Below are 247,909 nucleotides of genomic sequence, written 5' to 3'. Positions count from 1 at the left end.
GCGGCGTCGCCGACAGCCTCGCTCGGGCCTCACCATCAGGCAACGCTCTCACGGGACAACCAGCCGGCCAATGATTGGCGAGTACCTGAGTGTCTGACTCCGCCCAAAGTCTGCGTGAAGCTCGAAGCTCTGACCACAAGCCCGTCACCGCCCTCCCAGCCCTCGCGCCGGCCAATCAGTGGCCAGGATCTCTCTCACTTCCAAGGTTCGACGGATCACAGGAGCAGAGAGCGCGGGCGTTACTCAGAAAGCTCAAGCCAACGGCTGCTGTCTACCGAGATTGATACGCGAGAAATTGCGTGATCCGGAGGGCGCCCTCCAGTCTATATAAACCCTCGCCCGCCCCCGCCCAGCGAAGTTTCCTTCTCTCCATTCCAGCAAGCCTTCAACTTCTCTACCATGGCTTCGCCTCTCTACCATCTCAACTCTTCTACCATCCAATGCCTCCAGCATCGACCTCAGTCATGCTGCCTTCACCTCAGCGGCTCTTCGCCTTGAGCAAGTATGACCCACCTCACCTACCTCTTCGACCCTCTACTGACCTTCGACAGACTATCACTGAGGCTTCGGCTTCCTGATCTCACCTCCGGCGCTTGAGCTCAATACTACCTCACCTCACCTCAACAACATCCCGAGGTCGATACTCCACCATGAGCATGTCAACAAACAATGACGTCACGCCTTCACCTTCGGCAGCGACTTTCGACCTCCATCTTCTACCTTAGGTCGCCTTGACATCTTGTCGCCACGTCACTCAAGGTCTCTCTCATCGGCTCTCGCCCTGACCTTCAACCTCTTCGCTTTCGTGCTTCACCTACAAGTACCATCCCTTCTCTCCCCTTCGTCGTTATGCTGACAAGCTGTTCAGACCAATTGAAGCATCGACACCTCACACCTCCACGTCGCACCCATTATAAGGACTGACTCACCAGAAAGTGGGAACGCGACCAAAAAGGTTGCGGGTGCCCTAGTCCTCAGGTATTAGGGGTTCGGCTGATTCACCAGACAGTGGGAACGCGACCAAAAAGGTCGCGGGTGCCCTAGCCTTCAGGTATATGGTTCACATCCTCTCGACACATCCTTTCGACACATCCTCTCAACTCACGTCGTCTTCGATATTCAAAGGTATGTTCCTCTCCTCTCCCTTCATCCTGCTTCTCACTGACTCCCCACAGGTTTATCAAGGTTGCTGGTGCTTAGGTTCTTCAGGTGTTAGTCATTGGTCTGGTCATTGGTGCTAGGATTGGTTCATAGTCGGATGGTCATCAGGTCTTCAGTGCTTAGAATGGTTCATGGTCACATCAATCAAACAACTTCATCACATCACTGCTTCGTCTTCCCCTTTGTCTCATGTGTCTTGTGCCTTTTGCGTTTTGCCTTTGGTGTCTTATCCACTCCTTCAGTGACAAGTACCCCAGCTTAAGTCCTTGGTACACCGGTCCATCCAACCTCACTTCTATCCCATTATGCTTTCAAGCCTCAAAGCACCCCACCTTAGTCTATTGCGGCTTCACGCGATGGACGCGTCTCTCACGTGATGCGCGTGTCGGTCGCGTCGAGGGAGCTTTGGCCACGGTGATGTCATACCCAAAAACGCGACATCATAAATGTTACCGTTTGAAGTATCGCACCTCTTCATCCCCCTTCGAGTGACCTTCGGCACACTCGCGTTCTCACTTAATCCGGCACCATACAATGCCAGCATCAAAGCGCCAGAAAACCAGCAGCGACTCCAGCGTGAGCGCGCAGCGCAACGACTCCCATTCTCCTACTCCACAGGGGAGCGATGAGAGCCGCTCCGATGTGAGTCCCTCGATGCTCGCCCATTTCCAACCCTGACCGGCCCAGGCGTCGGAGAAGCGCGACAATGCTCCATATGCATACCATTGCATGCCCCGCCCCTTCTTCGATGTGAAAAACGAGAATTGGGCCCGCGGCGAGAACCGTCTCTCCAGCCCCGACTGCTACGAAGAAATTTACGCCAAAGGCTTCGACGAAGCGAAGGCGCGAGGTATCTTTGGCAAGCCCGCTGTGGAGTATAAAGATTGGAAGTGGGTCATCATGAATGATGCGTCGGAGAAATCGGACTATTGGAGGAGGAAGGCGCTGTACTGTGATCCGGACATGTTTGGCATGCATATTTATACGGATTGGAAGGGGTGGGGGTTGCAGGAGCTTGTTGAGAATGTGGTGGGCATCCCCTCAGAATAGGGAGTTCGAAATGCTGATCGTGGGCAGATTGTAGAGTTCGACAAGGGATTTCGCAAGGCCGGTGGCGAGGGCGTAGATGAAATGTGGGCTGTGATGAGCGCCCTTGGGTTTTCGTTGAATGCAAATGATCTGGAAGGTTTCATTAGTAAGATCTCCCCCTTCCTTGGCCTCGCGCGCTTGCTGAAGGAGGATTCAGACTGCGACGATGGCCCGAAAGCATGTGAACTTACTGGTCTTATCGGATACGCTCTTCTCACGACTTTAAACTCTATCGAGCAAGCCGGAGAGCTCAAGCCGGATTCCAAGTACATGGATCTTCCCTTGGTGATCGGCTACTTCCTCGAATGGTCGCACGACCTCCCCGGTTACGGCATCGAAGGCAACGCGGTATCATGGCGCAACGACGCAGTCGCATACTTCAAGGACGCCAACCTTGACCCGAAGAGAGGCACCTTCAACACGGAACGATTGCTCGACAAGTTGGAAGGCGCACTTAACTATGATATGATAGGGGAGGAGTGCAATAGTGTAATGAGAGCCCCGGATCTGGTCGGAGAACACGATCCTCCTAAGGGGACGGAAGAAGATCCGTGGGGTTGGGACGAGAGAATTAAGAAATACAGGCGCAAACATGAGAAGATGGGTGGGACGCACTATGATATCACTAAGTTTACGAGAGCTCAAAGGAAGTACCATGTGCTTGGGAAGAGGAAGAAGGATCCGCTGGCGGATTTCTCGGTGGAGGACCTTAAGGATGACATGGTGGACTTCGACTGAGACAAGAGGAAGTGAGCGAGATGTTCTCGGAGTTGGGTCTTGGGTATGTGTTGTATTAGTTGAATGGCTTTGTCGTACTTCGATGCGTAGCCTAAACTAAACCCGGCACCTCGGCTGACTTCACTGAACCTTGCCTCTTGCGTCGACGGGCCATATCTCTTCGATGATACCGTTCCGGTGCGCGTAGTAGAAGTCGTGCAAATTAATCGTAGGGTCGATGTGGCTCGGAATCATCTCGACACGATCTCCCACCTTCAAGTCCGGACCGTCCGTCCAGGAGAGCGACCCATGCTCATCACCCAGCACGCCATACGTGTACCCTACCGTTTTGCACTCCGCCAGCCCGCTATCAGTGGTAAGCGACTTCAGTCCAGCGTCAATAGTAACGCTCTTCGGCCCCTGCTTGCTGATAACCGTCGCCAGGATCGTCAGGCTATTCGAATAAAACGAGCCCACCGCATTCCGATAATCCGTATCCATAAACAAGAACGACCCAGGCTGCACCTCCGTAACCCCGGGCACCGTAACGCAGAACTCCGCCGTCCCCGTCCCCCCCGTCGTCACGACTTCGATATCATGTCCGTCTCTTCGAAGCGCGTCCGCCGTCTGCGTCAACGTGGCCATCGCCTCAAGACACATCCTCCTCCTCTCCTCCCTCCCATGCAAATGCTGCAAATGCCCCTCATACCCCTGCACGCCCATCAACCTCAAATGGCCCAACCCCCTCACAAACCTCGCAAGCTTCAACGCCGGCTCCCCGGGCTGCACACCCGTCCGATGCAGTCCGACATCCAGATCAATCAACGTCATAATCGGCTCTTCGATCGCGCTCCGCGCCAGCGCCTCGTCAATCGCACCCGCCCCCTCCTCGCTGTCCACCACGATCCGCAGACTGCGGTGCTTCCGGAACAGCTCGACGAGGCGCGCCACTTTTGGCGCGCCGACGATCTCGCATGTGATCAGCAGGTCCGTGAAGCCTTTTGCGCAGAGCACTTCGGCTTCGCTGAGCTTGGCGACGCAGCCGCTGCGCGCGCCGGCGGCGACGAGCTTTGCGGCGAGGACGGCGGATTTTGTCGTCTTGAGGTGTGGCCGGATGCAGATGCCCGTGGGGAGCAGTTGGGCGGTTAGCTTGGCGATGTTGGATTCCATGAGCGGCAGGTCGACGAGCATGCTGGGCGTGTCGAGGGCGGTGATGGGGTCGCCGATTTGGGGGGCGTAGGGCATGGTTGTGGGTGTTGGTTGGGGATGCTGGGATGTGTAGGGGTGGTTGGATGATATGCTGGGGATATGCGGACTTCGCGAGGTTTGGTTGAACGCGGGGAAGGGGATGGGAGTTCTTATGAAGGGTTTAGAGAAGAGTGAGGCGTGGCATTGGTGCTGGCACGAGGTTGATGTGACGTTGCGGGATTGTCCTAGTGTGGTAAGCCGGTTGTTTGTGTGGAGTCTGGATACCGCTTTCCCAAAACGGAGACTAGTGTGACGATGTGGAGTTTTGAGGTTACATCCTCTGAGCTTCATCCTTTCTTGATTCTCCCTTGAGTTTAAGTTCTACGGAATGCTGACCTTTTGCGTTCAGGTTGGGTGCAAGCGGGGCAGCAAGGTTGCCTTATCCACTACCCCTCGTCCACCAGCCTCGCTGCCTGATGCCTGATGTGGCTGAGCCCACCACAACACCCACGCCTTTCGACGTCACAGGCTGGCGGCAGATATGAATCGCATCATGTCCGCAGCCTGCCCAGTAGCCTCCTTTGGACCGGCTCGCTCGCTACTAGTTGCAGTGCCAAACACCCTCCAAATCCTTAATAGCAGTAGCCACGATTTATATTTCGCCATCACGACATGTCGTTCGGGTTCTCAGTCGGCGATTTCCTCGCCGCAGGACGCCTCATCAAGGATGTTATTATCATCCTCCGTACCTCGGCGCGTTCGGAACATCAAGAGTTGATTCTGGAGTTGCATGGGTTGCAGCGCGCTTTGCACCAGATCGAGCATCTGAAAGCTCCTCCAGAACAACATATCTCGGTCAACAGCATCAAGGTGGCTGCGCTGATGTGCACGCACGTTCTTGATGAGTTCGCTGCGAAACTGAGGAGGTTTGAGACGCTGATGGGCCTGCAGCGAAAAGGCCATAAGATTGAACTGTGGAAACAGAAGCTGCGCTGGGGCTTTACGATGGAGGACGAAGTTCGCAACCTTCGCGCGTATCTAGCAGCACATGTAGGCAGCCTTAATATGCGATTGGTTACGGAGGGACTGTAAGTATTCCTTGCGACGCACCGTCTGCAGCACACTGACATCTATGTCCTGGCAGCACGTCGACTCATCTTGCCGCGGAGCGCAGTGACCTCAACATTGCCGAACTCCACCGAGTCGCAGAAGGTAATGAGAGCAGCTTAGTCAAAATCCACCATAATGTCGAGGAATCGGGAGCTATCACTCGATGTGTTCAGTCAACATTGGGTAAAGTCGCTTCTATGGTATCCGGGTGAGTTTTTTCTTGGCGCTTGGGGATCGATGGGGCTGATAGTAGGCCTAGAGAGATCCTTCCGCAGCTCAAACGCCTAACCGAGCAAGTGTCCAAGATATGGCAGACGAACACTCAGCTCATCGGATTTCTTGTCAAGATGCAAGAAGCGCCAGAACCTGCATTGCAGTATACATGGTTCCAAGCGCCCGTCAAGTTCGAAGATGCTCTAGGACGAGTGTTCCCTATCCCATCAGAGTTTGACTGGCCAAAAGTGGAAGCCATTATCACTGTCCACTTTCACGGGAGCCCTGGTCATGCCAAAGTGGTGGCGGGGGAGTATGAACTATTTGACCCCATTGATCGTAGGCAAGTCATCTCTAAGCCCACCTTTCATGGACTCAGACCCGGGATGAGCATCACCATGGCATTCGTTGTTGGCAGATATACCCACGAGCTGGAGGAGGAGAAGCGATGCCCGAGACCGGGTTGTCGAGCTAGCGCGTTTCGCCTTCTCGACGGTGGCAGCGCCCAATGGTAGGCATTCCTATGGATTCAGCATTGAATATACTGAGCCAGCCTTAGCAATTCCTGCAATGTATGCTTCGAGGATACCCATACGACATTACCCCTACCTTGTCGGGATGATCTGCGCGACACCGCAACCGATGACCTGGACACATTCCAGGACGACTATGTCCTAGGCAAACGCAAAATACATATAGATCACTGCGGACCTTCTTCTCATCCACATAAGAAGGCGAGGATGGAGAGCATGGCGTATAAGAATATCCGCATTGTTCGCGTGCCCTTGCCCGCAACTCCGGCAGTATGTAATGTCCGCAGAATCGCAAGGAAGTGTTCCCGCAGCACACGGCCATCCGACGCGGAAACATCGTTACCTAGAAGCATGCATCTGGACCGTGCCGAGGCAGTCGCTACAAGAGACACGGACTTCTCCGCTGCCGAGACCCTTTTGATGGTCTCCCAAGCCCTAGGATGCACATTCAAAAAACCCACTGTCCCTATACAGTCTATTCCCAGCTCTCATGAGGTTGGCCTCCCTCCAAGCTGCTCCGTTCCGAACGCTGAGGTTCCGGTTTGGTCGTTAGCACAAACCCTTCAATGGGCGCCTTCTTCAGCCTCATCCTGTTATTCCGACCCCTCTATCGAATACAGATGCTCTTCGGCATTTTCGGGCGTATCTTGGAACACACCGAGTGTGTTCTCTGAGACATTCTCTGCCGAAGACGGTCTACACTGGGCCAGGCATAAACTGGAGAGCAACGAAGGCCGTGGCTCGGGGCCTAGGCTAGTTGCAAGCGGCCCCCCGAAGAGATCACAAAAGCCAAATAACAAGGGCCTTGGGGTGCGGAGGCAGGGAAGACCTCGACGAGAACCCGTGTTCAAACATCTCTTCACCGGCATCACAAAACTCAATACCGGCTAACCTTCCAACCTGTTTATGAGCGCCATGGATGGTTCCAGCTTCTTCAGTGACGCACGACAAACTCAGAATTACCTCCACCTGGCAATCATGGATCGAGCCATCGCTGCCATCGCTGCCATCGCTACTATCGTTTTCTGGCTCTTACAATCAGCAACCTCGAAGCTGAGCCTCAAGCAACATATAGAGGAATCGCGATTCGTTTCATGCGCTTCAGATCCGCCTTTCAATGCGCATACTACAGAAGTCGAAGCAATAAATTGATACATTCACCCGCATACGCATACGCATGCTACCGTTTCGTGTTGAGAAAAGGCCAACAAAGGCCTAGAAAAGTCGGTTCGCAAACCATGAATGAGTCCATGTACAAAAGACAATAAGCTTCGAAGTCAGATGTCGGGACCATGAAGTAAAACAAACGGAAACAACGCTAAAATCTCTTCCCGCTAGAAAACGCCTTGCGTTCCCACTGCGCCTTCCATAGCCCTCGGCTAGCGGGAATTACACCCACAACGCAAGAGCCTGTCGCTTAAATCTGAGACACACACAGATCTCTCCGTGCCGTGGAAGGCTAAAGGCTAACGCCTTGCAACCTTCCTTGCCGCACGGCTCCTTCGCTCTTCCTGGAGGATTCCCCAATCTGAAAATCAACCTCATTCTTTCACCCCGAACGTCGGCGTCCTTCAGGCCTCCCGTCCTCGGACATTCTGATGCGCGAAGCGAGATTGACGGTCCCCACGTTCGCTGCTACGAGGGAAGAGGCTGCAAAACCCTTGCTTGGATCGCGTGGTATGGTATCGCACCGCTCCTTGGGTTCCCGGGAAACGCCAGGTTATTCCGGAGACGGCGGCACGTGGCAATCTCATGCATGCAACGACAGGCACAAGCACGGCGTGAAACACGCAGGAAGATATGATCGTGAAAACGTCTCTTCTCTTGGTCGCGAACTGAAAATGGCTGGCTATGTAGGACGTCGATGCGATGCGTTGCCAGAAAATCTCCCCAGGTAATATGTACAGAGAAGATATGCAGTATCCCAATACGAAGAACCAGTGCCTTAGGCCTGGTTACCAGAAGTAAAGAATCGAAGCCCCGCCAATGCTGCTAACCAATGTCATCGGGATCAGAATGAATAGTAATACATCATATCATCCAAAAGTATAAACCCCCCCCCGGACCAACCGAATAGCGCCATTTCCCTCCTAGGTTGGACTCAAGCGGCGACTGCCTGTTGTTTTGCTTAAGAGAAGGCATGCAAGGCCGCTAGTGCTTGTGGTGCAAGTCACCGTGCCGCTTGTGGCGAACATAGCTGCTGCCCGCAGACACGGTAACCGTAGCAGTATTCGTGACGGTCTTGTAGATGGTGCCGGGATCGCAGGAGGTGGCGTTCGCGACAGCGCCGGCGGTCACGTAGATGGTGGGCGTGATGGTGACGGTGGTCGGGACGGCGCATTCGCCCTCGCCGGAACCGCTGGTAGGGGCTGGACCGGTGGGCGAAGCGGCGCTGGAGACGAGGGACATGGTGGGGACGCTGGTGGGCTCGCTGGGGGGAGATTTAGCGGAAAGGTTGTATAAAGAGATTGAATGAAGGATCACGTACCTCTGGCCGGCGGCGGTCTTCGACAGCGTGGTTGCGATGTCGTAGCCGCCTTCTGACTGGACACCGTTGCCCAGCTCCTTGTTGGGGATGCTCATTGTGAGGGAGGGGAGAGCACTCGTCTCCTCGGCGTCCGCGACAGAGGCAGCCTTCGAAGCACCCGTGTTCGACGCGGCCGCGGATGAAGCAGCTTCAGAAGAAGCAGCGCCCGAGGATTCGGGAGCAGGCGTAGCGCTAGCACCCCCACTGACAGCAGCAGAGGACTCGTCCCCACCGGTAGCGGGAGCAGCAGCGGCGGTGCAATCTGGGCCAGTGGCCTGGGTGGCCTCAGCAGGACCGGACTGAATGGGATTGCAGCCGGGCAGCTTGTCAAGCGGAGACGAGTCGTCGCCCGGGAACTCGGCTGTAGCAGAGCACGACTTGAAATTGGCGTCGCTGTCATCATTGACGTTCGCATCGCCAAAGCACTGCTTCATCTCGTCGTTGCCGCATCCGCAGCCGCAATTGCAGTAGCCCTCATCAGCCGTCGCCTTAGCGAGGACGCCCTTCTCCCAGCCGTTGCGGAAATCAGCGTGGAATCCGAAACCGGTCGGGTCGCCGTTGGCAAGGACCCACGGGACGTCATCGGCGCTGTACTGGCCATCGAACGCGGAGATATCATACCAGAACTCGATGAAGATGGTCGGGAAGCGGGCAGCCTTGAAGCCGTCGGGACAGGCGTCCAGGCCCTTGCCATTGTTGGTGGGCCAGGTCATGTGGGCCGCTGGGCTCTTGGGGTCGAGATCCTTCCCGTTCCAGCAGGACGGGAAGGTGACCTCGCTGGCGAGGCCGTTCTTGCACTGGGTGAATCCCTTCGGGAAGCCGTTGGTGTAGATATCGTCTCCGCTGTCCGGGCCGTGGCACGCCCACCTGATACCAGCCGGGTTGTCACCGTCTGAGCGCTTGAACGGGTCTCCGGCAATCATGGAGAAGTTCTCGGGAAACTCGCTGACGTTGGCCTTGACGTTGCCGGAGTCCCCGAACTTGTAGTAGATCTTGAGGAACTGGTCGGGCACGCGGTAGTAGCCGGTGTTGTTGCCGTTCCAGAAGAGCGTTGGGCGCCAGTACAGACTCTTATCGGGCTTGATGCGGGCGGTGGTGCAGGTTGAGCTCTGTGTGCTGTCGAAGGACATCTCTGCAGCTAGTCCGCTTCCGCCATCGAAGGAGTGGAGATGTGGGCTCTCCTGACCGGGGAAGAGAGCGGGATCCAGTCTTTGGTAGCTCAACGCGGGTCCATTTCGATTGTAGAAGCTGAAATAGGGACCAGAGCAGTCGAAGGCCGACGCCGTGGCCGCCAGGCCTGCTGTGAGCGCAAAGAGGCTGGTAAGCATGGTGTTCGATATCGATTGGGGATAGCAAAGTGGTATGGGTCAAGGAGTCGAGGAGTCAATGAGTCAAGGCCAGCAAAGGAATGAGTCAGGCACTAAACGAACGTAACTGAGTCTCGGACTCGAAAGCGAATGTATGGATAACAGAAAGAATGGATGGTATTCCCGTACCGGAAGCCAGAAAATGAGTGAGACAGTGGGTGAAGATGAGATTTCCGGGGGCGGACATGGTATTTGTATGCGGCGTCCAAGACTGCGGGCTCGTCCACGTTCCTGACTACGGACGGCAGTGAGCGCCTCATGGCAAGGGCTGGTCTGGATTCGGCTGAGTAGCCGCTTGCTGAGCCAGAAAAGCTTGACGCCTCCCAAATGCAGTGGGATGCGGACTGGAGATTGCACAGGGAGAGAGTCCGTCAACGGCTGTTCCGTTCGGGGCAGACTGCAGAGCTTGGCCCGGTGGCGTGGACAAGCATACTTTTGAGCAATCGGCGTGAAACCAAACAAAAAAGCGAAGAAATCACCCAATGATAAGCCGACTCGGACTGAAGAGCGTGGAGATGGTTTCAAACGCAACTGGACGCTGGGATCGCCTTCGGGTCGACATCATGTGTAAGCGGATCGCTCGTGGCTGATCTTCAAACGGCTTGGCGCGGGCTACTGCATCCCCCCTGCAGCACACCTCTAATTTTGACGCCTGGAGAGAAAGGAACCACTCAACTCTGCAGAGAATTCGTTATTTTAAACGGGCGTTATTGAAGGCGCCTTAGAAGCATGTGCCTTGCAGGCAGCCGCTCGAACGTGGGCGTGTATCGATAAGGAGCGTCGGTCGCAGCAAAGGTGCAGTAGTGCATACCCCTGTGGAAATCACGGACTACCGGCGGCTGTTCCTGCATTCCAACGTTCGTTTGTCCGCCACTGCTCCCAGCTCCGACCGATAAGAAAGTTGCCGTTACCTCCGAGAAGGGATGACTTATCGTACCCACGCACCTCCACGCGAGCGTGTGCTGTCCATCGATAGTTCGTGCGTCGGAATTAGCGAGCCCTCCTGCAAGCCTGTCGTTGCTGTCAACCACGACATGCAGTGCGGAAACTTCAGGTTGCACTACAGGATGTCTCCGACCGATGAATGTGGGCGCTACACCTGCTGTGCGCCGCAGCACTTCGTCATGCTCGCTCAACTCCCATACTGTGGTAGCTTGTCCATGAAACCCACTCCCCGAGCGTCTACCGCTGGTTCATGAAGTAGTAAAACAGACCATCGTCTGGTCTCTCCACTTCCGCGGCGTGACGTCGTCTCAGAGCGTTCTGGTGCCGTAGCCATATCCACGGTTGAGTCGACGATGGCAGTCAGACAACGGGCTGGCATGATACTCGTATCGATAACGATTACGTCTGCCCTATGATCTGCCATAGGCACCTCGATTTTGCATTGTACACGTTGGCTCTTGCACGCAGCCTAGACCTGTCGATCACATTTCCTTTGAGCTGTGCCGCACGTACGTTGAAGTATGACCCGAGTGACCCAACGCGCCGCGAGAGCCGCTCGCGCCTAGAAATAGGCGAATGCGTATCACTTGCCGCTCAATATTCGCTCGCTAGGCAAGCTGTATGCGCCCTTGGAAAATTGACCAGCCACCAGCCGGCTGTTGGCTGTTGTTTTCGTAAGGAAGTCAGGCCATTCAGCGATCGTGACGACATGCGCTGCTGTGTACTCCATACGGGACTGTATCCGGATCCCTTGTCGAGGAGCAAGTAGCGAAAGATCCGCCAATTCTTCGGCCATCAGAGCGAAGTCGCAGATCTGTTACGCTCGGCCCCAGGCTTTCAACAGAATGAGAGATGGTTGGGTTCGAAGATCCGGGTTTCAAGTTGGACTGCGGAGACGCTGGTGGAGAGGAATTACCATGGGACAGATTTTCGAATGCTAAATGCCGCATCAGATTCCAAGCGTTGATGAGCTGAGCGCGATTCAGCATCCCTTCTTTTCACTGGCCCTTTTCAGCCCCATTGCCGGCTCTTCGCAGTGTCGGGAGGTCACTATGCGGCGATCTGGGGTGCGTACCAATTGCCCTCAAACTGAACCAGCCTCTCGAGGACATACCGGACCGAAAAGCGCCATGAGCAGGTAGGAGATCAGGGGTGGATATCCCCTGAACTGCCTCACCAGGTCGGAGGCTCGGGAATGCTACGCCGACCAGAGCTATAATAATGAAGCCAAGGAAATGCCGTCTACCAAGCGTCACTGGGACCTTTGTTTGCCAGAATGCAGGAGAATGTGGGTCAAGTAGCAAAGCCGGCGTGGGCTGTAGTATGGTGCTCTATCCCCAGCGAGGTTTGCAGCCGTTTGCGCGCACCCGCTGAACAAGGTCGTCGAGTAACGGTTCCAGCAGTGATGCTCAATCGCAAGACTCCTTGTGGCCGTACGCTCCTCAGCAATTATCCTTTCTCCCCAGTGTACGTAACACGACTGTGTGTCTTTCGAGGAGGACGATGGGAGCGGACTGCGCGATCTTTGCGAAGCGTTCGTGAAGGGGCGCATAGAGAGCAATCAGGATATGGAAGGTTCGGCATCATGGACTTGCTAGGCACTGTAGATCAGCGATCAGCGCCAGACGAGCTATTCGATGAGGTCCTCGTCAGCCCAAATACAACCTCCACCTTGAGAGTTCATCTTGGGGCTATCGCGTAAGGATAGCATAGCAAAAGCTCTCGCGTTGGGAATGCGATATAGATATGGAAACGGGCGGAGGATTCTCAAGACAGGGTTGGTGGTGATGCTTGGGCGGGGAAGGAGTGATGGTAGAGTAGGTAGAAGGAGTGTTGAGGAACTCAAATCTCTCGCGGAGTAAGCTACCTAAACGCCTTGGCGAGATCTGCGACTGTCATTTGAAAGCATCCAAGCATGGCAAGTAACCTAACAAAGCAATATTCTAAAAAGATTCGCACGCTATCCTATGAGTTGATGGGATTCCCGCGATATTGCAAGTTTGGTTGGGCCGCCGCATGTGGCAGTTATTCCCGCAATTTGAGAGCGATTGAAGCGAAGTATGATAATACCTTAAAGCTTACCATACCAAGGCCGCTCTATAATGAATGAAGTTCTGAAAGGCGAACAGGATAAGACGAAGAAATCCGCCCAGAGATCCACGCTTATGGGGGACAGTCACGTGATACTCCAAAGTGGTTAGCCTTCATGGCCGCCCTGCCCAGGTGCCTTCGATCCAATGTCCTTTGATTTCCCTCCCCAACAATGCATTCTCCCCTCATTTTAGTCCTCAATTGCGCATCATAACTCTATCTGCGGTATCTCTCAGCGCAGCACTGTCTCGTGTGCCACTCACACGAGACTCGGCTGCGAGCGGACAATGTCATGCCGAACGACCAAATGGATGGCTCCTTCGGCGGGACGCAGTTCCAGCGCCACCTACCATCGGCTTCGAATCGAGCGGCCCTAGAGTTGAGAATAGATTAAAGAGTTCGGGAAAATTGCGGGGCAGGTACGACAAACTTGCAGCCGGTGTCAACGATCAGGTTCCTGGAATTTCGGTCGCTGCGCTGCAACTAGCCGGTGTGGTCACACTTTACCACTGATGTCCTCAGGCGATATCGCGCCCTGATCGGGATTCGTGGAGCGCGCTGCTAGCGCTATGCCGTCTATATGAAGATACATGGTGTTCTCAACATCGGCTTTCATGCCTCATAGCAGAAACCGGCAGTCGCACCGAAACCCATCACCATATATCAAACGACGAGCTTAGCCCTTCTGCCCGAATCCACTTTCGCAAGTCGGCATATCCAATTGAAGATTGCGGAGGCCATAGGCCGGCCCTCCTCCACAGCTGTACTGTGTAGCTGGAGGCTGTCTCCTGCGATTGTGCGGGTTGCTCAACATCAGATCGTGAGACGCTCGTTTAGTCGCTGTCCTCCTGTCATTTCTTATCGAATGCGGGACGGAGGCTCTTCTTCCATTTCTCCTAGTGCGTCATTGGACGCAAGCCTTGTGGAGAGAGCAATACCAGGATCGGCAGAAATAACAGACTCGAAGGGGCGATGGGTGCAGCCGAGCCAAGCAAGCCTGTCCATAGGCTGCGAAAATACGGTGACACGAATACATCAACGTGCGCTTGCGAGATGAAGCCGAGCAACCGTTCGCGAGGCTTGCACGACGCTGCACTCGTCGCGTTCTTCCCCATCCGACGAGATTGTCTCGCCTTCAAACCTGGATTCCAGACAAGCTGCTCCCCACACCTCGCCACGTCAAGTCTGGCGCCCGCCTCATCTAGGCGTGGCGGCTGCGGGCGATATTAATCAACGTAGAATGTTCTGAATCGAATTCTTCCAGGTCGCACTATAGGACGGAGCGGGATTCTTTATTCAGATGGCCATATAGCGTCCAGATATTATAGTGTGTCACCAGACCCACGTGAATTCTGGCCTTCGCAGTGGTTAACCGGGATGATCATCTATGCAGCCGCCGTTTAATTCGGCCACCCTTGGATGTTGCGGGGGAAAAACCAGACGCGGGCAGCCGGACAAGTGGTCCGGGATCAGTAGCCACACGAACTCGGTGGTGCAGCAAGCTATATGAATATGCCCGCCCTCGATACCGCGCGATTGTGGATTCCGCGATCTTTCCAGAAGGACACGCAGTCGCCATCATGCCCAGGTATCCGCTCCAAGAAACATGCCTGGCTGTGATTTACGGCACCCCGTTACTGGCCACCATATTCGTCGCTCTGAGGATATACACAAGACGGAAGCTGAACCTGCGGCTCGGCTGGGGTGAGTATACCGCGACCGCCTACTGCGCAGCGCTGACCGTGCCCCGTAGATGACTGGTTGATCGTTATTCCAACGTTACTTTCAATAGCCCTAATAGGGCCTTCCTACAAACGTTAGTAGCTCACTTCAGCTCTTTTTGTATATTTTCTAATCGCTGCGCAGATGTCAAGATGTGGCATGTCGGCATACACATATGGCAGGTCCCGCCAAATGAGATCGAACCAGACTACGACGAGTACTACGCCGTGCGTGCTCCAATATCTGGGCACTGCTCAAGACGCTAATTCACCGCAGGTGCTCCTCGCTTTCAATCTCCTGAACATTCCGATATTACCGCTCGTTAAAGCTTCGATCATACTTCTGCTCCTGCGCGCCGGCTCGGTCATCGAATGGCTGAAGAAGGTCCTCTACGGCATTCTCATTTTCACCATCGGAAGCGCATTCGTACCGTGGTGCCTCTACATTTTCATCTGCCCGCCGCTCACCGGAAACACCTACAAGCCACGGACGTTTGGAGGTCTGAAATGTATGAACCGTCAGCGGTATGGCGAGATGCTCATCTGGGTCACCTGCGCCAATCTCCTCACCGACCTTCTCATCTTCCCAATTCCCTTCATAATTGTCCGGAGGATGATGAGCGCACGGCTACGATCAAGAATGGTGGTGCTTGCGGTCTTCACCTCCAGCTTAGCGTAAGGATCCCTTGCATAGCATTGTTTCAACCCTTCATTAACACTCCCTAGTGTAACGGGCATCGGCGCCGCCAAAATCTACCTTTCCTACCGCGACCGTCTCTACACTCTCTTCAAGCCGGATTGGACATATCCGATCGACTACTGCATCAACCACGTCGAAAATAACGTCGCCATCATCGTGGCCAACATCCCGATACTGCGCGGCCTGGTCACGCGCTGGGTCTTCAATTTCAAGACAAAAGCCACGCCCATCGAGCGTGAGTTTCGGAATGATTGGCAATGGAGCACTTCAAATTCTTCCACTTTCACGCGGGTGGCGCGCAAGAACAAGTTCGCACAGAAGATCATGCCCTGCATCGACGACGACTTCTCCTCCTCGCTCGCCCGCTCGCGCGACATCCGCGATCCAAACCTTCCGCCCCGCGTCATCACCGACTTCCGCAAGAACCGATCCTTCAAGGCCCGCTCGCGGAAACAGTCGCGCCGCAACAGTCTCGACAGGTACGAGACGGCCGATTGCTGCGAGAAGGGCGACGCGCTAGAGACGGTGAGGAGTATCGGGAGCTTGGGCAGCGCGCCGACGCTGGTGGAGAGCAAGGAGCTGGATTGGCGGCTGAGCGAGGCGAGCCTCATGTCGAGCCCTAGACGGGTCTCGAGTCCGACACTGAGCCCGATTTCTCCTTTATCACCCTGTGTTTTGAGGGGCATTGAGGATGAGGATGAGATATTGAGATACCCATGACTTGCATAGCATATTACGATAGCATAGCATTTGAATCCAAATATGATTAATGGAACTCCATTCGATCTGATTTTCATCTTCAAGTCCCGTAAAGCTCGATCTGTGGCGTTCAGGCACCGTTCTTTCCGCCGTCTTCTACAGCCCTACCATAGCCTCTTTGTCGCCACAGTCCAACTTCGGCGACAATTCTACCTACAGAATGTACCTCACCTGCCCCCCAACCAGAAGCAGCTCACCTCGTCGCCAAATCCTCTGCACGTCACCCCAGCCCCTTCCCCCTTCGCCAAACCGAAACTTGCACCACCCACATGGGCACACTCCCCTCATCACGCACACACTGGCTCCCCACACAGGCCACTTCATGCTCCGGCCGGCGCTCAGGCCCGTCGGCCGCACGCCCAGACCAAGGGTCCAGCCTGCCAGGTCCTCCGGCCAAGCAGTCCGGGCCGCTTTGGGCGGAATCTGGGGTAGCTTCGCAGCTACCCCTCCGCACTTCATGCGCTCTGAGGGGGGTTGGGGCAAGCAGAGCCGGATGAGCTGATCACTTGCTGTTCTGGACGAAGGACAAGATGAGCTGGCTGGGCAGGGAGTTCTTGTGGTGCTTGAACGGCAAGCGGAGAGGGGGCAGAGAAGGCTTGTGTGGGTGTGCATCGGAGGGGATTTCCCTCGCGCTGGAAGAAAGAGAAGGCTTTGCTCGTATTCGATCGTTCGGTTGCTCGTTCTCGAACACTCACAGGACCCCTCTTTTCTTTCCTCCTGACTCAGTATACCTGTTTTCTCCATACATAGAGGCTATAGCACGATTGCAACGGGGCGGAACGAACTTCTTCTCCACGGCAACGCGTCTATAGCTCGGGGTCCTCGATAGGACAATTTCGCTCTCGCCTCGCCAGTGCCGTAGCTGCCCGCTCCGCACTCTGCTCCGACGCTACCGCTACCGTAACTGTTACCTGATCGCCCGCAAGCCAGGCCCAAGGTGTCAGGCGAAGTTCGCACAATGGCCCGGCCTTTGGCATGTTCGCTGGAGCGAAAAGGTGCGGGTAGGGTTGGCGAGCTCATCCTCCCGAGGTCCCTCGCGTATGCGCGTGACGTCTGAGAGCTGGGGTAAGGGTAGCAGGCCAATCAACCGCCGCTAGAGCCGGAACAGGAAAAGGCCCCTCTCGTAAATCGCTTAAATCTAATCTGAAGAGAGATCGTCAGGCAATATCCATGGAGGAGCGATGCAAGTAATTCCGGTGCGGGTGCGGGCGCCACCTTCCTTCCTTCACCGTTCGTTCATCACGCCTCTCAAATTTCCCAGATCAAATCTTCTGTTTCGAGAAAATCAGGAACTGGAAAAAGAGCGCGGGGCGATTTCGAGCTTGGGCAAGCCAAGATCTTGGGAAGCAGGGGCAAGCTGTAACTTACCCCGCGGATGATATGGGTAAAGTTCTTAACGCAGGGATAGGCGCAAAAACTTCATTTAGGCAGATGAATTGCCCCTTGTTAATATCTGGGCCTTGGTGCTTAGCTGGTGGTGAAGGGTATGGGAGCGCAGAGCTTGAATTTTTCCTGAGGAGAGGGAAGCCGAAATATTGGATTGTCATGCGCAGGTGGGATGGTGGAGCTAGTTGTGGCGGCAAAGCTGCGAAATGAACGGCGAGAAAGGAACTTCGGTGGCTGGCGGAGGACGACGATGGTGGGGAGAAGTTGCAGTGTAAAGTCCCCTTCCGAATCTCGGTCATGGTTCTGCGAGACGTGAAGCGTTGATGAGGCTTTCATTTGAAACTGCTCAATTGTTTCGCCTAGCCCATCTCCACCTATCTCTCCTTCATCAATCATAAAAGCCTTTGTCCTACCGTCATCAAACCTCAAACCGCAACTTTTCGAAGATGAAGCGAACGTCGCTATGGGTGGATTAAGTGATACCGAGGCTGCCCGACCGGGCCCGAATAATGTGGAGTGGAGCAGAGCGACCCTCCAATGCAAGAAATAAGAGAGCCAATAACGGCAACACGAGAACGCCACTGGACGCCCAATCGTTCAACTCATAGTCCGGAATCTCGCTCGCAAGACTAATGAGAAATGTAACGTAACGTACATGTCCGACCGAATCGCCTTTTGAGGACGGTGGTACAAGAAGCCGCGAAAGAATTTTGTCCGTGGAGGAAACCAGAAAAAAGTGGAATTTCCGCCCATATGCAGATGCGTGTGGCGCTGGAGTAATAAGCTTGTGCGGAGCGTGTGTTACCGCGTGGTTTCGTCGGAAGGGAGGGAGAGCGGGCGTGATTAATGGTCCGCTTTATTGGTAGGGTATCCATGCATGAAGGGAGACGCGATGATAGCCATCACCTGACGCGGTTGCTCTTCCGAACAACAGGTTACAGGTGTGGGTGAAGAGACGGGAAATTGGAAGACGTGTCGATCGTGAGTGGCTAGCTAATGCGAAGTGGCATGCAGCGTTGTCACTGGCGCTATACCGAGAGGAGGCCTACGATGGCGACGGTTAGAGCAGCGACCATAGAGAAGGATGGCGAGAAGAGTGTCGCTGCAGCGCTCTCGCCCGCTAGAACTTTGTCGTCGTCGCGGGTGCACTGGGTCTTGTCGGTGAGCACCTGTGGGCAGGGGACGCGTTTGAAGGTTGCGCTGTGGCACGTTAGACAGGCACTCGGTTGCGAAGCGTGCAGACGTACGTTGGATATGATGCATCCTCAAACCAGTCGAACCGCCATTGGCAGCCAGCCTGCAGCGCCTCTGGCAACTTGTCGCAGTCTTCTTTTGAACTGACGCCAGCATCGGTCGTACCGAAGACATTTTGGTCGACGCCGTACTGGCGGGCACAGGCGTCATGTGAGGTGGTATTTCCCCCCGGTACCTGTGACGCAGTCAGCGGTGCGAAGTCTTGACTCGCAAGATAAGTCACTTACTGCCAAGGAGAACCGGTTGGCAGTGTTTACATCGTAGGCGGTGTTTGATGCTTGGACGATCATCGTCTTTCCTCGAAGAGGATCGCTGGTGAAATTCAACTGGTAGCAGGCGCAACACCACGCGTCCTCAATATGGTTGTCCGTGAGGCTGGGTACCAGAAAGATGCCCGCGAATCCGTAGGAAAATGTGTCGTTGACAGCCCATGGCTGTTGATCAGAGCACAGAAAGGCGGTACCGCCGTCCCCGCAACCAGTGCCGGCTTGAATATCCGTGGGTTTGTCGTCGGCGGTGCAAGATAGGACCGGGCGGTTGAAGGAGGCCTTCCCATTCCACCCACACGACGGTTTGCAGCAGTCCCAGAACCGGGTTGTGACAGCCTCCCCCGAGATGTTGAGATTCGCGCAGCGGGCGATGACCACGAACAGGTCCAGAAGGAAAAGGAGATTGCGAAGATAAGAAGCCGTCATTGCGTGATAGGAAGTCTGATGCAAGTGCAAAGACTGGAGAGCATCATTTATTAGCAAGGGAATGACGGTGCCAGGAAAATCTACTTGAACCGCACTAGGAAAGGAGGGGTTATATAAGACCGGTCGCATGGAGTAATTAATGTTGGTCCAGCTATGATATGCCAGGCCGAGAACACCGACTCACCTGCTCTGAGAAGACCTAGCGTCTCGCCACGCAGGGATCGGCGGGGCTTGCACCGAAACGGTAATCGGATTCGACGTCTCTGACAGGTCGGTAGGGCCACGGGCGTGGTCCGAGGTCGAAATAAGCTACCGTGACCCTAACTCCTTCACGTCAATGCGCAATGCCACCAATGTAAAAACGCCTTCTCCGCAATCCTGCGCAGCGTAGCATTAGCCCCCGCGATTCGGCAATAGCGGAGCGGTGTCACGTCTGCATGAACGCGAACGCTTCTTTGATCCGGGTACAACTTAGCCAGCCTTCGCCCCATAGTTCTGCTTCCGACCTCCTCCTTTTGGACCAAATCCCCTCACTGTGTGTCGACGTTCTCCTCCATGTCTCACTGCTCAAATCTCGGCTATTTCGTATTGGTCAAGCGACCTGCATAGCTCCCTTCAGCTGCAACTCCTCACCCACTATCTCGTGTAACACTGCATGGTGGAGGCCTAAGCACGTGGGCGCTTGCACAGCGCACAGTTCATCTGCCAGGGCCCGGTCTCGCACCTTCGTCCCCTTCCGCCAGGCATCCCAGTATTTCCCCGCAAAACACTAGTAGCCGAGATATCCAATTGGACGGGAGGCCTTCCAAGACGTGTTGAGCCAAGTATTGAGTGGAGTCTAGACGTCGAAGCTCATTAGAGGAAAGCTTTTTTGTGCTACAAAGCTTCGTAATGGATTGTGAACGATCGTAGCAGTGTGGAGCATCCTCGTTCGCATTACGGGAGCTGAGTAGGGAAATATCCGTCCGTATGCAGTGATCTTCACATGCTCGCTGGATCATCTCTCCGGTGGCACTTATCGCGCAGCGGAAGAATGACCTGTCAGTCGCCTGCGCGGCGAATAGCGTCCGTAGAACTAGGGTCCACTAGGTACGCGAGACCGTATCTTGCATACCTCGTGGAAAAACCGTCATCTTACGGCTCAGCGAATAGTTGGACATACCAGGATCGATGAGGGCGCCGGGCGAACTAGGTGCTTCTGCTTTCATGCGAGACCCTCAACAGTTCCAGTCCTAACTCAGAGCTCGCATAGAGGTCCTAGTGTGCCCACTGGCGCTCAGTCTTGAGCAATGTCGTGTTTCTTCTAAGAATATCTGCCGACAGTCTTCATGTGCTGTACTGAGCATTGCAGGCCTTGTCCTGGCCACCGCAGGCGTCTGCCCAGCATCTACTAGACATGGTCAGCGCACGGGTGGCGGATCCGCGCAGGGATCCGGAGGCAGTATCTACTGCCGAATCGGGTTCTGAAAGCAAGGTGCACAGTTGGATCATCAACTGGAAGAACGGGAGATCACAGAACAGGAATCGAGCAGGATTTGCCTTCCATCAAAATGCTATAGAGACGGCGGGAGCATGATCTAGACAGTTATTTTGCATTACCTCACTCGAATGTACGCGTCCTCCTTCGATCGTGTAATGTAATTGGGCGAGACCCCGAGCAGCCGTTGACAGCAAACATACATCCGCGCCGCGCCGCGCCATATGCTTTCAGGGGAATCGGATAATTGTTGGATTGTAAGAGGCCATAAACGCGAGAGAGGGGCACGGATCTACCCGGTGCCAATAGCTCCTGCCTCATGGTCAGTGTTCAATACGAGCATTTGCTACCGACAAGGTCCGGGTTATATCGCGGGAAGTTACCGTTGAGACACGCCATGACAACGTGCAGTTCGCATGGTTCCCCTAAGTCTGCCATCAACGATCAGAGGCACACATTCTGGAATAATACGGGTGGCAGCACTTACTTCACAGCGCTGCCGTGCTGCTCAAAGACTGTGTACCTCCAACCTAGTGGTGACCGGCTATTAACCGCACAGACGCAATAGGCCATTGCTCCCCCTTATATACGCGCAACTGCTTAAGCTCGCGCTCTCCTATAAGACTTAACGTAAGTAAAGAAGGCAGCCGATACCAAGCGAGCTACAATGAGGCGATTTCTGTCCAGTATAAGGAGGTGCAGGAGGTTTACCGGTACCCCCAAGCGAAGATGCTAGAGCCGGCCAATGCAGTGCTATTTCAATTTGCTCTCTGCAAGGCACGAGATTCATCCACGCGCCCATATATTGGACGGTCCGGGAGGCACCGCGACCGCTACTGGAGAAGGAATGCGGGACCGGGCAAAGGATGACATCGTGAGGTCGCTCCTATGCCTCAAGCGGACGAGCATCCTTGAAGCCCTTTCGACAGCTTCTCAGTGGGTCAGCGACCTCAAAGATTGGCATGAGATGAAAATAGGTTGCAGGAAACCCATTAGAGGATAGAGGGCATACGAGAGGGATGGAGCGAGGAAGCGGTCGAGAAGCGATCGCGCTGTGTGAAGCGAAGCTAATCCTAGTTTGGTAAGGCGTACTCCAGCCGCGTTCCGCCCGCTCAACAACTCTGCAAGAGACATTCATCTGTGTAACCAACCCAAGCATGACTAGGCGATACCTTTCGCCCTTGTCATTATGTATGCCACGTACCTCTCCTAGGTTGAAACATCGCTTCCGCTCAAAACGCCCAAAACAGGCTTTTGTCGTCTCAAGAGCTGCCCTCCTCAAAGTTGAACGCCGCTGATCGCTCGAGCCACAGTCACCAGCAGATCATCTCTTTTTACTTATTCGTCCCACTCTCGAGCTTCGAGAGCCCGTTACATTGCAGTCACGCTTTTCCACGTTGCCATACTCACGGCCGTCATAGCTTCCAAGAGATGGTGTCTCGCACTGTCTAGGTTCTGCTAGAACGCAAGACTTGATTTGAGCCCGCACTGTTGTTGGTACCAGGCAAGTCAAGAGTGTGAAGAGTTGAGAATATTGATTTGCACGTCAATGCAGCACTGTCGGTATTTCTCCCCCAAGAATATGGGAGTACCGATTTCGTTCAACTCCAGCGAGAGCAATTCAACTCAGCTCGCGAACGGCGCCACATAATGCCTCACCGCTCCCCAGGCTCCTCCACCCAAGTGACCAACCCAGACTCCATAGTCCCACTACTCTCGCCCCCTCCTCTCGCCTCCCGCGCCTCCCGCAACTCCCGCAACGCCCTCAGCGCCCTCGCCCGACTCTCTTCAGCCATCTTTCTCTCCCTTTCCAGATCCTCAATCAGCCGCTGGCCCTTCTCGATCGCTCTCTCCCTCCCCTCCCCTCTATATGTCTCTCGTTTCCATTCCTCAATTCTCGTCTCTATTCCCTGCAGCCTCAACCGCGCATCCCCTTCCAACCTCAATCTCAGCCTTTCCATCCGATTCCGCCATTCCAGCTTTGCAACAACCCACTGTCCCGCGAGGACGACGGCGGTAAGACTCGCTATGAAACCGAGGGTGAGCAGCGGATAGACGGAGTAGTTCTCGTGCCATGGCTCGTCTGGGGAGAGGCTCCAGGGGGAGTGGGGATGCGTCATGCAGGGGATTGCGGACAGGGTTAGGGCGAACACAAAAGCGGTTCCGTAAGTGGTGGACGCCATGGCTATGTAGCGAGAGAAAGGCGTGTGTATTTGCAGTAGTGATGCTTGATAGCTTTCGGCGAAGAATGCGCGGGGGCTGGGTGGTAGCAGAGCGAGGGATGGGGCTGTACGCTGAAGTGATATGTCGATAGCTTTGACGAAGAGTGCGGAGCTTGGATGGAGTGCAGTGCGGAGCTGTTGGTTGGCGGCTGCGGAGCGTAACGAAGGCCGTTGAAGTGCGCCTCCTTTCTACGTGATCGGAAGGAATCATTTGCACGTTATGGTCGAGAAGGCGGAAGGGCAGGCGCAGGCAAACAGAAAGAGCCGGGTGTTCTTACTCTTTGATACCGCTCACGGCCAAGCGCCACCCTCTCATATCTCCTGCTCATCAGCATCCAATAACCCCTCAATCTCGATCTCTTTTGCATCTTCATCACACACTCCATCCGATCTCCTGTCCTCATCCCAATCACAATCAATACACGGGGTGAGTAGAAACCCCGTGACCCGTAATCGTATATCCCGCAAGAAGCAGCGTAACGTCTTCAGCGGCTCATATCCAGATAGCTCTGCGTTGGTGCTCCGTGTCTGGGGTTCGTATACCATGCGTTGTCGCAGACTGACTTTTGAAATCGCCTGGTCGCCTTCGGCGTGAGAAGGTGAATGAGTGTTGAAGGCGGCACTTTCTTCATCTCGCGCGGCATCGTCTTTCGGTGGCGGGATGTGGAAAATCCTAGGCTTATGATTCCGCTTCCTCGGGTTCCCTCCGTCAGTCGCGCCTAAAGTATTCGTAGCAGTGCTGTTGCAACACGAATCAGAACATCGCGACGGCATAGCGCGTATCTCCATTGAGATCGTGGACTGGAGCGTAGATGTGTGCGAAGAGTAGGGTTGGAAAACTGGACAGGTGGGTAGTCAAAAGTCCTTTTAGAGGGCTTCAGCGTACACAATAAAAAGGGGAGGTGAGTTGACAAGCCCGGTATTAATAGGAGTGCAGAAACGCGAAAAGAATTCGGTTCGCTTGAAGGGCAGGACCAGCCGAGTACCGCTGAAAAAATCGTTCAAGACTTTTTGAGCGCTTTAAGTTACTCTACCACTCTCCTCCATTTTGACGCGGATTACTTACCCACCTATGCGTCAGAATCTTCCTACCTTCCCACGGTCGCATTTCCCAACACCACATGCCCCGGACTCGGTGGCACGTCGCCCTTCTCCCAACCCACTGGCTCACTCCCCAACACAAATTCTATCGTCCCGCCCTCAACCATAATATCCGCATGCTCGAGCCAGTTCTTCTCCCACTGCTCCCCATTAATATTCACGCTCTGCACAAAATAGCTATCCTCGCCGAGGCCTTCTGCGGTGATGCGGAGCGTGCGGTTCCCGTTAATAGTCATGTTGATGTCGGAAAACCAAGGCGACGAGATGAGGTAGGTGGGCTGCGTGACGACTGGGTAGAGACCCAGCATTTGCCAGATCAACCAGGAGTTGAGGGCGCCGGAGTCGGAGTTTCCAGGGACGCCGAAGGGGGCGTTTTTGAAGCTGATTTTGTGTTAGCGATAGCGGTTGCAGAGGGGATCGAGGGCTTACAACTGCCTCGCGAGAGCGCGTGATTGGTTTACGCTCTTCCATTGCTTGTTGATGTAGTTGTAAAGATAGGGCGTCGCAAAGTCGGGCTCATTTCCAATGTTCATAAGAGTGGTAATGCCCAGTCCGTTTGGTCCCAGGCTGGTCTGACTAGTATTCGGCTTGAAGATGTAATCCAGACGAGATTCAAAAGTCTCTGAGCCTCCCATGAACTCAATCAGAGTCTGAACGTCGTGTGGAATCACGAAAGAGTATTCAAATGGTGTTCCTTCGTACGAGATCGAAGGCCATGAGCAAACGCCGCATAGCGCTGGATTGTAGTCTGTCGAGTTGAATATCCCATTGGCTGACTTTGGCGTCAAAAAGCCTGTGAAAGTGGGCGTTGTGTTCACACTCGGGACCGTATGATCCCACAGGAGCTGCCATCCGGCGGAGCGTTCGAGGTACTTTTGGACATCCTCCGGCTTCTCGCCTCTCGCGACCTGGCTGAGCGCGAAGTCGTTCAGAGCATATTCGACAGTTCTTGAAATGGATCGCTCGCTCGCTTCGGTAATGTATCCATAGGCAAGCCAGTCATCCAAGGCACCGCGACCTTCTTTGTTACTGCCCTTGGTGGATACTTCAGCGTCCTTGACCATTGCTGCGTATCCATCCGCCCAGTTGATTGCGCCCCTCAACCCTTTAACGTAGGCATCTGCAAGAACATTGTCTGCGTTGCTCCCGCCTTGCGTCAGGCCGTTGTCATTACCGGAACGGCCATCAGGTAGGTATCCTTGGTGTCGCCAGATATCGATCAAAGCTCGGATCTGGCTCTCGTATGCTTCCGGTTGGATGAGATGCGAGAGACTGACCGTATTGCGGAAAGTATCCCCTAGATGCTCGTTAGCACTGTCTCTAGCTCATTCAGGGGTGAAGATCTTACAGATGCAGTAAAAGTCATCCCAACTCGGCTCATCTGATTCCCATAGAGGATTCTCCCCAGTTCGATTCGAAGGCATGAGATGCATAAAGTAAAGCGACGAGTAAAGTAGAACTAGGTTCGTGTGATTGGCCGATTCGCTTGTATCCACACGTATCTTGCTGAAAACATCCGTGTTCCATTCTTCCACTGCGGCGGTCACAGTGTCGTCCATCTCCCAAGAAGGAACTTCCGAGTCTTTGAAAGCGCACGCCTTCTCGATGGATATGAGGGAGATGCCAACCTTGGATTGAACTGCAGAGTCGCCGGCGTTGGTCCAACTGAACAGCGCACCGACGCGGTCGCCGTTAGGTGCTGCTGTTGCACTCTTCCCGCCCAGCGTAGGTTGAGGTGTGGATCCGTTCATGACACGCGACGAATTCAATCCCCTAAAGGCCTGTGCCTGATCCGGCGCCGTCTCGAATTCTCCGCAGAAGTACACCGTGTACGGTGCGCCAAGATTAAACCCACCGGCGTACGTGCCATATCCCGTGTACGACTTGCCGTCATCCGTGATGTTGATGGACCCGTCCAGGTAGTACTGTGTGCAGAAACCGCCTGAAGGGTCCGGTAGAAAATGCGACACATCAACGAGCACATGCTTCTCTTCACCCGGAAACTCGTACCGCATTATCCCTGCGTGCCTCGCTCCCGCCAATTCAATCTTCACCCCATCCTCCAAATCCGTCTTGAAGTACCCCACCGTCGCTGTGTCATTTCCTACTCTCTTCTGCCAGTATGTCGCGTTATCCAAAATGTTGACAGGCGCTTCGACGGCCGCAAGCGGCATCTGCGAGATAACGCCATACTTCGGGCATCCTCCGGTTCCTGACTCATGCATCATAGAGACGCCAGTCACGTATCCTTGGGGCGTGTATCCGCCATTGATGGTCGCGAGAGTGAGATTCGGTTCATACGTGTCGATGCCGAGCTTGACGACGCCAAAGGGTACCGCGCCCCCGACGAAGATATCGCCGCCGCCGTATGCCCAGCCCGGAAGAGGTCCTTCGGAGCCAATGAAAGGATTGACATACTGCGAGTAGTCGACCTGTGCGGCTGCTAGTCGCGCAATTGTGAGCAGGAGAGGGGATTTCGTCCAGGCCATGATGGGAGTCCTTTGGGGTCAAGGAAAGAGGCTCGCGCATTGCGGAAATAAACCGAATGGTTATAGTTATCCTGGCTGTGCGCTTCCAAGGCTTTGACCGTCATGTAATCTTGCATGTTGTGGGTCACAATCCTGCGAGGTACAAGGGAGATGTCATCAACTTCCCCGCAGTGCAACCTTCTCCGCGATCTGCAGGCACCGTTGGATCCATTAGGCAGGTGCTAGCGCAAATTAAATGACCTGACAGTGAGTTGGGACTCGCTCTCCAATCCTCTGGGATGGTCCCGCTGTAGAAGTGTGATGGGGGATGTAGAGTTGCGATGAAGAGGGGTTGGGGACGCGAATAAACGGGCGGAGTACTTTCCTAATTTGGTATTATATCCTTTGGCACAGCTTAAGAAAAGACTGAGCGAGGTTACCACTGCCAAACAAGTAGAAAGATGGTGCTCGAGGCAAATACAGTGACTTGGAACGCAGGAAGCCGTATCATTCTAGATCGCTAGCTTCGACGTTCTAGCTGAATCGCGTTCGTATCGTGCATTACTCCTAAGATCGTATAACGCCCATCCTGTTCTTCCTACCCTCGAGCTGCAACTGAAAACTATGCGGAATTTCACTGCGTTCACCCACGATCTAGTTCCTTTCGTTCGCATCCTCAAACTTCCACCCTCTTAAACAGCAGCTTCTTCCTCGGGTCCGGCGACGTCGACCTTCCCATCAATATATTCGGATACCTCTCCATGCTCCCATCCTCATTCTTGACATCGTAATCAAGCAGTATCCTCGCCAGCAGCATCTTGATCTCATTCGCGGCAAAGAATCGTCCAGGACAAGCATGTCGTCCATAGCCAAACATCAGATTCTGTTCGTTGGTGGTAACGAACTGGTTGCGCGCATGATCGGTTGCCGTACCGCCTTGCCGGAGTTTGTAGTGGCGGAAGCCGTCAAAGGTGTCACCGTTGGGGTAATTCATGTCATCCTGGTAAATGGCGTGCGAGGGAACCTCGATTACGACGCCCTTAGGGATGTATTGGCCGTTTGAGAGGGTGAAGCCTTTTAGAACTTTGCGTGTGAACGAGGTTAAGCCTGCTGGGTAGAAGCGAACGCATTCCTTCATATAGCTGTCGAGCTTGACCATGTATTGGAGCGCGCGGGTTGTGATAGTGCCGCCGTTTTCGGCCATTACGGTCCGGATTTCTTCCCGGAGCGGTTCGATGGCTTCAGGGTCTACGGCCATGGTGTAAAGGCTGCAGCGGAGTTAGCGAGAGGCTTGTGCTACAATTTTAGTTGCATACATGTTGGTGGCTGTCAGAGTCGTGGTATGAATAGCGGCGAAAATAATGCCCAGCTGTAGCTTCGCCAATTTCTCGGTAGACTCGACACCGAAATCCTCACTTCTGTTCATGAACCATGAAAGCAGGTCATCGGGCTTCTGGTAGCTCGGATCGTTCTTTTCGGCGTCCCGCCTAGCCTGGACAACGGGCCGCAAGAACGCTTCCGCTGATTTCTGCCTCTGGAGTAGCCGCTTGATCTCAGGAAGCCTAGGAGCTAGATACGGACGGTACAAGGGACGAATCTTCTTGATCGCCCGCTGCGCATTGATCAAGTCCATGGTGTAATTAACGGCCGCATCAAGATAGCCATCATCGCGGCATAATTCTGGTCCAACAAACACTCGACCGGAGATTTTAGCCACCATGTTGACCAGCCTGGAATAGATGGGCACGGGCGTCCAGTCTTTGCATTCAGGGATTTCTTCCTTGAGAGCTTGTTCAACCTCTGTGTAGACAACCGAATTCAGGCGTGCTGCATTCCGTTAGTGCAGTTTCTCGTGTGGGTTCTCGTGCGACAGGGAGAAAGAGCACTACCAAGGGCCGGCGTGAGATCTGCTTTGATGGAGTGAGCTACTATAGGCTCGTCCGTCAGAATGTTGGTGTACTTGACTTCCATGGTCTGTCATTCGTCAGTCAGGTCATCCCTGCGGGAAGGGTGCCTTGGCTTACTTTCTCGATAGCTTTCGGGAAGCTGAGAACCGAGTCAGGCAACCTCCTCACTTCCGGCAGAAATCGGGGCGGGATGACAATGTTGTCCTCGCCTGAGACGTGCGGTGTCAGTATTGGGCGCTGTCGTACTCGGTAGGTAGTTGCATACCGTCAACTGATGCCATGCGGTACACTGTGTCTTTGAACTACCGGCTTGTGAGGGCTATAGATACCAAGGGGCCGGCTGAGACTAACCTTCTCATACCCCTCCCTGTACATCTTTGCTGCTGACTTCAGGTACGCTTGCCGCTGCTTCTCGCTTGCGGGACTCCCATAGGCAGGCAGTTTGGCGAGCTGAGTGCGGTAGTTGATCTTCGGGAGGAGCACACATGCCGCGAAGATGATGGTAGCAAAAGCCACCGTCTGCAGGGTATGTGCGAACCCTGATGAGGTCAGGACGTCCATGCCGAAGGGCCGTCAAATGCGGATGTGAGATTTGAGATGCGGAGGTAAATGGACAGGACGTACCCTTATATTAGCCGCCACGAGTCGCCAAGCGATGTGTCCGGCCGTCAAGGATACGGTCTAGTGGTGGGGACACGGAGTCCAGGGCCTTATAAGCGAAGACGCGCCATTTCATGCCACCTTACAGCATGCAGGAAAGCTCCCCGCCGATCATCCAGCCATTGCCGCAGACAAGCATTCCGCATTTCCCCAGGCCAATGGCAGAGCTTCATATTCTAACCGAGTCGACGCCGCGTGCAAGAACGTTTTTGAGCAACGTCGCGTCGAAGCGTGGCGGAGGGTATCGCTGCATCGGACGGCGGCTCGTGGACGTTCCGACCGCTGATCGGCCCGGTAAACAAGGCCGTCGTCAGGCTTGATAGGGCTTGTTTGCGAATCCGAACGCGAGCATGCACGAGTTGTACGATCCTTGACGTTGATCAACGGTCTGTCGCAAGTGGATGGGCTCAGTTCGGTGCGTCGCACGATAGACCCTCCTTTGACGACATCAACGTCTACGCATTTGGACATATGTTCATGGCTGGAGATGAAAGCCCAAGGAAAGAACGAAGAACATTGGTGCTAGAAAGGAACAGCACTAGTCCAAGCCGAACTAATCAGCGGCGAGCGGAGCCGCCATCGAGAAGTGCATCGAGATACAACGGGTGCAAAAGGCGTGCCGGCAATCACAAAGTGCTGCATGGATAGAATCGCAGAGTTAATAGTCGCACCGCACGACCGGGTGTCACCCGCACAGAGCATCCCTTGCCACAGCGAATACAGAACCGCCTCTCGTATGACTGGAAAGTCAAAGGATTCCATATTAGTGTGCACAGAGGATCCCCTCCACGTCAAGGTTGACACCCTCGACGCGATAGTACCATATTATTCCTACATCAGGAAGCTTCATGCCCACGAACGTTACGGTCCTCAGTCGGTACGACATGACCGCGCCCCATCAGCCGTCAAGGTCGGCAACACCACTAGTGCGACTTCGGTGCTAGGTTACCAGTCGTAGTCAGACTCAGTATCATCAACGTCGGGGTCATCGCTCTCTTCCGAATCTACAGAGAAGTCAGAAAAGCCTCCAGCATCTTCACTGCCGTCAAAATCTTCTTTCCCACTCGATTCTAGCCTAGCCTTGACTGCTGTTGGGATATCTCCAGGATAATTTCCGAATCGCTTCTCGAGTTGCGACGCTATCGCTAACCCTTCTTCGCCCATGTCGGCCAAGCGGTGAACGACATCACGGAATTCATCTAGCAAGTATTAGAACGCACGAATACAGTATGATGAGAGGAAACGGAGATAACCTTACATCGATCGTCCACCAAAGCATAAGCAGTATATGCATATGCTACGCCAGCCTGTTTACATCGCTTTGCGAGATCGGATAAGCGAATCGGAAATTTGCCCGCTGGAATGTCGTGATCGTACTTGATGTGCAAAGCATCGATTGAACTTGTAGAAGAGCTAGGATCGGTCGGCAGCAGCGTCCACAGCTGTCGGTCGTAGTCAACATCCCAAGTCAATGATGATCTATCCATAAGCAGAGTGAGCTCTGCTAGGTTAGGCGGCAGAAGATCTCGCAGGGTCGAAATATAGCCTCTCCATTCTAGGTCTTGCGTGCGGTCAGCATCGTGTACTTGATATCGCCCCCTGGGTTTTCCCATGAGCACGACAAAATTGATCTTGAGCCTAGTCAGGGATTGCATCCCCTTGATAATGGCGCAAGGTAGATATGCAGGCAATCCACGGTCCCAGAAAGCGACATCACCTTCGTCACTGTCGATACATAGCTGCTCCAAGGTGTCGCGGTGCATTCCCAGAGCACGAAGCGTATCTGCGTACCATTGCACCGGCGCCACAGGAATCATGGAGGCCATGTATTCGAAACTCTTGACCGCTTTGCAGGATTCCAGCAGGCTGACCAGCACGTCAGATGGGATTGTGGAACTGAGTATGTAAACTTTCTGCAGTCCAGAGGTGCCGGGGGACACTGGCCATTGTAACCGCTTCTCACGCGCAATCAAGGCGTCGTTGTAAGCGAAGTCTTGAAGCGCTAATGAAGTCAGCGATGGTAGTCGTAGTATGTGAGCTACTTGACCTAGGCATAAGCCACTCATCCGAATGTCAAGACGTCGCAGTTTTTTGTAATCGTACGCCTGGGTTGGCTCAACAGGCAACTTTTTGCAGAACTCGACAATAGGATCCAACACTATCGGCAACTCTTGATAAGAGGCGTGACCCAACCACCGTCGGACTATTACAAGGCTCTGCAATTTCCGTGAGCGGAGAACCAGGAGTGCAACATCCACTTCCTCTGGCTCAAATGCGAGTTCCGCAAGCCACTTTTGCTCATACGGTAAGGCGGCCGTACGTATCTCCGCCGCCATGGCTTCCGTGGTCCTGCTGAGGGTGCAACCATCAAAATAATCGTCATCTCGGAGATCGGTCGTTTGAATGTCCTTTATGCGCATTACCAGGTGCGGCTGAGAAGCTATTGTTCTCAGGAAGGAGATGAGTGGTGCTTCCAATGACGCATGGTATGTAGAGTATAAGAACCTCATAGCGAACGGGTAGAGGTATCGGCACGACAAGGCCAGGGCCGCGAAGGTAGTTGCTGGGACGATCCGCATAGTTCCTCTGCTCCCTAACTCCCATAATCGAATAAGTTGTTCGAATATCTCCAAGATGAGCTCGTCCGGTAGCGGTGCCAGAGGGTTCACGATGACATCCGGAATCTGACGAGTCGCACGCTGCTGTCCTTGCGCAATTCGTCCTTCGATGCCTTTCTTCGTCCGTTTTGCGATACGTGCAGGCCATCCAGGTTGAGGTTTCTGGGGTTTCTAGAGCATTCAGCGTTAGTCTGCACATAGCGAGAGCTGCGGGCCCGTGACCTACCGTCATGGCGGTGCGAGAAGCGCACCCCTGAGCAGGATTGCCTGGGACTCTGAGGGCGAAAACGTGATAACTTTCGAGAGATACGATGGGCGCAAATATTTGCAGCTTGCCCAAGGGAGTTGTTGGGTTGCCCAGGTGGGGCTGTGGGACTAGTCTCTTTAGGCATTAGGGCATTAGGGTGACGCGCTATCACGTGCAGCACAGAAGACGGGGAAAAACCGACCTCAATTTGGCAAGATTTAACTTGCGTAAGGAGTAGTAGTACTTATGTACTCCGAAATAAGCCATATGATGTAACGCGAATTGCTTTCATGCTTTCACGCAATCACTGAAAGGGCTAGCCATGGGGTAGCCCAGGGTCCGCCATTTCAAATACTCATTCTTATGAGATCTAACGAGAGGACAAACGGCGATTAAGAGTCTTTGTTGAATCAGAACTCGGATAGCCGTGAAGAATTAGAGGATAGAAAGTTACAAAGTACGAAGCGCGCAAAGCCATCCTAATCCGCATGATGCAAAACCGCTGTCTCCCCGAGCATTCCCATCTGCTCGCCCTCATTGTCGTTCCTTTTACTCCGCTTGAAAGAGCATTCTCTTGCCCGCACTACTATTCAGCCATAAATCATCGAGTCCCAAGATCTCCATGACCCTCTCTTGTAAGGTGGTGCAGTGAACATCCACGATGACGTCAAAATGGCCAGCTACCTCAACTCCCTTGGGTCCTCAAGAGGCAATGTCTTGGGCCAATTTCTCAACTTGTTCCTGATCTACGGATAGGTTAGCATCAAAGATGCGTTGTCCGCGAATGAAAGAAAAGCGCTTACCCTATTCATCCTCCAGATCCAGATCATACATCTCGTCCAAGAAGGCGTAGGAGAAGTCCATGCCATGGTTGCGAAAATGCGTTCTTGAGATCCCACAAGTCCAAAGAGGGCAGCTGGCTATAAGACCCCATAAGATACCTCAGCTCCACCTTGGGGCTAGAGTAAAATTGGTTCGAGGAGGTGGGAAGGAGAGCACGAAACATGTCGTTGTAGTCCGTCTCGGGCAAGGTTCCACGGAAATATCAAGGTGGAGGGATTCCAGATTGGGAGGGAGTACATGCCAGATGGCAGGATATCCTTCCCAACCCGGATCTGACACCCAACGTCCATTTCCATCTCGATGGCCCGCAGGCTTCCCCATTAGCAATGGGAAAGTGACATGCAAATGTCGTAGATAGTGCAACCGCTCGAAGCCGTCTAGGCGTGAGCACTTCACCTCGTCATCATATATTTGCATTCCATGGAGGGCCAGCCTTTCTAGGGCGTCGCAATGCCCTTGCAGCGCAGATAGGACATCGAGGGACCATTGCCTACTCTCGCGCATGTGGAATTCGAATCCGAAAGCAAAGAGGGCCTTACAAGACGTGATCATGCGCACCACAATCTCCGGCTCAAGGCCAGAATATTTTGAAATCTAGCATTTCGACACTCGAAGTCCTAGGGCTTTACGGGCCAGTTAGTGAGTGGTTCATCTCGCCGCATCACACGCTTGGGGGAAAGCCGGCGGAGAGAAGGCAGACGGAACAAATGAGCCAGATCCATGCTGAACGAAAGAGAAAAGAAGTCCAGGTCGAGTGTATGTAGCCGGCCATAGGAGTTGTCGCGGCCGGGCTTGAGAGGGAGCCCTCGAGCGGCTTGCAGGAGAAGGCCGATGTATAATGGTATTTCCCATTGTCCGACAGTGTTCCTGTGTCCGGAGTTCCAATCCCGCATCCCAAAGTATTCTAGGTTAGGTGATTGCGAGACCAGCACTGCAAGTTCCACTTCGCCGGGGTTCACCCTGATCTTCTCAACCCATTCATGAACAGTCGGTAGGGCGAGTTGACTGATGTGTGACTTAATCTCTCTCCTGAGCCGTCCCTCGTATCGAGTAGGGTGATCCCGACATGGGATAGTCGAGATGTGTGTGATGCCCTTTCCCAACTCCGGCTTGAGGCATAGTCGACGCAAAAAGCCAACTATGGGCTTTTCCAAAATCTGCAGCGTATCTGGCATACAAGAAACTTTCCGCAATGGGTCTCAAATAACGACAGGTAAGAGCCAGCGAGGCGAAGGTGCGGTAAAATGACGTGTCGTTCGAATCGTCGTTCGGGAGGAGGTGTTCGAATGTCTCGTAGATGAGTTCCGGTGGCAATGGGAATGCAGCTGTCTTCGAGGCAGAGTCGGCACTTTTCGTTGGACGTCGCTTGCGAGGGACCGGCATATTGATCGTGGCGAGCAAAAATCAATATCAACGTGCAGCAGCATTGCAAGAGGAGACTTGAAGAAGCCCCCAAGACGCTGCTTAGAGTAGAACTTTGGTTTGTTGAGCTCATGAGAGGCGCGGTCACTAGCGCCTACGAGAAGCATTTGGCGCATCCAGCCGCACTGCCTTGGAAGTCGCGCCCGGACCATTACGCTTGTGGATGACGAACTTTGTGTCTTCGATATTACTGGTTCTAGCCGTCTATTCAAAGCATCCTCGGCCCGTGCAGACAGAGTAAGAAATACTCACTATGTCTTCAACATGCTTGCCGCCACTAAAATCGCATCCGCAGTCTTTCCCACCCAGTCCTGCGCCGCCCCAAAATCATCCCTGAAAGTTATGCTTTCCGTGATTCCCGGATAAGTCACCGGTGCATACCCCGTATCCAGACCCGGCGCGAATATCAAGTTCTGGAAAAACTCGCGTCCAGGCAGTCCACCCTGGCTAGTGAAGCCGCGCGAGAAGTCACGCGCTTTGTGGTTGACTACCGTAAGGAGTTCCGTATCGTTAGTCGAGATGGCAAACTCGCGGAGGGCGTTAAATTGCTGGGCCGAATCCGTAAAGGTGGCAATTGCAGAGTTGAGGGTTGAGAGGTCGAGAGTGCCGTTGGAGGAAGTGATGGTCTCGTTGAGGTCCGAGAGGTAGGTCTTCAGCTCCGGGACGTAGTCGGCCGGCTCAAGTGGCAGGACGGAGTCAGAGGCTAGATGATAGGCTAGCAACGTCAGGTATTGTCCCATAGCCTTATGCGTGAGAAATCCTGGGTCGCCGAACGTAGACATCCAATGGTAGCTATCGTAGTTGCTGTGGTAGTGGTAGACCGGATCGTTCGGGCCATTCCCAGCGCCCATATCAATGGACGCAATTCCGCGGTGTAGGAAGGATGTGTAGTCACTTCCGCTGCCGAGGACACCAATCTCGCCATCTACCTCCATCCACACATCATACATGGTACGGCTCGTGTTGCCGTGGAAGGGGTAGATAACCTTCTTCATCACGTCGGTGGAGATCTTGTGGAGGTCCGGGGTCGCTGCAATACCTATAACCTTGTTAGTACTATTCTAAAAGGTATCTCGATTTCTGCTAACCTGGGAGCGGACCCGAAACGGCAACATCGATATTGAGGTAAGAAACAGCGGCGGTCTTGAGCCACGGTATGTACTCTTCCACCCACTCCGTGCTGTTGAGAGTTAGTAAGGAGCGTTTGACTGCTCATGACGCGGATTTATCTCACCTTCCAACTAGGCCATATTCTTCCGCGTCCCAACTACAGAGCACAATTGTCCTAGTCGGTTTCCACCCGGTTTCCATGAGCTTTCCGAAAGCCTTTGCCAGTTCGATCAAAACCGCTGATCCAGAATTCGGGTCAGCAGCGCCTCCGACTATCCAAGCGTCTCGATGATTGCCGATGACGATGACCTCGTCTTGGTTAGTGCCATTAATGATGCCTATTGCGTCCCAGATCGGCGTGTATTTGTCTTCCATGATGTTGCTCATCGAAAGGCTGGCCCCGGCACCTTGCCCGGTGCTATAGTTGACGCCTGGGATCGCCCCGACCCAGCCCGTCCGGTTCACCTCTGCGCCGGCAGTACCATACCCATTAAGCGCTTCCAGAATCGGTTGCGCATCAATCCATGAGATCGGGAGCGAGGGAATATGTGGTACGCTATTGCCCTTGTCCGCTCTCGGGGAGTCTTGCTTAGACGTGTAACCGGGTGTAGTCGGATCGCCGGGATAGATGCTGAGGAATTGAACGCTGCCTCTCTGCACCGTAGTAGGATTCCGGGCGGGTCCGTTGGGGTACGCAGTCACGCCTTTCGCTTCGGTCATGTTGCCGTCGTCGCTGGGATCAGTGAAGATGACGCAGCCTACCATACCATTCTCTTGGGCGTTCTTAACCTTCAAGCCCCGGAATGGACCGCCGTACTTTGCCACGGCAATCTTGCCCTCAAGCTCGACTCCGAGGGCTTTGAGACGGTTGAAGTCGACCTGTTGACCTCTCCCAACGTAGACGTATTCGGCGGATGCGTTACCGGTAAACGAGTAGCCATGGAAGGTGGGAATGCGGTTTGGGTAGCTCGTCGTTTCATCAACTGCTAGCACCTCTTCCTGGAGAGATGGCGTGAACATGCTGCCGTTCGGATAGGTAAGTAGGAGGGAGTGCGAGACCGGGTAATTGAGGTAGACATCTAGATTCTGTCAAAGATTGAGGGGTGGTATTTCCCATCACAACTCACAGTATTCGTCTAATCTCGACGTGAATCCGTACTCGGCCCAGCGATCGGCTGTCCACTGTGCCATAGTTCGGTTCGTGCCAGCCACATGAGCACCATGTGCTGTGAGCGTAAGCAATGTTCGCGATGCAGGGTTCCAAGCTTACTGTAGTAATACGACCATGTTGAGATGGAAGCATTATCAAACGAATTGACCAACACCTGCTCATTCGTATCTAACACTGGAGGGAAGGTAACATTGCTACTCTGCCTCTTGACGCGGCGGTGTTCGTGTTTGACTGTTCGCTCCCGCTGGCAAGCTTGGGTGCCAACGGCGGCAATTAAGACTAGGATTGACCTCATGATGCCAATTGATGATACAAAACGAAGATGCAATGCGACTGGTGTAGGGGTACACGAGCCTTAAGTAGCGCAGGCAAAAGGCGGCGCGGGTACTTTCGCGGCGATAACGTCAACTCGATGGATCTGTCGAACAGCCGTGCGAACAGGCATGGAACGTAATTGCTGTCCATGATCGGTTCCGAAGGATGCAGGTCGAGCAGCTAGGCAGGAAGTGCTCATCCCTGCCAGCCAGCTTCATCCTTCATTTGGAAGGTCGCAAAGATATTCGCGCGGGGCACAGCTCTTAATATCGCTTGGCAATCCGCCATGACGGTGATATGCAGTGGGGTAGGCGTGAGGATGGCAGGAGGAAGTACTCCGGGCCACAGACAGCATCCGTCTATTCCGCGATGTACGATAACGCACGATGGATGAGTCGTTCCGCTCGCATTCTCGTGTCCCACATGGTACCTCGCGGGGCACAGGTGTCGGGATCGGAATCGGGATGAAAGGCCTGCCGTTGTGCCATTGCCGGATGGCGTAGCAAGTTGCGCAGCGATGTCGAAGGGTTGCCTACGAAGTTGCATGCCGGCGCTGAGAGCATGGAGGTGGTAGAGGGCGTCCAGGTAGGGAATGATGCGGCGCGGGAGCTACGTCAGCGGTGGCTTTTCCCGATTCAGGCTAGCACGCTTTGTCACGGTGTTGTGCGTCGCGGATAAACATGTCGTGCACGTCAAACACGACGCATCAAAGGTAGGTCTCAGAAAAGGCGTGCTAACTGCTAACATTCACAGCAACAGCAACAGCAGCCGCAGCTATATCACAGTGCCCGCGCATCGCCGCTTCCCGAAGTACTGTCCCTCGCACCTCCCTCTTCATGTCCGCCCGCAGCCTCCCTGCTCCACACCGTCACCATGTCAATGCTGTCGAGCCCGCCGCGTTTCCTCCCCCCCATATCGCCGCATCGCGCTCCATCGCCCACCATGTCGCCCGGCGGCCGCAGAGGAAGGACGCTGGGCAGCACTGAGGAAGGCCATCTACGTGACCTCTCGCCCAATACCACCCTGCGCGCGTTCACGCAGAAGCCCATGCCATATGACACCAGCCGCGACGAATACAAGATATTTGCCTGCATTGAGGCGCTGACGCCTGCGGAGCGCGACCTGGGTGCGCGAGTGGCCAAGGCAGCGCAGCGGCTGAAGAGCTGGTGCGACGAGGTCGCACAGTGGGGTTGGTCGGGCAGCTTCGAGCAGCCAAGCGAGGAGTACAAGGAGCGGCGGCGGAAGAGTATTGAACTGCGCATCAGAGAGCACGTCAAAGATGCCGAGCTTGCCGAGAGCCTTCCCCCGCTCGAATACTGGGGCTCGCTGCTGTCGGTGGAGGTCGAGGCCCACGAAGCGAGGCTCGATGAGATCAGCGACGAGCTGCTGGCGCTGGATGTTGAAGAGCTGAAGGAGCATGTCATGGACATGCATCCATCCAGCAGATCTCGGCCGTCATCGGCGGGGTACGAAGCGAGCCGCGAGAACTACAAGCCCCTAGACGACTTCAGCTTCCTCATTACCCAGACGCTGCTCTTTGCGCTGCCGCATCACTTCCAGCTCAAGGAGCGACTGAGCACATGGACCGCGCGCGTTACCGTCCTCCGCGAAGCCCCGCAGTACCTCGACGACCTCAAAACCGCCAAAAAGGCGATGCGTCTGGGCTGGGAAGCACTTGATCCGCCAGAAGACGCTTCCGATGCAGCTTTCGACAAGTGGAAGGAGGCTGTTGATACGATATCAGGTGTCTTGCAGGGTAGAGTCAGTGATTTAGGTCGGCGGCTGGACAGAATGTTGGATACGCTGGAAGCACGCGAGGACTGTCTGCCAGACGGCTGGATCGACGTTTTCGAGAGCGTGGAGGCTGACTTTGGGCGTTGGGCGCACGACTCGCGAAAGAGAGTGATCGAGTTCGATGTGCGGAGAAGGGCGGAACACAATGGAGTTGAGAAGGCATCCGGACGACATTCAGCTGAGAGGCTAGACGCATTTTCCGACCCCGTTGTCGCACCAACGCCAGAAGACAACAAACAACTATCAGCGGCAGCTAAAAAACCCGAGGCCGCAACCATTCCAGATAGCGTGGAAGGTGAACCACGGTCGGTAACTGCGCTAGAGGCGGATATTCCCGAAGCTATCAACCAACTTGTAGAGCCACTGGCCGTGGAAAGTGCACCGCAAGAAGGAGACCCCGAACCACAGAGTCCTGAGGGGGAATCTGTCTTCGAGGAAGGCGACACTGTGGTGCACAATGAGATCGAGGAGAGCCCCTCTGATGGTGGTGATGTGCGACCTCATCCCATAAGTTTCGCGCATGCTCCGGTGGTCATTAGCAAGGAAGACGGCAGTGATCCGACGGTAGACCGACCCCAGACTCCCAGGTCACGACGTGGTAGCGTCGATTCCATTTCTTCAGATATCTCACTCTTATCAAGCCCACCCAGCGTTACTGAAGAATCTCCGTCCGTTCGCAACGCCACGAATCGCGCGGCTAGAGCACCGCGACCCGCGCTCAATGCTGCAATGAGCAAGCGCCGCCCTGTGAAAAGTTCGAATCACCTATCCATCGAGAGTGCGCCATGGCCGCCGACCCAGTTCTCTCAGAAGTCCCCTGCAGGCGGCGATACTCTTGACCGGAAAATCTCCGATATTCTCACCACTATTCCTGCCCACATCCGCCTCACCTCGGGCGCGGGAGCCGATGCGCGCGAAGCCAAGTCATCACGCGGTGTAACAAGCAAAAGCAGTAAGGGTTACCTTCGTGCCAAACGCTCCTTCAGCGGCTTGAAGTCCCCTGAGCTTACCTTGTCACCCGTGAAGCAAGACTTTGACTCGGCTAACGCTGCTTCAGGGCGAAAGTCTGCGGCAGCAATGAGAGGCGACAATGATATTAAGGTCTATCATCTGACACAGCCCGGGAAAGAGCATCCGATCAAGCTGTACATACGTCGCGTGGGCGAGAACGGTGAGCGCGTCATGGTTCGAGTCGGTGGCGGCTGGGCCGACCTAGGCGAGTATCTGAGATCCTACGCCGAGCATCACGGTCGACGAACAGCCAGCGATGGCAAGTTCGAAATTCTCGGTTTGGAGGTTAAGAACACGGAGCTCTCACCCAGCAGACCGGAGAGCGCTATGAGCAGGCACGACAGACGCTTCAGCGGCGGACACCAGAGCGGTAGTCCAAACACGACACCCGTGAAATCTGCCGGAGCAGGTATCGCCAAGGACGAGGCACCTCCACCTATGCCAAACTTTACTCCTACTCCAGCTGGCAGCAACGAGACGTCGGCACCTTCCACAGGATCCTCTCGACACTCCTGGCAGGGCAACGAAGTCGGCCTCGCTGGCCCCAACAAAAAGAAACTAGACCTCAGCAATGAGAAACTGGAGTGGATCGAGGGCATGATGAAGCAAGCACGAAGCGTCAGTGGAAACATCTCTCATACACCGCATCAGCGCGACGAGAGAGCCGAGAGTAGGAGTGAGAGCAGAACAGGCACGCGAAAGTCGCAGCCCGATTTTGGAGACTTGGGCAAAGTGGGAGGCACGAAGAGGATTTTCATGCGTGGCGGTACAATGAGTGAGCATTGAGTGAGCATCTGATACCCTGGACGAACGAATGTCTTTACTTTTGTTGAAGGTGGATATACGGATATGTATAGACTGGAAGGGCATACATGGATATTGGCATCTGTTACGGGAGTTTCATATCATACCCGGCATATCATGGGTTTTCGTACGGATGTGGCTCGGGATTACGGTCTTGCATTGCCCTCAGACTGCGGCAGATTATACCTGGTGTTCATTTCTTCTTGTATGTACTTCCTGTTTTTTTAGCTCATATCAGGCATCTGAGCTCGGAGATGTGGCGACGCACAGCGACGTATTTGAACTCTATCTTTCCAAACTCCTGTACACCAGTCGTCGGCTCGCTTTCCTGGCGGACGTGGAAGGCTGCGCTGAAGTAAAAAGTGGTTTCCGTCGGAATCAGGTCGGAAAACTCTCACGCGTCTAGACAGCATCTAGCTTAGTTTAGCCAACCCTGATTGGTCCGATACCGCTTGTTCCGAATACGGAACGGCATTTAACCTTGCAACTCTCGGAGTCAATCCCATCTCTTGCGAAACACAAACTACTAGCATCCATCTCTTCATCCCTCCCAAGTCTCTCGAAACATCCCTCATACCGCTCTCTAGGTCCTGCCCCTAACCATCACCAATCGCTTCTCTGCCCTCCAACGAGCTATGACCGACCACGACCATGACCCCATAGCCTCCGCCAAAGCCCAAGAAGCAACCCACAACTTCGCCATCCGCCACGCCACCCTCGCCGACATCCCCGCGCTGCAGAGCATGATCGAAGCATCGCTGCGCGCCCTGGGGTCGACGCACTACACGCAAGCCGAGCTCGACGGCTCGATAGGGTATCTGTTCGGCCCGGATACATTGCTGCTTCATGTACGTGCGTAGCAATTTCCTTCCCCCTGCCTTCTGATGCATTCAATGAATGAATAGAGAAGATAAGGAGTCAAACTTAAAAGCGTTGTTGATATTAATGGTTAATGATTAATGTTGGTTTATCACGACAGGACCGCACATACTTCATCATCCACCCCACCTCCTCGCCAGACGTAATCTGCGCATGCGGCGGCTGGTCCTTCAGACGGACGCTGTACGGCGCGGACACAGCGCCGGGGCGCATGCCCGAAGCACGGGATCCGCAGTGCGAGCGTGCGAGCATACGCGCTATTTTCACGCATCCGGAGTGGGCGCGCAAGGGGCTGGGGACGATGATGATGCGGCATTGCGAGGAGCGGGCGCGGGAGGGCGGGTTTGGGAGGCTGGAGATGGGGGCGACGTTGAGTGGGGTCGCGCTGTATGAGCGGTGTGGGTATGAGAGGAGTGGGAAGGAGGATTGTGTGAGGTGTCCGAATGGGGAGGGCATTCGGGTTGTGCATATGGTTAAGGATCTAGAAACTAATGGGATGGAAGAGAAGGGGATTAATGGAGCTTGAGCAAACTAATAGCAATTTAGACCTGTGACTTTTCCGAGCGCTTCGATGATATCCTCCCTACATGAATTGAACTTGGACACTTCAAGCCTCAGCCCCTTCTTCACTCATGAACAGGGCCAGTGTCTTCAGAGTACCCTCCTCAACACCATTCTCGTCGTTCCACTCGCTAGGGTCCGTCGTCTTGTTCGGTACCGCATAGTACTTCAATTCCTCCCCGCCGATCGTATCGCCGTTCAACCTAGCAGCAAGTCTCTCGCCGATCTTCTGGCCCTCAAAATACGCGCCCTGGAGGAAGCCAAACCAGTTGATGCTCGTATGCTCGCCAGCAAACCAAAGGCGACCAACATTAGCGCGCAGGTTCTCCCGCATTTCAAGCGTCATGCCGGGTGGGACATTGGAGTATGAGCCATAAGCCCAGTCAGTGGTGCTCCAACGGGGATAGTAAAAGTCCAGCGGCTTCGGTATGTTCTTTTCTGGGAACATTTCCCGTAAAACTTGCATGAGCTGCTCTTTCGTCTCCTCATCGGCCTGCCGTTCGACCCGGAGTGCCTGATCACCAACGACAGTTGCGAAGAGAATGCCACTGCCGGGATAGAAGTCCTTGTGATCAAGGTTTTGAAACACCGGATAGTAGCCTTTCTTCTCCGAAGCATGAACGTGGAACTGGACAGACTTGTCCCAGAAAACATCGTCGGGTGGGAATTGCATGAAGATCTTGGTGTAGGTGCCCATCTGCATCTTGTTGATCGCTCTTTTCTTCCAAGTCGGGAGTTTCGGGTAGAATTGGACAGCGTCGGGCTGTTTAAGGACGCCGAGACTAAAGGTCATTATGGCGTATTCGGCCTCGATACAGCCTCCAGCGCCAGATCTGTCGGTCCACACGATAATTTTTGAATTGTCGGTGTTATCGATATGGGAGACCCTGTGTTTGAGAAGCAGCCGGCTGTCATCTAGGTCCTCACCCAAGATCTCCTTTGCCTCTTCGTGAATAATGGTTTCGTAGCCCCTTGGATCATTCACAAGGAGATTGTCTTCCGAGAAATAGGCATGCGTTGACATCTAGATGCGGTTAGCATTATGGCCCGGTCGACTAATAGAAAGTGCCTCAACATACTGATGCAACAGTACTGAAGAGTTGGGATGAAACATCCTACTAGACGTCAATGGTAGTCCCAGCGCACTCTTAGACATGTTGCCTTACAGCTGTTTGCGCCAATTCAAAGTCGACGGCATACCATTCCATAACAAGCTTGAGAGGGTCACCTTGAGGATCCCAATGTTGTTCAAGAAGGCCGTTGCGCAGACTTCGGTCTGGGAGACCGTTCAATAGCATAACGTCAGCGTCTTTTTTCGTCTCGCTAAAGGCTAACTCAAATTCAGAGGTTAGATTCACCACTGTATCTGGATCCACTGCGCCGGAGCTATCAAAGACCAAGGCGTTGGAGTAGTTCGAAAGATGGGATGCGAGGTCGTGTTTCTCAGCCTGGTCGTATGAGCACAGTCGCTAGGAGAGTAGAGGCACGTACCAGCGAGAAGATTGGGTTTTCGGGCCGATTATCATTCTTCGTCCCGTGGACCTTTGTATAATTAGCACGTTAAACTGCCATTCAGGAATCAACTCACCCAATTGGCGCCTAGCTCGACTACATACGGGACTCCTCCTGCTTGCCCCCCTCTATGGCCGAACGGAACGGACCAGACGCGACCGCCGATACGATCGTTGCGCTCGACGATGATGAAGTCCCTGATGCCCCTATCGCTCAGGGTTTTCTGCAGACACAGTTAGCGGTGATCTAGAATGAAAGTAGATATCGGCACTCACCGCAGCCGTGATTCCGGCCATGCCCGCTCCAAGCACAGCGACCTTGGTCTTTCGGCAGCTTCCTACATCATTGTGCACTGGGTGTCCGAGGGGCGTGCAATGGACTGAATAGAGATACAGAAGAATAGCGCCTGAGAAGAAGAGCCGCGTAGAATGCATGGCGGATCTCTAGCGTGCTGGTCGTGAATGGATACAGAGACGGGATATGGCGAACATTCAGGGCAGGGGCAAACAGGTTCTTCTTAACGCACACCAGAACCAATGCGGCGGCTTGCCAATATCGATTGCGGAAGGGACGATAGCGTCCGACCCGTGACCCCCATACTTCCCGTGGCGAATGTTCTTGTCCAGGTGGACGAGAAAATAAGGCAGATCAATGATGTGATGCCCGTAATTGTGCCTGCGCGGTGCTTGATATCTCGGCATGGTGGACGTAGCACTCGTCCTACCGCTTTAGCTGATTGGTGATATGGACGCGTGTCGTAACCTTCATGCCAGGTGTGATAGAAGCGGCCCAATCCATGTGAGGCCCGCCGTGATTGTGACATAGCGCTCATCCGATCACTCATCCGAGCACTCATCCGATCATGGGCGCGCCTGCGCATGATTTTGACCTCAAAAGTCATGTAATCATGCTATTTTGGACTCTTCTTCGTGATAGTCAACGCTGTTGCGGGTGTCATTGGCGGATCCGGGTTGCTGCTTGATCAATATCACTGCCTTCCGGGTGTCTAGGGTCGAGCGGCGTCTTACTGCGAAACTGCATTTTCGGACGAATTACTCTTCCGGTCAGATAATGCAGGTGATAGAGTATGACAGCCCGGGACATCGAGAATTTGTCGACGAATGCAGTTCTGGCGAATGACGGAGAAAATAGCATGGGGGCACGTGCAATATGAGAGGTAGGACGAGAATAATGGCTCATGGTTGCCTGCGGCGCAATCGGAGGCTCTGATAGGGCGTTTCATTTGTTAAGGGGATCTATTCTTCTAGTGAGTTACTCGAATGTCCCTTAGTAAAGAGATACTTGGCCAATCTCTATTCCCTCTCGACTCGCAAGATTGCTTAGTCCGGTGTCCACACTTCATCCTTCCTCTTGGAGGTATGCAAGCGCCTCCCGTGATCGGTTGTACCTGTTGGCAAGTTTCATCGCCAGTTTCGTGGTCGGTTTCGTGGCCAGTTTCGTTAGCGTGCGTTGTTCGGCGGCGGCTCGGTTGGCGGTCCCTCGGGCGTGATGTAGCACCTTGTCATCCCGCCATCAACAACGAAATCTGTGCCATTGACGAAGCTGCTCTCATCGCTTGCTAAGAATAGAACGGCCTGCGCCTGCTCGATGGCTTCTCCGAAGCGGCCCGTGGGAAAGTGGACTTCACGACGGGCGCGCTTTACTGCATCATCCCCGAGCCAGTCTTGCAGAAGAGGAGTACTTGGAAAAGTCAGCAGACCGAAGAGGATACAGGTAGTCTTGGGCGTACTTGAGTGGAGCCGGGCACAGAGCGTTGAAGCGGAACCCTTCTCGAGCGTGGCAAATGGCCAACTCTCTCGTCAAAGCGAGAACCGCACCCTTGCTAGCGGTATACGCAAGCTGTGGAGTGGCGCTCCCGACCAGAGCTACAACACTGGCTGTGTTGATGACGGAAGCCTTCTTCTTCCCGTGCTTCCTGAAGCTTAGGACCGCATACTTGCTCCCAAACCAGACACCCTTGACGTTGATTGCCTGCGTAAGATCCCAGATCTTTTCTGGAGTGTCGATAGCGTCCGCATCATCAGCATGCATGATGCCGGCGTTGTTGAAGATGACATCAAGGCCGCCCCAAGAGTCCACGTGCTCGACCATGGCTTTGACGTCGGCTTCTTTGGACACGTCGATGATTTTTGTCTCAATCCTCTTGGCTTCCGGGACGATTTCCTTCAGTTTGGCGACGGCCTTATCCAGCGCAGGTCCGGAAATGTCAGAGATGAGGATGTTGGCGCCTTCACGGGCGAAAAGTACGGCAGTCTCCAAGCCGATGCCACTGCAGCATGGTCAGCTAGGTAGAGAAGGTCGGCCTCTCGTCGGCAGTAATAATTACCCAGCGCCTCCGGTGATGATGCAGTTCTTCCCTTCCAGACGGCCCATGTTGAATGTAGCTGCGACGAAAGGTTAGGCAGAAGTTGAATTGAGTCCTATATCAGTATCAGTATTTGTAATAGAAGCACAAGGAAGGCTCTGAAAAGATTCTTATAGAAAAGATGAAGTTATGACTAATATTTACTGGAGAAAGCGTCATGTGTACCGATCCCTTGCTGGGCCGACGGCGAATGATGAAGGAACACATCAAGAAAACAAAAGTCCTACCTCCTTTGTCGGGTGATTTAGAGCCCTCTACGATCGTGTCAGGCCGCTGAGAGGTTGATGTTGAAGTGTCGACGCATTGCACTGATACGGGGTGCACGGGTAGTGTCGGTGACATTGGATCTCCCGAAATCGGCCCAGAGAGATACGGTTAGATAAGAGCCACACCGGCGGCGACCTTTCACCGCTGTCATTCGAGAGGAGCTAGGGTCTCTGAAAGCCTCCAATCTGGTATGCCGGTAAGAGTGTGAGTCTCAGCGTCGTCTTCCCTAGGTGGGAACGTGAATGGTGTCTTTGGGGTACGGAGAGTGAGCAGCACCCCGCCAATCGGAAAAGGCGGGGCAGCCTTGTGCTGAGCGTCTGTGGTTGTTCATGGCGGTGACTCGGGGAGGCGACTTGACATCTGAAGACTATCAAGAAGACTTCGAAAACACCAAAGAAGACACTACGAAGCGTGCATCCCGCCCTTATATGGCCCATGCAGCTTGCTTCGAAGTATGATGTAGGGCGGCATGGGGAACCCACGCCAAGCCACTTCGGAACTGGCTTACCCCTCATTGGCCTGAGCTCCGCCGCCAGCCACACGACCAGCTATCAGCGACCAGCGACCCGCCTTGCTCGTAGCTAGATCCTGCCCACTTCCAGCTCGACCAGACCTCGCTGAGTCTTGTGTCTACCGTACATCGCCGTCATATCTTCCATTGATCCTGCAGAACGTCCTCCACGACCGCCACTATGTCCGACGCCGATGACACCTCCAAGATAACAGCCGAGGCGCTTCCGGAGCTCCTCAAGCTCGACCACGCCGTCAAGGTAGCAGGCATTGACGTGGACGGCATCCTGCGCGGCAAGCTCATGGCCAAGAAGAAGTTCCTGTCTATAGCAAAAGAAGGCTTCGGCTTCTGCTCCGTCGTCTTCGGCTGGGACATGCACGACCAAACCTACTTCCGCGAGCTCGCCATCTCCAACAAGGAAAACGGATACAGAGACCTCATCGCCGTGCCCGACCTCTCGTCCTTCCGCCGCATACCCTGGGAGAACAACGTCCCCTTCTTCCTCGTATCCTTCTTCGATCCCGAGACGCATGCGAGTCTGAGCGCGTGCCCGCGCAGCCTCCTCAGGCGGACGGTAGATAAGCTCGCGGAGCGTGGGTACGGAGCCATGGCCGGCGGTAAGTGCACCCGCTACGAGCAAGGCAGATACTGCGTGCTGTGTCGAAGTCTGACGGTAGCCATGTTGCCTTGCAGCGGAGTACGAGTTCTACCAGTTCAGAGCGCCGCAGTCCCACGATGGGCCCGAACGCAATTCCTCCTCGACGGCTTCGTTCCTGCGCGATAACCCAGTCAACGCTCTCCCGTCGCTCACAGAAGGCATGTTTGGGTACAGCATAACGCGACCGGTGCATAACCAGGACTACTACTACGGTATCTTCGATGCATGCCTGAAGTTCAATTGCGGGATTGAGGGGTGGCATACGGAGTCTGGGCCAGGAGTCTTCGAGGCAGTACGCCGCACAACTATCTCCTAGGATGCTAGAAGAAGATGCTGACCATTGCAGGCCCTCGAATTCGGCGAAATCTCCGCCATGGCCGACAACGCCTCCCTCTTCAAGCTCGTTGTCAAGTCCCTCGGCAGCAAACACGGCATAACACCCTGCTTCATGGCGAAGCCGCGCGAAGGCCTGCCGGGCAATTCGGGCCACATGCACGTCTCCATCGTCGACAATGCCGGCAAAAACCTCTTCTACAGGGGCGAAGAGGACCCCTCCTCGCCCTACCCCGATATTCGATATCTGAGCGATCTCGGCCGACACTTCCTCGCAGGCCTGCTGGACGGCTTGCCAGACATAATGCCGATTTTGGCCCCGAACGTGAATAGCTATAAGCGGCTCGTGGAAAATTTCTGGGCCCCAGTAACGGTGAGCTGGGGCCTCGAGCACCGCGCCGCCTCCATCCGCCTCATCTCCCCACCGACCTCCTCACCAAAGGCTACCCGCTTTGAAGTCCGCGTACCGGGCGCGGATACGAACCCACATTTCGTACTCGCCGCCATCCTGGCGCTCGGCTGGCGGGGCGTGGAGAAGAAAATGGAGATTCCTATACCACCGCTAGGCAAGGGCGAGGACGTAGGTGGAGCGAGCGACAAGGGAGTCAGACTGGCCAAGAGCCTGAAGGAGGCGACGCAGCGGTTTATGAGCGAGGGCAGTGTGGCGCGGGAGGTGTTTGGGGATGAGTTTGTGGAGCATTTTGGCGGGACGAGGGAGCATGAGATTAGGTTGTGGGATGAGGCGGTTACGGATTGGGAGGTTAGACGCTATATTGAGGTGGTTTAGTTGGGGCTATGGTTTTGACATTTTGAGCTTTGGCGTAAGGAGCTATTGGTTTCTGATATCCCTTTTCATCTCTGCAACACTCAGCGACGAGAGTCCGACGACGCAATGGACTTTTGATGTAGCCTCGATTATGTATTATGCACTATATATACACGTCAGTCATCCTCGCACCTCTCCTCAAACCTACAGCCCAACCAGGCCCTTAATACCCTTAATCTTCCCTCTCCAATCTCCATACCCCAACCACACAATCCCTACCGCCATCTTCCACGCGCGCTCCGTCACGTCCGTCCCCCCTTTCAGCGGCAAATCCATGGGCGGCGGGATACTCGTCTTAATAAGCGCAGGACACCGATCCCTCGTAATAGCCTTCTGATTACACAGACTCCTCAAGCCCTCTTTGCCTGCAAACCGCCCATATCCACTCCCCTTGACACCTCCAAACGGCAACTGTACCATATACGTAACCGCGAAATCGTTCACAGCCACCATACCCGCATGCACTTCACGAACCACACGCTCAAGATCGCGCGTCGCGCTGCCGTACACAGAAGCCCCGAGCGCATATGGCGTGCTATTCGCGATACGAATAGCATCGTCCACACTCTCAGCGCGCATTATCAGAAACACCGGTGCGAAAAGCTCCTGCTGCGCGATCTTCATGTCGGGCGTTACGTCGACGATTAGGGTGGGCGTGAAGTAGTGGCCCTGAGGGTAGTTCGGGTGGATGAAGCGTTTGCCGCCACAGAGGAGGCGCGCGCCGTTGGCGACAGCGTCTTGGATCAGGGTTTCGAGGGTGGCGAAGTTGGCGGCGGAGATGCAGGCGCCGATGTCGACGGGGGAGCTGTCATTGAGGATGGAGCCGGGGCGGAGGGAGCTGATAAGCGGGGTGAGGTGGTTGATGAGGGAGGTGTAGACGTTGGGGAGGGCGATGACGCGCTCGATGCCGATGCAGTTTTGGCCTGCGGATTGAAAGACGCCGCGCATGAGTATGCTGTGGACGGATTAGCAAATGTGTAGAGTCAACGGCGAGGAGAGCCCAAAGCCCAACATGGAACGACTTTGTTTCTTGCGTTGAGGGCCCCCAGGGGTAGTTTTCCAAAGGGCTACAATTGAGGCTGCTTGTATGTGTCTGGAATACGTACCTAGCCACGCGCTTGAAATCGTTCCTGGACAGATCATCGAGGACAATGGCAGGATCTTTGCCGCCGAGCTCGACGCAGACCGGTGTGAGAGCCTTCGCGGCAGATGCGCATACATGATGCGCGACGGGTCGAGATCCGATGAATGTGATATGTGAGATGCCCGGATGGGATGTCAGGTAATCTGCGACGTTGGGCCAGCAGACCACGGACTGGACGATGTTCGGATCATGACCGCAAGCGACGAGGGCGGAGGTAGCTATCGATGTGAAGTAGCTGCTGGACCAAGCCGTGTTCTCGGATCCTTTGACTATGATAGCGTTACCGGCGAATATCGACGCGATGATGGGCGAAATCAGGTTATGGAACTATGTCTTGTTAGGGAGGGGAGGTCGCGCGAGGTCTCATACTATCTTCGAGCTCACCGGATAACTAGAAAGTTGTCAGTGCGGTGTCTAAACGGTGTTCGCTGACGAAGAGGTCTTACTTCCAGCTCACACAGGCCGCCACCACACCCAAGGGCTGCCAAACCACCTCATGCCACTTATACGCCATCAACAGGTTCCCCGCTCTCCTCTCACTCTTCAAACTCTCCTCGCCATGCCTAATCGTCCACCGGAGCTTCTCCACCGTGACCAGGATCTCTCCCAAGCTAGCGTCCACCATCGTCTTGCCGCTGTCCAAGCACGCCATGCGCGCAATCGTCTCCTGGTTCTCCAGCACAAACTTCAGCATCGTCTTTAGCACCTTGCGGCGCTGTGCAAAGGTAGTTTGGGCCCATTGCGTCTGCGCTTCGCGCGCTTTGGCGACTGCGCGGTCGATAGACGACGGCGTGGAGGGATTGACGCGCCCGAGGGCTTCGCCAGTTGCGGGGGCGTAGCATTGGATTAGTGAGGAGCCTGAGACCTGGTCGCGGTCAATTGGTGATCATAGAGATGAATAGAGAAGCCTACCTTCATAGAGGGGTCCTCAAGCACCTCGCCTTCCCATCCAGGCTTGATCTGTTCTGGTGGAGTGACATTATAAGGTACTGCTGCCTCTGGGTCACTGCGGAGAAGGAAATAGAAGAGAATGATTGTGGCGGCGCCAATTGTGCCGAGGATGTAGGTATTGTAGTCCTCGAAGCGCTCCATGGCGCAATTGCAGAAGAGGTGCAGAGGTCAGGACCCTTGAATTTCAAAAACGACAATGAACGCGACGCGAGGTCACGGGCCAGCCGTCCAATCAAACTTCAAAACCCGCACGTACAGCTCCAGAGTTGAATCCCAAAAAAAATTTAAACAGAAATAGTATTACCTGTTCGGAAGTGTATTCAAAGAACTGTTAGGCTTCAACTAGCAAAGACGTCACGTCAAGTCAATTGTGGAGTACATCAGCATAAATAAATCATCCGTGTGTGGGCGCTACTGGCGACGGAAGGGCTACGAGCAGAGGAAAAATCGTACAACAAAGTATGCAATAGTATTTGTTGTGCAGGTAGATCTGGCGGTGGAGTGTGCCAGCAGTAAACGCCTGTATCCACAAAGAACGCCGTATATCCATGGTACGCCGACGAAATGCATCGAGACATAAGGGGAGCTTTCCATCTTGATCAGTCTCGCCAATGAGATCACAGCCGGTCCGTCCATCGTCCTCCGCCTCCGGCCCCAGGTCTGATGCCTGCTTTCCTCTCTGAGCCCGCGAACTTTTGCTCCTCCTCTTCCCATTTCTTGCGCTCCCTTCTCCGCCTGGCAGAAAATGCTCTGGCAAATTTCCACGCTTCCGTATCGGCCAGATTCCACTTCTCGACCATGTCGACAATCTCTTGCATGCGCCTGTCTTTGCTCTTAATCGCCTCTCTCGCCTTCTTCAGGCGCTCCTCCTCGTTCTTAATCCACCTCTCCTCGGGCACATCGACCCCCGGAATCGATTCTGGCATGCCCGGGCGCGGAAAGACGATGAGCTCCGATGTATCGCTTGGAGAGCTAGGTTCGGAATTAGGAGACGCAAGTTGAGGGAGGTTAAAGCCAAAAATCCAGTCGAGGTCCGCTTGAGTCACCCGCTCGGCGGTCAACCAAAGAGAGTGCGAAGCCGAGTCGGGAGCGGCAACCTCGTCCTTGAAGGCCACAACTCGCCACGATTCGCTGTGCTGTTCGCCAAGCATGTCTTTTGTCAATGCACCGATCCATAGATCACGCTGCGCACTCTTGCGCAGAAAGTTGGCATCAAGGGTATCGCGGGTATAGTGGAGCGAGTTGAGCGTATACGGGTGCGGGACAGTACTGATAGAGTAGAGACCAGACAAATCCTTATAGGATGGGAGTAGTTGTAGTTTTCTCGGTTTGTTCGGATTGCAAGGGGTGCACTTCGGGCGATTCGGCGGGCATGACTTCGGCATGGGCGTGCCCGGGCATTGAGTGAGATTGCGCGCAATATCGATGGCTTCGTACGTCAGGGCTGTCGTGTGTTCCGGCAGCGGTTTGACAACGGCAACGCCTTCTGAATAAGTTTCCTGGAAGGTCAAATGCAGGTGAGAATTGATAAGCGACGCCAGCAGCTCAAGGCCTTCCACCTGGGTCATGTTGGTGAGCTTCTCTGCAACCGTCTTGTACTTAGTGGTGATGGTGTTGGTCGAGTAGTAGGCAACCGCATTGGCCTTGGTGTCAACCGTGACGTCTGCTGAGGAGAGGAGGTTGACCACAGCCCCTCCGTCCTTCGTGGCTAGCTCCGCAATCTTCTGTTTGTTCGCCGTCACATTTTTCAAAAGCTCGTTATCGATGGCCTTCCTTATCGCCTCGTTTACCGCCATTCCCTCTCCAAAGAAGATGCCGTTGTGCAGTGATTCGACACGCGAGAGCTTCGGGTACTCTTTTCGCCGCAGGAAACCCAACATGGGATTGTCGTACTCGGCCATTGGCAAGGCGAGCCAATTCGCAAGCACACCGCCGTCCATAAAGCCCCACGCTAACCAGCGCATTATCTCTAGCTCCACCTTCGCATCAAGCTTCATACGCTGTACAAGGTCGTATCGGGGATGCTTCATGGCCTCTGCCCGCGAGAGCACTTGGGGCCGGAAGCCTTGCGCCCACCATGCCCGTCGCCATGTTAGTAGCAGCCTGTTTTCTGCCTCTGAAACAGTCTTGTCTTGCTTCCGTTTGGGGTCATAGAAGGTGTAGATGGATGGTCGCTCTTTAAGCGGCGGGAGGACGGCGCGGTTCTCGTCGAGAGTGATGGAGGAGGAGAAGGGGTTGCGCCACTTGAAGTCGCTGAGCCATTCTATGGCACGGTATGCGCTCGAGCTTGTGCTATTCGGTTGTACTGGGGGCTTATGCGCCGAGGGCCCGAAGGGATTGGGGACAGAGGGGAGCTCGGGGAGCTCTGGCAGATCTGGCAGGTGGAGTTGAGGGTTCTTGACAGCTTCGGTTACTTGCTCATATGTTGGTAGATCAGCGGAGGTAGGAGGGCCGAAAACGAGCAAGGTGAGTATGAACAATATTATGAAGACGAAGAGGAGCTGGAACCGCCGCGGTGGTGTCTGTAGGCGGATGGGCCGGCCAAACAACGTCCGTTGAACCGGCATCGCGGCACGCACAGAGGCGAGTAAGAGCAAAGGAACAACCGGTCACCGCGACATTGGCAGGAAAGAGGGACGTAGAAGACGACGTTTCAATCGCTTTTGGGGGTCAGCCACAATAGCCCCTGGTGTACGCGTCGCGGAATTTGCTAGCCCGTAGGCTAGCAAACGAGTGGAACCAGCGGAGTGGATATACAGAACGAGGGACAAGAAATCACTGAAAGGTCAGGTACCGACAAGAGATCCGGATTATGCACCCCGTTCCACCGTAGCAGCGAAAGTGATGCCTTGGCGGCGCATATCAGGTACGGTAAGGCTGAATGGCGGGCGTCGGCGAAACCTCGATTCCGACCCCAGCTTTCGTTGGCGCGGCATGCTTCCGATGTCGCATGAGTCGACAAAATTGTGGAAAAGCATGGTGCGTCATTTTGCCGGCTGTCCTTCTCACGCCGCGCAATTGGGAGTCATAGCAATATGAACTTAGACTTCCTGTGATCAAAACTTTCTTGTCCTCCCGAATCCCTTCAATTGCCATCGATCTACCTTTGTGGAGCCCTCCACAGCCGATTTCAGTTTGGACCCTTCATAACACGACACTCGAACTGTACGCCAATTGACCGTCGCAATGGGCTCAGTGCCTATCCCAAACATTCCAGATCCCACGGCGGACCTGCATTGGTCTGACTTCAAGGGACCGATCCACGAAATCTTCGCCGCAAATGCACGAAAGCACCCCGATCGAGCATGCGTCGTCGAAACCGCGACTAGTAAGACACCGGAGCGACGATTTACATACAAGCAGATATTCGAGGCTACCTCGGTTCTGTCACATCACTTCGTGCAGCATGGCGTACAGAGAGGGGAGGTCGTCATGATCTTCGCCCACCGCGGCGTGGATCTGGTGGTTGCGATAATGGCTGTACTGGCAGCAGGAGCTACATTCTCCGTGCTGGATCCACTGTGCGCTCTCCGGTCAATTGGCGGTATGACGCGCTGATATGTGGATAGATACCCGCCAGACCGCCAATGCATCTATCTCGAAGTGTCCCAGCCCCGCGCGCTCGTCGTAATCGACAAAGCCACCCGCGAAGCCGGCCCCCTCTCCGACCAAGTGCGCGAATACATGGCCCAGAACCTAGACCTGCGGACAGAGGTACCAGCACTACAACTGAAGGATGATGGGACACTGGTTGGAGGCGCCAAGGACGGCAAGGACTGTCTTGATGATCAACAGAAGCTGAAGGCGGACTTGCCAGGAGTCTTGGTGGGACCCGATTCCACGCCCACGCTGTCCTTCACGTCTGGGTCCGAAGGTCGGCCGAAGGGCGTCAAGGGGCGACACTTTTCCTTGACGCACTACTTCCCGTGGATGGCAGAGACATTTGGCCTCTCGGACAAGGACAAGTTCACAATGTTGTCTGGCATTGCGCACGATCCGATTCAGCGGGACATATTTACACCGTTGTTCCTCGGTGCGCAATTGCTGGTCCCCAGTAAGGAAGATATCCAGCACGAGAAGCTCGCTGAGTGGATGCGCAAATACGGTGCGACGGTGACCCATTTGACCCCGGCCATGGGTCAAATTCTCGTGGGAGGCGCCTCAGCGATATTCCCGAGCTTGCATCATTCATTCTTCGTAGGCGATTTACTGATCAAGAGAGACTGCAGAAGGTTGCAGGACCTTGCCCCTAACGTTCGCATTGTTAACATGTACGGAACGACGGAGACGCAGAGAGCTGTCAGCTATTACGAATTGCCGAGTCGAAGCGAAGCCCCAGAATTCCTTGATGCTCTTGGAGAAGTGATTCCAGCAGGCCGCGGCATGAACAATGTCCAATTGCTTGTGGTAGACCGAGAAGACCGGAATAGGATATGTGAACCTGGTCAGAGCGGCGAGATCTACGTGCGCGCCGGTGGGCTAGCGGAAGAGTACCTGGGGCTGCCGGATCAGACCGCTACCAAGTTCGTAGAGAATTGGTTTGTGGACCCTAAGAGGTGGGTGGAAGAAGACAATAAGAAGGTCGAGGCACAAGGCGAGCCGGAACCATGGAGACAGTTCTGGAATGGTCCTCGAGATAGACTATACAGATCAGGGGATTTGGGGCACTATGGGGCTGATGGCAATGTCCACTGCACAGGGCGAGTCGATAACCAGGTGAAGGTTCGAGGGTTCCGCATCGAACTTGGCGAGATCGATTCTCACCTTGCCGCTCATGGCCTGGTTCGAGAGAACGTCACTCTGCTCAGGCGTGACGCTTATGAAGAACCAACCCTCGTCAGTAAGTGCAGCCTTTCGTCTCAGACGTCCGGTCGACTAACATAACAGGCTACATTGTCCCTGAGATGAAACGCTGGTTCCAGTGGCTACAAGAGCGAGGCGCCACCGAAAGCGTGACCGAGGATACCAGCATGGTGGCACTGCTTAAGCGGTTCAAATACCTTCGAGATGATGTACGAGAACATCTTAAGAAGAAGCTGCCTGCATATGCAGTTCCATCCGTCATAGTCCCTTTGATCCGATTCCCGCTGAACCCCAACGGCAAAATTGATCGGCCTGCTTTGCCTTTTCCCGAACCCGCACAGCTCGCGGCAGCAGGCGCAAGGCGACCTTCCCAGCTCGGAAAGACTCTGACTGCCACGGAGAAGACCATGGCAGGTATTTGGGCGGAGCTATTGGGCGACCGCGGAGTCACCGCTGAGGGCATCAGCGGCAGCGACTCCTTCTTCGATCTTGGAGGACACAGTATCATTGCTCAGCAACTGCTCTTCAAGATCCGCCAGCAGTGGAAGGATATTGACGTCCCCATGAACACAATCTTTCAATACCCTACTCTGCGAGGATTCTCATCGAGCATTGATCAGGCATTGGATCCCATTGGTCTACGTCTTGATAACCAAGAAGCCATTGACGACGAACCTGAGGACGAAGACTACTCTGCCGATGCACGCGATCTCGCCAAACAGCTGACAGGATTCAAGACCAAGGAGCCACTAAAGCCAGGCCAGGAAGTACACACATTTCTCACCGGTGCTACTGGGTTCCTTGGAGCCTATGTACTGCGAGATCTCCTTGCGCGGAATGGAACAGTCACCATTCTGGTGCGAGCTAAGGATGCCGATGCGGGGCTCGGTCGTATCCAACAAACATGTCAAGCGTATGGCATCTGGGACGACAGCTGGACAAACCGACTAGAAGCTGTCGTCGGCGATCTCGAGAAGACCAACTTCGGCCTCTCTCCCGATACCTGGAATAAGCTCGCAGACTCCGTCGACGTCGTCATCCACAACGGCGCCCTCGTCCACTGGGTGCTCCCCTATTCGCGTCTCCGCGCTCCTAACGTGGTTAGCACCGTAACAGCACTTTCCCTCTGCGCCATCGGCAAGCCAAAGAACTTTAGCCTCGTTAGCTCAACCTCTGTCCTCGACTCAGAGCACTATGTCGAGCTGTCCGAAAAAAGTGTGGCAAAGGGCGGCACCGGCGTCCCTGAATCAGATGACCTCGAAGGCTCTCGCAAAGGTCTAGGGACCGGATACGGCCAGAGCAAATGGGCTGCCGAATACCTCACGCGCCAAGCAGGCAAGAAAGGCCTCGCAGGATGCGTCATCCGTCCCGGCTACGTAACCGGCGACCCAGAAACCGGCACAACGAACACAGACGACTTCCTCGTCCGCATGCTCAAAGGCTGCATCCAGCTCAAGTCCCGCCCCGACATCACAAACACCATCAACATGGTCCCCGTCACGCACGTCGCGCGCGTCGTCGTCGCATCCTCTTTCAACCCCCCAGCCCCCCCCCTCGCCGTGGCCCAGATAACCTCGCACCCGCGCATCACCGTCAACACGTTCCTCGGCAGCTTGGAGAAATACGGATACACGGTCCCGCAAGTCGACTACGCGCAATGGAAGAAGAACATGGAAGCTTATGTCGCGGACCGCTCGGGCACAAAGGAGGAACATGCCCTCCTGCCCCTATATCATTTCGTCACTGGCGATCTACCCGCGGATACGAAGGCGCCTGAGCTGGATGACAGGAATGCGGCGGAGGCGCTGCGCAAGGATAAGGAGTTGACGGGCCAGGATTGGAGTGCGGGTGGGAAGGTGGATGAGCAGATGGTGGGCGTGTATGTGAGTTACCTGATCGAGCTCGGGTTCATGCCTCGGCCGGAGGGCAAGGTCGACAGGGAGTTGCCCGCTGTGCGGTTAACTGAAGGGATGAGGGAAGGGATGAAGAAGGTGGGTGGGAGGAGGGGTGTGTGATTTCTTTCTCTTTTCTGCCACGAGCAGTCTGGGCTGGATATGTCTCCTTGTTGTTAGGGCTAGATAAAAGGTGAAAAGCGCAAAATCGGCTGTCTATGTGTAAATGATAGATGGGATATATGCGAATTTATTTTTATCATGCTTTGTGCGTTGCTTTTGTACTGAGAAGAATAACCTGCTTTAATGCTACCGCCCTTTCCCATTCCCCTCTTTTCCTACATCCTTCTTCGCTCTCTCCTCAGCCTCCTTAATCAACCTCTCCGTCTCTTTTATCACGTCCGTCCCGACCCGCCAACTCCGCAGCACAACACCCTTCTCGCCCAGGATCTGCTCCGCGCGCGCCCAGCGCTGGCGCCACAGCTGCTCGCGCTTGTTAACCACCTGGCCGCCGTCACCATACCCGTTGTTCCCCCCTCCGTTGCCATTCATGCCGAGGGTGGAAGAACTATTCGTGCGCTGTGGGAGCTGCTGCATAGAGGTGGTGGAATAGGGTTGCAGCGAGGGGCGAGTCGAAGGATGAGGAACAGAGGGCGCGTGCTGCCATGCGGAGGTTGCTTTCGTGCCGACGTAGGCGGCTGCGGCTGCGGGGTAAGCTGCTACACCTCTGCGAGGCGGAGGAGGCGGAGGGGGCGCTTTCTTAGTGCCTTCGGGGGTCTGGGTGAGGTCTCCTGTGTTAGAGGTGGCTGTATCGTTGTTGTTTTGGGAGTATAGGTAGGAGGATGCCGAAGGGAGGTGGTTGTAGACGGAAGCGAGCTTGTCGCGGGCCATGCCGGTGTAGGTCTGTTGTGATTGCGAGAGTTGTAGATTGGGCTTGGACGCTAGGGGCGGTTGTGGGGCTGCTTTGGTGGAGGTAGAGGTGGACGCTGTGGTCTGTTGCGAGAGGGGACTGGATTGGTGGACTGTAGAGGATGGGCGACGTGGTTTGGGCGGTGGTGGCGCTTTCGAGGGTGATGGAGTCAACGCGTTTGAGTCGCCTGAGGTGCTCCTTAACGCAACGGGTTTCCGAGGCGGTGGAGGAGCGGTCCTAGAGCTGGAGACTGAGGAGACAGAAGTACGGTGATGGTTCGTCCGCGCCGTTGTGTCAGAATTTACGCGTCGCAGCGCGAGGTTCGAGGGTTGCTCGTCGTCCGACGAGAGATCGATAAGGTTTTGAACCGGCGCTGGTGGAGGGGGAGTTGGCTGAGATCTTCGAGGAGGAAGTATGGGTCGCAATGCCGGATTGTCCTCGTCGATCTGAGGAAACATGGACTTTGACCGTTTTCGATCATCTTCTTCTATGTCACGTAATGACGCCTCGATGGCAGCTCTCAGCTCCGGGTCATCCTCTTCAGACGACGTCTGTACCTTGCTTGAAGCGCTCCCTCTCCCGCTCCCACTTCCTCGTTGGGATGAAGACGACGATCGATCGCCTGGCATGGATCCAATAGACGGATCGAAAAATCCGCTGCTTTCTGTCGTTACATCTCTGATGAAGACCGCAAGAACCCGTCCCGGATTCTCCAAGACGAAGTCGGTGTATACCTCCAGATCGGCTTCACCGCTATCGCCGACCAAAATAAACCTCCTATCAGGGAAGTCACGAGCAATCTTATCGAGCGTGCTCTTCTTTCTCTCGGCGACAGGCTCGAAGATACCTTGAAGCATGCCATTATACTGTTTCAAATGGAATGACCCAGGAGGTAGCCCTGCCAGCGAAAAGTATTTCGAAATGACAGGATACAGCTGCCAAGGTGAGTTGGAGACGTAGTGGAATTTCGCTCCCAGCTCCGCCATCTTGTTGTACCATTCCCTGACTCCTTCGATGGTGAGGTCGCCGAGGTCGCGAATAAAGACATTACGGAAGATCTCTCGAGCGCCACTGCTGATAGCCGAGTGCTTGATTGTATCATCAATGTCGCTTATGACACTGATTCCGCTCGAGTCTGTGATAACGACTTGTTCTGTGGCAGACAACTTGTCGGATGCCAAGATACGGACGTGGGTAGGTATAAAGTCCAACGCGGCGCTGATACTGAAGTGACCAGAAGGATTCGTATACACTGTCCTCTGCTTTGACACCTCCTCGTTATAGAAGAACACACTGATGGGTGTGTTCGCCATGGGTATAGCTAGGAAATGTCGCAGGCGCGCCATAAGACGCGCGTTTGCTTCTGCCAATTCGGACGGGCTCATGTCTGCGGGCTGGTTCCAAGATTCCCTCTTCCGCAACGGCGTGATGTTCTCCTCGCCCTTCAGCGATCTGTTACTCGGGCTATGCGACAGCTCGCGCACACGCGGGTGGCTTTTCGCATCCTGCGCACGAAGGCTATCCGGACTCTCGGCGCGATACTCTTTCGTATTATCCAACTCATCAGCGGCTGGCTTCTCACTATAGGCTCCCTTTGCCGCCATTTCTGCCTCTCTTTCGCCCCTTCTCAATATCTCCTCTGCCTCCCTCGCGGTCAAAGTGTCATCCCGCTGTGCTTGTCGTATTCGCGCTCGCTCATGATGGTTTAGATGCCCTGGGCTTGGCTCTCTGCTACTACGTGGGCTGCCAGATGAACTTGGAGGTTTCGCGCCAGCGGGCGGTGCCTGTATTCCTACTAGCTGACGTGCGAGGCTGATAAAGATCCTCTGTTTTCTAGACATTTGACCTTTATGTGGAGAGTATATCCAGCCCCGTACATCGACGTCCACAACGGCGTTGTCGTCCTCGTAGTCGTCCCATTGCTGCTTCCAGAACTCGGCGTCGCCCGCTCCGCCGGAATCCCGTACGTCACGGCCGTCTCCTGGAACTTCTTGTATCGTACCCGGCTGTGCTTCCGGCTTGTAAGCGTCAGCGGAAGCCATAGCGGTCATCATCCGACTGTACTTGCCTTTCTCCTCACATGTTTCCGGGCGTAACTCGGAAACAGGATCATCTCTTCCTCACCGCTCCGCACAATCGCCGCGTCCGGAAAGGTTCCAGGTGTGTCATCCTCGTAGTCGTACGTTGTTTCTCTGCTACTCCAATTCGGCGCATATTGCTGCTGGTACGTCTGCCTCAGCTCGTTCGCAGCCTTCAGATAGCCCGCCAGCTTCTTCCTCCTCGCACCAGGCTCTCGTGGCGCATAACTCTCCTGATAACTCATCGCTCTGCCCTTAGACTCTCCTTGTTCTGAAAGCTTGGTCAACTTCTGCCGCCGAAGCCTAGCTTCATTTTCGAGGGAGTTGGTGCCTAATAGCCTCCTCGTATGACCTCGTAATCGCTGGAGGACCCCGGGCTGCCTCTTTAGATTGAGCGCTTGTCGGTAGAGAATGTATCGGTATATGCGAGATTGCGTGCGATGCTTGAGCGAGGGAAGTGTCTCGTGGCGGAACCTCGAGAGGTGCGCGCGTGCCCGTTGGCTCGTATGCGGGAAAAGGTAGCGGAGGAGGGACGAGGTGCCGTGGGCGGAGGGCTTGCGGCGAACAGGAGGCTTGGGCATCCAGTTGGATGCTCAATGAGGCCTGTTTCTCGGGGATTAACAGGAGGTGCTCCGGGGCGAAGGATAATGGTATTGCGGCATAAAATCGAGCAATCCCATTAGCGGTCACCAACGTCATTCCCATGCGCACGGTCCACGCGCTCCATCAGGCACGGGCTAAGATGCCCTCTAGCTATACCAGATGCACCATGTGAGCATAGATTCACTCATTACTATTAGGACTATATGACGTAACGCTCGTAGGCATGTATATGTAGAGAATTACAATCAGCCTCCTGCCTACTGTGCAGCGTCCCTCCGGAAGGCCTTAAGCAGACTAATGACCCAAGACATCCGCAAATGCGTCCCTCTACCTTCGTTGAGTAAGCCTCTGGCTCTCACCGGCTAGTCATGATCGAATTCAACGCTCCTGCAACGTCGGGCACATCCCTCTTCAGAACCTCGATAATCTCATCCCATATCCGCAGCGCCAGCTTCTTATTCTCTTCACCAGCTACACTTGGCGGAATAGGCTGAATCTTGTCATGTCGCCAAAATCGGCCGTGTAGCTTCTCACCCTGCGTCGTCCCGCTCATTATCATATTCGCCCCTTGGTCTGGCGTACACATGATAATCAGTCTGAGAATGAAGATGATGATCCCAATACCAGGGAAGTAATGGTCGCGACCGAGGTCCGTCATAACCGCCCCGGGGCAGATCGAAGTAATGATCACTTCTCCGGAAGAAATCTCTTCGGCGAGTTTATTCGTGGCGTACATCAAGAAGACCTGCGCTCTAGTCAGTCTCAGCTGTCTTTACCCCTTGAAGGCCTCCAGGTGTGGTTGGTAAACTCCAAAAAAATCGAGCTATCTTGTGTGTGTACTACGATCCACATACCTTGCTGAACTTGTATTGGCTGCCTTCGCCAAAGTTCTCGGGTCTGTTGTACCACTCTAGGATATTGGGTTCCTTGCGTGTCTCTGCGTTCACTATGGCGTTCTGATGCAGTCCAGAGTTGACCAATTCGAGCACAGGTATCCTGCCAGTATGTTGTTTTGATTCTTTAAGTTTCGGGAGCAAAAGGGCTCCAAGGAGTGTAGTCGAGAGCGTATTGACTTGCAGATCGTCTTCCCAGCCATGCTGCGATTGCTCATACCGGGCTCTGTGAACCCCTGCATTCAAGACGGCGATGTCGAGGTGGTCGAGGTGGTCAGCTCTCTTGGCGAAAGCAACGACACTTTCATAGGAACTCATGTTGAGCTCCCAGACTTCGACTTGATCTTTCGTGCCTGTCCGAGCCTCGATGCTGGCCTTGACTGAGTCGCCTTTCTTCAGATCTCGCGCCGCAATGATGACTTTCGAAGCACCTAGGGCAGCAAACTTCGCCGCTGCTTCCACTCCGATACCCGCCGTAGCGCCCGTGACGATAACATTTCTGCCTTCATAGGATTCTTTAACTGGCTTTGGCGGCGTGATCCATTTGGTCTTGATGAGTCGAAAGAGGCCCGACATTTTGAAGCTGCTGGAGGATATCCTGGCCAGGAGTTGAAGGGTTGAACTGGGCTCCTCCTTAGGATGGCCAGGATCAGCGATATGGCGTCGGAGAAAGACAATTGCAGTAAACAAAGCCGAGGGATCTTGTACAGGAGGTGGGAGAAAGGCTCTCGAAACTGGAGCAAACAGAAGTTGCTAAGGAGGGTGCAAGATATCGTGTTTCGAACGAGAGATGCGCCACAGCGCAGTAGTGGACTCTGGATTATGTACTCCCATCTTTGTGGCTGTCGTGACTCGTGACGTAGCCCAGTTGCGGACTAATCTTTGTTTGGTCCGGTTTTGCACCCAAGTGTGTGCCGTGCTGTGTGAGAAAGCCCGAGTAATCGCAAAGCGGACGACTGAATTGTCACTGTGATAGCTCCTGCCCTGGAACTCATACGATACGCACCAAACAAACCTTAGCTTGCACGAGTATCATGGATACCTACCCAGGTGGATGGAAGAAGAGCCGGGCGAAGTTAAGCTAATGACTAAGCCCTGACTAATGCCGCAATGAGCTTTCGCGCACCTCGAACAGCTCTCCGAAGCGCGACCTGGAAGTAAAGGCAGACAACACTCGCGCACGCCTCGTCATGCTGGGACCATCCTCGCCCACCTCTCGAATCCGCTAATTGACTCTCTCCAGTTCTACCAGGAAATTGGAGATCCGCCCACACGATGTCCTACAACCCCAATCCGCCTCACGGCGGGGCCCGCCCTGGCGATTCGAGCATGGCCCAGAACTTCAACAGCATGTTACAGCGTTCCCTCCAAGAGCAGGGGCAGCCAGAGCCCGTTGCGGAAGCTCCGGGTGCGCCGCCGCAAGCCATTGGTAAAGTCCTGAAGCTTCTTCGCCCGGCCAAAGAGCATGATTCTAACGCGCTGCGAGCAGGATACGGAGGTGTATACAATGCCACACCGCCACCACAGCAGTTGACACCGAACGCCCTCGGAGGTGCAAGAGGGCCCCCGCCTCAGCAAATTCTCCCAGTCGACCTCCCGCCGCAAGCCTTCCTCACCTCCTCGATGCTTCTAGACATGGTCGACAGTACGGACTTCTCTATACTAGTTGAAGCGAGACGATAGATTAACAAGCTAGCAGAGAAAGTCGACGTCTTGCTTCGCGACGAGAAGGAATACATCGGTATACTACGTTCCTATGATCAGTTTGGTATGCTCAGCTTCTACTTCGGAAGCCTCAGTGGGTGCTGACGGCCATAGCGAACCTCGTCCTCACAGAATGCACGGAACGGATAGCTGCCCGGAACCCGGAGGCGACGTCTGACCCTACAGTTCCCAAGTGGTTGATATGCGACGTTAAGCTCCCCGGCGTCATGACAATACGCGGCGAAAATGTAACTATCTGCGCAACAGTCGACCTCGACCGAGAAGACAGCCCAAAAGGTGTCGTGTTCACTCCTGAAAAAGAGGTCAGGGCTCTAGCGGCAGCTCAAAGAGCCGACAAAAAGGAGCTAGATGCACGAAAAGCGAAGGCGCTGAAGCAGGCTGGCATTGAACCGGGGTTCGGGATGCAAGCGTAATGATTGCCCACGACATTGATGAAGGCATGGAAATGCATTTGCTTCACTCATGAGGCCTTGAGGGTCTGGATAGGTCACCGTCTAGTCATGATATCAATGATACCAGGACGCTAACGTCCGGTTGACATATGAGCGACCACTCCTTTGCTGACCACGCTCGTCTATACCCTTTTGATAGCTCTCGCATTCCCTGCTGTTTCCCTGCTGTTTGTAACGCGTTGGGAGCTCGCGGGTTATTGCTCGGTTGGCTCGACTTTCGATCGACGTGGGAAGAGGCGGTTAACGTCTTGAGATTGTAGCATGCCCGAGGAAGCTATAGCCTGTGTTGCACATCAGCAATCCTAGCAGTCCCGTTTCAGTTCGCCAACCCCATAGCACCGTCAGTAGCGCGGTGGAACTTGATAGTGGGCTCGCCAAACAGTGTCCAAGCATGTCATCAGACGGATATAGCGTCGACCGATTCGTCTGCAGCTTGGCCCCTTAAGAACACGAGGTTTGAGAGTGACTCCTTGGTGAAGACCTGACCTGGTCGGGGTCAGCAGAGGAAAGCATCCCAGAAGCAGGCGAATAGGCACTGAAGGCGAGGCATATGTCGCGAATCGGATGGGGAATCTCGGATGACCGTTCGAGGGTTGACGGACCGGTTGAAGTTCATCGGCTTCCTACCACAAAAGCAATGGTAACCTAGAATAAGCGTGTCACCCTTTTTGTCCGTCCCGTCGCGTGGTCGCCATCACCATTCCAAATCACAGGTCGTGATCTACGTATGTACATAGGCTAGTCGTATGTAGGACGATGCTCTTAGGGCCCGGGCGATGTTCTTGTTCGAGCGCGACGAACGGGGTGGATCGTTCGGTGGCTAGTGTGCCCACTTTCGGTTACCCTGGCGTGGGCCTTGCAGCTCTGAGGGGCGGTCGGTGGGCGGAAGTACACCTATCCATCATCTTGAAAGGTGAGTATCAGTCACAGTATCTCAAGGAGTTGGAATGTGGAACCCCGATCTACTTACCGCAGGATGAGCAGCTTCACGTACGCGGATACCCGGAGAGCCGATCGCAGAGGTCACTTTGTCTCGGACGTGATAGCGAGCGTCGTCGGTGAAGTGACTAGTGGGCCCACCTCGCGCTACCGTGGTGTTGAAGCAGTCGGAAACGGCGTGGTGGTGAGTGCCATCCCTCAATGCCATGATGCCTGCTGCCTTCGCGAGTCAGTGTAGACGTCTCTCGGGGTCTTCGTCACCGTTAGTCTGGTATGGAGCTGGGGTCAAGCGGGTAGCAAAGAGACTTGAAGTTGGACTTTCAGTGTTTCTTGGAGACGAAGTGTCGGCGGAGCTGTGCCTGAAGTTTGGTACCGGCTAGGATAAGGCAGGAGCTAAGGGACTAGCTTCCGCTGTTGAGGATATGCGGTCTCAACGTCATGTCCAGTCCCCTTCACCTCACCTCCATCTATCAATAGACCCCTTCCCACGTCCAGCTCTCCCCAAGAGCACAAGAGAGCGCAACTACGCATTCCGAAGACGGCCACACTCATCACGCCTTAACGGGGTACGGCCGGGCAACTTTAGGCGGTTGCCTCCCTGGCATCATCCGCCAAGGACACCACACAACCTCTTGCGGCAGGGAATTCTCCGGATCTAAGGGCTCGCCGTACAAGTGAGTAAGATTGGATCGTCCATTGTACGCACCCGCGAAGGTCTCCAGGGTAGCTGTTGCGCACGTCGTTCTATCCGGAGAATTCCACACCTTGAGAGACACTCAGGGGACCTCGACACGAAGGCCGACGCCAGCAGTGACACCTCGCCGATACCTCGATATCAATTCGTCGAACGTCTCTAGCACCGAAGCAGATCTGAGTCGACGAAGCAAGCGGCTGCATAGCGCTTCATCCTCGCCCCGCTCACTTGACACGGGCGGCAACCTACACGCGTTGAGAGGCATCAGAAGGTGGGTATCGCTATCATTCCGCCAGTAGCTAAGTAGGGACGAAATGAGGCCTGACACTGTTCACAGAGCGAGCCGCCCAAGACCGTCTGTACATCGAAACAATGGACCCAAGAGAGATGAAGTGTTACTTGGGTAGCATGATTTCATAAGAGGCGGACTTTACGCCGGGGGAAAAGATCTAGCTACGTACCGGAGCCCTTTGTACCACATATGACTTGCTGTTCCACTGTCTGTGTAACGGAGTTAGACTACCGCGGTTCTGCCGGGCGCTGTCCGTTATTCAAACCCCCTCCCAGAGCCAAACAGGCGGCTTTCTGTTTCCGCTGGGTGGGTGCTGGACGGTCGTCTACACGACGTCAGAAAATAACTGACGTCTTCGCCATGTCCCGTACGTACCTCCTACATGCGGGATACGAAGATCCCGCGTCCACCTCTTGGCCCTTGCCCTATGGGTATAATTTCTCGGGTCCAGCGCAAGGCCAGACCTTTCGACTCGTGGAGTAGTGTCGAGCGATCGCAACTGCAAATATCCTCCCATGGCTTCATCTATTCGTTACCGTCTACACATCCCTTATCGGGTCATACGGTCGGGATTCGCTTGGCGATGAGTCCGTTCGTTGAGGGCTTTGCACGCTGGCTTCAGGCTGGGCTTGCGTTTGTGTTTGGGTCCCGGAACTCGATCCTCCCATCCCTGAAATCATACTACCTTCGGCTAAGCATTCGATATTATTAGCTACCCATACATGCATACACACATGCCAATCTGCCACGGAATGACATAAAGCCGGGAACTCGCGACGTACCGTATCTCCGCTGGATGTCTCTTAAGAGCTGCGAAACCCGCCACTTCAAAATGTCCATATCGACGGCGGGTATCCCTTCTGCAGTCAACCGTCCGTTTATCCGCGCCAGCATGCGTTCTTTCTCGTTCGCGGGGATTAGAATCCATCTCGTCCAGTCTTGGTGCGCTTCGGAGAGCTGTCTCGTTTCTTCTTTGGTTATGAACTTTCTCTCGTTAGCTCAGATGCCCAAGATTCCTCCTGGCGACTCACGTAAAAGCGATCCCATTGCTCCTTTGTATGTCCGGAAGCTGCTCGAGCTTCGTTGACGGTGGCGTTTAGTCGAAAGCTCGAGGGCATTTTTGAACCGGGTAACCCAACAACAAGCTTGTCTGAGGAAGAAGGACTGACCAGGCTCTAGAATTAAGAAAGCGTGAGGGTTTTAGGGCACAGCGGCTCTCCCCGCTTCCGCCTAGCCTTGGCAGAGATTGCTTTTGGTGAGGCTGAGGTGAGTGACACTGACGCTGCTAGGGCCTCGAAGGAATCGGAATCGGCGGTGGCTGAAAGTGCTTGTGCGTCATGGCCGGATTGCCGTCATTGGCAGGGGATTACCAAGGTATGAACAACAATTTCCTCTGTTTATTGTTTAGCCCACGTTTCTTATGCAGGACCATGTCTCTCGTGTCATATTGATATGGTGGTGAACCACATAGGATATCATCTCAGCTTCGGAGTTGGATTCATGCTGTGCCACCAATTCAAGCGCCCAGCACGGGCAATGGAGGCGCTCCCCCTCATTCTTCAAGCACTATCGAAGTACTTTTCTCTACTACTCATTCCGATATCCAACCTGGTCGCACAAATACCACGGCTATAACACGGCGTTCGGCTGGTGTGAAGTGCTGGCCATCACGACTCCGCATGCCTTTCTGAACGTTGGGCATCAAGACGTCCTTTAGGCCCTAAGGAGCGGGAACGGATATCTAGCCGCGGCTTACAGCATCTTTCCCCTATCGTTCTTCAGACTATCGCCATGGATCAAGCCTGTTCATCGTATCAAGACTACTTCGTCGATCAGCCGTCTTACGCGGTATTTCAAGGACCCCCTTTCCCTCATATCCGGCACTATCCGGATGCGGACCGCCCCAAACCTTCAGAACGCACCAGAATCGGAGGCCCAGACGACGTGCGGTGACGCTACACAGGCATTACCTCTCAAGGAATGTCTCACTGCGCCACTACACCCCTCCACTTAGACTTGACATACCTTATTTTAGGGCATACTCCTTGAAAGATTACTCCTTGCCTGGATGGAACCGAGCTTACATACAACTATCGCGTTCTCACCCCATATGCGGCGCAGCGGACGCACCATGTCGGCGATTAGCACGATTTCTAGGAATTTCATGCGTTGGATGCCTCTCCACTTTCCTCTCTCGATGTTCGGTCCTGCTTGCAACAAGCGAGTTTCAAGTCTTGTGAAGCTTGGATGGACAACGTCATTCTCGTGGAAATTGGGGTTGGGACGACGTGGTCGCTGGCGGCCACTTGTGCGCCCACCTCCGGCATCCGCCATGCTGTCAATGCGGAACTAAATCGGCTTACCGGCTCTCGGGACCCAAAAGCTTTCCCACCCATCCAAGATCCAGGTTCGTTCCACGACGTTAAGGATGCGCGATTTCCGCACGAACCGATGGACACGGCGTCGGCAGCGTCCGATCGATTCGGAAAAGCGTCGCTGTTGCTTCTGGAAAGTCGGATCTCGAAATATTCTTGTCCTACTATTGGATCGGCGGCGGCGAAATTCTGCGCGTGGCCAACTGGAGGGTTGCGGTCGCACGTCCCGGTGGACATGCAGTCGGAGCTGAGTGTCCTCCCTTGCGTAGCGCTGCATATTCATGCTTGCACTCTGCTCCCATGACCGAAATCACTAGAGCGGGAGCGCGAACGGCGCCCTGTTATTCTATGGTGTATGATCGTCGAACCGCGGGTTCGCGAACTTTGGAAGGGTGGTCAGAGCGTTGTACGCCCCAAGCCACAGGCGTCCAATATAAGAAGAATGCTGTAAGCACGCGTTCTGGGGTTACACGGACCGTGTTGGGAATTCATCGTATGGGTGGGAAAGAGGGGTGGGTCTAGAGAGGTTTGATTTCTATTCAGGGGTCTCGGGGAAAAGGGGAAAAAGCGGCGGTAAGCTCAATTCTGCTCTTGTTGCCCCTTTATGCGCTTCCACTAATTCCCATGGCGTGCCCAATATTGGCCTTTGGACTTGCGCTGCCTCCTCTCACCCCATTCTCGCTTTCCTCGCGCCATGCTGCTCGCTATGTCTCGGGGACCCCTTTCTCAAAGACCTAACTCTTCATGCATCGCAAGTCAGGCCATGATTCCAAGTCAACTTCTATTCGGGTCCATTCTCTTCCCGTGCTCATGAATCCTTCGAATCTCCCGAGAACGGGGGTCCGGATCCTTGCTCCCAGAACATCCTGGAGGAACCTGGACTACAACAGTCTTTTCATTAGCATGCGTGGCTAGCCATATAGAACACGTGGAAAGCTTCCCGCCTTCCCCGGTGTAGGAGATTGAAGAGGGCCTGTACCAAGCAGGAGGCGGCGCCCTGGAGAAGACCAGCGCCTTGATGCAAGTGTGACGGAGATGTAGTCGCGCGCTGGCGCGCTCGTCGGAGCGCTTTTACCCAAATACGCTCTCTCGACCCCAACATCAGCAAGGGCGGTCAGACGTGGCTTTCGCACGATTTGTACATTACAAGTCATGCCCTTATACGAGTAGCCAACGCTCTCCAAAGGAGATTTCGGACGGTCCGGTAGGTATGAGCGAACCGCAATATGGAGACTGGGTCTTCAATCTTCTCCATGAGCTACCGCTTAAATAGCCTTGCCTTCCACTCGCTTGGTCCCGCATGTTGCAGATCGCCAATGCCGGGTAGGTTCCGTATCCATGCCATCGGGATGTGTGCGTTTATAATGCGGGCGGTTAAATGGTAAATCCCTATGGTTTCAATTCGAAGGTTTGGAAGAGCCGTCCCGAGCATACTCTATAATTGTTCCCTCGAAACGCGCTGCTGCCTTCAGGACACTCCAGTTTGCAGTTGTTTGAGGAGGGGTCTTCCTGACTGAGCTGCTTTGTACTACCTGGAAGTTTGCTACACGCTGTTGTGGTAGAGCCTTGCAGCACCATCCCAACATGAAGTACGATGCTTAAGCTCAGCAGAATGGCGTTCAACGCCATGGCTTTCTACATTGGCGAGTATATCAAGAAGGCATACAGAGACCCCTCCGGCGACCGTGGCTTGTCAATCTTTACCCGTCACTCTAGCAGTCTTCCATGTTATACGATCTCCGGATACCTCCCCCACACTCAAACTCGAAGGAAGCCCCTTGCAGCTGCAGCTGAAGCAATCTTCCATCAAAGGCGGACATGAAAAGACCAAAGAGTACATCTACAACGACCGGTAAACGCAAACCACCGCACACAGACCTCCCTGCCCCTTTCCCAGCAAACAATATTGCGCCTATGGGTGCTCGAATATTCCTGCCAGCTCACACTACTCCGCGTCCTATTATTCGACATCCAACATCCACTTCTCTACATCGTCGGCACGCCCACTCCCACCACTACTCTCCCGCTCCTTATCTTCATCCTCGGCCTCTCTCTTATCCTCATCGGTCCTCTGCTCATACCTCTTGTAAACTACATCTCCGCACGGCGGGCAGAAACCCTCAATCTTATATGGAAAGTACTTCTTGTAGTAGGGGCAGTGGCTCACATCGGGATGGGCCTTCGCGAAGGCACATTTTTCACGGTCTTCGGCCGCGGGTGAGTGGCCGCAGCCGCGGTAGTGCGCGTGTGCGTGGTAGCACATGGCGATCTGTGATGGTAGATAGTGTTGGCTTAGAGACGTGGTGTCGTCGTGTGAGAGGTTGTGAGGAGAGGCTTAGATATGGGAGCGAGGTTGGAGATATATGGTGGGAAGATATACGGGTTAGATTGGGAAGTAGAAGGTGATGGAGCGCATTTGAAGGAGCTGATGTGGTAGTAGGGCAGTGAATGGTAGGGGATCGCAGAACTGTTGACTTCGTTAAGGGTGACGAACGGCTACCACGCCCCGCTTCAATGTATGCTTCTCCACAGCTCCCCCTTTCCAGGAGGAAGAAGCCTGTCACTTCTGGCAGCGTGAGCGCTAGTCGCCTGTGCCGGATTGTAGGTTGGTGTTTCCATCTCCTTACGACTTCGTTGTGACGATGCTCAAGTTCTCCACCGTGTTTTTGATCTTCAATGGATATGCTGGAGTCTGGACCCCTTGACCGATTGACGCCTTCCATTCTCGTAGACGTCCTTCCTTCTTCACGCGTATGGCTGACTTACTTCTCGGAATCCGGAAACTTTATAGATCCGCCCAGGCATATATTACCACAGCGGCACCACGAGATCCAAACACACACAAGCCTAACCCGTGACGTACAGTATATTGTAAGCTATGCACTAAAATATAAAAAACCACTCCCCCTACCGCTTCCTACCCCTTCACTTCGTTTCTCTCTCTTGCGGCTTAGCCTCCGCCACCGCAAACCCATGATCCTCACAACTCCCGTAAGCCACCGCGGGCTCTAGCTTATTCCCTGCAAGCTGGGGGCACTCTGGTGCACGAATCCCACTGTCCGTCTCTTGGAATCCTTTGAATTCGGAGCATACGGTGACTGGATATAAGGCCCGACATTGTAGACAGGGGCGGACTGCTGGGGAGCACATCGCGTACGAGGATGATGTTTGGGGGAAGGGTTCAGAGTGGATTCGTCGTGGAATTGGGGTGGAGGCGCGGGGGTGGGCCGATGCCGGTTGGATGATAGGAGTTTGAGGCTTTGGTGTTGATGGAGGGTTGTGTGGTTGTTTGTTTGTGGTGGCTTGTGGTGGATTGCTTCGGGGTTGGTGAAGGGAGAGTGATTGTGGAGGTTGGTGCTGGGCTGGTTATATGCAGCGCCATGACTGTTGTGTCTGGCTGTGACTCGAATGTGCACGGATGTCCAAGTCTCCACACCTCTCTGCGCCGCACACTTAGCAAGATGACAACGCACTGATACTCATGGATGAATTACTTGTATTGCGATTCCAGAAGTCGCGGAGGAGGCAAGGATAAGTGCTGAATAGAGCATTGAAGGCACAAAAAGGACAGAACGCCAGGGTATATAGCTCATTACAGTTTTCCTGCTCTTTCCTTCTTTACTCCAAAGATAAGACGCTGTGACATCAGTGTTGGGCTAGGGTCCTCCTCGCTGATATCGTGTCCAGCCCGGCCTCCGAGAGTGGCCATTGGTCCACCATAGCTTTTCTGTATGCTATGCCAGCACAGCTGCCACCACGTCTTCCGTTATGAACAATTGCCGAATCGAGCGACATCTCTGTCCTCCTCTTTCAATACGCCCTTCCCATTAGCATTACATTATTCTTCCCTTGGCCGTGTCCACTATCCCGCATTGCGCCGTATCCATTATCCCCTCCATTGGCCTCAGCGCGAGCCCCCTCCCTTTGTCATTTGTTCCGCCCACAAAATCCATACACTCTTTTACTTGCTGACCTTCTTCCAAAGACAATGATTGCACATGCCCTGACTCCGATTCACCACTCGATGCTCCCTCTTCGTCTCCGGGCACACGCCGCCTAACCGAAACGTCTCCGCCTCCTCGCATTTCCTCAGTATCGGCCCGTTGTCCGGCTGCGGCTGCGGGACCCAGTGGTTGCAGACGTGAAGCGTATACAGGATGTAGCACATCTCCGGTTCGTGATCGCGGGGGGGTTAGATGGCGGGGCAGGGGAAGAGCGAAGCGGACCGAGGAGGTAGGCTCGGGAAGATGGATGTTCCGTGGTGTCTAGCGTCGGTCCGGGATATGCTGTTTCGTTGAGAGGGCAGGAAGCGGGCGGAGGATGGCGGGTGAGGAGGACAACGGCGCACGGCTCTCTCTTTCTCTTTCTCTTTCTCTCTCTCTCTCCCTCTCTACTTTCCGGTATCTTGCGTCTTCCACGTACGGCTTTTCCTATCGTCCTCCACGCACATAACCACCAACACCTCCGAAATTGAAGCTAGAACAGCTGGTTATGGTAGGTTTCGGCAGCGGGGTCTGCCCAGCGCACGTGGTGGGATCCTCAACCTCGCCGGAAAGACAGCGACAACAACGACAACAACAACCGCTTCGAAAAGGTTCACCAGACGGGGAAGAAAAATGCCAGAAGAGAGAAAGAGAAGAAAAAGGGAAAACTCCCCCTCTCTCGAGGGGGAATCTCAAATTTTAAAATTGCATCTGAAAAAGCAACAACGAAACTCGCAACACTGGAACGCAGATCCAACGTTACACGAGGCGAGCATGTGCCAGCACCCAGCGCGCTCTCTTTCTCCGCGCGCGCTCGCGCCCCTTACCGAAAGGAAGAAGCCGAACGATTTACGTATTGAAGCCCTGTAATCGTCCCTCTCCCTCAAGCCGCAAAGTCAAACCCAAGCCGCAAACTCAATCAGCGAAAAAATCTATGACGACGTGGGGAAAAGCCGCAACGGCACGGGAAACCTCGCTCGGGCTGACTCGCTGCTACTCCTCCTCCTCTAGTCCCGCGCCGTTTCGATGTCGAGGAGCAGAGGCCTGAAAAACACCGCTTACTTCGACAAAGTTTCGAAGAAGCAAAAGCTGGCGCATGTGTAATGGGATTCTTGGGGTTGGGGGAAGATACGAATGCTAGCAGGGCTTGGGCTGCATGCGCCGGCAGGGATTCCGGATCGGCGCTAGGCTGCATGCGGGGCGCGGACCCCGATGCACAGCAGATGGAGGGATCCGGGCTGTCGGCGAGTAGTTCAGGGAGCAGACGGCCGCAAAGTTAGAAGTCTGGAAAGGAGGCAAAGGAGAAGGCCTGCGAGGGGAAAGGGGATATATATATCGGCAGGGACGATGAGGGATTCAGCCAAGTTCTTGTGAGCTGGCAATCGAGACCCGCCCTTGCGGCATTTTGGAGGAAATTATTGAAATACGGGCTTGGGTACAGGATGGGAAGGTTGGCTGGGCCTTTAGACTTTGCTCTTGAATAATGGAGAATCCAGTTTACATGCTCCTATACTATGCTATGCCACTCTAAATGCATGACCTGGTCGTGGGACCTATCCATCTAATTCTCCTCGGAACCCATCAAACCTCCGGTTAGCCCCTTCATCCTCCTTCCTAGCAGGTCATCCTCACTTGCCAAACTGACCAAGCTCTTCCTTCTACCTCTCTCCCTTCTGCCCCTTCCTCTGCCTCTCGCAGGCCTGCTCAAACCCCCATTCCCTCTCGCCTTCGATGCGTCCGGCGGGCTCGGCTTCCCCTTGCCTTTCGACAAGACTGTCATTTCTAACGGACGGTCTTCTTCAGCAGACGATGCTGTACCAGAGCGCTGGTGATGCCGGCGCGAGTTGGACAGGCCATTGACGGCTTCCACGAGACCGAGCATGGTGCCAGAGCCAAAGTAGTCGCTCCGCTCCCCTCTGCGGTGTCTAGTAGGGTCGCGTGCTTGAATCGGTGTAGTCCCTCCCTCTAACGCCTCTTTCCGCTCTTCCCACTCGAAGGCTTCCTTAAACCACTTGCCGCATCTGTTGATATACTTCCAGCCCTCGGGGAATACAGACACAAACTGCAAAAAGCCGTGAGAGATGCCCGGAATGAGATCTACGTTGACGTAATCTTCTTCCCTGAACTCGCCGCGTGCCCAGTCGAGCCCCATCTCTTTGCCAAAAGTCCAATCTGCACGTTTTGCCTGCCGTAGACGACCTGCGAAAATGACGGTGTCGTCCACGAGGGGATCTCGTTCGCCCGTCAACATCCAGGTGGGCGGGAATTTGGCGAGTAGTGACTCTGGCGCGAGGAGAGGAGAGAGCAGGAAGTCGGTGCTGAAGTCTGGTCGATGATGCGGTCCGATGTAGAGAATGATCATGGCGCGCATCATCTCTGGAGTGAGAATTCGATCATTGAAGTACGATATCATGCTAGACATCGCGAGGCGAGTCTTGATGGCATTCACAGGCGCGGCAGGCGCAGGTGTCAGAGGAGCCGCAGGTTTCGGGGTGACAGCGTCGGGCGTTTGCACAACATGACTTGCGATCGTTCCGTTCAAGTTCGTAAACGTGTTGATAGGACGAATAGGATGGCTGTCTTTCCCTGTATGTGCTGCAGAAAGGTGTATTGCCGTTTGAGGAGACGTGAGCACGCGCTCGCTCGTGGGGGTAGGGGCTGAAGAATCAGGGACTGGGGATGTGCTCTGCGCTTCATCCTCGCTGTCCGAATGATCCGAAGCGCCAGGCGTATTAGGAGCAAGGTGTCGGTAGTCATCGCCCTTGTGTCGAAGAATGGAGCGATTCTGTTTTCGGACTCGCCGGTCACGGATGAGTGCCATCTGCTCATCCGTCATCCAGTTCCCAATATTCATATCAAGCGCTGGATAGATCAGAACAACACCAGCCGGAGGCGGTAGTTCGCGCTCGCCCTGCCACCTCCTCGTTTCCGTCGAGGCGGTCTGCAAAATCATCAACACCATCCCCACGGCCAGATTCCCGCCTGCCGAGTCTCCAGATACCACGATCTTTGGCATTTCCTCTCCTGATAGCCCCACACACCTCCCTCTTGTCGCCACGATTGAATGATAGGCATCATAGCACTCGTTCAGCGCATACGGGTACGGCCACTCAGGAGCCTTCCTGTAGTCCAGGCTCAGCACGGGAAAGCCGGTTTTGCCAGCCCATCCCATAAGCTTATCATCATGATTTCGAGGATCCATTGCGACAAAGCCTCCTCCGGGTATATCCAGAATCACCTTGTCCTGCCTCTTGAGCGCCGAAAGCGGGCCATTGAAGTACAACCACGCAATTACCGGGTCCTTGTACGAACTCTCCCTCGGACGCGGTATTCTGATCTTGCGTGGCGGATACCACATAAGCCGTGGCCTCATCAAGCTCGTCAGCGCCGCGAGATACGGCGTGGTCCCTTTGTTCCAGCTAACCCGCAGATGGTCTACGGTCATCGTACCTCGCACCTTCCGCACCTTCTCATCTGCTTGCTCCGCGCATATCATATAGTATACGCTGCACACCAAGGACATGAAATCTCTCAATCCCTTCCGCTTTATCCGCATAGCGGACCAGAAGCCCGCGTCGAGCGCCGTCGTAACCCATGTTGCGCGGAAGTAGGAGCGCGAGTAGAGGTTCGCAAGGGGCTCAGGGCACTCGAGGCCTACGAGCTTGCCGAAGTTGCGGGCGAGGTAGAGGTAGAGGAGCGTGATGAGGAGGGTTTGCCATGCGGTGAGCTTGTGCGAGAGGACGGCGGAGATGCGGCGAACGAGGGGTGGGCCGTGGCGGTCGCCTCTGTACGCGGTGTCAGCATTGGCGCTTCTTGTGAGGTCCGGGGTGTGGAGGATGGCATGGAGAAGGCGCACCTGTAGAGGTAGAATGACCAGAAGGATACTACTGCAAGCACCTGAATCTTGCGGAACTGGACAGATGGCCTGCCCAGGACATGATCTATCATGGTCACGACGCTGCGTACTTATGGTCCAGCAAATATCCTCCGCAAAGTCCGCGTATTGCTAGAGAATGGATCGCGGCGAGCCGGTGAATCACGAAGCGCTCCACGGGTGCTTTCATGGGCTCGGAGCAAACAATGGTGCAGAAGCAAAAGAAAGAAGAGAAGCAGGTCAGCCGTAGTCACCCATAGCTCCGGCATGGTCAAGTCTGGCCTTGTTCTAGGAAGGCTGTGACTGGCAGGCGACCAGCATGTGACGCGTGATATCCACGATGCGCCGGACATGTGAAAGGAATGACATCGGCATCGGCTTTATCCGCATGCGCCTGTGGCGTTCCCACCAGCCACCTGTGCCACATTCCTCTTCGAGCGGCTTTCAGAGGGCGTAGCGCGGACGGCTTATTTTTGGCGACGCGTAACACAAGAGAGCTGATGTGTGAGATCCGCTGTGCGACATATTTGCGGGCTTGGAAAGTAAGGGAGAAGCAGGTTGGAGGCGTGTCACAGCAGTCTTCGGACACCCATGAACTCCACCTCGAATTAACCAATTATATCTCCACTGATCATTTCCCAGTGCGTTCTTCGATCTGGCTACATACCATCGCCGGTGCATTCAGTCTTATCCAGGCATCCCCTTAGGCCTCCATCAACAACAACGAAATGAGTGATTCCAGTGCCAACATATACATGCACTTAAGAGACTCGCACCAAATCAGGAGCTCTTTCCACTCCCTCCAACACTCACACTCCGAACCCACTCACTAACCTCAAAACCCACCCTTCTGAGCGCAGCCTCCGCAAACCGTCCCTCCTTCTCCCTCTGCACCGTCAAGCATCGAACCTCATCATTCAGCTCAACCAGCTTCCCACCTATTCCGCTCCCAGCAGAGCTATCCTTGTCTGCAGATTTCACATAAATCGTAAGATCTGGCCCCACGGTTCCCCGCCAAAGCGTCGCCATCCACTGCCAGTGATCCATAGGGCTATACACGTCCTGAATAGGAATCTTGGAAGCGTAGGCGTCGGAGGCGCGGAGTTGGTAGGTGGGGAGGATGACGACAGGCTTGGGGCTGAGCGATGGAGACTTCATCTGCGTGTCTTCCTTCTTTCCCTTTGGATCCTTTTTCTCAGACTCGGAGTCGGATGCGGGAGGACGAAGAGACGTGGTGATATATTGGATCATCTCCTTGCTCTTGCCGTGCCATTCCTTAATGAGGTCCAGATAGTCTTCGAATGAGACTTCCTTCTGGTTTGCGGCTGGGCCCTTCGGAGGCTCAGCAATACGAGGACTGTATTCCTTGTCTTTGGCGAGGAAGTTGTTGAGCCACCCTGTGAGCTCCCCAACTGCCGCTGCGTCATCGCCTTCGACAGCGATGATGGCGCCGCGGACCTGGATTGCTGGGCTAGTTGGACCGGGGTCCTTGAGCGGAGGAGTTATGCGACCAAGAACCTTAATCTTGACGGGAAATGGAACGCTCATCACCATCGCTTCCACGCTCCTGCTCTGATCATGTTGATTTGTTACGAGGACATTGAGATCGACCGACCCGCGGCGGACATCGCGAGGTGTTCGTGGAGGAGGCATGGTGGCAGTGTTCGGAGGGGAAGGTCGCATATGGATAGGGGGAAGTGAATCTCGCCGGGCGAGCCCAGAACTGTAGTATGAGGCTTCTGGTCTGCGTCCGTTGGTCACAGTTGCGTAGTTGTTATATCGTCGCCTCTTTAACTCTGGCGTAAGCGGACTATACATCGTTGCGTCCTCGCGAGCAGCCGATGTTACCTGGATGTTGCTGAGGCTAGATGGCCCAGGGCCACGGCGATGAGCGGGCGATTCTAAGCTGAGGTTGCTCATCATAGGTAGGTAGCGAGTCGTCGGGGTGAGGCCCTCGGAAACGTTGGGTGGTGGCAACAAAGGCGTATTATTCGCACTGAGAAAAGGGCTTGTAGGAGTCTTGATGCTGCGACCACCGCACCTTGGGCAACGATACTTGTCCACAGTCGTGTGCTGGCCCGATGGATTCAAAGGCAGTGATCCGGGTTTCCCAAGACGGCGGGGCTGGTATCGATAATCGGGATATTGTTGGTGATGCCTTGCTTTCTCCTCCTGCACAAAATGTTAGGCACCAACTGGGTGATGGCTACCAAGGGAGCAATACAACGTACCTGTGCAAGATCCTGCCAAACCTTTTTCTGCTCGTCGCTTTCAGCCTTCCACTGTTCGCCGACGATCTTCGAAATCTCAGGATTTGCGAGTCTAGGATTGCGGGCGACGATGGCATGCTGGTGGTGCTGGCGATAAAGAATAAATGCTACAAAGAATCAGCGGCTGAGCAATACGTCCGCAAACAAAGACATGCTTCTTTGTTCCCAAGTCACTCGTCCCGTTCTGGTATATCTGGCATGCGGGGTATCGGGGATAAAGACGTAATCGGACTTACCGTTCCGCGGACGGGGAATCTTGGGTTCAGGCTGGCAGAGGCAGACGCTCCCTGATAATTCTCCAGACCCCGTTGATGAAGCGCTTGGGGGAGGTCTAGGGTCTGTGGGACTATCACCGTCGACAGTCTCTGCCCCATTGACCTCGTCGTAGGAAGCAACTCTCTTCTTACCAGACGTAGGAGAAGACGAATCCGACGAAGGGAGCTCCTGTTCTTTGGTGCGCTGCACTGGGCTAGACGTCGATGCAGACCGAAGCTCGTGGATCCTGCTGCTCTTCCGCAACGTTCGCGGAGACTGCACGTCCTCCGTAGGGGAGCGCGAAGCATTGTCGCCAACCTGCATGTTGGATTTGACGTATCTCCTGGGGATGTTGAAAAACGTCGCAACGGGAGGAGCTGGAGGGGGCGGGGTCCGAAGAATCGGCGGCAGCACACGACTTGCCAACATTTTGGATGGATTTGGCTGATGACGGCGGATTCAGTGGTCTGCTTTGAGGGTGGATTTCATTGTACCGTGAATAGGAAAGAGGTGCGTCGGACGAACCACCGAAATCGGCGGCTTCTTTGTAGGTATTATGAGTAAACCCCTTCAGTGCCATCGCGCTTTGATGAAGACCCGCCGGCGATCCAGTAATTTGATTGTTCCAGACAGATGCGGTCGAACCGCGGATGCTCGATGGGAGATTCTTTGTTCGCGCTCCACCAGAAGCGGCCAAGACAGCCGGCTAGCCGGTCTCTGAGACATTCCAGCGCAAGTTATGCAAGGAGGCGACAATGCCACGACAGTCCACAATGGTTCGAAAGCAAGATATCGAAGCTCTCGGGGAGCACAATTCCACTATTCAACTAGCATGCCACACTTCTTTTGTGAGGCGAAGCCCGGGACGGCCGTTGAGCAGGCCAAAGAATGGCCAAGTGTTAAAGGTGTGTTCAACACAGGCTATTAATATCCAGGAGGAAATTTCAAGTCGAAACCTGCTCCATCTTTTCGTTGGCTTTTCGGATCCGTGGCGGAGCCCTGCATTGCTCGCTCCCGAGCGTCGGTATTGATAGTATTGTTCGCCCGGACTAGACGAGCGGCCTCTTTTCCGATTAGCTGGTGAGCAGGCCCGCTAAGATGCATCTCGTCCCTTTTACCTGTCAGACTGAAACACTGCGTTTGCGCAGACGAGTGACTTACCAGAATAGGTGACCAGCTGGATCGAAGCACTTCTCGATGTCGGCTGCTTGCAGATAGCTTGCGTTGCTCTCCGTCTTTGATGCCAGACAAGGCCGTTCGACTTCATCGAAGAGTGGTTTCTGTTTGCCAAAGCCGGTCGCGTCCGAAATCTGCTTGGAGTAAAGTTGTTTCGCCCGAACCTGGTTCATCACGATGCCGTTCAAATCAGGTATAAACAGGTCGCCCTTTCCCCATCCAACGGAGGCTTGAGACAGGGCCGTATTCCAATAAGTCCACAAAAACACTGATTGGTGCTGCTCGGCGGCGAACATGGTGGTCGACTCGTTCTTCCTGCTGGCAAAACGTGGGAGAAATGTCACATCCACAAGCTTGGGAATCACAACCTTGATCGGGCCTCCAACCTGATCGGCGAGAATATCAAGGTTATGGAGCAACTCATCGATGCTGCGGTCGATTGCATGAATGGCTGCCTCCTTCTCCAACGCGGAATACTCCAGAAGATCCCAGATGCCAAAGAAAACGGTGAACACCGTCCACTCGTCTATTCTGCGGAGACGTTCAGGTATCTGCCTCTTACGCTTCTCAAATTCGAGAAACTGTTGCACTTGCGTCTGAAAGTCGAACAGGACGAGCGTCTCGTTTCTTCTCTCTGAGGTGGCATTGGCGAAGATGTCTGAGTCTACCATGGAACCGACGGTCATCATCTCCACATTTGACGGGATCGAGCGGGCGAAATTGTCAATGAAGTCGCAGTTCAGCTGTGAAGTGTTAGTCCCTCGTTCCATTCACGGTAACTGACACAGACTCACCTCTTTGCATAGCGCCTCAACCCAAAGCTCTCCCCGATCCGGGTCCCTGTCTCGGGTGGTGGATTTAGGTGGTGGAGAGACTCTGTATCGCCCAATATCCGACCAATCGTCTCCAAAGACGACCACACGATGCGCGCTGCCTCTCCATACGCTCTGTATGCTGCTTTGAATGGGTATCGAGGGCCGCAGCCAGGCGAAATACAGTATGAGCACAACTGAGGCGGCCGCGCACACGTGCAATCTCGTAAAGAACCTCATTGTGGCTCGCGGAGTGTACACAGTCCAATGTGATTTCGTTCCGAGACCCCCGCAGAATTAGGACTAGAAGGCAGAGAAAGAAGCAAGAAAAAAGCCGAGAAAGATAGAGCAAACGGCGTTAGAAGGTAGCGAAAGCCACGAAGCGTAGCAAAGTAGGAAAAGGGCAGGGGAGATTTGTTTTCATTCAAAGGTACGAGGAGTGAGACCGAAAGGAAGACATGTTTGTGAACAGTAAGGTAAGACGCACTCAGCCTGCCTAACTGAGGCTAGGTTGGAAGCCTACGAAACTGCGCCATGACGACGCCGTGGAGCAAGCGCAGCATCGGGGACTCAATCCCAGGCCGCAGGCGTTAGTTCCAGGGTCGCTTACGCACTCTCCTAGGCCCAAAATAAGAAAGTCATCGCGTGCTGCCCTAATTGCAGCAAGGGTCAGCGGCAAAGATGTGCTTGCAACGCGTTCCTCGTACGGCAATTAAACATCGTGAAACAAGCTCCTCTCAAGCATTCGGCCCACGGAAGGCCAAAACGAAAGAGCGGGATGCAGCCCTTGGGGACAGGCGACCTGGGCTGACGGTGCGGACGTATGAGGCTGGGGGCGGAATTGCGATGCGAGTGGATGAGGTTTGCCCCGGCGATCGCTCGCTTCGCAAGCCACGTGAAAAGCTTATCTCCGGGCGCCATCGTGCCGACTTCCGGGCGCTCGGGCTCTAGAAACGACCGAGAGGACAAGTCTCTTGGGAGGGACTTTCGGATCCCCAAGTATCTCTGCCTCACATCACATTTCAATGCATGATTTTGCTTATACAAGTCTAGGAGAGTCTGAAGTGGATGTCGCTCTGCTGACGTTGTATCTTACAGATCTGCATGCCTAATAATAGGATCGCCCCATCGGGCAGATAGAAGTGTTTGAAGAAACTCTGTGTGTGTCTCTGGTATCTTAGATGCGAAGATGATGCCAACATCTTGCGCCTGTGGTGTGTGGGAGTGATAGAATGCGCCAAACGCTGCGAGGAGAAACAGCCAAACCAATGAGCAAAAAGCATCACCACGCTGTATCCCCGCCAGAGTACTCATCCGAACAACGACTCTCCCGTTGCACTACCCTCCCCAAAGACGCTGAAGCCCTGTGCTTGAAGCATGGAGTCTGCAGCCACCGGCTGGCCGAGATTTTGTGCATAATAGGGTGTCTTTGCTGGAAACCTAGTCCTACTGGGACTGTCACTCACTTCGACCTTCGTCTCCTTCGTACCGTTTCTTGCCGTCTCCGCTTTCTTCCTTGGCTTCTCTTTCGGCACTGCTAAACCGTACCGATGGAATTTGTGTCGATTAGGACGCCCAAAGATCTGTTGCGGTGCTTCCAGAGGCGCGAACTGAGCGAGCCCTTGGGACTCCTCAGGATCGATGAGAAGAACCTGAGCATTCTGGATAATGTCGGTGATGCCGGCGTCGTCTTCCAGCTCTTTGGCTTCGAGGTGTTGCTGTCGCGACATCTTCTTCGCACGCTTGAAGATAGCTTCCTCGATCGTCCCTTCCAGAACAAGCGTCTCCACGAGTACTTCCTTGGTCTGGCCGATGCGGTGCGCTCGTTTAATCGCCTGGGCTTCGATCCCGGGGCGATTAATCGGGTTGACGATGAGAACCACGCTCGCGGCATTGAGATTGAGCCCCAAAGCGCCGCAGGCGACATCAATCAGCAGCACGCGGATGTCGGGATCCTCGTTGAATAACGCCACGTATTCAGATCGCTTGGTGTTATCTAGTGTCCTTGCATAAATACGGTGGTTAACGTAGAGCATTTCGAGACATTGGGCGATGTAAAATGCCGCGGAATCGCCGTCGTAGAAGATGATTATCTTCTCGTCGGCTTGGTGCTTCATCACTTTCCCGATGAGATAGGAGAGCTTTGCCGACGTGGTTCCGATTACACGCGTATCTCGCAAAGGGGACTCTATGGGAAGTTCTGCCATTTCATCGGAGAGCGTGAGTTTTCGCTTTCTCTTTTTCGGTCGCACAGGCGAGACAGGGGTACCGGGCGTGATCACTTCAATCGTCCCCTCCTGATCTGTTCCATCGTTCTCAGTCACCGAAGGCTTGGACTTCTGGGGCGATGGCTTAGACTTCTGAGGCGACGCGTTCGATGTTATTGTTGACGTTCGACGACTGGTTAGTGGTTGCCCTTGAACACACGATGACGGTACTCCTGCCTTCTTCAGCTGGTTGTCTCCTGCGGCTTTTTCCATGCTCTCTTTCGTTGCATTGTCAGTATCCTCAATCGCCGCGAGCTTCGCCTTGGCCGTCTGGCCGACGATATCTAGGCCAGTAGCCGGACCGCCTGGGGAAAGGATGTTTGAGTCAACGTGGAGTTGCGCCTCCAGCAACTGGGTGGCGCCGACCGTTGTTGGCCCCTTCGGAAAAGAGAGAGAGAAGGACTCCTCAGACTCCTGGGGCCATTCTTCGATAGCCATACCGACCTCGTGTGTCTTGCTCATGGAAATCCAGCTCTCTGATGTGGTGAGAGACGAAACGACGCGACTACTCTCAAGCAGCAGGTTTGCATCCTCGACTGAACATTTCTTGTCTTCTTTGCCAATGTATTTGCTACTTATCTCCAGCGTCATCGCCACATCGTCCAGGCTAAATCCAGTCCATGTGAGGGTTGACTGTCGCAGATTCTTAATCAAAATGTGCCGAGCTTTAACGCTATTCTTGTGAAAAAGATAGTCGACATCTGATCGCTCGCTAGTGATAGCGTTGGCGCGGAGGACCTGCAAGTACACATCAGTAAGTGTCTCAAATCAAACACGTTATATCCCCGAAGGTCTTCAGGAATGGCTTCTTAGAGCGAAAGCTTACCTGGATAAAGAGGTTTGCAGTCATCTTATCGTACCAGCAAGGCTTGAGATAGACCACTCGATGCTTCAGCGGCGGAAGCACAATATCTCTCTCAACGTCCTCAGGTCGAGTTTTGACGACCAAGCCTTCCAAAGTACGAAGGAAACAAGCTGAAAATCCGGAGTACGTCTTGCGATACTGATGCTCATGGCGATAAATGTACTCATCCCAGTCAAGCCTCCCTTCGGAAGTGGAACGATCGCACCATGGGCGCACCATCAAGAAGTTGGAGGCCAAGGACCCAAGAGCTCTCGCAGCTTTCGTGTTCTCGTCGTCGAGGCTGAAAGTCTTCCTCTGCTCAATAGCTAGCTCGCGGAGGAAAGTTGGGTCGGCTGCCGCATCATCATTCAGGGTCGAAACGTCAACCTCGACTCCCACCAGATTCTTCGCTGGGGTTCCTGTGATCAAAGTTAGCGAAAGCTCTCAAAGTGGGTAACAGCACTTCTATGTCCACCCTAGCGCTTGCGGCGTCGATAACGCCCCTCCTGGAGCACTTCAGTGATCGCAAGAGTGCAATAACCAGCTATTAGACTATACCAAAATCTCTACGTACCTGACACAACCCATCGCCGCTCAGCCTGAATTTGCTTGGCTACTAGCACAGCATTGGACACTGAAGATGAGAAGCTATGGCCCTCATCAATGATAATGCGGAGCCAATGGATCTTTTGCAGCGGACTTTCATATATGTTGCCTTTACAAGAGCAGTCGGGTATTCGAGAGGACCCGATATAAGGACATTGACAGCTTAGTGGAGCGCCAACGACTGCTCTGCGACCCCACTCGTCAGCTCCATCCTGGATCTCCTGCTCGAACCTGTTGCGAGTGAATAGTATTATGTCATACTCCATAAGCTCGGTCGGCGCGGGTAGGTCGCTACGGAATTCCAACTGATCCTCTTCGACTTTAGGGGCTTTCAACTTCGGGCCGCGCTTTGGAGTGGAATCTACGACGAGGATCCGGAGGCTTTCCTTCAGGACATGCTTGCGGATCTCGGATTGCCATTGGTGAAGGAGATTTCGCGGAACAACGATGATTGTTCCAGAGCACATAACCATTTGTCGCGGTGGGGGGATTATCGTATTCCTGTTCATCCGAGGAAGGTCAGGCGGGATCTCGTAGTAGGCAATGTTCCGCTTAAGAGCATCTTTGAGGTTCCCCAGATCAAGGTCTTCAATCGCTTCGAACCGTTCCAGGGCCGCTTTTCCAGGGATGCCATACCGACAGATGATGCCAGCCGCCATGTCCTTCAACGAGCCGACACGCTTGCGGACTGGCGGGGGAGGCTGGTACGCGGGCGGAATCCGGGGCAGATGTCCCTTGGTCGCCAATATCACGGCCAAACAAATGATTGTTTTTCCCAGGCCCTACTCGATTAGCCGTCGTGTAAATGTGCTCGAGATTGACTTACCATAGTTTCCGCGAGGATTCCGCCGCGATTGGATTCGTAGAAGCGCGGCTCTTGTAGAAATGACCCGTCACGCGCACCAAAGAAGAAGTTCTGTCCATCTGGCGATTGCCGAACTTCCAAGCGTGGATCAAGTTGTAGCTGAGGCGCCGCCTCCCGCTGCATCATTAGACTCGCAGACCTTGCTTGATAAGGATAAAGCCTGGTCTTCAGTCCCTCAAGCGGCTGCTCCTCGAACTCATCCGGCGGGAGCGGCACAGAGGAATCAAGAACGTCTTCGACTGCTCTCCTCGTGTATCGGTTCTTTATCTTCTCTGGTGCTGGCGCAGGGGACGGTAACTTATTGAATAAGTAGAACAGCGAAAGATTCTCTGCGCTCGCCCATGGATCGAAATGACGAATCTCTGCCTCTGAGTAGTCCCCAGTCCACGCTTCTGGGGAGATGTCGACCTGATGAAGGAGCTGCCGCAGCGCAGCTTTGAGACTCTTACTCGTACGGTCGATAACACGGCGACCCCAGTCTTCGGGAAGGACATATACGCGGAGGGTATTATGCGTGCTCTCATGATTGATGCCTGAGCGATGAAGAAATAGGCGTATCCAACGAGCTTCGAGCAGCCTAGAGGCCTCCGTGCCGATCAACAATTCCAAGTCGTCCGGTAAGTCCGCATGCAGCAACTCAAGCCACTCTGCATCAGGGGGCCCACTACCGACAATGCTATGAAGCGTATAATCCACGTGAAGGCAGCCTAGGGCGATATATCGCTTTATGTCCCGGAATTGTGAGTTGTCGTCGGAGGCTGAAGAGAGAGATGTCATAGGAGTTGAATCCGGTGTCGCGGAGGAGGATGCCATAATGGATATCGTAGAAGCGCTCTCCTGGGCATAGTACTCCTGCGTTTGGTTTTGGATTGATTTTCCAGACGATCCTAATGCTGGAGACTCCTTTGCGTAGGCTGCGACAGGAGGATCGGCCACGCCTAGAAGATCCATGGTAGCTTCCCGCGTCATTCTCGAGCGTTATATCAGGCGGTGGTGCATGATTTAGACATATATGATGCGGAATGGGTTCTGGGGCGAATGCGACTACGGGGAAGTGAGAAGTGAGGCAGCTGCCAAGCCTCAAGTGCGATGCACGAGCCACACGGAGATAAGCCACACTAGCTGATTCAGCAGATGTCAATTCCAAGGTTGCCGTGTCTCCCATGCTGGATCATGTTGTCGTACTTTTGTCTATATACTCATACCCATATGTAAAATATCCCTGGACGCCATGCTGAACGACGTGATGACAGTATCTCAAACATTGCGTTCACTGCATCTCCTGCTGTCCCTTCGTTCCCTGCACTGCTTCGCCCTTATCCAGAACGCTCTCCATCGCATCTGCCAAAATAGCCATGCCTTCTTCTATCTCTGCTTCAGAAATGACAAGCGGTGGAACGAACCTAAGGGTGTTCGTCCCGCAAGTAATAACAAGCAGTCCCCTTTCCCTAGCCGCGGTGACGATAGGTGTGGGATCAGTGACAAGCTGCAATCCGAGAATCAAGCCTCGACCCCTTATCTCCTTAATTTGACCAGGGAAGCGCCTCTGTAGTGACTCAAAGTGCTTGCGGAAGACTGCCTCCTTCGCGGGAATTGAATCCAGAATTTCAGGCGATGACAACCGGCCAAGAATATAAGAAGCTACACGGCTTCCGAGAGGATTGCCGCCGAAAGTCGTGCCGTGGTCACCAGTCTTGATATGGTCGCAGACAAAGTCGTTCACAATAGTGGCGCCAATTGGAAAACCGTTGCCGAGCGCCTTCGCGGTAGTCACCATGTCCGGATGGCATCCCTGCGGATATCCAGCGTGAGCCCAAAATGTACCTGTCCTGCCCAATCCGCACTGGATCTCGTCATAGATGAGGACGGCGCCAACCTCAGTGCACCGCTTTCGCAGCGCAATGAGAAATTCTGGCGAGGCTACATTCACCCCGCCTTCGCCCTGGATTGGCTCGACTATTACGCCGCAGGTCTCCTCCGTCACCAGATCGTTGATCGAATCAACGTCGTTAAATGTACCGTATTTGAAGCCGGGTACCATGGGTGCAAAAGGTTTCTGATACTTCGGATTCGGCGTCGCGCTCAAGCTGCCCATGGTTCGGCCATGAAAGGAGTTGTGGAAGGAGACGAATTCGTATTTGGGCTTATCTGGAGAGACTGATTTGCCGACTTTGCGCGCGAACTTGATCGCTGCTTCGTTGGCCTCGGAGCCGCTGTTGCAGATAAATGCACGGCTGGCAGAGGCGAACCCGCCTGTCGCGTGCGTAAGCTGGATGAGCTGCTTTGAGAGGAGGCCGGTGAGCGGGTTGTGGTAGAGGTTCGAGGTGTGCATGAGTTGTCGCGCCTATGCGGTCTCAGTGAGCATTCCAGTTCCCCACAGACTTCATGCTGCGCTCGTCAGAGGGGAGCGCACCTGCTCAGCAATCACCTGCGCAACACCCTCGTCGCAATGACCCAACGCGTTGACAGCGATGCCGGCTGTAAAGTCGAGGTACCTCCTGTTCTCAACATCCCACATATAGCAGCCTTCTCCTTTCTCAAACATCGGCGGGGGCCGGACATAGGTCGGGACCATGTATGGAAGTTGTTGGTTTACGAGACCGGCCGTTTTAGAGGATGAGGGTGGGTCTGGTGTAGGCAAGGAGGTTTCCCGCTGCTCCCGGTCAGAAACTGCAGCTATGCAGAGCAGAGTGCTTAGAGATGTGCATACCGCTATTGAGTCCTTCACATCTTGTGGTAGGCTGGAGTCCTTCAATGCCGCAGCGGCGATAGAAGCAAATCGGACAAAGCAGCAATTGCCCCGTGGAGCACGGAATGCGGCAGAAATTCGCCTAGAAGAGAGTCGCAAAGCCATCGCGCCCGAGAAACACAGATATGGAAGCGAAAAGGCAAGAAGGCAAAGTTATAGCTGGGGTATCACACAGGTTGAAAGCTGTTTAGCCTGACGTGACTACTTGAAATTTGATCTTTCCCGGGTCCTTATCGATAAGGCTGCCGAGTTCGGAGTGACGTCTGGAACTCTTCCAACGCCCACACGACGTCTTTAGCACGATGTAGTTTGATGTGAATATGGTATCTAAGCCCGTGGAAATGGCCTTGCGCCCTGAATGCTGGACGTTCATGTAGAACTGCCACCAGTCCATCAATGCTTCTTAGCTTCTTTCTCCCTGCGCTTCTCCGCAATCAGCGCGTCCAGCCTTTTGAAGCTCGTTACGCCTTCCACGAAACAGCTGCCGGTCCAAGCCCACCAGAGCCGCTCAAACGGTGTCAACCCGTGCCTCGCCAGCTTCCGAACCATGAGCACTGTCTCGTACACGTGAATTCCAACCATGATTGAAATCAAATACGGCTGAATGGCTAAGCAGAAGTTCGCAAATCCGGGAAAGTGGAACAGCACGCTGTCGTAAAGGATCGAACCGGCACTGAAGTTGGACGCTCGGCTGAATACAACGTAGACAATGAAGCATTGGCTGAAGTTGAAGAGGTGCAGCGGGTGAACGTATGGCGGGATGTATTTGGTGATCGAGATGTCGCTGCGTCCTAGAGCTTGAAGGGCGTCTTTGTCCAGTTGTACCACCCGTTCGCGAGCTTCCCGGAGAGACTTCATCGGCGGGTCGAATGGGATCGTAACTTGCTCCCCGCCGCAGTCGAACTTCATGACGTTGACAGTGATGTCCGTCATCTTCGCGTGTCGCACCTGATAGAAGGACTTCTTTTGAAACGCTTCAAGATATCGACGGACCTACAACCGCTCATTAGGTCTTGGCTCATGGAAGCTAATTTGCCTGGTTTACCGAGTCGCTGTGATCCGCGTTCATGTGCTTTATGATGCGCTCCTTTGCGGCTGACTCCTGCGCTTCCGGCGTCGCCATAATGGATGTAATGGTTCCTCTGGGCTTGCAAGCTTGGGTTTCGGATGTGAATTGCTCCCAAGGAGGAGGGGTTTCGGAGCGGAACATCACAAAACCCCGAGGCTGGTTCGTGCACGCGTCAACTCCTCCTTGTCACACGCTGTCCTCTCAATTCAATCGACACCGTTGCGAATGCTCCTTGTACGATGCCAACTCGCATCTTAGACGTTGTACTCCGTACACCTTATGTAAGAATGACCAGCGCGCATGATGGGGGCGATATGGGCCATCGTAGCCTCCCTTCATCTCTCGATCGAATGCATAGCCAACTAACTGCACACGGACGGCGTCATCGCGTCGGATTCCCAAAAGGTATGAGGCGTCAGAATGACCTATGGGCCGTTTGCAGACGCCGCGTGAAAATGGACGCCAGTGACACTCAAAGGCGCCCACAAACTTGGCAGCGCGGGCATGACATGTTGATGAACCGGAACATCCTCCAACCCGTCATCCTACCCGTCGATCAAGCAAGGATAGAGGCAAGTTTTAGTGACGCCGCAACGGAGTTTTGGTGGGGAAAAAGCGGGAGCGCCACCCATTGCGTCAGAGGGCATCGTGGGTGGCTGGTGTGAACAGGGGTCTCAAGTACCTCCTCATCTCAAACCGGTTCTTGCTCAGTGACATTTTCTCTTAAACGTCTTCCTCACGCCTTACATTTTCTCGTCACAGCATTCCCATCGTACGACTTTCTCGATTCCTAGAATTTATCACCTCTTGAAACACACACAACAACATGGCGGACACCGTCGAAGAGACCAAGAGCTCCATCGCCGGAGAGGGACAGGCAAATGCGAACGCTGGGATCGGAGGGAAGGGCAGCGCAGAAAGTTCGAGTAAGAAAACCGAGAAAAAGGCACCGAAGAAGTTGGGCAACAAGAAACCTCAGCAACAGCCCACTCCTGAAGCCACTCCCGCCCCCGAAAGTGATGCTGAAGGAGAGGCTGAGCAAGAGGACGCAGAGCGAAAACAAACCAACGGCGCCGCCGACGACTCCGACCCCGAGCCGCAGCTGGCAAAGTCACAGTCGAGACGCCGCCAATCTCGTGGACGCGGACGACGAGGTGCCGACTCGGACAACGACTCTGTTGGGCGATCCGATGTCTCTGCTTCCGGTGGCCGTCGTAACCGCCAGCGCCAGAAGAAGCAGCAGGGCGGCGGCGGAGGCCCGCTGGGCGACATCAGCGAAAACGTCCCTGGCGGCGAGCTCGTTGGAGGTGCCGGTGACATGGTCCAGAACACGGCCGGCAACGCTGTCAATCAGGTCGGAAACACGGCTGGCAAGGCCCTCGGGGGCTTGACTGGTGGTGGCGGCGGCGAGGAAGAGGACAGCAAGGGTGAACAGCTCCGTTTGAGACTGGAGCTCAATCTCGATATCGAAGTTCAGCTGAAAGCTAAGATCCACGGTGACCTCACTTTGGGATTGCTGTAAGTGGTCAGCACGACCGAATCTTGAGCATTGAAAGCGCTAATTCTATGCAGCAACTAAGCGCAAAGTTCGTTTTCATTTGTTGTACGGCTGAATGATATTTGGAGCTCCGCTTCCCTGATCTTCTTGGATGGCGTTTTGGTTGGGACATCCAATAGTGTAATTACTACGGCTTCACATTTACATAGAAAATCTACGTGCCCTTGATCGCTGCGCGGTGTGCTGTGTGCTCTCGAAGTGCTGTAAACCTCTGTGGGAATTCCATCTTCGAGCTCGGATTTCGAAAAGCTGCGATTTGAGCCGCCAGAGCTTACACGGTAGGGGCAACTCCGAACTCCCCAACGCCAGCCTCCGCCTTTGTGCCAACTTTCGCCTCCTGCAAGGTCTGCATTCAATGCCACGCAATACGCGCACAAAGAAACTATGGTACGCATATCCTTGGTGCGACAGCTGTCAGCCGGCTGCTCATCAATGACGTCAGAGTCGATGATCGAGCTTGGAGGGGGTCCAGCAGGGATACGGCCTGCTGCACCACAACGCCACGCCCCCGTGCGCGCATCGCAGCCCACCCGCTCCATCAATCTTGTTTTTTGGGAGTAGTCTGGGTCTGCATAGTACCTCCGCTCACTCCTCAACTTCTGCGTTCACTTCTCCTCTCTGTGTTGGGATAACCGTCTGAACGTCAACCACCCTAACACTCCGTTTCCAACCACCTCTCTATAACCAAACGTCACACGCATTCCGCCCACCATGTCTGACCGGGAATCCGACTCCGAGCCCCATGAGCGCACGACGATGCAGCAGCAGAAGGCCATCAATGCGAAGAAGCTGGCAAAACGAGAAGCTGGCCAACAGTCCGCACGCTCACGATCCGCCTCTCGACGTGCCCGGCGACAGCGCATCCAGAAGGGCATCGAAGAAGGCAAATACATGAAGACGACGTCGCTGGAGGCTCTTGAAGAGGCTGATGCGAGCGGTGAACTGGACCAGATGGGAATGTTCGAACGTATCGGTCCCGACAGTACGTCCATGGACGGCCCCGTCACTAAAGCGCGCGCTATGCGAGGTGAGATTCCGATGCGAGGAACGGATCCGAATCAACCGTACCGTATGCCCCAGGAACAGCAGAAGAGTTCCTTGGATGACACGGACGGCTTGAAGCTGAAGCTCGAGGCCAATCTCGAAATCGAAATCGAGCTCAAGGCATCCATTAGGGGTGACCTTACCTTGTCGTTATTGTAAGTATACCCGAACTGCACTGCGCCTTTCCCTCCCGCATCGACCTATCTTAGGTTGGTACTTATTGGGGTAATTAACAGGGAGTAGTGCATGATTCTTCCCGGACGGTGACTTGGAACTGGTCGAACCAGACTTTTCTATCCAAACGACAGGCACGTGTCTGTCTGACGGGTTCTCCAACTGTATGAATTCGGCACTCTTGAGAGCGTTTCGGAGTTGTGTTTTTGACCTTGGCTTCGGGTAATCAATGAAGAGAAAAGATCTGTTAATATCATATCATGTTTTCTTGACATTCTTGTCCTGTGAGAGCATGTGTCGTTCTGGGTTGATCGCGAAGGGACCGTTGAGTAAGCCCGGTACCACGCGCCGTCGCCATCGTTGGGCAATATGACTCCCATGTGCTCCCCCCGTGGCTCGATCCTAAATGTGACGAGCGAGGTTGGGGAAGTCTGGACTGTATCCCAAAGCGGTTAGCTACGACCGCGAGTCGTTGCTGCTAATGGCTGCATTCGATAATGTTGGCCTGGTCGTGCCTTCGCTACGAAGCTGCCCACAACGTAGCCAAGTACGAGAGCCAAAGATGCTGGATGGGATCCACAAAGGCCCGCGACTAACGGCACGAACCATCGTAAACACCCTCATCAGAACAGAAGGAAGAGTTAATACGATGCGAGGAATCGGAGTCCCTAAACCGCACCCGTCCTTATTCTTTTTCTATCCCTCATTCTTCTTCTCCCGCCAGATACTGCTTTAAATACCTTAATCGTGCAGCTGCGATTGCTGCTTAAATCGCGCTCCTCGAAAGTACAACCTCACACGTGTTCCTATTCAATTGTTCTATGTCCCAATGCCTTCTTTCTCTCCCGCGCCCACCGCGCCGTCCGCAACCTCTAGTCTCGTGCACCCAAGCAACTATACTGGCCAGGACCGCACACCAACCGAGTCGCCGACGAGCAGTCTCTCACACCAATCAGGTCCTCCCACCCAGCCTTCACGCTTCTCGGATGACTCGGGTCTGGAGCAGGAGCGAACGAGCTTTCGTGTCAAAGCGCGATGTCTTAAGAAGTCACAAAGTAGCAGGTTCACTCGCACTGCTGAGTTCTCCGGTAGCAGCCAGGATGAGAGGACTCCCGCACTACCGACGGCAACCACAGACAGAAGCACTGCCAGCGATAAAACCGCAGAGGATTCATATAAAGATGCTACCGAGCAGAGCGGCTCGGATGCTGAGGGCTCTTGCTGCTCATTCGCAAGGAAAGGTCAGTCTCTGCTCTGCCATCACTCACCTTATACATAAAGTGCTAACCCAGTGTACAGCCTGGCGACGAGCTCGCGACACGGCCAGTCGTTTAAGCAAGGCCTCATGTCGGTGGGCCTTTAAGCCTAGAAAGCAGCGGCACCCACTCAAACCTGTCGCGCAGCAAACTACGAACGCTGCTCCGGTCCAGGATGAGCCCTCAACTGCCTCAGCTCCGTCTGAAGAGACAGCTGCCGATCCCGCTCTAGCTCCTACCTCTGGCTCAGCACCTTCTACGACCGACGTCCAGACTGTCCTAGCTCTTGCCGATACTAGTCCGCCGTCGCTTCATGAGCCATCCTTGGTTGATGCCTCATTGAGCCCTCTATATTCTTCTGATGAATGGGTAGATCCGCGTCCTTCGTCTACGGTCGCCGCTGTCGGCGAGAAAGAATCGATTACTCGTCGAGCGACGGCTACCTATTCTCCGCCTTGTACACCCTCAGAAGTGAAGGCGATGGAAAAAGAGACGAGGTCAAGGCATGACAGTGTTGTCGCGTCCACCGCCCCCTCTGAGGATATGCCCATCAGTTGGCATGACCGCCCTCACCAGGAAGATACTATCGGTGCCCGAATCGACCATATCAAGGCCTTAACCACCCTGAGAGAGCAGATCTGCACCGTCGGCAGCAGCTACCTCAATGCTCGCAAGGAGCTTGACCTCATACGCCCCATCTGGTCAGCAGCTACCACCCTCATCATGGACGCAGCGTCAAACGGTACCGAACTGAAGACATGGAATCTTGCCCAGGCTTACAAGCTCAAGAGCGACATGGAATACTACATCAGTCGTTACCGCATGTGGGAGGAGTATGTCCTGCAGCTGCCGAGGGGCGATGCCTGCCCAATGGATTCCAAGTTCTGGAGGGACTTCGAGCTTGGCTTGGAGGACACGGCTAACGTGGATTTGGAAGCACTTGGGGAAGAGGTGGAGCTTTTTCAAGACTGCCTGCTGATCATTACGAAGGGTCAGAATCGGGTTTCCGTCACCAGCCCAACGTGGGAAGTTGCAGCTCTAGCTGACCCCGATTTTGAAGCTGAATTCAGGGCACTGCAATCGCAGCAAGCCTCAGCACCAGTCAGTCTGCCGCAGAAACCGAAAGCGCTCGGAGGTCCTGTGCGCAGCCTCAGGGGCCTCGATGGCTTCTATCCCGCACCGGCCCCGTCGCCACCTCCTTCCATTCCTCTTCCCCCTGACCCTCCAGCAAATGAGGGTCCATCATTCCACCGCAAGCGGCATACCCAGAGGAGGACTCCTATATTTCAGGAGTGGAGGGTTGACCGACCGATTTCTTCGACCACTACGGAGATCCAGAGCCAAAACCGGGTGAGACTGGGGAGGCAATATTCTCATTCAAGCGGGTCCAAGGCACAGCAGCCGCAGGAGCCGCGTAGCCAGGCAGATGCTGCTATTCCTGAAGAGCGGCTCACCTACTCTGATCGGCGAAGACATAACCGCCGCTCTGCTTCTGGGATCCCTCAGCCCTCTGGCTCCTCTGAGCGACGATACCTCGTCCAGACCACTGCCGCCTCCAGTACTCCTTCGATGCGTAGAAGCCAGCGCGGCTCAGTAGGCCAGAAATTGTGCCTGGCATCGGGAATCGGGAAAGCTACCACTCAGTCAGCGCGGTCGTCGCTCGGGAGCACATTCCAGCCCCAGCCAGCGGCTCGCCCTTCACAGGTCCCTGCTCCTCAGCCACAACCTGTAAGCTCAGTAGGGACTCGCAACCAACCCCAGACAACAGGCATGCAGATACCTCGTCAGGTATTCAACTCCTCCAGTGCACCGCGGCCAGCCAGCACTAGCTCCTTTCTGCCTCGCCACTGCAACAGAAATTCCAGGAGTCTGCCGAACCGTACCAGCTTCGTCGCCGATGTGCAGACTCAGCATGACCCTGAACTTCAAGCGGAGTCTCTAACTCCATCGGGTGATGCTCCCGTGCAAGTCGAGCTCCACTCCTTCGTCAGTGACTCGTCCGTTACGGCTGCTACTACTGCTTTATCCAGCGAGCTCACAGCGGAGACACATAGACAGCCTCGAGAAGAAGTAGATGGCGAAGCTTTCATGGAAGCTGCTAGCGATGTCCCGGTAGATGCCGCCGTCAGCGAGTTCTCCTACGATGCAGAGTACTATGCCATAAAGCGAGAGGGGAAGAAGCAGGCTCAGTGAGAGTTCGGTCGCATATTTTCTGTTCAGAGGGCACCATATCACCTCGACGTGTCTCCTTTTATGACTGCTGCTAGCCAGATGGACTTCTAGCGTGACTCGGCAGCGTGGTGTTGGAGTGGCGTATGCGGAAAATTGATACCCAATCGATCACGACATTTGCTTTTGACTTCGCTTGAATTGGTTGCACTCTTGATATCGGAAGGCTATCCTGTGCGTCCCTCCTAGGGCCCGTTAGTATCGTTTTGCAGTACTGTTTCTATGTCTGCGAAATGCGCTCTTCCGCTGCCGTGCGTATTGGAAAGTAGGTTGGCTCAAATGTCGGCCTGTAAAACGTCGATGTATATGCCTTCGTTACTACGGTCGCTAGCAAGAACGTTTCAGAGCTTCAGAACACACGAGGAGTATTTAGTCCATTTCAATCGACACTTTTCAAGGACTACTCACCTGTTCCAACTTCAGCAAATGGCCCCTTTCTTGGCAGATCCAAACACCACTTCTGCTTTCCCACCTCTTCCGGAATAGCAATGCCTCACGTTCTCTCCCAATATTCCCACACGTCATCCCGTCTGATCTAAACGCCCTCTGCACGATGCGAATAGACCCCGGTCTCTGCAGATCTAGCTCTTCGCAAGCGAACAACCCTCCCTCCTCCTGCGGCGCATACTGCTCCTGCAACGCCCTATGCCGCCACAACCGCACCTTGGAACGTCCACGGAAACCCAACCGACCACATCAGCCAGTCCCCAGCACCAAGCGCATCGCACGAGAAACACGACCGAAGCCGTCACACTCGCATGCCTATATCCCTATCATCAGTGTTCCCTTTCGCGGAGAAAAAGAAATACATAATAAGGTAAGAGCAACTTCTTACTGCAACACACAATCAGGAATAGACTCAGCACTACGAGCTTTGAGTCCACAGTCGTCCAACATACAACGGTAGATTGCGGAAGAACAGCTAATACATCGCCTCCGGCAATCCCCTTCCGGACTCGCATAATGATACAGCACCGTATGTTCCTCACTCTGAGGACACAGATGGCTAGAAAGTACGCGACGTCTAGGGTTCAATTTCCTTCTCTCGTCTAGACGTAGTCCTTCGTGACGCACGTTTTCTGTTGCGCACACGAGGCGGCGGGGAAGGACTCGGATTGGTCGAAGTGCAGATGGAGGGGGTGGGTGTCGGGGTGCGATTTCCTAGGGCGGTTTACGGGGATTGCGAGTGGGGAGAGGTAGGTAGGATAGAGGAGGCAGCTAAGTGAGGGAATTAGATGGGGTGGGATGGCGGTTAAAGGAGTAGGGCGGAGACGTGCGTTGCATAGAGGGAGGAGGATGTTTCGGGGAGTTCAAATAGAGGCCGGAGAAGCGGTTGTGTGGGCCTGAGATGCGTTTCGCGGATCTATCCGAGCTCGGAAAGCTGGGATTGTGCCACGGTTGCGGAGAATGGGATGCTAGCGTGCAACTGTTACCGGAGAGAGGCATAGTTTTTGTAGTCTGGGGACTGATATACCCTGTTAAGCATAGCTGCGCTTCGTCTTTTGCCTTGCATGCTCGGCGTGCGTTCGGCTTCTTACTCGACAGGAGGAACCGAGCCGAGTGTCTTCTATGGTTACTCAGCCTACCTCAGCTGCTGCTGGAAAATGACGAAACTCCAAATTCTGGGGGCCGCATACCTCAAGGGATTTGAGAAGTTGCTTGAAGAAGAGCGGAAGTGATGTAGTTCTGAGGCAAAAGGTCCAGACCTAACAAGTGGCGCGTAGTAATGGTGGTGCACCTCTTGCCAGAGGCGATAGATGTTCTGCATGATGGTTGGAGGGAGTCACGACTGATAGAGTAAGTCTGAATTGTTTGCTTGGAGAGCAGGAAACTTCGAAGCCGTTAAGCTATTTGGAAAGTCGAAAAGAAAGGAAGAGAAAGGAGGATAAGAAACGGGATATCATGTGCGAGCACTGGAGGATGACACCGAAACCCTCCTCTTTCATTTGAGAAACCAGGATCGCCGGCTCGTCTAGTAAGATCATTCGGCGATAATGCGCACAGTAGCTCCGAAGTGTAAAGTGCATTGCGCTGCGTTCGAGAAGCCACAGAGGCGCAGCGGTTCACTTTTTCAGCGCAGCTTCAGGATCCTTCTGGAAGGCCTTACACCAGGCGACCCATTCCGCCGCGCCTTTCCGCAAATACCTCTTCACGTCGTCTCTCGCCTCCTTTTGCTGGTACTGTTCGTCCTGCTCAGGCGTGAGCTTCTCGACGCGATCTTTAAATTCGACTTCGAGATCCCTTCCGTGGCGTCTCGTGGGCCGCCAACCGATCGCTTCAAGCACCGACTCCTCGTTGACATCTCCAGCAGCCTCCTCGATCTGCGGGAACATATTGAACTCCCTCTTCAGGCACGCGAGATCGAGATAGCGGCGCAGAATCTCGAGATGCGAGTTCTGCTGCATCTGGAGATTGATGCTCTTCTTCTTGCCTTTCTGCTTGTGCTTGGGGACGGCTTCTGGACAGCCGAATTCCTGATGGTGGTAGCCGCATGTGCACCCGCGGATCTCTGTGTCTGCCTCTTCCGCCGCTTGCTGCTCGCCGCGCGTGATCTTTCGCGTCAGCTTGTTGCTGGTCATTGCGCCGCGCGTTGAAGTGTATGCCCAGACGCCGGAAATCTGCGTTAGACCGCCGAAGGTGACGATGACGCAGGCGTCTACGGCGGCAGCGAACGGTAGTAGCGCTGAAGCGACAAAGGCGTCCTTGCGTGATTTGTCCCGCGCGCGCATGAGGTTGTCGACGAACTCCGTACGGATCTGTTCGGGCGTAAGATGGAGGGAAGGCGGGAATATTAGTGTGAGTTCTTCTAGTGGCTTGGGTTTGGCGTCTTTGCCGATTGATATGCTGGATGAAGTTCGACTAGGTGGCCCAGGAGAAAGCGGCCCTTCTCGCGGCGATTCCGCTGTAGATGGCTCTGGTGCGGCTGTTGCATTCGGGTTCGTGTCTTCGGCGTCTTGCGGAGGTATATCCTCAGTTGTAGACGTGACCGCTCCTCCTGAGACTCTGTCGAGAAACTCAACATTGGTAGACCTCGTTAGGTTCACGCCCTTGTGGATTAGGGAGGTCGATTTTGCTTTGATGCCCTTCCATGTTGCCACGGAAGCGTTGGATATGGTGGCTTTTCGTACATCTTCTTGCCATAGCCTCTGCGTCTTGTGCCAGTGGCTCTCTTTTTCGCCTGGCGCAGGCTTCAAAAGCGGAGGAAGGGGTGGTGTATATACAAGGAAGCGCTCTGGAATATCTTCTACCTTCACGCCCTTTAAGCGAGGTTTCGGAAAGGGAATGAGGTATGCTGTAGCTTTGCCAGGTTCTAGCGTATGCTTCAAAGCATCCGTGGAAGGCAGCACGGTTATGCTAGGAAGACTGCTGCTGGATTCGGTCCGCCTCGGGGAAGGGGGCTGCTGGATCTCAAAGCCGGCTTCGCGCGCTTTCGCAGAGGAGAACGTTGTTGCCGTTTCTGATGTTCGAGAGGCTAGAGGCCGGCGAGGAATGCTTTGACTTGATGATGTTGGTCGTAGCTGGAGCGGCGCCGGCACCAGCGTGGGATCGCTTAGGCTTGTTGGGCTTCTGGGCGAGTCAACAGGGCTGAACTCTGGAGGTTGCGTGGCGCTCAATCTGGCGCGATTGCGCGGCGGTGGTTCTGGAAAGTCGTCTGGCGGGTTGGTAAGCAATTGAGGGCTATTTTCGCAGCTGTATTCTATGGGTGCAATTTGCGGTGCGTCGGCGTCCGGCAGAGGCTCGTAGGGCGGCGGGGGTTCGTCCGGCTGGTCGTGGTGTATTGTCATATCATCGAGCGGGTCGTGTCTCTGCATCACACTGGGTGTATGCTGTATCGACGAAGTTGAGGCGACATCTAGTGGATTTTCCTCTTGCGGAGTCGTAAACTCATCTTCCTCTCGTGAGTGTACCGAGGAGCCAGAGCGAGCCACCAAAGGCTCTTGCAACTGTGAAGCCATCGCGATTGTCTAGAAAGTGGAGGTCTGAGGCAGCAGTAATCGACGAACCCCGGCATATGTATATGCTCAACCTTCTCCCAAGCCCTGCAGGATAAGCATTCTAGTGGGGTGACGATGTGTGCGGATCATGCCTTGTGGCTGGACCGCTTCTGCACCGCTCCAACAATGACGAATTGGAATCCTGCAGAGTGCGAAGGAAGCGAGCCATTCCGCATTCATCACGAGCCTGTTTCCATGTCTGCCTGGCGTCCTGAGCGAGCCTGTTCGAGCCGGCCAGTGAGAAGTGCAGCGGATGCGTGATCGCACCGAGGCGGAGCAAGGTGGACTCGCAAGCTCCCCCGTAAACGTAAAGTGCAGCCGCAGAAGACTATGAATCCCCGCCCGCATCGATTAGCGGAAGGGTTATCTTGCGGCCGTAGTCAAGCCGCATGGCTGAATAATGTATGGCCAAGAACTGGGAGGCGTAGTAAGCATGGTGGGCACCGCGCCTTGGTGAGCAATTGCCCAGGTGGCTGCGCACGATGATTCTTGTTGCGGAAAGAAATAGATACACGCGAGAGATGAAGGATGCATGCACGACGCATTCACATATCTGTAGCCTTGGCTTGTCTGTGCCTTTGTATGTTAGGTGAGAGTTCGTGCCACGAGCATGGCGGGCCCACGGAAGGCAAGCTGGGGGGGATCTGCACATCTCCACGTGCTTTTCTTGCCGCGCGAAAGCCGTTGCAACTACTCCAGCGACATGCGAGAACAGGGGTACTTTCTGATAGTTGATATTCGCTAAACCAGTATCAATATTCAGTCTTCTGCTAATAATCTCCCTATAACTTTAGGCTCCCTACCATACCGCCGTCAGAGCTCCAACGATTCCACTTGCAAGCGCCCCCTGCCTCGGAAAGATGTATGCAGTCGTAAGCTTGAGTGGCTGCAGGCCGTGGAACGCTTTGTGCTCGCCGTCCTCCATAGTGCCCCGAGGACCTCGGAGGCTGCTGCCTGGGGTTGCTTCAGAGCTTCACTCACCAGTCGTCGTTGTCATCCTCGTCATCTACAGGCGCATTAGCATATTAGCAATCTGCTGGTAAAGGAAAGCCACTTACCGCTATGACTAACTTTAGACTTCCTTGCTGCAAGTGCACTAGCCAATGCGCCAGCCAAACCAGCTTCTGGCGCTGCAGCTGCAGCTCCACCAGCAGCAGTCGGACTCGATGCTGATTCCTGGCCAGGAACCTGGGCCGCGCTCCGATCTCTTTTCTCCGAATCTGACACCTTTCTCAGCCTTGCACCGCCACGAATATCCGCAAGTAGGCCGTCTCGTCCGGCCGGAGCCTTGGGCACACTCGCGTTGGGCATCGGCGGGGGTGGAGGAGGCCCCGAGCCTGACGGCATGGGCGGGGGAGGCGGTGGACCGGAGCCCGGGGGCATTGGAGGTGGAGGAGGTACAGCGCTCGCTGGCATCGGCGGTGGAGGAGGTACGGCGCTCACTGGCATCGGCGGAGGCGGAGGAACAGCCTTAGAAGGCATCGGAGGGGGTGGGGGTGCATTGGTCGACGGAAGGGGCGGTGGTGGCGGCGCATTCGAAGATGGGGGCGGAGGCGGAGGAGGGGCGTTTGTCGATGGTGGAGGAGGGGGTGGAGGAGCTGCAGCTGTTGGCGCCGCTGGCACGGGACGGGAAGCCGAAGGGGGCAGTGGTGGAGGTGCGGGCGGCGCGTTGTTCGTCGGTGGCAGCGGGGGAGGTAGTGGAGCCGCTGCACTCTTTGGGGGCAACGGTGGTGGTGGCGCGGCAGAAATTGGCGGAGTATCTCGCGATGGCGGTGGAGGAGGGACTGGCCCGCGAACCGGAGGAGGTGGTGGACCGGACGGTACCCGGTTTCCTGTAAAAAGGGGCGGCACTCCAAACTTTGTTCCTGCCGGCTTCTCGCCATCCTCTACTGGTGTCTTTGGGGGCCGTGGTGGAGGCACTGGGCCCGGATTTCCTAGAGTGTTGGATGCGGCTCGGGGCCTGGACGGCGGCGCTGGCGGTTCGTGAGCAAACTTGCCTGCATCTGCGATCGGAGGTGGAGCACGGAATCGGTGTACTGGAGGACCTGGAGGAGGTGGCGGTGATGCTTGTCGCGGAGGAGAGGGCGGTGGCGCTGGACTCGCGGATGAGGTTCGATTGATAGCGGGAGCGTCTGTTCGCGTTCTGCGAGCTGGTGGAGGGGCTGGGGGAGGTCCCCTTTTCGAGCCTGAGCTGCCAGTATGCTGGGGGCTAATAGATGCTCTTCCCAGAGGAGCAGCAGGTGGCGGTGGAGGCGGGGCTCGCGCCTTCTTCTCACTGTTGTCTGCCTGTATCTTCTCCTCGATCTTGCGCTGCTCGATGTACAGCTTGATGAAGTCGGCGTTCTCTTCGATCTGATCTTCGGTGATGCCCATAGCCAGCAGTTCTTTCAGCAGGGGCTGCCAAGAAGGATCCGTGGTATCAATTGCCGAGTTTCGTGTACTGGACGCGTTGGAATGGCTATGCTGCGAAGGGGAGGTTACGCTCGGCGGGATGATAGACTGCGGCTGTTGTTGATGGTGAGAGTGCCTGTGCCCAAAGAGACCGCCTAAAAGGCCATGGCCATGGCTTTTAGTGCCATTCGTAGCAATTCCCTCTCCCATACGTGCCGTGAAGGGCTTGTTCCTGGTGTTCTTGTGGGCATTCTTCTCGCGATCGTCCATCTTCTTCTTGAACGTCTTCGCCTCCTTCTCGTCAGCGAATGAGAGCGCCGCCAGACAGTCCTCCAACTCAAATGTATGGAAGAATACGCGGTCCTGGTTGTACTGGAAGGTATCATAGATTTCCTGGTCCCATATCACGCCGCGATTGGTCGGCTGGATCCGGTCAGCTCTGCATCCACTTAGACGGTCCTATATGCACTTACCGAGACATCGACGAGCTTGATCCAGAATGTATTGCCCACCAGGTCATTCGCCAGAACGGCGGCGCCCTGGAGCCCTGTGTAGGTCCATCGGTGCCTGTCGGGGTAGGCAATGTAGAGTTTGGCGACGGCGACGGCGTGGATCTTGTTGTTGGACTTGGGCACCGTGCGCTTTACCGTCTGCTTGTCCTCGTCGGAGAGGATGGAAGGCATCGTGTGAGCGCCTGGGGAGCCCGGCCAGGAGTCGGGGGAGGAGTCGGTGTGATGCAGTCGGGCTTTGACGAAGCTCAGCGGGGTGGTGTTCGCTCGCTGGTTAGGCAGCACATGGAGGCAGCGCTGCGCAATCCAGGACAATCAGTCGTCCGGCAATAGTAAGCGCGAGCGGGCCACGCCAGCTACAGTCGCCACGGTGTGGAAGAATGGATGTTGGGGGTGCAGTCAAAGGGAGACGTCAGAAAGGGAACGCTGCTGCGGCTCACGCCGTACCCGGCAATCTGGGCCGCTACGAAGCGCCAAGACGACTCACACACGACATTCACTGCCAACCCCCACACATACACAAGCAGTCAGGGAGCCAGGCGCGTGGCCTTTTTCCACGATGCTCGCTTGTGGGGCTATTCGGTATACGAATGTGGATATCCTACGCTTCACTCACTATCCGACTTTCCGGCCTTGCTCGCGTTTCTCACTGCTCTTTCAGGAAAAACGGGCACTCTACCGGTGATTGTAGTACCGCCTACATTGAAATTGTGATTTGGCAGGCCACCTCTTCTTCTCCGACTTGACTCATCTTTCGGTTCGGTCCCGGTTCCCGTGTTGACCGTAGTAAACCCCTGATTCGGGTGGACTTACGGAATCAACATACTCGCCACTCTGACGAAGCGAAAGCCACCGAACCTTACGAGGACACGGACACACTCGCGGGCATGTACCTTCTTCCAGCTGAAGAGATGCTATGCTTAGCTACCCATCTGCGCTCGTTGAGTCCCCTCGAGACGTAGGATGTAGTCCTCGGCACTCGCACATTTACCACGGCGGTATCGCTAGTCCGGACGTATCGATTTGAGTGGAAGTTTGCAGATCTCTTCTTGAGGTAGTAAGTAATCTTTGAAAATTTCCCATCTCTTGCTCTTGTCTACCTTCGTGCGTTGAGCATCTAGAATTTATCCCAAGAGGACGGATACATGAACCAACCTGACCCGTGAAATTGCTTGACTGCTGCTGGCCGTTTACATGATGTAACGGTAGGAATGATAGAACTTACCTCCGATGAGGGCGCACTTGTTGCCTAATATTCCGCTTCCACAGAAGCACGCCAAGCATGGCTTCGTGTTCGTACTCCTCGCATGCAGATCTCTAGTCGGCGCATCGGAGAACCGCCCTAGACTAGTACCTTTACTGGTTGGTGCGGCATTGGGTGCGGCTGAGCAATGCTTCCAGGCTCCAACAATTCGCTTCACAACATCAAGTCTGAGCTGAATGAAGCGGCGGAAATAAAACAACACGGATCCTCTGCTTATTATGGATTCAGGAAGCATCATGTGCGAAGACGATTTATTCGAAGGCTGGCTGTCGGTCCCTTCCATGGAATGTTTGTTGGACTACCAAACCCAGACTCAGCTTGAAGATGCATCCCATCTTGCTATGGAGCCGGGAATCCAACAGAGCAACAATAGAGACCAGACGAATTTACGTATGGGAGTCGGAGAAGTCGATCAATCGTATGGGTCGTATTCCATGGGCGCCAATAGCGAATACCCACTCATCGCTGCATCCGCGCAGTCGAAGCCCGATGCTTCCGCCGCCAATTGCGCCGCACGAAAGAGACGTGGCCACACCAAATCACGTCTCGGCTGCTTGGGATGCAAGAAGAGAAAGATCAAGGTGAGTTTGATACCTGTTAGCTGCGTCCGAACGACTGCTTAGTACCCCAGTGCCAAGAGACATGGCCATCTTGCGCCAATTGCATCAAGCGTGGATGTAGGTGTCATGCTCCCCACACGAATGGCTTGAGACTAATTCATAGCTGATAGGTGCTTGTAGCTATCCAACGGTCTTCAAGTATACACAGCATGATCGTATCGTTTCCGACGCACTCGGCGACCCTCGTCCGATCGTCCGACTCTCCGACACTCCAAAGCCGCCAACCTACAATGCCAACGATATGCGTCTTTTCCATCATTTTCTCGTGACTGCGCATCCAAATATACCTGCAGAGTATGAGGAGGTCTGGGTCCGGGAGGTGCCTGCCGTCTCTCATTATGTAACATACTTCCCTTCTAGAAGAACTATCCAGAATGCTGACGACCTTTAGCACGAGTACTTGATGCATGCCATCCTTGCCATAGCGGGATCTCATCTTGATCTCCATATCGACAATCCCACAACAAGTCCGGCCCTCAAACACAGGCAGAAAGCAATAAAGGGGCTCGAAGAAGCATTTACTCGGTGGCCACCGAAAGCCCATGAAGCACACGTTATGCTGGCAACTTCTTATCTACTCGCATTCCAGTCAGCTTATATTCCTGATGGTTTCTTGGACCATGTCCTGTCGCTGAGGGGATGTGCTTTTCTATCGCAAACCATTCTCAGTCATCAGCTAGAGGGAGTCTTTTCTATCGAGCCCAACATGCATGGAGCATGTGCCGAGTGGAAAATGGAGAACTTCCCGGCTCTCGACCAGCAGCTCGCCAGCGATGGGCTACATTCCATATCCCGAATCGCACTTCGTCTAGCAACGTATAGCACACACAAGATCGAAAGAGCACTCATCACCCAATTAGCCGAGTGCATCCGTCCGCTTTTAGTCCCACTTGGCCGACCCGGACTATCGCCATCGTCTGCACCGGCTGTCACGGCGGGATCTGACATGCTTGCGGCTGCTTTTCTCGGAAAACCATTCGAGGACCTTCTTCTACGCTCCGAACCAGCCGTACAGTTCGAGGAGATTTCGTGGGACACGATCACAGAGGTCCCTCCAGACCGTAAGCCCGAGCCCTTGAGCTCCTTCAACGCCCTAATTGCCAGCGCCGTTATCATCTCCACATGGCCACATGAAGAGGTTCTACGGTTGTTCTCGCCATCCAATGTCCTCGGCAGCATTGTCCTGGCGCATTTTTGCTGCGTCCGATTCGTCATCGCGCCACTATCTGTTCCCGAACCTGTGAAGCGAGCTCCCATGAAGGCATTGGTGGAGTGGATGGAGAAGATTCTCGATGCCGTGGAGGATGACGATGAGGTACAATGGACAAAGTATGTGGAGTGGCCTCAGAAGATCTTGACAACTATACGATATTGTCTCAACCAAAAACGGAATCTCACATTTGGGGATCTTCATGACATTCTGATCAATGACCCCGCGGTGTTCAGGGAGGGACGGCTGAAGGAGTTATGATGGTGAGCCTGCATATCTACTCGGCATATCTGCTCGGCTGCTGTACGGGTTCCAGTTGTGGAGCCTTCTGATTGTGTTATTTTGATCTTTTACCGTAGACCGAGATTGCTTTAACTCTTATAGAGCTACACACTCCACGGGGAGGGACAACGCACTTCACGGTTAAGCACCAATCTCCGCTTTATGGCCATTCCTTGACTATCTTCTCGCTTCTGCATCCACTTCTAAAAACAACATCCCCTCTTCCCAAAGATCTCCCGTTCGTTCCTGGGAATCAGATTTACGAACTCCCGATCTCGCGATTCACACGTGCGAGTGAGCTAAGCTTACGATGCCCGCCGGGCCTTGCCGAACACGGTGAGCATATATTGCCTTGTGCATCCAAGCGAGCACGCCGTTTCGTTGCACAGCATAGCTCTATTTTGAACACCACTTTTCATTCGACCGGTGTTTCGAAACGAAAATTTGGCCGATATGCGGGTCAGATGGAAGGTGCCGTGGGCATACTTGTAATTTGCATTGGGCTTGAAGCGCGAGAAGGAGGACGCAATGGCCGCTGAAGCTGGATTGCTCCTTAAAAGTGCTACACTATTGAAAGGAGGATATTGCTGTCTAAAAGGGGCTCGGTACTTCGATCCGGCCTTCTTTTTGAGAGTGCACTTCCCAATATGGACAATGAGCGTCTATCTACTCCTCTCTGGCGCTTGGAAGCAGACCGTTCTCTGCACGACCCTTCCATGCACTCCTCGTTACGCCCGTCGTACGTTCCTTCTGCAATAAACCCACGCATACGGTAACTCTGAACAGCAACACACAAACACAGGGCCTAAGCGCTCGGCATTCATCACTGCACCCTGAAGCAGCACATAAACGCCGCTGCAGGAACCCTCTCCGAACGTTCAGTTAGAGTTGCAGCCACCAACACATGTCTCCAGCGCGTAATGGAAAGCGTGCCTGGATGCCGATGATCCGGGGGGAAGCGCGTCGAAGGTGCCGTGGTTGCGCGCTTTGGCAGGGCTGGCGGGTATGCAGGGTGTGGTCTGAATTCGGGCCGCTGGGCGCCTAAATGGTTGCGTCAATGGAGCGAGTGTTTGTTTGTTTAGGGGCGCAGGTTTGTGAGAGGCCCATTTGGAGACCGCTGTGGTTGTGATGGGGCTGTTGGGGCGCAGAGGACAAGGCCTCGAAACGGGCCTGGGAACAGCAGTCGCCGAATGTAACGCCGTCTGAGATAGCTGGAGCACAGAGCGGGAAGTCGGGATAGTGCCGTTTTCAAGCCAATGGGGCACTCCTGGCTGTCAGCTGGCGCATGCGTACTCTATGCTGTCATCACTGCTACTCAGTCGTTCAGTCCCTTCGCAAGCCATCACCTCTATGAGATGGCGCAAAGAGCAATTCATGCTCGAAGTGGCATTCTCAGCACCTGAGTGTCTGGATCCCAGAGTCCACGATAGAAGACAGAAGGTGGATCGAAGCTTTGGCCCAACCACGGTCGTCGGATCCCGCCGTCGAAGCTTGTAGTACGGCTAGTCCTGTTTCGGATAGCCAGCGCTTACAAGACGCTCGCCATCCAGTCAAAGCGCCCTCTCCACCTCGCCGCACCCCGCTCGTCGTCTCTTCCCATGCATTTCCTGCATGTTCCGTTCGCCTGTGCGACGCGAGTACCCGTGTCCAATTCGCTGGCTCAAGTGAATCATGCGAACCAGCACAAGCCAGATGAAGAAAGTCACACACTGCGCTTTTGCCGACCAAGATACCTCTGCCCGCCCTCATTCGCCTCCCCTCCCACAATGTGGCTTACTCGCTCGTGTCGCGTCCCCGTCCAGCCCGCCTTCGCGAGAATGAGGATCGAGTGCCGACTTGCGTCAGCGCAGCTTCAATCTGCGCTGTCTGACATCAGACGACGAGATCAGGCTGAGAACAGGAGGCTGGAGATTGCGCGATGCTGTGCCACTTCGCAACGACTTTAGAGATCTCCAAAGAGCTAAAGGAAGCTCGGCACAAGCGGGATGCGAATCCCTCCGCTGCAATCCTCGACGCCTCCCGCTTAGCGTTAACCCACTCTAGGTCATGCTGCCCTGGCGTCCGCTTCCTTCCAATTGGCAAGGTCTGGATTTTGCCACTCACAGCTCACGACCTGCATGCTGCTCGCAGTGGTGATGCCCTGCGAGCCTGGGATAGATGACCAACAAGCCGCGAAGCGAGCAGGGTCCGTGATAGAGGGCTCCCATTTCGTCAATTCCCTTTACGGGCCCCCTGCCAGCATCGCTATCACATCTTGGCCCAATAGCGTGGGACGGCGTGCGGTGTGAGCGGTTGAATGCCAGATCCCGTTGGTTGACTAGACGGGACCACCCTGGACCCTGCTCTCACCCTTCTCCACTTCCGCAAGGGACATAAGGAACCCTACGGCACCGGCTTCCGTCCGACATCTGACCTCTCGAGCTCAAGCGCTATCGTCCTTATTCTCACATCTACTTCTCTTCGTCCTGCGTTTTGCGACAGCATTCGTTACCGGGCATCTTTATTCACGAGTAGAGCTGGATCTCCGCCTTTGCACCTGAACCCGAGTCAACAAGGAAAATCTGCGATTAGCGAGTGGTCCGCGACATATCGTGACCGAATCGAGTCCCCGCTGCATTTTCACACCGCATTATCACAGCCCACCAAAAATTCGCCCTCGTATCCGATGTAGAGAAGGTTTCTTGGCCGTCTTATAAGCGATTGCTCCCCGGATTCCAGCATCCAACGGCTCAGGCCAGCCCCCAGCACCGGGTCGCGCTTCTGCTGGCAGAAGTGTTCCACCAACGTCCCACGTCCATTCCCCGTCGTCGGTCGCAAATACTTTGATTCCTGGACTTCGACATGCCAGCAGTTCCGGAGACACTGGTGCAACGGGCGGGGGTGGCGGCGCTGGAGCACTTCGAATCAGCGATATCGCTTGCCGAGCGCGAGGTGATGGACGCAGTATCAACGCTTGTGCGACGGATAAACATACCAGTTAATGACACGAGTCCGCCTGGATTAATCGAAGCCAACACGCGGGACCCGTGGAACAAGAGCGGCAAATATGCATTGGCCTACGTCTACTTCTGCATACCGCTGCTCGTTGTCGCAGGCCTGTCGCGGTACTATCACCTGTTCACGGATAAGGTCCGGACCGCACTACGCCAAGAAGAGGTACTGAAGTCCTCGAAAACATCTTCCCCAGACACAGATTACGAACTGTCGGTCCTTGATACTGACAAGTCTACCATGAAGTTCTTCCCGCGGGAAGGCGCGCTACCTAGCCCGCCGAAATCGCAGTCGAGCGTTTCCTCTGTAGCGCCCGTCAACAATTGCGTGGCGTTCTTCCGGTTCATCTTCTACCGACCGCTTCGAGAAGTCCATCTCCGGAAAGGATGGAGACCCCTGGTTTTCCCTGCCCCGGCCGCCATCGTCATCGTGCTAGCTGCCACAGTTTTGGGGATGCTGTATTGCTTCCTTCCGCAGCCGCTCTTCTGGCAAAGCATCGCTTTTGGGTCGCCTCCCGTCGCTGTTAGGTCCGGTATGATGGCTGTAGCGCTGCTACCCTGGATCGTCGGACTCTCCATGAAGGCGAATCTCATCACCCTAATAACGGGCATCGGCCACGAGCGCCTAAACGTGTTGCATCGATGGGCGGCGTATTTGTGTCTCGTCCTGAGCATCATCCATACAGTGCCTTTCTACATTACTCCGGTTTGGGAAAAGGGGGCTCGGCATGTCTTTCAGTCCTTCTTCAGTACCGCCGGATTCTATCCCTATGGCACTGGTACGTATTCAGCATCTTCTTTAATGCATCTTGCGGCGGGTCTTTCTCAAGAAAGTGCAATATCGCTGGGTAGCCTAGCGAAGCCCGCGGTATTGGCTAGTGCACTTCAAGGGGACCTAGCATCTGGATCTGCCAATTGTACTGTTTGCTAACGAGAACCAGGAATCGCCGCGCTTGTCCCGCTCTGCTTCCTCTGTGTGCACTCTCTCGAACCTCTGCGCCATTGGATGTACGAACTCTTCGTCACGCTCCACGTCCCCGTAGCCATAGTCTTCCTTGGAATGATGTTCTGGCATTGCCACAACTACCTCACCTCGTGGGACTACCTATTCGCGACCCTCGGTATCTGGCTAGTGTCATATGTTATGCGCGTTTTCTACCTGAACTGGGCAAACCCCTTCCGGATGTCTTGGCTGATCGGGGACGAGGCCGCTGTAACCATCATGCCAGAAAATGCAATCAAGATCACCATCCCGACTCAGATGAAGTGGAGACCTGGACAGTACGTCTATCTACGGATGCCCGGCATTTCTGTCTTCGAGAACCACCCCTTTACCATCGCATCACTATGCAGCGACGACTTCCCTTCGGAGTATGGCGAAGGCTACCGAGACATGGTTCTCGTCTTCCGGCCTTTTGGCGGCTTTACCAAGAAAGTTCTCCGGAGCGCTGTTGAGCACGGACCCTGGCATACATATCGGGCCTTCATAGACGGCCCGTATGGCGGCATGCAACGACGCCTCGAAGCCTTCGACGACGTTGTCTTGATCGCTGGCGGCAGCGGCATTACCGCTATCGTCTCCCAGCTGCTCTCCCTCATCAAGAAGATGCGTGACGGCAAAGCAGTAACGCGGAAAGTGCACGTCATCTGGGCACTCAAACGTCCCGAAACGATGGAATGGTTTAAAGAAGAACTGCGCATCTGCCGCGAATACGCCCCCCCAGAATCCGTCGAATGCCAATTCTACATCACCACGGCAAAGCGCAACGCAGGCGGCCGCCTCGTCAGCGCAAAAACCCCCACCCGCCCCGTCTCCCTCTACTTCCACGACAAAGTCAACGACGCTTTCCAAAACATCGCCGACCACCGCGCCTCGGGCCTCTCCGGCATCTCGTCAAAGCGGCACTCAGCCCTCATCCGTGAAGAAGCTGCCGGCGATCCCGAGAAAGAGAAGGAACTCCGGCGCGAAAACGAAGATTCCATCACCGCCCTTCCGCAAGCCCACCTCCTCCCCGTAAACCGCAACCACCTCACCCCCTCAAACTCAAACCCGGACCTCATCTCCCCCGAGCCCCGCTCTATCGCCGCCCGCCGCCAAGACCGCAATCTCTCCCTCGACATCACGCAAGCCATCGAGTCCGGCACCGGCGCCGTCGACCCGTCCATTCTCATTTCCTCGCCTGCCTCCGCACATCCCAGCAACCCTGTTCAGGGCTTCGACTTCGGCTTCCCGTCCACGCCCACCGAGTTCCAGAAGAACCTCATGCGGTTTGCCTTCCTGCCGGCCGCGGTCAAGAAGAAGGACGGCTGGAGCACCGAGTACGGACGGCCGGATCTGAAGTATATGCTGCGCGAGCTGGGCAAGGGGTTTGGAAGGCGCACGTGTGTGTTTGTGTGTGGGCCGCCGGGGATGCGCGTTGCGGTGTCTGAGACGGTGGCGGAGCTGCAGAGGAGTGTATGGAATGACAGCGGGCGGGATGAGATTTTCATGCATACGGAGAATTATGCGCTGTAAGTGGGTGTGGACGAAAGGCTCCTGCTTGCTTACCTACCTCCTGCTCTCTTCGGTCTCTATCGTTTCGGTTCGGTTGTGCATAGCGTGGTTTTGGTCGGTTGGATAGGAGTTATGCTCCTCCTCCTTTTTTTCGGTCGTATATATACCCCCCCTCTCGCACCTTCATTTCTTTCTTTGTAATCATGTCGGGCTTTTGTATGATAACGGCCCCCTTTCTTTTCTATTTATTTGTTAATATTTCTTTTAAGGAAGAACGGGGGGAGGGAGGGAGGATACCCACGCACCTATACTATGAGCGGAAGCGGAAGCGCAGACTCTCCTCTGCACGAAAAGGAGTAGACGATAATGTAAAGTGTGAACTGAGTCTTTGGTCATTGAGTAATAGGTTTGTGTGAAACTATATGTGCAAGTCGAAGTATAAGGTATATACAAATGAACAACACAGCATGCCTCGTCTCTAAGCTAGAGGCCTTGGTGCCATACGCACACTAGAGTTGCACCGCATTCGCCACTACATCTTCCCCCGTCCAAAAACCCCAGTCGGCATTCACTTCAATACCGCACCTCATCATTCCAATACAGCGTCTCATGCTGGACCTCGGGCCCCGTAGCGGCAAACTCCCAGCCAAACTTCAGCCGAATGTACTGCATGACATGGCTCGCGATCTTAACATGGCCGACATCCGTCGGATGCCACTGGGGCCCGATATCATTATGCTGTAGGATACCCGTGCTGTTGAAGTAGTGCACATAGCCGTCGCTCTCGAACGCCTTGTACACGGCGTAGACCTCGTCCGTATACGCGCCCGTCTGCACGAAGCTGTTGCCGACGGCGGAGAAGCCGTTCCACAGGCTCATGAGGACGATCTGCGCCTTGGGGTACACGGCGTGCACCTCGGGGATGAAGTCGAGATACGAGCGCAGGTACTGGTCGCGGGTGACGGGGGGTTCAGCGCCGTTGGCGGTGTTGTTGTCGTTGGTGCCGATGTTGATGATAACGATGTCGGCGGGGGGGTGGGCGGCGAAGTCCCATTTGGGCGGGTCGGCGGCGCCCCAGATCTGGTAGGCGCGCGGGGAGGTGTCGGGCGTGCGGTGCCACTGGTATTCCTGGCCACGCGGGTTGCCCCAGCAGTCTGCGTCGTGCAGGCAGATGCCCGGGTAGGCGGTGATACTGAACTCGACGTTGCCGAAGCCGGCGCCGATGTTGTAGCCGAAGCCGGAGAAGGCTTCGTAGGTGGCCGAGTAGCCCGAGGTGAGGCTGTCGCCGATGAATTCGATGGTTTTGCTGTAGGGTGGGATCTTGATGAGTTTGGAGGAGGTGCTGAGGTGGACGGCGGCGATCTGCACGCCGTAGGCCCAGTTTGTGACGCGGAGTTCGAAAGTGAGCGGGAACTGCCAGGGCTGCGTGAGGTTGAGGCCGGGGGTGGAGGGAGAGACGAATTGGTGGGTTGCGCCGGCGGTGACGTTGCTCATATGCCAGTCGAGGCCTCCTAGGCGGTATGCGACCAGGACGCCTTGGCTCGTGAGGTTGCCAAAGGTTATGGCGACGTTTTGGCCCTCGAAGCCGAATTTGAGCCCTGGTGCTGCCCACCACGAGACATGCTTGCTGTCCCAGCGGCCCTTGTAGGCGAGCTCGGTCGCATTCGGCCCGTACGTCTTCCAGCCCGTCGAGTTGGCGGTTATTGGGGCGACTCTGGTGTCTATGAAGTGGGTTTCGCGTTCCTGGCCGTTTTGGAATATTGTCGAGGTTGAAAGAGTGACGAGCGAGGCGAGCCCGCAGAGGGTTGAAAGGAGCCTCATCCCGGGCGCAGTTGATGCCGACGAGACTCAATTGAGAACTGGAAGAAGAGAACGGAGGCCATTGAGATATATAGACGAAATAGAAGACGTAGACTTAGGCTCATGGTGAATTAACGCTCTCAATTCAATTCCGGGGCTTTTCTGCGCCGCGGGCCGGGACAGCGTCTAGTGCCTGGTAGTTAATATCGATCTAGCATTAGTCCATCTCTCCGCACTCTATTTGTCCACGAACAGAAGAGGCCTTCGTCTTCTTTCTCTTTTTCTTCTTCCCTCGATGGAGCTACGCGTCGGAGGCAGACGGTGAGGACCGACATGCACGGCGGATAAGTCAGCAGTGCGGCACCGCGAGGTGCAGGACTGCCACCTTCTGTTTTCGGACACTGCCCCTCCATGAGCTGGTGGGGCAGTCACTTCACCTCGCGCTGCAAGCTTATACGCCCCTGTTCCTGAGCGTGGTGGATGCGCGAGAGGGTGTGGACGGAGACGCAATTCCGCGCCTGAACGGGAGCCGTGGCCTGGGGGAGGCGCAGATTAGTAGCACAAAAGGAAGCAACAGAGCTATAGCGGCGCGTGGTATAGGGTTGCGGAGCGGTGCGGTGAGCAGAAACGCGCGGGTGCAGCGGGCGGCCGGCGGTGTCGACGGCAGGTTGTGATGCGCGCTGCATCCTCACGCTCGCTGCTCGCGCCCGCAGCGGCGATGCAGCAAACAGGCAGCCAGGCAGCGAGGCATAGGGCTGCATCGCGAGCAGCAGCAGCGGCGGCGGCGGGCAGCGGCATGCGCGAGTCGTTGCTTGTTTGAGGTGCGCAACGGGCGCTGCACCACATTTCTTTTGCGCGCCTTGGCCCGCACTCCCACACGCGCGCCATCGCCCGTCTCGTCTGTCTGCAGGCGTCCAGCTTCGTGCAACTTTATATCCGCCCGCCCTCCCCAATCCAGTGCCCCCATCGTCACCGCCAGAGCAGCCGCCAGAGACACGGCGCGCTCCTTTTGTCTTGAGCCCGGGGCCATGCGCATCGTGTCCCTGGTCCGACCATGTTGTTAAGATAGTGTGATGTCCTCGTCCATCCCCGACTCTCAACTGGGCCTCACGCAGAGCGAAGTCCAGCTCCTCCGCCAGCACCAGCAGATCGCCCTCTCGCACGCCGGAAGCTCCTCGTCGCGCGCCGCCTCGCACGCCTCGTCCCAGGGCCGTCTCCTGCTGGATCCCTCCAGCCTGCAGGCGCTGAGCGCCCACTTCGACCGTCTCATGTACTCCATCCAGCAGCGATGGCAATATGTGAGTGCCACCGCCGCCCACCGCGCATGCCCGAGCTGCAGCAGCACAGCTGGCTCTCGATGCGACCGAGCCCTGGTGCTAACATTGGCCCCGCCCAGCTCTCGCAGCAGACGCAGACGGCCACCCAGATCCAATACGACCGCGCCGGCAACGCGATCCAGATGGCCGACGCCGAAATCGCCCGCTTCCGCGCCATCCTGCGCGAAATCGACGAGCTGCAGGTCGAGTTCGACAAGGTGCGCCGCATTGGCGAGATCGTCAAGGGCTTCAAGGCGCGCGTCGAGCAACTGGAGCGCCGCATCTGAGAGCGCCCGTCGGCATCCACCCACCTATCGGCCAGCAACACGTCCACACCACACCACGTTCCTTTTGCAGAGACTGACGATTAACGACACATATATCAGACCTATCATGTCCTCGCGGACGCCATCTATACCACTCAAGAACGGAAGCCTCGCGGCACAAAATATCACAGCGGATATTGGGGGAAAAGAAAATTTGGGTGCCTCGCGGCTTTCGGCGTTCTGATATGTTTGTTTGGATTCTGGGAATACCCGAGTGCTATAGTATTTGGTCTCCTCTCCATTGTTACTCCCGCTCGTCCCGTTGCACTAGATTGCCTTTTGGGGAAAATTTCCTTGACTTTGTACCCACAACCCCTGAGCTTGTACGTCAGCGACGCGGCCAATTTGGATTCCCGCAGTTTCGCTACTCGATAATTTTTCCTTCTTTCGTGTACTCTCTTGAAGTTGCCTGTACCTCTTTCCTATCCCTTGCCTGCGTTCTTGTGGCCCCAGCCGCTTACTTCATCCCTAGGCTACTTATTCTTACACAAGAAGCATACGATACTCACCTGACTGCTTTGTGCATCGCACGCCGCTCACACGACATCTTTCAATAGCGCCCGCCCATATACTTCCTAGGCATCGCCGCCGATGGCTTCGAACGCCTCATCGTCTGCACATATACCGCCCGCATCTCTATCCCGTCGCACTGCTTCTTCTAAGCATCTCCTCTTGCCCGATCTCCTTAATTTCTTATTAGCGCCACCGGTTTGACTCAATTGCATGCGCGCATTCTTCTCGATGAAGTTCTCTGCTTTCTGAAACATGCATATTTTCGTAGGCGAATCTCATGCAATAGCCACCGTATTAAGGAACCCACAAAATGCAGTGGGCCCCGCCAGCCCTGCACGAAAATGCCAAAAGCGATGATTCCGGAAGATCTGCTGGGCATGCGGAGCAGCGGATGGCGTCTGCAGGCCCGCTGTTTTGGCGGACGGGCTGGCCCTGTTTCACTGCGCGGAGCTAGATAAATGGATACGGCGATTGTGGAGGCGGGGCATGAGCTGGAGACTCGAGGGCGCGGAAGTGAGCGGGCTACTGCAGGAACGGCGGTTCGGTGGTATGAATAACAGGCGTGTCGATATAGCCGTGGCAGCTGTACTGACGGTAAAACTTTCCAAGGTTTCTCTGTGGACTGTGCACATGGCTGGATCGGCCGATGGAGGTATGTCACTTGATGTCTGCCACGCTCTCTTGCCTACGTATGATAGTAGGCCTGTGCTTTGCTGAACTCGATCTTGTTCTGTTCTATGCTAGTGCGTGCATCTGACGTGTGGTACCATAACTTTACCCGATGAGTTGCATGTCGACTCTTAATACTTCGACTGACTTCACTCCTCTATGGAGCCCAGCTATGGAGAGTTCAGGTTCACTCCTACCACTTCCTCTGTTCTTACGTCCCAATTCCGTAAGACGAGCGTGTTAAGCCCTCGCTGCTCTTCCTTCCCCCGCTTCTTTCAGAGCTACAGAGGCTCTCCGAAATCACCGCGCAGCCTGGGAAGTAAAGGGCTTCTGCGAAGCTTTCCTAAGAGCACTTGAGCTGAGCGGGATGGCGCATGCGCGGAGCTGAGAGGAGTCCTGGTCGCTATTGTGCTTTATCTGTTGAAGCGCTTGAGCATACTCTTTCTAAAGCCCTGGAAGCAGTCCGCATGCTGCTTGGTCGGTGTTGGGAATGTCGGCCTAGAGTGCTTCAAAGTCCTATGAGCAGGCTCCTCAAGAGTTACCGTAATCATGGGGAGAGCAGCTGCATTCCTCTATGGGTGAGCGGCTGCTGCACTCTCGATGGGAAGCCGCAGGCTTGCTCCTGCCTCTACCGGCCATGTCGCCCAAACAAATTCCGTCTCTCATCTCTTCTATTCTTCGTCACTCATCTCACCCCACTTCGCTTGCAACTCCCCCAGCCTTAGCCACCCATCTCAGTCTACTCGTTACTCAGCATTTCTTTGCTATTCTTCACCATGGTCCAGTTTGCCAGCCTCGACAATCGTTCTCAGAGAGGCACGGCGAGCTGTTCTTCTCCTCCTCGACCCCAAACGCCTTATCCCGACATCGAGCTGAGCGATTTGGATAGCCAACAAACACCCTCCACCCAGCACCAAAACGGCACCGCGCAGCCCGCTAGGGACAATGCCAACGGCCTGCAGAGGAACTCAACAGCGTCAGACGAGAACATCGGAGGATCTTCTAGAAGCAGCGACGGCGGTCTAAGAACCGGCTGGTTTGCCGAGTGGTTCCCCGAATGGCTTCTACGGTTGAAGGAGACGAGGCAGAGTCTGCAGACCACTGAGGACCATGGTGTGGGTTCCGGTGCCAGCCAAGCGGTAGCTCAAGACAATGCTAGCGCAGTACGTGATCCTCCATGATGAAAAACAAACCTCATCCTCCCTCTAGACACTTTGTTGTTGCTAACCGCTTCGCAAACCAGACTACCGATCGCGGCCACCCGGGCCCGAGACCGAGCCTACCTGCCAGCCAGACTGCCACCCTCGTCAACGACAGTACTGGCCAGAATTGGGCCATGGCTGCAATGGTAAGTGTCTTCGAACATCATCGACCCCGGCGACTGACCATATCAGGCCATCTTGTACCTGACGTCCCAATTTCCCGTGTATGTATCCCGCACACTGAAGGACTCCAAATCTGCTTCCAACCCCAAGGCCTTGTCAACTTTTTGACTAATCATGTTCTATAGATCTGTGTTCGCCAGTATCACTCCTTACATATACAAAGATCTAGGGGGCACCAATTCTCTGCAGTGGATCATCCTCTGCTACCTCCTAGGCAGCGCTGCAGTCTCCCCGCTCGCAGGGCATCTATTCGATCGGCTTGAACGGCGTTGGGTTGCTTTGTGCGGTCCCATCTTCTCTTTCTTGGGCTCGCTGATCTGCTCGGTCGCGTGGTCTCAGACGACGTTCGACGTCGGAATGCTCGTTGCAGGCATCGGTGGAGGGATTAGCGAGACTATCGCCCTTGCAGCCGCGTCTGAGATGACTCGACGACGTGAACTATCCGTGGCTGTGATAGTGGCTCCGACGCTAATCTCTGGCCTCTCTGCAATCTGGGCCCGACCGCTGTCGCATAGCGCGGGCTAGAAGTACTGCGCGGCGCTCACACTACCGTTTCCCGTACTCGGCGCGGCCTTGATCTATAAGTACCGACCAGCCTCTCGGATGGATACACCGCAACCCAGGAAGACGGACATTCTGAACTGGGTCCTCCAAAGAATAGATGGGCCTGGCGCCCTTCTGAGTGTTTTGGCAGTTTCAACATGCATTGAGGCGTTTCAACTGAGTCTGTGGATTCTTGTTGCCAGTGTTTTCGCCTCAATTTCGCTCGCTCTTTGGCACTTCCTCGTTATCCCGCCGGATCGACCCCTCGACGCACGTCCCCGCAAGCTCCTCAGTGGAGCTAGCAAAAGGCCAGTTGCCCTCGCCTTGACACTGCTCATGGGTGTCCTTTCATCGGCAACGTATAGCTCCGTGAATCTCTTCTGGCCATCTCAAACCTATACCGTCTACGACTCCGAAGCCCCTGTCGACGTCGGCCTCAGGAACCTACATACCATAATGTTTCCCGTGGGTGCAGCACTCTCGCTTCTCGTCCTCGAATACGTCCCTTCGAGCCAGAAGCCTATGATGGCTTGTTCCATCCTACTGCCGTCAGCGGTTATCATGCTCTGTGCCCTCATGGGCTTCGACCTCGCGGCACCAAACGCTCGTAGCTGCTGGACCGTGGCCTTTCCCATGGCCCTCCTTTCTACGCTCAGTTTCGGAGGGATCGTTCTGGTCACGTGGTACATAGGTATCGTGCTTTGCAGGTCCGAGGCGTTAGCTACGTTCACTGGTTTGAACGTCGCTGCTCGCGCAGTCGGAAGCTCGCTTGGCTACTTGGTAAGTGGAAAACACAGCCTGGAGTGCTTCAACGACTTGAACGCTGTCCGAAATGCGTCGACGGAAACCCAGCTGGAGTTCTTCAGCATGATATACTAACTAACTCACCCCAGGTATACCACAACGCACTCAAACAGCGGTTCTCCGACGCCGTGACCCCCCGGATCCGCGGGGCCCTAGCCACCAAGCCCGCCGCTACCTACCTGACCGACAAAATCATCGACCTGACCCGCCAATCCTTCCTGCAGGATGTAAAATCCGAGTTAGAATTTGTGCGCGCCGTAGCCCTCTTCGACCGGATTGTGGTTATCGGACAGGAGGCTTTTTCCGAGGCGTACAGAGCCGTGTACTGGCGCAGCGCCATCTTTGCAGGGGCTACGCTCTTCCTTGCTATCTTTTTCTTTTTACGTCCGGACATGTTTCCGGAGCGTGGAGATGGTGATGCCAGTGATGCGGATGGGAGGGTTCAGGATCCGGGGCATCAGGATCGAGATCAGGATCGGGATGTGCCGAATGTGTAGTTAGGGTATTATTGCAGGGGTCTTGGTTTTCTATATGTTGTAGCGTCAGGATACGGTGCTGAATCGATGCCATTGGAGCCTTCAAGTTCCAGTGCTATTTACCGTTTCATGTCTTCACTATTCACTGTGTCGTCTATGTATTGTTTCGTCTATTCAACATAGCTGAACCCTTCCAATAACACACATCCACACCCGTCGATATACTGAGGGAGGACCAAAAATAGTAACGACATTCGTGACTCCTTGACCTTGACCTATCACTAGAAGCAAGCAGCCCTTGTAAGCCTTAGCCTACAGGATTCGGGGCCCCCAATCTGGCTCGTCGCGTGGATGCCCTTCACTGAACAAAGTGGTTCTTCCTTCCTCGAAGGCAATTAAGCTACTCAAGCCATACATAGGCTGATAGATCCCACCCATGCGTAGCAGGCGGAAGAGGCTAACAGCTTACAGTGCCCAGACCGTCGTAGCATAGCGTCAGACTGACTTGAAAAAACCGCGCTTTGCGGAATAGACCGAGCAGAGCTTCCAGAGTCTGGGTGGGGCCATTACGGTACTCGACGCTGCGCAGCATTGCTTCGTGGAATCATTCAACTCACGAGCGAGGAGGAGGGAAGGAGAAGAGAGGGAGGAAGGAAGACACATGAGCGGGGGTTTGAGAGAGAAGAGTCGCTGCGGGCCAACTTTGGAAGGTGGGAATGTGAGTATGAGGATGTGATTTTTTTGTGGGGGTTTTATTCTGTTTTTTTTTTTTCTCTATCCATATCCTTGCTGTTCAATGTCCAGTCTAGAAAACAGTCCAGAGCCCCAGTCCAGTCTCGCTATCAGATGAAATTGATTTCCTCCCGCATACGCCTTCCCGGGGAGCTTGTCCCACTACTACTACCAGGTGTTTTTCCTTCTGCATTATGTCATGGTGCGTACCCTGCAGAGGGAGGGATAGGTGTCATCTGCATCATTCATCCGTCGTCCAACTCATGCATGCATCGCCGCATATCGATGGGGGTGAAATACGCTCACAGCGTCTCAGCAACAATCATCGGCCCCGCCACCTCATCCCTCTTCTCCTTCCCACACAACAGCTCAACAATCGTAAGCGCGAACAGCATCGCAGTTCCCGGCCTATCACAACGTCGTTAGCCCAGCCCTCTCTATTCCCCTCATCTGACCCCCAAGCCCCCCAAAACAGCCTCACATCGCAGTCAGGGACGAAAAACCAATACATACCCCCTACTCGTAACCACCCGTCCATCCACCACGCACCTTTCCTCACTATACGCCCACCCCTCCGCCTCACACTCCTTCCGCACACTCGGATGGCTGGTAACCGTGCCCTTGTCGCCGCCGAACTTCTTCTGCGCCGCGACCAGCGCCGTGGTGCCCGCGCAGATCGCGGCGACGTGCTTCCCGGCGTTCTTGAAGGCGACGATCATTTCGAGCACCGCGGGCGTGGCGCAGAAGGTGCGGGCGCCCGGGGCGCCGCCCGGCAGGATCAGGATGTCGTGGGTTTCGTGGGCGGTTTGGTGCGGGAGGGAGAGGAGGGTCGGGAAGTCGGGGAGGAGGCGGATGTTGCGGGATAGGCTGGAAGGGTTAGTTGTGTGCGTGAGGTGTGAGGTGTGCGGGGGTAGGGGAAGGGGGAGTGGAGAGATGGGATTTTTGGGGAGGGGGGATGATGGGATAGTCGAGGAGAGTAGACGTCGTACTTGAGGTTGCACTTGTGCTCGACGTGGATCTTTGCTTGGAAGGGGTTGGAACTTACTGCGCATAACCCTCATTCTTGAGCTGCACACCCGCAGACTTGACGTCGAAGCCCGCACGCGTGAGAACTAGCAAAATCCACCCATTAGCATACCATCCCTCCTCTCAGACGCTCCTCCTGCTCGCACTCAAAGCTAACATACCATCATACGGCGTGACAAACTCAATCTCCTCCGACCCATCAGCCACCAGAATCAGTGCTTTCGGCGCCATCGTATCGTCTCGAATTCGCTCGCTCGGTCCAATTCGTCTAGAAAGGGCTCAATCCAATACAGGCTGTGTATCTTCGATCGCAGGGCAAATGAAAGAAAGTAGAGAAAAGGATTGCGAAGAAATACTCCTTTTGAACCTCAGGAGATATTTATCATTCCAGTTCCACAGTGACGTCTGCCACGTGGTCCAAGCTCCACCCCTCCATCGGCGGGGTATGTAAACGGGCGCCGAGAAAGGGTCTACCAAAGGGAAGCTATAAGGCCGACGAATCGGAGTTGCGCTTCGCGTTCCACGCCCGTCCGAGCAAACGAGAAAACTTGTTCTGAAGGCTTGGGGGCATATGAAAGTCGGTGTAACTTTGTAAGAATGGCGTCGATGCGGTGGATACTTCGAGCACGCAAGAACAGTCACATGTAGAGATGAGAATTGATGTTTGTAATTAGAATCGTTCATGTATATTCGCATAGCTCGTTCCGCACTCAGAGGATATCAAACACCATCGTCTATGTACGCACACGTGCTCTAGAAACGCCAACCAAGGGGCCCTACCACCCATCGTTGCCGTCGAATTAGAAGAGCAGGAGCAGCAGCAGCAGCCAGGAAGCAGAGCCAGACATAAACACAAAGACATCGCATATCGCGCACGCACACGCACACGCACACGCACACTGCAGTCGCCCACCCCGCTGCCCTCCGTCCAACCCAGGGGGAATCTCTCATAAGCTCATGCAAAGCGAACAAGACCGCTCGATCGAAAGAAGAAGGCGCGGATACAGAGCACGGAAGCCAACCGGGGCCGAATTACCGTTCTCGTGCCTTCTTGCTGGGATCGTCAATTAGGGCGGTGCACAGCTTGATGGAGCGCCTGCCTCCTCCATCTGGCTGACACCTTAGTTCGGTAACAAGAAGAACCGAATGGGGGATGCCAGAAATTAAAACGCAGTCCGAGTCTAACCGTTGCTGAAACGCGCCAATCGTAGAAAACCGAGGTATCGAAGCAGACCCGAGAAAGAAGAGTAGAGAAGCCGTACTAGTGTAAGGAGTCGGCGGTTCATTCGGGTCCCAGAGAGTCGTTCCGCAACGCATGCAGTACGCCAGACGCCAAACCACAGAGGGAAGCAGTTGTAAGATGGTATTGAGAATCGTCCAACTCGAGTCATGACAAGGCCATGAGTGCCAAAATATCGCGCAGTAACTCGGCGAGCCCGGAAATAGCGCAGATTCCTAGGTGATGGTAAGAATAACCGGACATGATCATACTTTGGAAAAAGGCCATGTCCAATGGATGAGGTTGCGAAAATCGCGCGCATGCGACAAGTCTCGCGTTCGGATATCCGGTAAGGTGACGGCGAGGGAATATGAAGAAAGCTGCGTTCGACTATTTATAGTGACATCGTGAGCCATTCCCATTCCTGCGGGCCTGAGGACTGAAGACCCTGCCCCATGGCGCCCATGGGAAGACTGCCGAGACTCTGGTTCTGTATGGTGCTTGGAGTCGAAACCGTTGACTCCTTTCTCCTCGCGCCTGAAGGCGCCTTGCCGCTTGTATCTTCAGCATCAGCCATTTCTAGTTCTTGTCCTCCACTCTTGCTCTGCCTCCGCGCACGTTTCGGTGCTACGTTGGCTCCACGGCTTTGTGCAGCGTTAGTAGGCTGCGGTTTGGGCGGGCCGGGCGCAATGGGGACCACACCGCCAGACTTAACGTTCGGTGCGGCACCTGACGTAGGAGTGACGCTATTCGCAGTTGTGGTCCCACCTCCACCCGAGCCCGTCGACTTCGGTGACTCCGAATCAGCACCTTTACCGGACGTGGGTGTCGTGACCGGCGTTTGCGCGAGGGAATTCTTGCGAGACGACTTCTTCGAAGAGCGCGTTGATGATGCGCCAACGGGAGCAGAATTGCCGCTGCCACGGTTGCGCTTCTTGATAACGTCCGTCTTCAGCGATAACGGACGAACCACACCATGCAGCTTCAGGAATAAACCGCATGCATTGCAGAGCGGATGACCCTCGGGGTTGCGACGCCACAGCGGCGTAGTCTGGGTGAAGCAGTTGGTGCAAGTCGTGGGGATGCTGCCTTGCTCCCCCTGCTTGGTGCCACCAGGACTTGGAGGACGAGATGGAGCGGCGGAGTTAAAGCCGGACTCGGGTGGTGAGTTCGGCGACGACTGAGGTCGCCCGTGCATCCCTTGAGCCAAGCCAGCTGCGTTGGGGGTCGAGCTGGTGCGGGGTATCTTCTGGCGTCGGGGGTCGTTCCCACGATTGCGGATGTCGCTGACGGAGGCCGCTGAGCCGTGTGTTCGGCCAAGGCTTCCACCCGGGCTCCAGTGATCTTGCGGCGAGGGAAGCATTTCGGTTGTCCCGATCGTGACGGTTTTCCGTGGGGGCCCCGCCGGGTATCGCGCTGCCATGGGATTAAAGGCATTCGACAGATTGGTCTCCCACTGAAACCCAGCGCCAAAGTCAAGCGACCCGTCGTCCATTGGCGAGTACTCGGATTGGGCCGGCATCGTCCTGTCCGGAAACGCACCGCCTTCCTCGTCTTCGCCGTCCGAATCGGCGCCAAACGAGAACATATTCTCATGTCGCGGTATCTGCATGTTATCCTGTCGCAGTGGGAGATTGTTGTGCAGCACCTGCGAGGGCTCGACGTGGCCGGGCTGGCCATATGCCGGCGCCGAAAAGGGTGCGGAAGCTGTGGAATTCGTCACGGCACTGAACATTGAGTCGCCAGTGCCGCTCGGGTTGAAGATGTACTGTGGCTGCATAGATGTGGATAGGTTCGACGGCCGATGAGGGCCGAATCCGTGACTGCTGTGCGCGCCTCGGATGTCCATGCCATTGCGATCAAAGTACATCTGATTCTCCTCGGACATGGGCTGCGGCGTCGACACTGCCGATGGGAAGGCGGAGCTAGGAGGAGAGTAGTAGTCGGTGGAGTTGAGCGACGACGCCATCGAGTTCGGGTTGAAGAGATTGGAGTAGGAAGGGTTCTGGGTCATGAGGGGCGAGCCTACGGGCGAGAAGCCAAAGTTCTGCTGGAACGGGCCAGCCGAGCTTATGATAGGGTCCTCGTGGAGGTGGAATGTGTCTATGGAGAAGGGAACCTGGGGCTGGGAGGTGCTGAAGTGGGGCGGGTGCATCGACTGGTCGAGCGAGTACTGGTGGAGGGCGGCCTCGTCATCGGGGTTGCTCGGTATCATGGTGTTGTTCACGGGCGGTACCTGAGGAGACGCCTCTGCTCGCCGCTTGGGAGGCTGATAAGGAGTCAGTTGGGCTGGAGGGGCTAGAAGCGGCTTAGATAAGGGACTCACTCGTCGCTCGTCGATGCTGGTCTTGCGGACGTGTCGCTGGACATACCCAAATTCATTCTCTCGATTGATGATCGGAGGAATTGAGGGAGCGGAGGCGCGGGCGAGCGAGAGGTTTTGGTCGTGGGATTGATTAGCCTTCCTTATCGGTATCGCTGGGGCGGTTGCATTAGACTGTGCCCGCGTCTCATTCGACGGCGACGGAGGTAATCCTGCTGGGGATCCTACGGACGACGGAAGTATAAAATCGTCCAAATTCATAGCATCACTCTGCGGGGTTTGTATTTGGGCCTGCTGGTCCACCGACCGCCTCAATTGTGCGATTCCGCTCGGTGCGGACTTGAGTGCGCCCGCGCTGCTCGTCGTCGGCGGCTTCATCTCGGAGGATTGACCTGGTCTGCACGCCAGGAGGCATTGTTAGCAGTTGTAGCAAGAGTTGCACGCGGCTGGGGCAGGTGGATGCAGTTGCACATGGCGTATTCCGTACCCTTTATTGCGATCGCGCTCGGCACGCCGCATGCTCATGGCCATCATTCGCCAGGTGAGATTCTCCATGCGCTCCGCGTTAGGGAGCTGCGTCTTCGCCTTAGAATACAGCTTCCATATCTGAGTCGCAAGGGGGTCGTTCTTCTGCATTTCCTCCGGCGTAGCTAGGTCGGCCGCGCCTGCATCGTTCTTCAGCGCGGGGAATATCGAGGTGTCGAGCATGCCCTTGCGAGCAGCCGCTTCCTGGGGCGTGAGATCCAGCTTGTCCAGTTTGGCCTCCAGATTGTCGCGTGCGCGCGGTTGCTGGAGGAAATGGCTGGCGGTCGGGAAGCCGTCGAGGGGCGGCCAGGCGAGTCTGGGGGAGGATGATGTAGGCAGGTGTTGATCCGCGAATGCTCCAATAGCGGCTGCGTCAAAGACGTCGGAAAGCAGAGCGGCGCGCACGCCCTCAACCCCACGCGCTGGCTCCGCAGCTCGCGCCCCAGTTGACATAGCCGACTGGTGTTGCGCGGATCCTGGGGCTTACGATGCACGGTTCGATGGTACGGCGCCCCGGGCAGGGCAGAGACAGCAGGAATTGCTTTTGCTGTGTGCCCACGGGGAAGCGCAGCGCTCAGGCTCTTGGGCGACCGATCTGCTGGAGCTCGTCACACGTGAAGCAGAGGGCGGTCAGCGGCGCGGCGGACGAGGAATTAGGTCGGGACAATTTGCACGAAGGCTGGGCCGGCAGCGCGCTCTGCAGCGGGCTACAGGCTTGGCGGGGGTTCTGGCGACAGCAGCGGTCGTGACGCTTCCAGCTGCTGGCCTCGGGCCTGGGATCCTGGATGGAGGAGCGGCGGGTGTGGTGAGGTCGTGCGTGGGAGCGTTCACTTTCAGTGGGGGTGCAGCAGAGCAGGGCCGAATCAGACGACCCGTGGCGTCTCTGGCAGTCCAGGATGCGCTGCCGAGCGGACGGCTACCCTGCGCGTGCAAGGCGTCGACGTGCGCTCGTCGGGCGCCGGGTCGCAAGCCAGACGGGCGTCCGCGAGCAAAAGAAAGGCGCGCGCGCACACGACAGCGCGCGTTGCGCTCAGGCTGGGGCGCTTGGGGTTTCTGGCCGTGGAGGAGAGCGGAGCAGCAGCACTGGCCGTTGAGGTCATCCAGCAGAAAAGAAAGGCTGAGCGGGAAAATGCTCGCCCGCTTAAGCTGCACGCTGCCGCGGCGCCCTGTCAGGTTGGAGGACGCTTGATCCGTGCAGCGCTCGATCAATTTGGAACCCTGGAACGAAGCTTCGCTGGGCGTTTTGGCCCGCGGGAGCAGAGTGGGAGAAAAGTGCGGGTGGAGCTGCAGCCAACGGCGTGGTGACTGCGAGCGCCGGAAGAGCACGCTCGCCCTGCTCAAAGAAACAGCAGACGATTCAAGCACATGTCTCCAGCTGCGTAGCCTAAGCCAGCGCCCTCCTCGCCTCCTCACTCGCTGCTTTCACGGCGAGCGCGATCTACTGTTCAGTGGTTCGCCCGCCAGAAGCTCCACCAAGCCGGTTCGATCTGGCGGGAAAAGACAACAACGGCTGTACTGGCTGCCATTGGCTGCTGGGCAACGCCTCTACTCGCCTTCGCCTGCCCTCAGTATTCTTCAATGGGGCCCCTGCTGCGTCTGCCAATCCGATGGGCACAAATACGGCGTGTATAGGAATGTTGCGCGGGCTCCATTAAGCAGCGAACCGTCGCCGTCCAGGACGCCGTTCAGGAAGCATGAGTTTGTGGCAACGGTGATGCCGACGCTGAGAGTCTACTGCACGCCGGTCCCAAGTTATCTCCATCCATCATCCGAAGCTGGCGTTCTCATCCGACGCCGGCACTCTCCCTCCTACATTTCCCGACATCGCCATCTAAGGGTCCACGAGGCTCCACTACTATTGCTTGCGCTACACCAGCCGCGTGGTGTGGCTGGCACGTGTATCTGGAAGTTCTGAGCTCGCATCTCACTAGTGACGACGATGCGTTTCAAGTCGCCATCGCTACCGTACTCCTAGTGAACCATGTACTTGTCATCTCTCAAGTTGGTCTAGACGCTTAAGGAGCCCTTTGGTGGAAGGGTTCGAGAAGCGTGTAGGAGCACGGAAAGAGCCGCAACTGCGAGGCGAGGAACAGAGGGCTTCAGTAAGGCTGCTGTGAGTCCGCTTTCTCTATTGACTAGTGGCCAGGATGTCTCAGCACTCCATCCCCCCGAAAGACGTACCGTGCTATGGTCCTGTCCCTGGCCCCTTTGTTCTATAGTGCCCCTCTGTTGTTTGAACGGGGAAGTATCACCTTAATATCAGGTGAAATACCTACCTGACGTACCGGTAGTTCCGAACAACACAAAGGCTACATCCGACGCTTCGTGGTCTCTATCCGACTGGCGTGTTTCGTAGCTGTTCGAGCACCTGTCTGCTGTCGTCTCGTGTTGCGTTGTCTCGTCCTCCAGCAAGGCACTCCTCTCTGGAGATGGGTATACGATCTGCACAAGGTCCACACCTGCGTGGAGATCGAGTCGGCTCATCTACTTTACCAGAACCGGACCGGTGGCCGCAGAAATGGCTTTAGCCGTCACCATTAAGCAGCAATCCCTGAGGCTCGACGAATGCGACGAGTGCTGACGAATTAACCCATGCGGTTGTTTGCTTGCTTTTTCAGAGTACAGAAGCATGCTATGGAATCATCTACTGCTGCCAAAACATGAAAGGCTTGCAGTCGATTCATGCAAAGCGCAGACGCGGTAGTGCTTGACGTCGTGTACGTCGCTTACTCCAACGCCGTGATTCGCTGAGAAGCAGATCTGAGACCCACTCGAACCTTGGTTGGCCTTGCCGTGGGGTCTTCACATGCTGTACCCCGCCATCATCGACATCTCTCGTCGAGATGAAAGGACTCATTTCCACCCACAACGCCGTGAAATGAACGCGTACTTACGGTCAATGCACATCGACTCGCGCTCCCTTTCTGATGCGGAGAAACTGCGGTTCTTGCATCGCTCATTAGAAAAAGCCTGCGAAGACAGGGTTGGACGGCGCAAGGCGCTCGCAATGCGGATAGCGTGGGGGTCACTACCCATGCCATCCTTGCCCCAATCAAGCCACCATGTTGCTGACTTGCAGCACATGCAGGGATGGCGAGAGCCTAGATCCACAGCTGAACCGACGAAAACCGCTACTGTACCATTTGCGGGTCACCTAGGCCAATCCTACCTCGTCAGGTTGTTGGGCGCACGCGACGCAGCTGGGTGATTTCAACTCGAAAATTTTCTCCAGCGTGCAGTCTGGGTTGTCGTTCGATCGTTGTTTAAATATCTCCAGGTACCGCGGAAAAGGCTCGCACGAAAAGAGGAGCCCGGACAACGCGTCAGACCTGAGTTGAGTGCAACCGCCGCTGCCGCATGGAAAAGGACAAGGGCCGATACGAGAAACGATACTCTGTCCAGCAGAGCGAAACCGTTCCGGCGCGAGGCCCTGTTCGGAGAGGATCTCGGACGCCCGATCCCTGAATATTAACGCGGGATGTCGTGGGGGTCACACGGGTTCATTTATGCTGACGGGTCGGAAGTGGCAGTTGCCTCACCGATCAACGTCGAAAAGGGTGGGTGAACGGGCGAATAAGGTTTGCTTCGCGACGACGATGGAGCCTTGGAAGGGAGCTTCGTAATGCGTAGTGGTACGTGGACCTCATGTGTCCCTCGCAAGATCCGCCGGCGTCCATCCCGCTTCTCAGCAATCTTTCCCCAGTTCCTCCTGCCTCTCCTAACACGGGACGCGGGGTGCAATGAAGGCGAAACACCTGTTGCTTGGAGCCGCGAGCCATGGCGTCGGTCATCATAGGCTAACCACCTATGAGCAACGATCCATCATAGTCCTGGATGACGCTCTGGAGCCATCATTTTTGGCGCCGAAATATCCATAGTACGTTGAGGCCGAAGCGCGGTCCAATGGAGGTCGGCAATTACCAGAAGACATACGTCGGTGTTCGTGTTGCTGACGGTTGGGTGTTCTTCTCTAAACGCAACTGCCGGTCCCCCTCAGGTGAACCATCCAAGGTGTGCATTGAGCACGAGCAAAGAGTTTGCATTGCATGCCTTTCCTCATCCAGATCATTCCCTCCGAGCCATGATAGAAGTAGGAACAGGGCTGAGTCTTGGCGTCCAGATGCAGGTACCAGATGGACAACGGGCGGAGCGGAGAGGGACGAGCGGAAGTCGGATCGAAACTCCAAGGAAGCGTCCAGGCAAGCTTAGAACAGCGGGCAACAGCTTTAATTTATACGTGCCAGCGGAGCGTGCGCCCAGCTTTCGACGATGCGGCGATCGCAGCTTATCTTTGCGAGCTTGATAACGACATATCCAGCTCATACCAATAGGGGCCACCACAGTGCTCGTTCTCCGCCAGCATTGGATGCGTCCCTGATGCAATACGCCCACGGTGGGACAGGGTTAGCGCCCATATCGCTGTCTTTGGACCAATTCCACTCGTCGAGCTTCCTATCGTGGTTCTCGAAACAATCTTATCGTGCACTCAAAGCATGACTTGCAGCGCGTATCAGGGCTAGCTGGTTTGAGCCAATTCCCAGCCAACTGGGCTCTTCCGTTGCGAGATAAGAGCTCGACGGACCCTGCATTTCGTGGGCTTTCTGCTCTGTGCTTTCGTCCAAACCCCTCCTGTGTAACAAAGATCAGGTCGCCGACGGCGAGTATATGGAAAAGTCGCTCGAAAATGCGGGAATCAGGTATAGGGCATCCATCGCACCCCCACAGAGCCTCCCGAAAAGCCTTGGGATCTGCAAAAAGCTCGCTTGTAGTGCAAAATGGGTTGCAGGTTGAATGTCTCTCAACAGCAGGACCTCGAGATAACATCTGCTCCATATACTGGCTTGTTCGCGTCTCACTCCTGCATGCCGATAGCCGATAACCGGTAACTTGTCTTTGGTATCCTCATTCGCCCCTCACAGCTGAGAGCCTGCCTTCCTGCCCTTTGGGACGACGGCGCACGCACTTCCTATCTCTTTCTCACACGGCTACTTCGCAATAGCGCTATCAGATCGCAGCGTGCGCCTCGTATCCGCATTTCGTGTCCTTGCAATCGCTGCGTAGATATAAGCTGGAATCCGACCCTGCTCACTTGTCTTGTTCGCGCGCGCCCTCCGCTCCGGACGATGCTGCACCACTACCGCCTCCCTTGACCGTTTCTTCTCCTAGCACTTTGCTTGATGCCATGAACCTGTCGCAGAATCGGTTAGTCAACTTTGCCCGAACGCGACTCAGCCATTGTGGATCTAAAGGGCGCTTCAAAGAGATTTCTCACATCGCGCCGGCGTAGCCACCAAGTCCTCGCATATCCTGTGCCTGTTCTGCTGTCATCCGCATCAGGCTCTCTAGGTCCGCCATATTCGCCGTCAATTGCGCAAGCTGGGCTTGGAGGTGGGAGAGCTGGCGGGGCTTCTGGGAGGGCATCGTGCTGAGCCGGGACGACGAGCTTGTCTGCGAGCGTGGGAGGTTCGACATCGTGCGGAGCCTAGTTCGGGGGGGATTGGCTTATTTGGGGGTGCGGAGGAGGTGGTGGGGACGTTGTTTGTTGTTGTGGAAGGATCAAGGTGGGGAACGCGTTTAGGATCCCGCGGAGACAGCCTTGGCGCATCCGTCGGACCCTGAAGCTCGTCCGCTCAGTCCTCGAGAATTTTCCGACTCCACTTCCACATTGGAATGACCTCGACACGCCATTGAACATATCGATACTCCTCAGGGCGCATCTCCACCTCGATAATGGTCTCCCCACAAGCTGTTCGTCGGTGGACAATGACTGGCGCCATCACCGCCGTAACAGTCATGGGGACTATGTACGGCGCGGGATTGAAAAGCAGACAGGAGTACAAGCAGGTATGCTATTTCTCCTTTAATCAGTATATATGAGCCTACGCTTGAGCTGCGTTATCCCACCAACGCGCTAGCTTAGCTCTCTACACTGGTCGTTTGGTTCCGGCTTCCTCCCCTGTTGCTCGACGGATCCTCCATTGGCAAGTCCAACGCTAATGCCCTAGACATCCAGGAGAGAAGACGGATGCTAGAAGCCACACCCGAAGAGATGATCTCCCAGCTTGAAGTCGCACGGTCCGAATTGGTCAGCAAGAAGATTGAGCTTGAGAGGAAGATTGCGACGATCTCTGCGCGAAGGCAGGAGAAGGAACAAGAGCAGAAGGGAGCGAGGTGAACCATGTCACTCATCCTCAATTCTCGTCGGAGACAGAAATGCGCTTTACCTACCCTCCCAGCCGCCTAAGACGGTTCGCTCGAGCATCGCCGAACACCATTTCGCTCTGAAGCAACAGTCGCCGTAACCGAGACTCTAGTATTGAGTTTATCGCCCATACAGCTGCACGACGGGATCTAGCATATCAAAACTAGAGTCCTGCATATATGAGAGCCGACGCTGCGGCGGAACCTATGCGTCCGGAGGATGGTCCGACGGACCACCTCCATCTATGCACTTTGGCTATCACATGCGAACAACAAGCATTCCATGTGTTCTGGGAGCGATGGTGCCCTTCCCTATTGAGGGGAACAGGACTAAGGACCAAGGAGTTACCATCCATGCTCGGACAACCGCGAAGATGACCGACTGGGTCCTTCTCAATATATCACGACTATCTATTCGTACACGATCAGATGCTGCCCAGTGGGCTTGTCAATATACGTGTCCGCGCGTTCGCGCATTCATAATCAGGCATCAACTCCCCCAACCAGCTGGATAAATGTCCGGGTGAGCTGATAAGTCCAATGGGAGAGAAGGGCATACGTCTACCAGGGACACGAAATACCTACCGCTCGAGCCAGTCCATAATACCACCAACTGCGAACTATCGACTACCATTGTTTCTACTAGTAGACTTTGTGGTCTCAGCGCGTCGCGGCCTAGAGGACTCAAGACTAGCTCGTTCAAACGACATCACAGACCATTCAAGTCTAGAGCAACATCAATCTAGATTATAGCGCCTCCATACGCCCAATCGAGCCACTTCCCTGGTTTTACAATTTTTTAAATCTTTGATCCGATGCTTGCAGCCCAAGCAAGCTGCAGCCGGCCATCTTGGATATCCACATCCATATCTCTTAGCGTGTTTGATGCTGACGCCAGACACGCGGTTCGCAACATCGTGCACTATGTCCAACCGCCTTATCGCACTTATTACGGGAACCGCTCCAATAATCGTGAACTACGATCTAGCATCGAAGATGGGAATGTAGAACGGATTTAAAAGAGTAACTGGATTGTCGATTACATCCGCCTTGGAAATGTGGGCAAATGTACCATGACCGCATGGCTACAAGAACCGTGGAGATAGAAATGTCAGAGTTTACTCCAGTCTAACACAGTCAGTACGATTCGCGGAAGGAATGACCTCAATCAGTCTTCCACAGACACGTATTAACCCTAGCCAGAATTTCGTATCGATCGCGTCGTCAAAGCTAGCTGCATCCTACGTCCTAATATCGATTGCATCGACGCCTGAAAGGGAAGCCTGTCCACGAAGTTGTACCTCAAATGTCCAATCAGAGTTAACGTGCGTGCTCTTGCGGTCAACGTCTACTATAATTGGCGCGGGTTCGGACTCCATATTACAGATCCTGTGCAGGCCATCGACCATGGACGCTTGTCCTACGTACGGATTTCCTGATTCAGCTTGGTTCGGCCGACTTTACCAGGTTCCGATGGGCTTCGGCATACCTACTACAGATCCTCGTGGGCAATTCGGAACAACCTCCGCGGCGCTTAACGTCTTATATCCGGGCCTGCGCTATGCCTTTGAACCCATGCAACCTTGGACTACTGGTACATCCGATCCAGGGCGCGCTAGGGCCTTGGTAGCTCGGCCATTTTCGGCACGATAGAGACGACACCGTGGTGACAAGTACCATTGACAACATATCTCGGCTCCGCGGTGCGAGCGCCTACCCGCAAGTACACTGGCGTGTGCACAGTGCTTTAGAACGACTGAAGCCTTCGACTGTCAGTTATAGCGCCACAGATCATCTTGAATTCGGACTTATTGCACAAAGTGAGCGAAACCGAGTTCATGCTATGAACGCTGGGTAACAATAAAGACAACCTACGCTAGGCTCTACCGCCAGTACGTAGCCTCGGTCCTGCCCATAAAACGATCCATATGCCACGCCACCGCCGTTCCTGGAAGCCCTATCTGCCACTGGGGTATCTCCCAGGTGGGCATCTTTTCCAACTTCTTGAACACGGTATCAACCATCTCCTGAACGTCCACGTTCTCTTTCTCTTGTATCTGCACGAGCTGTACACCCCGTCGGATGTGTTCAAAGTGCATCTCCTGTAAGATCCCACCGATATAGTTTTCATGTTCGGCCCATCGCTCTTCGAAAAACTCCTCTTCTCCCCCTTGGTCAAGGAATCGTGAATACGCAATCTCTTTCTTCGCGTGCAGCACGATCACCGCAGTCTTCTCATTCGGCTCCCGATATTTATGAGGACCACAGAGCCATTTTCTGAAAGCGTGCCAGTCTGGGACGGAGAAAGGATAGCCTTCGATCACCAGGCGCACTTTCGACGGATCGTCGTTTGCTAGAAGCGCTTGCCGCAGTATGTACTCGGCAGGCATGTCGGTGCCAAGCTGGAGCCCGGCTCGCAGTCGCGAACGGAGGTGGAGAATGAACTTGTCGGGGTAGTGATAAGGCAGGACAAGCGCGGCGGGGCCGGACGGTGTAAGGTTGGCGAGATCGCAGAGTTCGTCGTCGACGGCTACATGGTGGAAGTCGTAGGCGAAGGCAAGGTTGCGGCATAGGATGCTCTTCCCGGCGCATGGTGGGCCTGTGAGAAGTAAGTGCTTTTCTCTACATTCGCCCGGGCGATGGGACTTTGGAGCGCGCACCTAATACAAATACTAGCAGTGGTTGGGGTTGGGCAGGGGTTTCCTCTTTCGCGCCTGCGTTCTGCGTCTCCTTGGTGTCCCCCTCCGTAGAGCTAGATCTAGAGCTGGAATTGGGGGCTCCGTCCTCGGTTAGGAGTAATTGCATGGCGCTGTCCTTTCTGCTGTCCCTGCTGCTATCCTTGTCCTTCATTCTAAGAAGAAGCCTAGCCCGAGATTTGATATGAGGTAGCGAAGGCATGTTGTGGAATACTGCTGAAGAGAGTTGGGATAACGATGGTGCTGATGAAGGTGAGAGGATACGGCATTGAGGCAATGCAGGTCACAAACATAATTTCTTGAACCCAGTAGAGCCTTCCATTAGGCGGCGCTTTGTGGTAGGTGCGTCCCTCTCTTCTCGTCCTTTCTCTCCCGAGGTCTAGCGGACGTCACGAGTGTGGTCATCTCAACTCACTGCAATCAAATACCCTTTAGACTTTCCGGCTCTTCATGAGTGGCCCATGTGAACACTCGGGTTTGAACAGGCGCTCCTCTTCTGCCACCTCCGGGACTAGCGGTTGCAAGAAAGCTCAGCTACGAGACATGCTGCATTTCCAGACCTTGGAAATGCGACACAATCCTAGCTGCGTGTCGTTTGACAAACTTTCAGGAGAGGTATAAGAATGCTATCCCCACCGCCTCCAGGCAACATATCCTGAGCTCATCCCAGATCCGATTTGCAAAAGCACACGATGGCGATACTCACACAGCTGATCTCCAGCGTTCCAGCTCCCGTCCTGATCGCAACTTCCCTCTCTGCCAGCGCCGTGTCCTTCCTCGCGCTCTACCTCCAACGCCACCCGACCACGAAGCATCACCTCCAGCGCCGCCTCAAGATCCTCTACAAGCGTCACATTCTCGGCCACACCATCCCCCTCAGCGTCAACTACCACTTCACCCGGAAATGCAACGCGGAATGTCGTTTCTGCTTCCACACCGAGACCACGTCGCACGTCGAGCCTCTCGAAAACGCAAAGAAGGGGCTACGGCTGCTTCACGATGACGGCATGGAGAAGCTGAACTTCGCAGGCGGCGAGCCGTTCCTGTACCACAAGTATCTCGGCCAGCTGTGCCGGTTCGCAAAGCAAGAGCTGGGACTGCAGAGCGTGAGCATCGTCAGCAACGGCACCAGAGTGACGGAGAAGTGGCTGCGCGAATACGGCCAGTACGTTGACATCCTCGCTATATCGTGCGACTCGTTCATCGCGTCTACCAACGCTGCGATAGGCCGCGCGGATCGCAAGAGCGGCAGGCCGTTCGACAACGTGGCGCAGCTGTTCCAGATCCGCGACTGGTGCAGGGAGCTCGGTATCAAGTTCAAGCTCAACACGGTTGTGTGCTCGTTGAACTGGCAGGAGGATATGGTGGATGTGGTGAGGGAGCTGGATCCGTTTCGGTGGAAGGTGTTCCAGGTGTTGGTTGTGGAGGGGGAGAACGAGAGCGAGCAGCGGATGAGGGATGCGCGGAAGATGCTGGTTACGGACGAGCAGTTTGGCTCGTTCTGCAAGCGGCATGAAGGCGTCAGGGGGTTTACTCCGGAGAGCAACGATGTGATGCAGTCGAGTTACCTGGTAAGTTCCCCTTCTTCCACGGCTTGGGCCATCTTCATGTTGTTATGCTTTTGAGGCTTATGCATTGTGTTGCAGATCTTGGACGAGTATTTGCAGTTTCTGGATGGTGGGAATAAGGCGCGCCATTCGGGAAAGATTTTGGATGTTGGTGTTCAGAAGGCGTTGAGCCAGGTGGAGTGGGATCAAGAAGCTTTCGTGGCTAGGGGAGCGATCTATGATTGGGGTAAGGAGTGTGGAGAGGGTGCTTGTGGAGGCGGACTGGAGGGCATCGATATGAAGGATCTTGAGTTCTGAATGGAATTGGCTTGGTTGCTGGGGTGGCAGTTGACATGTGGCAGCGGAATCATGTTGGACGCGGCCTTGGAGAAACTCGGGCTGGGAGATTCACGGTAGAGAATGCTCTCCGAATAAAGCGGACCATACGTAGAGAATAGAAGAACATTACTATTACCCCAGGGGTCTTTATCATGTACATATGAAGACAGAACTCCTAACTTCCCCCATACTATACATATCCTCACGACCAAAATACCCTGAACCCCACGCCTACCACGAGAAAGTCATCAACGCCGGATTCAACACAACCGGCAATAACAAATGACTCCCCGTCACCGTCGCCATAGGCAAAATCGCCACCATATCTCTAATATGCCAAGAATGCGGAACCCACGGCGCGACCGCCAATACCACGATGCCCACGATGCCCACGACCGCAAACGCAATGCTGAACTTGAATCGTTTCAGCACCTTCGGCACTTCGATGAAGAAGTTGCTGAACTCGGCTTCTTTGCTAGTGGCGCCCCACGCCATGTCGATTTCGAACATGTGCGCGAGCAGCGCTTGCGAGACGTGCAGCGAGAGCCCACCCAGGAAGATGGCGAGCATGAGGATCCATTTGAAGTTTTCGAGGAGCGCGGAGAGGAAGGATGCGGAGCCGATGCGGTAGCGCATTGTTGCGAGGGCGAGGTTGCCGAGGCCGTTGAAGACGATGACGATGGAGAACCTTGAGCGGGGAGAGTCAGCGGAGTTCGTCAATGTTGTTGAGTGGTGACTTTAGCAGAGAGGCCAGCAGGAACAGTTACGTGACCGAACTTACCAAACCTTCCAGCTGTCAATGTAGTACTTATCCAAGTATCCATTAAACCAGCCAATCGCAAAGTAGTTCGCCGTCGTCAAGATCCACGCCGCCCCAATTGCATAATACGTCCCAATATACGACACAATCGTCACCTTACTCGTAAACCGAATATTCGAACACAAAAACCTGCGGAAAAGCGGCGTGAACGGGCCTCTCACCAGCCAGAACCTAATCGGATGGAAGAGCAGCTCATTACAGCCATACGCGTACTTTTCCCAGCGCGCAAGCTCGTCGTAAACAGTGAGCGATACGCCTTCTTTGAAGCCCTCGCCCGCCCAGGCGGCCAACCGGATGGTGTACCCGTTTACTTGGAGGCGCAGCGACATGTCGAAGTCTTCCGATACGTGCGATTCCGACCAGAATTTCTCGTAGCCGTCCGAGTCGTAGAAGGAGACTTGCTGGATGGCGGACCAGCGGAGGATGGCGTTGTGGCCGACGAAGGGGGCGACGTCGCCGTTGGAGACGGTGTAGCGGATGGCGGTGTAGATGAGTTTGGTGAAGAAGGCGATGCTGGGGTGTGTTAGTAGCGAGATAGGTGGGGGAGGAAGGGGAAGGGACGGGCTTACCCGTTCTCGAAGTAGGTGTACACGACTTGCATGACGCCGGAGGAGAATTGCATGATGCCGACTTCGGGAGACTGCTCCATTTCGCTGGCGGCGTCGAGGAGACAGTCGGAGGGGACGCGGGTGTCAGAGTCGACTGACAATGACGTTAGAGGTCTGAAGGTCTCCAAGCTAGGTGATGACTTACTGAGGAGGATGTAATCGCCAATCCTAATATTTCCATCGGCCCAAGCGCGTCCATTTTCTTCAAGGACTTCATTCAGGCACCTTGCGTACTCACGTGCCTCATCGTTCTGTGTCCAGTCGATACCTCGCTGTACTTCCTCTAACTTGCTCTCCACACAGTTACTCAGCCAGAGCCCGTAGTTCATATTACTCGCCTTCTTGAACTTGCCTCTCCTGACAAAGCCATCTTCACCATGCTTAGGTCTCGCAGTCCAGCCAATTCCGTGATCAGCGTAGAACTCAATCCGTGCCTGGCGTTCTTCTTCGTCGATGAGTTGAAGTCCGTCGTCATTGATGAGCATGTTGGCTGACCCGCCTTGCAGTTCGTAAGTGGACATAGCCTGTTTGATTGACTTGACAGTGGGCACAATCACAGACGAAAGACCTTCTTTGTAGACTGGACACTGGATGGTGATGTGTGGCAGCTGGCCGGTGAGTCGGCGGGGCCGCATCGCGGAGTAATAACGTGAGTTGGTCGTCATTTGGCGGATTGGGCCGATAACCTGAGCGATGCAACCCACGATAACCTGGGCGAAGAACTGCCGGGTTGTTAGCGATGCGGCTTAGTGCACTGAAGTCCTTCAGGACGAGACATGCCAGAGTGAAAAAGATTTGAATCGGAGTGAGCGCGATGAAGGCTAGTCGAATATAGCGCCTGTCTACCATGATCTCGATCGCAATCTGCCTGAAGCCTGCGCCCAACGTAATCGTGATGAGCAGCAATGTGAATCCCACAAGCACGGCATTCATGATATGCGTAGGCCTCTGCTCCGGCTTAGCCTCTCCCGTCTCCTCGTCAATCTCGAGTTCTACGACTGCGGAACCTTTTGACTTTTCCGATTCTTCTTCAATGTCATCGGGCTCGCCGGTCCTCCACACCATGTCCATGAGCTCATCTTCGATCGCCGTGGCTCTCGTGAAGACATTCAGGGGCTCGTCATCCCATACAACGAGGAGGGACTCTGCTGCCAAGAAAGCCGCGAACTGGTTCTTGCGCGCTGTAGGGAGGTCATCGACAGTGGGTAGGATTTGGACGCGAAGGCCTCCCTTGAGGGGTACGTCTGTGGTTTCTGGTGCCAGCTGAAGGAAGGTTTGGATGATACGGGAGTTCACTGTCATAGCCACCTAGTATGTATTAGAGTAGCCCTTCGTCGTGAAGGATAAACGTACCGGCATGTTCATCTGTGAACAGTAGTACGCAAACGACGAGTGAATTAGGTTCGGTGGACACGCCAAGTAGTTCCCCCTTGCCTTCCGCAAGATGACCCCTTCCATCTCACCTGATACCTCGCTAACCCAGAGCTTTTTACATTGCTGTTGGAACAGATGGTTGACCATGACTTCATGCCTGATATCTTCCATAAGACTCTGGCTTGCGAGGGACCGCATCGATCCGGAAAACGAGTTCCTCCTTGATGTGCCAGCAGTCGGTGGCCCTGTAGCCGGCGCAGGATACGGAATCAGTGACTCGTTCCATCGTGGTGAGGGAGGTGGCATTTGCTCCATGAGCGTGGAAGATGGATGCCGTATGATGGTTGGTGTCCTGGTGTCATCTTTCGGAGTTCGACGTCCCTCTATCGATGATTGTGAGCTGTTTGTTTGCTTCTCGTTAAAATGGCCCATGATGGGCTGTTGTGGGAGTATTAGACCCCTGAATGATGTCAAAGTCAAAGGCAGAATAGAGAGCGGATAGGCACAGAGCAAAGCGCGTAGTAACGAGTGACAGTGAGCGAGTATGTTGTACAAACAAAAGAGCATAGGATCGGGAAAGCGGATCAGTTAGAGTTGACAGACATGCTGAAAGCTGGGGCTAGATATCGCCTCGTTCCCATACTATGCCTAAACTGAAGCAAGGTTGTACAAGTTTGGAACCTAGAAACGTGGAGGTTAGGGCTGGATGGCCGGCTAGGAAGTTAAAATGATACAATAGAGATCCTGGAGCAGAAGCGGAAACCGAAGGCCGATCGAGATCCACTACAACACGAGAAGTGATGTAGTAGTCCAAGGTAGACGATGCAAGAGTCGGAGCTAAAGATCCACTGCAGGAGGTATCGACTGAACCACGACTGGGGGCAGATATTGCTATCATTAGTATGGATCTTTGCTTGTTGATACATCTCGGTGGGTGGAGCACTCAGACGTCGCCGATACCAAACAACAGCGCACAGTCCAGTCGAGTCTCTAGAAAGGAATTACCGCTAACCGCTCCCGCTGAGGCGGTTCAATAAAGCCTCAAATGTAGCTCCGACACGCCACCCGGCTTGGACCGGATAGAGGCTTCCATGAGGTGCGAAAGAACGGCATCGAGGAGAACTCTCGATTAAAGCCGACTTTGAACTGCCGGTCTGCAAGGCGCGATGTTGAGAAACGAGCTGTTAATGTCGTGAAAGAGAGATTAACGCTGACACACTCCTGTATCCTCATTTCGCCTCGTCCACGTCATGCTGCACAACAGCTGCTGTGCTGGAACGGAATACGGCAATCGTGCAGGAGCGGTGGTCACAGTCAATCTCGAGGCGAGCGTTGACGGCGCCGTTCCGTTGCATTGGACCCATCGGGCGTGCCTCGCCGGGTTCGACTAACCTAACAAATGCATGAGAGAAGCATCCAGTTCGGATCTCCTTTCGTCATGTTTCAGCCAGTTGTGACATCGCGGAGCCAGTCGAGGCTAAGCTAGCGAGATGTCTTTCCCACTCACCAGGTGCAAGGAGCAATGGCGAGAAGCGTACTTCGGATATGGTGGGATCCGGGAAGCCCGTGCAAAATTTGGGGTATGTTGTACTCTGTTCCACGGTGATGCTGTGAACCTCGCTTAGCCTTGGAATAGCAGTGCAGAGGTAAAGAGGTGGAGATGACTTGTCTGTACTCACTGCGAAGCTTGCACAAGCACGCTCATCTAGAACGAGCATCAGGATACCCTCGTTTGGCGGGTGGGGGTGATGAACGCGGCCTGATGAGTTTTCCTAATATTGCGCGCGTTGCCTCTGGCAGCGCAACAGAATGCCGAGCATCCCCACATCAAGACTGCATGCTCTTCCGCACTGCGCCTCAGCATCTTGTTGCGAAACTAGAACGCTCCCGAGTCCTTCAGGCTTTGTATAACCTCAGCCTGTCCGATGGAGATGTCGATCTCTCGAGCCGCCTTTGAAAGCGCACAAAAGCCCTGCTGATCTCCCGCATAGGCCAGGGTCACGGAAGAGTAATCCGGCCCGTGTGCAACAGCGTCGTCGAAGTGTCAATAGCACAAGGTACAAGTACGATGGAGTGGAAGGATGGTGTCTCGCCGTTAGTGGATTGGAGCCTCCTTGCATGTGGCGGTGCGTTGCCGCCGACACCCACTTCAACATAACCCGTACTCGGTAGAAGCAGCCATGGGCTGCGGGTTGGTGAATACGAGGATCAGGCCCGAACTCTGATTCCCTTGCAGGTTGAGATTGGGCGGAAGTAATAAGAGGATGGAAATTTGAGCAGAAAGGACGCGACCAGACCGAACGGGAGGCTGAAGCAGTGCTATGTTTGTGTTAGCTGGGCGTTTGGCCAATGCGAAGAGAAAGGTTGGACATGGCGCTGTGTGTTGTCCTACGCTCGAGCTGATACGGGCGGGTTGTGCTTCTGTGGCTGGATGCACATTGATTCGCTTCATCAAACGGCATCGAGGAACGCAGGTCCGAAGGAAAAGAATGGAGTTGGGCGCATGGTTGTAAGTCCTGTGGTTCGCTCTCCACCTCGACCCTGGCTTGCCTGGACACTGCAAGGTACGCGAACAGACTTTGGGGTGGCTTGCACTAGCAACGCTGTGGCGTTATGGCGCCACCGGTGATCTGACTTTGAGACTGTTTGCTGGATATCGTTTCGGAAGTCTGCCCGGGGTGTAGATTGTGCGGGCAGCTTGGATGAGCAGTTCGCTGAGTTTGATGGGGAGCGACTGAGGATTCCCAATGTTGCCTGATAGTAGTACTTCTATTCAGCGATCTTGCGCATGAGCAAAAAGAATGGTACGCGAACTCCTGAACACCAACCCATCCACCCTGAACACCAAAGCCCAACTTTCCGCGCCATATTATCGCATACCGCCTACAACAAACACATGTAACAACATAGTCGGGTCTGGTCCCGTCATAGTAAAATTACTCGCAGCCATTGTAACCCGCCTGCTGCCACATTTTCACGCGCTTGACCTCCATCCAGCCCCGATCCTGCCAAGTAGGAAACCACTGCTCTCTCGCGCGCCAAAAGTCAAGCTTTGCGGTTGGACTGCCATCCAGCCACGGTTTCCCGGACTTGCCATCCTTGAACCAGCCGTTCGTGCCACCGACAGCGACGTTGAGTACGAGGTAGAAGTCCTTGTCGAAGGGTGACGCGTTGCTGCTGGTCCTTGCCCAGGGGTTCTCGAGACGTGTGCCGTTGCTGTCCGAGAGCGGGAACGCACCGTAGTTCCAGAAGGGTTGGTCGAAGTGCGTGTACGATACCTGCATGAGGCGCGTGTCGATGTAGGTGAAGATATACTTCTCGCTCCACTGGTCGGTGTTAGCGAGCCGCAACGTGACGCAGCAGCGGAGCACGAACTTCAACACCATATGTATGGTAGCTGTCCGAGTACGTAGTGTGCAGAGCCTGACGCTTGACGTTATTGCGCCACCATCCATCGTTCGCTGAGTTCGGACCAAAGTGTAGGGTGCTGCTGACGACGTTGTTGCCTCCCTGACCATATGTGTAGTTGTTGCCGCGCGACTCCATTATGTCAATCTCACCAGATCTGGGCCACTCCCCGTATGCATTATCCTTCGGCAGCATCCAAATGGCTGGCCATAGCCAATCCCCAGCAGGAAGTTTAGCGGTGACCTCAACCCGGCCGAACTTGATCGATGCGCCGAGCTTGGTGTTGATGCGAGCAGACTTGACGGGATTGACGATGGTTCCATTAGTCGTATTGGTAGTAGCAATGCAATCGGTGTATTTCGTGCCCGTACAGCCCTTGCCCCGCAAGTCTATGACGATGTCTTTCTCGATGAGAGATTCGTCCTGGACGGTCGGCTTGATGTACAGAATGCCCTTGTTAATGTACACGTTCTCGTCGCTGTTGGTGGTTTGCTCGAACTGGCCATTGCTGTGATAGCAAATTAGTCGAGAGAGTTACAATCATTAGGGGCGCTCACCCATAGCCGCCAACTTCTACCTCTTTCGACCAGATCTGGTCGTTCCAGCCTGAGGCGAAGGTCTCGTCCAGGACCGGGCAGTATTTGTGATTGGTAACACTGCGAAGACCGTCCCAGATGATGACACCAGCGACGGCGAGGCCCAAGAGTACTCCAACAATCGGGATGATCGTCACCCACTTCTCGTTGGGATCCTTCTTCTCGAGCCATGGCCTCTCGACCTCACCCTTCTTAATGCGTCGTGACTTGAAGTATCTGTTTTGCCCAGGACGGAGGACCCCACTTGAATTACCCGATGTGACTTCCGGCTTCGACGAACCTTGCCTAGACGGAGTCCTCGATGCAGGGTTTGAAGGATGTGGAGAGCTGTTGACTGGCGTCTGAGCGTTTGGTGTAGCGAAGGGATCGCCTAATTGAGGCACCGACGAGATCTGATCCGGATCGGAGACACTTCGTCCGGCTTGGGGGGCGCGTTGCTCATGCGATTCCTTCTCGGTATCGCTTGAGGCCGTTCCTGAGCGCGTGGTCATATTGATGTTTGAGGCGCTCAAAAACGACAGAAGCAAGAAATTGACAACAGAGGAATGAAACGATGAGCTATTAGGACAAAGCGTTGAGTAAAGTATCGGTAAACGAGTGACATGTAAAGGAAAATCAGAAACGACAGCAAATTTAGAAAGACTGGAAAGAGCGTTCTTGATGGGTCGCGTAATTGCGATGCTCCGTATATAGCAAGGTTGAACCAGACAAGTACCATCCACGCGGCAGGCGCAAATGATAGGCGAACCACACTCTACCCATGAATGTGGTCAGCATTTGGAGGTGGGTCACTGGGAGAGGTACGCCCAGTGCGGATTCGAAGTTGGGCGTGCGTGCGTGCGGACCTAGCGTCTCCAACAATTTGGTGGCAAGTAGTGGGCGCCACGGGCTGCGTATGTGTACCGTTGGACCAGTATGCCGGCAGAAGTGTTTATTGGAGCAACCCTCACAACGAGAGTTGCAAACCGTGTTACGGTCCCGAATGTCCTGGGTCCGTGAGATACGAAGGACTAAAAGTCGTCAAGTAATCTACTGCACTTCACCGAGCGATCGAGATGGACTTTGGTGCTGAGCGCTTAAGCGTAGACAGCCCGAACAGGGCTATGGCAAATGATGATACCTTACCAACCACAATCTAGCACTTTCCGCTGCTTTTAGGCCTTTGAGCTACCGCGGCGCCGCTCGTTCTAGTTCAATGCTCGAGCAGCCATCCTAGCCACAATATCTCTGTATCACCAGCGTATCTGCGACAGTCGCATTGGATGGAACAGTAGTTTCTCCAGCGCACAGCGTCTGCAGTTTGAAGGTCGTGCTTCCCGTCTTCCCTCTAATGCCGGCAAACTGTGTGACCAAATATAGGCATTGATATCGATCAAACGTAAATGTTCGTCCACAGCGCTGCGGTGGTCGTCGCTCCGATCTTATCAGCGAAACGTGTCAATTAGTGGGTTTGTCGACTCGGTAGCGGGCGGTGCAGGTACTGGTCGATGCCCTCTCGTTGGTCGGTAAGTGTATGGACCATTTGAGGCAGCATCTGCCATCGTTAGAGACCTAGGGCATAATATACTCACTAAGAACAAAGGCGGTAGTAGAGACGATAAAATGCTGGCAAACCGGCCAAACGAAATATGCAAGTGCTTTTGCATGCTGAAAACCCAAGTCTAGTCCGCCCACCATCCCATGCACTCGTACAATGCCGATCGCTAACCGTTGATTTGCGATGAGATGTCGGCCGCTTATCAATCGACTGCGTAGAAGCATACCGTTGCCGCAATAATCGAGGAACGCTCGCATCCCGCTAAGCCTCTACCAACAAGCTCAAGTATATCCCCCACAGCACCCCCACCGAGCACCCAAACACCACCCTCTTATCCACCGGCACCCACAAGAAGCTCACCAACGACACCATCGGCCAGAACTTATACCCATCCATGATCATAGGCCAAAACTTCTCCCTGACCTCTCTTTCCATAGCGCCGCCCCACAGTCCCTTTGCGCTCGCGCCCGCCGGCGATTCGTTCACGTAGCCCATGAAGACGAGGAACATGAGCGTGTTAAGTACAGCGCCGAAAGTCTGGTCGAGGATGAATTTCACGAGGACGTTGGTCTTGCTCATTTGCGAGTCGGCGGGCTTGTCTTGGAGCTTCTTCTCGGTGGGCGGGGTGGGGACATTGGTCGGGAAGATGTCTTCGAGGAAGGATTGCCAGACGATGTTGGGCGGGTTGCTGATGATGCTGAAGAGGGCAAATTTGACGATTGGAGTGATGCTGAGGGAGAAGGGCTCCTGCGGGTAGCTGTTAGTTTCTCATCGAAGCCATACCTACGCCGCGCAAGGTAGCTGTGGGGAAACCTCACATTCTCCTTGTATGACGAAATTACTTGCGCAAGCACGTTCGAAGTCACGCTGAGCACCGCTCCTTGCGCGGTCTGCGAGACCATTGCTGAAGGCATGATGGGCGCGTCGATAGATTGCAGAGGAAGGCAATGTAGGAAACCGGGGTATCATGAAAGGGAAAAGAGAGAAACCGTAGGGCAATTTAAGCGAAGAGAATAGAACAGATTTCCATCAGCATGGCCAGCACGCCAGGGATGCGGAGGGTATCAAGAATGTTTGACGTGGAGTTTCCTGGGGTTCAGCTTGGCGCACTCTGCGTCGGAACCAGTATGACGTAATCACGGCTTGACTCCATATGGAGTCATCAATCTCCAGGGCTGTCAACATCCATGTCTTGTACTTGTACGTTTGTAGTACGATGGTGGCCATTTTCAGTGCATGTCAAGAAGTTGGAAAATGAAAGCCTGCCTGTTTTGAATCTCGATTTGACCTTATATGCGGACATGTTTCCATCCACTATTGTCCACTATATCCTGAACCCGCACTCATACAGAGCGCCAGGACGGTTCAGATCGCCTAGTCAGCGAACCGCCGAGATAGATCGAAACGCTTGAAAGAGAAGGAAGTAAAAGAAAACCAAGCCGGAATAGAGAAGCTCGCCAGGTTAATAGGGAAGGGGTATCCTGTTCTCTCCCGAAAGCCTGAACGCCATACCGATAAGAATCCGAACAACCCGAAGGGAATAAGAACAGGGCCGACAGGTCGAAGCGATTTACCACTCTTGCGCACCGGTGCGCCAGCCGATCAGTCAGCGTAGAGAGAATCGTTGTCATCGCCCTCTCCTTCCTCAGCATGCTCTACGACGAACTGCTCCTCGAATTGGCCTCCCCCCTCTTGCTCTCCTCCCTCATCACCCTGCTCATAGCTCTCTTCAGCAGGGACCTCAACCTGCGCCAGGCGGCCCTTCTCCGTAAGACTCAAGCCAATCTCCTCGAAATCCTCATCTTGCCGCACTGTGAGCATGCCTTTGGTGCCGAGCGTAAGCACCATCATCAAGCCCTGGGAGGCGACCATCTTGTTGTTCTCAGTGGACGGAAGGAGCTCCTCGAACAAGACTTCATCGATGTTGGCAGCTGCTTCTGCTTGCAGGACATCGGACATGGGCTCTAATGTCTCCCGGACACGGGTACGCTTCTCGTCAATGGCATCGGAAACGAACGCTAGGAAGTTTCCTCCTTCTGCCGACAGTGCTTCGCGGACACGAGTGGAGGGTTGTGCGAAAGCAGCTGCTGGCATATCCGAGCTGAGGTCAGGGTTGGGGAAGCCGAAGTCCTCTGCACCAATGTTTCCGAACTCATCTTCGCCCTCGAGGCTCCTCAGGGCTTCCAGTCCACCTGGCTGACCACGGCCATGGAGCGGCGATGCCGAGATCATGCGACTGCCACGCCTTCCGGTGAGCGTGTTTGGCGCACTAACCGAGCCCATCATGCCCACGGGCGCGCTCCGAGGAACAGCGGAGGACCCACGAATGGAGGCCGTGATGTTCCAAGGCATGGCCGAGAACACCTGCTGGTCATCGAGAGCTAAGGGTGCCTCGCGTGGCAGCTCGACTTCATCGCCGCCAGGCATGAACATGGCTTCATCTTCTTGTCCTCGCCCAATATGGTCTTCTGGCTCATCGGTCCGCTGGCGCACGCGGCGGGATTCCTCTTGGGTAGCTTCATCAATGCCGCTATCGCGATCGCGCTTCACACCTGCAGCGCCCTTTCGACTAACTCCCGTAAAGAGCTCGAAAAGGTTGTCACCGATGAACTGGTCGAACGGTGTTGGACCTGTGGCGCCCTGTAGTAGAGTTGCGATGCCCCCAATGCCTGCACCCCAGACCCAGTATTCAGCATTCTTCTTGGCTTGTTGGGCAGCTCGATTTTGGTTCTTGAGCCTTGCCGCCTCTTTCATGTTCTGCAGGTAGTTCGTATTCCAATCTGCGAGATCCTTGTTGCGGAGCTCCATGGTTAGATCCAAAGGCAGGACACGGGCGGCTCGTTTCTTGCGACGAGCAGGTGCTACGACTGTGGATTCGGATTCCACAACCTCTAAATGTTCTCCAGATTGCTGCTCAGGTGCGGTAGGGAATGCCTCGCCCTCTGGCAGGTCGTCGCCAAAGATAGGTAGATCGAGATCCATTTGGTCACCCAATTGCTGTGAGAGGTAAGTTGGTGTTCAAGTCATGAAGCAGCTGGAAGTGAGATGTAGGGAAGCCATATATAGGAAACGCCAGGTAAGATCAAGGTGGAGAAATAGGTGACGATCCCAGGTAAAACTTACCTCACCAGCAGCACGTTGTCCTTCCTCGTGCTCTTGTCTCACTCGAGCACTAGCCCCAGCATCGCTAGGCATTGTTGGGCCTCCAGGAAACGCGGGAGTCCGTGGGATCACATTCGCCGCGGTGAGATCAACGAAGTTCCCGTCTTCGTCGAAAGTGAAGTCTGGCCCAGCAAGCGGTTCATCCACGCCCTCTTCCCCTAGCATGCCGCTCGGACCGCCCACGCTGCCAGGACCAATGTCTCCTTCGATTCTGAATTCGCCTACGCCGCCTGGTGTTGAAGATGGAAGAATGAGGCCCCCAACAAGGCCTTCTGGAGTAGTAGGAGCCGGTTGAAAGCCGAATGGAGTCAAGGATTGCGAGTCGCCATTCCGGAGAGTGTCCAGAGCCGGACCAAGGTCAAGCTCCGCGAGCAGTTCCAGGGGCGGGAGGGCGAATTCGGGCAAGAATGAGGGATCATCTTGAAGGACGAGCTGTTCCCGTCTGCGTGCAATGGTAAGTGGTTACACGCTGAGAACCAGACAGACGTGATGCTTACCTAGCTTTGCCGGCCTCCGGATCAAGTGCCGCATCCTTCACCGACCGCAACATCAAATGCATGGCATTGTGCGCATTCTGCACGTCTGATAGGACATATCCACACTGCTGCAAGTACACTCGCGACACACCATACCTGCGATTTCGTCAACATCAAGATGCGAATGGAAGGCATGGCGCTGCTACTGACAACAAATTGCCCTGCAGACGCAAGGCCATGGGCGCGGCCGGGTCGACGATGGTGCGGCATGCTTTTGGTACATCGACTTCTTGGATTGCCTTCCGGTTGATCTTCTTCGAGCTCGATTTGGTGCCGAGCGTCGCAACGAGCCTTCCCTTTTGGTCAGCCACGCCGTGAAGCAAGAGCAATCTGCAGACTTACCATACGGTGGCCACGCCGTACTTGCGCGACGTGAGGACTGCGAATGTTAGCGTTGCCTACTCCAGAGCCGGCTAGTCAGTAAATGTGGCGAGAGCATACCTTCGTGACTGTAGAACATGGTGATACCTTAATACATGGAACGAAAGCGATAATAGTTGGGATACAGGGGAGAGATGTACAGCGCGGTTGCGCAACTAAGAAGAGGAGGTGTGCTGTGTGGGAGGGTGGCTGTGAGGATGGAGGTGAGCAGAAACGCGATGCTAGCGGACGCGCGACCAACGCGACCGACGCGACCACCACTTCACCGATGAGTGAATGAAGCCAACCTCATGTACCTGCCGTATCTTCCACATTTCACGCCATTAATGTGCAAAGACTCTGCTGTACTGAGTAGAGCTGCATACAAGCCATGAGTCACCGGCACCCCTTCAAACGATGAGCTGTAGACCACTAGACCGAAGGGATTCACAAAAGGAAAAGCTGATGACAACTTGTTAAGGTTGCGGTTACCCGCAATATTCGCATTCGTCATCATCAGGTAGAATACATGCTCTATAACCGGGCCATGCCATATGTCTCTTATGCAACGCCAACGCTACACTTGATCTCATGCTTTCGATTCGAGCAGAAAGACACCTACTTGCACCTAGAATGTGACCGTCCAGCAGAGGGCCTTTTACGTCTATGCCTTGTTCTCCTCATCTATGGTGCTCAGGGGAACGGCGCGATAGAGAAGAATGAGCGCTGAGTGGCTCTGGCCTGGGCAATGTCAGCTAATGTAGGGGGAGAGCGTGCGGCTAACTCACCTCCGCCGGACAAGGTCTGGATCCTGTCGGAATCGACCTCGGATACCTTGTCATCATTGAACCACCACCACTTGCCGTCTTCTTCTTTCCTCTTGCCCGTGATAGGGTCTTTGGGGCCTTGCTTCTTGACGAAGGAAGTGTAGTGTCCACTATCAGCGCTGGCGCCTTGATGCGTAATGACACCCCTAAGCTCATAGAGACCCGTCTGATTAGCCCCTTCATCGGCAGCGAGCTTCTGGTCTACAAGTGCGAGAAGCTCCTTCTTCGCGGCCAAGATGGACGCCGCGCGTTCTGCCTCAATCTGGGCCTCCGTCTTGTACTCCACGTCCTTCATCTCCGTGTCCTCCGACTTGGCTTCGGCAGCCTTCTTCGCCTCAGCTTTCTTCTGTAGAGGTTCCTTGCTGACGGACGGTCCGGCGTCGTTCTCCTCGCCAGCTTTTATGCGCTTCTGCCGCTTGCGGGCTCGTTCCACATCCTCCTCTTCCTTCCTGATGTCGCGGATCTTGTCTCGGACAGGGATCAAGAGCTTCTTCAGCTCTTCTGTACAAAACTCAAGGACATCTAGCTCCTCCGGAAAGGTGACCTTGCGCATGATCTTGGCCTTCTTGTTGGTCGTCTTCCGCCAATCGAAGCGTACGAAGTGCACTGTAAGATATTTAGGAAGGCGGGAGATGCGTGACGTCTTCGTGTACATGGCGTCTCGATCCAACGCCTCTGAGCGCTTCTCGATCTGCTCCTTCAAGCCGGCAGCCAGTCCATCTCGGAGATGGTTCGTTTCCACGTTAATATGACAGTTGAGCTTGAAGAATAAATCTTCGCTGTGTACCGGCTCTTCTCCACCCTCCTTCGCCGCGGGTTCGTCGCACTCCATGACCGACTCAAACTTGCCGGCCATGTACTTATCGATGAAGGAGAGGTCCTTAGCCTGGTCTTCGTCTGACACTGATGAGGTCTCCTTGATCTTAAGCTTCTGTCGGAGCTGGGAAAGGATCTGCGACCAAGCTTCTTCCGCGTCCTGCTGCGCATAGCCTTGTCCATCCTTTGCCTTCTGGCTGAACTGTGGAAAGGCGGCCCGGAGGGCGTTCAGGAACATCAAGGGCGGGAAGCCCTGCTGTGTCTCGGACATTTGCTTGAAAAGATCGCGGAGGGATGCCGTTAGGTCCATCGACGCGCCGAGGCCACCGAGCCCAAACTGGCTGAGTTGGCTTGCTGAGCTAGGTCCGGCGTTGCTTTGTTTTGTCAGCGTTTGGGTGTTAGCATCCAGAAGTGGCTGCCTACCTAGTAGAGTACTTCGAAAGCTCGTCCTGCAGCTCTGGTATAGAGCGCAACGTCTGAAGCGTGGAGTTCATGTAGCATGTGTTGCCTAGGTTCTGCAAACCAGCCGGTGTAGCCCCTTCCGACTGGGCTGCCTCCGCCTCCGTCATGTCTTCCAGGAACTTGATCTTCTCCTTCGGCCTCTCGATCACGTTCGTATTGTCCCCTGAGGGTGTGCCCATCATCATGATGGTTTGCTTGGGTTTGAGGCCCAGCTTCGACATGTCCGCGTCATCCTTGAGCTGCCCGCCCTTGACGATGATCTTTTGGCGCTCGGGTTCGACTCCGGTAATAGAGAATAGCTGATACTTGAACGTCTCGCCGTTTGAGCTCGGGTCGACCTCGACTTCGTGTTTCTTGCCCTGGTGCTTTACAATTACTAAATTCATAGGGATTAGCTGCTAACTCCGGCGCGATGAGAAGAGGCTTCATACCCGGTATAGGGTCCATAGTGGCAGTACTGAGGGAGATGAGGGGGAGGACAACAGAGGTGTGTTATGAGAAAAGAGAGCGCCTTGCTTGGTAGGGGAACAGCGGGGGCAAAGATGCAAATGGAACCTTTGGAAATCAACAGCGGCGATCGTCAATGCCAAGCCCTGGACCCCTGCCCTGATCCAGCCTCAACTCCTCCCCCACCACGAGCAACGCCGTTCTTGAATATTGGCATGGCATAGTCCGCTACCTACCCAATACCACTTCCTCAGTGTTCCAAACGGCCGGGAGCTCCCCACAGCATGGTAGGCTCTCCGCGAGCAACGGTAACCCGAACGCGCGCTTCCAGAATGCTGACGCCTGCAGTCGCAATCACTCCGCCCATACCTCCAATGCGTGCGATCCTCGCTCACGGCCGCCCTCTCCCTGTCGAACTTTGCATCGCAGGCGTCCGAAAGGCACAATGTTCCCGAGATTGAGGCCGCGAGCTCCCCGGAGGTGCTGCTCAACCCTCTCACCGTGTCGAGAAATGAGAACGAAAAGGTCTTGATCGAACCCAGCATCAACAGCGTGCGGATAAGCATAAAGATAAAGCAGGCGGATGAGATAGAGAATATTCTGGTGCACAAGTTCACGCGCTTCTTGACACAGCGAGCGGAGGCATTCTTCATTTTGCGGAGGAAACCGGTCAAGGTACGGCTCAGACTGGAAGGAAAAACGTGGTAGATCTGACAGGTGCAGGGCTATGACATTTCGTTCCTGATCACGAACTTTCACACCGAGGAGATGCTAAAGCACAAGCTTGTCGACTTCATAATCCAGTTCATGGAGGAGGTGGACAAGGAGATATCGGAGATGAAGCTTTTCGTAAGGCTGGCACGTGTCCCTCAACTAGCCTAGAGCTAACTTGTCTTTAGCTAAATGCTAGGGCTCGTTTCGTAGCTGAGTCCTTCCTTACTCCGGTACGATCCCCCGTATACGTCGCGATTCGTCTCGCTAATGATGACAGTTTGACTGAGCTTCTCGGGAGGATTACCATGTGGATTGAATTCAATCAGAAGCTGTGGGCATCGACCCCTTCTAAGCTTGGGACCCAGCGAAGCGTCTGGACAATGGTCTAGGACATGATAGACTGGGCGCTATTATGCAGATAGAGCTATGCGGGATTCATCGAGCCTTGATAGGAGCCGCTCGCCATCTTGAGACAACAAGCTTTTCAGTACTTTGGTTTCTGTGCCTGTTTTGTGGCTCTACCAGCAAATTCTTCCTTTTGGCAGCGGGTGCATCGACAGCGTTATTGGCTGTTGTGCACGCCGTTCAGACTCCAGAGCCAGCACGACACCAGCGTATATCACCGGAGAATTTTCGAGTATAGAAAGTGTAGGTACCAAACCTAGCAAGGCATCGAACGACTGATACGAGGCTGGGGTAAACCTGGATTGGACCTTTCAGCACACCGTGATGTAGACAGATGATGGGAGGGCCGTTTTGGTGCCCTCCGAACTCGGCAACCTCAGCCGAACAGCCGCGTGCGCCTTCCGCAAGGCTGATGCGGGGTTGTAGCCTCAGTGCGAATTGGGCCTGGGAAGTCGGTTTGCTTCCAAGGTTGAGCTGTAAGTCCACCTTCTGCCGTCGAATGACCGGACAACGGAGCTCTCAAAAGGCTAGACGATGGAAAAACCATTTTACGCCGGCCTAGCGCAGAGCCGGTCCGGCGTCGAAGAAGCACGGCGTGGGCCTGCGGAATTCCTTTCGCGACCTCGGCTCTCAACGGCTCCTCCCTCAGATCCGATCTGCATCAGCCGAGAGCTCTGCTTCCTCCAGCTTTATTTCTCCAGAGCCGTCAACTCTCTAGAACCACGCGTACGACACTTCCCCTTTTCTTCTGGAGCTTCATTGAGGTCGTCCGGATACGGCGGAAGCTAATTTGAGAATGTCGGCCTTCAGTCGCAACCTGTGCAGCGCTGCATCACGATCTCTCCGACAGCGGTCCGGCGTCAGCTGCAGGGCAGTGAGGCCAATTGCTATCAGGGCTGCATCCTCGACCCCAATTACCACGCGTACGGCTGCAGCAGCGCCCTTCTCCACCATGTCCTCCCTCAAGAGCGCCGCCCCGCCGGCCCCCAACAAGCGAGAGTACGACCCCGAGATCAAGGACATTGCCAGCTATGTCCACAATACCCCTATTGACTCCGAGCTCGCGGTAGGGCCCAAGATTCTACCTATTCCAGCCGTGGCTAATAAGAGGCTCCTATAGTACGATACCGCCCGCTGGGTCTTCGTTGATACGCTCGGCTGCGGTCTGAAGGCTCTCGAATTCGAGCAATGCAGGAACATTCTCGGCCCCGTCGTGGAAGGCACTATTGTGCCCAATGGCACAAAGGTCCCTGGCACCAATTACCAGCTCGACCCCGTGAACGGTGCCTTCAACATCGGCGCCATGATTCGATGGCTAGACTTCAACGACTGCTGGCTGGCGGCCGAGTGGGGCCACCCCTCGGACAACCTGGGTGCAATTCTTGCAACTGCCGACTGGATCTCACGAACAAACAGGGCTGGAGGAAAGCTCGGCAACGGCAAGGTCCTCAAGGTCAGGGATGTGCTCGAGGCCATGATTAGGGCACACGAGATCCAGGGCTGCATGGCGCTGGAGAACTCGTTCAACAAAGTTGGGCTCGATCACGTCGTGCTCGTCAAGCTCGCCTCGACGGCAGTAGTAGCTAAGATGCTGGGCCTCACTGAGGCTCAGACCCGCGATGCCATCTCCCAGGCCTGGGTCGATGGCCAGGCCCTGCGAACCTACAGGCACTCGCCCAACACCATGTCCCGCAAGTCGTGGGCCGCTGGTGACGCTTGCCAGAAGGCTGTGAATCTTGTCCTGAAGGTGCTCAAGGGCGAGCAGGGCATGCCCACCGTCCTCTCTGCCCCCACGTGGGGATTCTACGACGTCAACTTTGGGGGCAAGAAGTTCCAGTTCCAGAGACCGTATGGCAGCTACGTCATGGAGAATGTCCTCTTCAAAGTGTCGTACCCTGGTAGGTCATTTGCAGAATCCGTCGTCCTACATAGGCTTACCTTTCCTCTAGCCGAGTTCCACTCGCAGACCGCTGTCGAGGCTGCACAGCGTCTAAACAAGAAGTTGAAGGCAATGGGCAAGACCGCCGAAGACATCGAGAGCGTCGTTAACCGGACGCACGAGGCCTGCATCCGCATCATCGATAAGCAATTCAAGCCTATGGAGAACTTTGCCGACCGTGACCACTGTGTGCAGGTGAGTTGAGTACCCCAAGCGCTGACCGGACGGGTCCTGATAATATATCGCAGTATATGGTCGCCACCATGTTCGTGTTCAACCGCCTAGAGGCCACCGACTATCCCGATGATAGCGAGGCTGCCACCTCAGCGCTGGTGGAGTCGCTCAGGCAGCGCATCTCCTGCGTGGAAGACCCTCAGTTCACGAAGGACTACCACGATCCCGAGAAGCGCACCATTTCCAATGCTCTTACCGTGAAGCTCAAGGACGGCACCGTCCTCGAAGAAGAAGTTGTTGAGGCTCCTCTAGGCCACCGTCTGCGACGAGAGGAAGCAAAGCCGGAAATACTTGAAAAGTACCGGAGGCATTTAGGACCGCATTTCCCGGCCGACCATGTTGCGAAACTCGTTCAACTCGCTGAAGATGGAAAGACGCTCGATAATCTTGATGTCGATAAATACGTCGACATGTACGTTAAGCAATAAATGGTAAGGGTGGGGTCCTAGGTAGATTAAGAATCGGTCTCGTCTTGCGCTGAGTCTTCAGACTCCACACATCTTGGTTCGTGCAGCGTCCCTCTACATCCATCCAACCCCCAATAACTGTCGCACTGGAGGGATCGATCGAGATGGCAATATCCTAGTGCGGATTGTGGCTCCTGGACTGATGATACACCACTAAGCGTTCGGATGTGGAGGAACGCTGCGCTCGCTTCGGCTCCCCGGATTCGGACGAGTGCATTCGGCTTCCATAATTTCCCAGATATTCTTCCACCCCTGTCGTTGTTTCGCTTCCTTTCAAGGTTATTGTTTTGGCTACACAAGATCGCCCCACATCGACGTTATTGAAGCTTCGATACTCTCTTCTAATATTCCGACCATGCCGCGTGATAGCCGCAATTTCAGACTGACGCGATTATGGTGCCACGTCCCATATTGATCGCCTCATGACGGGCTTTGATCGGTCCAGAGTCGTCGCCAGATGAATTTCGACATCGCGATCGAGAGTCGAGGCCCCAATATTGGGCTACAAAATACCGACAGCTATGAGCCGTACCAGGTTTTCTCCGCCCCATGGGGTACTGTTTCTCACAAGCCGAGTCCGGAGAAGGCCGACCGGGAGAATGTGGGCAAGATCGAACGCTCTGTGGTCGGGGCCAGCGGACCTTAGTCGATGTGTGGTATTGTGGTCGCTCCATCGTCAGACTCGCTTTGGTCGCCATGAGATTGCGGAGGGCTGTGCAATACCGCAGAAATGAAAAAGAATGGCAAGTCGTCGCAGAGAAGGCGATCGAATGACACAAGTGTGCAGGCGGCGGCGGTGCCTGATAAGTACCTCAAGAGCAACGGGGACGGTCTTGCTCCTTAAGTCTAGCCAGCGACACATTACCAATCCCCCGTAAAGGGCCCGCGATCCAGAGCCCGTCCGGCTGGCATCCCTCTGGAATCCCACGATATGTCGCCAAGTCCCTCGCATCAGGTATACGCACCAGAAGGATGGCCGGGGTAAGTGTTTTGCCAATTCTTCTGATCTCCTTGTGCAAGCACTCGACATAGTCATGACAGTGCAGATTCAGACTGCTAAGTCCAGTCCCCTCAGAGCTTGAAGGATCTGCTAACAGTATCTGAACAGTCCAGCATTGCCTACAGGGGTGCCGATTGACAGCCTTCCTATCACGAGTCCTTACTGCGTCACCGACGCTTGCAGGGCGTTTCGTGAGGGGTTCGCGGACGATGAGAGAAAGACACCGTTGCTCAGGCTTCTGGAGTACGGCTCATGGACCGTCTGGTTTTACTCGTTCTGGATTTTACTCTTCACAGCGATTTACGTGTACCATCAGGTAAAGGACCGCTTGGTCAGAAGAAAAGCAGCACACGGACGACCATCGCTGAAGGATAAGACGATTGCACTCGTTCGCTTTTGGATCTATCGAAGACCAGACAACTGCTTTTCAACAAAGATTGGACTGCGCCAGACCTCGTATGGCACTCTCGCTCTTCTGGCGATTGCCACGGTGTTCTTTGCTATTCTGCCATGGCCGCAGTACCGATATCTGCGAGCACGGTTTCGGTTCGGGTCACCGCCTCTGAGTGTGCGGTGTGCTATGATCATCTCAGCATTGACGCCTCTCACGGTGGTTCTGGCTGGGAAGGTCAACGTCATCACTTGGATGACCGGAGTCGGATACGAAAAGCTCAACGTTTATCATCGATACGTAGCATATGTCATCTTTTATCTGTCAACAATTCACACTGTAAGTGATCAACTACTGGACCATTCAAGATCATCACTGACGTTCTTCAAGATACCACATCTTATTGCCCCAGTTAAAGATGGAGGTTGGAGCATGCTGAACAAGCTCTACGCGAACGAAGCGCGTGAGCTCTCTGGCACCCCACTGTACTTTGCGACTTTTGGTCTTGCATTCTTCTCGATACCCTGGGTTCGGAACCGCTCCTACGAGGCGTTCAAATATCTGCATATTTTCCTAGCTGTAGCATACATCGGTTTATTTTGGTGGCATATCTATGGGGAGTACATAAGTGTAGGTGCTTGGACCCTTTCATGCAAAGCACTGACTGACATTGTACACCAGCCTTGCTACATCTACGCCACTGTTGCTTCTCTGTTCTTTTCGAACATCATCCGCCTCGTGCAGCGGCACCGTAATCTCCGGTCCTTCTCCAACCTCGCCGGCTTTCCCACAACGATCGAATCCCTGCATGGGAACATGTCACGGATTACGGTCGAGGTTCCCAAGTCGATGAAGTGGAAGCCTGGTCAGCACGCCTTCATTCGCATACTGAGTCTCAGCTGGCTTGGTAACCACCCCTTCTCGATCGGCAACATTCCCTCCACTGAGAGGGGAGGTAGCACGCACGAGATGGTCTTCCTCGTTCGACGCCACGATGGCTTCACCAAAAAGCTGTGTCGAGGCGAGCCAGTAGTGCCCAGCGAGACAGAGTCGGAAACAGGTCTTTTTGAAACAGACTTGGAGAAGCCTAATATTGTCAATACACCAATAATCCATGCGCCGAGCAAGGCCGTCATGGGGGCGGAGAAGCCAGTGATGGCTGAGCAAGAGAAGGGCGTCGAGCACATTGAAAACATCAATACCCATGTGGACGCTATCACCGTGGTCCAAGAGGAAGTCCTCAGCCCCATGTCGCCGTTTGCGCAGGCCTCGTTCCCGCTCACTGTCGATCCTCCGCTCCGATCGCAGCCGTCCTTCTCGTCCTTACCGCCCAGGGACGAAATCACCGAAGCGAAGCTTAAGTTCATCGCCGAAAAGCCTGCCGGTGTTAGATCCTCTTCCCAGCCGTCCTCGAGCCGGATAAGCGGATCTACTCGATACTCTTGCCAACCACCTACGAATGGGACAAGTGGAAAGCGTCGCGCCTCCTTCTCTTCGTTCCCGCCCCGCGACGAAATTACAGAAACGAAGCTCGAAGTTATCGCTAGCAAGTCTGGCATTCGGACATCACTCCGTACGATCATTGACGGACCTTACGGCACACACCATCGTCCGCTGCACAAGATATACGATACGGTTCTATGCGTCGCAGGAGGGTGTGGCATTACTGCGTCCCTACCACACGTACTAGACTTGGCACAGCGTTTGTCCGTTCAAACAAAAGACAAAGCTTTTACCACAAAGAGAATACATCTCGTGTGGATAATACGCGACGTGGCGTGTTGTACATGGATCGAGAAGGAACTTAACGCTGCGATCCGCAACATACGCGAGCATCCTTCGCCCAGCAATATTACCTTCACCGTCGACATTTACATTACGCGTTCAGCGGACCTCGCAGAGTCAGCGAGTCCGTCGGAGGCCCAACTGTCGCCCATCTCGCCCATCTCACCCATGCTGGATGACAAAGCGTTCGAAGCGGCAAAGCTCGACTTGGAAAGGGGTACGATCACTCTTCCTTCACGGCCACGACCAGCTCTAAGGAGACTTAATGGGGGACGAGGCCTGTTCGACTCTGAAGAAAGCTTCGGCATCACGAAGGATGATGGCGCTTCAAACCGAGGGGTCAGTGTTGCGACGCATTACTGCCGCCCTGTGGTTAGGGATGTCGTAGAAGGATACTGTAGTGGTGAGAGGATGATCGTGCTTGGTACGTATTCACAACTCCCAACGTTATCAAGGATCAGTCGCTAATACACCTGTAGGTTGCGGCCCACCCACTCTCTCAGCCGAGCTCGCCAACACTGCTGCAGCCCTGCAACGGCGGGTATGGGACGGCGAGATGAGAGAGTTAGTTTTAGATCTTGAGTTATTCGAATGCTAGCTATTGGTACTGGCGTTTCTCCTTTGTCACAGCATGGCGGGCAGCCTAACAATCTGGCGCATCGATACGGGAGTATAACATCAACATCATCAACCCACCAAATGTCTCTCTCACCTGAGGCCGTCGCGTACCACAGCCCCACCCCCTATCCTCGGCCACAAACCCCACGGCCTTTTCCCGTAACACCATCATAACTGCCATTCACTCGCAGCCGTGCTCTCGGCAGTCGTTTCTGCACGTTTCGCCACAGAGGAAAGAGAAGAAGTAATGACACGGCTATTATACCCCCCGTGATAGATTACCCGTTCCGGCGTTATGCGTTTAGAACTATCGACTCATATATGTGGCGCTGATCGCACTATAATGCGTATTTTTGAACAATTTGGCGTGTTTCTTGTTTCGGGAGGCCCAGTAGAAGCCTGGTGGAGGGGGTTGCCGCGCCCACGTTTACCGAAGACGGCGGAGTCCTGGGGACGTCATGATGCAGATATGTGTCTGGCGTCCTGGGCGGAGATTAGGGCGAGGTTGGAGTGTATCGCTTGATGAAGTACGCGGGTTTGAGCTCGACGGCGATGGATGGAGGGTTGGGTTCTGCGGCATCCTTTAGACATACAGTCTCCGCGGCATGCGCTCGGCGGATGCTGAGCGATGCCGACACCCTGAACCCGCTTTCCTTCTGAACTTCGGTAACGCCCGCGTATGCGTCCTGAAGGACTTTCATCAAGCCATCTCCTTCCTCAACGAAGTCACAGCGTCGTGGCAAACGCCAAAGGTCGCCAAGCGGAATATCCCGCTACTCGACGGCTACAACGCATTCTCTGCCGCGCCCGACGTTTGATAGACTGAAAAAAGAGCTCGCGGGAAACTTAGCAAAGCATGCTCTATGGCGATCCTGTGTTGTTCTCGCAAGAAAAACACGAAGCCACCTGATGCAACCGAGCCAGCCAAGGCAAACCTCCTACAACCCCAAGAGATGCCTGAAACCGAACGGAACACCAGAATCTCAGATCCCATGCTAAAGAAAGACCGATCTCCAAAACGCAAAAAGACGCCGTTCAAACCTCCAAGACGGATGTTCTCGATCTCCGGTTTCGGGAATTCCCGCGTGAAGAAGACGCTCGTGAAAGCTGAAGTCTTACGCGCCGCCTCCGAAATCTGGCTGCGCGGGAACCTCCTTGAATAATTCGTCTTCGAGAGTCCTCACTCCCACGAAAGGGCTGTGCCTGCTTCATATCTACGACCAAGAGGAGAAGAGTGCATTTTCGAAGTCGACGTTCGCACAAAGCCCGCCCGGCTATTCCCTCATCCGACGAGGACGCGCGTGGCCCCCGGCCAAAACTTCTGAAACCGTTCCTGTCTCTGGCCCGCTAAATACAGCAACGGCGACGAACCAGCAGCGCGGACATCTGAAAATAAGCTTAATTTTGGCAGCCGCTGGTGCGAGGCTGAGCCTGTGCTGTGACATGTGGCGTGGGTTTTGGGTTTTGGGGAGACTGATGAGGATGGTGCCAGGTGCGAAGGGGGAAGGGGATATAAAGCCTGGGGCTGCTGTAAGGTTGTTTGAAGGGGACTGAGGAAAAGATTTCGTCTTGGGATTTGAAAGAGATCGCATAATTGTTTGCCTGAGGCTTTTTTTTCGATTCTTACTTTAAGGTCTTTTGTTTAATTCGATTTACCCTTCAGGATGCTTTCCAGGTACCTGAGTCGAGCAGTGCTCGCTGGCGCGGTTTTTCAGTTCGCCGCTGCGCAACAGTCTGAGATTGTTCCGCAGGAGCTTCAGGGTGGATTTGAGTCGAGCGGTGTCGAACTTCAGGTGTCGTATACCGGCGATGCGGTCAACGGCTTCCTCGATGGGGCGTCATTTTCAAAAGACGGTATGTGCCAGCCAACACCTTACACTCGCTCACGAGGCTAATGAAAAGCAGAGGTGTCCGAGGAGCCTACTTTCGCCCTGGGCGACAGCTCCGCCATCAGCAGTACAACCCTCTACACCATCATCATGATCGACACCACCGACGACGACGCGCGCACGCTGCACTACGCCCGCGCCAACTTCAAGTACAACTTCGACATCGTCAAGATCGAAACCCAAGACCAGCCTCTGCTCGAGTACAAGGCTCCCGGCGCGTTTGGCGAGACGGGCGACGAGCGCAAGTACAGCTTCCTGATGTACACGAACCCGCAGCGCGAGGAGATCACGGAGCTGAAGCTGCCCAGCGAGGGCGAGGCGTTCGACGTCAAGCAGTTCCAGGACGACAACGGGCTGCAGGATGCGAGCGCGGGCATCGGCATGGTTGTCAAGTTGGGTGGTGGCTCGGATACCCCAACCCCTTCGGATACCCCTAGTTCCCAGACGCCGGAGAGCTCTGGTGCTGCTGAAGAAGCTTCTTCGACTCCGGCGTCCAGCGGCGCGAGCGCGACCAGTGCTGCTTCGGAGGTTTCATCGGCTGAAGACACACCCACGCCGACGCCGACAGCCACAGCCACAGATGATGAGTCGCAGGACGAGACTTCTTCGGCGGCAGCTGGGCGGACTTCGGATCTTGCTGTTGCATCTAGCGCTCTAGAGACCGGTGCGTCGGCTGCTTCGACGGCTTTCCTCACGAGTGCGCAGCCTACTGCTGGTTCTCAGACGTCTACGGGAGGGCCGGCTCAGCAGACGGATTCGGGCGCGTCGGGTCTTTCGGCCGGTACAGCCTGGGTGATGGTTGCTGCTCCGTTCGTAGGGGCCTTGTTGGCTTGGTGAGGAGATGATGGGGAAGAAGTCTTTCGAAGCATTGCGATGGCGTTTTTGGCGTCCTGAAGGACCTGGGATGAATGAAGTATGATCCCAGAGTAGTCCAATTATTATTATCTACCTTTTGTTGAATGTAATATTGTGATTTTTCTTGTCTGTATGTTCTATTGTTGAACTGTGGAGTATTTGTATACCGGGTGAGGCAATGCGGCCGAGAGTCAATGATACTAACAGACTTGACAATGTGCCGTGAGTGACAACCGCGTCGAAGTGGCTTCAGCGACCTCTTGTCGTCTCGTCAGTTGCGCCGTTCAGAGAGTGAGCTATCTCGAAGAAGGCTAGCAGAGTGTGGGGCAACCGAGCCGAGGCAAGTCGGCTACAGATCACGGGGTTTGGGGAACCCGGGGCATTTAAGTGTCTATCAGCAACTGCCGGGGTCGCAGTTCAACCTGTTATCGACGGCTCTCTTCGACTCTGGTCCTCTGTGAACTTCGCGGTGTCCAGCTTGCTCTCTGAAACCTCTGGAAGTGAGAACAGAACACGACAATGGCTCTTGGTTCGTGTCGACATTTCTGTGCCACCATTCGTGGCGCGAGCTTCGCCACATCCCCACATATCGACCCTGAAGCTGACGGCAACCTCAGTGCCTGTAGCAGGAGCAATTGCGGGCGCGACCGCCGCCGCTGCCTATCTCGATGCGAGATTTCACATCCGCAAAGATCTCCACTCCATCCGAAACGTAAAGGCGACCGAGAGGGACTTTCAGAGAGCGGGTAAGCCGGAGCCCCGCAACCTCGAGCTCCCGGGGTTCATATCTCGAGCATAGGCTGACCAGCGTCAATGGACAGGGGCGAATAACCGCGGCAGTCTGTGGTACTATTTCGAAGCGCAAGCGAACCGACTCCCTGAAACCGAAGAAGCCATCTGGTCGCGAGCGGGATGCTACACATGGGGCGAGACGTACGCAAACGCATGCCGATACGGACAGTACTTCCTCCAGAATGGCCTCAAGCCAGGGGTGCTGGTGAGCTTCTATCTCACGAACCAGCCCGAGTTTATATTCGCACATCTTGGATCATGGTCGGTCGGGTCGGCTCCCGCTATGATAAACCACCATCTGGCTGGCGATGCCTTGGTGCACTGCCTGAAGGTTGCGGCATCGAAGCTGTTGCTTGTGGATGAAGATCCGGACGCACAGCAAAGGATCGAGGCCGTAAGAGATAGGATCGAGGGCGAGCTCGGCATGACGATCAAAGTACTGGACAAGCGGTTGAAGGGCGAGATTCTCCGCCTGGAGCCAAAGAGGCCGGAGGATGAGTATCGGACCGGCATTGTGGGAACCTTCCCTATGTGCCTGATGTACACCAGGTAGGCAGCCCGCTCTAAGTATGATCACAAACGCTAACTTCAGCAGCGGCACAACGGGCCACCCTAAGGCCTGCCCTTTCGAGATGCAAAGGGCTGGTGGTCTCGTCGGCGGACGCATTCGTGATCTAGACCTTTCGCCCGGCCCCAACGGCGATCGATGGTACATCTGCATGCCGTTATATCATGGCACCGGAAACACAACGGCTCTCTCCTGCATGATGTCCGGCGTGACGCTATGCATTGGCAAGAAGTTCTCGACATCAAGGTTCTGGACCGACATCCGCGACTCGAACTCTACCGCTTTCGTCTATGTAGGAGAGACGGCCCGATATCTGCTGGCCAACCCGCCGAGCGAGTTGGACAGGAAGCACAAGGTGAAGGTCATGTTCGGCAACGGCATGCGCCCAGACGTATGGCATCGCTTCGTCGATCGATTTGGTATCAGGACCGTAGCGGAGTTTTTCAACAGCTCGGAAGGCGTTTTCGGGCTGATAAACGTCTGCCGCGGACCCTTCCTCGCAACCTCGGTTGGACATCATGGTGCTATCATGCGGGCAGCTCTACGCAACACATTCGTACCCGTCGAAATTGACTACGAGGCGGGCGGCATCCTACGAGATCCGAAGACAGGATTCGCCAAACGGAAGTCCTATGAAGAAGGCGGCGAAATCATCGTCGCGCTCCCCAACGAGGCGGCTTTCGTAGGCTACTACAACAACCCGGAAGCCACAGAGAAGAAGTTCGAGCGGAATGTCTTCAAAAAGGGTGACCTCTGGTACCGGACGGGAGATGCTCTGCGGCGGGATGGTGACGGCCGGTGGTTTTTCCTGGATCGACTGGGCGATACTTTCCGGTGGAAGTCGGAGAACGTGAGCACTGCAGAGGTCAGCGAAGTGGTTGGCCACTTCCCCGGCGTCATCGAAGCCAACGTGTACGGCGTCGAGGTACCAGGCCATGATGGACGCGCGGGCTGTGCAGCAATCTACATCGACCCTGCACAGATCTCCATATTCGACTTCAATGCGCTGCTCGAGCACTGCCGTGCGAAGCTGCCACGGTACGCTGTCCCGGTGTTCATACGGGTGCTGAACGACCTCACGACGATGCACAACAATAAGCAGAACAAGGTCCCATTGAGGAGCGACGGCATCGACCTGAGGAAGCTGCAGGAGAGGACGGAGCAGGAGGCCACAGCGAACGGACTAAAGAAGGAGAGCATCAAGTACGACACCATGTATTGGTGTCCCGCTGCTCTCAGCAGCATGCACGCTGGTGAAGAAGACGAGGGCTATATCGTGTATACGATGGAGGATTGGGACGGGCTGAGGAGCAATATGCATGGTCTTGCTAAGCTATAGGGGTTTGTGGCGTCTATGGGATACTTTTGGTGTAAACGTGCTAAAGGTGGATTAGAAGCCCTGGGGTACTTTTCGGCACTTTGCCGTTTTGCCCGCTTGCGACGCGTTGAGTAGATATTTCGTGCATTTTGGGAAAGATAGTTACGAGGTCGAATTCTAGATATGTTCCAATCTAGCCGGGGTGCATGCTCAGTGGTCGCCACGCCATCGGTTGACCTAGGTATGCCTTGGTCGTCTGATCTACTAAAGTTATGCACGCCCTGCTCCGCAAAGTCGAAGCTCAAATATGCTGGCTGGTATGCTTACCAGCCCCATGTATTCATAGAGATCTCAGCTAGGCATGTTCTTTCTAATCAGCGGATAGTTTTTGGCTGGAGAGACTTTCGCAAACGGCGGGATATCTCCGCAAACCCCGTGGAATTTCACCCTCATCTAGGCTCTGGGCGTTTCTGGTTGTAGTTCACGATGCTCGCTAATTGTGCAGAGGCGCCAGTCAACATCCCACTGCAAGGATTCCAAGCGCCTCTCGTGTCATTGCCGCTTCCATCTCTCAATTTCCACCTGGCTAGCCGGGGGGTCGCGAACAGCTAGCCAGTGGTAGTATCTGAGTTGTCCTCTGATCTGGCCTCTTCCCTGTCGCCATTTTGCACGTTTCTTTCGCAGCTCTGGCGTACCGACGGCAGTGTGCTTCGAAGTATCATTTCGGATATCCCTATTCAGGGAGGCTGTAGTTGAACTCACTATCTCGTACGGATAATGGTAGAGGAGCTTCCCCGGATCCTGTTCGACGGCTTGCTAGACAGCCAGATGGAGAACTGTTTGGGATGCGCTCCCTAATATCGATACGCACTTGCTGAAGCACAGGATGATTACTATAGTGCCGTTAGGGGGTTGGTCGAGGCCAACGACTAGCTAGGCCCCGTGGATACCCCAGGAAGGAGCAAAAGAGCCGGGTCGTCATACTCTGCGATCAGCGCAGCGAGGTCGTGAGGATCAAAGGGCTCGTCATCGTTCAACAGGATCTAGACTGTGCGAGGTGTCATAGTGTAAAGAGCATTTGCGACTCGTATCCATTCCGGGGGTATCGAGCCGATGTCGTTAGGCTTTAGCTGAATGTGCTTGAATAACATCGGACACGTCTAGGGAGCGCTGCTTGTATTGGAGGATGGTGTCGTCCGCGCGTGAGTAGCCTTAGCGGGAGGCATATTGAGGGAGAAGAGGGCCGCGGGAGCCTTAGTGGGGATGAGTAGTGATGCTGAATGCGAGCACAGGACGGCGAAAGCACGCCCGCCGTGGCCTTCGGATCAGGGGGCCAACGCAGCAGTAATAAAAAAGAAGAGACGGTTTGACGCCTTGAATCAAGATCCCGAATCTGAGTCTCCCGCAGACCGGGAAGAGGACGAGGGTATACCGCGTGTCGTCAAGCTCCTCAGAACGGTAGCTATCTCAAGACATACGCCCACTGCGTCTACAAACATTTATTGGCCGCAGAAAGAATAAGCGGCTAGCTGAGTTTACAAGCATATATTCCACTACTAATCTGAATCTTCAGACTGCGTTACGCATTCCGGCCCTCCTCGTTGTGCCAATGCCTTGTTCGGCCTAGCGCGTTCACCCTATCTAACCGCTCCCGCGCAGCCTGCGCGAAATCACATGTCTCTACGCCAGATACATGCGCGCTTCCGAGCCCGCATGATTCGTCTGCGGGCGACCTGTTACTGGCAAACAAGCCGGCAGCTCACCGCAACTCGGGCTTGTGCGGTGGCTGGTGCGGCAAAGACCGTAGGCGCCGATGGCGGTGCAATCGGACGAAGCGATACCCACCAGTCGATCTTTGGAAAGAGAGGAGGGCATAACGCGCAATTGCCACTACGCTGATTTCTCCATCATGTTGTGGCATTTTGATGACCTCAGGCATTGAGGCCTATCACCATGTGCGGCGTGCGTTTTCACCGCCGGCGCGGCGGACCCCGTCGCGCCTCTTTTCACACTCTCCTCCCAGCATTGCATCGATATCATTGGCTGAGCGGTGGCTTTCAATAAAACAGTGTGTTTCATTTCTGCACCTTCCCGCTCGCTGCCTGGACTTCACCTTCACTCAATCGGCCCGCTGGCATATATTGAGCTTCAACCCCCCATCAGGCAGCTTCCACAAACTACTTCGCACTCCTACTCCTACTACTTTGCTTCCTCTCCTACCATTTGTTTCCAACTTTACTTCTACCAGACTGTCCGCAAGCATGTCCACCGAAGGCTCTAGCGACTCGGAGTGGGATGGCGCTGCCACTCCCATCACGCCCGTTGTGATAGACCCGACTGCGGTGACCACGAGCTCACTAAAGGCGCTGCAGAGTGGGGACCAGCGGAAAGTCTTGGATATCGTGGACAAGCTTCGACGCACTGGCCTCAGTGGCATTGTCGAACTTCCGCAAATCGTTGGCAAGTGCTATATCCCCGCGCTCTACTTCAAATTATCTCAACCACTTACTAATATGTGTCTGCAGTCTGTGGTGACCAGAGTTCAGGCAAGAGTTCCGTTCTGGAGGCAATTACTGAGATTCCGTTTCCTCGCAAAGAAAACCTCTGCACGCGTTTCGCCACTGAGGTACTTCACTCTATATCCTCCTTGATTTCTTTCAAACTTATACTGACCCAATCTCTCTCGTTCCCAGATCATTCTTCGTCGCTCGCCTGCCTCCACTATCTCGATCACGATCACGCCAGACAAGTTACGTCCAAAGCAGGAGCAAGCGAAGCTGAAGGCGTTCAACAGGTCTATCAATGACTTCAAACAGCTTCCAGATATCATCGAAGAGGCGACTCAAGCTATGGGCCTTGGGGTTGTGGGTGGCATTAATTCTAAGGCCTTCGCTAGAGACGTGCTGTCCGTCCAGATCGACGGGCCTGACCGACCTCAACTGTAAGTCTCCCAACCATGGCGATCTACTGTGGTGCTAAATCTCTGCCTGTAGAACTTTAGTCGATCTCCCAGGCCTGGTATGATACCTCTCTGCTCCATGACATTAGATACTAACATGTGTCGCAACGATAAGATCCACTCTACCAACAAGGCCCAGACCGAAACGGACAAGGAGTTGATCCTTAACCTGGTCAAGGAGTACATGTCCAACCCACGCACTATCATTCTTGCAGGTGAGCGATCTCATTGTAGTTCGCACAGAAACATTCTCTCACGCAATCTAGTTGTCTCTGCGAAAAACGACTACGCCAATCAGATCATCCTGAACTATGCCCGCAAGATCGACGAGAATGGCAAACGCACCCTTGGTACGTAGCTCGCAATATACCAGCATGTCTCCAGTTTCAACTGCAAAGAAGCCACTCTTGTGGGCATTCAGCAAGGCTTAAGACATGCTGGAGTATCCCTTCCCCTTATCTGAGACACCTGCTAAGGCCGGACCCCACAGGGATCATCACTAAGCCCGATTTCCTTCGTGAGGGTACCGACAATGAACTGTCCTGGATCGAGCTTGCCCAGAACAAGGATATCTATCTCGAGCGAGGCTGGCATATGCTCAAGAACCGCGGTGACGATCAAATGAAGTTCACCTTTGCTCAGCGCAATGAGGATGAGGCTTTATTCTTCAGTAAAGGTCGATACGTGGATCTTCCCCGAGAGTATGTCGGCATTGACTCACTCCGTGAGCGGCTCAGCAAACTTCTGCTCAACCACCTCATCAAGGAGCTTCCGTCGCTGAAGGAAGAGATGAGTACGAAACTCGAGGACACTTCCCAGGAAATCGTAAAGCTCGGGGAGAAGCGCACTACTATCGGCGAGCAACGCATGATGCTCATGAAGATCAGTATGTCCATCAACGACATCCTCAAATCTGCCGTGAAAGGTTATTACGAGAACACCTTCTTCGGCGCCATCCATATGGAAGCTGCAGTGGATGCTAAGGAGAACATTCGCCGTTTCCGGGCCGTCGTCCAACATCTCAACATCAAGTTCGCTGAGGACATGCGCCTTCGAGGCCACAAGTATGCTGTTGGCGTGGGTCCGGGTGACGACGACATCGAGCAAGCGGAAGACAAGAAAGTTCAAGACCAGCTCAAGAAGCTCGCCGAGGATATTTCATTCCTCCCGAAACCGAAGTCACTCACCCGTAAGGAGGCAATCGGATGGGTAAAGAAGACCTTGGAGCGTTCGCGTGGCTATGAGCTGGCCGGCACTTTTCAGCCCATGCTCATCAGCCAGCTGTTCTGGGAGCAATCTCAACCGTGGGAGAAGATCGCTTATGAGCACATCGCCAATGTTGCCCGCATCTGCAAGGAGTTCGTGTTCGCTGTGCTGCAGCATGCAGCACCGGCTGAGTTCCAGCCTCGCCTCACGGGCTTGAGCGTAGATACCACTCTCGCCAGCTCACTGGCAGCAGCTAAGGAGGAACTGCAGAAGATCCTTGCAGATAAGGCCCGTCATCCCATGACGTATAACCACTACTTCACGGTAAGCCCCATTGCCGTTCTCGAGAGGATTTAGCTAATGTACTTCCCCCTTTAGACTACGATCCAGAAACAGCGACAGCGAAAGCACCAGAAGATGACGAAGGATGCGACCGAGGCGTCTAAGCTCTCAGTCGTTTATAATAATGCCTATCACACGCACTTCGATCCCGACAAACTGGAGAAGGCTATGGCTGACTCGATCGAGCAAGACATGGACGTCTTCAGCTCGCAGGAAGCACTCGACAACCAACGCGCTTATTACAAGGTAAGCCAGCCTTTCCCATCTCCATGAATCCCCATGTGCTAATTCCTCTTGCAGGACGAGCTCAAATACTTCGTCAACGCCGTCTGCAAGGCTGTCGTCGAACGCCATCTCGTCGAGCCGCTGCCTTCCATCATCCTCTCTCCCTTGGTCGTTGCCCAGATGACGGACAAAGAGATCGAGTTCGTCGCTGCTGAGCCGCCGGAGATCACTCAGCAGCGTGCCTTCTTGGAGTCGCGCAAGGCAATGTTGGAGAAGGGACTTGATACGTTCAGGGAGGCTATGGGTGGCTTGAAGCGCTAGGTCATGTCGAGGTACGACCGGTAGCTTGAGCTTCGTCCTGAAATTTCCTGGAGGCTTTTGGCTGATTGGGGTTAAGCGCTGGAGCTCGTAAATGTGGTTTATCGCTTTGACGGCGGTTTGGAATACCGGAACAGTGGATTCCTGTCACTCTTTTCTTCCTCTTTCGATACCACTCTTGCAACATGCAATGATAGATAGAGCCTCAATATCACGCTCATCGCCTACATATGCTCGCTCTTCTTGCCTCTTGAGGCTTATACCCTACTCCTTTAATTAGCTCTACTTACTTACTGCGTTTGATAGGCTCATTCTTCTCTTACTTTACAACCTCTCCTCGCCCTACTCTCCCTGCCCCACTCTTCTCTTTTCTCTGTTCCGCTCTTCTCTACTCTACCTTTCTCTGCTCTACGTCCCCTTGCTCTACTACCTCCTCCCCTCCTCCCGTTTCATTCTGTAATCTGCAAAGTATCTAACATAACCTTTCATATATCGCCTGAATAACCAATCCAAACCTCAAGATTGTCAATGCTTATGCTTTAGAAGCTATCCATTTGCATCCTTAATTTTAGAGTGACAAGCAATATGATCTAAACGAATGGAGAGAGCGAAGAGGCTGCCTTTAGAGTCACTCTTTGCAGAAACGGGTAAAGAATGAATCCGCCCTGCATATTACCCCCAGACATACAATGGAAGACAGCGCCCGTAAAGCATTCTAATTTAATTGCGAGGATTAGGATCACTGCATGTCTTGGGTCTTCATGCGTCAAAGGCCTTCGGGATCAGCTTTCCGGAGCCATACTAAGATTTGTTGGTATGTTTCCGGGGACATGCGTCACCAACCCATCAGATTAGAATCTGAACAGTGTCCTAGCATCGACCAGAACATAGGCCCACATCTATGCAGCACGTCCGATATTAATGGAACGCGACGTTCCCTCAAAGCTCAGGCTTCTCTTCTACTGGTCTCCTGCCCTTGGCAAACAAAACGGTTCTCCACAACTGGTGGCCCCCAAACACCATATATACCCTTTCGCCCATGCTCACGGCATCAACATCCACAAAGCCAGCCTTAATTAGAAATTTCTTCACATTTTCGAGCGTGAAGTGCGGTGTGACGATTGAAGCATCGCGGGTTGGGCTGTCGACATCTTCTTTGTTGTCGTGGCCGTGGTGATGATTCTCATGGTGTTGAGTCTCCTCGCCATGGTCATGACCGTGGTGGTGGTGATGGTGCGTAAAATGGTTGCCTTCAGTACCAGGGATGGGGTCGCCGTTCTCGTCAGCCTTTAAATCGCCGCCCTCGAGAAAGTCGGTGATAACCATGACTCCGCCTGGCCTAAGCCTCTCCTTCAGACGCTCCGCCGCGTGAACCACGTCTTCGAAGTGGTGGAATGCGTAGCCCACGGTCACAAGATCGAAGTTTTGCCATTCCGGGCCGGACACCTCGGCAGGCGTCGGATTTGCCTTGTCAAGCAGATCGCCCAGGACGGCGTGGATAGTAGACTCGGAGAGGCCAGCAGCCTGGGCACGCGAATTGAAGTTTGCGACCATCTTAGGCGAAACATCGATGCCTCTAGTTATGGTGACGTAGGGCCCATAGATCTGTCTCCCCGTCAGTAGACGACAACTATATAGGCAATGAGACGTACGCGAGAAAGGAGGCCAGTTCCGCATGCGTAATCTAGCTGGGAGACTTGTTGGGAATCGGCGCTAGCACCTGTGTTGGCGAACGGGATGCCGACCCTGTCGAGACGGGCTCGCAAGGCTTCGGTGACTTGTTTGTTCGCTTTGGCAAACCATGGCTTGTCGTCGTAGGAGTCGCTGATCTGGCTGTTTGGCAGGTTAGATCGATCAGGTGATGAAGTTTGGGAGGGCTTGCTCGAAGTATTTACGGTTCGCGTCGGCGATTGACATTTTGGGCTCAGATGGTGGGTGCAAGCGCCGGAACTTTGATAGGTTTATTTGGAGTCTCAATGAGGAAGTGGTCGTTTAACTGCTCTAATCTGGTGGAGATCGAATTATTGGGGTATGATCCGACTTAAATACGCGAGCGCGAAGTTGATGTCGCCGACCATGCCGGAGCCTTTTGCAACCCTCCTATTGGCTGAACGCGCTTGTCTTCTAGGCACACCTATCGCTCCACGGCGAGGTTGTACTACTTCGGAGACATTGCATCGACTCCTTCGTCGGAGCTATAGGCCAGAAAATAGGTGCATATGCGTGAGATTGCCTATTCCTCATGAATTGCTAGTGGTCACTCAAGCATTGGAACCATTTGATCGGCTTCGCATGAGTCGGGATCACTGTGGGATGTTGAGGTGCCATTAGCTGCCTGGAGTGCACGCTGTCGTGCAAGGCCTTCCTCTCTTTTGCGACGTTTCCTGGTCTCGGAATCCTCCCACCCTGGCTTGGAGATGGCTTGCGCGGACAAGGATTGTGGCTCGTATTGTTCAAACAGCGAGGTCCGAAATCGCGCTATCCGGTCGTTATTGATCCTGAATCTCTCATTCGTTATGCCGACCAATGTTCGGAGATATCTTTCATCGACGAGTGCAATGTTTCCACCTGTTTCATTCTGATACCCTATGATAGCATCGAATGAGTACCCGGTCGAGCGCACCGCTACCATAGGGTTCAGCTCTCCATCTCTGGGATTCAGACTGACAGCGCCCGACTCGCGAAACCCTGCACTCAAAGCTGCAGTGAGGACGCGCTGAGAGTCGTCCAAGGATGCTGTCAACAGATGCAGGATCTGGTAGATGTTAGTTTCTGTTCATGGGCGCACCGAGACATCGCACCATAGGCTCGAATTTCAAATGAATATACCTGCAATCGAGGGCAGGCACCTCGTCACTATCGCCGTTGGTCTCAAGTAACCCAAACTGAGATGCGAAACTTGATTTAGAAGTATCCTCAAGGTCCGGGGCCGGATCGTGGGAAATATAAAGCCACGTTCCTCCTCCTTTGCCTCCAGGCCCTGCGGGGGAAGCTTTGTCGGTTTCTTCCCCGTTGAGGCCCCGCTTGCGCCCTTCGAGGAAGACGCTCATCCTGCCAGAACAGCTGCTAGTGGTGACGAGGCCTTCGAGGCGATTAATTTCCTCGATCAGGAAGCGAATTGGCTCGTCGATCGAGCCTTTCGGTGATAGGTCGTGATACGCCTCATCCGGAGCGTCGAGCAGCTTCAGAATCGCCGCCTTCCGAGCCCGGAAACGGCCTGCCATCGCGGTGCAGTCTAGTGTTGTCGGACTATATCTATCCGGAGAATTGTCACGAAGCAAAATTGTTGTTGCGCTCGACGTCCAGGTCGTGCGCGGGACGGACCGCGCCTTCCTCGGGCTCGGAAACGTCATCCAATCTGAGCTTGGTGGCCAGTGCGCCAGCGACATCCAACTTTCCCTTGACGAGCGACAACGCTGACCAAGAACATATCCAAAGCACGATGGCACCAAAAGCAGCGAAATCTAAGACCACGGCAGCTCTTCGCAGCTCCTCTAAGCGGGCGGCGCCAGAGACGCCGATGCGGCAATCAAAGAGAGCGAAGGCGCGGGCCAGGCAGTCGTACGTCGAGCCAGATTCCGACGACGCGGTGGAAGACTCCGGCGCAGAGCCTTCTGAGGACGAGGACGTCAAAGTATCAGACTACGAAGGGGAGAGTGGCAAGGATTTATCGTCTGATTCGGATCCCGAAGAGGCTAGCAGCGAGGACGAAGACAAGCCAAGGAAGAGTAACCCCAGGGGTCGCCCTGCAAAGCGGGTTGACCTTCCCTTGCACAAGAAGCACGATGGCGAGGAAGGACTGTGGAAGCCTGGAGCCAAGCTCGAGCCTGGAACGGTCTTGATCATGAAGAATATGAAGCCCAAGGCTCGCGAAGCGGGAGACACGCCGTACATGGACGATACCATCCATCCAAACACCATGTTGTTTCTTGAGGACCTTACACGGAACAACGAGCGATCCTGGCTCAAATCGCACGATCCCGACTATAGAAATGCTCTTCAAGACTTCAATACGTTCGTGGAAAAGCTATCGGAGAAGGTTATGGAAGCCGACGACACCATTCCCGAGCTTCCCGTTAAGGACTTGGTATAGCTAGAGCCATTTCACTGACAGTCCCAAACTAACAGATTCCAGATCTTTCGAATCTACCGAGGTAGGATTCCAGCAGAACTAGTAATACAGAAAAGTAACTAAGCCACCAGACGTTCGATTCTCGAAAGACCAAACTCCGTACAAGGCAAGGCCCCGGTATAAATAGTAGACTGTATACGCTAACCTGTAGGCAGTAAGCAAAACCTTCCTTATATCGCGCCTACCTTAGGGCAAATGTTAGACACTTTCTAATATTTGCTCTCTATCTGAGACATGCGGTATTTGTACCCTAGCCTTCTGAGCGCCTGCTAATTGTACCGTCACCTTTAGGGTGGGTAATACAGCTCTCGCATCGACAGGGGTTATCCGCATGGCCGTGTAACTGTTGTAACCGAGCTTCTGCAAGTAAAAGGCTAACTCCTGGTCAGACCCACTTCTCTGCGGCCTGGTCGAGGTAAGCGTTCCTCTCGCGTTCTTTCAAGACTGCAAGTATCAGGCGAACTGAGCATACCACCTACCGTCTTGGAAGAGTCTTGCTGATTGTACCTCCATCGTTAGGACCGGAAGAAAAGGGCCTTATGCAGCATGTACGCATGTCTCAGTCCAGCATCGAGGTACCGACCTCTTTTTAAGAGGCTGCGCTGACTCTTTCACCGCATCGTACAGACTACGTACAGATCCAACCGGAAGGGGGTAGCTTTGTCGGTAAGTTCCATCTTTTCTACAGCACGGAGGCCTTCGCCTAGCCATGTCCGAGCCAATGCAGGATTACACGCGATTGCCATACTAGACACGGCAATCTGAGAAGTTCTCAGCGGTCACGATCCACACCGGCGACCACGATAGGCCATCCTTCCCGATTTTGACTGCTACATGCTGCATGTCTTCGAAGAAGGAGGCGTACATTGACGCCAGTCCCGTCCGAGGGGTACCAACCCTCAGTCGAGCAACGTGTCACAGCGTGACACGACCGCCATGAGAGTGGCAAGCGCGCGCTTGGGCCCATTGACCACGTCGATCCTGCGCATATAGCACCTTCCAAGATGCTAGCACATGATGTCAATTGGCAATCCATGGCCTTGCCTGGGACGATCATAAGAATGACGGTGTCGTTCCGTACCGGCAGCGGGATGGATGAGCTCTATTGCGACTTTCGAGATCGGTGCGTCCTGTGTAAAGCAATCCCGCCTACACAAATGGATATGGGATATAAGCTGGTGCTATTCGTTCGAGAGATTCTACGTTTGCGAGATCTTGGGCCGAAAACGAGTCTATCACGCAGGCCAAGGAGGTCCATGAAAGTGGACATGGTGATGTTGGAACACAGGGAATGTAACCTCAACAAGTTCTACCAACCTTTGACACCTGTACGCGTCACCTGCAGGGAAACACGCTAGGCCATCGGCGGACGACGGAAACATCGACCTTGTGGCTAGAGCACTGCCAGATACCACGCAAACACCAGAGTTGCCCCACCTGGGACGACTGTCAACTACAACGTACTTTCACGTCAAACGGAACGCCACCGTTGAGCTTCAGGGGTCTGAAGCCTTTCAGCAAGCCGCATACGCGACTAATTTTTGATCGACGCTGTTCCGTCGGATGTGGAAGGACGCTCTAGATAGAGGTCTGAGCGGTTGAGGTTGGGCTCCGTTCCCCTCCAGCCAGCCCAAACAGCATGCTGTGCACATCCACATATGGCTACAACAGTATACCACCATCCTCCCCACGCACATTATGAAGATGATGTCCTATCGTTTCGCTTTCGAGTCGGTGTCGATCGGGAGTAGGGGCACGGAAGCGTATACATGGCTAGCCGGTGCTGGGTCAGGGTTGGGGGCGGGCCGACGAAGTCGCTCTGCGAGGAGAATGATTTCTGGACGACAAGTTGGCCTACCTGTGCGAAACCTCAATATTGCAGCATCTCCCTTTGTGACGCTTCGGCTCTCGGAGAACTCGACGCGGCTGCTAAACATGCCGGAAGAGAACAGCACCTCGGTCGGAGTGTGTACGGCAAAATCTGGAGACGCACAACGTTAGCTCTCGTTGGACTCCCTCGCCCAGTCATTTGAAGAGATCTGATGGGCATTTGCTCCTGTGTCGCCGTGACGAATTCGTCTCTGTCCGAACGCGTCGACGCCGCCAGCTGAGGGGATCAGTATGCTATCCGCGATTGTAGCGCGAAGGATCTGACCACACTTGCTTATATGGGCCTCGGACGCCAATATAGGGCCGATCTTGTGTTCTGCCCTTCGCAAGGACTGGAGGACGTCGCGGATGCCGTTCCGAGCGCGACAGGGCATCGGGCACACGACACTGCCTATCGAAAGCCATCTGGACATCGCCTGCGTTCCTTCTCCGAGGTCTTTCCATACACTGAGACTTTTGTAACTTATGTGACCAACTCGCTAACGTTGATCAAGGAGGCGGACTCTGGATGCCGGAGGCTCAGGCCCTCGCGGCGCTCCGACGATCTATCGACAGCAAACCGGAGCGTATCAAGCGTGTCTTGACCGATGCAGGAATTCGAAGGGAGTTCTTCGGAGGTATTCCGAATGATGCGGAGAAGGCTGTTCGAGCTTTCGTTTCGCAGCCTATGAATCAGTCGTCTGCGCTGAAGAAGCATCCTAAGGTGAGTGAAGTCATCTCTTTCGCAATGAAACCCACGATAGCTGCATCCACCCATCACGTCGAACGCAGCGCGGAGATGGTGGGCGCCATACGCGCCATACGTGGCTCAACGCGGTGCTGTGATGCAAGGAGTCGCTCCTGGAATGGAGGACAACGCGGGACGCACTACGGAACGCGGTGCAAGTCCGAACGGTGACCGCTCTAGATGCACTCTTCGGAGAAACCGATAGGAGAATGTTGTCATGACAAAATCAGTTGAGGTGGTGAGTATGCTCGCTACCAAACAACAAGAAGTCGTCGCCGCGAGTCACCTAAACCGGACACGGATACTCCCTGGTGACTTCACCAGGGTTCAGCACTTCATTCTTCTACGAGTCCTATCGACAATCTGCACAAAAGCACCTCTCCTTCATATTGCATTCCCAATTTAGGATGAGCTGGTGCAGCTTTCGCCGAGACCACTCCCTACGGCGGGGTTTTTCGAAAACACGAGGCCGAGTGTCAGCGCGTGCAAGTTGCCATGCCATGCTCCGACGATCGGTGAAGACCGGCTGAACTCTCCTCGGCCGTCCTTGCCAACGTCCTCGCCGCTGTCCAGCACCTTCGCAATTCCGTCGCCTCCATCAGATGATGAAGTTTATAACAGGACCACCAACATCAAGCCAAACAAATGGGGTCTCATCGCTGCGCCTCGCCACCTCGAGTCAGTCCCGTCCAAGGGGCTAAGATATCTACCAATGCACCGATATAGAGAAGGATTGCTGACCGTCGCCATTGATAGGGATACGATAAAGACCACAAAGACATCGAACTCCTTCGGCTTAGAAATTTCACCCTTGGTACGAAGCTCACCGACGAGGAGATTGTGGGAGCTAAGGGTCTGGGCCGGATTGCCGAACTCGTTGCATGCATGGTTCCTTTCGTAAGTTCCAGCTTCCTTACTTTTGGCGGCTGTCTAGTGAGCTTGGTGCATTTGAGGCGCCGGAGCCGCAGCCTATGGCAAAAGCAGAGCGGATAGAGAGCCGCCGGAGAAAGGTCTCTTCGCTTGGACTCGATCGATGGAGCACGAGTGGACCGGTCGATTCATGCGTTGGCACTGCAGCGTACCGCCCTCAGTTGACCGATGGCTGCATGGGCGCGGTGAGGTGGGGAAGCCCGCCAACTCAGTGCTCTGCCCCTCGAAAGACGCAGAGAACATCGCCGCTAATATTTTGCCGCAGATCACGTATTTGAACGGCATTGTGATGCCTGATAACGACGAGTCGACAGATTCGAGCGAGGACGACGAGGAAAGCGACGAGGACGGCGACGGCAGCGCAGGTGTGGGAGAGGGCGATGATTAAGGACCAGGGAAATGCATGCCCTGCGGCGTAGCAGGCGGCCATCCTTCAAAGAATGCCGTCGCTCACTCTTGCAAAAGGCTGTTCGGGCGGCCTGGGATTGGTGGAAGACAATTTGCTGGCAAAACGCCTCGCGCAGCAAAGCGCCAATAGACGAATGCAGGCCGCGCCATGGAGTGTCGGCAGTGGCGCTGACTGGAGACCCAAGCGAGACAATCAACGAAGTTGTGCATTAGCGTCCCTTTAGCCCGCATGCGCTATCGGTCACGGGACCTGCTGCTGACGAGCCCAGATCAGAGAACGGCGCCACAGCGAAAAGAGTCAGGGGTTCGCGGTGGCCCCCGAGACCCCGGCCCTCAAGTCAAACACACGACGGCCCGCGTCTTCTTAGCCGCTCTGCTAGCCTGCTGCGGGCCCGCCGATGTTCGCCAGTCAGCGGGCAAGTGCTTCCAACCATCTCACCATCGGTGTCGACAGTGCATGTGTGACGTTGGCTGCGAGCTCCTCGATGACAGTGCAGCAGTGCTCACCAGACCGCGCCGGGGTGTGTCTTCTGCTTCTCGTGTTGACCCGATGGGCTGCTCTCCACATACACCCTGGTCCTGTATGTCACAGCAGCCAGGCCGCGACGGGCCGGGGCGCAATTCGTTCGAGTGCATGGGTGCGCTCTTCAGCACCCGCCTAACGAGGCCCACCACAAGGCTATCTGCATCTCAAAAGACGGCTTCACGTCTGCTCAGATCGGCTTCCTCGATTGAGCGCTAGGCACTGCATCGGTGCGGTCCGCTTCACGCGCGCAGGGCAGCGGAAGACGGCCGCGCTGAAGGATGCTGTCCAGCGTGTTCAGTCAGCGCTCGCTGCGTGGGACACGGCTCACGCCAAATTTACGGAGCACAGGAGGAAGAACGAGTGCAGCAATGCGCAGAGGGATCCCACTAACGGTTTTGCTTCCGGCGACACCGGCAAATCGCAGAAAGAGACACATCTGATCGCTCTTACTCACGCGGGCTGCCATCCCAGAACAGCGGTGTGTGCCCTAAATCTGCGCATGCCGCGCCTTGTCTTGCTCCTCCTGCACACCGATCGCATCTTGATAACAATTGCTGGCGAATCACCGCCCAACGGTCGCTCAACCGCATCGCAGGCGTGACCGTTCCACACGAGGCAGCTCTTGATGTCAAGCTTTCGTTTGGGCTGCTGGTCAGGCCATGTCGTTCCGCACCTCAACGTTCAACAGCTCGTTCCCGAAGAAGGCACTTGTCCCAGATCGTCCCGTTATGCATATTCGCCCCGTCATTGAGTTCGCGCTTGAGTGCAGCGGCCTTGCATTCTGTTGGGGGCCGCACTTAGGAGAATATCGCGTTGCTGACCACGGCGGGGAGAATCGCGTCGTGGAATTGTAATAAGCACCTTTCGTCCGGCCGAATGCTGTGCCTCCTTTGTCTCGCAGTAATTGACCGCGCTACTGCGGGGACGGAATTGCTCGCAGACATCGATAGGCTCCGTCTGCGGCCTTGCGGCGTAGGAGGAAACTATATCGAGATGCAACACTACGCGGAGTGGGGGGTAACAGCGGCATTGCCAGAGCTCGCGGCTTAATTGCTGCCGTGCTGCGGCGAGGGTCGTCTAACGGGATATCGGTCAGGGCACCACCACAGGCTGAACCAGTCGCCCTCCCGTCGTTGGCGCGCGGGGCCTTCGGAGTGGTTTCAACGCTCATCACGCTGGTTGGAGTTGCACAGAAACCTTTTCATATGGAATGTTTGCGCAGAGACCTTGCGTCGAGCTAGTATCTCCACGTTTGATAGTACATGCAGGAGGTTGTGTCACGGCAGCTATGGCTACGGAGAGGTACGTTTCACGGCCTCCCGTCTTATATTATAGGCGGCTACACTTCACGTTTACGCCGAATGCACTCGGCCCCAGAAACGCCCCAGCGCCCACGGTGACACAGGGGACTTCGTTAATCTCACTCCCGCTCCAGATGCGGTAATTTGCCTTCGTACAGACTCCTCCACACGTAACCTCGTCCCGGCCCGTGATCTCGTGCCACAATCCTGCAGTTTCATCTGTTAGTTGCCGGAGGACGGGCGGCCTGTATCAGGCACGGAATGCCCACGTACAACCAGGGCTTCGTGTAGCCCCTTGTCCATGGGTGTGTGAGTAGCGCTGCTATCCGCTTGGGTGGATAAACAGAGGGCTGAAGATCAAGCCCGATGCTGCTTCCCCACAAAGATGCAATGCCCTGCCGCTCGATTTCGCTCCCGTTACACCCTATCTTGATGACGGTGGTACCTGGAGGGTTTCTGACGGCTCATCGGGAGGATGCTGACATGTGCTATTAATCTGTCCACTATGGCAGCAATCCTCGGCGCATCTTTCCTTGCTGACAGCTTCCCCCCAGAGCATTCACAGCAGCTGCAAAGCAATTATAGCGGGCTCGTGATTGCCTCGGGTATCGAGATGCGGTGTGGCAGTCAATCAAAGAACAACAACAGGCAGTTCTGTGCGATTGGCTGCAGCACGTCAGCCCGCTCAGTACATTAAGAGAGGAGAGTTGGACGGGGCGGGAGGACGAGGGCTGACCGGTGGCAGCGCGTCTTGTGACCTTCTGACCATGCAATTTTTCCAGCCCTCCTCAAAGCAGTCGTTCACGGGGAGGATTTACCCGTCCTTTACCAGGCTTTCTGCAAGGAACACCACACCGACTCCGAGTATGGCCGGCGCATTCGAGGACTCAATTCGCGTAGGCGCCGGATTGATTGGCCGCTGATATATGCTACCCGTCCTGTCACCAGGTAGCCCAAGGTTATCAATCAGCGGGCCGTCAGCGTGCAGCAGCGGCAGCGGGTTATCAAGGCTACTGTAGAGTGGTGGAGGACCTAATACGGTACTCCGTATGAATGATACGAAGAGGCATGCGACGTCTGTTCGTGGCTGACGGGCAACGGCTGGGGTTTCAATTGATACATACAGTACCAATTCTGCGTGGCCCGCCGATCCCGCTCGCCAGCCAAACCTTAGTCTGGGATCCGAGGCTAACCACCGTGGTAAGTCAACGGCGAGGCGAGACGAGACGAGGTGTTTCGCCATCCTCCGGCAGCGATGCACCCATCCGCACTCCTCCGTGCCGCCATCGTCACCTGCGGGTCCGCCGGCACCAGCACAGCTTAGGGCATTTCTAAACTTGATGTCCTGGTCGCTGCCCAGTGGCGTCGGCGGGCGAATCAGGGGCAGGGCAGGCGGTCTTTACCATGGATGGCAGGACTTGAGCCGGCGCCGGCACCAGGGTCGGATGGATCTGCCAAACGGTGGATGTCAGATTTTGAGCCGTGATTCGAGCAGCGGGCGGGCGCGTTGCCAGTCACGCACCCGGCGTGCCCAGGCAATAAGAACGATGGCAGCTGAGGAGGACGGCGAACGGCCGGCGCGGGCAGAGTTTGCACACACGCGGCAGGCGAGGCGAGCAAGGGCGCGGCTGCTATTCGCGCTTCGCGACGGACTGAAGCCCTGGAGGTCAGTTCTGCCGGCGAGTCCATCTGAGCGCTCTTGCTTTTCTCGGAGCGGTGGCCCCGCTGACGGAAGAAGCTGGCTGATGCCGCCGAGTCACGCCCAGGAGCAGCTTGGTGAGCTCACATCGCGCCCGCTAGCCACACTCTGCGCGCACGTCACTGGCCGGGCAGTCGCACACCAACACGGCGGCGTGACCGGATAGGCCGCCATGTCGTCGCCCGCAAGGAGAAAGTGGCCGGTGTTGCGGCCGCCGTCGCTGGGCAGCGCACGAGCGGACCAGCCCTACAGTATCTCACATGCGGCCCTTGCTACCCGCGGCCCAGGATGCGGGATTCCCCTCCGCTGGCTGCGTGCACTCGGCGCGGGCATCGTCGTCTCGCTCCAGCGCCGGCGCGCGCATTCCAGCAGCGGCCGCGGGGGCATCCTGGGGCGGCGGCCGAGGGCGTGCTGGCGACGTGCGCGGCGAGCAGCGCAGCGGTCATCAATAAAGGCCCGCTGCAGGTGAGCAGCAGCAGCAGCAGCAGCAGCAGCGCGGCAGCCGGCATGGCCGCGCGCGCTTGGCCGGCCCTCGGTTTGACGTGCTGCCCAGCTGCGCGCGCACGAAGCGAGGCAGCGGCGGGCCGTGGTCGAGCAGCCGTCCACGGGCGTGTGGTGTGTTGCAGGCGCGAGAATGCTCGCAGCGGCCGGGGCGCTGCTGGCGTTGCACCGCGAGAGGGCACATGCAGCTAGACGTCGAGGTGCAGCATCGCGGCGGCGGCGGGGCACGCTGCGCAGGCGGGCGCGAGGGAGAGTTCGACGCTGTATATTGCGCGGCGGCCTCTTTAAAGCGAGCAGAGGGCGATCACACGCGAGAGGCCTGCAGGCGGCTGTACCCGTACGACTTGGCGCGCTGCGATGGCCAGGCTGACTCCTCGGCCCGCACCAAACGCAAACGCCATCCCCCTCGCATCTCGCCGCCGCTGCTGTCACTCGCCGCCCAGCACCCACCCAGCTCCCAGCGCGCCCGGCGAGGGTGCGCGCCCGCAGCGTGCGTGTGCAACCTGCCACCGCGCGCGCGCTCGTGTCGACGCACGTTGGGCGGCGGCTCAGCAGCCCGTGTGTGCGTGTGTGCCTGTGCCCCCCCCCCCCGGCGCGCGCCCTCTGCCGCGCTTCTCTCCACACTTCGCGCTGCACCGCTGAGGGCAACCTGCCGCCGGCCGCACCACGTCGCGCTAGTGGAACGGGCCCGCACACGGCTGGGTCCTCGCGATCCGCCCAAGCAGCGCGCAGCTCGCCAGCACTCCCCAGGGAGCCTGGCAGCGCCATCCCAGTCCGTGCGCGAAGGTTTGGGACTCCGGGCGTGCGCCGTGGGCATAGTAATAGTGTGGCCTTCCCGCTCCAACCCTCACCTCCCTTTCGTTTCCGCTCTCCTGGGAACCCAAGCGCTTCTCCCTCCGCGCCTCTTTCTCCACGCGCCTTCGAGAAGCATCACCAACCCACTCCCCCCCCAGCGCCGTCTCACCTCTCACCGTCCGCATCCCTTCTTCCGCCCGCGCCTGCTGAGTGTGCCGACGCCGCCCCAGCCCAATTCGCGCCCGCCTTGGCCCTGCAATCCGCGCTGCACTTGCACTGCCTTCTTTCTGACCTGCAGCCGTCCTCGCGGCCCGCTCATACACTGTATTTTGTGCGACCGCGAGCGCCCCAGTCCATCCTCCGCACCACACCTCCTCCACGCTCGCGCCTGCTCCACCCGTGATCCCTGGTTCATGGTTGGCGTGACAGCTATCATCTGTTCGGGCGGAACGCAAGACTAAGGCGACCTCCTCTCTCCAGCTCCTCCGCCATGTTCCCTCACCAGGGCGGCCACGGTCAGCTTCCCACCCACTGGCAGCCGCCGACCTCGCAGCAGCCTGCCAACGGCGCCTACCCTCCGCCAGCTCATGTAAGTGTGGTCATGTGCGCTTGCTAATAAGCACGCCGCCTCGCCGCCATAATCTCATCACACCCGGCTGACCTCAACCCGCGAGCAGATCAACACCACTCTCCCTCCTCCTCCCCATCCGCAAGAGCCTCGCCCCGACATGGCCGCTCACCAACACCCTCAACACCAGCAGCCGTACCGTCTCCCGGGACCTCATGAGTGGACGCGGGCGCCTCCTCCGCCAGACCCGTACCGAGGGCAACCGCCTCCGCCCAACTACCAGCATCACCAACCTCCTGCACCGCGCCAGCGAACCGCAATTGCCTGCCGCTACTGCAGGAGACGCAAGGTAACTCAATCGCGAATCTCCTACACACCTCTCGCTCATGTCTTGAACAGATCCGGTGCTCAGGCTTCGAGGCCACCGAGGACGGCCGCTGCTCAAACTGCATGAGGTTCAACCAGGACTGCATCTTCACGCCCGTGTCTGCGCAGACGCAGGCCTTTGTTCCCGCGCACACTGTTTGGCGTGGAGTCGGGCAGCCTCCGCCAATGTACGGCGCATATGGGCAACCGCTCCCACCGGCGGGCCATGCGGAACCGTATGCCCAGCCCCCGCGTGGGCAGCAATATTTGCCTAGCCCTACAGGCGCCCCAGGTCCGTACCAAGCTCCTTCTACCTTTGGTCCATCTGCTCCGTACGATGATGCGAGCCGTGATCCGCTGAGCGGCAGGAAGAGGCCCTACCCAGAGCCTCACACTCCGACCCTGCCTCCGCCAAACCCCGGCTCAGCGTCACAGCTCCCTCATCGGGGCGCTGGACAAGACTATAGCTATGCAGAACCGCCGTCTCTAACCAGCGCTGCGTCTCCAGCGAGCTCTTCAGCATCGTATCCCTCGGCTCCTCCACCACCAGCTACTCAGCCGTATTATGGTGCCCAGCAACCTCGTCGAGCATCTCCGCAGGGTGCTTACCCATATGATGCGAATCGCGCCTCGTCTTCACCGCATGCGCATGCCCCAACAACACCGGGTGCCTCGCCGTACTACTCAGCTCCTCCCCAGACTAACGGCGCACTGCACCCTATGCCACCCCGGAGCGACGGCCCGACCCCGCCGCCAACCTCGCAGCCGTCCAGTAGACCGGGTATGCGCATCAACGACCTCGTCAGCGACAACGGCAACGGACGCAGCTCGACCGATTCCAACATGCTCAACATGCTCAATCGCCGGCCCATGTAGATCGACTCCGGGCGCTTTCCGAGGCAATGCTCTAGAGCTGGTCCTCTGTACGAGCTAGTCCAAGCAGCAAAATGTTGTCGGTGTCAATCTTAATGGTGCGGTGTTTATCTGCTTTTTTTCTGTATAATTTCAATCTCTCCCCCTCAGCAACATTATCCCTTGCGGGGTTGAGCTGACAGCGGTGGAGCATTTGGGCGGTCTTCTGATAGCGTTTCAGGCATTTTCAGTTTCCTATTTCCTAAGGCCACGTGCGAATCCCTCACCTCATTCCTCACACGTCTATTCCCTGTTTCCTTACCCGTTCTCCGGGTCAGTCGCAGCAGTCAGCATGTGGGCGGGTTCCTCGCGCGCATGGCTCGACCTCTCCGTTTCCGAGTTTCCTTGGTGGTAAAAGCAGTCCTTACATACATTGTTCGGCGCGGAACGCTCTCGACACAGCTGCTCGATCGTCAGGAATCACGTCGACTCTCACGCAACAAAAGGCATCCAAAACGAAGAGTGGGGGCGGAAATGTTGAGTTTTTGGACACGGACATGGAAGAGGATGTTTCAACCTTTAGCGTGGGCTTTGGATTTTTGCTTGGGCGGCGATTTTGCACCCGCTTCGGAAGATCGAGCAAGGTGTCGTGTTGGTGGCGAGCGCTGCAAATGCCTTTTCAGCGTGGGCGGTGTCTGATACTAGTTCCTGTTTTTTTTCTCTGTTCAAAACACACGATATTAGAAGGGAGGGGAATTCTCTGCATCTCAGCGGTGCGGACCCGTGGCTGCTTGTGCTATTTTTCTATCTCCTTTGTTGGTTCTGGGGCTCACTAGTACTGTCCTTTCCTCGATTGCGGGGGGTTCAAGCAAGTTACGAATATTGGGAGGCAATCTGCTTTGTTTTTTGTTGTTGGTTCGGTTTTAGTTTTGTTGCGCTGCGACTGCTGCTGCAACTGCAACTGCACATCTTGTTGGGAAATGTTGTTTTTAAATTGCTGAAAATGCGAATAATGCTTATTGAGAGAGAGCCAGAGAGAGAAAGATGCTGCAAGCCAAGCGCAAGTCAAGTCAAATAATGGAGATGGTATTTTCGGGAATAACTTGCCTCAGGGGGGGCGGGGGTTTTTTTTTTGGTGCGAGTTTTTGTTGAGGTCTGACGTTCGTTTTCTCTCGTGCGGAATGTGGCGTTGATGTGCGTTCGATCGGTGAGTGAGTGAGATTGTTGCAGCAGGTTACTCAGCATTATGTCATGGTGAAGGGGGCGGGCGGGCGCGTAAATGTTTTGACATTTGTTGACGAGCTGCCCCATCATCCTTCGACGGGAGCCCAGAGCCGCCGCGGTGGGATGATCGGATGGATTGACTGACGGACTGACATCTAACAACTTGTCCCGTACCGTACCGTACCGTACCGTGAGTATAGGAAAGATAGTACAGGTCTGTTCCGCAACTCCTCCCGTCCCAACAGGACACGGCCAAACCAAGATCACAATCACGGCCTTCCCCGCTCTACTGCACAGTACGGCTTGCCCGCTCCGCCGGTCTTCGCTTCGGCTTCGCTTCGGACCCCTCACTCTTATGCGTACAGTACCGTGGTTCATGCCCCCCTTTCTGGTATTAGTCATGCCTGCCCCCGGCTGTCCGCTGTCCGCGTGACCTGCGGACTTGCTCGAGCGGTGCGGTGCGTGGATATGAGCCGTGGTACGGAGACCCATCCCATAGGAGAAGTGTGGAAGTGCCTTGGTTGGGATTTGCATGGAAAGGGTTGGATGGGTGAGGGGCTGAGACTGGGGCCGAGTCGGATCGATGGGTGAGTTGGTGGGTGCTGGGCCATGGAGGGCCTGGGATCGATGTCTATGTGTACGTGTGTTTTGAATGGAATTTGTGCGTTTGAATTAGGGCGGTGGAGTTGTTCAAGCAAGCATAGCTGCGAGTGGTATATGTCGCGCTGTTGTTTTCATTTAAGTGATTGATATTGGGAGGTTAGTCTGCGTGCAGGATGGCGGGTAGTCCGAATTGACTTTATGAAATGTAGCAGACTTTTCTTTGTCTTTCTCTCTCTAGAACCTCAGCTTGAGTCTGATTTGTGGTACCTTTGCTCTCCGGTCCGTAGCACGCAATCAAGCTACTCTTCTGCGTCTTTTTTGCTGCACAAGTATATCGTTGGTGTTATCCAATTGCATCGCTTACGGACCTGTACCTAGGCTGGACACAAAGGCTCCGAAGAGGAAGCTAGTACTTGAAGTCGCTGAAAGGGGAGGCTGGTATGGCGGTCGAGAGTCGAGTAGATCGGCACTATCGTTGCGGAATCAACTTTAGCAGAGTGACAGCGGTCTACGCTCGACGTGGATCAGATTTGCGAACCCGTTTGCTGAAGCATGCCGAGAAGGTCCTCTGCGACGCCCAGGCAGACAACGTAGAGAGCGTCAGAAAAGTCTTCCACACCGGATTGCCTTTCCGCTGGACTCGAAAACGACGCCCCCGCAGCGAATAGCCTGGAAGGCGCGATGGGATGGTATATTGCCCGAGGTGCAGGAGCTCGCTGAAACATTCGAGGCCCAATACCCCTCGATCGATGCAACGGAGAAGCGATGTCTGCGTCTGAAGACGGCTGATCTGCAAAGAGAGGTTGAAACACGCCGTGGAGACTAAAAGCAGATCCAGAAAGTTCTCGTGGATATATACGTCCAGCCAGAGAAGCCATAGCACCGCGTACTGTAGCACTTGGGGGAAGGCGTCGTCGAGGGGTGGAAGCTTGCTGAAGGCCTCTGGCTCTCTGGATACCTACGCACCCATGTCACGAGGACGGTGGTGGACCTCATCCTAAACTAGACCGCGCCGCGTGTTCGCGGTCCCTCTTTATTAAACGCTGGAAAGTCCGGTGTATAGGATGAAAGATGCTTCGAATACGCAACTAGTAACTACAGAGATAAGAAGGTACGTTGAAGGTATTCAGGTATACCCTTTCCCCACTCTGTTCGATCAGTGAGATGATGCTTATGCAGTATGCTCGCGTCTTCTTCACGACGAGGTCGCGTCGCATCGAGAGACTGCACTTCGGAAGTATCAAAGATTTAAACGTCACTTGAGGAATACTATCGCAAGATTGTAGAGGGAAGAGAGAGTATCAATGCCCCCCTAAAGGCGTTCGGGCCCTGTCGAATCCTCCCTCAGTTCACCCATCCATCTTTCCCCTCGCATCGCCACGAGAATTCTATGTCCACTGCCTCTTTGTCCAGTTGGTGTGGAATCAGGCCTTTCGAATCGGATGGAATGAGCATCCTGAGGGCTGAGGGCCTTCGGTGAGTATTGATCAACTCACCATGTCCTCTTTTCTGTATCTACCCACTCAGAAGGACATAGTAACCGCTCTAGCCACCGCCAGAGAGGAGGCAACCATCTCGGGGGCAAGGAACGTTGTTCTTGAAAAAGAGGCCCAGAGACCTTATAGCGATGAAGTGTTGCGCTCGACATCATGTCCCCTCCACAAGCGGCGATGCCGACGTCGACAATGCTTGCCGTTCCACTAGCGACCGCTTCCGGGAAGCCCACGGTCGTATTGCGTTGACTCTTGCCGTATCTTACAGTATATGGTAGCTCTTCCCCGGATGCCGTTCCCGATCCTCCACCACCGGCCCATCCATTAGACAGTGACAAAACCAAAACGCGGTGCCAACATACTCAACAAACCTCACCTCGTCCCCCGCCTTAACGCCCTCAAATGGCCTCACAACCACCGACACCGGAGCCGCTCTCAACACGCAAAGCTCATCGCCCACCTGCGCCTTACCCCCAACATGAAGCAACAGCCCCTTCTTCGTCAGCGCAAACGCCTCCCTACACGAAGCCATAATGCGCACTGTGCGAGCAAAGAGCCGCGCGCCGGGTGTTCCGCGATCTCGGGGTCGGTGAGTCGCGCGCCGCTGAGGCTACGGTCGCCGAGCGGTGTGCGCCGTATAGTGTCTGTGGCGTTGAGTGTGCCGTCGTCGGCAAGATGGCGGATTTCTTGGACTTGTGCGCAGGTGGTGGAGTGCCAGGAACGATGGCTCTTCACCGGGTTGTCGTTGTACCTCCCGATGTAGAGGACGTGGTCTACGTGGCAGCCTTCAGCGATAAGTGTATCATCTTCGATGACAAAGCTTCCCTCGGCGTTCCTTTGTTCTCTATTGGCCTTGTATATCGACGGCATGCCCTGAAACTCGTCGAGAGAGCTGCCTCTGATAAACCGCGGGACCCACGAGGGCGGACGGAAGTCTTCGTCAGTGTGCAGAACCCATTCCGGGATGAGGCCGTAGTACGCATTAGGGTCCTGGCTCTCGGGCTAGTGGTCGACACAGATGAGGTTGAGGTTCTTCCCCTGCTTGATTATGGGCGCTGCGGCTGCCGTGTATGCGTCCTCGACCGAAATCCCATAGTCGGGCTTGATACTGATGTCTTGCGTCACGCCCAACATACCGTAGATGTAATCCCTCCCGTCTGTGGCTCGAAGCGCCTCGTTACTGCGCAGCATATCCTTCAGCGAGGTCTTTTCTCCATCCGCCATATTTTGCCTTCCTAGCAGGATGTTCAGCACGGAGCTGGATGCCACGTCGACGCGTACGCGCTAATTGTTATCATCGGGGCCCTGGAGCGAGCGGCTCGTCGAACGCATTGCACACCAATGCTACCTCGTCCCAAGCCAAAGGATACTGCCCGCACTGCAGCCGGATCTTTGGCGACAGCAAGAGCTCTTGCACGATCTAGACTCTGAGCCACACTCGGCGGTCCTTGAACGTCTCCAACAGCTTCTGCCATTCGGCGTCCGTGGTGTTCCTCGCCTCCAGTGGCAGCCGCAGCTTCCTCCCCGCCTGTACCATGTTCCTCGATTCCAGTTCCGCATCCCATGCCTTCTTCGCCATCCTCCGCACCCATCCGAACGCAAAGGCGCTGGCATCATCCGAAGGGCCCAACCACACGACATCACAAGCCGATTGCGAATATATATCCGCCATCCGCGCTACCTGGCTTCCCCTCTCATCCAGATCCTGTTGATTGATGCACAGCTAATCAATCCATGTCGGCACGCGAACCCTCTCTCGTCCCCTCAAATGCCCCAGCGCCGCCAACAAATCCCCCGTCACACACAACACCCTTCCATCCACGTAAATCTTCTGGATTTTCGCGCCCGTTCCCCACGTAGAAGTCAAGCACTCATACGTCGGCGGATCCGCAAGATCGGCTTCAAACAGCGACCCAACAATCGGCGCAGTGCTGCCTTGCTCCACGCCTCCGAACAAGAAAAAGAGGCGGAAACTGGTGCTACTAGGTGCGAGCTTCTGGTATTCATAGGGTTCGTGGTTGACTTCTACGGGCGTGAACTGGGCTCGGTTTTTTCGGAGGGAGGAAACGGAAAGTTGCTGGAGGGTATTGTGGGAGTCTCCGTCCATGGAGGGCAGAGGAACATGATTTGACATTATCGCAGACGGGAAGGAAAATGGGACAAGAACGCAACTTTAACATTGTTCCTAATTTTACAGGATTCCGTGGCTTGGTCGCCACAGATGATCCCTTCGGCTGTGCAGCACACCCACTCGGCTCCCAAGGTAGCAGCGACAGACAACGTCCAAACAATGACTAGAGAAGCAACACGCGAAAGCCAGGAACGAGAATAGACAGAGGTGCCTTGGGTATCATGGTAGAAGAGAGAACACATACGCTTAACCTTTGTAAGTCTGATGCGTGGAAATGCTTAATCATTCACACTACACGTGTATCTGCCTTTGAGAAATTACAAGGTTGAATTAGTATATGATATCATTACAAGCTTCCAATCCGAGTCATAACCACCATAAAAACCGCATTTGCACAATCTAGCACCTGATACAAAAGGAAAGGACCGGTACCCGTCAAGTGTCCGGCAACTTGTAAGCGCAGGCGCAAAATGTGAACACACTCTGCATCCTACGCAGATTGGTATATATCCAACACTCCTCTAGGGAACCGGCGGGTGTTGGGAGAAGCGTTTCACGCCACCAACCTCCATCGGGGCGTTCCTACCAGCAGGTCGAAAGTAGAATCACATGTTCTTGCCGCAGTGAAAACGATCCCAACTATCGTTGGGAACGGGAAGCGCGTACCAGTCCTCCTCTTTGATGATCTTCAGAAGGCGTCTTCCCCTGGGTTCATTAGGAATTTCCGGCGGGTTCCCGTTGGTTTCGTACTCGAGCCGCTCGCAAAGAAGGCCAGCCGGTATACGCTCTTCCTGCGCGTAGTCTCCGATGAGCTCCCGATGGACAAGGGTTTCATTGTGTCCGGGAAAGACGACGACGAAGGTCGCGTTATTCATCTCACGGAGGGCCCCGGGGTAATAGTATTCGTTGTACGCTACGTAGCCTCGTGTCGAGTGGTGTTGTAACGGAAGAGGGAAGCAACTCGACATGGCTTCCACTTCGTACTGGTACGAGTATGGCTTCCTGACTGCGACTGCTCTCCTGTTTCGAGGTAGATAGCTCTTGCAATCGCACCCGCGGCGATATGCCTCCCAAAAGGAACGTCCATGTCCGCCCGAGACATGTCCAATAGGCTGAAGCAAATTATGTGTCCGATCGGTCTGCAGACGGTCCTGACTGTTCGCAGCAATGGGGTGATGCCAAGTATGTCTTGATTGGGCTGGTCGAACTTGTAGTGTTGGAGGGGTTTGCTGAATTTTGTCCTACGATCATGCCATTTCACTAACTCCCCCGCCAGCCATTCTTGTTTCGTCGGTACTTTTCTGGATCAAACTCGCCTGGCATCGATGGGGCGGAGATTATGTTCGGCGTTTTGGCTCTGGCAAGCTTGTCATACCGAGTCGTACGAATGGAAGACCAGTTCGCGGTCGTCCGAGTTGTCGGTCGGTTCATAGTTGCTCTCAACGTCATGTCCTAGAACGTTGGGTAAGAGTAGTTTGTCCCCAATCCTAGCCTTGGCCAACCTGCGGGCTGCTTCTTCCACATAGACTCGGGACAACGGTGGTTGGAGCTTGACTCCCGAGCGGAATTCGTCGACGCCTGCGACTGGATCCAGTTGTCCGCTTTGGTGATCGGGCATCTTGATCTTGATGGGTTTGGCGATTATTGTTAGAAATTATCGAGAAGTATGTGAAGAAGAGAGGAAGTTGCTGGCAAAATAGGTGTACAGTTGAAGAGCAGTGTAAAGAAGGGAACTTGAAGTGAAGTAAGAAGTAGGAAAGTTGGGGAGACGTAGAACCTCCTTATATACTCATGCCCAGCTTCATCCCAACTCACTTGAGTATGAGAGTCATCGCTGCTCTGATTCTGTGGAGTGACTCTTAGACTCGCCTGACACACCACGCCGTCGAAGTCATCGCCTCAGCCACAGGCTCTTTCACACTCTTCAACAGAGTCTCTAGATGTTTTTCTTGAAGCAATCAGCGATTCAACACAAGAGCTTTCCACAAGATTATGCAGTTGCAACCCGCAATTGGGCTGTTGCTAATCGAGTGGACCGAGCACGAGCCAGCGGGGTCTCGATCGAACCCCGTGAGCCCGTTGCCATACGCGACACAACCGGGACACCATGAAGAACGCGCGAGGACTCAATCAGTGAGACAGACCATTTCGGACTTGGCTTGGACGCTGTGAATGATTGATCCATGCACTGCTCTAATGACTCATTATTTTTGAGATCGTGGAGAACATGCTACCAAAACCCCTTGAATGCCAGCGTAAATGAGCAAGGAAACCCTTTTTGCCCTTCAGCCTGGACTTTTGCCTTATATCTTCCGCTAAAACAGAATGCCGCATACGCCAAGAGCAACCGAGCCGAGAAAGGGTCGTATTCGCTCACGACACGTAGAGGAGGCAGGTTACCTTGCTTCTCTTAGTGAAATGTGGTCGGTTGTGAGATCCACGAAGACAGCCACAATCAGAAATGGTCGTTCAGGTTGTGAAGACTGATGTCTTGGCTGGTCTTGATCCGCATTTCCTCCACGCTGGTCCTTCTTTCCTCAGGGGCTTCGGGTTCATCGACTCCATCTGTGCCGTTTGTGCCATTTGTGAGACTTACGCCGTTAAGGGGGCCCCAATTAGGGCTTCCATTGTCATCAGCAGGAATCACGTTGCCGTGCTGGTCAACTTCCTAGGATTGAAATTAGTAAGGAAATGAGGACTAGATATGAGTGCGGACTTACAACGCCCTTCGCGGCCATCCGGATCTGCTTTTGGTCTGCCACACCATGCACCACTGCCTCCCTAGCAGTCTCCATGACTTTCAACTTGCGGCTCTCTCCTCGGATTCTCTCCAGATGCTCGAAGTAGCCATCATCAACTGGGGTGACGTACTTGCCGCAGAATACGCCAACTTCGAACTTCTGTGTCGCAGGGTCTCGAGGTGACAGAGAGGCGCATGCATCGATGAGGTCCGGTAGAGTCTGATAGATGACATCATCGGCGCCGATGTGCCTGGCGATCGCAGCTGAGTCTCTATGATGTGCAATGAGCTCTGAGGATGATGCAAGATCAATACCGTAGATGTGCGCGTTCGTGATGGGTGGTGCGCAGGAAGTGAAGTACACCTTCTTTGCCCCGGCTTCCCGAGCCATGAGAACGATCTCACGGGAAGTGGTTCCGCGAACGATGGAGTCATCAACGAGCAGTACGTTCTTGTTCTCGAACTTCTTACGCATCGGATTGAGCTTCGCCCGAACGCCCTTTTGGCGGAGCTTCTGGGAAGGCATGATGAAGGTACGGAAGATGTAACGGTTCTTAACGAAGCCTTGAACGTAGGGCTTTCCAAGAGCTTCTGCCACACACAAGGCGGATGTGATGCTAGTCTCAGGAATAGGCATGACGACGTCGACGTCTGCGAGCGCCTCCGGGCCTAGTTGACGCCGAATGGTCTCCGCAAGCTTGAATCCCATGTTACGGCGACTCTCGTCTACGTCGATACCGTCGATGATGGTATCTGGTCGTGCGAAGTAGACATATTCAAAGATGTCTGGGGTGTAGTTGAGAGCCTCGTGGACTTGCTTGAAGACGGGTTCTTTGCCCTTTTCGATGATGACTGCCTGGCCGGGGAGAATATCCTGGAATTCTTTGTATCCGCACTGGACGAGGGCTACACTCTCCGAAGCCATCATGTAGTCAGTGCCATGACCGCTGTCAGAAGGCCGAGAGCCTAGGACCATGGGGCGGATGCCATAGGGATCGCGGAATCCAATGAGGCCGAAGCCTGTACACTGTCAATACGTGAAGCAACACTAGGTCTCGCCCAATAGTAGCATACCTGCAAGCATAGCGGTGCATGCCCATCCGCCAACGCAGAGCTTATACATCCGTTCCAGGGCGGCAAAACAATCGGCGGCGTTAATACGCGCCTTGCCAGTCTCGTTCAGCTCGTTGGCGAAGATGTTCAGCATCAACTCGCTGTCACTCTCGGTGTTGATGTGCCTATGGGCATCCTTGTCTAGAAACTCGCGCAGCTCGGGCGCGTTGATAAGATTGCCGTTGTGGGTCATGCAGATTCCGTACGGGCTGTTGACGTAGAAGGGTTGAGCCTCCGAGTTTGCGCTGCTGCCGGCAGTGGGGTATCGAAGATGACCCAGTCCCATGAAGCCTGGGAGATCGGAGACGCGGGCTCCGTCATGGAAGACCTTGGAGGCCATTCCATTGCCCTTGCACTGGTGGAAGCGTCCGCCAGCGCCGCAGCTCACGATACCCGCCGCATCTTGTCCCCGGTGCTGGAGGAGGTATAGCGCATCGTGTATTTCTACCGCGGCCGATTGCGATTTCCTTCGCTTCTTAGCACAGCACTCGGTTGAATGAGTTGTGAGAGCTTACGGATCCGCGTGGATCACGGCGATAATGCCGCACATGTTGAAAGGTAGGTGAGAGAAGAGGGAGGGTCAGGTGCGAAGTCTGGAAGAGGCGAGTTAGTCCGCGATATCGGTATCGGAAAGGCGGGAGCTCGGTAGTAGGGAGATTACGGTCAGGACGTCTTTTGGCGCTCATTCCCGAAGGGTCGCAAGTCTAACATCTTTAAAAACAGGACGAGATCATCATGATGAAGGGATCGTGAAGGAGGCAAACACAACTACGAACCTGGTTCTTCCCCACTAGAAGCCGCGCGGTGTGATAGTGCTTCACCGAAGGTGGGGTGGAGGAGAGAACGAGCAGCCAGCAATGGCGCTTATGAAGGCGGTGCTAGGTCCATCTTTTAGTGTAGTGTCGAGCGAGTCGATTGGCGTCGATTGGATTCTGGGGATGCTGTCCCAGGTGATGGAGGCCTTGGGGCGCATGGTTGTGCGTCCTTGATAGCAGCGGTTTTGGAAATTTCTTCTCCCCACTAACATGGCCTTGGCGCCCCGGCCCCAACCGGCACACCCGTGGACGACTACGGCTACGCTGCTGAAGCGCTGTACTTCCACCACGTGCAGTGTCGCCATACTAGGGCTCTTCGTCCCGCCCATTGAGGGACTCCCCAATTGGACAATGGCCCCTCGAAATATGCACATTTCTTAAAATTTGTATGCGGCCTGACACTATGACGGCAGATGGCTGCAGCTAGAGCTCCCCGCATCCGTAGCTCTGGATTCACGCTTCCCGCTGTGGCGCCCACGCGCTCTCTCTCCTTCCGGGGAGCTGGCCTGCATCGAGATTAGCCGTGGTCTTGTGATGTCGATGTGGCCCCAGGAACTGGTCATGTTGGCACATGTGGGATTGTTGCTTCTCTGAAGGCTCCATTTGACGATCTACTCCAAAACAGCTCCTTACACAAGGATACCTGTATGCCTACTTCGCCGAATCACGTCACTCGGTTTGCTTGGTGACCTCTTGTGGGGGATTCATTGATCTAATGCTATGACTGAGCGGGCTCCGAGGAGTACATGACCAAACAATTTCAGGAACATGCTTGCCAGTTCATCGACCGATGGTATTTTGAATCCCTTCAGGATTGGTACGGCCTGAATTGCCTTTTTTTGACTGCCTTAGGTAGAGCAGGTAGATGACTTGGGTTTGTCTTTGACCTGGCGGATACTAGATGAGGCAAACGGAGCGGGGAGAAGAGGGGAAGCAGCTTATTACATATAGAAGGATCTGATAGAAACGTGAAAGAAGGTTGCCCTAGGCCTAAACATCAGCCCCTATAGGTACGGTCTTTCTTGCTGTTGCCGATTTCCAGGTGGATTGTTGCTATAGCTTCACGGTGATGTCAAGAGAGACCTGATATTTCACTTCTTAAGTAGTCGCAAGTCCAGCCCTATCCAACGTAGAATGTCAGACATATAACATACAGAACTCCGAGTCCATCGAAACCCGGTTATCGTGGATACCGGTATTCCCCAAAATGAAAAGTTACGACTCACTATGGCTTCTCTGCACGGAAGCACCTCGCCAAAGAAATCCCGTTGGTTCCCCGAAAGAACCATGCAAAAACCACTCCCAGCGTATCTCTTATGATTATATATACCCCACCATTACGCAACCATCCACCAAGCACCCGCAACGATACCAATAAGGACAATGGTGGTCAGGAAGCCAGCTCCAGCCTTGTCGCCCGTCGTGATTTCGTTGAAGGTAATGGGCTGGCTCTGCACCTCACCTCCTGCAGACGGATCACTCTTAGAAATCCCGCCGGCGTTCTCCGTGGCAGGACCAGAGACCTGGTCGATCAGGAGGTTCTGGAAGATCTCCATCGCGGCCATCTGCTCTCCGACACCGAAGCTGCCATCGTTGACGCCGTTGTTGGTCCAGCGGAGACCGCAGGTCTGCTGATCCTCACCAGCATTGCACTGCTTGGCGGCGGCCTGAGCCGAAAGTTGCATTCGATTCATCATTAAGTCGCGGGTCCACGGGGCCACAATCATGGTGTAACCCATCCAACGGGCGAGGTAGGCCTTGAAAGATCGCTGATCGACATCGCATTTGCCGTTGGACTCGCACGCGACTTCGAACATGATGTTATCCTTGAAGAAAACATTGGTGGCGTTGATGATGCCCAGTAGCTTCGTCCTCCATTCCTCGCTTCCAGTCTAGTTTTGTTAGTCAAAGGGTTCAAAGTGCAAGGGAAATATACTCACAGCATTCCACAAAGCGGCAGCACCGGCCATATGCACGCCTGCATTGTAGGTCCATTGAATATGGTTAACGCTGCTGCAGTTCTGTCTGTCATCGGTACCATCAAAGTAATGGTAATCTTGACTCATGAGACCGATGGCGAGCTCCCAGTTCCACGCCTTTTCAGCCCAGTCAGCGTACGTCTGGTTATTGGTGTACTTGTAGAGACGGGCGGCAATGTTGAAGAAGCATCCGTTGGAAATGGTGTTCCGGTAGTTGTATCCATTATTGAAGGTGAAGATCTGCCACTTCAACCCTCCGCCGCAGGCGTCGGTGTTCCAGCGGACAGCTTGGGTGTTGAACACGGCCTGTGCAAGGGCAAGCCATGACGGGCCTTGACCATCGGGAAGATCGGGCAGCTTATTCTCCGCGGCAGACATGGCGGCCATTCCCCAGAAAGCCTGGTCGTCGTTACCCAGCGTCTTTGTCTGATTAGGCGGCATAAAGGCTTGGTAGTCTCCGATCTGGTGCTGCATAGCCTGTGACGTGATGTTGTTGTATTGGTCGTCGCCGGTGTAGTACCAGTAGTCAATGAAAGCGTTGAACATAGCCCCGCATTCCCACCAGAAGTAGGGGTCTGGGAGATTGCCGGGGACGTCTCCGGGTCGGTCGCCAGTGTACCATTTTCGCAGGCCGGCCGCCGCAATGCCTGCAGCCTTCTTGATCGATTCTTGCAAAGTCAGTGAATGCCCGAAGCCCGTCCCTTAGTAGCACTCACCTGGAGAATTGATGTCCATATCAATCGCACCCGCGCCAGATGCCAGCAGGGCAGAGGCGCCCAGCACCCCAAGGGCCGAGCGAGATAACTTCATTATGTGGAAGCCAGCGTCGGAACAGTCCGGTCCTTTGTGTTGATCCCCTCAATATTCAAGCTTCAAGCGCCGGGCTCGATTATACGGATGTTGGACAGACGACTGGATTCGGTGCGTGCGACAAGCAATGCAGTATGCTCAGCGAGGGTCTCGAGTGAATGGGGTATGTAGGTTGTTGGAGGTCGTGAATGACGTGCGGTCTGAAACGAGCGACGGGTCGAGACGGGCGGGCGGGGCTCGACAAAGCACGAGGAACGTAGATTAGGGGCGTTGTGCACAGAAGGGTCGAAAGAGCGTTCACGGCTCAAGAGCGCGGCGTGTCGGTGTGGTGGATGAGAGCGTTGGCGATGTCGAGGTACGGTTCTCCTGAGGAGACAAGGCGGAGCTGCAGGGAACTGGGCGGGCCCTTGGGTTTCAGCGCCAAGCCATTTACAACGCCGCGAGATCCAATGCTGAACGTCAACAATAGCGATTTCAAGCAGCTGCTAGGCTGCATGCAGATACGATACACGGCCCTCTGATGACAGTCACGGTTCTTTACAGGCGCTGGCGGAGGAGGGTGCGGCGTTGCGTGTCTCAGCCGGCGCTTCATTGCCCAGAAGGCTGCCCTCTCAAAGCGGCTGTCGCTGGAAGAACCAAATTAGAAGCGCCTGGGGTGCGTAATCGCCGCGAGGTCTTTGTTGCCACGCCATGCCCGAACCAGCCGCTTGTGCTGGCCGGCTGACCGACTGCCCAGCTGCAACGTCGTAACGAGGGAGGCTGGCGCACGTGACCAGTGAAATGTGTGGCGGAGGCGGTCTCGCCACTCCAGGGCTGCCGTGATTGAATGCTGCCGCAGGCGTTCGCATCAAACAATAAAGTCGGCCACGCCCTTGCAGTCATTCGCGCCGGAATTCACACCACTGCCCAAGCCATTGCACGTTACTCTCGCCCGCCGCCCGGGTTTATTTGCAGGAGCGCGAGGTGCCACGGCGACATCAGCCTCACCTCAAACCACCCTCCGACCAACGCCGTTACAAGCTCGCCAACCACTTCTTTCGCCGTCGGCTCGCCCAGCGTCCGCCCTCTTCCACCGAACACCTCCATCCTCCAAACAACGCACACTCATCACAACCGCCCGCTCAACCACTTTCTCGGCCTTCGCGTCTGTCGCATACTCCTTATCAAGCCCCGAAATCGTCCTTAGCAGCCATGGCCGACCGCGAGCAGCCCTACGACCCCTACATTCCCTCTGGCGGCGCCGGTGCCAACCAGGGCGCCCAGGGCCAGAATGGCAACCATCGCACCCAGGCCCTTCAAGCGGTAGGTCATCATTCTCTGTGTCTTCTGCTCGCGCAGCGTCGTGGCTCCTAGCCAGGCGGTTGCGGAGGTCCGCTGTGGCATCGAGCGACAGCTGAGGTTGCGGAGAGCTGGCACCACGCTCAGCTCGCCGCGACGACGGCTTCATTGCCCACGCTCGCTCCGTCCTCGCTGCGCAGATGCTGCAGCGTCTCCTGAGTCCCGCTTCGCAAGCTGTCTATCGCTGATTCACATGTTTTGAGTCTTCATTTTGCTGACACCGATGTCTCGCAGGAAATCGACAGCACCGTCGGCATCATGCGGGATAACATCAACAAGGTCTCAGAGCGCGGAGCCCGTCTGGATTCTCTGCAGGACAAGACCGATACCCTCGCCGTTTCCGCCCAGGGTTTCCGACGGGGCGCCAACCGCGTGCGCAAGCAGATGTGGTGGAAGGACATGAAGATGCGCATGTGCCTGATTGTCGGCATCATCATCCTGCTCGTCGTCATCATTGTCCCCGGTGCGCCTAGAACCTGCCTCTTTTCTGTGTGCTCGGGACGCTAACAGACGCGCAGTCGTCGCTACGAGATAAACGACCTCACGCCCCATACCACGACACATACCCAAACTACTTAATTGAGAGGGGGTGGGGGGTTGCATTGCCATAGGGGAGATGGCAAAACGACTGGGAGTTGCACTGATACTCGACGACTAGTCCCTGTAGGTTTAACATCCACGGCGAATTTGGGAGCGATGGATCGGGTTGTTTTCTTGTCTTTCTCTGCATCCACGGCTCGACCTATGCCAAGTGGGGTCCAACATGTATCCCGGTTCTCTGGAGGTGCTGGTCCTCTGATACCTGCAGACCAGGCTCGAGCATGGCGGATAGATCGCAAATGGAGTTCAACTATGGTTTGCTTCGACATTCAAGCATGATTATCTTAACATGTGGCGTTCTGTGATCCTCACAGGTTCTTCCCACATCCGGCAGAGCAGCCAGAGAGTCCAATGTAGGACTGGCAAGAGGTCTATGCGTGCAAACCTCGAGCCCTGATCAAATGTTGCCTTTGTACGTGGGACGTGAGAGAACGATGTACAAGCCGGGCCGTTGCGCTAAAGCTTAACCAGTCGTTATCGTTCGCGCTTGGTGGGGCTATCTTAGCTGCACTACAAAGGTATGTGATGTAGGAGTGATGAGCGTTCAAAAGCAAATCTGGCAAGGGCCGTAGCGGGCTCTCGCAGGCCGTTTCTCTGCAGCGTCTGTCGAGGTCTGAGGAACGAGCTAGACGAATTCTTCATGTACGCAAGCAAGAGGTCCATACGTGTCCGGCCTCGTAGAGCACTTCGCCCTCTTTGATTCTGGACGACTGGTTGTATCGGACGTCAAAGAATCGCGGGATGAAAGGCGTCGGCTAGGCACACATCACCGTGCTGCAGACCGGCGCAAAGATTGTCGATGGCGCCCGTGTAACTGCAGTCCATCAGGCGCCAGGAAAATCTCATACAGACGCATCATTTTCAGGCAAGAATTTTCGACTGTACATTAGCCTGGGGAAGCCGCTCGTGATTGGCCGCGGCCGCGTAGTTGTCGCGCCACTTGCGGGGACAGGCCGCACTGTGCGAGGACTGCGATAACGGACCTTAAAGTTTTTGACGCAAGAGCTGCATTGCAAGCTTTATCTCTCTTCTCTTGCGTCTTCCTCACCAATTCGCCCTCTCGACATTCGCAGCGCCTTCAGACAGTCCTGAAGCGCCCTCTCGCGCGCGCGAACAGTCACCATGCAGGGCGTCGTGCGTTCTGGCGCTCGATTGGCAGCACGCTCGTCCCGCAGAGTCACCGCGGCTCCTGGAGCTTTACGCACACTCCCCCGAGCACTCGTTGCGACTCCGACCCGCCTGTATACCTCCTCCGCCGACAGTCGAGATGCCACGTCCATGCGGGCCGCCTTCCTGAGCTTGCTCGGAAGCGTGAGCTCACGAAGAGAGATCGACCAGTACCTCGCCCAGTTCCGATCCGTCTCCTCGCAACAGTTCGCCGTAGTAAAAGTTGGAGGGGCAATCCTTACAGACCACATAGATACGCTATGTCTGGCCTTACAGCACCTCTATGCCATGGGGCTGTATCCCATCATCGTGCACGGCGCGGGGCCCCAGATGAACAAACTACTTTTGGACGCAGGCGTCGAGCCCGAGTTCATTGACGGGATCAGGGTCACCGACAAGAAGACGCTAGGGATTGCCCGCAAGCTGTTCCTGGAAGCCAACATGGACCTGGTGCTGAAGCTGAGGCAAGATTGGGGCATTCCGGCACGGCCCATCACTGCCGGCGTTCTTGAGGCGGACTATCTAGATAAAGAGAAGTGGAAGTATGTTGGAGATATCACAAAGGTCCACTCCAGGCCTATAGTGGACGCCTTGAAGGCCAAGGAACTGCCCATCCTGTGCTCCATGGCGGAGACGGAGGACGGCCAGATCTTGAACGTCAACGCCGACGTTGTGGCAGGAGCTCTGGCGCGAGCGCTGGAACCATTGAAGATTGTCTACCTGTCGGAGAAGGGAGGTCTGTTCAACGGCGAGACCGGGAAGCTCATCTCAACGATCAACTTGGACGAGGAATACGACACCCTCATGCAGCAGTCGTGGGTGAAGTATGGCACGAAGCTCAAGATCGTAGAAGTCAAGAAGCTGCTGGACGACCTGCCCAAGACCTCCAGCGTTGCCATTATCCACCCTCAATACCTCGAGAAGGAGCTTTTTACTCATACCGGAGGTGGCACCCTAATCCGAAAGGGCGAGAGCATCCAGACGGTGACCAAGTTTGAGGACTTCGAGGATATCACGACTCTCCGGGAAGCCCTGTTGAGGGACCGTGAAAGCATGGATTCCGGAGAAGTCATCGACCGCTATCTCAACAACCTTAAGAGCCGACCGTTCGAAGCTTTCTTTGACGACTCCATGGGTGCTGTCGCTATCGTTTACCCACCGTCAGGAGACTCCGAGTTCGCTCAGCTGTCTACTTTCACTACGACCAAGGATGCCTTCCTGACGAATGTGGCGGACAACATCTTTGAGCGCATGAAGAAGAAGTACCCGAAGATGTACTGGACTGTCGAGACCCAGGACGAGAACCTCGGGTGGTTCAAGGAGAAGGCAGACGGCACCCTCCGCCGAGATAGAGAAATCTTCTGCTTCTGGGGACCAGCGAACCCATCAGAAGTCGTTACGCTGATGAGCGAGTTTTCGCAGCATGGCAGGGCAATGTTTGGTGATCACAACCTTGAGTCGCAGCTACGTAGGGCTGCCGACTACGCCGCCAGCCTGAAGCATGGACAGCAAGCCCGTGCCTACTCAACAATGGCTGCTGGCCGCCCAACTATGGGTCAGTCCTCAAGGCCGAGCTTGAGGTTAAACAGGATAGCTCCTTCGCCGGCTCGAGGTTTCGCTACAAGCGCACCGCGCTCCGTCGAGACCACTAATCCTAACCCGCCGTACGGTATCAAGTTCAAGAGCAAGGACTGGCCTTCAAAGATTGCCCTGATCGGTGCTCGGGGATATACTGGACAAGCGCTCATCGATCTCCTCAACCGACACCCCAACATGGATCTCCGACATGTGTCATCACGTGAACTCGCTGGCAAGAAGCTCGAAGGCTACACCAAGCGCAACATCACCTACGAGAACCTCTCGCCCGAAGACGTGAAGAAGATGGCAGAGAAGGGCGAGGTTGAGTGTTGGGTGATGGCACTGCCCAATGGTGTATGCAAGCCGTTCGTAGAGGCCATCAACGAAGCCGGCAAGCCGGATGCTGTGATCATAGATCTGAGTGCCGACTACCGCTTCGATTCGACTTGGACGTATGGCCTTCCGGAGCTCGTTGACCGCCGTAAAATTTCCGATGCTACGCGGATAGCAAACCCCGGCTGCTACGCCACCGCTGCTCAGCTGGGTATCGCGCCGCTTCTTGAATTCATCGGCGGCCAGCCCACGGTTTTTGGTGTCTCCGGCTACTCAGGAGCAGGAACCAAACCCAGTCCGAAGAACGATGTCAAGAACCTAGAGAACAATCTCATCCCTTACAGCTTGACGGACCACATCCACGAAAAGGAAATCTCGTCACAGCTCGGTATTGACGTAGCATTCATCCCGCACGTCGCCGTCTGGTTCCAGGGTATTCACGTCAGTCACCTCTCCTTGTCCCCTTCCTTCTCCTCGTCACTAACACCCTTCAGCACACCATCTCCATCCCTCTCAACCGCACCATGTCCTCCCGCGACATCCGCAACATCTTCCAAGACCGCTATGCTGGCGAGAAGCTCGTCCGCGTCGTCGGCGAGTCCCCGCTCGTAAAGAACATCTCCGGCAAACACGGCGTCGAGATTGGCGGCTTCGCAGTCCACAGCTCGGGCAAGCGTGTCGTCGTGAACGCGACGATCGATAACCTGCTCAAGGGAGCCGCGACGCAGTGTCTGCAGAACATGAACCTGGCGCTGGGCTATGGCGAGTATGAGGGTATCCCTTACTAATCTGTCAGTATGGAGTGGAGGCAGAAGCATTGGCGAAGCTGACTTCGAAGCGCGGCTCATAGACCGTTTGTCTCTTCACAAGCTTGTTGGATTAATGATTAGAGCACATATCCGGGCGCGACATCCTAGACAGGCACCATTTTCTTGTATATATCCTTCCTTATTCAGCACAGGAGCGGGCGCGCGCGTGTGTATGTTTAGCTAGCCAGCCCTCCCGGCGTTGAATCGTGTTTGTAAAAGTCTTTTATTCACTTTCAGCCAATACAGAGTTCTTGACTTCGTGTCTGCTGAGATTCGCGACACACTATTGTACAACAGGTTTACAGATTACATGACATAGTGGGGCGTATTACCCTTTGGCCGTCCAATTCCCAAATCCGCACCAGAAACGCCGCCGCTATGCAAACCCAACCCACCGAGTCTATGATATCTAGGGGCGCTGCAAGAAATAATGTAGAGGGGGGATTATCTGAGCAGAGAGCCAAACCATCTAAAAGAGTGGCAAAACCAAATATTACAAACCTATCCACCGCTCCGAGCCACTTCATCAGCCTTCGCCTCGGCCTTCGCTAGCTTCCTCGCCAGCGCGCGCTCCCTCACAATTAGATCGCCCAGGCTTTCTCCCGCTCTTAAGCGCGGCACTCCTAGTCCAGTCTCACAATCGGGCCCTCGCACGCTTCTCCCGCCCCAAGCGCCTAGACCCCAGCCGCCCTTCGGGCTCGTCGCACCGAGGCCCTGGCCCCACATGCTCACGCGCTGGACCTTGCGCAGCTTCGTGAGGCCGTAGGCAGCGACCATCATGCCGAAGATAGTGCACCAGGCAGAGATGCCGAAGAAGCCGATCTCGGATTCTTCGATGAAGTTCTTGAGGTTCATGCCGTAGAGGGCGGCGACAAAGGTGCCGGCGGTGATGGAGAGGGTGAGGATGGAGAACTTGAGATCGAGCAGCATGAGGGAGTTGCGGTTGGCGTCGAGAATTGCTTTGACGCTGCACTGCTATCAGCATGTACATCAAGAAAAGAGGACGAGGAGTGATGCGTACATTTCCTCGGTGTTACGAATACTAGACACCAAGTTCTCAGCCGCTTGTACGATTTCGTCAGCCACCTTGTGGTATGATTCGAGTAGCATTTCGACTTCGGTGTGGTCGTGCTCGTCGCGGATTTTGCCTTCTGCTTTCTCGGAGAGGTACATGGCGGACAGATCGTCGTCCGCTTCGAGGAGCTCGGTCAAGGCGTCTCTGACGAGACGTGCCTTCTGCTCGAAGGAACCTAGTTTCTTGGAGTAAATGAGTAGGTAGCGAAGCTTGTCTCGATCGATGTCCTCTTCAAGCTCCATCAACACCCTGACCACGGGCTCGCTGACGCCTTCAAACTCCTTTTCCAGACTCAACGTTACGCTAATGAGAACTGCTTCGAGGGCTCGGAATTCGTAGGGTAGCGTGCCGTTCATATGTGACTCCTTCTGGCGCAGCTTCAGGTCTAGATCGTACATAAAGACAGACTGTGATTTCGAATCCGTTGTCCCATAGGCGTCAAAGACGAGCACGCGGTTGTGCTTAATGAGCGCGCGAATATGGAGGAGGTTGATCAGGATAGCGGAGGGACGAACCAGGATGTTCGGGAGGAGTGAGGAATCGATCTTGCGGAGATCGCGAGGCAAGAGGCCATACTAGATCCTATTAGCTTTCTATACATATACCACACCGGGCTCAGGAACCCCTGACAGCTCCAAAACGTACCTTTGCGATCAATTCGGTCTTCTTGAACTCCCCGCTAACCATTGTCACATTGCCGTGCTCATCCAACTCCGTACACCGCAGTTTCAGCTCATTCGCCGGTCGTGCCATACGTTGGGGCAAGCCATTGAATCCAGCTGCCGTATCCTCCATCGTGCTCTTGGGGGGCGGAGGTGGCGGCTGTAATCGAGTGGGCCGGCGCCGCTTTCGCATCCCGAACAAGCTCCAAGCATGATTCGGGCTCGTCGTAGAGAACGTCCGGCGGCACGAGGCGAAGCTTGTGAGAGGGCACGATGGTATTTGGGGCGCGGGGAGGTATGCGTTTGGTGCGATGCGCGTTGTTCGAGAATTCAAATGGCATTTCGGCGGCCCAACGCTCCTGGATGTACACGATCCTCCGCCCGATCCAATTCCGTTTTCCCCCACTGCTCTTCTACCCAGTCCTCCACATACTCTGCCCGTCGCATACCCACGTCTCTGTACCGTTACCGCGGCGCGTTGCGCAGTCGGCGATTCGAACGCATTCTTGACCTGGGCGCGCAGGAAGCTCAAAACCGATGGCGACGGGGCTGCGATGTTGCGGAGAGGAATCGACTTCATAACTCCCCGTTAGACAGGCCCAGTATACAGCGTCGATCCATGCGGTCGTTATCGCGTTGTGCTCCGGCAAGCTTGAACGGAGGTCTGCGGTCTTGGAAAGGAAAAATGCGCTAGCGTCAGGTCACGTGTGGTACGTCACTCAAAATTTTGATGCTCTCTTGAGGCCGAATGCACCAACATACCTCGTACCTCTAAGCCTTTTTTAAATGGCATGCCTTCCATGTGGAATGCCTTGATCCGCACTCATCATATCACTTCGCGCAAAAAGGTCGCCAAACTGCGTGCCGCAGCTTCAAACTACGATGTCTATGCTCTTCTGCGTTACGGTGGCTGCCCGGGGGTTATGTATTGTCAAGGAAGTGAAAGCGGAGTAAGGAGCTGGGTATCCACAGTCCAGGGATTACGCTACAAGGACTTTCAACTGGTCAAGAAGCCTGCGGCAAAGGCGGTAGAGGAATTGGGAGGGAACGAGAAGGATGTCCATTATGGGAAGCTTGAAGAAGTTGAGAGCGTCAAAGAGTTTGGGGCAAGAATGCAAGAGATGGGCGTATGGGCTTGGTGGCGGAAGGGGATGGGATATGTTCATGATGATTGAAGCTTTGTGAAGCCTGGGAGCGACGACCACTTCGAGGGTTAGTAGCCTGCCTTCTCGACTCCTTGGACGGCCGGCATACCACGCACCCATCCACGGGGGTACAGAAAGCTATTTGGCAGGAGAATGTGTCGCGACTAACATAGCACGATTCGCTCAACAAAGCCTCATCCAGCGCCTCCCACCTCGCTTCCCAACCAACATCTGGAAACAGAAAAAAGAGCAATCAGCGCACACGCATACTCCGCACTTGTCACCCCCCAGCCAACCAACCACATCTCCAAACCGGCAGTGCAGCGATCTCGGAACCTACCGAATCCGCTCCCATCAGCATCCGCGCATATGCCCCACAGCCCCCAATCCGCCGTGGCTATGCAAAGACCTTGACCAGATCCACACGACAATGCGAATCCCGCAACAGCATGAATCAACCTCGCACGCGTTCTCACTGTACAGTACGAGATCAACACCGCTCGGCCGGGCCGGATTCGAACTAGACATGGCGTTTAGGCAGAGGCGGGCGACGGATGAGTCCGTACCGCACCGTACCAGTGAGATACATAATTCTCTGCGAAACGCCAAGTCTTGTGTGGGGGGATCGGAGAAAATACCGCTGATGTCAGAGCAAAAAAAAGTTTCCGAGCTTAGAAAGCAAATGAGAAGAAAATATTATTTTCACCGTTCCACAACTGTGCTTCGGTGACGATCACCCGCTTCCAGATAGACGAATCATTCGCTTCTCTTTGTGCGACAACAGGCCCAACCTCACCGATCACATCTCGATTCGTGACTTCCGACGGCTCTCCGCCCTGTCGTGCGGAAGAAGTCCTGGGAATGCGAATGTCGATCCAAGGCTAACATAACAGCAGGGGACGCCTGACCAACGCAACACACCAAACGAGCAGCCTCACCCGAGCTTATGCGAGGTGCTTGAAGTTTACTGTGGAATTGCAGAAAGACATTCGCAGGCGGGCCATGCAAGCGACGATGTCGGGATAGTGTGAAACGATTCCAACTCACATGCTTTGCCCAAACCAAAACAAGCCGTAATCTTAGATGCCACTGTAAAAATGTCTGATATAGTTGAAATCGCTTTATCGGACTTAAACAATACCCTCCGTCTCCCTGTTTGTTTCGTCCCAAAGCTCGAAAGATTCGCTCACATCTATCTCTCCGCTGCCCTAGTCTGATGCAAAAGAAAATCCGAATGGGGGGTATCCAGCGGAACTACGCTCAACGCTTCTCGGAGCAGATAGAAAAACGCCCCAAAGACTCCTCGCATATGCTAGCCATCAAGCCACAAACTCTCACGTAGAAAAAAGGGGAAAAGAAAATCGGGTATCATCAGCGAGCGTGACGGAAAAAAAAAGTAGGCAAATTAAATATACACTTAAGAAGAGAATCGCTCCATCTCCCTCAACAGCAACTCAACGGCGCGATCCACTCGCAGGCCATCCCCGAGATCCGTCTTGCGTAAGGCTTGCCTCGCCTGCTCGGGCGTGAAGCCCATCTCGACGATTCTGTAGACGGCTCTGTCGGCGGAATTTTCACCGCTGTCGTGGTCATAGACGACACGCTGAAGAGGATGCTGATGAAAGACCGGCTGGCTTTCAATAGAAGGTGCGCTGCCGGATGCGCTGTGTGCCCCGTTCGTTTCCTCGCTCATCTGGCGGAGATGCTGTGCAAAAGCGGGATGTTGGTCGAGCCGAGGCATTTCGGGGATAGATTCCTGGCGTCGGAAAGCGGGGTGCTCGTCGATGGAGGGCATACTTAGGGCCATGCTGCTCCTATCTCGTGTACTGGGGACGGTGGAAGGCGGTGGCGTGGGAAGAAGAGGTTGGGCAACTGTGCGCCTAGGTGGTGATTGGGAGCGTGGTGGAGGAGGCGGAGTGCGGGCCGCTGGCAGTTCGGGAATGGAAATGGTAAGTTCGTGCGCAAGACCCGAGGGCGCTCGCAAGGAAGGAATGTGCGTGACTACAGTGTGAGGAGACGCCGGTGGAAGGCGAGGCCTCGTCAAGTTGCTGATTACGCCCTCCCACTCGCTCATTGGGCGTTCCTGACTCATTCGGATTTCAGGAAGTCGTTCACCGCTATTCTTGCGCTGGCGGAGTTCCGTGATATGACGCTGGATGCGCTGCTTGGAGAGCTGGCGCTGAACTTCCTTGGTGGAGCTCTCGGCGTAGGTGACTGTGATCTTATCTTCGTACAAGCGAGATGCGGCTTCTTTCAGGAAGTTGCGCCGCGTGCCCCCGAAGATCGGGGGCTTCCAGTTGATCCAGCCGTTTTGGGAGGCGATAATGAAGGCGGAGGATTCGGACGTGCGGCAGGGAGCAGCCAGGTCGAGGATGGTGGAGAGACCGAGCGTTAATAGGTAGTAGTACCACTCATCTTCTTCCATTAGCATGTACAAGAACAAAGGAGTGAGATTACCCACCGAGCATGATCTCTTCGCCGTCAATGTCTCCTCCTCGAACGTCCGTGTTCTCATAGACGCCGAACTCCCTAGCCTGAATGGTACGGCCCCCAATTGGCTGCAGTAGGACACCCAGGCAGTTCCAGAGCTCCATCATATCGAACAGCTGCTCAGCGGTCAGACCCCCTTCGTTCCCCTTCGCAAAGCACTCTGGAGCGCTCGCGAGCGTTTCATTAAAGTCGTCGCAGGTAAGGACGCTGTAGGTGCACGAGGACTGGTGGACGAGGGCACCACCGTTCAGCCAGTCCATCTGAGCAACAACATCCTCTTCTCGTCCCTTTCCGCATCCAAAGATCTTGCAGAAAGTCCAAATACGCCAGAGTGCGTCGTCGACACGGGCAGACTCGACCTGGTCCTCGCTCACGAGCGCGATCGAAATCTCCGGCCGGATGAATGATTGACAATTATCCTTGATCAACGACTTGATCGCTGCAATGATATACATGTCCCGCGTGTAGTATTGGATATATGAAGCCGGCGTATATTCTTGTCTCGGACGGTCGTCTTCTTCGTCTCCCTCGTCGTGTCCAGGATAACAAATTTCGCGATGTTCCCAAGCGGGTGGTGACATCTTTCGCAGCGCAGCCTTCATCAGCTCCAGCTCATGGCGCTTGAACACTCGGTAGAAGCCGCGGTTGACGACAGCGGTAGCGAAGAGGTCATCAAGGCTTTCTAGATTCCGCAGGATAGTGAGAATAACGTTCTCGGCGACTTCTGGAGTAATAGTCCGCTTGACGTCCTTTGGGGGAATGGGGATGGGTGAAAGCACAAAATCGTCGGTCGTCATACGCTTGGTCTCGGGTATGATGATGCTCAATCCTTTGCCCTTGTTCAGCGAACGATTCCGTTTGATCTGAGAAGCAATGTGATCGCCAGGTACCCGTGACAGACGGAAACCATTTGGGCCGAACTGTGACTGGCGCTTGCTGGACTTTCTCGGCAATTCTGGTGGAGGGCTATACCGGGCAATATCGTAAGTGATAGAGTCTTTCCTTGGCTCGCCTTGGGGGCTTAGTGGAGAGTCTTTCCGAGTGACGACAGTATCCCATTTGAAGGGATTGTCGTCCGTAAATGAGGTGAGTTGCGCCTCCAGATCATTTTCTGCTTCACTCAAGGTCGGACTCGGGATCCTAGGCGTAAATTGCTTGGATGATGAGCGGTTGATGGCCTGGTTGATTGCACCCATCCCTGGATTCGTTGCGAGACTCCTCCTTCGACTGCAGCGATTTGAGTGTCTGCGGACGGTGGATGGTCGGCGGCGCAAAGCGCTTGAAGCGTTGCGGGGAGGTTGGAGCGAGCAGGTCGGTATAAACTCAGTATCATCTTCAATACGGGGGTGATGCGCGTAATGTCGTGGTGGCGGTGACGGAGTCGCGTAGCGATGTCCGGTTTCATGGCCTGCAATGTCGGACTTCGTAGCCTCGCGTGGGGGCGAACTGAACACCCCGGCCTTCACGGGAGACGTGACTGAAAACTCGACGCCCGCGATATTCACGCGACTGCTCATAGATTTTGACGGACAAGGCGGGCTGCCGGCTTCGGCGCTGGTCAGTGAGGACTGATTGCTGTAAGTTGAGGATGCGTCGTCCCCACGAGAGTCGTCTGACGAATTGCAAGTAGCGTTGCTTGGTTCCGGAGAGCCCATGCCAGACTTGGAAATTTGCTCGTTAATTGAAGGATGGAAGTGCTGCGGAGGCCGGGCCTGCCGTGTGCTGAGTGGTGATACCATCGAGTCGCGCACGTGAGCCCTTTTGGATCCCGACGGCGGCGAAATGTCGCTCATAGTCTCGATATCGGCCGAGGCGGACCTGATGTGATTGCTGCTGGGCTGGCCAAAGAACGGGCTTGTAGGCAGAGGGCGGTCGCGTTGCTCTTTGGGAATGACGACTTGTATCCTGGGCCTCTGACTCCTGGCCGAGCTGGACGATCGGGACTGGGAGCTTTTCCGACTCTGGCAATCCGACGAGCTGGTGTCCTTGTGTTCCCACTGTATCCTTCCGTGCTTGTAAATGCCAATAGTGCCCTTGAGCGACGGTGTGCTGGAGAAGGACTTCATTTCCTTCCCAGCTTTGATGGGGGAGAGTGCGGTTGCACTACTGCTGCGTAATCGGGTAGTGCGTCCGGCGTTGTTTTGTGAATGCGATTGGACTGACATGCCATCAGAGGCGGGTGAAATGCGGCCAACGCTCGAGTGGATTTCCTGATTGGATGGGGGGATGTCTCGCTCTTTTGATAAGAGGGGAGCCGTTGCGCAAGCTGTACTTGCTGGAACGGCGCGTAAAATTGTTCCCGAGCTCTTGGAGGCCTTGCGTTTATGATGAAATGACATGCCCCTCTTACACTTGGTCGACAGCGACGCGTTCAACTTGAGGGCCGCTCCGGAAGTGTGCGAAGGCCGGTGGCCAGGGCTCGACGCGGGCGTTGCGGCCTTGTGTGAGAGCAGCTGCGAAGTGGTCCGACCGATGATGGCGCGGGGTGCAGTCGAGTGATTGTGGAGGAGAGAGCAGGTTCGCGCGAAGGGCGATTCGAAGAAGCCAGACTCGTGTGAAGGCATGGCAGGGAAGCAAGCATGTATACAAATGCACGCTCCAAAATAGCAGCGGCCCTCAGTGGGTGACGCAGCTGAGGCGGACAGGGAATAGGACGAGTGGCGCCAGAGTCCGGACGCTCACGACCAGGGCTGAGATGAGACGGTCGTGGAGAGATGTCGTACTTGCAAACGGACGCGACGGAAAAGACGCATAAACGGAGGATGACAGGAGAAGGCGCACCTTGCTGTGTATATCGGTCGCTCTGGCTCGGGCACAGCCGGGCATGTACAGGCAGCGCTGGCGGACTGAGGGACTGAGCCCCAACGGCATAGCAGTGCGCTATGCTGCACATCTCGCCGGCGCAGGCGTGAGGTGGGTTGGCTGGTTGGGTGGGTTGCGGCGTGCTTGGAGCTTCGGACCCCGCCAGCATGCACCGTGTGGATGCGCAGGTGGATCGGCAGCCGGGGTGGCTATTCCCAGCGGGGGCTGTGAGGCGGTGGTCCCAAATTTAGGAAGCAGCGACGTGGGACCGAGTCTCCCCCACCACGCCTTCCACCACCAGCATTCTCCGCCTGCAGTCAGCTCCTCCGCGACTTGTCGCCAACCAGCGCGCCTCCTTGCCTGCTTCGTTTCATGTTTACTAGATGCGCGTTCTGCGCTTGCATCATCTCTCAGAGCAGCGCCTCGGCCGACGGAGCCTCGTCGCCGTCGTCGTGGCGGTGACGCGTGGGAAGACATCCCCAGCGGCGTCGACACTTCGGCAACATCGCCGCATCTGGCCATGGCAAGCGTACATCTCGCTCATCCGCGAGGCGTGGTTCCACAGTATTCGTAAACACCCTCTCATTGGGCAGAACGGTGCCTGACCATTTCAGCCAGCTTCCGAGCATAAGCATTGTCTATTTTCCAGTCAGACGGGCCCTAGGCATGCAAGGCACCTCGTCTTCTGTAACAGATCCCGACCACTGGTGACTATATCGAGGTGATCCTCCACCATTGTTCGCGCCGCACGAAGAGGACACCTCGTGTTCTCGTGGAGCAAGTCGTCTGCTGAATTACGGCACCTCCCTCCTCCTCAGCAAGCCACGAAGCACAAAAGATATCTTATCTATTTCCACCTGCTACTATTAAGGATAGAGCTAGATTTATTGAGTTCGGTTTTACGTGGGGAGCTACACCATATAGAGAGGTCCACACAGTCACGCAATACATGCTTAACGAGCAACACAGTATAGCCGCCATACCCAGCGCCTGTATACACAATAACAATCCAATAGAGCTAGATTTGCTTTACTTATTATATCAATTTAGAAGTAGCTACGTAAGGCTATGATAAGCTGTTATAGTAGCTACCGGCCGTGTGACCGCGTCGAAAATTACCCCTTCTCATGCACCTTGTACAGCCCCCGTTGCCGTATCCTTTCGCCATATTTCGGAAACTCGAGAATCTTCTCTAACGCGACAGCGTGAGAAGCTCGAATGGAAAGGGCGGGACACTAAGGTGGCGATGTTGTCTTGTCGCGCTTGACGACGCCGGCAAATGTTGGCTCGACTACCTTCCAGCCCGTGACCGATTCGATATCCTGAACCACCAGATCCATCGGCGCCATGTACGACAGTCGTAATTCCTCGTGGCTGCCAAGTGCAAGTCCGGCGATCAACGCCTCGTGTTTGTCTTCCCCTTCAAGGGTTTTTGTAGTGGTCGAGTGCATTATGTCCTCCTCTTCCGGGGCGAAATCCTCCTCTTCCAGGGCGAAATCATTAGGATCTAGCAATACTAGACTCCCAGAATCTCCAGGCTCTATGAATGTTCCATTGCGACCAGTACGCCGATCACCCATCATAACATGGCAGCGAATTGGGGCAGGAATCATATCCGCATCCGTCAGTGGAGCTGTCAACCCGTCTTCATGCTTTGGCACTAGAACCTGGACCACGGACTCTGTGGCAGAGGTGAATCCAGCCGTACCACCTGACGTCCTCCCTTTCTTGAAGACACGATATCCTTGGCCAGGATCAAGGCTGCAATATCCTATCACCTCTTTCCATCCGATAGACGCAAGACCGTGAAATCCGGCGGGAGTAGCTCGTTTGTCAATTGTCGTCAGACACCAGTCCAGAGCCCACGCATCCGTCGGGGTTTTATCACGACTCTTGTGTTGAGCCGTGCGCAAGCCTGAGCTAGCAAATACTTGGCCAACGTACAAATCGAAGCTTTGAACTCGTGCCAGCTCATCTTCCAGCGCTTGAAGCCTCACCGGACTGGCGAGCATTCCCCTATCCATCTCGTGCCTTAGGCATTCGATCCTATTTTTTAGTGCCTTTATGTAGGCATCGCGATCTGAGCCGCTCGGAGATTCAACTTTGATGGGGTCTTCGAAAGTTGTAAACGGGCCTTTACCAGTGAGTTGGTTGGCAAGGACATGGTGGTTTGTAATTCCAAACTTGAGCTCTACGCCAGTGTCCGGATTCTTTAAACGCATACTTCCCCCGAGTGTCCCAGTGCGTTCGCCATTCCCACACGATGCGCCAAGTTCTATCCAGCCATAATTGAAGGCATTTTGTAGTGAGATGGCGTCAGGGCCTAAGACGGCGCGACGTGCGGCTGCGATGAATCGACTGCGATACAGCAACTCAACCTGTATGTTGGATTGAGCTACCTGAGGTAACTGTCTTATCGCGGGCAAAATCTCGTCCCACCAATACTGTTCATCAGCATCGCGCGCGCCGATGACAATTGTTGGTCGCATGTTGCCAGGGACTGTTGGTCGCATGTTGCCAGGGACTCTTGGTCGCACGTTGCCGGACGCTTTGGCATCTTTTCGATACACCATGTCAAGAGTGGTCCATTGGCGGCCATTTATAAGGTTACAAATGACGGGTAGGAGCACCTCATTCCACTGGTAGATGTCGGTTGCAACCGGGAAGCCTCTTAAATTCGCGGAAATGACATCGTCGATAATTTCAATCGCATGGTGTATGTCCGCTTGGTTTAGATATTCTCGAATCTGTCGTACAGCCGTTGGCCACGTGACGTCGCTGTCAGGTTGGTAGGTTGCCCATGTGGTGATAGTGATGTACTTATCGTGAAGCTCAGATTCTGGATGCCAGCGATATGCGACCTTTGTGAACTTGGGTGTAATTCCATTTTGGTCAAGGATTCCTTGGATCCGCTCTAGGTGGGTACGCCGATCTGGAAACTTCGCCTCGACATTATGAAGGGGCCATGTCACAACGGGTAATGCTGGAAGCATGGGGGAACCAACGCGGTACTTGAGTCGACTGTCGATAATGGTGGCCATATTTCTGAATGTCTTTCTGAATGTGTTGCTGGATGTGTTGCTGGATGTGTTGCTGGATATGTTGCTGAGTTAGAAATGATCAGCTATTTATGTTCGAGTCCCTCCCTCCTTTTGTGACTGCACAATTTGTGACTGCACAATTTGTGGCCGCTGTTGGCGGGAACAGAGCGGATCTAAAGGCTCGCCGCACAAGTAAATAGGATTAGATCGTCTATTGTACTCACCCGCGAGGGCCTCCAGGGTAGCTGTTGCGCGTGTTGTTCTATCCAGAGAGTTCCACGCCGTGAGAGCATTCCAAGGTTGTTCACTGTTGAGAGTCACGTTCGATCACGTGACCGCGCTAGCTCTAGTGTATACACAGAGCTCTCAGCTCTTTTCAATCACAATGTTACACTCCACTTTGTTACTTCATGGTAACGTCATCCTTTTCCAAAAGCAACCTAGACTCCATATGAAAACGCTGAACAAAGCGGGCAGGATAATTTCTCCTTAATTGTTCGATCCCGCGCAGTTTGTCTTTGATCAAACGTTTTCTCCTACCTTCTTTTATGCTTGCACAATTGCGTCGCCTGCAGAGCACCAACTCGCCGCGGCACTGCTGAGCGCTTGAATTGTCCTCGTCTCTCGATCAGATGCTTGATCTTAGATCATCGTGAACTCATAGAACAGGACGTTTGCCTACCGCGATTGTGCTCGTAGTCGTTCACGACTACCTTGTACCTCTCATTAGACTAAACATCTAAACGTCCATAATGCTACATGATATCAACCAAGGCTCCGAAGCTTGTCTCTTAGCCAGCTCAGGTTCGGGTTTATACGTCTAGAGAGGGCGTAGCTGCGGCTGTATATTCCATCCTCTGTGCTTTATTTTAAGCCACGGTACGTCCCTCCTCAGCGAGCCACGAGGCGAAAAATGACAGCTTGTCTATTTCTGCTAGCCGCCGTCGAGGGCGGAGCTGGCTTTGCTTCGCTTACTGCACAGATCTGGAAGCAGCCGCGCGAGGCTGTCGTAAGCCACAACACCAAGCGAGCAGTTGTGCAGCTCGGACTCATCTCCGCGATGCTTAATCAATATCAGACATCCCCTGCGTCGAACCAACCATACAATGCGGCCTGGATACAGTCGTCGCATTCTTCGTCATTGTACGCGAGTACTATATTTGCGAAATGCTATACCTACCACGGGCGACGAGACTCGAAACGACGTTCCATACTCGTACGTACTTAGGGGACGCGTACGCTATTTTCAGCATTGCGGAAGACTTTCTCAAGCGAATACTCAAAACAATAGCGGGTCCAAAAGTTCATCTCTGTGGTGCCGATGGTTCTAGCAGAGTCAGAATGTGGAGACTCGTCAGTCTAGGCCACGGTCGTGTCAGGCACGACAATCCGGCAGAGCACAGTAAGAACTTTGATCACTCCACAAGGTAGGAATACTCTCAGCATCATTGCAGTCTGGCTCTGCGAATCATTCGACGTTCTTCAAGTCATGCTTAACATGTCCGTTTCAATCTCATACAAAGCCAATTTTGAGCATCACTCCGAGATACATGCTTGATGGCACAGCATGCAAGCCTGTCGTTCCACTCCAAGTGGCCTTCTATCATCCATTGCTTCGCAACACGAAAGGACACCTTTTCGTCCAACCCGAGTACGCCCCTGCGGCGCGCTCAACGCCGCGTCCTACACGCCGCACACAAGGAGCCACAGTCTGAGGCACGCATGGGGCGTTGAACCAGGGGAAATTACTATTCGCCGCAGCAGCCAAATCCGCGATGGTATCTCAATTAGATTATAGCAATATTCCCTCATTCAACGTTTCCACAACTCCACGAGACATCTGAGACAGCACATCTGTCCCGGAACCACATCCCTCAGCACCAATCTCCCGCATTGCGGTGGTCTCATATTCGCTTGGGGCCACAAGCCATTCCGTTCCTGTTCCAGTCTTCATACCACAACGCCTGAGCTTCGAGGCCCCTTCTTTCATTCCGCTCAATTTCTCGCACTACCATAGCCAGATCGCTGGCTTCCCGAGCCCTGTTTCACAGCGCACGGTGGAACGACTCGATCGCTCTTGCAAATTCAGGTCGTCTACATGGTGGCTGGCGGCCTCGTCGGAGTCCGACAGAGATGCTCCGTCGATCACGAGCTAGGATATCGCCCGGCCCCCATCAGGACTCCCGTATACTTAACGCAGTGATTCGATGGGATACTGGATTCAAGGCGGGCAGTTCGCCTACTGTGGTGGACGCTCTGATTCGACGGGGATGCCATCGCGATGTACAGCACAATAGCACCCACGCTGTTGGAATCGTCGTCTACTTCGAACAATGCCTTTGTACGTCCAAGTCTGTCTATACTCCCAACCGGCGCCCGACCCTTGCTTCCCCGTATAACCGGTTCGCAATCTTGCTGCTGTAGTGGTAGTCTCACAGCACAATGCCACAATGCCACAATACCACCACCTATCTCCCTACTTATCCATCCCGCCCACTACCGCAATGTCTCAGCCACAAGCTCTGCATCACCATGGCAACGGGAATCGGACTTTTGGTGATGTCTAGAAGCCTGGCCTGGCCTGGCCTTCCGCTCCGCAGTGAGACGCAAAAAGTCCGAAGCGTCTGGGCAAAAGACTGGTGACAAAATCTCCTTTGAGCATCATCCATGTGAGGTGCGAGCGTTGTGAAGATGAGCTAGTCATGCTCTGGTCTTTGTGGATTAGGAAGCTCTATATGCATTAACCGTGGCCGGCGATCTGATGGTCGCGCGTGCCAGACCCGTGGACAGTTGACACGCACGTGTGGGTGATTGTAAGGACGAAAGAGTATTTGGGTGCGGTTGCCTCTAGCCATATGGCTCGGCTCGACGCTGAACTACCTCTTTTACCGTCTTCTAATCGTCTCCAGCTCACACGAGGGTTTTCATCCATCCTCCCCATCTGTCACTTTGTAGACATCATACAGGGTCAAAGTAGTTTCATTCCATACACGCAATCATTACAAGCGGCCTGTGCCTCCACGCAAGCGAGAGCGTCTACAAAAAAAGGCTAGAACGCAACCGCCGCTAATAAGCCAAGCGCACCATCCTCTGCCATTTCTGAGAGAGCTCCACAGGTATCACATGTCCACTGAAATCCATCCTCTAGCTCATCAACAACCTACACACACTCCCAACATTCAGGCCCCTTAGATCAGCATAATGCTGCCCCACGCCCAAAAACACGACCGGAATGCCCGTAGCATGCACCATACTAACCAACGTGCCCACCATATCGCCCACGGTATCGCACTTGCTGATCACGAAGCCATCTAGACCTCTCCCAGGTCCAAAGCTCGCGTTGAAGTTGCGCGCTTGGGCAACGGCATCCGAGCCTACGAGCGCCTCACCGACCATCAAGATCTTGTCTGGTTTGGCGAGCTTTCCGAATTTCTCGAGAGAAGACATAAGACGCTGGTCGTTGTGCCTTCGGCCTGCTGTGTCAATGAGAACGACATTGAAATCGTTCTTCGCTGCGTAAGTCACGGCGTCGGCAGCGATATTCGCGGCATCTTTGCCGTATCCTTTCTCGAAGATATCGACCTCGCCTCCCTCGCGCTTACTTAGCTCCTTGAGATTCCGCACGTGAACGCCCAGCTGCTCAACAGCGCCGGAGCGGAATGTGTCTGCAGCAGCGATGAGCACACGGTGGTGGTTCTGCAAGAGGAAGAAGGCGATTTTTGACAGATTTGTAGACTTTCCGACACCGTTCACCCCGACGATAGAGAGGACATATGGGCGACCGGAAGCGTTTGTGGTCTGGATTTCGCGGAGGAGATCCAGAGATGAGGTAGGTGTGAGAATCTTGGTGAGGGCCTTTTCCATGGAAGTGCGGATGGTAGATTCGACCGCTAGCAGAAGTGTCAGTCAAGTACTGTTCGGGATAGAAGGGCTCACTCACTGGTAAACGAGCTCGTCTTCAGGCCCACGAGATCTCGTTCCACGCTCTCGCACAACCGCACTGCAGCCTCTCGAGCGACATTCTTCTTCAGTAGGTGCTCCTCCATGCCCTTTAAGGGCTTTGCGAGGTCTTCCTGCGTCAGTGTCTTCCCGCCAACCACGTTTCTGAAGAGTCCCCCTATCGCACCCAAGCTAGATCCGACAATTCCGCCCGATGATGTTGAGCCTCCCTTCTTTGCGTTCTGTTCTGATATTATGGCATCCATCTCCTCATCTAAATCCTTCAGCACAAACTGGTTTCCAGACTTGCGGCCCCACGTCTCGGGCTTGATCTCCTCGAGAACTTCGTTCTCTGAAGCGTCGTCTTTTATGTCTGTTCGTGAATAGTCTAGCACCATGGACGGATCCTCCTCTTCAGCACCGAATTCTCCCCACACTCTGTTTCTCTTGGCCGAGCTCTTGCCTTTCCGCTTTGCGGTAGCCTCGTCGCCTGACGATACCGGGGCCGAGTTCACAGCCGCCGCCTTCTTCCTGTCTCTTCTTGAGAGCTTCCCTCCGGGTCTCGACTTCCCAGTCACTAAGTGGTTATTCTGCGCAGGTGTGGTCGGTCTCGACGTATCAGGGGTAGGAACTGGAGTCGAATCCACCGACGTATCGTAGAGCGGCAGTTGGGGTTTGTGTAGAACAGGCGGCTGCGGCGCGTTCTCTTCCGCACTGTCATTATCGGTGCTCGGAGGGGTGAGCTTCACATTCGGCGCGGTAGTTGACGAGGAAGCGGCATCGCTCTGGCCCTCCAGCTCTTGGATCTGCCGCTCGAAATATGGCCCGAATTTGTCGCAGTTTACCACGCTGGTATGCTCCTTCTTCAACTGCTCGCCATAGAGACCGACAAAGAGTGCGCGCACGTTATCGAGGAGCCTGTCTATCCAGGTCAAGTGCACGAGCGATTGGTACACGGCCTACACCATGTCAGTCCACCGTCTCGACGCTGCGGAGCCTGAATAGCTCCAATGTAGCCACGCACCACAAATATAAGCCCCAGATCCTTTGCAGCCGTCCACTTTAGCGTATAACCCTCCTTCCTGTATGTCGGTTTCGAGCCCGCATCCTCAGACTGTGGCTGTATGCGCTCCTCGATGAAGACGTCGCGGATGAGGCTGTTAATGATATTCGCGCCGACGGGAACATAGGTGCGCGACCACAGCACGACACCGGACGTGGTCAGGATCTCGAAGGTATCCAACATAGTGCCGCCGAGCGAGGGGTGCGAAGGGAATCGTGCTTGAGGGGTGAGCGCAAGAGAGGGACCGGCCTATGACGAACGAGCGTCGGCGGGCGGGCTTGGCGAAGCCAGATCTGCGCGGCAGCTCACCGAACAAATGTCGCTGCCTTTGACCGTCGCCGCTGCTGCTGACCTGGCCTCTCAATTCACCATACCGCCTCTTCTTTCGCTTCTCAAATACATCCCGCCGCATAACTATTACCACTCTTTCCGCTTGACGACACACTATGCAGCGCCCAGCGTACAACCCGCCGCCAGCGCACTCTCCTCCGCTCCACCATCCCGTTCCCCAGCACGTGTCTACGGTCCCGCAATTACGGTCGCCTCCTCCACCGCAGCCGCCTTCGCAGCCTCAGAGCGGATATGGATATGGACAGCAGGGAGCACCAGGGCAGCCGGGGGTGGGGGGATACAACACGCACCCGGCGTTTGGAGGCTTCATAAACGACCCGACAGCGCAGCTGGGATTCCAGATGGGCAAGAGTGCGATGCATGCCGGACAGGAGTATATGGAGCAGAATGTACGTCCGCTATTCTTACGGCGGGAGTCTCGACACGCTCCTGGGCATTTCATTAGGACCGCTTCCAGCACAGAAGACTAACCTCCCCAGTTCGGCCGCTTCATCAGCGTGTCCGCCCTAAAACACTACTTCAACGTCTCCAACTCCTACGTCGCCTCAAAACTCTACATCGTCCTCTTCCCCTGGTGGCACCGCCCCTGGTCGCGCCAGCAGCGCATGTCCAACAACGCCCAGGACGTCTACTACCTGCCCCCGCGCGAGGACATCAACTCGCCCGACATGTACATCCCCATGATGGCGCTCGTGACGTACATCGTGCTCTCCACGCTACTGGCCGGCCTCCGCGGCGCCTTCCATCCGGAGTTGCTGGGCTACACGGCAACGTTGGCGATCAGCGTCATGCTCCTGGAGATCCTGACGATCAAGCTAGGCACCTTCCTCCTCAGCATATCCTCGTCCTCGCAGCTCCTCGACCTCGTCGCGTACAGCGGGTACAAATTCGTCGGCGTCATTGTCTCGCTGCTCCTGTCCTCGTTGTTTAGCCACCTCAACTTTGGCGGCGCGTGGATAAGCTGGATGGTCTTCCTATACTGCTTCGGCGCCAATGCGTTCTTCCTCCTGAGGAGCTTGCGATACGTGCTACTTCCCGACCAGAGTGGGCAGGGTGTTGGTGCGGGGGCCGCGGGATACACGGTGGCGCGGAGCCAGAGGAACAGGAGGACGCAGTTTTTGTTCGTATACAGCTACGTGGTGCAGTTCGGGTTCATGCTCTGGCTGAGCATGGTTTGAGGCTTCTGGGCTAAGGCTGGCATTAACTTACGAAATGACTTTGGTAGAACGGCATCACTGAGGACAGAAAGACGGGTCGCGGAATGGATTGGTCGACCTCAAGGGGCAGGAACGACGAAGTAGAAAGGGCTTGTATTTGTATCATGCATACTCGGGAATGGCGCCTGTAAAACAGCGCAGCATAGCGTTCAGTATCCTCAGGGCTCCTCCGCTGGGCAACGAGGACATCACATCTAGATCCAGGAACCGCAGAATAATCAGCTGAAGTATCACGTCAAAGCCTCCATGAACTATCTACGCTACTTACGCACTTCACCCAATAAACGTACATCCTTACACAGCCATACTCCTCTTCCCGATTCCATTGCCTTGCCGGACAATATGATGCACCTGACCCAAACATGGAATACTGCAAAACTTGGATTCCATAGCGCAGTACCAACCCCCAAGCTCTGACGAGCCACTCGGAACGCCAAAAAAGAAAAAAACCACATATGGAATGATAGATATGACTAGTAGATAGAATGAGCAAGAAAAGAGGTTTTCCTAAACTCGTACATGCGGGTAGGGGTGGTGGAGGAGAAGAGGGATATGCACAGGGAGGTGTAAAGGATGCTTAGGAAGTAAGCGTGTAGGAGGCATCTATGTGCCCTTTTTTCTTTCTTCTTTGAGTCCGCCTTTTATTGGCTGTCGACTTCTTCAGTGTTTGCAGGCGATGGCGCTACAGGACACCTTCCCACATGCCAGGACCTTCTCGTCGGAATGTCTGAGCAGCTTCGCTTCCACAGCAGGTGCGCTTCTTGCCATAGTCCTTCTGGTACGGAACTCTGCATTCCGGCACCGTGCGCTTTGGGGACTGCAGCCCCTTAGGCCCGGTGCACGACGAAGGCGTCCGGTCACCAGAGAGGACGAACGACTGCGCGATCGAACGATCAGGAAGGACAGTCTTCTCTCCGCGAAGGAAGGACGTAGAGCGGGAGCTGTGAAGCAGGTGACGAACGTTCTGCTGGAGGTCGACGGAAGATCGGCCGCGCTTGCGACTCGCCTTGGAGGCGGGTACAGCAATGGCAACCGGACTGTCGAACTTTACTGGCGTAGCTTCAGAATCATCAATGTGGAAGCTCTCCAGGTCTGGCGAGGACATCGGCTCGCTGGGAGCGTATTCGTACTGCTCCTTGCATTTTGACAGCGCCGGATAGGGCAGCCTCGCGCTGCGGCACGTCGCCAATCGGGCCAATTTGGCCTGATTCGGCGCCCAGCCAGCAGATGAGACTGATGAGATTGATGAGGCGCGTGAAGAGCGAGAGTTGTCCGTAACCATAGACTCTGGCGATGATGCCGAAGACGTGGTGGACAGAGCCAGAGACGGACGTCGGCTGGGGAAGTGGTAGGCTTCCAACCCATTCCGGACGCTGGGGTTGAACTGATCCACACAGCTGCGCGCCAACGAGGAGCTTTGTGCCTGTGCCATGGCAGAGCACATGGACGGCCGCCTTGGTCCAAAGGCCAGGACACTCGCTGCAGGAGTGTTCGAGACCGTGGACTGGGGCGTCAAAGAAGGCGTAGGCAAAGGACCCAAGCGAACAAGAGATGGAGTGGGTGGGAGGAGATCCGGCTTCGGTTCGAGGAAGCGAGGCACCCTGTAATGGCTGGGAGTCGGCGTGCTGTCCTGCGAACCGAAAGTCTCCGCGATTGGGGAGCGGATAGGGTATGAGCTAACGTGGGACTGTAGTGTGGGCCTGACAGAGGTAATTGGTGTTTTTGGCGCAATGTCGACGATATCCAATTCCGGCGTCAACCTCGGGATAATGCATCTCCAAGTGTTTGGAAGGCAACCCCCAGGAGACGGTGGAGGGTTTGTGGGCGTGTGCTTGAGGACAATCTCCTGCCACCTCTCCCAGATAGGATCCGTGATGTGGAGCTTCCAGTTAACAGCCGCGAGGAAAGCCATTTCGTTGGTGTTGATCTCGCAGACCTTGAGCCCGGAGATCTTGCTCCACGCGCGAGCTGAATAGTTGCGGTCTTGCAAATATTTTGACGCGAGGATGAGAGCGGCGAGGAACATGCGCCGCCCGCACTGCAGAGCTCGTAGTGAGGCCACATCCTCGGGCTGCTCCATAGTGAAGTCATGCTTTGGCACATGAGCCTTGATCAGGATTAGGTAGTACAAGGCAACTTGAAGCGTCGAGTAGCTTGTACGCGATCGCCGCAGCGTCTCCTGGATAAAGGTGCGCAGTGGCAAGACTCCACGGCCAGAAGCAGTTTCGCAACGACTTGACGGATCTGACGTTGGCCAAATGACTTCAACCATCTGCGTAGCAGAATCTTGAAAGAGATCAATCAGTAAACGGAAATAGAAGCAGGCAATTGTCTATACTAACCAACAAGGCAATCAACGAAATTGACTTTCCGGTCGCATTGCCGGACCAGCTGAGGAGGTGCGCGTTGGCTGAGCGTGGAAGAAGATCGGCGAGGATGCTGTCGTTGCTCCACTGGGGCAGCGACATCGGTCCGGAGAGGAGGCAGTACCCGCTCCGCGGCGGTCTCGCGGCATGCCGAGGGTTGGTACTGCGGAAAGGTGCTGACTCGACTAATCGGCGCAAAGGTAGAATAGGCGATGGGATCGACGGCAGCTGCGGGCGGAGCTTGCCGTGTCCTTGAGGTCCATTCTTCAGGCTCCCATCCGCTGGCAGCCGACTGTGCAGAAGCGGATGTCGAGTTGGATGTCTGAGAGGCGGCGTCTGAAAAGACTGAAGAGGTGGAAGAGGAGGCTGATGAAGAAAGAGATGGGGCGTATGGATGACTTCTTGAAGAAGCAGTGCCAAGGAAGGAGGGAGGGTATGTGTCAAGGCTCATGATGAGTGGGAGGGTTACGCGAAGCAACGCCCCTAAAGAAACAGTAGGTATTAAGGAGTGAGTGGAGAGGGGGTGCACCTTGGCGTTACGTCTCGAAGTGCTAACCTCGCGGTAGACCTTGAGTCGTTAAGGCAAAGTGCGGTCGGGTGGTCGTGGTGTGACAGAACGGAACCGGGTAGACAAACCGTACGGAAGTAACCCTACGTCTTTGTCGTATGATTTTCGGGGATCCCAAATTCAAATCTCCTTGGTTTGCTGCGTCTTCGGCACTGGATGCCTTCTTCGATCGAGCTATCTGATGCTACGCAGGATTGTGTGGTGACTCGTGATCTCTGCAAATGCCGAAGCCGAAGACGGAAGGGAGCTGCTGGAAACGATTTGGGGGCGATCAAAGAACTATAGGGGCGATTGGCGGGTTCGCGGGGATATGCGCTATTCGAACAGCTTTGGGGTGGTCGAACTGGCCTCCGAGCGATATCAGAGAGACTCCAACCACCGTCAGCCGCAAATATCACCAAAACAAGACCTTCAGTGAGACCTGTCCGCAGTGCACTCCGAAAGATCGGCTCCTTTGATAGCTGGCGCTACCGCAAAAGCTCGAGGGTCCGAAGGGATGCGGCGATCTAGCAAGCGAAGCCTCCGTTGATGAAGGCCTTGTTTCCGGAAGCAGCAATGGCGATATATGGGCGACGAGTGGCTGGAGTAGCGGAGACGGCGGTGTACATGGCGACTATTTCTTTCGATGTAGGAAGTGTTCTAGTTTGGCGACGGCCTCAACGTGGCGTCACCAGCCGGAAGCAGCTTCTGGTATCGTCGGAGATAGGGTCCGTGGGGTTTTGAGGATTATTGGAGAGTTATTATCGGTGGTTGGGACATAGAAAGGTTGCTGGAGGTTCGGGGGGGTAGCGTCGTTAGTCGCGGTGGAGTGGCGGTCGGACTCGGTGAGGGAAACGAGGCTGCAGGGCCAGCGAATCCGGAGATGGCGGTGGGAGGGGGTTGTCGACGAAAATGCAGGTACGGCCAGAGGTTATAGAGGGCCGAGCGATGAATGACTGACTGGTTTGATGGATGAGTCTTGGGCAAGGCTCCAGCGAGCTGTGGCAACACGGCGGGCGCGTTTGCGAGACAAAGCTGCGGGCTGGAGACAAAGGCGGCAACAAACGGGAGGAGCGGAGAGCAGGGGGCGACGGTGACTCCTGAGAACAGAGCGACGAGGCAGCTGCTGCGAACTCAGATGAGGCCCCAGGGCTCGCGCGGCGGTATTGAGGGGACCATGATTGCAGACTTGGGATGAGAGCAGCAGCGTCAGGGCTGGGGCGCGGTCGACTATAATGGCCACAGCGCTGGGCAGGCCGGAGCCCTCAGCGGTGGTCCGTGCCTCGATGAGTCGAACAGCTTGCCACACCCGTTTTTCGCCCACACGGCGGCGATGCTGGCGCCTGCGACGCTTGCTATTTGCTGTCGGGCCGCCATTGCACGCTTGCAGCCGATCGCATCGCCCTTTGCAGCGCTGGTGGAAGCCGTCGCGGGCGTGCGCCTTCGCAGAGAGCCTGCCGAGCATGCGACGGGGTGCGCTGCATCGCTGCATCGCTGCATCGCTGGGTAGGCTGCAAGCTCGCAGGCCCGCCCGCCCAGACACTGCCTCTCCGTCCGGGGCTCAGCGCCATTCCAGAGGGCCTGAATTACGGAAGCAGGCAGGCCCACCAAGGCGCTTCGTGCCCGCTGGAGCTGGCCACAGAACGCGCCCCTTCAACGCGCACGCTCTCATCTCCTTTCCCACAGTTTGCGTGTCATCGCCCGCCGGCGGACTGCCTCCTCTCAGCCCTCCCCGCTCCTTGATTGCGCATGCTGCGAGGAGTCCCCGCTGATGCCAGCTCCGCCAATTACCACGATGCTGTTAGCTCCATCGTGCCGCGGGCTGCCTGCCGCGTATTGGCTGTCTCCTTTCGTGGCTCCGAGACGGCCGTCCGAAAGCGGGCCATTTTGCTCCCTGAGCCGTGTCAAGCGGCCCTCTTGCAGTCATTTTGCGGACATGGCTGCCTCGATCTTCAGCCTGGCCATTGGCCGACGCGACCGCTATCTCAGCTCGGACCGCCTCTGTATTGCGGCATTCATCTATCTGGATGTCCGGCTTTCATCATCATCAGCCCAGATTCGCATCGTTCCACGGTGGACTGAATATGACGCTGCGAACGGCAGCACGTAAAAAACTCGGTCGGTCACGGCGGCGGCCGTAGCCGTGGGGCCCAGCAGTGTTGGGGCAGAGCCGTGTTGGGTGGGCAGAGCATCGTGGCTCGATGATGACACGCAGCGTGGGCTCCTGCACCCCCGAATGCGTCGCATCGAGTGAGAAAGCCCGCGAGTTGCGACTCTCGCTCTCCCGAGAATTACCCCCAGGTCAGCGGACGCTCCTGCTCCCCACGCGCAGAGATTTCTGTGTGCTTCCAGAAAGCCACTGCGCTCGCCACGACATCGTAAATCGCCTTGCCGTGCTTCGCAGTCCGATGGTCCGACTGGTTCCGGCAAGGAAAATCGCGGGCTTGGGCTGAGTCAACAGCACCACCCCCGAAGACGGCACTTACTCAAGGCATCTGCGGCCAAGCATCGTGTAGGCAGACGACCCTCGGAGCACTCAACACAACAGCGCCTCAACCAACAAAATCCTGTCCCGTCATCGTGACCAGCCAGAGGCTACCATCGGCACCCAAGTCTGCTGACACCGTGACCATCCCGTGCCGCTTCCGCAACGCGGTTGGAGCCTGTTGCTTTCAAGGGGGTGAGACCGAGGCTAAAGATGAAGGCTGAAGAGTCATCGTTGCCTATTCCTAAATAAATAATATGTCAACCGGTGATTGGAGGAACACCAGCAGCGTGGCACATCTATTGGAGAGGCAGAAGCTGTTCGAGATTGCCTCGGGCATATGAGACGACAGTAGGTATTGAAGCCATATACACAACTATCGTCTAGGAGAGCCAGAAAGCCCATCTAAAGGAGCAATGTAGCATCTTTCCGCGAGAAAGCGAGAAAGGGGTGGAATGCGCTGCCGTGTCTCACTCGCACCTGTACGTGTGAGTCAGAGCTTCATAGCTCCATAGCTCCATAATGCCGTACTCCACCTTGTCGTTAACCTCCCGCTCTTTTGAATTTCCCGCCCTCGTCAAGCTCCCGAGGAGTCTATCACTGAGGCGCCGTCGAGATGAAGGGGCACTGGCCGACGCCCTCCTGCTCTCCGGACTTGAGGATCTCTTTCGCAGACGCGCTTAGAGCAATATTTGGATGAGAGATCTTGCTCTGTTCGCCGCTCTCAAGAGGATGGCCTGAAACCTTCGCCGGAGGAAATGGAGCTGCTGCCTCCTGGGGATTCGGGCCTGCGAAGGGACATCCAGTACCCGCAACCAGCTTGTTTGGCCCAGACTCCTGGGTAGGAGTTTGCACAGGCTTGACCGAGAGATCAGTCATCTTGCCATTCAACGTCTCCAAGGGCCGTGGCCTCTGGTCGATCTCGACTTTCTGCTCGCTGTCTATGGCTTCGCCGGGCGAAAGACTCTTGTCGACGGCTTCTTTCTTGACGACACCGTTCGGAGCGATCTGGCGGAACATGTCCATGGGATCGAACCAGGTTCGGACAGACTGGAGTTGGATTTTGTCGTTGACTGTGGCAACGGTAACTCCTTGAATGTCGATGGGACCGCCATGGGCTTTAGCTGTGACTTTCTCGCCCTTGCTGTTACGACAGTTGGTAAGTGGGGCGGTGCACGCATGTTGAACGGTCACTTACTTGTTGAACCCTACATAGTCGTTCTTCATGGCTCCCCAGTGTCGCCACCTAAATGATACGGTTGGTGGGCCACTGTAGACCTCCAGTACCTCCCACGCGAACGTCGGCATCATCCTCTTGAACGTTTTGTGACTCGACGCAAAGTCGGAGTACTCGGGGCTGTAGAACTCGTTGGGAGCGATGATGGCATTGTATGTGCCCATCTTGAGCATGTGCTCCGCACCCTGCGGCTCGGACCCATTGATCGCAAAAGAGTAATTCTCGTGGTCGATTGTGCGCCAGTCGGACAGTGTGGGCTTGAAGGAGGCTTCGACCTCCCAGTTCTTGACCAGATTCTGAACGAGCTCTGGAAGAGATCCGGCCTCATGTGACATAGTTTTGGCTGGTGCTCAGGTCAGTCGCCAGAGAAATTCAGCGGTTCTCGGTGTCGCAAGTACGAGGGCGCTAAATCGGTCCAGAGACACAGAAAGCACAGGGGCGAACCGGAAGTCGGCTTACTCTCCGCAAACACCTTCCTGGTCTTGGAGTAGTCGGGCGCCCTGCCATATCGCCATTTCGCCTGCGCATCCTTGAGGACGGCATCCGGGTCGGTCAAGTAGTCCGGGAGCGTCGGTGCCGGCTCAGTCGGTGGTGCTTGGGTATCGGCGGCCGCCATTGTAAAAGTGGTCTCGAAATGTGGTGAGGTGGGGTGAAGTGAGAAGAGCAGAACGAAGGAAGGACCGGCGTCGAGGTTTGTTTATGTAGTCCACCCGATACGGAAAGTGCTAGGGTGAGATAAGTAAGAGAGGGACCTGCGGTTACACGAAGTGAAGGAAGGTAAAAACCATGGCCGAATGTAAGCAAGCGGAAGAGACGGAGTCCTACGAACTTCTCGACAGTCCAAGTCGTCGGCATTATATAACAGGTCTGCGGTGAAACGGGGGCCACAGACAGCCATCTCAGACGCTCGACCGATGCTAAACTTGCGTTGAGCTTCAGACGGATCGAGCCGTATGTGCGGATCCGAGACCCTGAGAAGAGGCCAGATCCACGCACGTAAGGCCAAGTGTGGCCACGTCGTACGGCGCTTGGGGTGCACATAACCCGACGCAACCGCCTATACGCGCCGGATCGCTACAACTTGTGAGTTCTCCATCTCCATAGCCAACTATTGATGAGCCTGGGCACGTCAAATTGGCGAAACAGAGCCTGCGATATCATTTTGACCTGCTTCCAACTCCTGGACTAGTTGCCCCACAGGCAATGGCAACGTGCAATACGACTTGGCGGCACAAGTGTGCAGAAGGAGATAGCCAGAATCGTGGAAGCGGGCAGACCGGGTGGAAGACTGTTCCGCGGCAGCACCAACGCTAGTCGACCGTGTTAAGGGTGGACGAGATCTTTGGTTGAGCATCCCGCTGAAACATGGGGTCCCTTGAACATGTATGCCAAGGCCCAGAGGCGTCAGGGAATAGCAAGTCGAACTTTACAATATCGCTTGTTTCGGGGTGTAAAGGTGCATTGCTGGTGGAAGCTCCGGGTTGCTCTCCGTCTCCACCTACTAGGTACCCGGATGGGCTTTCCGTTGTTTGTCACGAACGGGTACAGTGCGATAGATGAAGGTGTGGCAACGTGATCCTAATCGTCGTAACAGATGGGGCAGGAGACTCCACTTGAGAGGGTCGGCCATCGCAACTAGCCCAAGGAAGAAAGCGTATAAACTTTACAATCCCGTTCCTGGTCTCATTCTTGTCTTGCACCCCTCGGTGCGCTGTTGTTCGCTGCAAGTTGTCAGCTGCAGGGTAGAGGGCGACAATTCCGATATGCCAATCTACCACGTAGATCCAGCTCTTAATCTCTGCATTCACCTCAAGCCCTCGGAAGCCTTCAACGCACTGGCGATATCTCGTCGAGCATGGAGTAGAGCACCTTGACTCCTCCGCACGGTATAGCGAATGTGGAGTGTTCTCGTCCCGAACTGCTCGATGCTCATAAATTCATGTCGGTTTGTTCGATTGAACTCTATCGTGCTTCGAATACTATCCCGCCTGCACCAGTGCCGCACTTGCCTCAAGTTTCTCGGCCAGGGACAGGACAGCAAGCTATTGATAACTCTTGCATGCATGCCGATCGCTCTAAGGCTCAGACGCTACTGTCGAACCGTCGCCTCGACCCGCCTCGCATTCGCACCATTCGCAGGGCCGACAGCTCCATTCAGGCACTAAGTCCACAAGCTTTCGCAGCAAATACCTGAGATACTCTTGCGAGTTAGTGGATAGGCTGGTGAACTGACCGAGAGAGCATGCAGAGGTGTGTTCAATAGAGTGAGTAGATTGGCTGATTCACAATGTTGACGGTCTTCACATGGAGGACGACGATGGGCACCTGGGCAAAGACCACTACATGTGACTGCCAAGTTCAAATGACGTAATGTTTGTCAATCCCAGCCTTGATCCCAAACGCACATCACCGACCTTCTTTCGACATCGTCTTCTGGCTGCGTAGCGCAACCAGCGTAACTGCTCTTACACGTCACAATGGGTCGCCGGCAGCGATTGATCAGTACTTCGATTCTACGAGCGATATTCAAGCCAAATCCCGCGAAGGACTCCGACAAACGACCCTCGCTCCTCGCGCGTATATTCGCCTTCTTCCAAGTGTTCAATCTCACTCTTTCGCGATATCGTGCCGCACTTTTCAAGAAGCTAAGAAACGAGATATGGCAAATCGAGGAAGAGGAATACACTGAGTCATTCCGTTCGCCTAGCAAGGGGAAACGGACGGATCTCGTCGCTGTGGGAGATCTAGGATATTCAGGGTCGGTAGGTTTGCTGCGGTGTGTCTTCTATCGCTCGAGCTGAGGTCCTTGCAGACATTTTTTACGACACCAAATTCGAAGTTCCTTATCAAGTCTCTGCCGCGGCATTTCGAGCAGTCATTCTTCCGTACCCGACTCCTCTATCCCTACGTTGAGCACATGGAGCTCAACCCCACGTCCCTCCTAGTGCGCATAACAGATCTCTTATACTCTCCCACACCGACTATTGGCGCTGCGCTCGGATCCGCCCCAGGACATCACATCATTATGGAGAATATTTTGTATGGCAAGTCCAGCTGTGCGAAAGATGATCAAAAGAAGTGGGAAACGTATGATCTCAAGCCTAACGACTACTTCTACCCCGAGCGCGACATCGCCGGCGGCAGGCTAGCACCGGAAAGCGTGAAGGAACGCCTGATAGACGAGTTCCCCGACAAAGTTCGCGTGACAATCGACCAGAAGGAGGAACTCGTCGCCCAGATATCAAGGGACACTAAGATTCTCCAAGACTCGAATGCGGTGGACTACAGTCTCTTCCTCGTCCGATATCCTGCATCGATGGCTTCGGCAGAGAACAGTAAAATCCCCGTTCCGCCCGGGAGAGGATCGTCATGGCGCACCGGCCTTGTATCCCGCGACAACAAATGGATCTACCGTGCCGTTCTCCTTGACTTTTTCTGGGCTAAAGATGCGCTCCAGGCGCAGGCGTTGACTGGCTTGGTCAACTCCTTCAATTTTTTGAAATTCGGCAAGGACCACGGCCCAATGAGCATTACCACGACGACCGACGAGTACAGATCGAGATTCTTGAGCATGGTTGAGACCATTGTGGAGGTTCCAGATAGTACGGGGCGACCAGCCGGAGAAGTGCGGAGTCCGCCGCCTGAAAGCGCTGGGCAGGCATGAGCTCAGCATTGGGCGTTCAACTGTTTCCATTTGGGTGCTAATTGGGCGAAGGAGTTTGGGATTCTGTAAGCACACATCGATACCCAGGCGGCTAAAGATTGCTTTTCATGGTTTTACGCTTCTGTTCTTAAGTGGCAACTCATCCATCTCTCTGGCTTCCTCGATTCTGCGCGCAGCCCTTCATGTTTGAAACCGAGTGGATCAGCACGCTAGACACGTAGGCAGTCGCAACCCCCAACAATCAGCAGCACATGATCCAGCTAGTGGACAGGATGGCACCTAGATGACAAGTCCATTGAGATTGTCTAGGGCAAGAAGAGTCGATGCTACCGTTGGGCGGGGGTTTCAGCAATATCGATGTGGTGGTATCTCGTTCGGAGCCTCCTGTTCACGGTTGCGGCAACAAACCATGGCGTGGCACAATTATGCAAAGTCGGGTGCGCGTGTAAGCCGCCAAGTGAACGTTGGACTACATGCAATTTGGAGAGGGTTGACCTTGGACATGGCCGAGCTTGATGGGGCTGGGAAAGGCGACTTGCTGACGACATGAAGACGTTTCATGAACCTTGGATTGCTGATGCATTCAGCACAAGAGTGGGCTATTGTGTTATGTTCGACATGGTTGATATTGGAAGGGTCGTTCTCTGATGGCGGTGAAGCTGTGCCTTGAAACATTTCGTCATCGGGCATTAATCCGTGGTCCGTGGTGGCTTGGGCGAAGCTCACGAGCTAAGTCTGCTGTGGGGAAGACACGATGGGGACACGAGCACAGGGCTCTGGCTGCTAAAAGAGCCCGGTTTCTGCAGCCATCAGCAGGGTCCGCGATGGTGATTCGAAAGCCGGCAGTAAAGCGTTTTTTACGGGTCCCACAAGTACCCGACTGGTCGTTGCACGCTGGGCTGCGTCAGAAGCTTGGAGGATGCAAGTGTCCACGAGATCAACAAACCCCTGGGGTGTCTGGAGTGTTCCATCGCAGTCGCGTCTAAGAGGGAGCAGAGCGAAAACTCTGACGGCAATTACTGTGGGAGATGTGTATGAGCGACCCCGCGGAGAGAAGTGCTTTTGTGCCGCAGACGACGTGTCGTTGGCCGGTTGACGATCTTGGTGGCATTTTCCGGAGGCTCTTTCGTGAGAGGCCGTGCGGCCAAGCGGTGAAGAGGCCAACCGGCAGTGCCCTTGCGCAGGCCTCATTCTAGCCAATGGGCGGCCGCGTCATTTTGCCTTTGCCGTGCCATTTCTGTCTGCGCCAGGCCCGGGAGTTGTTCTCGAGCGCTGCATGACGTCAGTAGATCTCACAAATCTTAACGCGCCTGCACATATGCCACGCAGCGCGAGGGCCCGGGCGAGAGCGCAGCTGCCCACACCCATCGTCACTTCGTTTCCAGACTCGCCGGCGGCAAATCCATAAAACTGCCAGTATTCCCACTGCGCCCGCCATAACTTCTTCCCGCATATCCTCACCACCACTTATTGTTTACACTCGAGCCCCGACACTACACTACTCGATCTTCTCTCCGCCGACCACTCACACGCTATCCCTCTTCAGGCTCCTCGCGCTTCACCGGCGCCCGCTGCTCGCCAATCACAGCGGCCCTCCTACGTCAATCAACCGCCCGCCACTCTCTCAGAACCAGTTTTCAGCCCTGCTGGGCGCCCTATTGAAAGATGGCTGCGTTAGCGTTCAAAGCGCTGCACTACGGCGCAGACAGGCTTCCTGACAAAGTCTGGGAGTCAATCCCAGGTGGCTTCTTTACGCCGCCAGAGAAGAAGAAAACGAAGACAAATCGCAGGCCGATCAGAGAGAACCGCTACAGGAGCGAGCAGAGGCAGAGCGACCGCGGCAGACGCCGATCCCACCGCGAGCGAACCCCTCCGACCGACTACTCCGACTACAGTGGCTACGACGATACCGACTACGAGAAGGAATACAGGCGCAAAGAGCGACGCCGCCGCGCAAAGAGCTTGGGACGTAGCATCAGTCGCAGCTTGAGTCGTAGCCTAAGCCGCGGGAGGCACAAGCAGCGCAGCGGGGACTCGGACGGAGAGTACGACGAGCACGCCCAGATGGATCGCGCAGAGCGTGGGCCTCAGTTCCCTCCTCCCCCTGCCTCCGAGTACAGGCCCTACAATCCGCAGGACTATGCCCCTCCGCCTGGTGCTGCAGCATCGGCCGCGCCAGCCGGATACGCGTATCCCGACCCATACGACCGGCGAGCATCGTCCGCCAGGCCCGATTATGGGTATCCGCCTCAGGTAAATAATGCCTTTCGTCCTCGAAGTGCCACAGCTCCGTCTGGGTCTTCTACGTTGACATCGCCAAACTCGTTTCCGTCGAGGTTGACGAGCAGGCCTCCTTCAAAGCTGTCAACTGCTTCCCTCCTTGCCTTGCCATCCCCTACCCTAGACGCGCTTCGTAGCGGCTCTCCGCTTGGCGCAAATTTCACGCCATCCTATGAGCCGCCTTTGGCGGCAGTGCTCCATCGAACAACGACTAATTCCCCTCAGCCAACATCTGCTACCGCAGCGCGGTATACACCAGGAGCTGCGTATGCTCCATCTCCTGTGAACGCTGCTATGGCGCCGCCGCCGAATCCAGGTTATGCTCCCTACAATCCCGCCGACTACACGTCCCCAAGTCCAGGCTACAGGGCGTCTGGGAACGCTTATCCATCGCCGCCCCCGTTCTACCGGCATCAGTCGCAGTCTCAGCCCTCTTTACCCCGGGACCCGTATCCCGAGGTTCAGACCCAGCTCGCCGTCTACGACCAACCTCCGAGCCGCCATGGCAGTACCTCCTCCTCGCACCGTTACCGTAAAGATGACGGCAAGCATCACAGGGCAAGGTCTGCTGGTCATCATGGTCGTTCTCGTAGCCGCGTTACTGATCAGTTGCGCGGCAGGTTCGAGAACCTTGACCTGCATGATAAAAACCTGGCGGCTTCGGTGGGAGGTGCGTTGGCTGGGGGGTTTGCGGGCAGACAAATGGGACATGGGACGCTAAGTACTCTTGTAGGAGCAGGCATCGGCGCGATCGGCGGCAGGGAGTTGGAGAAGAAATACGAGAAGTAAGTGGAGAGCGTGGCATGGGAATGCTGGTGCTGATGACGGCTGGTTCGCCGTTGAGTGTCATACTAATCCGGTTGCTTTTATTAGGAAGAAGACCGCGCGCGGAGCATCTCAACAAGGAGAGCGGAGCCGAAGCCGAAGCCGGCATCGAACCAGCAGACAGGACTATTCTAGGTCGCCATCCCGCGACAGACGCGGAACCGATCGATATGACGATTCAGACGGTTATAGCGAGTCCGGTTCAGACGGCCACCATCGAGCCGCAAGGAAGAGGCGCGGTACCAGTAGACGCGATGCGGACTTCTAATAGTACCTGGAAATGCCGGATCAAAGGCTTGTTCATCCATTTTCTTTACGATACGGAAGGGTAGATTGGGTCTCTTTGCATTCTTGTATGCACAACGAACGACTCACGACAATGTCCATTTTTCACGAAGCACAATTTACGAAGGACGGGCAAGGCGCATCTAAGAGTGGATCGGGAGGCTGTTCTATGCGGTTTCCTGTTTGGCACATTGCATCTGCTTCGGGATTGCACGGGTTCCTTGCAGCCTTCATGTCACGGGAGGCGGCTCTCTTTACTCAAATATGCAAGCGTGTCATCGGAGCCACTTCCGATGGTCACTGGTAGCCTGAAAGGAACAGGCTCGGGCGGAAGGTTTTCAGGAAGACATCTCATAAACGAGCTACGGTACACTGCGGTACACTGCAATGAAGTTGAATTCGAATTTGGTGAAGTTCTATCTGTTATGCTGTTGAGCCTTAACCCGTAGTGCACAGTCTGGATTGCCGTATCTCTCATTAACTACTGCTTTAGCACCCCACGTGCGTTCCCGCTGTGGGCCCGAAGTGCTTGTTTCAAGTTCTAGAGAAGCTAGATGGAAGCTAAAATCCACCGGGGCATTTGGGAAGGCTGAGCCAAACTGCAGGCCCAAGCGCCTTGCCTGATCTGCAAGGTATTGCGAGTGAATCCCATGGTTTGGTATGCAGCTGTAGCGGGGCTTGTAAAGGGTGAAACGGAAGTGCATGGATGTGTGAGGAGAAACATTGGAACCTTCCAAGGAATGGATGGGGGCACGTGATGCCATGTACAAGAAGCGCCCCTCCCTCCTCTTTTCCTGTGCCTGCCAGATTGCTGCAGTGAAAACGCCCGTAGGATCCCGCAGCAAACGGCAACGCCGTGCATCCGGACTAAAACGTTACCAATTCGCAACCCGTAGCACTGCCACTCGCTCGTCTGGTTGACCCACCTCAACACTACCTCAATTTGTCCGTATTCAATACAATTATACGCCGGAGCGAGCAAACCGCTATTCGACCCGGTAGCAGCCGACGATCCTCTGAAGCCCTCCAGGCTCTCCAGACCCTCCAGGCCCTGCAACAACACCGAGCAGCTCTATTCCGTTTCTCAACATGCCCCCAGAGGATCCATTCGCCGCCAAATGCTTCTTCCTCGAAAGCTTGCCGCCCGAGCTCCGCATTCACGTCTACGAGAACCTCCTCGTCGCGAAGTGCCCCATTCAGGGCCCAAAGGCGCGGAAAGGCGCTAAATACGGTCTTGGTCCCACTGTGCTGAGAGCCAACCGCCAGATCCATGACGAGGCTAAGCCCGTCTTCTTCGGCAAGAATACGTTCTATGTTACTGCTATCACTGAGGAGCCGGCCGGTCGCTTTGAGCCGCCGCTCCTGCCGAGTCAGCTGCCTTTGGTGCGCCATTTGATGATTGACTTGCTGTACTTTCCGGAGGCGGAGCCTGGGGCTGCGGCGTATGGTAAGCCAGACTATTTGTTATGCCCACTCCATGATGTCCACTGACTGGTTCACAGTCGCCTCCCTGACTTCCCTCCTCACTACATACACCGCCCCCGTTGAGGTCCAACTCCGGACCCTGCATCTCACGGCCAACATCCCCGCCTCGTCCTCCGCCGAAAAGATCCTGATCTCTTTTATCAAATGCGAACAGAACCGCTCCTTCGCACAGACGCTCGCTGCTCTACCACTCAAGCAAATTACCGTCAGCTTTGAGTCCCCGGACTGCTACTACCGCTGTGTCGTCCAGCCCGCAGTGCTATGGGAGAAGAGCCTCCTGCTACTGGCTTGTCAGGTCATGTATTCCCAGAGCCGGATTCGGATCGCTAAGATGCTGAGTGTGTTCGACGACGCGAAGGTTGAGGATGAGGCCGAGAATAAGAACGAGGGAGAGGGGCGGACGGATTTGACGCCGTTCATTTCCTGGGCGGGAAGTTCTGCCCTCGGGCTTTTAGGGACTGATTAGGCGTGGATATGTAGAGGGAATCACGCTTCAGGTGGTGAGGTAAGAAAGAGGTGTCCCGATGCCAACGCTGCAGAATTTGATGGATCTTCGTAGGAGAGACTTCCTAGTCGACACGGACATGATCGGCTCCTCCATACGCAAGTCGCAGTGCCGGCGTTTATTCCAACTTCACCATATCGCGAAATGTCAGCTCAATATCTGTGACCAGATGTCCATTACTCTATTCTGCATTCCGCACTTTCGAATCCCAACTGTCCAGTCCGCCATGCGCATGTCTACCAAGACGTAGCCGAGCGGCAGCAACACCTATTAACGCGCAAGACCGCGATGGCGTTGACAACCCAAATTATGACAAGCATTCGCTCCGCTACTCCTCTAGCTCTATAAGCTCGCCGTTCTCTTTAGCTAGCTCGGCCTCAACGAGCACTTGCTGGCGGCTCCTAAATGCCCGGAACGGCAACGAGACCGAGCGCGTGGCCTTGTTAGAGCTCGACGCCGCAGGCTCAATGTTGTTCTTTCGGCCAAAGATAGAGGAGGTCTTGTTTGTAGTGCCTAGGACTGATGACGAGTCGTTGCGAACAAGGTACCGGTAAGGCGATTTCGGGGAACTCGATGCGGCAGAGTAGGCGGATTGAGAAGCGGATAGCGACTCCGGGAGGACAACACCCTTCTTCTCTAAGAACGCATCGAGATCGTCGATGATGTCCTCGGCACCGATAAGACCGTGGTCGAACGCCTCGAGCGTCCTGGCGATTTCGCGGTACAAGGCTTCAGCCATAACGGGCGGAAACGCATTGCCGATCTGCTTTATCGCTTGAGTCCGGCTACCCGAGAAGCGGTACTTAAGATGAAATGTCTGCAGCAGACTCATCTCACGCGCTGTGTATCGACGCGTGCCAGAGTAGTGGTAGTTCTCACCACCGCTGGTCGTAACGCACCCCTTGAGGAAGCTGGTATAAGGATTATATGGCGTCTTGTTCTTTGGCTTTAAGTCTTGTGGTCGATGGTACTCGTCGTTTAGCGCACGGTCGCCAAGGCGCTCAAGCGGTTGCAGAGCATCCGCGACGGAGACGAACCGCTTCAGACCGGTTGCTCGGGTACCGTGGGTGGGCTTCGGAAACGGTGGAAGGGGAGTACCGCGCCTGCAACGGTTAGCATTGAACATCGAGACGAACTGTCATGCTTCTTACCTCGCGGCAATGATGAGGAGGCGTTTACGACACTGCGGCAAACCGAAGTCGGACATATCAACAAGGGTGTATCTTAAATCGTAACCTGCCCGAATGATGTCGTTCATAAGCAGCAGAAAGTTCTTCTTGTGCTCCGTAGACGTCGCGAGACCGAAGGTTTGCTCCAAGGTGGCCACCCTAGGCTTGCATTTGGCAAGGATCGGTCCAACGGTGTAGATCGCCTCGTAGTTAGCTTGGTCATTTGGGCCATCCCAGGTGCTGTATGAGAATAAGCATGTAATTCCGTTAACAGAGAAGTTATACTTGCTGGGCGGGCGACCAGTAACAGCACGGAGGTGAGAGGTGAAGAATGTCCACCTTCAACACTCCTTTCGTTGCCCCTTTGGGTGGAAAGTTATGGGCATCGCAATGGAAAGGAAGTGCACCGCAGTGATTTCGTCCATATGCTTCGATCGCAGCTTCGTCATTGTCGAGACCCCAAGTCACGATGAGGCCGGCTTGCTTGGCACCCTGAGACGCTCCACCGGCGCCACAGAAGCAATCGCCGAACGTATAGCGAACCCTCGTTGTTGGAAACTTCGGTCGCTTTGGTGGGGTCGGCTGCTCCAGCAGTTCGATGGAGTCAGAACGTGCGCGTCGCTTGCGTTTCGAATTCGCTTCGCGATGACTAACGATCACGACGTCCCCCTCTTCCTCGATCGAGATGGAAGTGTCTCGAGAAGATTGTGATGGTGACGCAGAAGAGGAAGAAGGGCGAGCATCTGCCTCGTGGGAGTACACGTGCCGCACGATCCCACCGTAGGGCTTGCCGTTCTTGTGGATAACGAGGACGTTGACGTGGCGGCATACAAGGCGATTGTGGTGGAAGATGTGTTCTTTGACTTCTTGCTTTGTCTTCGCGTGGTAGAGGCCTGCGTTGAGGTCGTTGCGGAAGCTGAGCAGCGGATAGGGTTTGTCCGTGAGAACGCAATCGCGTATCCTAAGCAGGTCCTTGACGGGAACATCGATCATCCCTTGTATGAAGGGAGATCTCGTGTCATGCTCATCGACGTGGAGAATCATCACCAACTCATTTGTCTTCCCTACGCCATAGTCAGTCTGCACTCTGCGAGATTTCGGTGACACGCCCACAGTCGAATATCTGCCCGTGATACTTGGTCCGCCGCAACCGGAATCCTCGCAGTCGGACCTCATCAGTCTGAACGTTGCGAATGATGTGTTGGACGCGCAGAAAGTCGCCGCTGTGCAACTGGTCTTCCGGGCGCTCTGAAGGATCTCTCAGCTCCCACGTGCTGCCAATTTTGATGACCGCGCCGTCGGTCAAGATTTGCTCTTCCTCTTCGAGGTCTGGGAGACGTATGTGGCTGTTCTTGAAGACTTCCGATGAAGGACCCTGCTTTCCGCGTGAACTGGGACTGGAGCTCGAATCACTCGCGTCCTCGACATCTTCAATTGTGATTACTTCGTCCCCGCTGCCATCCGTGTCTTCATTATACTGGTTAGCGTGCATCTAAGCAGCTCGGCGAGCTGGAGGGGTACGCACCGTAGTCCAGAAGCTCAACCTCGTCGGAGGAATCCGCAATCACTTCTGTGTCATCATCGTCCGAGATGAGGACGAATGGATTGCCCCTTGGACTCGCCATACTTCTCGCTAGACCTAGATGGAGAGCTTCCATGGGCGAAGGCCGTCGTGCGGAGGAAGAGCGTCGACGTTGAGAGCGCGGAGAGGTAGGGCTGAGAAGAGGGGGAAAGAGAGGTGAAGGGTGGACTTTTATATTTTGTCTGCCGTGGCCCTTACTGTGGCATTTTAGCGTGGGTGGGTCATTACACAAAGTGAAGGAAAGACGCAGCTAGCCGTAATTTGCGGTGAAGCTAGTGAGACTATAATGGTAGAGGTGAAGGTGGGTTCGACGTGGATGACTTAAGGCTTATTTAACCAACAAAAGGAACTGGGTTAGGGCCCTCATAGTAGAGAAAGAACGTACTTAGATGCGGCAATTGAAGATGACGAACGGACCGTAGGAGGAAGGGACAAAAAAGGAGAGGGTATGCTCAAGGACTTTTGCTCTGTGGGTTACTAGCACACTTCATCTCTATCTGTACAGAATCCTGACCGGACTCAAGGCTTTGATGTGTACCAAGCCTCAAACGTTATCACAATCACCTAATTGTCTTCTCCACGAAGTCCTTCTCCAGTCGGCCGACTTCCCTCTTGAATGTCTCCACCTCTTTCCAGCAGTCGAGCGGCCGCCGATCTTTCGTCCGCAAACAAGCCACTACCTCCTCTTGCGCCTTCGCCACCTGCGGGTCCAGCTGTTCCAACTTTTTGCGTGAATCTAGCTTCTTCCTCAGCGCCTCGATCTCCTTGGTCACGCTTTCCCGGCTCATGTCTTTCTGTCTCTGCTTCTCTGCGAGGGTTGAGGAACTGGAGGTTGCGTCGCTGAGCTTTTCGGCAAGCGTCGGGGGTTCGGCAGGCTTCTCTGCTTCCGCAGAGAGGGCTTCCGAGAGCTTAGAGAGGTTCTGGGCTTCCTTCTCGCGCAGTTTCTCGAGCTCGGCGGTCAGGCGCTGTTGGTACTGCAGTTCGAGCTGCTTTGACCGGGCGGAATTGGTCTGGAGCACCAATTGGTATTAGCGCAGCTTCCCATTTCAGACTGATGATGAACGAGCGTACCTGGGTGTTCTTCTGCAGCGAATCTACCAATTCATTCGAGAACCGGACGGGGGCATCTCTGCGCGGAAAATCTTATCAGCTCGGGGAAATGGCAGAGGCGACCAATTGGCCTATCGAAGAGAGACATACGACGAGAACACGTGCTGGGAGACGTCGCTTGCGGGTTTGGAGTTCTCTGCCCCCATTGTGGATGCGCCGGGGATGCGGACTCTGCTTGCGCTGAGGTTGTTGGAGCCGACGGAAGTTGGACTTTGGCCTTGGCGATCGACAGCAGCGCTAGCCCGGACCCGGTAAGGCTGAGTCGCGTGTCAACACGTCTGGATCTGTCACCCACGGTCTACACGCCTCCCTTTTCACTTCTTCTGTTTAATCATGCGCTGTTGCGTGTCGGCTCCGACGGAGACACTAGTCAGACGTACATTCTGAAGACGGCGTTTGTTCCTGGAGACGGCGTAATTAGTTAACCTAGGGCGCCGTGATCCGCCTCCCCAATCGCGTTGCTAACACCAAGATTCCGGCGATGGTCCAGTCCTCGATCACAGCATGGCTGACGAAGCCTACTACAGCCAAGAGAGCAGAGGAGCCCGCAGTCGTCCAAAGTGACACGGTTCTCCTGCCAGCGCGGCAGGTGGAAGCGCCTGTCGCCTCACCCAGAAGTGTGTCCCTGGAGGCATCCGCACCCTGCTCTGAAGTACAGACGTCTTTCGTGCCTAGAGCTTTCTCTCTTCCTCTGCTTCCCTCCAACGTGCTGTTTGTGCCGCTCACCGAGGATCTCGTCCCCGACTTCAAGCGACTCAACGCCTTGATGCTCCCTGTCCCATACCCGCCGGCCTTCTACACCGAGTCGATGACGGAACCTTACCATGGGATAACTCTCATGGCTCTGTGGCGTCCTGACGGATCGACTGAGCAACTCCGGAATCCTCAGCAGCCCCGTCTCATAGGCGCTATACGCTGCCGACTATTACCCTCAGCGAACCTCTACATCTCCACACTCGGTCTTCTCGCGCCGTATCGGTCACACGGCATAGCTACGCATCTCCTGCATAGGATCATCGCGAAAGCATCCAAAGAACATGGAGTCAAATGCGTGACTGCACATGTATGGGAGGCAAACGAGGATGGATTGGAATGGTACAAAAAGAGAGGGTTTGAAATCATCGGGAAGGAGGAGGGATACTACAGGAAGCTGAAGCCATCTGGCGCAATGCTTGTCAGGAAATGGATTGGCGTTGGAGATCTATTGGCTGACGTTGGCGTATTGAGTCAATGTGAGGGGTGAAGAGATCGACCATCTCGAACAATGGCATGTCGAGCAGAGGGTGTTTCCTCGGTTTCGCCCCTTGAGTTCAACCCTGTCGGGGAACGAAAGCGTAAAGCCATGTGCTTACGTCGCGGCGGACAAGCGTCTCCTGCGCAATATAGCTGTGTTAAAATCGCCGGGTGATGGACAGGTATTGGATATTGGCCCACGCGGCTACGCAATGTCCTCCGAAAAGCTTCTAGGAGCCGAAGGAATAATTCAAGCCCAGGGCAAAGAAACGTTGGATTAAGGAAGTGACATGAACCAGAAATCCAAAAGGTACGCTTTCTCTATTCCAGAAGCCTACCTCCGGTTCTCCATAAGATGTGTAACCGCTTCCGCAGTGTTGAACTACTCAGGATGACAGCCTTAGAGGCTCATGACCGACAGAACTCGGATGCACGTCAGCAAGGCCTACATAATGCGCAACCATTCGCTCTTTGCTAAACGAGCATCTCGCCTTCAATCGCTTGACCTCCACCTTTCTCCACATTAGAGGCCTGACATCATAGGGTATTTACGCACTCACCGGTGGGACATGTTTTCCTACCATCCTATCATCCAATATTGATCTATGTGTCAAGCCGAGTAATCTATCTCGTGGAGCACGGCGGTGCCTGCCCACGATCGAGAGTTGACGTCCCAGAATCCTGGGCGAAGACCGCTGGCTACCAGTATATGGATTCAGAGTCTCTTCCCTTTATCCGGGCCACTCTAGATAGCCTCTACAACAAGCTCATTGGCCTGCACTCTTATATTACCTGCACACAAATAGGGCCCGAGACCACGTCAGGCCCCTGTCAGCTATCACAATCGGCCTTTGCGACCCGGCTCACTATCTCCAAGATCTCTGTATCTCATCAGTCCACTGTCTCGCGGAGATATTCAAATCGCGCTCAAACGATCTCGCCAGCTTCTATGCCAAGGATGGAGGCGAGCTCAATTTGCGGATAAATGCTCACCTGTTCGCCAGGAGGGACAACAAAAATAGTACTCGGGTACTTCCGCACGCGTTCTTGCTGGATCTCGCTTCCTCGTGTGAGGTTGGTATCTGGATTCCCGGATAGCGGATATTCCTAGGACTGCGTTGAGGACTGCAGGACTCAATGACCATCGAATGTCCTCGAAGAAGTCATACTTACTAGTCGTACGAAGGAGGAGCTACCTGCGTCCACCTGGAACTCATATCGACGCTGTCGTGCAACACCATGTCGAGCTCTTGATCTCACCACGCTAAGCGCGTCCGATATTGCGTTCGCGAGCTCCGGCCTGTCCGCCATGCCGCTTCTTGTCCCGAATCCGTATCGGCTTCTGTATTCCACAGCCGCAGATGTATTGCAAAGATTTCTCACCACGCTAGAGGGGACCAGATCGATGTCCACCGTGTTGGAGGAAGCTTGTTCTATGGGACCGTATACAAGCAGAGCAATATACTTAAAAGCTAGGCAGTTGCCAGTGCTCGTATTGACGATAAACCTTCCTAAGGCTCGCTGAATCGACGGTATTTCGCATATATATCGCTGAATATACGCTCACGACACCATCATTGTCCTCCACATACTCTCCACTTCGCATTCCCTCCGCGACCGAGGTTTCAATAAGCGACCGTCGACATGAAGCTGTCCACCGTTGCTCTCTTTCTCTCTTCTTCACTCACGTTGGCGCTTGGAGTGAGTTCTAAGACTGAACAGCAGGTGTGGCGAGGGTGCACTTACACTACATCAGGCTCCGGCGAACCTTGAAGAACGACAGCGAGACAAGACGTACACGATCACATGTCTTGGGCCACAATGCACTGATTATCCTCCTACAACTCTCCATATCCCAACCACTATACCGTCCATACCCGGAGGGAATCCGCAGCCGACCACAACACCAAAACCGCAGTCATCGACAAAGAAGACGAGCAGCACGAGCAAATACACTCCCCCACTGTCAACGAGTAAATACACGCCGCCACTAACAAGCAAATACACTCCGCCGCCGACGAGCAAATCTACGCCACCACCAGAGACTAAGCCCACAAAGGTCAGTGGCTCATATTGGGCGCACCGTCACAGTTTTCGATCTCCCTCTATGTAACACTGGGTCTGAACTCTGTCGCTAACTGGGAGCTTAGACAACCAAGTCGACACAATTACCACCCACCAAGACGCAGACAGAGGAGACTGGACCGAGCAGCACGAGATGTCCTGTCCCTCTCTACTACCAGTGCGGGGGTTATTACGACGGCAAATCGTGGACGGGGTGCACGAAGTGCGTATCCGGCGCTACATGCATTGAACAGAACGGTAAGTCTCGCTGCAGACCCAGTAAATCGGTACCCGATTGACTTGCTGTAGATTTCTACTACCAATGCGTTGCGGATGAGTAAGGTGGAGAGATGTAATCGCGAGTACCTTGGTTTGCACTTCCCACCTCAACGAGCACGTTGCGCAGATCTCAAGATTTTCGCAAAAGTCGAACGTTCTCTCAATAGAGAAGGAGATTGACGAAATCTTCATGATGCTCAAATGTGTAAACAGCTGAATAAGGCTGACTCGACAGATTGATTCCTTACATATGCGGTACATACCTAGGTAGTGGGGCGCCCAAGAGCTACCCCTCCAAGGCCGGATCGTCATAACCACCCTCTAACCTCCGCCGATCTCCGCAACTTTCTTCAAGTTACCTCTGGTCTTTACACCTGTTCGTGGCCCCAATCACCCTACCCTTATAATAGTTGTCCCCCAATTGACACCCAATTAACTCTCCGCCCTCTCCAGCGCTCCTTTCAACTCTCGTCCTTCCCAAATCTCAACCACCTACTCCCAGCTCCAGCTCGCACCTCCGTGTGACACCATGCCCGACCCGCGAGTCTTCATAATCCGCCACGGCGAAACAGAATGGTCCCTCAACGGCCGCCACACAGGCACCACCGAGCTGCCCCTAACCGCCAACGGCGAGAAGCGCATCCGCGCAACAGGCAAAGCCCTCGTCGGCGACGACAGGCTCATAGTCCCCGGAAACCTCGCGCACATGTACCTCCTCCCTCTCCCCTGTCCTCTCCCACTCCACCCCCCACAAAACGCAGACTCTAACACGCAGCTTCCAAACACAGCTACGTATCCCCCCGCCACCGCGCCCAACGCACCCTCGAACTCCTCGACCTCGGCTGCCGCGACCGCTACCCCTGGCACTCCTCCCCCTCCCCCTCGCTCAACCCTCGCACAAACGCCTCCATCGAAGTCACGCCGCTGATCCGCGAATGGGACTACGGCGCCTACGAGGGCCGAACGTCGCCGCAGATCCGCGCCTCGCGCGCCGCGCGCGGCCTGAGCGCCGACTGGGACATCTGGCGCGACGGGTGCGAGGGCGGCGAGGCGCCCGAGGACGTGAGCGCGCGCCTGGACGCGCTGATCCGCGAGCTGCGCGCGAAGTACCACAAGGGCCGCTTTGGGCGCGATGCCGGGTGGAAGGGCACCGGCCCGAATGATGTGCTGATTGTGGCGCATGGGCATATACTGAGGGCGTTTGCGGCGAGGTGGATTGGGAGAAGGTTGGAGGATAATCCGAGTTTGATTTTGGAGGCGGGGGGCGTGGGGACGTTGAGGTGAGTTTCTGTTTCTGTTTCGGGATTTGGAGACGGGGGGAGTTTGGAGGGGGTAGAGGAGGAAAGTATGGGATGTGGACTGACTGATTGATACGCAGCTACGAGCACCATAATATTGAGGAGCCGGCTATATTACTGGGCGGTGCGTTTGTCGTTGACGTGGTGGAGAAGGAGGAGGAAAAGAAGAAAGAGTAGCGTCCACATTAGAGAAAGAGCAGTCTCAGATTACCATCGTAGACACGGAATGAGGATGTCTGTTCTTCGAGGGCTTCAGAACCTTATCAATTGTCGAGCTGGCAAGCCACACCGAAGTGAGTATCATCGTCTCATATTTATGCGTCCGAAGGCGCCTAATTACAAAACACGATCCGTTGCCTTTCCTTGGTCCATCGCCTGTTCTACCTTGATATCACATCACACTGCCTGACTTTCCTGATTGCCTGTTCATCATCCATTCGATTCCATATATCAAATCCAGTCGTCGTTCACCAGTCGCATTATTGTAGTACCGTATTTGTCGCAAGAGTCGGAGACCTAAGCCGCCATAACTCGCTGATAATCAAGAGACTTCTGCTTGGCGCGCTTGACCAAATTGTCGCCGTTCTGCCATCATCTGTTAGTAAATGTCCTCTTCTCTTTGGGTTCGGAAAAGCCCCTCTTAGAGGTCTTCAACAGGGAGTACCTGTGTATCGGGTTTATACGTACCTTGATGATCCAAAGCCCTAGCTCTCGAGCTGCGAACGCGTTCTGCAGGCAATCACAACCGTAAACGGGGTCTGCCTTGAGGTGAACCTCAGGGTAATCACGGCAAAGGCTCTCTAGGCTCAGCTGCTGCTTCGAAAGCGGACCATTGGCCGCCTTCTCCACGGACTTCGCAACATCGACGGCACGTCCATGAATCATTCGCAGTGCATCGAGGTCGCTCCGAAGGTTGTAGCCGACGATGATCGTCTCCTTGTCGACGAACTTCCACAGAGCAGCTCGAGCTGCCTGCCAGCCCTTCAGCACCTTGTATCCTGCCTGCCGGGTGGCTTCAATATCCTGGAAGCTGGCCACACCGGTGATGCTGGTGCGCCAGTCCTTGACCGAGGCCTTCGGATCCGTGCAGACAAGATGGTTCATCAGAATACGGCAGGAAATAACATCGATTGCTGCGATCTTCACCACTTCCAGGCGCCCGTCAGCCAGAACAATTTTGCTGCACGAGATAGCGACGACACCAAGACCGGGCTTCGACGGGAGTTGTTCCGGCGATGGCTCGAAGTCGGACACTGGATATTTAGCCTGGTATTCGCTCCTGAACGCCTTGGGTGGCGGCAGGTATTCGCCTTGGAGCTTCTTGGGGAGGTGGCAGAGGTTGTCAAACATCCCAATCACCTCAGGTTGTTTGGCTACGCCAATTCGCGTCCAGGCAGTACCACCGCAGATCATCTTGCCATCGTCCTGAATGGAGATATCGGACTGTATCAGAAGGCGGAGGATCTTGCCACAGATGAAGTTCGCTTGTGCTATTTCGGCCGGACCGCCAATCGAGGACGCTTGCGGAACAGGTGCTGGTGCTGGTACGGGCGCCCTCATCTGTATCGGTATCGGCGCAGGAGTTGAGCCTGCTGGCCGACTCGCCGTAGCAGATCCACGGGGTCCACGAAGACGTGGGGAGCTTCGAGACTGCTGCGGTGGCGACGGCTGCGAGCGAAGCAGGCCATGGGTCCTCAGCTGCTCACGTACTCGTTGAGTCAGCATCCACGAATCTCTACCACGCATGTCAAGACCCGGGCCGCCCACGCCGTGTACATCTATCTGGTGCGTCTTCAGCCCAGCGTCAGACCTGAAGCTCTTCTGGCACAATCCTATCTGGCACACAAATTCGGCTGAGGGCGCCACTGCCGTACGCGCATTGACGGAAGATGCGGCCTCACGGCGAAGGGGAGGTGCAGCTGGCGCGTTATGGAGTCTGCTGAACATTCCCTCTGCCGGCTGGCGTTGTATAGGCCGTGATGCTTCAGCAAGAGACCCTGGTAGCTTCACCGCAGTGGTTGGCGTCGTGGTCGAGGGCTCCGACATATTATGGTCATGTGCTGAGCCTGCTTGAGACTGCGCAGCCTGGGTCGCGGGACACCATAGCAAATGCCGACCAAATTGAGCTTCGCTCTCGAACGAATTCTCGCACCCGTGGCAGAACACGCCGGTGATATCGGTTGGTGGGGGAGATGTGTCATACGGAAGCTCGCTCGGCTGCTGCGCCGGTGCAGCGTCCAGATCGACATACCCTGAAGGCCTTCCAGACTGGTTAGGCCCAACTCGAAGCCCGCCGGCGGGGTGCCCCTGTGGCGGGGTCTTCTTCCTGAACGCGTCCGAGCATGGTGAGGGGAACTGGCGGTGTTTGTTGTACCCGGCTTGGGTCTGGAACGACCTCGAGCAGTTCTCGCAGGGAAACAGAGGCGCACCGTGCTGGTTCTGGATCTTGTGAGTCTCAAGCGCTAAGGAGTCGTCGAAGGGCCAATTGCACGTCTCGCAGAAGACTTGTGCTGGCTCCGCGTCCGGGTGATGCTGCATGTGTTGCTGCAGATCGAATTTGGCCGCGAAAGAGCGGGAGCAGATGGCGCAATGGTACATTTTGGGGCGGCCGCCCATGACGGATCGGGGAGGTGGCCTGTAGACTGCGTCAGGTACGGCTGGCGGATACGGAGGGAGCAAAGCAGCGCCTACCCGGTCCTTTTGGCCCGAGGCCCGAAACTGCAGGTGTGACCGGCGGTCAGGAAGGCGGACGCAATTGAGCGGGCAATCGCAGAGGAGACCGCGGGAGGGTCGATCGACTATAGCAGGAACTAACAGGTCAGTTAGCGGGTTCGACAGCGTTAAGAGGCGGACGAGCTGACGAGGAGATGGGCAGAAGAGAAAATTGCTGCTTGTGTGCGGAAGGTCGGTTCAAGTACGCAGAGGGAAGGCGCGACTGTGCACGGACCCCGGTCTGTTGCCATGTCAGGTGCTCGCTTACGGCGTGTCGCTAGAGTGAAGGTGCTCCAGAAGGTTCGAACTGAGGGCGCAAACCTCATCGAAGGGTGTACACGGCATCTGAAAGAGTTTATTCTACCCTCCGAATCCGCTGATCGGTTTTATAGGTATGCTAGGCAGCCGCGTCTTCGCTCGTGGTGGCAGGCGAGAGCGCAGGGTCAAGCGTTCAAGAAAGGCACTTCTGGAAGGACATTACAAGGTCGAATTTGAGAAGTACTTCTAGAACTGACCCTTTACATCAAAGCGAGGATTCGAAGTCCGAATTACTCCAGCAGTTGTTGCTCTTCTCGACCCATTACTTGCGTGTTGCTCTGTTGTCCAAACTTCTCCCCCTCCCATATCTACACCCTCGACCCAATGCGCAATAACCCGAGCATTCGGAGAACTGGGCGGCAAAGCTCGCATGATGGGCCACTATCTGGAGAACACGCTATTTTCTCCACGATCGGCCATGTACGAGATCGATTTAGGAAATTAAGAGGGAGAACGAAGTGAATACGAATCGAACGTGTTCATGTCCCAAGCTTCCCACACTCAACATCTACAGGTACAGCTCGGACCGGTCCGACACAAAAAGGCGGCGCATTGCTCGTATAGATCCCCCGAGGCAATGAATGCCGAATCAAGGGTAGGCGGAAGTGACTGGAAACTTCGAGGTTTTCATGAGTGCGGAAGGCCGCCTTGTCCGGAGCTCTCGGGAAATGATGAATTGGCGGATCGTATATTGCGTTATTGTAGCTTGACGCTCTGCCACACCGCTCCGGCACTGTG

At 55.0% G+C, this 247,909-nt stretch overlaps 95 protein-coding genes across 95 annotated transcripts; 40 read left to right on the top strand and 55 right to left on the bottom strand.

The window, feature by feature from the left end:
* Positions 1 to 1,468: 1,468 nt before the first annotated feature.
* On the top strand, positions 1,469 to 3,163 carry BU26DRAFT_39920 (uncharacterized protein). The gene is made up of 4 exons (XM_033822777.1): positions 1,469 to 1,803; positions 1,849 to 2,190; positions 2,239 to 2,356; positions 2,408 to 3,163. Exons 1-4 carry the CDS (start codon positions 1,696 to 1,698, stop codon positions 2,986 to 2,988), a joined length of 1,149 nt encoding a protein of 382 aa, XP_033692274.1. The 5' UTR covers positions 1,469 to 1,695; the 3' UTR covers positions 2,989 to 3,163.
* On the bottom strand, positions 3,109 to 4,212 carry BU26DRAFT_414047 (uncharacterized protein; the record flags this gene model as incomplete). Its single annotated transcript, XM_033823048.1, has 1 exon — positions 3,109 to 4,212. The coding sequence occupies one exon, from the start codon at positions 4,210 to 4,212 to the stop codon at positions 3,109 to 3,111; it is 1,104 nt and encodes a 367-aa protein (XP_033692273.1).
* A 454-nt stretch (positions 4,213 to 4,666) lies between these two features.
* On the top strand, positions 4,667 to 5,993 carry BU26DRAFT_575818 (uncharacterized protein; the record flags this gene model as incomplete). Its single annotated transcript, XM_033834364.1, has 3 exons — positions 4,667 to 5,243; positions 5,300 to 5,473; positions 5,525 to 5,993. Exons 1-3 carry the CDS (start codon positions 4,828 to 4,830, stop codon positions 5,991 to 5,993), a joined length of 1,059 nt encoding a protein of 352 aa, XP_033692272.1. The 5' UTR covers positions 4,667 to 4,827.
* Positions 5,994 to 8,162: 2,169 nt separating this feature from the next.
* BU26DRAFT_558661 (uncharacterized protein) lies at positions 8,163 to 9,866 on the bottom strand (the record flags this gene model as incomplete). Its single annotated transcript, XM_033832593.1, has 2 exons — positions 8,163 to 8,442; positions 8,500 to 9,866. 2 exons carry the CDS (start codon positions 9,864 to 9,866, stop codon positions 8,163 to 8,165), a joined length of 1,647 nt encoding a protein of 548 aa, XP_033692271.1.
* Positions 9,867 to 14,521: 4,655 nt separating this feature from the next.
* Positions 14,522 to 16,082, top strand: BU26DRAFT_413352 (uncharacterized protein; the record flags this gene model as incomplete). The annotated part of the gene is made up of 5 exons (XM_033823017.1): positions 14,522 to 14,645; positions 14,695 to 14,757; positions 14,808 to 14,890; positions 14,940 to 15,337; positions 15,389 to 16,082. 5 exons carry the CDS (start codon positions 14,522 to 14,524, stop codon positions 16,080 to 16,082), a joined length of 1,362 nt encoding a protein of 453 aa, XP_033692270.1.
* A 96-nt stretch (positions 16,083 to 16,178) lies between these two features.
* Positions 16,179 to 17,288, bottom strand: BU26DRAFT_39840 (uncharacterized protein). The gene has a single exon (XM_033822767.1). The coding sequence runs from the start codon at positions 16,863 to 16,865 to the stop codon at positions 16,275 to 16,277; it is 591 nt and encodes a 196-aa protein (XP_033692269.1). The 5' UTR covers positions 16,866 to 17,288; the 3' UTR covers positions 16,179 to 16,274.
* BU26DRAFT_499789 (uncharacterized protein) lies at positions 16,875 to 17,806 on the bottom strand (the record flags this gene model as incomplete). Its single annotated transcript, XM_033826434.1, has 2 exons — positions 16,875 to 17,181; positions 17,490 to 17,806. 2 exons carry the CDS (start codon positions 17,804 to 17,806, stop codon positions 16,875 to 16,877), a joined length of 624 nt encoding a protein of 207 aa, XP_033692268.1.
* Positions 17,807 to 18,535: 729 nt separating this feature from the next.
* On the bottom strand, positions 18,536 to 19,456 carry BU26DRAFT_527351 (glycoside hydrolase family 45 protein; the record flags this gene model as incomplete). The annotated part of the gene is made up of 3 exons (XM_033830769.1): positions 18,536 to 18,707; positions 18,755 to 18,936; positions 18,989 to 19,456. The coding sequence occupies 3 exons, from the start codon at positions 19,454 to 19,456 to the stop codon at positions 18,536 to 18,538; spliced, it is 822 nt and encodes a 273-aa protein (XP_033692267.1).
* A 3,071-nt stretch (positions 19,457 to 22,527) lies between these two features.
* BU26DRAFT_39819 (uncharacterized protein) lies at positions 22,528 to 23,503 on the bottom strand. The gene has a single exon (XM_033822766.1). It carries the CDS (start codon positions 23,364 to 23,366, stop codon positions 22,824 to 22,826), a length of 543 nt encoding a protein of 180 aa, XP_033692266.1. The 5' UTR covers positions 23,367 to 23,503; the 3' UTR covers positions 22,528 to 22,823.
* A 615-nt stretch (positions 23,504 to 24,118) lies between these two features.
* BU26DRAFT_474056 (glycoside hydrolase family 92 protein) lies at positions 24,119 to 27,043 on the bottom strand. Its single transcript, XM_033825487.1, has 3 exons — positions 25,605 to 27,043; positions 24,686 to 25,553; positions 24,119 to 24,637 (listed from the first exon to the last, which is right to left on the bottom strand). Exons 1-3 carry the CDS (start codon positions 26,743 to 26,745, stop codon positions 24,244 to 24,246), a joined length of 2,403 nt encoding a protein of 800 aa, XP_033692265.1. The 5' UTR covers positions 26,746 to 27,043; the 3' UTR covers positions 24,119 to 24,243.
* Positions 27,044 to 27,213: 170 nt separating this feature from the next.
* Positions 27,214 to 29,286, bottom strand: BU26DRAFT_546356 (cytochrome P450 monooxygenase-like protein). The gene is made up of 6 exons (XM_033831838.1): positions 28,983 to 29,286; positions 28,897 to 28,933; positions 28,749 to 28,840; positions 28,614 to 28,698; positions 28,041 to 28,551; positions 27,214 to 27,992 (listed from the first exon to the last, which is right to left on the bottom strand). Exons 1-6 carry the CDS (start codon positions 29,190 to 29,192, stop codon positions 27,401 to 27,403), a joined length of 1,527 nt encoding a protein of 508 aa, XP_033692264.1. The 5' UTR covers positions 29,193 to 29,286; the 3' UTR covers positions 27,214 to 27,400.
* A 1,882-nt stretch (positions 29,287 to 31,168) lies between these two features.
* On the bottom strand, positions 31,169 to 32,254 carry BU26DRAFT_39754 (uncharacterized protein). The gene is made up of 4 exons (XM_033822760.1): positions 32,136 to 32,254; positions 31,612 to 32,080; positions 31,339 to 31,507; positions 31,169 to 31,293 (listed from the first exon to the last, which is right to left on the bottom strand). Exons 1-3 carry the CDS (start codon positions 32,139 to 32,141, stop codon positions 31,407 to 31,409), a joined length of 576 nt encoding a protein of 191 aa, XP_033692263.1. The 5' UTR covers positions 32,142 to 32,254; the 3' UTR covers positions 31,169 to 31,293; positions 31,339 to 31,406.
* A 2,329-nt stretch (positions 32,255 to 34,583) lies between these two features.
* BU26DRAFT_39726 (N-acetylated-alpha-linked acidic dipeptidase-like protein 2) lies at positions 34,584 to 37,104 on the bottom strand. The gene is made up of 5 exons (XM_033822755.1): positions 36,802 to 37,104; positions 36,659 to 36,757; positions 35,656 to 36,610; positions 35,510 to 35,601; positions 34,584 to 35,460 (listed from the first exon to the last, which is right to left on the bottom strand). The coding sequence occupies exons 1-5, from the start codon at positions 36,995 to 36,997 to the stop codon at positions 34,673 to 34,675; spliced, it is 2,130 nt and encodes a 709-aa protein (XP_033692262.1). The 5' UTR covers positions 36,998 to 37,104; the 3' UTR covers positions 34,584 to 34,672.
* Positions 37,105 to 37,612: 508 nt separating this feature from the next.
* On the top strand, positions 37,613 to 40,608 carry BU26DRAFT_546353 (uncharacterized protein; the record flags this gene model as incomplete). The annotated part of the gene is made up of 2 exons (XM_033831837.1): positions 37,613 to 37,729; positions 37,771 to 40,608. 2 exons carry the CDS (start codon positions 37,613 to 37,615, stop codon positions 40,606 to 40,608), a joined length of 2,955 nt encoding a protein of 984 aa, XP_033692261.1.
* A 532-nt stretch (positions 40,609 to 41,140) lies between these two features.
* On the top strand, positions 41,141 to 42,107 carry BU26DRAFT_474042 (acyl-CoA N-acyltransferase). The gene is made up of 2 exons (XM_033825486.1): positions 41,141 to 41,474; positions 41,606 to 42,107. Exons 1-2 carry the CDS (start codon positions 41,262 to 41,264, stop codon positions 42,029 to 42,031), a joined length of 639 nt encoding a protein of 212 aa, XP_033692260.1. The 5' UTR covers positions 41,141 to 41,261; the 3' UTR covers positions 42,032 to 42,107.
* BU26DRAFT_39711 (amine oxidase) lies at positions 42,072 to 44,474 on the bottom strand. Its single transcript, XM_033822754.1, has 6 exons — positions 43,854 to 44,474; positions 43,655 to 43,801; positions 43,558 to 43,608; positions 43,233 to 43,514; positions 43,146 to 43,181; positions 42,072 to 43,090 (listed from the first exon to the last, which is right to left on the bottom strand). The coding sequence occupies exons 1-6, from the start codon at positions 44,010 to 44,012 to the stop codon at positions 42,113 to 42,115; spliced, it is 1,653 nt and encodes a 550-aa protein (XP_033692259.1). The 5' UTR covers positions 44,013 to 44,474; the 3' UTR covers positions 42,072 to 42,112.
* A 284-nt stretch (positions 44,475 to 44,758) lies between these two features.
* Positions 44,759 to 46,268, bottom strand: BU26DRAFT_39679 (NAD(P)-binding protein). The gene is made up of 4 exons (XM_033822750.1): positions 46,192 to 46,268; positions 45,926 to 46,019; positions 45,329 to 45,868; positions 44,759 to 45,279 (listed from the first exon to the last, which is right to left on the bottom strand). The coding sequence occupies exons 2-4, from the start codon at positions 45,970 to 45,972 to the stop codon at positions 45,039 to 45,041; spliced, it is 828 nt and encodes a 275-aa protein (XP_033692258.1). The 5' UTR covers positions 45,973 to 46,019; positions 46,192 to 46,268; the 3' UTR covers positions 44,759 to 45,038.
* A 531-nt stretch (positions 46,269 to 46,799) lies between these two features.
* BU26DRAFT_446583 (glutamine synthetase/guanido kinase) lies at positions 46,800 to 48,681 on the top strand. The gene is made up of 3 exons (XM_033824626.1): positions 46,800 to 47,359; positions 47,436 to 47,692; positions 47,747 to 48,681. Exons 1-3 carry the CDS (start codon positions 46,924 to 46,926, stop codon positions 48,518 to 48,520), a joined length of 1,467 nt encoding a protein of 488 aa, XP_033692257.1. The 5' UTR covers positions 46,800 to 46,923; the 3' UTR covers positions 48,521 to 48,681.
* On the bottom strand, positions 48,643 to 50,949 carry BU26DRAFT_513958 (Aldedh-domain-containing protein). Its single transcript, XM_033827725.1, has 5 exons — positions 50,616 to 50,949; positions 50,150 to 50,568; positions 50,088 to 50,094; positions 49,666 to 50,030; positions 48,643 to 49,514 (listed from the first exon to the last, which is right to left on the bottom strand). Exons 1-5 carry the CDS (start codon positions 50,793 to 50,795, stop codon positions 48,704 to 48,706), a joined length of 1,782 nt encoding a protein of 593 aa, XP_033692256.1. The 5' UTR covers positions 50,796 to 50,949; the 3' UTR covers positions 48,643 to 48,703.
* Positions 50,950 to 51,038: 89 nt separating this feature from the next.
* BU26DRAFT_513957 (uncharacterized protein) lies at positions 51,039 to 53,536 on the bottom strand. Its single transcript, XM_033827724.1, has one exon. It carries the CDS (start codon positions 53,219 to 53,221, stop codon positions 51,272 to 51,274), a length of 1,950 nt encoding a protein of 649 aa, XP_033692255.1. The 5' UTR covers positions 53,222 to 53,536; the 3' UTR covers positions 51,039 to 51,271.
* Positions 53,537 to 53,615: 79 nt separating this feature from the next.
* Positions 53,616 to 57,582, top strand: BU26DRAFT_513956 (large subunit of L-aminoadipate-semialdehyde dehydrogenase). Its single transcript, XM_033827723.1, has 3 exons — positions 53,616 to 54,175; positions 54,224 to 55,494; positions 55,542 to 57,582. Exons 1-3 carry the CDS (start codon positions 53,841 to 53,843, stop codon positions 57,470 to 57,472), a joined length of 3,537 nt encoding a protein of 1,178 aa, XP_033692254.1. The 5' UTR covers positions 53,616 to 53,840; the 3' UTR covers positions 57,473 to 57,582.
* Positions 57,583 to 57,584: 2 nt separating this feature from the next.
* On the bottom strand, positions 57,585 to 62,853 carry BU26DRAFT_546347 (uncharacterized protein). The gene is made up of 4 exons (XM_033831836.1): positions 61,795 to 62,853; positions 61,300 to 61,685; positions 60,340 to 60,811; positions 57,585 to 60,277 (listed from the first exon to the last, which is right to left on the bottom strand). The coding sequence occupies exons 1-4, from the start codon at positions 62,407 to 62,409 to the stop codon at positions 57,659 to 57,661; spliced, it is 4,092 nt and encodes a 1,363-aa protein (XP_033692253.1). The 5' UTR covers positions 62,410 to 62,853; the 3' UTR covers positions 57,585 to 57,658.
* A 255-nt stretch (positions 62,854 to 63,108) lies between these two features.
* On the top strand, positions 63,109 to 63,971 carry BU26DRAFT_527338 (uncharacterized protein; the record flags this gene model as incomplete). The annotated part of the gene is made up of 4 exons (XM_033830768.1): positions 63,109 to 63,262; positions 63,323 to 63,478; positions 63,533 to 63,601; positions 63,652 to 63,971. The coding sequence occupies 4 exons, from the start codon at positions 63,109 to 63,111 to the stop codon at positions 63,969 to 63,971; spliced, it is 699 nt and encodes a 232-aa protein (XP_033692252.1).
* Positions 63,972 to 66,474: 2,503 nt separating this feature from the next.
* On the bottom strand, positions 66,475 to 67,239 carry BU26DRAFT_537047 (uncharacterized protein; the record flags this gene model as incomplete). The annotated part of the gene is made up of 3 exons (XM_033831386.1): positions 66,967 to 67,239; positions 66,718 to 66,919; positions 66,475 to 66,647 (listed from the first exon to the last, which is right to left on the bottom strand). Exons 1-3 carry the CDS (start codon positions 67,051 to 67,053, stop codon positions 66,475 to 66,477), a joined length of 462 nt encoding a protein of 153 aa, XP_033692251.1. The 5' UTR covers positions 67,054 to 67,239.
* Positions 67,240 to 68,097: 858 nt separating this feature from the next.
* Positions 68,098 to 68,547, bottom strand: BU26DRAFT_499773 (uncharacterized protein; the record flags this gene model as incomplete). Its single annotated transcript, XM_033826433.1, has 1 exon — positions 68,098 to 68,547. One exon carries the CDS (start codon positions 68,545 to 68,547, stop codon positions 68,098 to 68,100), a length of 450 nt encoding a protein of 149 aa, XP_033692250.1.
* A 1,034-nt stretch (positions 68,548 to 69,581) lies between these two features.
* On the bottom strand, positions 69,582 to 70,033 carry BU26DRAFT_39353 (uncharacterized protein). The gene has a single exon (XM_033822727.1). The coding sequence runs from the start codon at positions 69,937 to 69,939 to the stop codon at positions 69,700 to 69,702; it is 240 nt and encodes a 79-aa protein (XP_033692249.1). The 5' UTR covers positions 69,940 to 70,033; the 3' UTR covers positions 69,582 to 69,699.
* On the top strand, positions 69,797 to 70,824 carry BU26DRAFT_39337 (uncharacterized protein). The gene has a single exon (XM_033822726.1). It carries the CDS (start codon positions 70,129 to 70,131, stop codon positions 70,714 to 70,716), a length of 588 nt encoding a protein of 195 aa, XP_033692248.1. The 5' UTR covers positions 69,797 to 70,128; the 3' UTR covers positions 70,717 to 70,824.
* Positions 70,825 to 72,271: 1,447 nt separating this feature from the next.
* Positions 72,272 to 72,478, bottom strand: BU26DRAFT_527336 (uncharacterized protein; the record flags this gene model as incomplete). Its single annotated transcript, XM_033830767.1, has 1 exon — positions 72,272 to 72,478. One exon carries the CDS (start codon positions 72,476 to 72,478, stop codon positions 72,272 to 72,274), a length of 207 nt encoding a protein of 68 aa, XP_033692247.1.
* A 1,225-nt stretch (positions 72,479 to 73,703) lies between these two features.
* BU26DRAFT_474014 (alpha/beta-hydrolase) lies at positions 73,704 to 76,448 on the bottom strand. The gene is made up of 2 exons (XM_033825485.1): positions 76,150 to 76,448; positions 73,704 to 76,078 (listed from the first exon to the last, which is right to left on the bottom strand). The coding sequence occupies exons 1-2, from the start codon at positions 76,239 to 76,241 to the stop codon at positions 73,855 to 73,857; spliced, it is 2,316 nt and encodes a 771-aa protein (XP_033692246.1). The 5' UTR covers positions 76,242 to 76,448; the 3' UTR covers positions 73,704 to 73,854.
* Positions 76,449 to 76,910: 462 nt separating this feature from the next.
* Positions 76,911 to 79,284, bottom strand: BU26DRAFT_39295 (uncharacterized protein). Its single transcript, XM_033822719.1, has 3 exons — positions 78,674 to 79,284; positions 78,399 to 78,544; positions 76,911 to 78,339 (listed from the first exon to the last, which is right to left on the bottom strand). Exons 1-3 carry the CDS (start codon positions 79,119 to 79,121, stop codon positions 76,948 to 76,950), a joined length of 1,986 nt encoding a protein of 661 aa, XP_033692245.1. The 5' UTR covers positions 79,122 to 79,284; the 3' UTR covers positions 76,911 to 76,947.
* A 160-nt stretch (positions 79,285 to 79,444) lies between these two features.
* On the bottom strand, positions 79,445 to 81,109 carry BU26DRAFT_39281 (uncharacterized protein). The gene is made up of 3 exons (XM_033822715.1): positions 80,663 to 81,109; positions 79,854 to 80,611; positions 79,445 to 79,803 (listed from the first exon to the last, which is right to left on the bottom strand). The coding sequence occupies exons 1-3, from the start codon at positions 80,918 to 80,920 to the stop codon at positions 79,617 to 79,619; spliced, it is 1,203 nt and encodes a 400-aa protein (XP_033692244.1). The 5' UTR covers positions 80,921 to 81,109; the 3' UTR covers positions 79,445 to 79,616.
* An 881-nt stretch (positions 81,110 to 81,990) lies between these two features.
* BU26DRAFT_413681 (uncharacterized protein) lies at positions 81,991 to 86,039 on the bottom strand (the record flags this gene model as incomplete). The annotated part of the gene is made up of 4 exons (XM_033823029.1): positions 81,991 to 83,685; positions 83,774 to 84,210; positions 84,366 to 85,179; positions 85,224 to 86,039. The coding sequence occupies 4 exons, from the start codon at positions 86,037 to 86,039 to the stop codon at positions 81,991 to 81,993; spliced, it is 3,762 nt and encodes a 1,253-aa protein (XP_033692243.1).
* Positions 86,040 to 86,398: 359 nt separating this feature from the next.
* Positions 86,399 to 88,186, bottom strand: BU26DRAFT_513939 (acetylornithine aminotransferas-like protein). The gene is made up of 3 exons (XM_033827722.1): positions 87,973 to 88,186; positions 87,676 to 87,915; positions 86,399 to 87,606 (listed from the first exon to the last, which is right to left on the bottom strand). The coding sequence occupies exons 1-3, from the start codon at positions 88,114 to 88,116 to the stop codon at positions 86,533 to 86,535; spliced, it is 1,458 nt and encodes a 485-aa protein (XP_033692242.1). The 5' UTR covers positions 88,117 to 88,186; the 3' UTR covers positions 86,399 to 86,532.
* Positions 88,187 to 88,232: 46 nt separating this feature from the next.
* On the bottom strand, positions 88,233 to 89,495 carry BU26DRAFT_513938 (integral membrane protein-like protein). Its single transcript, XM_033827721.1, has 2 exons — positions 89,057 to 89,495; positions 88,233 to 89,004 (listed from the first exon to the last, which is right to left on the bottom strand). The coding sequence occupies exons 1-2, from the start codon at positions 89,132 to 89,134 to the stop codon at positions 88,405 to 88,407; spliced, it is 678 nt and encodes a 225-aa protein (XP_033692241.1). The 5' UTR covers positions 89,135 to 89,495; the 3' UTR covers positions 88,233 to 88,404.
* Positions 89,133 to 89,826, top strand: BU26DRAFT_39046 (uncharacterized protein). Its single transcript, XM_033822693.1, has one exon. It carries the CDS (start codon positions 89,320 to 89,322, stop codon positions 89,743 to 89,745), a length of 426 nt encoding a protein of 141 aa, XP_033692240.1. The 5' UTR covers positions 89,133 to 89,319; the 3' UTR covers positions 89,746 to 89,826.
* Positions 89,827 to 89,906: 80 nt separating this feature from the next.
* Positions 89,907 to 90,816, top strand: BU26DRAFT_599766 (uncharacterized protein; the record flags this gene model as incomplete). The annotated part of the gene is made up of 2 exons (XM_033835122.1): positions 89,907 to 90,598; positions 90,653 to 90,816. 2 exons carry the CDS (start codon positions 89,907 to 89,909, stop codon positions 90,657 to 90,659), a joined length of 699 nt encoding a protein of 232 aa, XP_033692239.1. The 3' UTR covers positions 90,660 to 90,816.
* Positions 90,817 to 91,077: 261 nt separating this feature from the next.
* Positions 91,078 to 91,908, top strand: BU26DRAFT_39101 (uncharacterized protein). Its single transcript, XM_033822700.1, has one exon. It carries the CDS (start codon positions 91,350 to 91,352, stop codon positions 91,839 to 91,841), a length of 492 nt encoding a protein of 163 aa, XP_033692238.1. The 5' UTR covers positions 91,078 to 91,349; the 3' UTR covers positions 91,842 to 91,908.
* Positions 91,909 to 92,685: 777 nt separating this feature from the next.
* Positions 92,686 to 95,305, top strand: BU26DRAFT_558631 (uncharacterized protein; the record flags this gene model as incomplete). Its single annotated transcript, XM_033832592.1, has 2 exons — positions 92,686 to 93,097; positions 93,156 to 95,305. The coding sequence occupies 2 exons, from the start codon at positions 92,686 to 92,688 to the stop codon at positions 95,303 to 95,305; spliced, it is 2,562 nt and encodes an 853-aa protein (XP_033692237.1).
* A 1,075-nt stretch (positions 95,306 to 96,380) lies between these two features.
* On the bottom strand, positions 96,381 to 97,215 carry BU26DRAFT_39147 (uncharacterized protein). Its single transcript, XM_033822704.1, has 3 exons — positions 96,979 to 97,215; positions 96,619 to 96,908; positions 96,381 to 96,559 (listed from the first exon to the last, which is right to left on the bottom strand). Exons 1-3 carry the CDS (start codon positions 97,107 to 97,109, stop codon positions 96,513 to 96,515), a joined length of 468 nt encoding a protein of 155 aa, XP_033692236.1. The 5' UTR covers positions 97,110 to 97,215; the 3' UTR covers positions 96,381 to 96,512.
* On the bottom strand, positions 97,199 to 99,482 carry BU26DRAFT_39054 (uncharacterized protein). The gene has a single exon (XM_033822694.1). It carries the CDS (start codon positions 99,295 to 99,297, stop codon positions 97,405 to 97,407), a length of 1,893 nt encoding a protein of 630 aa, XP_033692235.1. The 5' UTR covers positions 99,298 to 99,482; the 3' UTR covers positions 97,199 to 97,404.
* A 571-nt stretch (positions 99,483 to 100,053) lies between these two features.
* On the bottom strand, positions 100,054 to 102,633 carry BU26DRAFT_546336 (WH1-domain-containing protein). The gene is made up of 3 exons (XM_033831835.1): positions 102,201 to 102,633; positions 100,395 to 102,150; positions 100,054 to 100,342 (listed from the first exon to the last, which is right to left on the bottom strand). The coding sequence occupies exons 1-3, from the start codon at positions 102,408 to 102,410 to the stop codon at positions 100,314 to 100,316; spliced, it is 1,995 nt and encodes a 664-aa protein (XP_033692234.1). The 5' UTR covers positions 102,411 to 102,633; the 3' UTR covers positions 100,054 to 100,313.
* A 1,103-nt stretch (positions 102,634 to 103,736) lies between these two features.
* Positions 103,737 to 105,591, top strand: BU26DRAFT_558628 (uncharacterized protein; the record flags this gene model as incomplete). The annotated part of the gene is made up of 4 exons (XM_033832591.1): positions 103,737 to 104,081; positions 104,132 to 104,177; positions 104,231 to 104,460; positions 104,512 to 105,591. The coding sequence occupies 4 exons, from the start codon at positions 103,737 to 103,739 to the stop codon at positions 105,589 to 105,591; spliced, it is 1,701 nt and encodes a 566-aa protein (XP_033692233.1).
* Positions 105,592 to 108,453: 2,862 nt separating this feature from the next.
* BU26DRAFT_527329 (uncharacterized protein) lies at positions 108,454 to 111,117 on the top strand (the record flags this gene model as incomplete). Its single annotated transcript, XM_033830766.1, has 2 exons — positions 108,454 to 109,381; positions 109,544 to 111,117. 2 exons carry the CDS (start codon positions 108,454 to 108,456, stop codon positions 111,115 to 111,117), a joined length of 2,502 nt encoding a protein of 833 aa, XP_033692232.1.
* Positions 111,118 to 111,591: 474 nt separating this feature from the next.
* BU26DRAFT_38978 (GDSL-like Lipase/Acylhydrolase-like protein) lies at positions 111,592 to 113,196 on the bottom strand. The gene has a single exon (XM_033822688.1). It carries the CDS (start codon positions 112,915 to 112,917, stop codon positions 111,670 to 111,672), a length of 1,248 nt encoding a protein of 415 aa, XP_033692231.1. The 5' UTR covers positions 112,918 to 113,196; the 3' UTR covers positions 111,592 to 111,669.
* A 773-nt stretch (positions 113,197 to 113,969) lies between these two features.
* BU26DRAFT_412862 (uncharacterized protein) lies at positions 113,970 to 114,499 on the top strand (the record flags this gene model as incomplete). Its single annotated transcript, XM_033822992.1, has 2 exons — positions 113,970 to 114,194; positions 114,293 to 114,499. 2 exons carry the CDS (start codon positions 113,970 to 113,972, stop codon positions 114,497 to 114,499), a joined length of 432 nt encoding a protein of 143 aa, XP_033692230.1.
* Positions 114,500 to 114,611: 112 nt separating this feature from the next.
* BU26DRAFT_38967 (uncharacterized protein) lies at positions 114,612 to 115,316 on the top strand. Its single transcript, XM_033822687.1, has one exon. It carries the CDS (start codon positions 114,724 to 114,726, stop codon positions 115,093 to 115,095), a length of 372 nt encoding a protein of 123 aa, XP_033692229.1. The 5' UTR covers positions 114,612 to 114,723; the 3' UTR covers positions 115,096 to 115,316.
* Positions 115,317 to 116,462: 1,146 nt separating this feature from the next.
* BU26DRAFT_546332 (MFS general substrate transporter) lies at positions 116,463 to 119,027 on the top strand. The gene is made up of 6 exons (XM_033831834.1): positions 116,463 to 116,883; positions 116,964 to 117,068; positions 117,115 to 117,146; positions 117,231 to 117,538; positions 117,701 to 118,428; positions 118,542 to 119,027. The coding sequence occupies exons 1-6, from the start codon at positions 116,497 to 116,499 to the stop codon at positions 118,947 to 118,949; spliced, it is 1,968 nt and encodes a 655-aa protein (XP_033692228.1). The 5' UTR covers positions 116,463 to 116,496; the 3' UTR covers positions 118,950 to 119,027.
* A 935-nt stretch (positions 119,028 to 119,962) lies between these two features.
* BU26DRAFT_415464 (DJ-1) lies at positions 119,963 to 120,917 on the bottom strand (the record flags this gene model as incomplete). Its single annotated transcript, XM_033823115.1, has 4 exons — positions 119,963 to 120,068; positions 120,174 to 120,527; positions 120,706 to 120,772; positions 120,848 to 120,917. 4 exons carry the CDS (start codon positions 120,915 to 120,917, stop codon positions 119,963 to 119,965), a joined length of 597 nt encoding a protein of 198 aa, XP_033692227.1.
* A 1,382-nt stretch (positions 120,918 to 122,299) lies between these two features.
* On the bottom strand, positions 122,300 to 127,837 carry BU26DRAFT_499755 (uncharacterized protein; the record flags this gene model as incomplete). The annotated part of the gene is made up of 9 exons (XM_033826432.1): positions 122,300 to 124,174; positions 124,232 to 124,625; positions 124,716 to 125,187; positions 125,241 to 125,348; positions 125,401 to 126,086; positions 126,567 to 126,724; positions 126,935 to 127,005; positions 127,039 to 127,212; positions 127,648 to 127,837. The coding sequence occupies 9 exons, from the start codon at positions 127,835 to 127,837 to the stop codon at positions 122,300 to 122,302; spliced, it is 4,128 nt and encodes a 1,375-aa protein (XP_033692226.1).
* A 2,001-nt stretch (positions 127,838 to 129,838) lies between these two features.
* On the bottom strand, positions 129,839 to 130,225 carry BU26DRAFT_558620 (uncharacterized protein; the record flags this gene model as incomplete). Its single annotated transcript, XM_033832590.1, has 2 exons — positions 129,839 to 129,941; positions 130,026 to 130,225. 2 exons carry the CDS (start codon positions 130,223 to 130,225, stop codon positions 129,839 to 129,841), a joined length of 303 nt encoding a protein of 100 aa, XP_033692225.1.
* A 291-nt stretch (positions 130,226 to 130,516) lies between these two features.
* On the top strand, positions 130,517 to 130,928 carry BU26DRAFT_558619 (uncharacterized protein; the record flags this gene model as incomplete). The annotated part of the gene is made up of 2 exons (XM_033832589.1): positions 130,517 to 130,597; positions 130,674 to 130,928. The coding sequence occupies 2 exons, from the start codon at positions 130,517 to 130,519 to the stop codon at positions 130,926 to 130,928; spliced, it is 336 nt and encodes a 111-aa protein (XP_033692224.1).
* Positions 130,929 to 131,791: 863 nt separating this feature from the next.
* Positions 131,792 to 132,784, top strand: BU26DRAFT_38729 (uncharacterized protein). Its single transcript, XM_033822662.1, has 2 exons — positions 131,792 to 132,725; positions 132,776 to 132,784. Exon 1 carries the CDS (start codon positions 132,113 to 132,115, stop codon positions 132,605 to 132,607), a length of 495 nt encoding a protein of 164 aa, XP_033692223.1. The 5' UTR covers positions 131,792 to 132,112; the 3' UTR covers positions 132,608 to 132,725; positions 132,776 to 132,784.
* Positions 132,785 to 132,837: 53 nt separating this feature from the next.
* BU26DRAFT_499754 (uncharacterized protein) lies at positions 132,838 to 133,852 on the bottom strand (the record flags this gene model as incomplete). Its single annotated transcript, XM_033826431.1, has 2 exons — positions 132,838 to 133,553; positions 133,615 to 133,852. 2 exons carry the CDS (start codon positions 133,850 to 133,852, stop codon positions 132,838 to 132,840), a joined length of 954 nt encoding a protein of 317 aa, XP_033692222.1.
* A 676-nt stretch (positions 133,853 to 134,528) lies between these two features.
* BU26DRAFT_407143 (radical SAM enzyme) lies at positions 134,529 to 135,452 on the top strand (the record flags this gene model as incomplete). Its single annotated transcript, XM_033822878.1, has 2 exons — positions 134,529 to 135,221; positions 135,297 to 135,452. Coding segments are annotated over 2 exons (849 nt in total), but the record flags the coding sequence as incomplete, so codon positions are not given.
* Positions 135,453 to 135,767: 315 nt separating this feature from the next.
* On the bottom strand, positions 135,768 to 138,644 carry BU26DRAFT_415541 (uncharacterized protein; the record flags this gene model as incomplete). Its single annotated transcript, XM_033823119.1, has 6 exons — positions 135,768 to 136,224; positions 136,318 to 136,869; positions 136,926 to 137,058; positions 137,110 to 137,686; positions 137,736 to 138,272; positions 138,318 to 138,644. 6 exons carry the CDS (start codon positions 138,642 to 138,644, stop codon positions 135,768 to 135,770), a joined length of 2,583 nt encoding a protein of 860 aa, XP_033692220.1.
* Positions 138,645 to 141,150: 2,506 nt separating this feature from the next.
* On the bottom strand, positions 141,151 to 142,942 carry BU26DRAFT_546329 (glycoside hydrolase family 16 protein). The gene is made up of 3 exons (XM_033831833.1): positions 142,304 to 142,942; positions 141,714 to 142,254; positions 141,151 to 141,664 (listed from the first exon to the last, which is right to left on the bottom strand). Exons 1-3 carry the CDS (start codon positions 142,831 to 142,833, stop codon positions 141,275 to 141,277), a joined length of 1,461 nt encoding a protein of 486 aa, XP_033692219.1. The 5' UTR covers positions 142,834 to 142,942; the 3' UTR covers positions 141,151 to 141,274.
* Positions 142,943 to 144,140: 1,198 nt separating this feature from the next.
* On the bottom strand, positions 144,141 to 144,793 carry BU26DRAFT_527321 (uncharacterized protein; the record flags this gene model as incomplete). Its single annotated transcript, XM_033830765.1, has 2 exons — positions 144,141 to 144,626; positions 144,698 to 144,793. The coding sequence occupies 2 exons, from the start codon at positions 144,791 to 144,793 to the stop codon at positions 144,141 to 144,143; spliced, it is 582 nt and encodes a 193-aa protein (XP_033692218.1).
* A 593-nt stretch (positions 144,794 to 145,386) lies between these two features.
* On the bottom strand, positions 145,387 to 148,319 carry BU26DRAFT_38621 (uncharacterized protein). Its single transcript, XM_033822638.1, has 6 exons — positions 148,019 to 148,319; positions 147,920 to 147,956; positions 147,728 to 147,868; positions 147,539 to 147,673; positions 147,003 to 147,483; positions 145,387 to 146,876 (listed from the first exon to the last, which is right to left on the bottom strand). Exons 1-6 carry the CDS (start codon positions 148,035 to 148,037, stop codon positions 145,482 to 145,484), a joined length of 2,208 nt encoding a protein of 735 aa, XP_033692217.1. The 5' UTR covers positions 148,038 to 148,319; the 3' UTR covers positions 145,387 to 145,481.
* A 223-nt stretch (positions 148,320 to 148,542) lies between these two features.
* On the bottom strand, positions 148,543 to 150,574 carry BU26DRAFT_38669 (cysteine proteinase). Its single transcript, XM_033822649.1, has 3 exons — positions 150,474 to 150,574; positions 150,004 to 150,418; positions 148,543 to 149,954 (listed from the first exon to the last, which is right to left on the bottom strand). Exons 1-3 carry the CDS (start codon positions 150,487 to 150,489, stop codon positions 148,631 to 148,633), a joined length of 1,755 nt encoding a protein of 584 aa, XP_033692216.1. The 5' UTR covers positions 150,490 to 150,574; the 3' UTR covers positions 148,543 to 148,630.
* Positions 150,575 to 150,671: 97 nt separating this feature from the next.
* Positions 150,672 to 151,729, top strand: BU26DRAFT_446514 (actin-related protein-like protein 2/3 complex subunit 4). Its single transcript, XM_033824625.1, has 5 exons — positions 150,672 to 150,776; positions 150,838 to 151,164; positions 151,213 to 151,338; positions 151,389 to 151,433; positions 151,481 to 151,729. Exons 1-5 carry the CDS (start codon positions 150,774 to 150,776, stop codon positions 151,487 to 151,489), a joined length of 510 nt encoding a protein of 169 aa, XP_033692215.1. The 5' UTR covers positions 150,672 to 150,773; the 3' UTR covers positions 151,490 to 151,729.
* A 551-nt stretch (positions 151,730 to 152,280) lies between these two features.
* BU26DRAFT_38531 (2-methylcitrate dehydratase) lies at positions 152,281 to 154,311 on the top strand. Its single transcript, XM_033822623.1, has 4 exons — positions 152,281 to 152,674; positions 152,729 to 153,506; positions 153,558 to 153,742; positions 153,796 to 154,311. Exons 1-4 carry the CDS (start codon positions 152,405 to 152,407, stop codon positions 154,207 to 154,209), a joined length of 1,647 nt encoding a protein of 548 aa, XP_033692214.1. The 5' UTR covers positions 152,281 to 152,404; the 3' UTR covers positions 154,210 to 154,311.
* A 5,395-nt stretch (positions 154,312 to 159,706) lies between these two features.
* Positions 159,707 to 160,768, top strand: BU26DRAFT_558609 (uncharacterized protein; the record flags this gene model as incomplete). The annotated part of the gene is made up of 2 exons (XM_033832588.1): positions 159,707 to 159,896; positions 159,948 to 160,768. The coding sequence occupies 2 exons, from the start codon at positions 159,707 to 159,709 to the stop codon at positions 160,766 to 160,768; spliced, it is 1,011 nt and encodes a 336-aa protein (XP_033692213.1).
* A 537-nt stretch (positions 160,769 to 161,305) lies between these two features.
* Positions 161,306 to 163,485, top strand: BU26DRAFT_558608 (long-chain fatty acid transport protein 3; the record flags this gene model as incomplete). The annotated part of the gene is made up of 4 exons (XM_033832587.1): positions 161,306 to 161,315; positions 161,404 to 161,532; positions 161,608 to 162,127; positions 162,174 to 163,485. The coding sequence occupies 4 exons, from the start codon at positions 161,306 to 161,308 to the stop codon at positions 163,483 to 163,485; spliced, it is 1,971 nt and encodes a 656-aa protein (XP_033692212.1).
* An 81-nt stretch (positions 163,486 to 163,566) lies between these two features.
* Positions 163,567 to 163,980, top strand: BU26DRAFT_38497 (uncharacterized protein). The gene has a single exon (XM_033822619.1). The coding sequence runs from the start codon at positions 163,648 to 163,650 to the stop codon at positions 163,942 to 163,944; it is 297 nt and encodes a 98-aa protein (XP_033692211.1). The 5' UTR covers positions 163,567 to 163,647; the 3' UTR covers positions 163,945 to 163,980.
* A 1,745-nt stretch (positions 163,981 to 165,725) lies between these two features.
* BU26DRAFT_527316 (uncharacterized protein) lies at positions 165,726 to 168,517 on the top strand (the record flags this gene model as incomplete). Its single annotated transcript, XM_033830764.1, has 9 exons — positions 165,726 to 165,924; positions 165,990 to 166,090; positions 166,158 to 166,405; positions 166,458 to 166,482; positions 166,539 to 166,638; positions 166,690 to 166,773; positions 166,914 to 167,953; positions 168,008 to 168,217; positions 168,272 to 168,517. 9 exons carry the CDS (start codon positions 165,726 to 165,728, stop codon positions 168,515 to 168,517), a joined length of 2,253 nt encoding a protein of 750 aa, XP_033692210.1.
* An 818-nt stretch (positions 168,518 to 169,335) lies between these two features.
* BU26DRAFT_513908 (S-adenosyl-L-methionine-dependent methyltransferase) lies at positions 169,336 to 170,505 on the bottom strand. Its single transcript, XM_033827720.1, has 3 exons — positions 170,397 to 170,505; positions 170,167 to 170,347; positions 169,336 to 170,119 (listed from the first exon to the last, which is right to left on the bottom strand). The coding sequence occupies exons 1-3, from the start codon at positions 170,429 to 170,431 to the stop codon at positions 169,454 to 169,456; spliced, it is 882 nt and encodes a 293-aa protein (XP_033692209.1). The 5' UTR covers positions 170,432 to 170,505; the 3' UTR covers positions 169,336 to 169,453.
* A 266-nt stretch (positions 170,506 to 170,771) lies between these two features.
* On the bottom strand, positions 170,772 to 171,738 carry BU26DRAFT_527314 (uncharacterized protein; the record flags this gene model as incomplete). The annotated part of the gene is made up of 2 exons (XM_033830763.1): positions 170,772 to 171,269; positions 171,316 to 171,738. 2 exons carry the CDS (start codon positions 171,736 to 171,738, stop codon positions 170,772 to 170,774), a joined length of 921 nt encoding a protein of 306 aa, XP_033692208.1.
* A 218-nt stretch (positions 171,739 to 171,956) lies between these two features.
* Positions 171,957 to 176,581, top strand: BU26DRAFT_527313 (uncharacterized protein; the record flags this gene model as incomplete). Its single annotated transcript, XM_033830762.1, has 9 exons — positions 171,957 to 172,601; positions 172,650 to 172,668; positions 172,718 to 172,752; positions 173,036 to 173,061; positions 173,166 to 173,194; positions 173,274 to 173,312; positions 175,031 to 175,239; positions 176,020 to 176,160; positions 176,459 to 176,581. 9 exons carry the CDS (start codon positions 171,957 to 171,959, stop codon positions 176,579 to 176,581), a joined length of 1,266 nt encoding a protein of 421 aa, XP_033692207.1.
* A 2,865-nt stretch (positions 176,582 to 179,446) lies between these two features.
* BU26DRAFT_38203 (uncharacterized protein) lies at positions 179,447 to 180,333 on the top strand. The gene has a single exon (XM_033822585.1). It carries the CDS (start codon positions 179,769 to 179,771, stop codon positions 180,291 to 180,293), a length of 525 nt encoding a protein of 174 aa, XP_033692206.1. The 5' UTR covers positions 179,447 to 179,768; the 3' UTR covers positions 180,294 to 180,333.
* A 1,580-nt stretch (positions 180,334 to 181,913) lies between these two features.
* Positions 181,914 to 183,233, top strand: BU26DRAFT_499740 (uncharacterized protein; the record flags this gene model as incomplete). Its single annotated transcript, XM_033826430.1, has 3 exons — positions 181,914 to 182,012; positions 182,101 to 182,340; positions 182,391 to 183,233. 3 exons carry the CDS (start codon positions 181,914 to 181,916, stop codon positions 183,231 to 183,233), a joined length of 1,182 nt encoding a protein of 393 aa, XP_033692205.1.
* A 3,797-nt stretch (positions 183,234 to 187,030) lies between these two features.
* On the bottom strand, positions 187,031 to 187,753 carry BU26DRAFT_558603 (uncharacterized protein; the record flags this gene model as incomplete). Its single annotated transcript, XM_033832586.1, has 2 exons — positions 187,031 to 187,519; positions 187,544 to 187,753. 2 exons carry the CDS (start codon positions 187,751 to 187,753, stop codon positions 187,031 to 187,033), a joined length of 699 nt encoding a protein of 232 aa, XP_033692204.1.
* A 196-nt stretch (positions 187,754 to 187,949) lies between these two features.
* BU26DRAFT_558602 (uncharacterized protein) lies at positions 187,950 to 188,663 on the bottom strand (the record flags this gene model as incomplete). Its single annotated transcript, XM_033832585.1, has 2 exons — positions 187,950 to 188,234; positions 188,280 to 188,663. The coding sequence occupies 2 exons, from the start codon at positions 188,661 to 188,663 to the stop codon at positions 187,950 to 187,952; spliced, it is 669 nt and encodes a 222-aa protein (XP_033692203.1).
* Positions 188,664 to 189,265: 602 nt separating this feature from the next.
* BU26DRAFT_558601 (uncharacterized protein) lies at positions 189,266 to 190,278 on the bottom strand (the record flags this gene model as incomplete). Its single annotated transcript, XM_033832584.1, has 2 exons — positions 189,266 to 189,680; positions 190,046 to 190,278. 2 exons carry the CDS (start codon positions 190,276 to 190,278, stop codon positions 189,266 to 189,268), a joined length of 648 nt encoding a protein of 215 aa, XP_033692202.1.
* A 538-nt stretch (positions 190,279 to 190,816) lies between these two features.
* Positions 190,817 to 193,486, bottom strand: BU26DRAFT_446493 (amidophosphoribosyltransferase). Its single transcript, XM_033824624.1, has 4 exons — positions 193,029 to 193,486; positions 192,475 to 192,980; positions 191,381 to 192,420; positions 190,817 to 191,328 (listed from the first exon to the last, which is right to left on the bottom strand). The coding sequence occupies exons 1-4, from the start codon at positions 193,061 to 193,063 to the stop codon at positions 191,116 to 191,118; spliced, it is 1,794 nt and encodes a 597-aa protein (XP_033692201.1). The 5' UTR covers positions 193,064 to 193,486; the 3' UTR covers positions 190,817 to 191,115.
* Positions 193,487 to 194,665: 1,179 nt separating this feature from the next.
* BU26DRAFT_499736 (glycoside hydrolase family 76 protein) lies at positions 194,666 to 196,117 on the bottom strand (the record flags this gene model as incomplete). Its single annotated transcript, XM_033826429.1, has 3 exons — positions 194,666 to 195,220; positions 195,269 to 195,975; positions 196,024 to 196,117. 3 exons carry the CDS (start codon positions 196,115 to 196,117, stop codon positions 194,666 to 194,668), a joined length of 1,356 nt encoding a protein of 451 aa, XP_033692200.1.
* Positions 196,118 to 197,370: 1,253 nt separating this feature from the next.
* On the top strand, positions 197,371 to 198,045 carry BU26DRAFT_513894 (synaptobrevin). Its single transcript, XM_033827718.1, has one exon. The coding sequence runs from the start codon at positions 197,714 to 197,716 to the stop codon at positions 197,960 to 197,962; it is 249 nt and encodes an 82-aa protein (XP_033692199.1). The 5' UTR covers positions 197,371 to 197,713; the 3' UTR covers positions 197,963 to 198,045.
* A 993-nt stretch (positions 198,046 to 199,038) lies between these two features.
* BU26DRAFT_599738 (bifunctional acetylglutamate kinase/N-acetyl-gamma-glutamyl-phosphate reductase) lies at positions 199,039 to 202,319 on the top strand. The gene is made up of 2 exons (XM_033835121.1): positions 199,039 to 201,574; positions 201,628 to 202,319. The coding sequence occupies exons 1-2, from the start codon at positions 199,178 to 199,180 to the stop codon at positions 201,919 to 201,921; spliced, it is 2,691 nt and encodes an 896-aa protein (XP_033692198.1). The 5' UTR covers positions 199,039 to 199,177; the 3' UTR covers positions 201,922 to 202,319.
* A 124-nt stretch (positions 202,320 to 202,443) lies between these two features.
* On the bottom strand, positions 202,444 to 203,812 carry BU26DRAFT_558596 (cora-domain-containing protein; the record flags this gene model as incomplete). The annotated part of the gene is made up of 3 exons (XM_033832583.1): positions 202,444 to 202,909; positions 202,964 to 203,592; positions 203,663 to 203,812. The coding sequence occupies 3 exons, from the start codon at positions 203,810 to 203,812 to the stop codon at positions 202,444 to 202,446; spliced, it is 1,245 nt and encodes a 414-aa protein (XP_033692197.1).
* Positions 203,813 to 204,479: 667 nt separating this feature from the next.
* On the top strand, positions 204,480 to 204,854 carry BU26DRAFT_412534 (uncharacterized protein; the record flags this gene model as incomplete). Its single annotated transcript, XM_033822976.1, has 1 exon — positions 204,480 to 204,854. The coding sequence occupies one exon, from the start codon at positions 204,480 to 204,482 to the stop codon at positions 204,852 to 204,854; it is 375 nt and encodes a 124-aa protein (XP_033692196.1).
* Positions 204,855 to 206,241: 1,387 nt separating this feature from the next.
* BU26DRAFT_527304 (uncharacterized protein) lies at positions 206,242 to 209,653 on the bottom strand (the record flags this gene model as incomplete). The annotated part of the gene is made up of 2 exons (XM_033830761.1): positions 206,242 to 207,239; positions 207,286 to 209,653. The coding sequence occupies 2 exons, from the start codon at positions 209,651 to 209,653 to the stop codon at positions 206,242 to 206,244; spliced, it is 3,366 nt and encodes a 1,121-aa protein (XP_033692195.1).
* Positions 209,608 to 210,690, bottom strand: BU26DRAFT_575716 (uncharacterized protein). The gene has a single exon (XM_033834363.1). The coding sequence runs from the start codon at positions 210,283 to 210,285 to the stop codon at positions 209,686 to 209,688; it is 600 nt and encodes a 199-aa protein (XP_033692194.1). The 5' UTR covers positions 210,286 to 210,690; the 3' UTR covers positions 209,608 to 209,685.
* A 466-nt stretch (positions 210,691 to 211,156) lies between these two features.
* BU26DRAFT_513887 (uncharacterized protein) lies at positions 211,157 to 213,401 on the bottom strand. The gene is made up of 2 exons (XM_033827717.1): positions 213,382 to 213,401; positions 211,157 to 213,209 (listed from the first exon to the last, which is right to left on the bottom strand). The coding sequence occupies exon 2, from the start codon at positions 213,155 to 213,157 to the stop codon at positions 211,352 to 211,354; it is 1,806 nt and encodes a 601-aa protein (XP_033692193.1). The 5' UTR covers positions 213,158 to 213,209; positions 213,382 to 213,401; the 3' UTR covers positions 211,157 to 211,351.
* Positions 213,402 to 216,119: 2,718 nt separating this feature from the next.
* Positions 216,120 to 218,398, bottom strand: BU26DRAFT_446475 (P-loop containing nucleoside triphosphate hydrolase protein). Its single transcript, XM_033824623.1, has 3 exons — positions 218,121 to 218,398; positions 217,098 to 218,055; positions 216,120 to 217,047 (listed from the first exon to the last, which is right to left on the bottom strand). Exons 1-3 carry the CDS (start codon positions 218,340 to 218,342, stop codon positions 216,302 to 216,304), a joined length of 1,926 nt encoding a protein of 641 aa, XP_033692192.1. The 5' UTR covers positions 218,343 to 218,398; the 3' UTR covers positions 216,120 to 216,301.
* A 76-nt stretch (positions 218,399 to 218,474) lies between these two features.
* On the top strand, positions 218,475 to 219,831 carry BU26DRAFT_37980 (YIF1-domain-containing protein). Its single transcript, XM_033822563.1, has 2 exons — positions 218,475 to 218,899; positions 218,990 to 219,831. Exons 1-2 carry the CDS (start codon positions 218,606 to 218,608, stop codon positions 219,686 to 219,688), a joined length of 993 nt encoding a protein of 330 aa, XP_033692191.1. The 5' UTR covers positions 218,475 to 218,605; the 3' UTR covers positions 219,689 to 219,831.
* A 464-nt stretch (positions 219,832 to 220,295) lies between these two features.
* Positions 220,296 to 222,713, bottom strand: BU26DRAFT_37939 (uncharacterized protein). The gene is made up of 2 exons (XM_033822557.1): positions 222,070 to 222,713; positions 220,296 to 222,013 (listed from the first exon to the last, which is right to left on the bottom strand). The coding sequence occupies exons 1-2, from the start codon at positions 222,542 to 222,544 to the stop codon at positions 220,410 to 220,412; spliced, it is 2,079 nt and encodes a 692-aa protein (XP_033692190.1). The 5' UTR covers positions 222,545 to 222,713; the 3' UTR covers positions 220,296 to 220,409.
* A 1,260-nt stretch (positions 222,714 to 223,973) lies between these two features.
* On the top strand, positions 223,974 to 224,750 carry BU26DRAFT_499725 (uncharacterized protein; the record flags this gene model as incomplete). The annotated part of the gene is made up of 2 exons (XM_033826428.1): positions 223,974 to 224,146; positions 224,327 to 224,750. The coding sequence occupies 2 exons, from the start codon at positions 223,974 to 223,976 to the stop codon at positions 224,748 to 224,750; spliced, it is 597 nt and encodes a 198-aa protein (XP_033692189.1).
* Positions 224,751 to 225,626: 876 nt separating this feature from the next.
* Positions 225,627 to 227,234, bottom strand: BU26DRAFT_37899 (uncharacterized protein). The gene is made up of 3 exons (XM_033822549.1): positions 226,807 to 227,234; positions 226,324 to 226,705; positions 225,627 to 226,269 (listed from the first exon to the last, which is right to left on the bottom strand). The coding sequence occupies exons 1-3, from the start codon at positions 226,976 to 226,978 to the stop codon at positions 225,723 to 225,725; spliced, it is 1,101 nt and encodes a 366-aa protein (XP_033692188.1). The 5' UTR covers positions 226,979 to 227,234; the 3' UTR covers positions 225,627 to 225,722.
* A 1,605-nt stretch (positions 227,235 to 228,839) lies between these two features.
* On the top strand, positions 228,840 to 230,026 carry BU26DRAFT_412377 (SAICAR synthase-like protein; the record flags this gene model as incomplete). The annotated part of the gene is made up of 2 exons (XM_033822966.1): positions 228,840 to 229,124; positions 229,175 to 230,026. 2 exons carry the CDS (start codon positions 228,840 to 228,842, stop codon positions 230,024 to 230,026), a joined length of 1,137 nt encoding a protein of 378 aa, XP_033692187.1.
* A 1,428-nt stretch (positions 230,027 to 231,454) lies between these two features.
* On the top strand, positions 231,455 to 233,253 carry BU26DRAFT_37797 (uncharacterized protein). The gene is made up of 3 exons (XM_033822542.1): positions 231,455 to 232,869; positions 232,927 to 232,976; positions 233,040 to 233,253. The coding sequence occupies exons 1-3, from the start codon at positions 231,692 to 231,694 to the stop codon at positions 233,093 to 233,095; spliced, it is 1,284 nt and encodes a 427-aa protein (XP_033692186.1). The 5' UTR covers positions 231,455 to 231,691; the 3' UTR covers positions 233,096 to 233,253.
* Positions 233,254 to 234,139: 886 nt separating this feature from the next.
* On the top strand, positions 234,140 to 235,367 carry BU26DRAFT_575704 (uncharacterized protein; the record flags this gene model as incomplete). The annotated part of the gene is made up of 2 exons (XM_033834362.1): positions 234,140 to 234,863; positions 234,919 to 235,367. Exons 1-2 carry the CDS (start codon positions 234,506 to 234,508, stop codon positions 235,365 to 235,367), a joined length of 807 nt encoding a protein of 268 aa, XP_033692185.1. The 5' UTR covers positions 234,140 to 234,505.
* A 289-nt stretch (positions 235,368 to 235,656) lies between these two features.
* BU26DRAFT_473920 (S-adenosyl-L-methionine-dependent methyltransferase) lies at positions 235,657 to 238,200 on the bottom strand (the record flags this gene model as incomplete). The annotated part of the gene is made up of 5 exons (XM_033825484.1): positions 235,657 to 236,509; positions 236,558 to 236,815; positions 236,877 to 237,639; positions 237,689 to 238,003; positions 238,101 to 238,200. 5 exons carry the CDS (start codon positions 238,198 to 238,200, stop codon positions 235,735 to 235,737), a joined length of 2,211 nt encoding a protein of 736 aa, XP_033692184.1. The 3' UTR covers positions 235,657 to 235,734.
* Positions 238,201 to 238,597: 397 nt separating this feature from the next.
* Positions 238,598 to 239,447, bottom strand: BU26DRAFT_537011 (uncharacterized protein). The gene is made up of 3 exons (XM_033831385.1): positions 239,358 to 239,447; positions 239,229 to 239,286; positions 238,598 to 239,167 (listed from the first exon to the last, which is right to left on the bottom strand). The coding sequence occupies exons 1-3, from the start codon at positions 239,411 to 239,413 to the stop codon at positions 238,718 to 238,720; spliced, it is 564 nt and encodes a 187-aa protein (XP_033692183.1). The 5' UTR covers positions 239,414 to 239,447; the 3' UTR covers positions 238,598 to 238,717.
* Positions 239,448 to 239,748: 301 nt separating this feature from the next.
* Positions 239,749 to 243,264, top strand: BU26DRAFT_575696 (carbohydrate-binding module family 1 protein; the record flags this gene model as incomplete). Its single annotated transcript, XM_033834361.1, has 4 exons — positions 239,749 to 240,441; positions 242,293 to 242,559; positions 242,684 to 242,822; positions 242,874 to 243,264. 4 exons carry the CDS (start codon positions 239,749 to 239,751, stop codon positions 242,903 to 242,905), a joined length of 1,131 nt encoding a protein of 376 aa, XP_033692182.1. The 3' UTR covers positions 242,906 to 243,264.
* On the top strand, positions 243,134 to 244,731 carry BU26DRAFT_513878 (phosphoglycerate mutase-like protein). The gene is made up of 3 exons (XM_033827716.1): positions 243,134 to 243,551; positions 243,632 to 244,123; positions 244,222 to 244,731. The coding sequence occupies exons 1-3, from the start codon at positions 243,373 to 243,375 to the stop codon at positions 244,316 to 244,318; spliced, it is 768 nt and encodes a 255-aa protein (XP_033692181.1). The 5' UTR covers positions 243,134 to 243,372; the 3' UTR covers positions 244,319 to 244,731.
* On the bottom strand, positions 244,658 to 246,739 carry BU26DRAFT_413874 (uncharacterized protein; the record flags this gene model as incomplete). Its single annotated transcript, XM_033823039.1, has 3 exons — positions 244,658 to 244,726; positions 244,829 to 245,661; positions 246,016 to 246,739. The coding sequence occupies 3 exons, from the start codon at positions 246,737 to 246,739 to the stop codon at positions 244,658 to 244,660; spliced, it is 1,626 nt and encodes a 541-aa protein (XP_033692180.1).
* Positions 246,740 to 247,909: the final 1,170 nt, after the last annotated feature.

The sequence above is a fragment of the Trematosphaeria pertusa genome (genome assembly GCF_010094035.1).
Source record: "Trematosphaeria pertusa strain CBS 122368 unplaced genomic scaffold BU26scaffold_1, whole genome shotgun sequence".
Taxonomy (NCBI): Eukaryota; Fungi; Ascomycota; class Dothideomycetes; order Pleosporales; family Trematosphaeriaceae; genus Trematosphaeria; species Trematosphaeria pertusa.
Note: the sequence above shows the minus strand (reverse complement) of the source record. Positions and strands in the feature narration are given on the sequence as shown.

Coding starts and splice junctions, on each gene's coding strand:
- BU26DRAFT_39726 (XM_033822755.1), bottom strand. CDS start 36,997: ATGAGGTCAATCCTAGTCTTAATTGCCGCCGTTGGCACCCAAGCTTGC. Junction 36,758..36,801: donor AACATGGTCGTATTACTACA/GTAAGCTTGGAA, acceptor TTACGCTCACAG/CACATGGTGCTCATGTGGCT. Junction 36,611..36,658: donor GTCGAGATTAGACGAATACT/GTGAGTTGTGAT, acceptor GACAGAATCTAG/ATGTCTACCTCAATTACCCG.
- BU26DRAFT_39054 (XM_033822694.1), bottom strand. CDS start 99,297: ATGGCTTCACAGTTGCAAGAGCCTTTGGTGGCTCGCTCTGGCTCCTCG.
- BU26DRAFT_38967 (XM_033822687.1), top strand. CDS start 114,724: ATGTTTGTTTGGATTCTGGGAATACCCGAGTGCTATAGTATTTGGTCT.
- BU26DRAFT_39754 (XM_033822760.1), bottom strand. Junction 31,508..31,611: donor AGCCATGGCGGCGGAGATAC/GTACGGCCGCCT, acceptor CGGAAATTGCAG/AGCCTTGTAATAGTCCGACG.
- BU26DRAFT_513887 (XM_033827717.1), bottom strand. CDS start 213,157: ATGGCCACCATTATCGACAGTCGACTCAAGTACCGCGTTGGTTCCCCC.
- BU26DRAFT_513894 (XM_033827718.1), top strand. CDS start 197,714: ATGCGGGATAACATCAACAAGGTCTCAGAGCGCGGAGCCCGTCTGGAT.
- BU26DRAFT_474056 (XM_033825487.1), bottom strand. CDS start 26,745: ATGGCCTGGACGAAATCCCCTCTCCTGCTCACAATTGCGCGACTAGCA. Junction 25,554..25,604: donor GGATGACTTTTACTGCATCT/GTAAGATCTTCA, acceptor ACGAGCATCTAG/GGGATACTTTCCGCAATACG. Junction 24,638..24,685: donor CGCGCTCTCGCGAGGCAGTT/GTAAGCCCTCGA, acceptor ACACAAAATCAG/CTTCAAAAACGCCCCCTTCG.
- BU26DRAFT_474042 (XM_033825486.1), top strand. CDS start 41,262: ATGACCGACCACGACCATGACCCCATAGCCTCCGCCAAAGCCCAAGAA. Junction 41,475..41,605: donor CGGATACATTGCTGCTTCAT/GTACGTGCGTAG, acceptor TTATCACGACAG/GACCGCACATACTTCATCAT.
- BU26DRAFT_39337 (XM_033822726.1), top strand. CDS start 70,129: ATGAAAAGACCAAAGAGTACATCTACAACGACCGGTAAACGCAAACCA.
- BU26DRAFT_39679 (XM_033822750.1), bottom strand. CDS start 45,972: ATGGGCCGTCTGGAAGGGAAGAACTGCATCATCACCGGAGGCGCTGG. Junction 45,869..45,925: donor ATCATCACCGGAGGCGCTGG/GTAATTATTACT, acceptor ACCATGCTGCAG/TGGCATCGGCTTGGAGACTG. Junction 45,280..45,328: donor CTGTGCCCGGCTCCACTCAA/GTACGCCCAAGA, acceptor GACTTTTCCAAG/TACTCCTCTTCTGCAAGACT.
- BU26DRAFT_38729 (XM_033822662.1), top strand. CDS start 132,113: ATGACCTCAATCAGTCTTCCACAGACACGTATTAACCCTAGCCAGAAT.
- BU26DRAFT_446493 (XM_033824624.1), bottom strand. CDS start 193,063: ATGTGCGGCATTATCGCCGTGATCCACGCGGATCC. Junction 192,981..193,028: donor GCCGTGATCCACGCGGATCC/GTAAGCTCTCAC, acceptor TAAGAAGCGAAG/GAAATCGCAATCGGCCGCGG. Junction 191,329..191,380: donor GGATGGCCGCGAAGGGCGTT/GTAAGTCCGCAC, acceptor TTTCAATCCTAG/GAAGTTGACCAGCACGGCAA.
- BU26DRAFT_38203 (XM_033822585.1), top strand. CDS start 179,769: ATGTCCTGGTCGCTGCCCAGTGGCGTCGGCGGGCGAATCAGGGGCAGG.
- BU26DRAFT_546356 (XM_033831838.1), bottom strand. CDS start 29,192: ATGGACGTCCTGACCTCATCAGGGTTCGCACATACCCTGCAGACGGTG. Junction 28,841..28,896: donor CCGCATGGCATCAGTTGACG/GTATGCAACTAC, acceptor CGCACGTCTCAG/GCGAGGACAACATTGTCATC. Junction 28,699..28,748: donor TCCCGAAAGCTATCGAGAAA/GTAAGCCAAGGC, acceptor GACGAATGACAG/ACCATGGAAGTCAAGTACAC.
- BU26DRAFT_39353 (XM_033822727.1), bottom strand. CDS start 69,939: ATGGCGTTGAACGCCATTCTGCTGAGCTTAAGCATCGTACTTCATGTT.
- BU26DRAFT_39046 (XM_033822693.1), top strand. CDS start 89,320: ATGCCAACTCGCATCTTAGACGTTGTACTCCGTACACCTTATGTAAGA.
- BU26DRAFT_39281 (XM_033822715.1), bottom strand. CDS start 80,920: ATGAGGTTCTTTACGAGATTGCACGTGTGCGCGGCCGCCTCAGTTGTG. Junction 80,612..80,662: donor TTGAGGCGCTATGCAAAGAG/GTGAGTCTGTGT, acceptor AACACTTCACAG/CTGAACTGCGACTTCATTGA. Junction 79,804..79,853: donor CCAGCTGGTCACCTATTCTG/GTAAGTCACTCG, acceptor GACAGGTAAAAG/GGACGAGATGCATCTTAGCG.
- BU26DRAFT_446514 (XM_033824625.1), top strand. Junction 151,165..151,212: donor TGCGGAGGAAACCGGTCAAG/GTACGGCTCAGA, acceptor TGACAGGTGCAG/GGCTATGACATTTCGTTCCT. Junction 151,339..151,388: donor TATCGGAGATGAAGCTTTTC/GTAAGGCTGGCA, acceptor ACTTGTCTTTAG/CTAAATGCTAGGGCTCGTTT.
- BU26DRAFT_37939 (XM_033822557.1), bottom strand. CDS start 222,544: ATGAGCCTTGACACATACCCTCCCTCCTTCCTTGGCACTGCTTCTTCA. Junction 222,014..222,069: donor TTTCGTTGATTGCCTTGTTG/GTTAGTATAGAC, acceptor ATCTCTTTCAAG/ATTCTGCTACGCAGATGGTT.
- BU26DRAFT_38497 (XM_033822619.1), top strand. CDS start 163,648: ATGTTCCAATCTAGCCGGGGTGCATGCTCAGTGGTCGCCACGCCATCG.
- BU26DRAFT_38978 (XM_033822688.1), bottom strand. CDS start 112,917: ATGAGGCTCCTTTCAACCCTCTGCGGGCTCGCCTCGCTCGTCACTCTT.
- BU26DRAFT_513878 (XM_033827716.1), top strand. CDS start 243,373: ATGCCCGACCCGCGAGTCTTCATAATCCGCCACGGCGAAACAGAATGG. Junction 243,552..243,631: donor CCCGGAAACCTCGCGCACAT/GTACCTCCTCCC, acceptor TTCCAAACACAG/CTACGTATCCCCCCGCCACC. Junction 244,124..244,221: donor GGGGGCGTGGGGACGTTGAG/GTGAGTTTCTGT, acceptor ATTGATACGCAG/CTACGAGCACCATAATATTG.
- BU26DRAFT_38531 (XM_033822623.1), top strand. CDS start 152,405: ATGTCGGCCTTCAGTCGCAACCTGTGCAGCGCTGCATCACGATCTCTC. Junction 153,507..153,557: donor CTTCAAAGTGTCGTACCCTG/GTAGGTCATTTG, acceptor CCTTTCCTCTAG/CCGAGTTCCACTCGCAGACC. Junction 153,743..153,795: donor ACCGTGACCACTGTGTGCAG/GTGAGTTGAGTA, acceptor AATATATCGCAG/TATATGGTCGCCACCATGTT.
- BU26DRAFT_39840 (XM_033822767.1), bottom strand. CDS start 16,865: ATGGAGAAAACAGGTATACTGAGTCAGGAGGAAAGAAAAGAGGGGTCC.
- BU26DRAFT_39147 (XM_033822704.1), bottom strand. CDS start 97,109: ATGCAGAACATCTATCGCCTCTGGCAAGAGGTGCACCACCATTACTAC. Junction 96,909..96,978: donor AACTTCTCAAATCCCTTGAG/GTATGCGGCCCC, acceptor GAGTAACCATAG/AAGACACTCGGCTCGGTTCC. Junction 96,560..96,618: donor TCCTCCTCCCTCTATGCAAC/GCACGTCTCCGC, acceptor TCCCTCACTTAG/CTGCCTCCTCTATCCTACCT.
- BU26DRAFT_513908 (XM_033827720.1), bottom strand. CDS start 170,431: ATGTCAATCGCCGACGCGAACCGTAAATACTTCGA. Junction 170,348..170,396: donor GCGAACCGTAAATACTTCGA/GCAAGCCCTCCC, acceptor CCTGCCAAACAG/CCAGATCAGCGACTCCTACG. Junction 170,120..170,166: donor GAACTGGCCTCCTTTCTCGC/GTACGTCTCATT, acceptor ACGGGGAGACAG/ATCTATGGGCCCTACGTCAC.
- BU26DRAFT_39295 (XM_033822719.1), bottom strand. CDS start 79,121: ATGTTGGCAAGTCGTGTGCTGCCGCCGATTCTTCGGACCCCGCCCCCT. Junction 78,545..78,673: donor GATTCCCCGTCCGCGGAACG/GTAAGTCCGATT, acceptor GATTCTTTGTAG/CATTTATTCTTTATCGCCAG. Junction 78,340..78,398: donor TTTGGCAGGATCTTGCACAG/GTACGTTGTATT, acceptor CATTTTGTGCAG/GAGGAGAAAGCAAGGCATCA.
- BU26DRAFT_39920 (XM_033822777.1), top strand. CDS start 1,696: ATGCCAGCATCAAAGCGCCAGAAAACCAGCAGCGACTCCAGCGTGAGC. Junction 1,804..1,848: donor GCGATGAGAGCCGCTCCGAT/GTGAGTCCCTCG, acceptor TGACCGGCCCAG/GCGTCGGAGAAGCGCGACAA. Junction 2,191..2,238: donor AGGAGCTTGTTGAGAATGTG/GTGGGCATCCCC, acceptor GATCGTGGGCAG/ATTGTAGAGTTCGACAAGGG.
- BU26DRAFT_546329 (XM_033831833.1), bottom strand. CDS start 142,833: ATGACCACGCGCTCAGGAACGGCCTCAAGCGATACCGAGAAGGAATCG. Junction 142,255..142,303: donor GTAGAAGTTGGCGGCTATGG/GTGAGCGCCCCT, acceptor TTGCTATCACAG/CAATGGCCAGTTCGAGCAAA. Junction 141,665..141,713: donor ACCATACATATGGTGTTGAA/GTTCGTGCTCCG, acceptor AACACCGACCAG/TGGAGCGAGAAGTATATCTT.
- BU26DRAFT_37980 (XM_033822563.1), top strand. CDS start 218,606: ATGCAGCGCCCAGCGTACAACCCGCCGCCAGCGCACTCTCCTCCGCTC. Junction 218,900..218,989: donor AGGAGTATATGGAGCAGAAT/GTACGTCCGCTA, acceptor TAACCTCCCCAG/TTCGGCCGCTTCATCAGCGT.
- BU26DRAFT_38669 (XM_033822649.1), bottom strand. Junction 149,955..150,003: donor CTTTCGAAGTACTCTACTAG/GTAGGCAGCCAC, acceptor GACAAAACAAAG/CAACGCCGGACCTAGCTCAG.
- BU26DRAFT_513956 (XM_033827723.1), top strand. CDS start 53,841: ATGGGCTCAGTGCCTATCCCAAACATTCCAGATCCCACGGCGGACCTG. Junction 54,176..54,223: donor TTCTCCGTGCTGGATCCACT/GTGCGCTCTCCG, acceptor ATATGTGGATAG/ATACCCGCCAGACCGCCAAT. Junction 55,495..55,541: donor TGAAGAACCAACCCTCGTCA/GTAAGTGCAGCC, acceptor CTAACATAACAG/GCTACATTGTCCCTGAGATG.
- BU26DRAFT_37899 (XM_033822549.1), bottom strand. CDS start 226,978: ATGGCGGCCGCCGATACCCAAGCACCACCGACTGAGCCGGCACCGACG. Junction 226,706..226,806: donor GGAGAGTAAGCCGACTTCCG/GTTCGCCCCTGT, acceptor CCTGAGCACCAG/CCAAAACTATGTCACATGAG. Junction 226,270..226,323: donor GACTATGTAGGGTTCAACAA/GTAAGTGACCGT, acceptor CTGTCGTAACAG/CAAGGGCGAGAAAGTCACAG.
- BU26DRAFT_513958 (XM_033827725.1), bottom strand. CDS start 50,795: ATGGAGCGCTTCGAGGACTACAATACCTACATCCTCGGCACAATTGGC. Junction 50,569..50,615: donor TTGAGGACCCCTCTATGAAG/GTAGGCTTCTCT, acceptor GACCGCGACCAG/GTCTCAGGCTCCTCACTAAT. Junction 49,515..49,665: donor GATTTCAAGCGCGTGGCTAG/GTACGTATTCCA, acceptor ATCCGTCCACAG/CATACTCATGCGCGGCGTCT.
- BU26DRAFT_39101 (XM_033822700.1), top strand. CDS start 91,350: ATGTCTGACCGGGAATCCGACTCCGAGCCCCATGAGCGCACGACGATG.
- BU26DRAFT_37797 (XM_033822542.1), top strand. CDS start 231,692: ATGGCTGCGTTAGCGTTCAAAGCGCTGCACTACGGCGCAGACAGGCTT. Junction 232,870..232,926: donor GGCAAGCATCACAGGGCAAG/GTCTGCTGGTCA, acceptor GTTGCGCGGCAG/GTTCGAGAACCTTGACCTGC. Junction 232,977..233,039: donor CCTGGCGGCTTCGGTGGGAG/GTGCGTTGGCTG, acceptor GTACTCTTGTAG/GAGCAGGCATCGGCGCGATC.
- BU26DRAFT_546336 (XM_033831835.1), bottom strand. CDS start 102,410: ATGCCTTCCATCCTCTCCGACGAGGACAAGCAGACGGTAAAGCGCACG. Junction 102,151..102,200: donor TCAAGCTCGTCGATGTCTCG/GTAAGTGCATAT, acceptor GACCGGATCCAG/CCGACCAATCGCGGCGTGAT. Junction 100,343..100,394: donor GTCTAAAGTTAGTCATAGCG/GTAAGTGGCTTT, acceptor ATGCGCCTGTAG/ATGACGAGGATGACAACGAC.
- BU26DRAFT_39819 (XM_033822766.1), bottom strand. CDS start 23,366: ATGATTCCTTCCGATCACGTAGAAAGGAGGCGCACTTCAACGGCCTTC.
- BU26DRAFT_513938 (XM_033827721.1), bottom strand. CDS start 89,134: ATGGCGACGCCGGAAGCGCAGGAGTCAGCCGCAAAGGAGCGCATCATA. Junction 89,005..89,056: donor ACGCGGATCACAGCGACTCG/GTAAACCAGGCA, acceptor GAGCGGTTGTAG/GTCCGTCGATATCTTGAAGC.
- BU26DRAFT_446475 (XM_033824623.1), bottom strand. CDS start 218,342: ATGTTGGATACCTTCGAGATCCTGACCACGTCCGGTGTCGTGCTGTGG. Junction 218,056..218,120: donor ATCTGGGGCTTATATTTGTG/GTGCGTGGCTAC, acceptor GACATGGTGTAG/GCCGTGTACCAATCGCTCGT. Junction 217,048..217,097: donor GAAGACGAGCTCGTTTACCA/GTGAGTGAGCCC, acceptor CACTTCTGCTAG/CGGTCGAATCTACCATCCGC.
- BU26DRAFT_546332 (XM_033831834.1), top strand. CDS start 116,497: ATGGTCCAGTTTGCCAGCCTCGACAATCGTTCTCAGAGAGGCACGGCG. Junction 117,539..117,700: donor GTCTGAGATGACTCGACGAC/GTGAACTATCCG, acceptor AGTACCGACCAG/CCTCTCGGATGGATACACCG. Junction 118,429..118,541: donor GAAGCTCGCTTGGCTACTTG/GTAAGTGGAAAA, acceptor AACTCACCCCAG/GTATACCACAACGCACTCAA.
- BU26DRAFT_474014 (XM_033825485.1), bottom strand. CDS start 76,241: ATGATAGATCATGTCCTGGGCAGGCCATCTGTCCAGTTCCGCAAGATT. Junction 76,079..76,149: donor TGGTCATTCTACCTCTACAG/GTGCGCCTTCTC, acceptor CACCGCGTACAG/AGGCGACCGCCACGGCCCAC.
- BU26DRAFT_39711 (XM_033822754.1), bottom strand. CDS start 44,012: ATGCATTCTACGCGGCTCTTCTTCTCAGGCGCTATTCTTCTGTATCTC. Junction 43,182..43,232: donor TTGAATTGGCGCAAACAGCT/GTAAGGCAACAT, acceptor GACGTCTAGTAG/GATGTTTCATCCCAACTCTT. Junction 43,091..43,145: donor TCTTCAGTACTGTTGCATCA/GTATGTTGAGGC, acceptor AACCGCATCTAG/ATGTCAACGCATGCCTATTT.
- BU26DRAFT_575716 (XM_033834363.1), bottom strand. CDS start 210,285: ATGCTGGCGGGGTCCGAAGCTCCAAGCACGCCGCAACCCACCCAACCA.
- BU26DRAFT_513957 (XM_033827724.1), bottom strand. CDS start 53,221: ATGCCGGTTCAACGGACGTTGTTTGGCCGGCCCATCCGCCTACAGACA.
- BU26DRAFT_38621 (XM_033822638.1), bottom strand. Junction 147,484..147,538: donor CCGGAGGCCGGCAAAGCTAG/GTAAGCATCACG, acceptor CATTGCACGCAG/ACGGGAACAGCTCGTCCTTC. Junction 146,877..147,002: donor GACAACGTGCTGCTGGTGAG/GTAAGTTTTACC, acceptor TACCTCTCACAG/CAATTGGGTGACCAAATGGA.
- BU26DRAFT_546347 (XM_033831836.1), bottom strand. CDS start 62,409: ATGTCGGGCCTCTTTCGACTCATCAAGACCAAATGGATCACGCCGCCA. Junction 61,686..61,794: donor GCCAATACAAGTTCAGCAAG/GTATGTGGATCG, acceptor ACTAGAGCGCAG/GTCTTCTTGATGTACGCCAC. Junction 60,812..61,299: donor AATTCGATCATGACTAGCCG/GTGAGAGCCAGA, acceptor GCACCTCTCGAG/GTTCCGCCACGAGACACTTC.
- BU26DRAFT_537011 (XM_033831385.1), bottom strand. CDS start 239,413: ATGGGGGCAGAGAACTCCAAACCCGCAAGCGACGTCTCCCAGCACGTG. Junction 239,287..239,357: donor TCCCAGCACGTGTTCTCGTC/GTATGTCTCTCT, acceptor TTTTCCGCGCAG/AGATGCCCCCGTCCGGTTCT. Junction 239,168..239,228: donor CGCTGCAGAAGAACACCCAG/GTACGCTCGTTC, acceptor TTGGTGCTCCAG/ACCAATTCCGCCCGGTCAAA.
- BU26DRAFT_599738 (XM_033835121.1), top strand. CDS start 199,178: ATGCAGGGCGTCGTGCGTTCTGGCGCTCGATTGGCAGCACGCTCGTCC. Junction 201,575..201,627: donor TCTGGTTCCAGGGTATTCAC/GTCAGTCACCTC, acceptor AACACCCTTCAG/CACACCATCTCCATCCCTCT.
- BU26DRAFT_513939 (XM_033827722.1), bottom strand. CDS start 88,116: ATGGCTTTGCGACTCTCTTCTAGGCGAATTTCTGCCGCATTCCGTGCT. Junction 87,916..87,972: donor ATGTGAAGGACTCAATAGCG/GTATGCACATCT, acceptor GACCGGGAGCAG/CGGGAAACCTCCTTGCCTAC. Junction 87,607..87,675: donor CGCAGGTGATTGCTGAGCAG/GTGCGCTCCCCT, acceptor GAGACCGCATAG/GCGCGACAACTCATGCACAC.
- BU26DRAFT_446583 (XM_033824626.1), top strand. CDS start 46,924: ATGTCCGACGCCGATGACACCTCCAAGATAACAGCCGAGGCGCTTCCG. Junction 47,360..47,435: donor GTACGGAGCCATGGCCGGCG/GTAAGTGCACCC, acceptor GTTGCCTTGCAG/CGGAGTACGAGTTCTACCAG. Junction 47,693..47,746: donor GGCCAGGAGTCTTCGAGGCA/GTACGCCGCACA, acceptor TGACCATTGCAG/GCCCTCGAATTCGGCGAAAT.